Below are 286,241 nucleotides of genomic sequence, written 5' to 3' on the forward strand. Positions count from 1 at the left end.
GTCACAGCCTTCTCTGGTTGTTCCTGTTTCGCTGATATATCTTGCCTTGTTCTGACAGCATGCCATCACCCCCCACCACTCACCCCCCATTAGCCTTGAGACCCTGCTCAGCTCACCGCAATTCATGCCAAGGGACATTTGTCTGGTTCCTCATCCTTCTGTTGGAGATTTATTCCATTAATAATTCATTATGTTACTCTGACTTCAGAGGACCCTCTCGGGCGTGTTGCTGCCTCGCCATTTAGTTGAGTGTGACAAAACCGGCATCTTTCCAGCGACCGCCGAGTGTGCGCACCTGCCTGGCTCCTGGAGGTGTGCGCCGCACCCGCGGAATCCGGCTTTGATCCACACGTGTAGTCCGACACCAACGTACCATTGGGATACATGAAGAATGCAGTGGTTGTCTGGCCGGAAAGGGGTGTGTGGGTTGGTGGCGGTGCGAGCCATTGATGATATGGAGACGCCGTTTCCTAATTTGTTTTGCTAAGGTAAAATCTTTGGGCACATCCAGAGTGTAAGCAAGTTAATTACATTTCTGAAAAATGGGAGGAATAACTTGTATTTGCAAAGTTCGTTTATACAATAACAGTGATTATACAGTAATACAAGGGTTTCTGTAAAGAGATTCTTAAACAGAATCCTGGTGTTTTTTAAAAGTCATTAACAGACAAAAATGTTATTTTTAATGGCCATCTTCAATGACACATTGTAAGACTAAAAGCACAGGACAGTATACATGTGTGATGATTAATTCACGGATTCTCAATGAAATATAAAGTCGATGTTATTTAACCTTTCAGTCAATATCCAGATAATGCATTTATGCTGTAATTGTCCTTCAGGTGTCATTGTGTGTGCGTGCGCGCACGCGTGTATGCGAGTCTCCTTTAAATACCACAGAATAAATTACTTCATTGTGCGCTATCAGTGCAGTCAAATTGAAGTTTAATATCCTCTGTTCTGCGTACTATCTTTGGGACTAGTTCGAACACCCTCCGGCATGTTGCCGTGTGAATAACAATCTGTCACATCACCATTCAGTTCCTTAGGAGAAGTTTGGGAAGATCTGACTTTCATTAAATAGATTTTTTTTGGGGGGGTAGCTGACTATGTTTCGGTCTTTATCTTGCATTTCACTCCTGCAGCAGCCGTCAGCAGTACTGGCCCCTTGTTGCGCGTGAAATACTGATTTTGAAAGCTGTTGATTGAATCTTGCGGCGGAGGTAATGACATGGCTGATAGTTCCTGGCACCGGGCCACCCATCTTCTCCTCCTCGGCACCGGTGCGGCAAATCAATAAGCGCGCTCCAGATCAGCTCCTCGGCCAACCTGTGGAAGTATGAGACGAGCATGCAGCAGCCTTCGCGCGTCCTGAGCCGCCGTTTCAAAGTCACTGCCTTTACAGGTGCGCGGGGCCGGAATGCTAACGACGTGCCGAAAAGCTGAGTCGGCGTGAAGGAGGCCGTCGGAGGGAGGCGCGTGCTCGCGGACGGGCGCGCTGGACGCTTTTCTCGTTCCCTGGCAACAGGACGAGGGGAAGCACTGAGACGTCCGCTAGGTCAGTGCGTCACTTGTGTCTGACCAAGAAAGGGAAGTGTCTCTCAGACACAGGAAGTCATAAGCACATGGTTCTTCAGAGCATAACCACATAGCCCGGTTAAGCATTAAAGACTCTGGAAAAAGGCAGAAAAATTCATACAGTCCTGATTAAGACTCTTTTTAACCCTGTGAACTCCAGTTATTCCTTGCCAGTGTGAGTAGTATATATAATACATATATAGTGTTTATAGGCCTTATGGGTTCTACTGAGTTTTAATTATGTAATGCTAGAGCATTCTTGTATATTATGTAATGTAGCATATTTGTATGCTATGTGATGCATCTCTTGCGTTATCTCAGACTTCAGAGGGCAAAGGAAAATAGATAAACCTGCTTGATGACTTGAAAATACCAGCAAAGCCTGGTGAGGTTTCACTGAAGTGAGCAGATACATGTACCATGTAGTGGAGCTCCATCAGAATGTTGTTTGAAAGAAGGAAAAGTCTCTGTCAACAGTGCTTGAGCAAAAGTTCAGCACACAAAATGGATTCTCAAAGCACTCAAGTACCAGAAATAAAACTGGCCACTTTTTATGTGCATGTGTATGCATTTGGATATTATGAAAAAGAAAAAAAAAACATAATAGATTTCTCTTTTCCTATAATGATGTGCATACCACTGCAGCTTGTTATATAATGGTTAAAATGGTCCTTTTGGTCACTCTCACTATCCACCCAGACAGTAGCTATACACTCACAGTGAAAAAGAACTCTTAAAAGCCCAGATTTGTTTAGCCCCTGGCAGGCAAAAGAAACACAGCATTATGTAAGAATCACCTTTCCATTTTATTTGACTGTGCTGTGCAAATCCGGCCATGGAGGAAATGCATTGTTGCTTTAAATATCTGGCGAGGGTGAATGGACGCAGTAGACTAAATGACCAGTGGCACAGGGCACGTTTTCAAAAGGAAAAAAAAAAAAAAAAAAAACCATTAGCATTTACATATCTATTGGCTTTCAGGGATTTTTTTATTTTTAATTTTTTTGGTGATTTGTAGATCACTTCAATTGATCAAAATTTTCTAAGATAATCTAAAAAACCAAACAGGCCTTCTACCACCCGAGCAAGCAAAGACAATCCAGAAGTAAGGATAAGAATGTGAACACACGGTACGAGCCGTGGTCGTTATAACAACATATTAAAGCAACACATAATGCCTGCTGTGTGTGCCATCGACCAGGTAGCCTTGCATGGTGGGTGTATTCTAGAGCCAAACATTGTAGGCTTATACCAACTCCATGCAAACCTCCTAGGAAATATTAAAGAAAAATCTTTCTTCTGAGTACATGTACATCAAAGCTCCACCCACTAACTCCACAGGGCATAGCATAAAGTGTAAGTGGAGTGGTCAGCAGTTCACCTTAAACCAGATGTATTCCTTCAGTATGTAACTGAAGATATCCCGATTTGCCTCCTGATGGAAGCAGATGAATGCAGTGCAGTGACACGCTCCCAGCAGAGAATGTCCCATATAACGAGCCAGGATCAGCACCAAGGACGTATCTCTGTAGTGACTCTGAGAAGCAGCGAGGGCCAGAAACAGAACCCAAGGGCGGCACGGAGGGGTGCAGCTCGAAAAGTGCCACCCTCAGCTGAAATAAGGAGATGGGAAAAAAAAAGAGCAGCTATTATTAATATCACCACATTCAAATGAGCCTGTCGTCTGCCCGGATCTGTCCCCTCGGAGGTGCAGAAAGGTTGATTAACTCCTCGAAGTGACAAATCTCACCCCGTTTGGCACGCGGCCTTGTTTCTTGTTTCAGACGAGGCTTCCAGAGCACCGCTGGCTCTGAGCATGAGGTCGTGACGCGTGTAGCCGCTCTGATGTCAGCAAACCTTGAGGTTTATATTTGGTTGTAAGTTTTAGATGACAGCATCCTCTTTTTTTCAGTGTGGAGATCGTTCCCTGGGATTGGAAAATTAACAAAAATATCTACTCCTCCCCCATGAAGTTCATATGAAAATGTATGAACATAAATCCCCGAATTATCCAGGTACTTTTGTGTAAACGGATTGTAGGCTTAATCTGTATTTGCCAAAATGTTCAATAGCTGAACAATCGCACTCAGATTTTACAAAGGAAAGTCAAAGACTTCCTTTACCTGCTATCTGACTGTGGGTATAGATGCTTCATATCAGTCGGTGTATTGTGTTAGCTCAAAAATAGCATGAATGGGATCGGGTGGGCACAGCGCACAGCACAGCCCTACCTTGGTAAAGGACCGGGTCTTTCTGTCTACGAGTGCTCGTCTGCTTGGGTATGGGCCACCGTTCTGGGCTGGCTGCCCCTGTCACGGACGCGGCGTGGTGCCTGGGTGCATAGCGCTGCTGTCGGCACACACTGAGAAGGTAAGTGGTTCTGTGCTGCAGACATGCTACGCCCGGGCACAAGGTGTGCTGTGGAACTGCACATTGATCTGTTTGCCTGAAAATAGTACAATGGAATGATCGATTAGCAGCAACCGAGCTGAAGTTGTCCGACTGTGCACCGTAGGTGGTTGGTGTGGGGTTGGTGTGGGGGGGTGGAGAGATAATGGGGAGTGCTGGATACATCAATAGCAATCTTGTCCTTGACAAGAAGACTTCAGCTACTCTCCATCAGCATGTCAGGCTGAGCTCGTTGGTCCACAGAATACCGAAAAATAGTTCATTGCAGTCCTCAGTCAACAAACAGCAATTGCACGACTCCTGACCTGTCTTGTTGCACTCAGTTGACATGAACAACTAATGCAAATATTTATTCCACAACATTCTTTGAACCCAAATGTCGGAATCAATTCCTGTAGGCTCTCTTCTAAATTCAATATTAAGGGGGAAAAAAAAACAGCCCCAGCACAAATCCTTTGGGAGGTCAGACGTTACAGGCAGCATGGAGTCCTGGCCTGTGGTGATAAAAAGAAAGTGAGAAAGCTTGACGTTGTTTAAGCACTCGTGCGATTACTGGACTCTTCTTGTTTTTTTCTTGTGACCCGCCAATTTAATGGACCTCTTTGAATAACAACATCAGTGCATGTCGTTAAAGTCTCTCTTATTCTCTCCTGCTCTTTCTCTCCGTGAGTCTCTGACTTTCTCTCATTCTCTCTCTTGTTCCGTCTTTCTCTCCCTCGTTCCCACTCTCTCTCTCTCTCTCTCTCTTTCTCGCACTGTATTTGTAAGGCATATTAGGATTCCAGAATGACTCTGTCCTCCTTCAAGCAGGAGGAGAAGACTGTCAGATAGCAGTTGGCTGTAATGAATAGAAGGGCTGCCCAGCATGCTGGAATCTAAATGAGCGATGATGTTTTGGTTCAGCTCTACCCCAGCACAGCTCCTTTGTGGGGACCTCGCCGTATATGGAGGTCCATTTCCCCACCTTGGCAACCACGTGAAGGACAGGTGACTGATCGGCCGCAACTGAAACAAAAACTGAGCACCATATTAGGAGGCAAAAAAATGGCACAGCAGCACAGCATGGAACTGATGACCACTGTTTCCTCAGTTAGAGTGGGAAGTGAAGAGATGCCCTTGTGTGTGTGTGTGTGTGTGTGTGTGTGTGTGTGTGTGTGTGTGTGTGTGTGTGTGTGTGTGTGTGTGTGTGTGTGTGTGTGTTTCTGTTAGTCCTGGAGTACACAGTGAGATTTAAACACTGAAATTTATAGGTAGATGAAATCACTGTAGGTTAAATAAATCACTGTGGATAAACTAAGCTTTGCTAAATGTCACTTTTATTGAAAGATCAGCACACCAAGTCCTACGTATCTGTATCTACAGCATGTCATCACTCAGATAATCAATATTTGCACTCCAAGATTTTTACCACAATGATGAACCTCTGTGAGAAGTTAATTAGACAAGTGTCCTCCCACAAACAACACCTTAGGTTCTCCACCAGGGATTTCACATAAACTCTGTGAAAGCGCTGAGTGCTCTAAAAGACTGGAAGAAATAGATGGGCACACGGTACCCTCCTAAAACTTAAACACATGGATATGAAAGATAGCAAACCAACCAATCAGCAGAACCCATCTGTCAATGGGGCCAATCAGTGAAGAGTCACCAGTCTTCATATTTGCTTTGTTTGTAACCAATGAATTCGTGACATCACCCATTTAATATTTCTGTGAAGTATCTCACTGGGGTCATTTTGTTTGCGATTTATACCCTTTGTTTCTTTAAAGCTGTTGTAACGTGAAAGAAAATGCATTTTTGATACCATCATATACCATTATATACTATTACATGTACTTACCATCCGCTTAATTAGAAATGGCTTGTAATTAGAAATGCGTTACCATGTGCTGCGTTGCCGTGCGCTGTGGTTGGTTTGGGAAGCGGATCGCTCTTAACCTCACTGTGACACTGGCACAAATAAAAACAGCAATGCTGTTATGCCTGATACACTCACACCAGCGCAATTAGCACCTTCACCTTTGCTATGATGAGTGGCTGCAGCAGAGGTGGCCAGTTTTCCTCACCAGAGTCCTCCACTGGCTGCCAATTTCCCCACTCAAGCACATCTGCTGAGCCTGGCCATCACAACTGTGCACTGGACTCTGGTGCTTCACTGAGGGAGCTGCGTACCCTGGCTTGAGAGAGACAGACTGAGCCTGTTGTCATGGATATGAGTCTATAAGATTCACCTAATACAACTGCCAGTGAGTGTAGGTGCAATACGGGTGTTTGCAATAAAGTGGGTGGTCAATAATAATAATAATTATTATTATTATTATATGTTATGTATTAATAAAAATAGCCTTAAAAATATTATCTTGGCCTTAAAAATCTTTCCTCTTCCGAGCTGTGTTAATTTGTGTAACAGCCCGAGTGCCGCAGGGCAAGGGGCAGGACGTCCAGAATCCCCTGACGGTGATAGACATTTATGAACATACACAAAAGACGATCGGCGCTCACAGGCAATACCAACACGAATACAAAGACCATAATCACGAAAACGAACATGGGCAGTGACCGACAACTAAGCACACGCCTACAGCGGTTTAAATACAGACAGACATAAGACTAAAGCAGGTGCTAAACATGGGCGTGGTTACAAACGAGACAAACAATGAACTCCCACTGCACGCGGCAGGCCGTACCACGTGACAGTAAGAGGTTCATGTTCTGACAGTTTGTCCTTTCTAGATGAGCTAAGCTGGCGGGTGATTGCAACGATTGCTCCCCAACGCTCTTTTTTTTTCAAAAATCTTTCCTTTTGCAGCAATTGCCACCGGGCTCAAACGCTAGCTAAAGAAATTCATCTGCTTCCTGTTTCTTTTCACTATTCCATTCAACCATTTATAATAATAGCCTTCCTTCCCTTTATTATAAGCTAGAGCATCGCCCCATTAACAGTGCAGCCTTGTGGACACACTATTCTGGGACAGTTTCCTCAGCACAGACAAATTCTCAATGCCTCGCATTTTATTCATCGCCGGGCCACTGAACGACACTTGCTCTTCCCAGAGGTCTAGGGAAAGCTCTAGGAAGGCTGGTCGGGGGAGGGGTGGTCTGAAGTGCCATGTGACTTCTGTCCCCGAGGACCCTCACCATATGTTATGGTCAAGGATGTGGCAATAGCAGGGACATGAAGGACACTCGAACCTCCAGCCCTCCTGCACTCCATCACCATCGCCGAAGCCGAAGCAGGAACTTGTCACCTCCATCACACTTCGGAAATAAAGACCGATCCACTCCACTGACATTAATTAATAGAGTCATCCTGTTTCCTGTGATAGGCTCATGACTTAATTAATTGGTGGTGACATGTTGAATTCTCAATGCAGGGTTGTCCACTTCACCAAAGAGGTCTTTCTCGTATAGGATTATGAATCATATCTTAAAATAGATGGCCATCTGTGGTGTTTTAGTTAAGCTTTTCTATATCTTTTGCATTTAATGCAAAACATTATTATTTTCAAATTAAACAATTTTCTATTTAAAGTGTCCCAGAAAGAGAATACCAGACAATAATGAAAATCCAGTCTTCTGGTGAAATACACAATATACAATTTGAAACTGTCAATTGCATGTAGTTTCTAAAATAAATTTGATTGGTTTTTGTGTTGTGTCAAATGTACATTTTATTGGTATCCAGCATTACAAATAAAGCATGTGTTTAATGTTTCTGCAAAATACGGTTAACAAACATAGTTTTGGGAAAATTTAGATGTTGTAAAGTTAACAAGTACCCATATTCATTATAAACATTTAAAGCCCATGCAGTTAAAAAGGACAAATTGGGGTTTTTTTATGATTGAAAAGTACTTTGATAGATATTTATGCATCTTAGTCACATAGGGAATTAAGGGGACAGTTTAATTTGAAAGTCAAAATATATAGTCCACAAAAAGGTATAAGAGGCCTGCATTCACATTCGTACAGCAATGTTCCCGATGGTATGGCATAGTCCCCATACCTTCCTGCCCTGCCCTAAGATCTTACAGGCCATTCAGGAACCCTGAAGCAGGTCGGCCAGTACACCCCAGGAGTCCCGGCGTGGTGTGTGACGTGACCCCTTCTGACAGGATATGTGGGTGACACTAATCCCCAACGCTTCTTATACCTCAGAAAAGCCCTTCCCAACATCAAGCCAAATCGATCCGGCCAGCCTGACCTACGGCCGCAGCCGTGCAGCCGTTGCGGCAGGATGATTGGCTTGGTGTTGCTCCTGATTCCCGCTAGTCGAGACGACTTTTGCAGTCATTCAGGTTGCTCCGTGTTTAACAAGTTATTATCCCCCCTAGCCTTCCAGCCAGATCAGGGATTCGACGTGAATAGTGTAAGAAAAATATAGCAGACATTTGGGAAGGAAGCATACTGCAAATTTACACAGGGCAATCACTTACCAGTTCTATTATTTATCCAGACCAATGTTCTCAGTTATAATAAATTTAAGAATCTGCTATAAGTTTGGGGGAAGCTTAAGTCAATGTGCTGCTTTGTTTAACCATACTTCTTGGCCTGCTGTTCCTCCTTGACTAGCCTGCGAGCGTTGCTGGCTTGCCAGATTCCTGCCCACGGAAACCCAGAGAGTTTCCGTCCTGCATCTTACGTCCCAGCCCTTTTTGCTTCTTTGACCTGGCTTGAGAGTGACAGCAGAGATGGGTCTTATTAAAACACCAGAGTTTCCTTCCCTCTCCGCCTGTCAGTGCCGAGCCTCCGCAAGCTCTCCGATGGGTACGAGGCCTGATCCGGGCTGGCCGTCGCAGGGCCAAGCGCTGGGACCTGCCTTCTGGTTTAGGCAGGCTAGCCAGGGCTGCAGCCACTGCCCACAGAGAGAGCCTGCTGTCCCTGGAAAGGTCCAGATGTCCCAGACTTAGCCGTATGTGCAAATAAGATTTCCGCTTGCATATATGGGATTATACGTCCCCTTCATTTTTTTCCTGGCCGCAAAAGTTCCGATGACTTCAGTTGATGGTTATAGTCTTAAGTGCAGGGCAAGTGAGCGCAAACAGTGAGAAACACTGCCAGATATAGTAATGTAGCATTAGTGAGAGCGATTTTGAGTTAATTGAAACAGTTTTTGACTATGTTTGTGTGTATAATAAACCTGGCACTACAGTGACCTTAACAAAAATCAGATATGCCAGGAAATTTCACCTTAAGACCTACAACCATAATTACATTATGATGCATGGGCTTTTATGTCTGTGCGCATGTTATTTAGCTCTTTATGTCCCTATAATTATGGGAGAACTTGGACATGTTGATGTCGTTGGAACTTTGTGCGTGTGTGTGTGTCTGTGTGTGTGCGTGTATGTGTGTGTGCGCGCGTATGTGTGTGTATGTGTGTGTGTGTGTGTGTGTGTGTGTGTGTGTAAAGCAATGTCACACCATTTTGAAAGCAAGACCATGAAAACGTTAGGTGTAACTGATTGCACCTTTTGCATGATAACTTAAATACTTCATCACGGAAGTCCCCCTTTGTTATAAAATTACATTTACAGAAATCAGCATAGCTGAGCACACAGGCCTTTAGAGCCAGACATTTTCCCTGAGTCCTAATCTAAAATTGAGCACATGTTAACTATGAGGTCACTGATGCAATCCAGTGGTTTGGACTGGCTAGCTGGTGAGAGGGGGCTACAGGTGTTGGGTTCCCAAAAGAGGAATCCGTAGAAGGCCCCGGTGATTCATGGGTTATACAGCCAAATAACATAAAGGCACTGGGATGAAATGGAGCGGAGCTGAATGCCTGCTAAACAGCCAGCTCGAGAGCGAGGTCATTTCCTCCCAAGTATCCTGTCTGGAGGTGAAGGTGACTACAGATACTTAGCAGCGGCTAATCTCTCATCATTTCACCTTTGGAAATACAGGATACTGATTGTGCTGCTTGCGGGACGAGCAGATGGCAGGCTTGGGGCAGGAGTTTGTGACGGAACGCCTCAGACTTGTGGGAGGGGGTGGGATAATAAAGATGAGGCATCTCTGTCAGAGCTGCCTAGCAGTCGTGCCTGATCGGATGAGCTGGTTTGTTTTCCAAAGCACCCTCTGCTCTTTCACACCTCTGCGTGCAACCAAACAAGTCACCGGGCTGTCCTCCTTCAGACACCAGGAAAGAGAAAGAGAGAGAGAAAGAGAGAGAGAGCGAGAGAAACCTTCCCTTTTAATTAGTCACCGCCGCTGTTCTGGAACAAGCATAGAGGTCAACAGTAATTGGACTTTTCATATTGAGATGTGTGGGCCACTGCAGTGGGAGATGGGTTACTATTGAAGATTTTACAAAAGCTCTCTCCTTTCCTTTCTCTGTCTCTGTCTCTTTCGCTTTCGCGAGAACCCACACACACAAACACACGCGCGCACACACGCACACACACACACACACACACACACACACACACACACTAACTCTCTCTTTCTCCATCCCATTCTTTCGATCTGGCTTGCACCACACGTGCTGGCAACCTAACATGCAGAAAAGAGCCACTACACCACCCACTACTCCCAGCCTTGCCAGCCACTCTCTCACACAGACCCAGGCCGGAGTAAGCTTCTGTGTGTTGGGGTTCCTTTCGTTTTAAAAAATATATTGAACCAAAAAGCACACAGGCATCGGTTCCTACGGCCAGCTAAACCCCAGGGACTCAGGGGACAGCGAGACCACTTAAAACACTGTGGACTGTCTAAGGACTTACATTGCAGGGTTTTTTTCATTATGGAAGTATGTGTGAATCATTCCAATCATGAATTTCTGTACATGCAAGATATTAGCTGTCAACAGTCAAATGCATTGTTTCCCATTCTAAATTCATTCAATAGTTTAATTATCCATGAGATGCAGTGCAAACACTTGAAAAGCAATTGCCTGTGAATTTATCTGAATGGACTCAGCATTTTAAATCACTTTTGTTTCACATTGTGTTTTTCCATCAGATTCCACTGTCTATGAGAAAACCATAACATTCATCTGTGTATTGTTTCAACTCTAATATGCTGTAAAGCATATTATCAAACCATGTCATGTTCTTTATCATTCTTAGGTTGTTTGAACCACTTTCAGGAAAGAAAAACTCGGTTCCTATGGAAACGGCTCTGCAACGTGGACCAAGTTGAGAGTGAATCCATTATAATCTAGTCCCGTGAAAGAGCCCCAGCTGGCAAAAGATGGTCAGTGTTCATACAAAAAGAGCCTTATGAGGGGAATTAGGCAGTTTTCAACTACAAATTACTGTTTTGCTTCAGTATGAGCCCAATGTTTAGAGATTATTGCCATAAGGACAAAGCAAAATCAGGAGCATTTGGTCTATATTGTATGCAACACTTTCGGATAAGAATGAATCTGATTGGCAATATTAGTGATATGGGATTGTTCTGTCATTTGTGGTTTATACTACTGTTTCCTTATAACTTAGCATTGTGTGTTGATAGATTACAGTGTTACTAAAAGTGATATTTCATTATACATTGTTGGGCACTAGTACTAAAATTCTAATATTATACTTATCATATAGTGAACTTGAACAGGGAATGACTGCGTGCTTTTCAGTGGACTCCTGGATGTAATGATTTAAGTATCATTTTGTATGCTTTCTGAGCTGAAGGACCATGCTATCATTGTACTGACAGCAGGAGATTTTGCAGAATTTTGGAAACATTTTTAGCCTGTGAGCTGACAAGACTTCTATCCATCACCACAAATTGTCAATATTATTTATTTATATGCCGTGTATTTATAACATTATATACATCATTCAAACCTAGCAGTAACATATACACTGTATGCACATACAGTGTTTAAAACACAGGAAACAGATGCTAAATTCAATTGTCTTTGTGACCAAATCAGGCTGACCACTTCTGAAAGTGTAATGTGCACCTTTCTGTAAAAAGTGACGCGCCCTCCTCAATTACTTGATGTTTATAGCCCACAGCTGTGGCTAGCACTAGAACAGAGATCACTGGCTATGACAGAGGAAAGGGGATCAAGCTGAGAAACTGGCAACATGCCCAAATTTTTGTCAAGCATGACTGAAAATGCAGAAATGCTTTTCTTTTATGTTAAGAAATCACATGAAGACTGATCTTTCAAATTCAAGTGCTTGTAAATGTATCATATATCTGTTTCAGTTGAAACTAGAAAGTAAAGTTTGAGACCGAACTTTGAGTTGGCTTGCTATATCCAGTTGTAACATAAAAATGTAGCTACCAATGTAGCTATCAGTATGAAATGCAGATATGCCCTTTTGGCATAAATTAAACATTTATATTAACTGTACATTAACAACTCTACATCAAAATCAGCGGGTTTCTTCTAGAGGGATGAAGGAAAGGGTTTGATAAACTCATGCCATCAGTTTGAAATGTAATGTTACACTTGTGGACAGCTGTTGAGTCTCTATACCAAGCATGATGGCAGTAGTTAGAGGTACAAAATCAGTGGGGTTCCATGGGAGCATGGAGGGATGAAATAAAAGATATAGATTAATGCCATCAGTATAAGATTCAATTTGGTGCTTGAGGTCAGCTGTTGAGAATTTATACCAAACTTGATGAATGTGCCAGAAAATCAGTATTGTTACACTCCTGGACTGCTGCAGTGTGCTCCTGGACCAGTTTGGGATTTGGGACTGTCTGTGCACCTCGTCGCTGGCCCCGTCCTTCCTTGAGTGATTGCTGTGGCTTATATAAGGACCCTGCTGGAAGAAGCCGGGAGCTTACCCAAGCTCATTGTTGAATTGGTGTACGATTTGTGAGTTTGTAATCTTTGCTGTGCTTACCTTACCTTGTGATATCCCTAGTTAGGTTGTGTATGTGTATGTGTAGCTCTGTATGTGAGCATTCCCTGGTTTTGTTTATGATTGTGATCCCTGTGATAGATGAAATGCTTTTGTGTATGTATGTTACTGATTATAGGGAGTGGTGCCTGTTTTTTGGGGGTTTGGGGTTATTGTCTGTTTATTGTCAGGGAGTTGGTGTAAGATTGTATTTTATTTTTCTCCTGTGTTGTGTAGTTAGTTGTGGTGTTTCTTTTGGTAGCGTGAGTTTTGTTTGATATGTTGGCAATTAGCCACTCCTGAAGTTATTCTGTGCTTGTGTGTGTGTGTGTGTGTGTGTGTGTTCACCATTTAAACACACAAAATCTCACCTCGTCTGCCAGTTCAGTGCAGTGACTAATCATTCCACACACCATCCCGCCACCAGTCTTTTCACAGTGCTGTTGCGACCTCGCTACCTAGACAGCGTCATAACAGCATCAAAATCAATAGTTTGCTAGGGAACAGCCTAGGGATGAATAAAGGGATAGAAAGGGTGGATAGATGAGTGTCATCAGTATAAAATACATTTTGGTGCTCGGCGTCAGCTGTTTGGAGTCTTTTCACAAAGTTTGATGGCTATAGCTTGAAATTCAGGGGGGTATAAATTAGCGGGTTGCTATGGGCAGATGGAGAGATAAATGAAAGAGGTAGATAAACGAGTGCCATTAGTATAAAATGCAGTTTAGTGCTTGGGTTGAGCTGTTAAGTCCTTATACCAAGTTTGATGGCCATAGCTTGTAAGTTGAAGAAGTATTAAAATGAATGGATATCTATGAGTGAACAGAGAAAGAAAGGAGGAGCAGATGGATGAGTGCTGTCAGTATGAAATGCAGTTTGGTGCTTTGGAGTCAGCTGCTTTTTTACCAAGTTCGATGGCTGTAGCCTGAAAAGCCAGCGAGGAATAAAATCAGTGGGTTCCTATGGGAGGATGGAGGGATGAACGAAAGGATAGGAGGGATAAATAGATGTGCGCCATCGGTATAAAATGCAGTTTGCTCATTGGGGTCAGTTGTCGAGTATTTCTGTTAAGTTTCAGGGAGTATCAAAATCAGTTGGTTCCTATGAGAGGACGGAGGCTTGAATAAATGGACATGGGGCAGATAGACAAGTAGTGTCAGTGTGCAGTGCAGTATGGCGTTCGGGCCTAGTAAGCAAGTCAGTATCGCTGACTTGGTTTATCTAGCTTGAAAAGGGCGGGAGTACTTAAATCGGTGACTAAGTGGGGCTGAAGGAATAAAAAAAAGGAATAAATGAATAGTGGATGAAAAGAAATGTACACGTGCGCACACACACACACACACACACACACACACACACTCACATATTACAGAGTTCTAAAGTCTGGCCTAATATACTAGAACAAAGATTTCTTCAATGGAGCCAGTAAAGCACTATTGTAAGTTACTCTGGACAAGAGCATCTGCTAAATGTTGTAAATGTAAAAGTAAAAGAAATGGATGGAGTTAAATTAGGCCAGCATTATTAAGATCGCTAATTTTGGTCGTTATAGCATGTACGGCATAGGGGTTACAAGGCAGTAAAATGGGAAATAAAAAACAAGGAAGGAATAAAACACTGATAGAGGTGTGAAATTTGGAAAAGTCGTTTCTATCACGACTCAGATCATTCACAGCAAGTTTGGGGGATTAAGTTTGAAATTTGACAAAATGGGAGCAGTTTGAGAAACTGCCCCATAAAACTCTGTGGGAAAGGGGGTTTGGAAGAAGGCATGAGGAAGCATATGCGTAGAAAGAAAGATTTCAGGAAAGTGTGGTGGTTGTAGCTTAAAAGCTGTTCAACCAATAGTGTACAGAAATTTGCAGAAGAAGAAGAGTGATTTGAATTCAATACTGAGGAAGCCACATTGAAAGTGTATCAGCTCACACTGAAGGAAGTTGAACTACAGCAAACTACAGCAAAAAATCATTTAAAAAACAGAAAGTCTTTCATACTATTTTCTGAGGAAAAATATCAAATTGACAATGTACATGAGACATGAAATTCTAACAAAATTCAAAATATTATACAAACGTCACATGCCATCAAAAATGCCACACAACTGAGTTTACTACGAAAAGTACCCACATGTTCAGAGGTCATACCTAAACCAAAAAACATAAAATGCAAGGAATGTCAGCTTTTTATGGCCCAAAAGTGTGTTTAGATTTAGCAGACCTGTTTTTAAAAAAGCCATTTAACTACATGAATCATTATGCAGATGTGAAACTACGAGCAAGCTCCTGAAAAGTGTAGTTAAACTACTAGAGATTTGTGAGTGTTTCCGAAGTTTGGAGAAGGCCCGCGTCGCGCTCATCCACGCGCCTTTTCCGCGGGGCACGACTGCGTTTATCTATAACGCGCCGGGTTGAATTCGGGTGACAGCCAGTCGTCTGAACCGGGCTCGCCACGATTTAACGGCGTGAAGCCTCATTGAGGCATCTCCTGTGAAGCTCTGAGTCGATGCCTTAAACTGCGCTGACTCCGGACTCCCTCTCGTATTACGCTTGCTTCACGTCATTGGCGTTGAGGTACGGCGGTCCAGTCCGGTCGACCAAACCGGTCGACCAGGCCAGAGACGGTGGATTCGGTCGTGTTTCGGCACTCTTCAGAACCGGTGGCTCAGAAATGACTCATCCCGGTTTTATTTTCTGAGAATGCTAATATTAGAGTCGCTGTTTCGAAGAAGAGACCCGAAGAGCTCTGTTGTTCTCACTGCCTTATGTTCTTTCATTATAGACCTTGTTTTTAAAAGCTATTGACGACAGTGAACCGTTTTAGTTGGCTACATGGCTAGGGAGACATGCAAGTATCTAAGTTACTTTCCTCATGAACTGCTTGCAGCTTGCAGTAGCACAGCGAGAGGCACTGCATGACTGGCGTTCGGAACATTGTCCCTTGTTTAGCTGATTTACTGAGTTTAACCTATTTTTTTCCACAAGTACGGTTTAAAAAAGTATTTTCCCTTCGACTTTTTTTGTATGTTTATTTTTCTTTATTTCCTTTTTTAGGACACATTTTAATACATGACATCCACCCACATCTGGGTGAATTAAAATGTTCCCATTCTTGGCTGAAGCCTGGTACAGCCCTAATCTTTTCATTAGTCTTATTTATCTTGTATTGCTGTCTAGTGTTGTCCTACACTTTGCTGTGCTTAGAAATTGAGATTGATGAAAAAGTGCTCACTGTCATTAGTTATATTTCTATTTTAAGAAAGAAGTCATTACTCAGCCTAGCTCTTAAACTCTGTACAGATACTGTGAGGCAATCAGCATTGGCACAAGCAAGCTATATGCATATGACGTTTACAGTGTATATATACACACACACACACACACACACACACACACACACACACACACAAACAAACAAACACACAGACATCCAGCAAGGATGTTGCCAGAGTTACGCATATCAAGCTGTAGCCTAAGCTGTCAAGTCTAGCCGTCAGCTCTAGCTTTAGCTGCCGCCAGAGGATTCATCTGAGCATACCCAGCTAGCGTCTGCCGTTTGCCTCCTGTCTTACCTGTTTGTTCAAGAGTTCATCATTCTGGTTTGAATATGTTCTACCTGCAGACCCGCCAGACTGCACACTTTGCACCAGAAGCAGCCTTGTTTGACACATAGTGGAAAAAAAAAGGAAGAATTGCCATGATTTTCCTAATATTGGAGTATTAATAGATGGTAGAAGAAAGGCATGGGTACAGTACATAATGGTGCAGTACTGACATATGTTTGCGTGTGGCTGACGAACCAGAGGAGGAGAGCTACTTTCAATGTGTTTTGTTTTTTGCCTTTTTTTAAGCAAAAGGCATTCAACAAGACACTATAAGGCATTCAAATATGCAGCATCCACCAATCCTATTTAGGTCTCAAGGAAGCATGCTGGGAAGTGTGCTGTTCCTCTCCGATGGGAAGCGTACCCTTCCTCTACTGAGTATTCCAGGGATCAGTCCAAGCTCATCAATACTTTATCTCTGGGACTGGATACCAGTAGCCAGTCCAGTTCATTTCAATCAATCCACTACAGAGAAGACCTGAGAAGACCCCTAAAAGAGTCTTTAGACAAGGTCCAACAGCTGGATCCATGATGGTCCCATTAATAATTTAGCTTGTGTTTTTCAAAGGTACATTAGTGTCTCTCCACCAGTGATGCTAAAATGAGGTTTTAGACTGTGTGGAGTTTGAACACCAATGAGTGTAGCAATAAACTGCACTGAAGCTGTAAACACATAGAGACTCTTGGAGCTCCAGCTCCAAAACCGGAGGCTTATTTCATCCTATTTTCATTGTCCTGGCCCTGGGGTGGGCAGAGAGGATCCAGGCAATATCTCTCAGGTTAATGGGGGGTGACTCAGGGTGTGTGGAGTGAAGACACTGAGCTGGGGTTTCATCCCTCTCTCATCGCCCTGCTCAGCTTTGCCGTGACACGTTTGATTTTCACAACGGAGCCAGGGTTTCACCAAATGTATTTAAAATAAACATAGCTCATCCTTTAGAGACCAGCTACCATATGGGATCTCCAGATGCAGAGAAGGTAATGAATATAGAAACCTTGTTTTCCCCATTTTTGCAAGGCTGTAGTATGAGTTGAAATGGAAGACACAACAAAATCATGCTATTGACATGCAGTAGTGCCACACTTTGATGGGGAACAAAGAGACATTTCGCTGCTAAATGATATTCGAAGCCTCTGCAAGTTGTGATCACTGTTCAGGCAGGTTGACTTTACCAAATGTAATGTAAGTAAAGGTTAATGTGAATGTGCATATAATGTTTCTTCCAGAAACATCTAAAAGATGATGATAGCTTTGTAAATGTAACTGAAGGGTAGAAAAATTCTATTTAAAAAATCTATTAGAAAAATCTGCTATTAAATCAGTTCCAGTACTTTGAATTCTGAATGGTTTTTTTCTTTTTCTCCATGTAAAAGAAATCAGCTTTAAACCCCAGACACTCGCATGTTTTACTTGGGACATACTTTGTGGCAGACAGCACAAAACTGTCTCACTTTAATTGGTTCGCATCAAACTTCTTCAAGGTGCTCCATGACTCAGGCTAACCTAGTTCCTTCAGAGTCCCAATGTGCTGCACCTATTTTATGAATGGATGGAAAAATGTTCCTTTTTTGGATTTGCAGAGCTTGAATATCTTCTTCTTTGCTCTGGTATGCTGCAGTATGATGCACAGAGGGTTTGGATGAGCGTTATCTTTATCAAACCCAACCCAGTTTTGAAAGGAGTATGAATTTTCTTTCTTCCTGCAGTTTTGTGTTCATAATTTTCCTGGTCTGGAAAGCAAACCTCACATCGTATCACACGAGTCATGCATGAGGGTTGCTGGCAGCAATCCACCCCCCACCCCGCCCCTTTCTACGGTTCCAAGAAAACAGGGGAATATGGAAGGCAGTGTCAGGTAAGAGCTCCTGGCTGAAAGGAGACGGAGAGGTAAGCCCAAGAGCTCTCGCTCATAGCATGTTTAGGGAGCACAGACGACAAGGCTGTCTTTATTTAGGTATTTTACCTGGCGAGGTCCAGAGCTACAGGCTGGGAGTGGGATGAGCCCTTAGAGCTCAGGTTGCATGGCCCAAAAGCGTGGAGAAGGAGTCTTAGAGACTACAGTGAGGCCTCCTGAAGCTTGGAGAAAAGGACTGGCACGCTTTACCCTGTGCACCTTCGACTCGTGGTTGAATTATGTAAAGACATCTTTTGATTCAATGATGACAGTGTTTGCGAAACCACGGTCACTTTAGTTGTAACCACAGTCACTGTAGTTATGTAAGTGCCTCTCTTTTTAACTTTCCCAATCCCAGGCATGCCGATAAAAAATGATTCCCAGGACGTGCAATTCATATGATTAAATACAACAACAATAACAGTAATGCATTCAAATATTCAAATAAATTCAAATATTTATGTATCGTGACCCCTTCAAGAACAACTGTATAAGTTTACATCTTTTTATTAACTACAGACAATTTTTAAAAATTTGCATGTGACATGCTGGAGTTTTTTGAGGCATCCTTTGCACCTCTAAACATTAATGGCTCATACTCATTATCTTGGAAGGATTTATGCTGCTGTTGTTTTTTTAATGCATATCCTATGCATGACATGGCAATATATTAAGCCCTAGCAATATGTGTTTTGTGCCATACCTGTAATTTTTCCCCCCACATGCATATCCGTTACATGCATACGATCGCTTGTGAAAATGACATGTTGTACTGTGATATACCGAGTGCTAGCAATCCGTGTTTTTGTGCCGTCGATGCCAAAATAGGAGGGCAGATTACTTGTTGCTCGTAACCCCATGCTAAAGGGACGCTGATGACAATTCTCTTCCTGTGGGGGCTTAGCTACCATACCCCATATATTACACACGGGTCACCTTGCCACGGTCCCATGCCCTTATCTCAATACCATTCTATGTGGCACACGAGGAGTTCATTTTTGTATGATCATATTTCAATCTGCCACATACAGTAAATCACAGATGCTTGAATCCAGTTACAATCTATTGCATGCCAAGTTTGACACACATATGCTGCTTGGTTAAGATTTGCAAAGGCAGTTGACAGGATCAGGCTGATCCCAGAGTGCCTGTCCGTGCATCGATGCTGTCATATATAGCGTAGCAAAACCAGGAACCTGGTCTTATTTGCTAGTATGTAAATGTTGAAAGTGTTAAAGGATCCCAAACTAAGTTGAAGAATGTGGCACTATTTACAAAAGTGGGAGAGAGAGAGAAAGGAATTCAAAACCTTAGGGCAGCAGGGGAACCAGGTCATTATTGCTGGTTCCTAAGCAACAAGAGGCATGCTGGGATCTCAAACAATAGCTGAGCACCATCCTCTGTTGGCATGTCACAATGTTTGTCATGAATAAATGCTTTAAAAGGTTTCAAACGCAAGAACAAAACTCTAAGACTCAGTTGTCACAATGACAAATTTCAGAAGATTCTAACTGCTGAAAATTCGCTGATCAAGTCAAGTGGATACAAAAAAACAAAAGATATAAGTGTATGAGTAAAAGTATGGATGTTAATTAATTAGTAGACTTGGGTTAATTTCAAGGTCTATTAGACTTTTCATAAACGTATTGAAAAAAGCCAGCTGGCTTGAAGGCTTCACATTTGTCACACCATTAAATATTTATTTTGGTGGTTGATGTATGACACTTTGATGGAACGCCCAATGCTGTGATCACATGTTATCATGATCTTCAGCTAATTTATTAAACCCTGAACAACACTTTAAATGCTGAACGCTTCAGAGCTGAAAGAGTATTTTCCATTTCTGGTATTTCGTGGTTCCAACCTCCTCATCGTGTATGTACACCAAAACCATTAAGCAACCCAATCAGGAGTTGCATGTATATCCATTTAAACATTCTTTAGGAGCATTAGCTCCTGTTCCCAGGACTCCTCCAACTATGTGTGCATTTGACTTTCTCAGAACTCGCTGACAGTCTCTAAAGGCTTCCATCAGGTACAGTTCATGCCCCTCAAAGCAGATGCATGGCAGAGGCCAAAATCCTTGTGTTTTTTGGAATAGGTTAATAGTGATTTTGTGATTTTCATCCATTTATTTGCAGAACCACAGGGTTTGGCATTGTCACTGACATAATTACTGGTTCTAGTCATGGCAACAATGATTACGGACAGTATCGCTGGCAGCTGCACTGTTAGAAGTCAACCTGAATGCCAACTGCTCCATCAACACATCAGTTGTTTGATTTTGGAATCGGATCCTCCGTAGACTGTCTCTGTGTTGGTCCCCACAGCGATGGGAGGTGGGGGGTGGGGGTAGCCATAGGCTGCCATCTTCTCTCGGGCCTCCATTGCAGATCAATGCCACCACATTGCACACCCCCTGACTTCACCCACCACAAAGAGATTTGGTTACCCGCTCCTCGTCTGGGAAACAAGAGCCTCGGCGCACCACCGAGACTCCTTTTCTTCTCTTGACAGAAGGGCCTCCATTCCGCACCAGTCCCTCCCACGTTTGCTCGGACTTTCCTCGTAACGTACTCAGTATGAAAGCTTCGAATGTTACAAAGGTCTCTGAACAGTACGGGCCAAAGCAGAAAGAAAGAGACTGAAAAAAAGTCATTTGCCTCTGAAAAGGACAAAAACATAATAATTTCTACATTTTTTCTTTAAATCAGAGGTTGTTGGTCCTTCCAGCAGCAAATGAGTGCATGAAAAACTCGTAAGTGTGGAATTAACACCTATAGTGTTAAAATAGTCACCAGTAGAGGAGTTTCACAGATGTCCAGAGTATGACTCTAGGTGTTGGTTTAAAGCTGCTGATTTCTCTGGTATGACAGAGTTCTGGAATAATGCACAGCAGCTGCTGGTTTGATCTAACAATGAGCCAAGTGCTTTGATATGTTCAGTTACGTTAGTCTACAAGCTATAACTATTGGCTTTGCAAGAAACTATATATTCGTATAAAATGGTATAAAGATATAAATTACACAAATGATACAATTATATATATATATATATATATATACACACAATAATATATGTTAGCTCAGAGGGCATGCTGCAACATAGTAAATCCTCTGCTCCTTAGTCTGCCAATCGCATCAGATACCGATGAACCCACATCTTAGCCCACAGTTTTATAGTGGAGAAGTAATGATCCTGATATTTGGAGTCTGACACGGCAGTAGCGTTTTGCCACAGCATATGCTGTGTATGTTTGAGAGAGAGAGAGAGAGAGAGAGAGAGAGAGAGAGAGAGGAAACTTCTCCCCAACAGCCAGAGGCCGTGGAGGGATGGATGTGATGCAGAGAGCATCCAGCAGGACAAGAGGAGACAGAGGACATTAACAAAGCGTGAAATTAAAGACATAGCGGAGTGTCGAGGCCAGTGCCACGTCTCGGGGGCCTGCCTGGGAACGTGCTGGGGGTAATAGAGCCTGCCATATTACTGTAATGGTCTGTGGCCGGAGGATAGGAAGGGAGGGGTGCAGATTATCCAGGGGTACTAATTACGTGCCCACGATGCTGGGAGGAATCGCTAGGCCAGATGTGTGTCATGGGAGCACGCAGCGCAGTTAACGTGCGCGTGCCGTGGGATGCTCAGGTTGTTTATCCATAAAGAAGTTTCGGCGCCGCTTGAACGGAATCCGAATGTTGTGGGAAATACCACAACCCTGTCACCATATTCACGCAGTTAATCTGTCTGATAATATCACTCTGGCAACAGTAAGTGTTGTACATCCATTCGGTGTGGTTCAGGGCTGAAGATAACGTCCGCGCCGAGGTAATCTTGATTTCCTGATTAATTAGAACACCAGGCAAGGGAGTGTGGGGAGGTTAGCCTATTTGAAAGAAGCTCATTCTGAAGGATCAGCTTTGTAATGCTGTCCAAGAGACAACTGGGTACTCGGCACACTGCCGTTGGCTGAGGTTCAGCATTTCACCTTCAAAGTTGGAAAAGCAACAGAAGAAAGAGCGGCTCAAACTTCTCACTTGGAGTTTGACTCTCGTGCAGGAAGTTGTAAGCTTTTGTATATCCTTACTGGCTATACTATTTTAGGATATGCATCTTTGCATCATTTCACTGCAAAACAATCTAGAAAAAATCTATGCTTTTTGATATGCTCAATGTAGTTCAGAGACACCGAACATCCTCATTATTCTTTTGCTGGCATCTGACGAGCCTTGCATATCAATCACTCCTAAGCTGTTGGACAGTACCACAACAAGGCAAGAATCGCCATGATAAGTGACATTTTGTCTTTCTAATTGTGGCTATGGAGAGACCGTCAGTCTCTGTCAGTAATGGAGGCCCTCTAATGATCCTGGTGTGACATCTGGCAACAGTATACCACAACAGCTAAAAGCTGCTGTCAACGGCTGTTAGAGCCTCCTCCATCTAATTGAGCACTGGACTCGATAAAAACAATCCCGCTCGTTTGCACTGAAAAGTGGGGAAACCGTTCTGGCTGCTCTGAGAAAGCATGTCTGCGGTGCTCACAGCTCTCGCTCTGCAGATTACATTTTTGCCTTTTGCACTGGCCGAGGTTAGCAGAAGCAAGACGTTCAACACTGCATTGCCCAAGCACGCTGAAATAATCTTGCTTATATTTGTAATGGTGCAAATAACATCAGCACTTTTTACAGTTTGTGTTCAAGCAATATCTGTAAGTGTACCACCTAAGTATGTTCATTTCTACAACTCTACAAGTCCATCCTTCCTCTGTTTAATGAACCTCTTACATTATTCTTTCAGTAAGCCATCAACCTGTGCCCCCATTTTTCCCAGTAGCTGGTCAATAGCTGGACAGCATGTCTCCAAGTAGCTTCTCCTTTCCAGGAGGAGCCCAGCCAAGAGCCACTGAGCTATCCCAGGGGTTGTTTCCACATATCCACTATGATACCCAATCTGGCCCCATTAGTGCGGTCTCCACCCATCAGAAACATGGCTTCACATACACTGAATTAAATATTAACCAGTTAATATCCATTTGCCAACACTCCCCTCCAAGAGAAGTGAAAATGCAGATTCCCTCAAGGCTTTCTTACGAGTAATGACTCCTGCAAATGCAGTCTGTACAGAAGAAGCACTGAAATCACTTTAAAACAGATCCTACAAAAACAACTACTAAGGACCCTAATTAGAGGCTACACAGCCACACAGTTCCTTCAGGCTGAGATTTGTCTCGCTCCAAACTCTTCGCTGGCTATTCATACCTTTTTTTTTTTCTTTTTTTTCCATAAAACCAGACAGGTGCTCATTCCAACTCTGCCATGCTCATTTCCGCCCCATTCTGCTGGAATATTCTAGCTTTGATTTTTTAGTAACCAAGACCTCCCTTTAGAGGTGCCAATTTATCCAAGGCTTTCCCTGCCTTCATCCCCCTCCAGAACACCCCTCCCTTTGCTGTTATTCCCCTCTCAGCACGTTCCACAAACTCTCTCCACCTGGAAAGTGTCATTTGGTTTGCTGTGACTCCAGAGACCTGAAGGACATTTGTTTTTCTTCCTGTCGGCTTGCCTCTCCAATCTCACCTGGTCCTTGAGATGTTCTTTCACCTCAGCGATTTATTCAGAATGAACTCTAATACAAATCCCTGAACAAGTTTTTTTGTTGTTGTAACAAACAACCCCGAAGCCATCACATAACTGTACAAATTTGTTTTGCACACTATTTAACAATATAATAAATTACTATTAAAAAACAAAACAAAAACAAAAAAATCATGGCTATGTAAAAAACTGACTAATTGTTTTGATGGACTGAGCACATTTGGGATAAAAAAATATTCCTTTACCCAGAGAAGGAAAAAAGTCAATAAAGAGCAATACAAATCTGCTAGTAGAAATCAGATGAAATTATATATATATATATATATATATATATATATATATATATATATATATATATATATATATATATATATTCCCCTTGCTTTGAACTGGGTGTACTCAAAATTAGCTTTTGAACTATTTTAGTACATTTTACTGTAATTTAGACCTCATGAGTGTAATTCTGAAATATTTACTAATTCAGATTGTAGTTATGGGAATTATGGCAAGATAAATGATCATTTCTACATACTGTGATTTGCTGAAGACTCTTTTGGTTTTGATACATAGGAGACAGAGCAGCTGATTTCCACTGATGTCTCTTTCCAATGACTGACCGAAAAGAAACAGACCACCAAACGCACTGTGCTAATTCGTTTAGACATTTAAGTGTTCCGTAAAACATAGGGCAGTGGTGCTCAGTCTTAGCTATGAGGGTCACACAACTGTGTATTCCCTCCAGTACCACACTCAGCTCACGAAGGGCTTCACAATTAGCTGATGAGTTGGGTCAGATGTGAAGGGGAAGGCAAACACCTGAGTAACACTGAACTGAGTCACAGTTTGAATCAGTCGTGTTGAACAGGTACGCCACACTTTGAAATGTGGTAGGACTTTTCATATTTGGATAGCAGAATCGATACTTTTGTCAGTACGTTGATCATGATTGGATTTTCTTTACCGTTACAGTGAATAGTACAAAAAAATACATTTGTATCACTACAAAAAGCAATGTTTGGCAATAACATATTTTTGCAAGGTTGTATTGAGATAAAATCTTAGTCTCAATGGCAGCCTAAAGCCTACTGAGCACTCATTTAATTATTTGAGGTTACACAAAAGAATGTGTGATGAGGATCACAATGTGGATATGCGAGTCTTCCATTCATTTAAAACTGGTATCCAGGTTACATTCATGGTGTGTAATGGCCTGTAATTAACGGAACAAATAAATTAGCTCCTTAGGCTATAATTCTGCCTTCACGCCTTCTTGAAATCCAAGTACCATTTAGCATTAGCGAACGGTCTATCCAAATCTAATCCTAGTAATGTCTCTACTGGACAGTAAGTATACAGACGAAATTTAGGATAACGTATGCATAGTGAGTACTTTTTCACTGTTTTGACGCTTTACAGTGGTTTGAACATTTGGCTTTTTTTTTTTTTTTTTTTTTTGAATTGCAGAGCGAACGAATCGGTCCGAAAACTAACGACTAGGCACGAAAATCTCCGAAATTCCCCGTGAGCAACCTGTGAGCGAGCGAGTGAGTGGAGGGAGACGCGTGATTGAAGGGACGAACGGGGGAGCCTCCAACCGCCCGCTGTGGAGAAGGAGACCGCTGCAAGAAGTCTGTGAAGGAGAAACTCTGGACTCGCCGTTAGAAGGAAGGCGACGATACGTTTGTCCCTTCCCTCTCAAGTCTCTGTACGAACACCAATAACGGGATTATACGGCCGCGTGGCACAGTCGAAGAAGCCTTTACTTTAATTTGCGGAATCAGAACTGCCCTTGGCGAAGTGGAAAAAGTGGATTTTTACGTCGCAAGTGCCTGGGGAACGAGCAGTCGCAGGGTGCGGAGAGACATGCGAACGGCGGCGGTACGGAGAGACGGTGAGTTCAAACAGCCAGAAAGAACTATTTAACGTTCCGTCGTCGCTGCATTTCATTCGTACAGTAAAGCGCACATTTGGCTGCGTCTTTTATCTGTAGCCAGGTTGGTAGTCGTCGATTTGATGAGACGTATGTGCGAAAGTCCTGGTCTTTTCGTCGTCAAAGAAACTTGTTACAAGGCAAGCGATAAGAGGGAGACTTTGGCTAAACATGGGTAGGATAAGTCATCCGGCTTGCAAATTCTGGGCAGGTTAGCTAGCGCTAGCTGGCTAGTTTTTAGGGCTGCTTTGTCAACTATAAACTAGATTGCTAGCTCGGTGCTGCCCACCTTGGACTTCTGAGGCGGATTTAACAACTTCTAATAGCGACCATAGCTAGCTATCTGGGTGGATAAACTTGCATGCTGTATCTTTATTCGTCCAAATTCTGGCTAAATCGTCAGTGATTAATCGCATGCTGAAGTGAAATGTAATACTAGGTGCAAGTGGCAAGTGGCTCCGACGTTTATCCATCCTGCCGTTGCTTCGAATACATCTGAAGTTAAGCATTTAAATCAGTCGAACACTTTTCAGCATGGCTAGGAAACAATTGGCATTTAAGGTCTGCGAATATTTGTGTGTGTATATACAGTTCGTATATCGGACGGCATGCATTTTTGCCAGAAGTACTGTGGTGCGTATGGCGCTGACAGGGGTAGCTGGCTGGCTAACGTACTAGTCGTTGAAGCGTTTCTGGCGGTCGGGCTGTGGTGTAAGACTGCATAAAAAGAAACGCTCTGCTGTCCGATCCGCCAGAGAAGTGACATTTATTCCATTCGAAACCGTCCAGCGGCTAAAAATAAGAGATATCGTAGTTAACATAAGCAAGATTTGTAGGGTTCTTCCTGATCAACATGTAGGAGGCACTGGAATACAATTTCATTCGTGCTCCTACCTAGAAAATGAACACGCCAGGAGAAAACCGTCCACGGGGGTTAATGGTGTGCGTGTTCCGCAGCACCATCGCCCGGAGGGCCGCTGTGTGATGTGGGGGGGGGGTGTATGTCCGCCGTGCGTAATGGCACTACTAACAGCCGCACATTGTTTTAGAGCACACACTTTAAATGCACATTCGCCGAGGATGACACAAATGTGTTTTTAATATTCTAAAAAAGTCTGCCCGTAACTACTGAACAAGAGTTTTATTTATTTTTTTTGTTTTGTTTTCCAGGAGCACAGAGTACCCTAATGACTTTTTCAGAAGCGTGTATATTGCGGTGCGGTAATTAAATTGTCTGATTTTAATCTTGACGTTGACATTGGTGTTTTATACAAAGGCGACAGTATTTATATACTCAGTAATATGAACGGGGCGATCCGGCATTTGTTTCTTAATATCGAGGCAGAACACCGCCTTCTGCGTTTCTCGAACAAGGAGACTTTTGTCGTGCTGTGGTATTGCATTATTCGTTCCGATTGTTCGTCCCCCCCCCCTCCAAGCAGCAGACCCTTCAGTTATTTTAAGAAGAGAGTTCATATGTGCTGGTTTCGTGTGAGCCTTCTGTCACCAGACTTGAAACCTTGCCTGCCAACGTTAGATTCCACGTTAGGATGCATGTTATTTCCATATGTTACACAGTGGCGATATTTACCGACGTATTAAAGTATTTCTAGATATTGCTGCGAAAATTTGAATTCAGATTAATAACCTATTTATTCCATAAATCGCTTGATCTGTACTTTTTCAGACTGTAATTATAAACGTTATTGGCTGAAGTGAAGATTTGAAGTAGATTGCAAGGTAATAAACTGGGATATTGTTATGCACACAGATGCAATTCATTTGTTTTCTCTTTCTCTATATTTCCCAAGTTGTATTGCTTTCTTGATAGCTTCCAGCCTTCCTTAGTAATTGTCTTGTTTTTGAGTCTGTTCATGCGTTATTAATGAGTCCCATTATCTTTCCATTTTTCCTAATTTATTTTTAGCATGCATATAAAGATGTAACTTTATATATGGGAAGTATAATGTATTACAGGAGTTGAACTCTTGGATAAGAATGATCTGTATCACCTTACGTGCCTTCTTCAAATCCGGACTTCTGGCTTGGGGTCATCTGCTAATTGTTTTGCTCTTGTAACTGGTCTAGGTGAGCGTGTACATGTTTCACCTGGGTGCATGCGGTTGAAGACCCTTAGGTTGATATTAGAGGTGTGTGCGCGTATGTGTATGCGCATGCACGTCTGTGCACAGGCGTGAGCACAAAGAGATGAACGTGCGTGTGTGTGTGTGTGTGTGTGTGCGCATGTGGCATGCTATCTTTCCTAGCCACCCTTCTTCCTGGCCCTCCCTGGCAGTGAGAACTAATTGGCACTTTTGCAATACCCCAGCCCTCTATTGCCACATGCTGAAAAGCCACTTGGTACAAACCTCCCCCTGCTGACGTTGTCTTCTGTCTTCCATATGGGCCGAGTTTGGGTAATTTCAGGGCCTAGGCTCTAATGAGAGATTTTACTTTTATAGCGCACTGGTTGCGGTGTTGGGTATCAACATTTATAGGCCTTATCTGGGAGGTCAGGCGCTCCCGAGCGTCTGGCTGGCGTGTCGGTTTCTGGCAGGGGAATGCACAGCTCTTTTATTTTTACATTCGGCCCCAGACTGCTTTTTGGGAGCCTCCGTGGTACACTGCGGTCTCAGGCGTGCGACACACACGATGGGAGGCAGGAAGGGTCCGCTGGCTGTCTTCCCTACCGAGATTAGGTGAAGCTCGGAGGTCCACCAGCCTCGGGTGGGCCCTGCCTTCGTTTCAGCTCCGATCCGTCACCGCAGACAAGTCGCATGCCGAGCCGCCACCGGCGACATGGCGGCCTGCTCCGCGTCCCGCAGCGGTGGCTGACCGGGCCGCCGCGTTAAATGCACGGCGGCTAATGCGGCTGTAATTCGACTGCTGATTGCAAACAGGCTTCCCATTAGAGGGTGCCGTGGTGGCATTATAAACCATTTATGCCCGAGCTTTACGAGGGGTCCTCTTTTATCAGGAAGTGGAAACAGACGTGGACGGGCAAATGGCACAAGAGTGCTTGTCGGCAGCGGGGACTGCTCGGAAGCTCCCCCCTGTGTGCAGTGATCCGCACTGGCGCATGCAATGGATCTGCCGGGTTTCGTGTGGGTGGGTGTATGTGTCGTGGGGTGGGGTAGGGTGGGGTGGGGGGGAACTTGGGCTTAGACCAGCCTGTTCCTGATTTGTTGGAGATGGACGATAAAGAGACAGGGGTGGGCGCCAGCCTCCGCAGTTGAGTTCTGTCACTGTGAATTTAGTTTAAGTAGTGCAACTGTCATTAAATTTTTTATATCTTTGTTTCCTGTCATTTTCCCTGTCAGTGGCAGACCTGCTGCAAGCATTTTTATTGTTTTTTTGCTTTATATGCTGACATGAACTGCCCAAAACGGTCGCATCAGTTGTACTAAGCTGAACATGGGCTAACTGATTATAGTATTATTTATAGGATTATACCTACAGTCAATTTTGTTTGAGTTCATAAAGCTCTTAATTGATTGCTTTGCTCCCAGCATGTAGGGCAATGAGGAAAGCATAAAATTTTCATCTGTTTGGCTCACAGATATTCATTTACATGTCACTTATGCATCTCTAAAACATACAGAATCACTGAGACCAAACCTGGAATAGACTTTCAGATGCTGCATGTTGATGCTCGTTTTTGCGCATTAAGAGCTGAAGACAGTTGGGATTTCCTGAATCCACGCAAAACATGTATGATGAAAAGGAATGTCACTGTCAAATGCCAGTCCGCACTGGAGTCTGTGCCGCAGTACGTACAGGCTTGGAACAAATGCATGTGTATCGTAACCAAAAAAGATCGCAATTCAGTTGTTTGGACACAATGTTGGGCATGAAATGGCTTCAGTGGCTTTATTGAAATTTTGAGTTCAGATCAGGGTGTTGGTCATCACACCCAGTCTCTGTGATTTCCTCCCTTATCCACAGGGACTGTTGAGGTAACTTCAGCAACCCCCCACTCTCCAGTATATACAAACCAACGAACCCCACTGTCTGTGTTGACTATCTGTTTTGCTATTTCTCTCTGTCAGTACTGATCCTCAGTAATCCAGTAAAATCAACCAGCCCCGTGGCATATTGGCATGCAAGTGAGAAAGTGAGCTGTCACTCAATGGGGGCACTGCAATACCTCAGCACACACTATCTTAGGTGTTGCTCTTACACTGTATCAATGGCCATTTAACAATTAACAAGAGCCTATGACCTCCATTATAGATGAGATATATTTCCAAGGTAGTAATCAAAGTGACGCTGCGTCATGATCCAAAAAAATAACAAGCGCCTGTTTGTGGAGTTGAAATTGGAAAGGGTTTTTTGGGAACAGTAATAAAACTATCAAAAAAAATGCTTATGAAATAAAAACACCTGCCAGTAGTGCTCCCTCAAAACAGAACAATTTGAATAGACAGGAACTTTATCACACTGTGTAAAAAAAAAAAAAAAAAAAAAAAAAAAAAATAATAATTCCTCAGAGTTTGTGAGGGAGGACGACTATTTCCCTTTTTGCTCACTAACTCGCACTCTTCACCCTGTAGCAGACCCACAGCTGGTGCTCTTGACGTTTTCTCTGGGAGCCTCTTCATTTTTCTCCTCTGGGCACTGTCGAGCTCTCAGCCTGACGGGGTGAACTGCCTCCTGCAGCCTGTAGTCAGCCATGCTATAATGGTCAGGTGAAGCCTACTTTGTTCATGGACCATGTCTCCCTTAAAGCCCAGGCATATTGTTTAGTAATTAATCTTGGGGTGTGTCACTCAGTAATTGCTGTGGAATACTGAGTAACCACAATGAAACTGTTGCAAAAATGAGGAAGGAGAATGTGGAGCCTCTGGCAGGTCCGTGGACGGTAAGGGGCGAATAGCAGTGCAGGGATCTTCAGAACACTTTCAAAAGACACTTCCAATTTTCTCATTCTCGGTACCCTAATTCAGAAAGCTCATTGCTGTTAAAATAGCTCATTTGATCAAATAATTTAATCGTTTTTCAGGTCTTTTTAATCTGTATTTGACCATGTGAACATTGTGCTAATCCTGCTTATTTTTGCAATGATGTATACATATGGAAGGTTGGTTCTTTGTCCCGATTTGGCATGTGCGCATTTTTAATTAGTTCACACGCTTTGCACGTATGCCGCTCCCTTGAAGACATGGAGGTAGAGGAGCCGACCACACGCCGCAGTGCTCCAGGCCTCCATTGACCAGCTACCCAAACGTGCGGGTGCTTTTACACGCCAGGAAATCGTCGTGTCCATTTGCCAAATGAAACGCTGCTCGCGAGGAGGCGGGCCAAGCGCGTCGGCCCCGTGCCTCAGCCCGCAACACAGAACTCGCTCTCCGAGACCATGGAGGGAATGCCCCCTGAGACCAGGATGGGACCAGTACAAGACCAGGATGAGTGCCAAACAGATCTCTGTGTTCCTTGGGTCATGGCTGATGGCCATAATGTATCCAAACAGTGTTATAATGTCTTACAAAGATGTTTTTCTGCCTCTAAGCAATGCATTTCATAAAGCATATGTCTAAGTAACAGTAATGGAAGAAAAAGGAGTCATTTTTTATAGAGCCCAACTCCTGCATAGCCAAATGACGGGTCTGGGAGTCGCACTGAACTTGCTGCAGCAGGTTAAATGTCCTTACATCTTTACCAGCACATGTATTACAGTGGCATTACTCTCAAATCCATAGGGAGGGAACTGACTTGCAAAAGTTTTAAAATGCATTTGCCACAGCCAATGGATCAACTACTCTTAAAGACAATCTCACCACTTTATGCTGCTGCATTTTCGAATTTGTTGCAACTACACCAGTAAATTATAAACTGTGGATAAGTGAGTCTTTTGGATCTGGGATGGGTAGTGAAAAGGGAAGGTGGGTGAGTCCAGAATTTGGACTTGATCGCGTTCCACCCTCGACTTCTAAGGTCACCGGCAGTCACATACACCCAGAATCATAATTGATGTGCCCTGTGTGAGTTCACTTAGCAATGCCCTGGCCTGCAAACATCCCGCCCCACCCGCCACGGAGAGTCATGCAGCATGGCATAATATTCCGAGTGCATTCCAACTGGAGCAGAGCGGAGAAAAGAGTGGTTCCTACGTGGTCCGCGATCAGAAAAGTGTCTAACAGTGGCCTAACTCTGTTCTCTTAAGAGGCTGGTGAACCCCCCCGTTCCCCTGGTTTGCCGTTATTGCTGGCAGCCCGAGGAAATGGTGGCACATTCCTGGCAGCGTCCCTCGGCACAAAGCCAAATCGGCGCCGTGAGACGGCGAGGTGGTGATATGAGAGCTCAGTGCTGGCACCCATCCTGCCCACTGCTACGTCGGGACCCAGGGCAGGAGAAAGGAGAGCACTCCTGGCATACAGAGGAGGCACCATCTACCTAGCCCCCACACGGAGGTTCACCACTGCCACCCCTCCTCCGGCAAGCAAAGAGGCTTTGTTGGAAGAAAGCAGAGAAAGGCGATGGCCAGAGCTTCAGCCAGGCGAGATCTGAAGATCCGACTTGAGGCATGCCATGTGGCTCCTCCACTGGATGCTGTACAAGAGATGTTTGTTTATTTATTTTTATTTTTATTTTTCCCCAATTGTAATTGCTGTGGTAATTTTTATGTTTGTTTTTTCCCCCTTCAGAGTCCAGTGTGTGTGCATCTACTGACTGGCAGAGTTGTTCAGTCATAAAGCTTCTGCTCCTGTGCTGGCCAGAAATATGCAGATGCACAAGTTTAATGTCAGGATCTTATTAAGAACACAGGCAATACCTGAGAGGGATGTGTGAAGGTTTAATTAAAAAATTGAACTTTAGAGCTGGTAAATTCAAGCCAGGAGATGTTAGATAAACCTCATCTGGTTATGAGTAGAATGTTCTTTGGCAGATCACAAAGAAACATGGTATGTCAACAGTTTCTTAGGAACAACACTGGCAACGTTAATATCTCGTGGGCTTTTTACAACATGCAGAATGAAAGGGTAACTGGAGCACAAGTGGGGAAAATCTTCAGAAAACTTAATGCAATGTTCTCACTGGTACATTCAGAGCAATAGCGCTCTCCTCTGTCTCTCATCTGGCTAAGATGCAATTATATGAGAATCTAACATTCCCACAAGATTAACTTCTCAACCTCTATTTATGAGTTCTTTTTGGAGTCTGCCAAATGAACGTAAAAGCGCAGCTTTTGTTTGCAATTTTCTTAGCAATTAATTACACATAAAATTCAAGTTTTCCCACTGGGGCAATAGCAACTGCTTATAAGGTTTATGAACAGGGTTTAACTTTGGTCAGAATCTCCTCCAGAGTCAATACTTGGAACGTTTAACCTTAAGTAGTAAATCTTTTTAGCCCAAGATATTACATATTGGTGTGCCAAAAATTGCAAGAACCTATCCACTCGATATCAGCAAAACCAGCTTTACCTTTAAAAACAAACAAACAAAAAAAACAATTGAGTGCTCACCAGCAAGGTAATAATTTGTTGTTTACAGTGAGATTACCTGAGTTCTAAAAGGCCTAAGATTTATGGGTCAGGTCACTGGTCAGGTGAATTGTCCAGTAGGTATCATCCGTGACGAATAGTTCTGGAGGCAATATGACACTTTTCTAGAAAGAATATTTTTTTATATAAAGCTTGCCTTTTTATTCAATTGGCCTACTGATGCAATAAAAATAAAAAGTAAATAATCCATTTGGAACTGCCTGGATTTCTGCATTGATTGCTAATAAAATGTGGTCTAGCCATTATAGTCCCAGTTATAGGCAAAACAATCTAACGAAACTAATAGCACACAAAAATTGAGCACATTGAATAAACACTCACAGTTAAGCCTAGAAAAAGTGAAGCTTTGTCTGTAAGATCCCTCACCTCCACTAAACGCTTCCAGGAGCTGCAAATAAGACTTGCACAATGTCGGCCCATTCCTCCCTGCAAGCGAACTGCAGCTCGTCAGTATTTCTGGGACGCCTTGTGAGCACAGCCCTCCTCAGGTCATGCCACAGCATCTTTATAGAGTGACGATCAGAACCCTGACTTGGTCGTTCTGCACAAGTCCTCTTTTGTAGCTGTTCTTTAGTCACTTTACTTGTGTGCATTGGGACGTTGTCTCGTTGCACCCAACATCTCAGCTTGAGGTCATTGACGGCTACCTTTTTTTTTTCTTTTTTTTTTCTTTTTTTTTATTCTCTTGTGAAATATTTTTGATAAACCATTGAATTCAACGCTCCCCTCGATGATCGCAAGATATCCGGGCCCTGCTGCCCCAAGCCATGATGTTGTCCAAGACCCCCCCCCCCCCTCCCCCCCGCTTCACAGTTTGGATGAGGCTGACGTGCATCATGTTGTACATTTGGTGCTAAAAATCCCATTTGTCTGCAGTTCTTTGTCCCAAAAGCATCGTGGAATGTCCAGATGGTGTTGGGCATATTTGAGATGAGCGGAAACGGTTTTTATGGACAGCAGCATCTTCCTTTGGGGTGTCCTTTCATGAACCCCCTTCATTTGGTGTTTTTTAATAGTGGACACATGAACAGAGGTTTATGCAGTTTGTTGAGTCCTCTGTAGGTCTTTTGATGTTTACACTTGGGTTCTTTCTCACCTCTTTCAAGATTGCTCTTCATAGAGTGATCGTAACATGACGCCCGCTACTAGGGACAGTAGCAACTCTCCATTTGTTGATAGTTGGATTGCTGTACAGCCAGGTCATCTGTAGCCTTTCCAGCTTCAGGTCATTTGTAAATTGTTTGCATTGAGGCATGGCTCACACTAAACAATCTCTTTCTTGGGAAGAACACAGTTACCAGGTTTTGTGCCCTCCTCCCCTTAAATGAAATGCCATTTGTCAGAGGTTCACTTACCCCCCTCCCCCCACTTACAGAGGTTCAGTTACTTTTATAGCCTGCACTGTGAATATTTACTCAGTGTGCTCCATAAAAGACATGAACAGCGCAGCTGTTTGCGTGTTATTAGTTTAGGCGGATTGTGTTTGTCTATAACCGATATGGATAGTGACCAGACCCCATTTTATTAGTAATCAATGCAGAATCTTTCTTTTGACTTTGCGTCTGTTTCTGGTGGGATTGTGATGCAACAGTGCGATGTTATTCTACACCACGAGTTCATCCTAATGATGGCTCCCCTGCTCCTTTAACGCTTTTCCTTTCATGCAGACTAGTTGTCACTCTCGTGCCGGGCGACGTCCAGCGGCCCCGCGGCCGCCGCCTCGTCTCCTCGCTCCCTGCAGGAACCATTTTTATTTTCCTTCCTCGTCAGCTCACCGGTGGAAGGATGGAAGGTTGCTCAATAAGTCAAACCCTGTTTATTCTCGGAAGAACAAAATAAATGGGAGTGGCACCGCTAAAATGGGTCAGCGCAGCGCCGTCTGCTTTTCATTGCATCTTATTCGCAGTATTTGCTTAGCGCTCGTATGGCGTGGATAACCAACAAAAAGAAAGAGAGGAAAAAAAGTGAGCCGTTATTGAGAGGTGCCGTGCAATGCTGTGCAACTTCCACTCCACACGCGTCAGCCTTATTCTGCTTCCCTTGAATGCAGGCATCATTTAAAATGGTTATCGATAGTTTGAATTAACTTGGAGCACCTTGAAACTGTTTGGGCTGTCCATAAAGCGCATAATGACAGCAAGGTCATCAGTCTGGATTTTTGAGCAAAAAGGGGGGAAAAAAAAGCTTGCAGTGCAGTGGATTTCATTAAACTACTGACAGATATGTACAATCTTTTGTGTGTTCCCCTGGCAACCTCTGTCGGTCCCTGATCTCTGGTCTCCTAGGCCGTGTGCCCGCCCCTCTCCACCGCTGTCTAATTTTCACCTGCTCGTTTACCCGCTCTTCCCCGTTCGGCTCTCCCACGTCAAGTGAGTTGTGCGGTCGGGACTAAGCTTTCCGTAAACGGAGCCAAGAGGCAAGAAATGCAGAGGGCGGCGTGTGGCGCAGATGGGAACCGAACCCGATTCTGTGCATCGTGCAACCTTTTTAAACTTGGACACCTGTTTGTAAATTGGCTTTTAAATGCCTTTCACATGGATTATTTCAAAGGCTGCTGTTGAGTATATCTTTTTGATGGTGCTGTAGCTTTGCGATGACATGCTTTGTGAATTCTGATCACCTTTACAGTCACGGTCTCAATAGCACAAAGGTGTGGCAGAATTTGTTGCACAAACTATATCCAAGATGCAATCAATCTGGGTAGAGTTTGCTTGCAAGATGGCCTCAGCTCTTACAAATGCGGGTCGGAAAGGGTGGTTAAAAAATAGGCAAGTTGCATATCTCACTCAAAACAGTGGGGGAATGTTTGTTTCCTCTAGTTGGCTGTGAAATATCAGTAAATAGTTTTATTACTATTTTACGTCAGTAAATAGTTTTCTATACACTGTGGTATTCATATTTCTAATGGTAACCAAGACAGGCTGTGTGAAGTTGGTTCAAATAGTTGTGCTACCAAAGTCAGAGGCTGAGTTTCCCGAAGCAGCATTACAGGCTTTATTTAGCAAGAATAACCTTCAGCAAGAACCTTATGGGATTAACCTAATGGAATCAGTCATCCATGTTTTTACTTACCCACCAGCGCTATATGAAGTGAAGTGAATGACGTGTGGATGAATTTTTCATGCTGCACTTGCCATTCCCATTTATTTCTTTGACCCATCACAACACAGGTGGGGAAAGAACGTTGAGCAATATCAGGGTCTGCCAGCCCCAGCCTGATGCTCCGCGGCATAGCGGGGCTCGAAGTGGAGGTCTCGGAAGCGCCAGTCTTTCTAGAAACTGTCCTCCCAAACCCACATTTCTATGAATTGTTTTGAACTTAAATATCTATTTTAAGAGGAGTCCCAAGCCTCAGTTATTGCCAGCATGAACTGTACAGAAGAATCACTCAAAGAACGTTTTGCCGTGTTTGAATTTTGCTCTCGCGACTCCCTGTTGTTTATGCCGTATGTGGCTGTTATGACAAAACAGGCCCTAAGTGTTGGAACATCTCATCGGCGCTCTTTTGAACTAAGCACACCCGCTACCAATGCACTGATCCACCGAGCGCATGAAAAAATAACATGTTGCGTCGGCCTTTTTTTATTCAGAGCCCATTTAGCAGCGATTTTAGCAGTGATCAGTTCTTAACTGTCGTGTAGCTGTTCCCCTTCCTATGTAGACCCAAAACGCGAATGTCCAATATTTATTTTTATATCGTGTGAAAACAAGCCAGGAGGTAAAGACAAGCCAGCGTGTCTCGGTGTGTCTCACTTTTCTTTGATGGTGCTCATCAAACCCGTTTACCCTAGACGGCAAGCTAGAGTGCAAAGTGAGCGCACGGATGTCAATTCAGGATCCCGGGGCGAAAAACAAACAAACAAACAAATAAACAACACCGTACGGTCCAGTGAATATGAGATGCGAGATAATTCTAATTGAAAAATTAATTGGAATTTTAATTAATGTCTTCTGAAGTGAAACTCTTGAAGGGATGGGGCTTATCAGGCAGAAGGAATATTGAGCCTGGATGGAGGAGGAGGAGGAGGAGGACCGGCTCCCAAAGACGAAGCCAGTACCCAAGTCCAGCTCTCAGGGTCTCCCTTTCTGTTAAACAAGCAAGCAACAGCAACTGTACACACGTGTATACACACATGCGTGCGCATGCACATGCACGCACATATACACACATTTAAGGACAAGGCAGCATTTATGAACACTGCAGGAAGCAAAGTGTGTTAGCTGTAATTTCTTCCTGTGTGGGTGGGTGTGTGTGCGTGTGGGGGGAGGGAGGGGGGGGGTGTGATCACTGCAGTCAGGTGGTTCATTTGAAATCAGACAATGGGGGGAAAAAAAGCGACTTTCTAGACTGGTGAAGAGCTGGGTGGGTTTGTTTCCATTCCACCGGAATTAAATAACTCATTAATCACCCGTCGCAGGGTGTCACATGGATGTTGCCTGTAGTTAGTTCTCGCAGCTGCATTTGGCCATGGTAATTCTGGAATGGAGAAGTGCTACTACTGTTTCGTCAGCTCACTGTGAAAGATGTGTGCGTGGGACTTTTTTCTTGTATGTTTGTTTCCTTTTGTTTACCCAGTTGCGCGCACAGACCTTTCTGGACAGTCTTTCGGTGTTACATTTGTTATTTCTTTCCACTGCCACAACCTTTAGCTCAAGATAAAAGAAAATCCAGCGATTCTGTGGTTGTTCGCCGAAGCGGAACCCACTTTAACTGATGTTTAAATAGCTGAGGGAATTGGGGGGAAAAAGGTGCCCCGTTTGAAAGAATGCTTGGCAGCATGGGAGGCCGTTCCTTCATTCCTTCTCCTCTGTCTGCTGTGGGGAGGGGGGGGGGGGGGCACCCCTGGGCTCTGCGAAGTCTGGGCCCGGCTAGAAACGGCCTGAATGCTCTCCTGTAAACACAGATTCCTTAACGAGAACCCATCACCTTTATGTGAAAGTGAGAAAAGGGCCAAGACGTCAGCCCTCCCCTTTTCAACTAGACAAAAAAAACCCCACCCTGAAAGGCATGGAGCCCCGTAACGTTGCCTTTGGCGAGTAAAGCGAGGAGGAACAGGCCCTTGTGTTTCAGAGAATCCTTTGGCTGTGCAGCTGATTTCTCCCCCATACAGCTGTTCTGTCATGAATTGCACGTTCGTAATATGCGAAGAGGTTTTTAAAAACAAACATACAATTTACTGCCCCAAAAGCGGTCTTCACCTGAACCGGTGAATCTTTCAGTGAACCTCAGCTCAACGAAAGGAGAAGTCAAGCAACTGGATTGAGGGGACAGGATCCTACGGCGGGTCACAGAAGGCCGCGCAGGCTGCGTCAGACAGCGCTATTGTTGGTGCCGGAGCCATGCGGAGGTTGCGGTTTTCTCCCAGTCCAATTTGTCTTCATTTACCACCGCGAGAGCGAGCGCTCCTGCGACGTTGCCGCGTGGGGGTTTGGTTTGGTCCCAGCCAATGGTCTAGACGGAGGGACTGAGCAAGTCTGGAAAGAGAAAAGCAGGCATTAAAGCAGTGATTCAGGCCCTATAAGTGCCTGCATAGGCAGCCAGGATTACCAAGCTGCTGTGTGGCGTTATACCAGAGGAGGTGCTGGGAGCCCTGGTGCTTTGAAACCCGATATGAGGTAGTGGTTTGAGTCCGATGTGAGGAGTCCTTCACACAGATGATACACCTTTTGCATTTACTCTGATGTTAAAATTTTGGTGATGTGAAATGGAGTTCAGGGTTTTGTATCCTACTGTTCCTGATATATATTGTGTTTTTGTTTAGAAGGCCAAACCTTCATGTGCATTCTGCCGTTTTCCCACTGTTTACTTAAGCACATCAATACCTTACTCTGGGCCATTCTCCGGATGATGATGATGATGTCAGTCTCTGCTTACCCTGACTGCGAGTGTGACGTTTTAGATTTTCCATTCCTAGACACGGACAGTTGTCAGTTTCCGTCGAACATGCTTACACCGAAAGCAACAAGTAATCTCCTGTAGAAAATCTGGCATACATGACTTTAGTATGCCTTTAAGCAAGGGAGACAAAGCCGCGATGATGTTTGCTTGCTTGCTCGTCAGTCCTTCCCAGGTAGACGTGTTTATTTTTTTATTTTTTTTTTGAGAGAGCTAAAACGGGCCAAATCCCCTCGGTGGAACAGGCAGCGCCAGTTCGTTTTTGCTTGGCCTGTGGGAGACGTGGGCCCCGGCGATTGGCGGCGCCCTTTTGCCCACCCCTTTCCTTCTCGGCAAGCCAATTCGACCGCTTCCTGTCGGCTTCCTAAGCACTTCCTGCGTCCCTTCTCGGCCGCCGGGGCGTCCTTCGGCTGGGCTCGAGGGAGGCGTTTAGAGACCCAGGCCTTGGCTGGGAACCTGGGGGCACAGAGAACAGCCTCCTCAGCACATTTGCCGTCCTTATGGCCGCGCCAGCCTATCAGTCAGCAGGTATTCAGCTCGAGCACAAAGACCATGTCAACAGGAAAAATAGTCAAAGTGCGGTTTCTCTCTCATGCCTTCCTCCTCGAGGTTTCCTTTCCACCTTATTTTCGGCACCCAGCACACCCGATTCATTCATTTATTTATTTATTTATTATGCCCGATGTAGCACTTTTTTTTTTTTTTGTCACTGACGCAAGAGCCGTAGCGGCAGTTTTCTCCTGGGTCAGCGGAAACGCACCACAGCCCGATTTAGCGCTGCGAACCAAAGAGTCCTCCCTCCTTCCCAAGGACCCGACTGGTCCGCACAGTTCGAGTGGTAGACGAAAGGGCGGTCCCCAGGGGGCGGCGCGGCCGGAGGTCTCGGGAGCCAACTTTGGCCCTCGCGCTCCCGAGACCTCCAGCCGCGCTTTGATCTCCTGGCGAGTGCGCGCATGTCTTTTTAGGCCACGCCGTAATCCATCACACGCGTTTTGTCTCAGCATCCCCCCGGCGTCTCCGTCTTGAGGGCGGAGCTGGAAGAAAAGATCACTGGCCCCTATTCCTCAAGCTGCCACGTCTGAGGCAGCAGAGGCGCTGGGTTTTGAAGTCACCAGGCTGCATTAATTCCGGAGCTAGTCGACGCTTACCTCAAGACGCCAGCCAGGGCTCCTCCGAAAGCTGCCTTTGAATCTCTCGGTGTTTTTGCAGTCTCGTGCTTTGTTTGTGTGCGTGAAAGATGCTGATCGATGACCCCGCTCTCTAGTCACCTCTGAATTCAAGGCACCCACATTATTATATCGTTTCGTATTTAGTCCAGCTGAAACGCAATTGCTTTACCAGCTTGCTGTTGCTATGGCTCTGCACTTCGTTACTGCATTTTAAATGCAGAGTGAAGGCTTAATTTAAGGGTATTGGCATTCATATTGGGTGAACTGGTCTTTCTGTACGTATACATTCAGGGGACACCAAGTAACGGGATGGCTGGCTACTCAAGTTTTGTTTTAGCCAGTCACACGTCACTGCAGTATTAGTTGCACAAGATAGATGGATACAATTCTAGATGTGGCATTTGCATTGTCTAAACTAAACCAGTGTCAGTCACAATAGAGGAGGCCATTAGGAAGCTGAAAACTCAGACTCTAGAACCAAATGTGTAGGGTTTGCTAAAACAGTGTGTCAGAATCAACTGTTTGGTTGATTGTGAAGAAACAGGAAGGCACTGGTATACTTGGCAATAGAAAACAACTTTGAAGGCAGTGGTGGAGGGAAACTAATTATGGTCATAAATAAAAACGTAAAAATCAGGAGCACTGTCATAAGACCTCACGGGTTTACCACAAGGTGTAAACCACTGGAAAGTCCTTAAGGGCCATAAGGAAAGACCATAGTCCTGTTTTCTCATTCAATAAACAAATCTGGGACAAATTAATTCAATAAAAAAATTTTTTTTATAGGTGAACAGGAGATTTCATTGCGTGGAGAACAATGTAACTGCTCAAAATCAAAGGCTTTTTTAGTTTTTTGAGGTCATGGAAGTGAAACATGATAGTGTGGACCCTATATTGATTGATTTGATCATGAATTCTGAAAATTACAGAAGCATTTTGACAGCCCAAAGTCCTCCTGCATTGGACAAAGCTTCATCTTGTGGGAGAATAATGACCCCAAATGTACAGAGGAAAGAACTGTGGAGTTTTCCCCTCAGGCAGTTGGTGAAACGCCTTTGATTGGCCGAGTCAGCCACCTGACCTTCGACCCTGGTAAGCATGCAACATGTCGCTTTTTACAGACACTGCATGCAAAAAATGCTTTGAAATGAGCAGGAACTGAAAAAATGGCTACATGCCAGGCCTGGCTCAGGTTCATGGGGGAGGTCAGGTGTGGGTTAATACGGCGGAGCGCGGTCAGGGTCATGGGGTGCATACTTTAGCCAGTGGGCATCTTGCAACCAGTCAATGTTCAACAGTTTTATATCCTTTGGTTGCTTGGTGTTTAAACATGATGGGCATCAGAGCCAAAGAAGGGAAAATCGTGTCACTGGACGGCGACGTGGACACTGCCCTGCACATGCGTATCAGAAACCCGGGCACTGGGTCTTGAATGGATACTTGCCTGGACGTACTCACCTGCACCAAATTCCACGACGGTCAGCATGACGTTAACAGGACAAATTCACCATGGCTTCAGCTGCTCAGGTGCGTGAATACGAAAGGAGTAATGTCGAATAATGACCACTGCAGTAATCTGTGTACCTTTTTTTTTTTTTCATTGAGATGTTTAGGAGCAAGCATTGTGGGCTGGGTTTGCACCAGAGGTTGAGCCTGGTGGATCTGTCCTGTCTGTTATCGTCTCAAAGATTAGCCCAGCAGATCTGTCCCGTGCCTCGTCCTCTTCGTCAGACTTTTTGCAGTTTAGCAACGTGGCCTTTTGCTTCAGACACGCCGGTTTTCTGCGGCACACCAGGAGCGAGCTAGCAATGTGCTGATAAGGCGCTTGGCGGCTCATTTACCGTATCTGAAAGACGGGGACAGACTGAAAGATGGGGACAGACCGCCCGCTAATTGCTAGCGCTCCTCTGCCGTTGCCTCGTTGCTGGCGTGTTTCACCAAGAAGGGTGTAAAGTGACCTTAAATCTGTTATTTCTTTGGCGTAGCCCTATAGGCTGAAGCTGGGAACGATTCCCCATGGTACCCGCAAGGAGTGCAAAACCGTGTTCTTTGTGAATCCTTCTGGCTCATAAACAGGCTTTGCTTTTCGTCTTAGTGGAGCTCTTAAGTGACAGTACTTTTGTTTATACTTTTGCATGCATCTTTTGGGGGCGAAAAACCAGCTGCTGTCACTCTCGGAGGTTTAACAGCGCTGCATTTCCTCCAGCAGGATGGCAGGATGCCTCGCGCGTGTTGAGTTCAGGACCGTTTGCCTCTAAGTGAAATATGGGCTGCGGTAATGAAAATGCACATGCAATTGAGTTAAATATCCTGTCCAGGGGATGGGAGAGCAAGCAGGTGAGGAGGGCGTCGTTTATCCCTCCAGATATATGGACTGTCTCGGGGACTGTCGCGTCTCGTTTGTTTATTTCACGCCAAGCACCCTGCCGCGCGGCGAAGTAACTCCCCATCCTCGAGCGTGTCCTGTCGCGTCGGGTCCTATTAATAATGCGCCCAACAAAAGGCAGAGAGACGAGCGTCAAGGAGCAGTCCCTCTTCATCATGCTTAAAGGCTGAGGCAGAGGAGTGCTTCGCTGGCGCACTGGACGCCCCCCCAACGTCTCCCACCACCTAAAAGGCGGGAGGGAGTTTGAGAACCGTTTAGAAACCACTCCCACCCGTCACCTCCTGCTCCACTTTGGGAACAGGACACTAGGAGATTTTTCCAGCCACCCCCAGGTGCAATGTAACGTGAGCTACCAGCCCTCTCCCAAGCTCGTGATTGGGTGGAGCCCTTCTCAGACCCCAGCCTCGTGAAGTTCAGGCTGCACCTCGTTTCTGTACTCTGTTGAAGATGCTCTCGTTACGTCAGCTGATGCCGTTTCCGTATGTAGGCGGTCAGCATAGATTTCGAATGGTGTTGCGATGCTCACATGTTGTGGGAAATGGGTGTTGTGATGTTAGGACTGGGCATTCTGCTTTACTGAAGAAGTGTTAAATTGCCCTCGGATCCTTTTGCCGTGTTCGCCCTCGTTATAATTTTGGCAGGAGCTGTTTTCACTTGAGTGTTTGGTTTACCAAGAGCAAGTGTTAGGCTGTCGAGGCCTGTGTGTGTGCGGGTGCGTGCACCTCTCCCTCTCCCTGCATGACCCTTGCTGGCTGAGAAGGCAGATTGTTGACTCTGAATTAGCTATGATTTTTGCAGGGTCAAAGTTCAGCTGTTGCGCTAGAGAGAGGGCTGTGTGGAGAGCGCTTTAGCCATGTTCCCCCACCAGGCACCACTGTGGCAAGCAGCCCTGGGTCACCGACGGGGGACATCTTACAGAAACAAAGCTCTCATGCATCTGCCTTGTAAAAATTTTTTTGGCCTCACAGAGAAGCAAACCAGGCTATTTTCTAACAACTCTTACGACCGCACTAGCAGATATTGCTAAGATGTACCACAGAATTGAATTTATTACCAGTAAGGCACCAGGGCCGCAGAGAACGATCATTTTAATTGCCTGCATTATCGTAATGGCCAGCCACCGTCTCTGTATTTTGGTCAATTAGGACAGAAACTAACAACACACAACTTTTGGAGCAAGATATCAGTCAAGCAAAGGTCAAGAAAGCAAGTGACGCACGCACACACACACACACACACACACACACACACACTCTTCTTCAGCCAATCTTATCTCATATGTCCAGTTAGCCTGACTTTGCACAAAGCAAATTCCTTTGTCCCGTGCGGACTCAGTCAAAGAAACCCTAAGCACTAAAAGGACAGAGTGCTCTGTGCCTCTCGCTGGCGAGCAAGAGCGACGTGTTAGCATTGTGTAGATATGCATCCATCAGCCACTGGTCCAGTTCCCAGTCTTTTTTACTGCATGAATGTGTCCATTGTCCAGTTGAGGACCAGATGGGAAATGCTTGATATCCAGTGAGTCAGCCTTCCATATTTCTTTCCGCCAAGATACGCGGCAAAAGTGCGCCGCAAGGATTCTGCAGCGGCTCCTGGCCAAAAGACCTTGGAAGTACTGTCAGTTCCAGAAAGCACTAATTAAATGCAATTTCTCATTACATCAGCAGCTACTCACAAAAATTTGACACGGCTCTGTGAAATTGTTATTTTTATCACAGCTGTTTCTTGTGGCAACTGTAAGCCTAAGAAAAATGTTGCAACTGGAGAAATACATCTTCTTTTGGAACAACAATCGAAAAAATTCTTCTCAAAATTCAACAAGTTTAATTTTTTATCAACTGTAACTTGCTCAGTCTATGTACCCTACAGGAAGTAGAATGCAGTACCCTTGATTTAGGCAGTTATTTTGCTGTCATATTAAAAGATTATTCACAAAAAACCTGATTATCTAAAATAATATGTTATAGTGCCAGTCCGTAGATGGAGAATTCCATGGTGTCTATTTCACCCTCAGATCTAAAGTCTGTAGTCAGTCCTGTCATATACACACATCCAGCCATTCAGCTCGTCTACATGGATCATCTTCACATCACTGCATTTTGCGGACCTGAAACTGCTCTATTTTAAGTGAATGGGTCGTGATTTTTTTTTTATATGCTAATTGAAATGTCTCAGTTGTTACAAAATATCGAAATGGTTCACACACAAACTCGCCACAGCACAGACCTATATCTTTTGAAATTGCTTTGGTTTTAACGATTCATGTTATGAGTTGTCGTGTAATTGAGGTCATAGCGCTAATAGCTGCGGTTAGTTCACTCATTAAATAGCGGTCAGCGTGACCTTTGTACACTGAATAGGTGCAAGACAGGGAGACACTGTGTTTGGTTTTGAGAAATCGCAGTATGACTTGGTAGGCGTTTTTGTAGGCCTTTTTTTGGCTGACTCCAAAGCAGCCGATCGCAACACTCTGCCGCGTCGAAATTGCGGCGTGGTGGGAAGATGTGCAGCATTTCTCCGGCGCGCCCTAAAGCTGCCCAGGGGCACGCCGCCCCTTCCACCCATCTGTCGCAGCCCATCAGGGCGAGCGAGCCGTGGCGTGTCCCGGCACGGGAGAGCGGCAGCGCCGGGCCCCGCTAATCCCCGTCTGCATGGGAAGAATGGCCCCTCTCTGCTCCTCGGATCCACTTGGATTCCCGTTTCAGGCTCGTGGAGGGGGGGCGCAACCTGCTGGAAAACGTGGGGCGTTACCATGCAGGGTTGATGGCCAGCAGTACGCTCTTTAGCATGGGCTTCTCGTGCAGGCTAAGCCCAGCTTTTCCGTGTCTGGAAAACCAGACCTGCCTTCCCAACAGTGTCCAGTCCAGAGTGAGAAGTGGTGTCCAAAAGTTGGTTTCGATCGAAGGGTTCAGTGTGGCTGAGCCGCTCGGAGCTAGCGTCAGCCCCGTTGCCATGCCAGTGAACCACATCCACTTCCAGTTCAGCAATTCCCCTTCTCTATGCATTGACAAGACAACTGGGTGCCTCGGATAACAACCGCATTCCTAAAGGTGAGTAACTACCTCTGCTCCTGGTGACAGCAGCCATCATTAAGTACTCTTCTCTGAGAAAATATTAGGTGCCCCCCCCCCCCCCCCCCGTCCTGTCCCATAAAACGAACAGTTTAACTTACTTTTATTGCAGCCTGGCTTGGTGTTGCAGCCTATTGGTCTGCTTTTATGTCATGGAAGACCCATTGATCTCCGCCTGGTTCACACAGGTTTCGTTCTTGTATATAAAAATTAAGATCAACATCACAGATGCAGGCCAGGTCTGCAGAACAGACAGTGAAGCCTGCTGGCAATGTCAAGAATTTGAATGGTAAACAACGCAAAACAGCCGTAAAACGGCATTTTTTTTGTGATTTTAAGATTAATGTTTTAGAATGAATGACCGCAAGGAATGTATTTCCTCATTTTCTTTTCTGCCCTCTGTTTTTGTCCTTTGTTTTTGAGATGGCAGGATATCTCTCTGTCGTCTGTGGTGAAACCTGTTCTCTTTATCCAGGGGAAATCAATTCTTATGTAATTAGGAATGACTTGAAATGACTCTCTAAGCACAAGATGACATCTTTTTGCCATGTCGGTTAACGTTCCTGTGTAGTAGTAGCAGTGTGCTCCTTGGGAAATTCTCGTTTTCCCGTATCATTCCACCAAAACTAAAAGGTCACATCCGCACAGTCCAGTCAGACCTCAGTCTGTAAACTCAAGTCCCACCACCCGCCAAATGTCCTGCGCGCTGGGCACAGAAAATGCCTGCTGATTTTCACTCATGCATTCTTTAATATCCAGACCCTAGCAGTGAGTTTGGAGGAGGAGGAGGAGATATCTTAGGACGTGATCATATGTGCGGGAAAAACCCAGGCCGAGTCGTTTCTCGTCAGCTGCAAATCTCCTGCAAGCCGTTTGAATGTGGGAGGAAGTGGCAGTGAAATGCGTAGATTTCCTATGCGGCGGAGACCTCAGCATGGCAGGATGAAGAACAGGCAGACAAAAGAGTTGTGCCGTTCACACCCTGAACGGCCCCCGACCCTGCTTCAGAGGGTAGCGCCAGACAGATGTGTACACAGCTCTCACACAGCCTTGCTGTGTGTGTGTGTGTGTGTGTGTGTGTGTGTGTGTGTGTGTGTGTGTGTGTGTGAGCGTGCACACGCTCTACCTAAAAGAGCCGTGTTCCCATTCCCACTCTCACTCACACTGGCTCTTATCTTCTCCCATCCGTCAAGGCTTTGTTAATGCGACAGCACTGGCAAATATCTCCCATGATGGATTACTCACTCATTAGGCTGCGTGTCTGTGTGTATGTTTGCATGCGTGTGTAAGTATAAAATAGGACTTGGGCAGGTCTGGGTTCTTTTGTGCCACCCAATATGTTTGCATTCTTGGTAACCTGCCAGTTTTATCGTAAGCTGTCACCACGATTGTCTTGAGTCACGTGTGCTTAATTGTGTGACGTGTGTTTTCTTTTCCACCTTGTTAAGCCACAACAGTGTCCCCTGGTTGCCAGGTATCATGTTTCTCTGTTTTCATTCCACACGTTAGACATCAGAGTATGGGACTGTTTCACGTGTGCCCTTTTCGACATAGTGACCCTAAACATTAAATCACCCACTGGGAAAAATGAATCCATTAACCTGTGGTTTAAAATGAAGACTATTCCTTCAGTCAGAAAGGAAAAACATTATAATGTAACTTTTTTTTAATGGAATGTTGTATCCTTTTGTTTGATTTTTTTAAAAATGTGGTTTAATGAGGGTATTAGAAGTGAACTACTCTGGTTTGCTCTGCGTCGAGGGAGCAGGATACACAGACTCTGACGCATGATACGTTACGGGAGGACTCCTGAGTTTGCTCCTCGGGTGGTTTTGTGTCTCAGTTGTGTTGCATTACTGCACACCGGTTGGGCCTGTAAGCAGCAGAAATGAACCTGCTTGTGTTAAACTGCTCGGTGTCCTCGCAGTTCCTATCGAGTTCCCCCTCTCCATTCTAAACGTGAACATAATTTTACCTGGACTTCATTTATACACATTTTGATATTTCGTAGCATGAAATGTAAAAGGAAGTTGTTTTATTGAGTTTTATTTGACAGACTTTTTTTACATAGCTTAAATTCTGTCAAATCGCATTTGGAGGCAAAACGCATTGAGGTTCAGACTACAGCAATTTGCAGTGTTATCTTTGTCTGCACAAAGTGCCCAAGATCTCTCACCAAAGTGCCTCTCTGGCTTTGGTAACACTATGACCATGTTTGTTTCAGCCTCTACACTGACTGCTATGAACAGCCGTGTGTCATTTTCACCGTCCTAGTATTATATTTGGAGACGAGTCACGTCACTTTGGGGTTTTTTGTGTGTTAAGTTGTTTTTACCCTTTCTGAAAGTCATTCTGCACATTTTTTAAATCCCAAACCTTTCATTCTTGTTTTACAGCCAGTTCCCAATGTGTCTCATCTGCTACCAGTCGGTTGAGGTCAGAGGTGAGCGCACGCTCGTCCTCGCGCGCATCCCGCCGCGCGTTTTTCACACTGCGTTGCCAGGCGCCTGCACACACTCTGAGGAGAATACTAATCATTTTCTTTGAGCAGGCACCTTTACTGGGCAACCATCCACGGAGGGAAAAAAAAACAAAAAACCCACAAGTTGCTTCATGGGCTGCTTTTGCCAAACAACAGGTTCTTTTGTGAACATTTTTTTATTTTATTTGTTGTTTTGAAACAGCAATCGTGCTGACTGCTACAGTTGGTGTCTCATATCAGAGATGACTCCACTCCCTGCGCTGACCAAAGCAGCAAGTTTGACTGCCCGTATCGTAATGAAGTTTGTTACACACATGACTGCTACAGCTCTGGTCAACACAGTAATACAGCACTTGAACTAAACCATTGCTAAAACAAACCTAACGTGCCCTCGATTGCTGCGATCAGTCCTGCTGCTGGCTCATTGGAAAGAGAGGCTGTCGCCCATTGGTCACTGCCGGCTTGTGGGACAGAAATGCCATCACCCCATTGGTCACTGCTGTCTTGTGGGAGGGGAATGCCAATGTCACTTGAGATTTCTTCAGTCATTTTTTTCAGTGTTTCCAGCCCTTAGCATGACTCTCAGGACGTTTTCCTTTTTTGCCCTCGTCAAAATGAGTGGTGGTGAGTTTTCGGTGCACACACATGCACCTACCCTACTGGGCTAATGACGTCACACACACAAAGCAGATTTAAAAGGACACTCCTGGTCCAAACTACAAATCATTGGGCCGAAAATTAGCAAGAACTAAAAACTGCACTTGAGACCCACGCCACCATTCGCTTGTCACTGCTTGTGGCCGCAGTAAATATTTGGGCAGGAAAGCTAGAAAGGAAGAAATTCACTTACAAAGTCTTCATACACAAAGGTAAAATCATGAAAATATCACCATTAAATGTTTTGATGTAATCTTCGAACTAACACACGTCTGGGTATTCAAAACCTTGCAGTTATCTGCTGATGAGACTATTAAAAGCGTGATATGCAGTTTGGGGTGTGGACCTTTGTGTTTACCCTGTGCTCAGTAGTGTACCTGCACATGCTGTGTTGTCTTTTACACTGGAGTCCCGGGGTCACTTTGGAGTCAGTCCTGACACCCCCCCCCCCCCCCCCCCCCACACACACACAGAGACAGACAGCCAGACAGCCTGGCCTGTATTTATGATCCTGGGGCCAGGGCAGATTCAGAGGTGCAGGCTAAAGAAAACAGGCCTGCGCAGGAAATGCCGTCATGTGGAGCCATTTTGAGTGATGTCATTACTGGGATGCCGACAGCAGCGGCTCTCGCGCGTGTCATTAAAATATCCCCGCAGTGAGAGAGCAGGGGCCTCCTGGAGGTCCGGAACCCCAGGACCTCCTTCCCGAGGACCCGGCCCTCAAGCTGGCCGACCCACCTCCGACACGCGACCTGGGCCATCCCTCCTGGCTAGCTATCGGATGCCTGCCCGCAGTAACTGCTCTGGCCGGAGAGCGGAGAGTCTCCGTACGTCGGGTTTCCCGCAGGCAAGCGGAGGATGAGAGCCCCGAGACGGGGCTGCCGCGCCTCTGACCCGGCCTGCCGGACAGCGGTAACCTGAACGCAGTTGATCCGGCCGGGCTGTATTAGCAGTGCAGCTGTACGTGGCCAGCAAGCGTCTGTCTCCTCCTCCTCCTCCTCCTCCTCCCTCCCCTCCCTCTCGTCCTCCGGCTTTCTCTTTCTTTGTCATTCGCTCCACCTGTCTGAAGAGGGCAGGCGTGAGCAGCCCACGTGTTCTAAAGTGGCCCATGTCGCTTCATTTCCCCGCTTTAATTGGGCTATCTAAATGCAACCCCGCTTTGTCAATACCCGCCGGGGTGACAGATAAAAATGATTTGTCTGCCGCATTCGACGGCACGCTTTACCCCCCCCACACCTTCCCCCCCCCCTTCTCCTCCTTCCATCTGTCTGTCTCTCCGCGTCCATCCTTCTGTCTGCGCGCCCATACACACGCCAAATACGCAGAGTAACCGAAAACCCAGAAGGTCACCTGGAACTAAACCCCCTCCGGCCCCTCGCACCCGCGCCCAAGGCTGCTGTTGCAAGCGCGTTCTCATCTCCGTGTTCGCGTTCGTACGCGCTACCCTCGCTTCTGCCGTAACCTCTCGCCGCTCAAAGGGTGGGGGCGTGGCCTGACTGTGGGCAGGGCTTATGCAGACGACCTCGCCACCGACAGCTGTAGTAGTGCTGCAGGCAGCCGGTCCGTTGGCTGCCCGCCACACAGGTCCTGATCCGCAGATCCCGTCTCTCAATGGCCGTCGAACGTGCCGTTATCTGTCTCTTCCTTGTGCTTCACAGTGTTGATCAGTGTTGGTCAGTTGGTCACCAGCTTTCCCCTGCCATGGTAGGCAATTTTTGTACAATAGCAAAAAAAAAAAAAAAAAAAGTTGCTTCAGACAACTAAAAGGTGTGTGTGTGTGTGTGTGTGTCATCCACACGTGTGACCACCCGCGCAGGTGTCATCCAGTGCATGCCATCCCCGCGTGCGTCCGACCACGGAGAGAGCCGCACATGCGTGGCTTTGCCGGGCTCCTTCCACGGCGAAGCAGAGACTTCCCGCTGCCAGGGACTCGCTTCCCGCACGCTCAGCACTTCTCAACTTGCTGAGTAACGTGAGAAACAGAAGCTCGTTTAAAAAAGCCAAAAACGGCTGACCGCTGCTCAGAAGCCTTTTCAGCATGCTGGGCAGGGTTAAAAACTTTTATATTCATTTGCAAGCATCAGGAAAAACCTCAAAGATAATTTCCGCAGCACACACACGCGCACACACACACACACACACACACACACACCTACACCTACGCTTGTGCAGGTGAACGAGAAGAGCAGGGAATCAGTTTCTGTATAAAGTTGGTTGACTGAGTGAGATCCATCACAAGGCTGTTTTGAACGCAGTTTAGCGTTCAGCTTGCCCCTCGGCATGGCGGGTGAGCAGCGTTATTTCACGCTGGCGTTAACGGGGGTAACCTGTTCCACACAACGTGCCACTCCCACGCCAACCTCCTGGAGTTCTGGAAGTAACTGGAACGCGAGGCGTCAGAAAATGGGGTTGAGCTCCGAGCCCAGGCGCCGGCAGGGTGCAAGTGTCCCGTCTCCCGAGGCAACGTGGAGGGCGTCTCTGCACTTCGCTTGCCTTTCGAGGAGCAGGAGCGAGAGAGACACAAGATTGCTGCGTCCACAGAGCCACCTCCAGCGTCTCACGAGCATCTACCTCTCAACAGAAGGATGTAAAAAAACAAAAACAAAAAATGTCCTCCTTTGACTGTGTTACACCAGTGCAATCGCTTAGAATTCTCCAGTGGCCTTCAGGGCATTGCATTCCTGAGTGTGCTTGTTCTGGGGGCTGGGGGGGGGGGGGTCGCCCCCTTGAGGCGGTCTGTAATCCAATAAACATCATCGTGTCCAATCGACATTAAGGGAAAGTTATGGGTGGTGTGTGTGTGGGGGGGGGGCTCTGCGAGGTGGAGGGGGGACACCACAGGCCATCTCTCTCTCTCTCCCCCCCCCCCCCCCCCCCCCCATTGATTCCTCACCAAAATTGTAGAATCCCGCAGACCACCAACACAGGATGGTCGGTGGCACCGGGGCAGGCTGACTGGGGGTGAAGGATGTTTGTTCACTCATTTATTTATTCACAGGAATGTTGGTTTCTCTAATAATTTCTAGGTGTAAATTCATACAATCTATTTTAAAAGGTGTCAGAAAATGCTATGGCTTTATGGCTGTAACATTTTGTTGCTGCATGCACAAAATGAGTTTTCTTGGGAGGAGGGTTGTAATTTGTCAGTTTTAATACATTTTCACAATGAAATACGGTTTCCACTTTAATCAGGCAAAGTCCTGATTAAACGTCAGGTGTCGTGGTGCGTTAGACAACGCGCACACAGGCAAACACCTTAACCCTCACAGGTAAGCGGTAGTTAAAAAGCAAAACCACGCCCTCTATTGGTCAGGAGCTCAGGAAGGTAGCCTCGTCACCACCCTGCGTTCTCCACCTATGATGAAACCTGATTCCCATGACATCACACGCTGGCTCCACCCACCTCCACTGGCCCCGGGCACTTTTCAGAGTGTGAAGAAGCTTTGTCTCAGAAGTGACTCTCTAAAAAACACCACAGGACCACAGAGGAACCCCCGGAGACAAGTTAACATTTTGACGAGGAAGCAATAGACCCAGTCAACTTTAATAACGCTCTTGTAATGGATTAGGACTTTGAGAGAAGCAGCAGCTTTGTCTTCTCTTGTACTCCTTGGGAACAAGATTTCTCCACCTGGATGTTACGCGTAAAACGGATTTGAATGTGGTGATTGCCGTTGGGAATAACTGCAAAGCCAATTTGTCAAGGTGAATCCTGGGATTTGCGTTCCCTGAAAACTTGTGGATTTTGGCTTTCTGTTCTGTGGCGATGGGTAAGTTTGCTCATCACCTGCTAAGGACTCCCTTCTCAACACCCCCCCCCCCCCCCACACACACACACACACACACACCCCAGTTAGACTGATGTCAGTATTTATTGAAAGTTGTGGGGAAAACCAGATAATCACCAGTAGAAGATAATGTTCCTCTTTTTTCTTATTTAGAAACACAAGGCTGTGGTTTGGCATTTTTTGGTTTTGCTCTTTCCCCTCCCAGAGCACGTTTTACTGATTCTTTTGTTCTTGCGTTCTGGCCGGTTAAGCGAAAACAACAGTTTTACCTCGTCTTTGGTCCGCCGTGCCGGCCAGAGCTCTGGCCCCAGAGCCCCGTGCTCCCGAAGCGAGGCACCCCGCCACAACGCAGCTACAAGTCAGCCACCAAATGGCCTGTTTTTCCAGCCGGCCTTATCCTGCCAGGTGATCTCGTCTGCGTTTTCAAACGTGTCCGAGCCGTCGGACGTTTCTTAGCGTGGCTTGCGGGGGGGAGAAAGGGAAAAAAAAAAAAAAAACACAGCCTGGATTACAGGAGACAAGGAAATGAAAGAATAAAAAAAAAAACCAGTAGCAGAACTGCGTGTAGGTTTTAGCCGTGCCGTTCTGTGTAATCTGAGATCTGTTTGGAGGGGCGGCAGTGAAGCGTCTGGTTAAATGCTATCTGTTGGCCGCACAGGTGAGAACCGGTTCTTAGTCAAACAAGCCTGCGTTAAGTTAATATGGCTTTAGCTCAGACTACGTGTAGGAGCTCACGACAATAAACGAGGCGGGTGTTGCACAACAACTTTGTTGCACAACTTTGGGTGGCCCTGTCGCTGATAAAAGAGCAAAAAATGTTTGTTATGTTTTTATTGGTTGGGTTTTCTCTGTTTTGTGTTTCTTCCCTTGGCAAGCCCTAACCGTGCGTAAATGTAACACATCTGTCTCACTTCCCGGGGTTGCTTCTCTGAGCACTGAGAGGATCACTCTCAAGGTTGTACACACACGCACATACACACACCCCCCCACACAAGACACTAGCCTCGGTCTCGTTAATGATTCACAACGGCACTGATTACTGTAAATCCCACGTACAACTTTTTCCACCTGAAGGAAAACGGTAACAAAAGAAGAGTGCGTGCGTGCGTTAGTACAGCGCAGAATGTCCGGCATACCCGCTCACACCTCCCTACTAGCCATCCACCGCGCGGGGTCAGAGGGCAGCAGCGAACAGGAGCCGGAGTGTTTTTGGTTTCGGCCACGCCAACAGCCTCCTGGCTCTTACTGCTGACCCCCCACGTATGGGACGGCGACCTTAAATTCCTCCCCTTTTACGACCCCGTCGCAGTCGTATTGGCAGCTGTTGCCCCCGGGCTAACGCGTCAGTCCCCCGGAGGGCCGCGCTTCTCGTAAAATAGACTTTTTTTTTTTAGGTTTCATTTTGGAAACAGGTTTGCAGATTCCCCTGGAAGCTACGAGCTGACTATTGTGTTCTCAGGAATTCTGAGGGTGAACTCCTGTCACGCTCCGTTGGTGATTTACACTTTGAATTTTGTTGCGCTTCAGAGGCCTCTGTGGTCACAAAGAAGGGATTTCCTTGGGGCTAATTCTCCACAAACTGGAGGAAAGAGACCTCCAGTTACAAACTCTGACTCCAGACATAAACCAGTCCGCTTTGCTACTGCAGATAAGTGGCTTTGAGGGTGTGATTGTTAAGTAGTGAGTCTGTTGGTTGCCCAGACCAGTAACCTCCCTTTAATCACACAGGCGTGTGCTGGCGTGCACAGCTCACGAGAGTGACGTGCTTTTTACTACCAAAAACATTTTGGCTTTTGGACTGCTTGACCTGGGCAGTGCAGAGCGCGCATTAAAGTCAGCTCCATCGAGTCCATCAAGGTTTTCTGCATTTATCAATATATAAGATGTCGATGTTTGTGTTATTATGTGCGACACAATGCAGGGACATCACACTAGTCCACACTGCTGGAGATCTCAGAGGAACACTGGGGAGGGGATGGAGATGCAAAAAAAGCTTTTGCACAGGAACACGTTGCCACAGCGACCGCGCCGTAAACGAACGTGACAAGGAAGCCATCGGAGCGGCTCCGTTCCAGGCGTCAAGCCGGACATCCAGAAGCGGCCTCGCGTCACCTCGGGGTCTAAAGGAGGGGAATCCGGCTGTGTGCAGTCTTCCCGCGCGATGCTTTAAGGCCTGTGCCGTTTCAGTGGGATTCTGGAATTCCCTTTGAGTTGGCAGCTCCAGCTACACAAACACCCCTCCAGTGGCTGCTTGTGCTGGAAAACGACACATTCGCCTCCCCAATAATCATTCACTTTGCGCCCGAGAGCTTCGTGCTAATTATCCCCCGTGAAAAGCATCACTCGAAAGTCACAGAGCTCACATTTCCAGTGCCGTCCTAATGCTCCCCCCACACGGCTGAGTCACGGCGAGCGGAAATTGAATTATCCAACACATTTAGTAGAGGCATGACGACCCGAGTCCTCCACGTTAAAGAGAGCTGTGTGTGTGTGTGTCCACTGATGTAGCGCCATTTCACTCCCGAAGACGGTCCCTTTGTGTTACGTGAAGGGCTTCCGTGCGGAAGTGCCCCCGGCGCACCTGGGAGGCAGGGCGGCAGGAAGGCGTGACGTGGAGAGACAAGTGAACACTCGCTCTGCCTAAGGGCGTGTCAACCTCCCAATTTGCCTGCAAACAGAGATAAGGCTGCGGGTTGCACACGGCTGAGGCGAAAGGCAAATCAGACTCCTGGTGCTGTACAAGGAACAAAAAGGCAACTGGGTCACCATCTCTCCTCCCCACCAGGAAGAGCAGACTCCCACCACAGTTACGTCCGACTCCGAACGGATCGTTAGTCCCTAATTATAGCGCAGCTATAATCAAACCCTCGCCCCAGACGACGGCCAGCAGTTAAACAGCCGTCACAGGCGGTAGCGACAGCTAGGCAAAGCCGGGCCGACGACGAGCTCGGCAGCCGTGACTCTCTTAACCGCTCGCCCTTAAGCGCTCCGGGGTGGCTCCCCTGCGAATTGCCGTCCGGGCGGAGGGGCACGGCCCAGCCGGCACAGGGCCCGGGAAGCCGGGGCGCTCTGCCGATTGCAGTCACCCAACCCCCCCCCCCCACCCCGGCATTCCCAAGAGCGCACAGCGACTCGGCGGCGGGAGAAGGCGCAGCACGCTGGGATCGCAGTCCGCTGGCCATTTTGCGCAGAGCGAGTGGAAATCCTGCAGCCCAACAAATAGAACGTCTGATTTTGCTGATGGGTTTAAACGTTTGTGCTTTTTTGTTATTTTTAATGCAGTGATCTTTACATGATAATTGCATTATAAACCATGGGGGGGAGTGAGCATTTTGATAAACAAATGGCTAATTGTGCAAACTAAGCACATATATTACAGATGGCTGGCTTCACAGAGGCATCTGATGTGCATCATAGCATATACATGCATATACATAACTTTGGTCTTTTGAAATAGATGAGAAGGCAGTTCGACAAAACGCTCTCAACGAAATCCCACTCTGGCACCAAATCCAGACAGAAATAGACCCCCCGCCCTTCTAAACCTCTGGCTAATGAGTCTGCTAATCTTGCCTGTTTGTTCCCGTGTAAATCACGGGCGCTGATGGCTGCAGTAGTCCGCGCCAGTGATTTAGCCACCTCACCACGGACAGGCTGTCAGGGAGCTGATGGAGAGATGGGGCAGGGGAGTCGTGTGCAGCGAAGTGCCAGGCACTCCACGTCCATGCGACACTCTCGGGTGACCCAGGTCTCCCGTTCACGCCTGACCTGTCGTACATCCCACTGCAGAACTGGGGGTCCAGTGACCCCTACTGCATATTTGTGGAACGCTTTATTTAGCACTACCTTCCAAAAAGGTACCCCAAAGCACCTTTTTTAATGAATTTAATGAATGAGTTTACATCAGGCTGCATGCTTCGGGCCCAGCCTGTTAGGCGTGCAGCCGTTCCCGTGCCTCTCCTGGTGATGGCGTGCCCTTCAGTCCGAGGCTTGCCCCGTTTAACACGTCGGCACGTAACGCGATGCCCTGAAACGTCTCTTCTGTGCGTGCTTAGCGAAGCTGGACGTTTGAGGCTGTGGTACGTTTAGCAGAGCCGACGCCCCATTTGAGGTGGTCCCTCGGCAGTCCATGTTGACTCCACCCCTCGGTGATAGTCAGTCATCTTTTTAAATTACTGCATTTCATTCCTTGACCTTAATGAAAGCCTTTAACTCTGAGGACGAGAATATTTGGCAGGCTGGTGGCAGTCTCTTTTGTTTTCGCTCTCTCTCTCTCTCTCTCTCTCTCTCTCTCTCTCTCTCTCTCTCTCTGATCTGCATCTATGAAGAGAAGCTCGTCTCTTGAGCGTTCCCATCCCTCGTTCCGTTTCAAAGTTGAAGCTCACTTGCGTCAGAGTGGTGCGGATGACTCTGCGTTCGGAGCTCTCGTCCCCACCCATCCGAGGCGCGAGATGGTGCGCACCAGATGAACGGGCAGGCAAGCAGGTGCCCGCTCCCGGGCGTGCCCCGGCACGCCGCAACCCCGGCGGAGGAGAGGAACCTGTCCGGGGTGGGAGTCAGCCGCATGCCGGAAGCAAGTGATGGTCTGGGAACTCCTGCAGCTGTGGGTGGATCCCTCGCAGGATAGATGGAGAGGGAGGGAGGGAGAGAGAGAGACACACGGGTGGGGGTGAGGAGAGAAGGAGGAAGACAGAGTGAGGAATAGTGGGAGAGAGGGAGGGGGGGGGTTGCAGGGAGGTAACACAAATGGAAAACGAGAGAAATGCAAGAGGAGAAGGGAAGAGATGAGCCAGACAGGTGCAGGACTGAGAGAAATGAGAGAGAGAGACGCGAGTCATAAGTGAGATGGACTTCATGTCAGAAGCAGCACGCTAACTTGCTGCAACCCATTTGGCCGCCTGCCTCTCCCTCCAAAGGGGAGGGGATGTTCTGTTCTAAACTTCCGTCAGGCCTTGCTGGAGATGCGATATGTCTCACTCATTTTCTTATGTCTCACACGTCTCACTCACGTTTCACTGGGTACTCATTTCGCACGTTATGTGTGTTTCCGCGCTGCCCAGATCCCAGAGGCTGCTTCCGAAGGGATGGGCAACACCAAAAATGAGACCTAATTGGAAAAACGTGGAAGCCTTTGTTCCTTGGCACAGTTTCGCTGAGTCTGAGCCGTGCCTTACGTTTTAGTGTAGGGGGTCTCCTGTCTTGGCAAGGTCTCTGATATACCAGTAAGAGTCCTTGGGTAAGACTGCTAACACTACATCTGCCGCCTTTCTGCATCCTGATTGTCTCTCTGGATAAGGGCATCTGGCAGATGCTTAAAAAAAGCTTCCTAAAAAGCCCTGGAGTTGTTGGAGATGGCAGGTTCTCTTTCCCCCGAAACGGCTTCCCACGAGCGCCTGCCGTTGACGGGCCGGGCCGGCCCCTGCGCCATGGTGTCGCTTTAAACTGCTGTAGCATTCTCTCACCCAGCCTCGGGAGGAGGCGGGTGCACAGGAAGCACTGCATTTCATGCCGGAGCGATTTCAGCAGCCACGGGAGAGGTCACAGATATTGCCTGCGTGCAATTAAGAGGCCCATAAAGTTGGACGTTCTCCAGTCTTTAAGCGGTGCTCTTTTTTTCTGTTTTCTGTTTTATTACTATTGAAGTGTGAATGCAGTAAGTACACCTGTAATGAACACGTTAATTTAATTATGGAATAACAGTCTATAGCTCCGGTTAGTTGTGAAAGTCATTTGGGCTTTAAAGTGAGAATCGGTAAGAAATGAGTTGGGCCCACCCCTACCTCTCGTTTCGTCGCTGCCTCTCTGTGAGGAAAGCTTGTCACGCGTGTCATGCACTTCCGATAAACAGCTGTACCACTTTAGATTTCTTTCTTTCTTTCTTATGAATGGCTGGTTTTTAAAGTGAGCACAAGGGTGTAGCCCTCCCGGCCTCTCACCTGGCAATATTAAAGAAACCCGGATACTTTAAGAACATCGTTACGGTGCCATTATGGCTGTAATGGTTCAAATGAGCGCTGGGGTGTTTTCGATGAGCAGGGCGTCCATGCCTTTGAATCGGGTAATGCTGCAGTTCACTGGTGTTATTTCAGTTCCGATCATACTGAGCTGTCGCTGTAGTTCAGATTACCCTGCCAGTCACTACAATGGGCTGCTGCGTTTTAATGGTGAACGTCGGTGGGTGCTGTTGTGTACTTTTTGTCATTCATTCATTCGACTCTTTTTGTCCTGATGAAGTCCTCCAACTGTTCTGTTTCACCCTTTTAAGTTCAGAACCTCTCTGGCGGTATGACCCCACCCCCCTTAAGTAATGCACTTTGGCCATGCTTATGGCGACAGAGGCCATGCTGGCTCGTTTGATCTGGCTCCTTTCAAGTGAAACGCCGGAAAATTTGCCTGCCACATTTAAAGTGAGTCTTAAGCTGTCAGACGAAGCCTTTGTGCTCTGGAGCTTTCCAGCAGCGCACACGGCCCAGCTGTTGAGCTCCGCCCACCACCCGGCCTTCGCCTTCCGCTCCCTGGCCGACGACTCCGTACCCACACACCCGTCGTGCACAAGCCTCCCGGCACACTGCGGTGAACAGATGAAGCCTGCTTTAATCACTATGGCAACACCCCCCCCCCCCCCCCCGCGGTCGTCGTCCCGCCGCGTTGTAGAGTGGGGAGAGGGGCACCACCCCCATCCGCGGCCCCTCCGACGCTGCGGTGAGACCCCAGCTCCCTCTCGTAACCTGACGTCCTCCAGTAAAGCTCCTGAACCTGGTCAGGTGCCGCAGCAGAGCAACCTCTCCACCTCCTGCCGGGTAAATGAAGACCGCGCGCCCGCGGAAATCACGCTCGCCCGACTCGGTGGTTGTTTTGTGCGCAATTAGGTGAACATAATCGCTCCCAAGTTAACCCCCGGTCACAGCTTGATGTCTTTAATTGTCTTAGTACACGAGGATAATTTCAAAATTATTTCCCATTTGGAAGTGGGGTAGTCCATCCTAATTCGCTAATTCGTAAAAGCTCTTTTAGAATCTGCTTCGGGTAATAGAAGAACACAGAGTACGGGGGGGGGGGGGGCATTTTTTGCTCCCAAACATCCTACACTAGCACACCTACTCATAGGAATTGTGCAGATAGGCCTAATAGTTATTACAAGCTAAATATGCAAATAAATATATTATAAAGAACATTATAAGGAATTGCAAGCATATTGTAAGTATATACACACTATTGCACAAAAGGCTCAAGACTTTTGTGGTTTAGAAGGGCAGTAAGTGTTGATTTGCTTCCAGAGGAAAGAGATCCCATGGTAGCTTCAGTTTCAGGTTGTTTATTAGCTCCTAAAGTAAAGCGCTCCCATGGTAGGTTCTTCACTGCTTCTCCTTTTGACTGGGGCTACTTTTTTGTTCTTTTCTCTGTCCAAGTTTTCCCACTCAGCTTCAGTTAAGTTGAGGGTGGAGTGCCATTCTGCCGTTTCTGCAGTTTTGCAATTCATATCTGGAGAATACAGTTTTAACGCTGTAACAGAACTTTGCCACAGGCTTGCGCGCTTGTTGCCATGTTGACTTAAAGCTCAGAGCTGCATGGTCTGGCCTTTACGTTAGCCAGACCCCATGTCCATTAACGCAGTGCTATTTGGCCTTCATCCACCGATTCTTTTACTTGCAGCATGCAGCGTTTCCACTATTAATTACGTTACTTCAATCACGCTACTCTAATTACTCGACCTTAATTATATGCCCGCGATCCCTCACCATTCCACGGAGGCACCTGCCCCAGTAGAAGTGCTCACCTGAGCGCACGAGGGCCCGCCCTCAAGTGTGGGGTGGGTTTCAGCCCCAACGCAAGTTCCAGCCCGCGCGTCTTCAGAATTTGGGCGGAATAGGCAGGAACTTGGAGGAACCCAGGCGTGAATCCCAGCTGGTCTGCATCGCCCTGTAAGGTTGTGCTGAGCGTTTAGCCAAGACGAGGGGAAAGCCGTCGCTGATCCGTCTAAATCGGAGCCGTTACGGGGAATTTAACGCCGGGATGAAATCCTGCGGAGCAGAACTTTCCAGTGGGAAAAATGTACAAAGTCCCCCAATTCAATACCCCCCCCCCCCCCCCCCCCCCCCCCCCCCCCACTTTTAAAAATATTTCTTTAGTTTTTTGGTTTTTGTTTTGCCTCAGGGCATGGCTGCTTGTGTGGTTAAGTGTAATGGTGAGCAAGGACGGCCAGGACACAGTCTAAACTAAAACACAGCATACGGCACGGGCGCCATGGAAACGACCGCTACAGAGGCGGAAGCCACAACGTTAACCAAACAAGTTTTCAGCAGTGTTTAAATGTTTATAGTGAATACACTGATGGCGGACAGGCGAGGCACAACAAATCGCAAAGTTGTTTTATTAAAACGTACCCATTTTAAACCTCCAAACGCTCTAGCTCTTAGGAGTTCAAAGTTGTTAAAGCATTCTGTTCGCTAACTTTGAGTGTAGTTTATGCCCCTGCCGAAGCCAAAGTGTCACTTTTTCATCTTGAGTGATAGTTCTCACTCTTCTGTCTGCAGTGTCATTTCTTTAGGATTTGTTTTGAGTGTTGGCTGGGCCCTAAATTTTCTCACCCTTCTTTCACCTCGCGAGGCTTGGTGTTGATGAGTTCTCACATAAAAGCTATATATTCTTCCAGCACGACAGGATTACATACCGCACAGGCCGGCGTCCCACTGTCTCCTGGCGGATGCACGGAGGGAACGGCGGGACGGGTTCGGAAGAGCCGGAAATGTTTCCGCGCGCGGACTTTTCCAAAAGCCCTGTGCTCCCGCTGTCAGCCAAGCACAGTGTCACAGCCTGGGTTTCTCCCCCACGCCTCTTCATAGCCCGCATGACTGTGACATTGTGAGAGAACCAAGGCTGGGATGCATTTTAAACGCACTGCCTCATTTTGTTCCGGGCTCCGTCCGGAAGCGCATCAGTTCAGGAGCTGGGACAAAGTCCCAGGGAGGATTTTGACGACCTAGGCGTAGATTCAGGAAAGAGTCGTTTGGAGCTGACCTCTACTTTTGTAGACGTCGACCAGTGTAGCTTGTTCTTTATAACCGAATCCAGTGCAGTTAGTTAATTTATGAAGCCAAGAGCTAGTCCTGGATATTTGTGCATGGTATCCAGATTCTGGTGTGTACCATCTTCCTGTTCAGCTCTAACAGGCAGGTGTCGCTCCACTTTGGACACACGCATCACTCCAGCCCGCGCTGCGCGTCGCAAGCCGTTTCTGGTCCGACCCACGCCCCCCGCGACTTAGATCAGCAGTAGACCCAGCCTCAAGAGGTTCTCCTTCATGTCCCTTACCCCAGGGGCCATGCTGCTCACAGCCAGTTACTCAACCACCGGGGTCACGTGATCAACCTCGGCGCACTGACGGGGGGCTCCTGTAAAATGCCCGCAAATAGCTCCGCGCTCTAAATAAAGCCAGTGGCTGTTAGGTATTGTAATTCTACACGAGATGGAAGGTTTCAAAGCAGCGCTCAGTGAGTTAAAGCAAATGTAACTGTAAGACCAGCCAATATGATATTAACAGACTAGCAGGACTTTTCCCCAAGGCAAAAGGAAGAATCGGCCATCAAGTAAGAAATTAGCACCAAGAGCTAACTTGTCAATGTATGTACTGAGATTTGATTTACTATTGTCTCCCCCTGTAGAGGTATAAAAATTTAAAACCAAGCGTAATGTGTTCATGGAATTGTTTTATGTAGTGCATTGTTATGCAGTTGTAACTGAAAACACAGGTATTTAGTAGTAGGTGTTTAAAGTGTGTGCAGTGTTTATGGCAGTAATAGATTAACCATTTGCCAGGAGAGGCTGAGTAAAGCTAACCCTTTGCCCGATGGCGTCCTGGGTTTTGCGCAAGCCAGCGGCGAAGCGTTTTAATGAGGACGCACGCCACCTAAACCTGTGCTCGGGTGCAGCAGGACTCTTCACGCTTGGGCGGGACGTCAAAGCCAGAGCCTGCGGGGTTTTTGTGTCGGAAACGGCAGCAGGAGCAGGCCGTGAGTGTATCAGGAGACAGAACACCAGCTCACGTGTCGCCTCCGAATCGCTGAAAAGCTTCAATTTCACACCATCAGCCGAGAAGCCGTAAAAAAAAAAAAAAAAAAAAAAAAAAAAAAACGCTACCAGAAAGGGGAATGAATTTGATGGCAATCAACAGTTAGATTACAGCTTTGCCTGAGCGTGTCCTGTCAAATAGTGGAGCGGGGTGTGTGTGTGTGTGTGTGTGTGTGTGTGTGTGTGTGTGTGTGTGTGTGTGTGTGTGTGGCGGGGGTGGGGGGGGTGGGGGGGGGTGTCTGCGTGTGAGTGTCCGTGGGAAAACAATGCCGTCATGCGCTTAGCCAAGACATGGGGCATTAGGGCCATGTGAGATGAATCAGGCCATGGTCACTGCAACTGGCTGTCTTACTCCTCTGTTGGAGCAGCTCTAGTGTAAGCAGCCTAGTGCTGGTCAGTTCACTACCTCTAAGCCACAACCTTTTTATAGGGCACTTTTTTGGAAAACAGATGCTGGTAGAGTTAAAAATGTGTACATGCACAGTTTTCCACTTCTAATATCTTGCTGACCCAGAAATACAGAACCTTTGTTATTATTCTGTTGCGTTCTGTTTTCAGAAATGTACAGTGTTACTCTGATTTGGGCTCAGCAAATGGAGCATGTTCGAAAATGAACTTTTTCATGTACTGCTTCCATGCAGGAACACGGATGTACCCATCTAAGGAAAGTAGCCACGCCAGTGAAGCACTGCGTAATTTGGACACCCTTTGATTTGATTTGGTTACATCCTGGTAACTGGCCCACGGGTGCGTTCAGAGTAATCTGGGAACGTGTTCCTGTAACATCTGTTTACTACGGCAGAAAGAAGCCACCGCTGTAGACAGATCTAAACTCAACACGGTGTCCTGTATGAGCCGTATTAAAAATGTGTTTTTTCTGAAGACGTCTGCGGGTAGGTACCCAAGGGCCAAACATGGGTTTGCCTCTGTCCACTGTCTTTGGAATAGACAATAAAGAAACCGGTGAAGTCGGAGAGGTTTGCTTTCAAATGACTGACACCAGTATGGAGTCCAAACGACAACGATGAAGCCGTAGTCCGTATCAGTCAGCCGCTGCCTCATGCAACTCTATGCAGTAGAAACCCTGTACAATTAATTTAAGCCCAATTTAAAGAGTGCAGTACTCGTCCATGAGATCGGTCATCTCGTCACAGTCCTTACCATCACAGGCATGAGGGGGCCGAGGATTAGACCCGGAACGTTGACGGTCCTAAACCCCTCGCACTGCGGAGATGGGGGCAAACCCCGCATCATCAGGTCCACCAAAACGCTTGGAAGAGCCAAGGGATCACATCAGTTACATTTCACTCAAAAAAAAAAAGTTTCTAAACTGTTGTCCTACCCCAAACCATCAAACCTAAACACTCGTGTATTAAAGGTGAAGTATGTGGAGCTAAGTTCAGAAAGACACTATTGCAGTCACACTGCGGATCTCTTAATGAAGAAATTTGTGTGCCTCCTCGATGCAGTGGCAGGAAGACATAGCGCACTGCGGTGAGACCGGCTTCCCAGTGCGGGGTGTGTGAGACACAGCGTCAGGCTAATTAAGACATGAGACCAGTTTGAGCAAAAACAGTCATTTACTTCAGTTGTAGAGTAAGTGTGTGTGTGGGGTTAAAAAGCAACAAAAGATGATTACAGATGACATCAAAACCATAAATAAAATTGAAAAAAAAAAATAAAAAAATGAAGGATTATTTAAAAAAACAGTTATGAAGGAAATTGAATGTAATAAATGGTATAAAGGTGGGGTTTTTTGCTTGGTGAATATGTACTGTTACAAAACTGAAATCTGAGCTGCAATTCAGTGGGTGATTTCACCGCTCCAGGAGGAGCCGTTACTGGGCACGTGTAAGGCCAACCTTCTCTCCCTCCTCCTCCCCGCCTTGCCCGAGCTGACAGGTTTCCAGCCCTGCACACACCACCAGGTCCTGCGTGCTGCGCGGGCCCTCTTCTCCAACACCCAAACGAGGCAGAGAGTCCCACCTGAGCAACCTGCGTCATCCTACAGACGACCGGCCCCCCCGTGCTGGTCTGCTGTAGCCAAGCCGTGACCCGCGCGTATCGTCTCGCCTCGTTATTTTATCGTACAAGTTTCCTTTGTCAGGAGGGATGAAAAGCGTCTTTGTGGGCCAGCTCTTCAGATGTGGCCTTCTAAGCATCCGGGTTTGCCCACTGTCGTGGCAGCAGAGTTTGTTGGTTGGTTTGTTCGTTCGTTTTGGGCGGGACAGCCTCCGCGGCCGACGTGCTGATGCCATCTCCGTCTCCCACCTCCTTGAAGCGAAGGCGGGTCGGGAGGGTCACGCCTCCCTGAAAGACACCACGGCTCCTCCCTCCACAGGCGTCTGCCCGCACGTGACGCAGGAGAAGGCATGAGTGGTGGGGAAGGACCCCGACCCCTCGCTCAGCCACCACGATTGGTCAGTGGTGCACCTTACCAATCGGATATCTCCCTGGCACTGACCGTCGCGTGGATGGGCCCCCCTCCCCAAAAACATGTTCCGCCATCCTCCATGACCCACCCCCCCCCATCCGCCGCCCAACTAAAAGTCCATCATAAGAGCAGAAAGACTTGTTTTCTAGGTCAACGAGGGATGGTAACACGTTGCAATACCTTCCCCCGAAGTGCCCTTATACATGTTTGCCTGGGTGTGCTTTAATATCCAGGTGTTCCTTCTTTGATTTCCCCTTCGACCAACAGCCCATAATTAGATAAGTGTTCGCTCACCTCGTTAACCCAGCAGCCTTTGCAGCACGCCCTCCTACCCCCCCCCCCCCCCCCAACCTTTTGCCTTCCAGGACGCCCCGGTTTTTCTGTGATTTTTACTTTCCATGATTACCGCCATCGTTCCCATTCTAATAAGCATGCGTGTCCCTGTTTGTGTGTGTGTGTGTGTGTGTGTGTGTGTGTGTGTGTTCTCTCCAGCAGGTTTTGGTCTATGACTGCGTGAGAGGGACGAATCGAGCGCCGATCGCGGAGGAGCCGTGCCAACTCGGAACATGGTGCCTAACGTTTGCCTGTCACTGCCCTTCTCATCCTACTGGCTGCCTCTGCTGCTCCTGCTGGGCTGCGTGGTGTCCCCCTCGCAGGCAGACAGTGAGTACACGCACTCCCGAACGTGGCTTCTGTTTTTCAGCCCATGAACGATGCTCTGACGTCGTAGTAATGCGACAGTACAGGTGAGACTGTCGCTACGTGGTTCCCGTGACGATGCTGGCGTTTTGTACCACTGAGTTTTCGGGCTGGTTTCGGATGGTGTCAAGGTAACGCAGCCCGGCGAGCCCCCCAGGAAACATTAGACGACGACAACACACTCGCGCGCGCAGACACACTGCATCGCCTTTTATGGGTTCTCTCCAAGTGTAACTCCCAGCAGCCTTGTGAGGGTTATCTCGGGACACCTTTGCAGCTAGCATAAGTTTCCATGATCCCCCACAGCTGTATTTCTGACGCTTTGTAAAAACCACATCCCATGTCACAAAACAGCTTTACGCTTAATCTAAAATAATTACATTTTTAATTAAATTTACTAAAATTAACAAGCACGGGCGTGAGGATGGGTAAAAGGACAGGCAGTGATATTGACTGCCCGAATCCTTCTCGGTCGTTCTAGTACCAACCCCCCCGAGTGGATAAAGACTATTTACCCAGCAAATGTTCCCCCTCCCCCACCCTTTGACTTTGCTCATCACCATAATTGGTTCGGTCCCCTGCGCATCGACGCGCTCCAGCTCGGCACATTAGCGAGGCACGTCGCCTCCTCATTAGGCAACGCGCACACCACAGCGGGAGACGCCGACGGACTGCCGGCTGTCGAGACGTCACACCGTTCCTCCTGCGATTCGCAGCCGTTCCCAGCGGGCAAACGTTCAGACGCGCTCGAACGCTTCCCAAGCAGATGAACCTCTCCATACAGCGCGACCGACACGAGCAGCGTTGCCCTCGCACATCGCTGTCTGTAATCGGAAAGGCCTGGAGGGGTCAGGAGTGCCCAAGGAAATTACAGGGCGGAGAAAGCAGAATGGGCTAGCTGGACGGTCCACTGCCACCGACTCAAGCCAGGTTCTCTCTCAATGTATTGGGCTTGGTGAAAGATTACAGCTGCTTCCCGTGGTCTGGTGCAGCGCTTAAAGGAGACTGAAGTGCTCGGTGCTTATAGCCCTGCAGGACTAGACAGTTTGTCTTAAGGGGATGGAGATTTGTAATTTACACTTCACCTATTTACACCTATCTGTGTATTTGTCTGGTGGTGTTTGGATATTCGCGCAGGTTGGAAATGTGTTTATTTTTTGTTCGTAATGTGACGCCTGGGGTCCTTGCCAAGGAATGTACACAACATTTAGATTATTCTTGAAGATGGAATTTACCAAACATGAGGAATGTCTTTACGACATAAGGCCCCTTCAGCGGCAGATGTCTAAAAATCATCAAATTCATCACAATGAAAGTTCTGTAAAAATAATTTCAGCGAAAGTCACTGACGAGCTGCAACATCAGTCAACATGAGAACAAGACGGGGACGAATGGTGCTGTGCATGACTGCGGCGTTCGATTGGTTGACGAGTTTAAGATGGCGTCACACCAGGCTCACTACCGTGAGCTGGGTTTAACCCCTCCATCTCCCTCCCAACAGAACCGGCGCTTTACGCAACACATAACGTTGCTATGACAACAGCGCGTTCCCACCGGCGGACCGGCTGCGGGAAGCCCTTCGCTGGTGGGGGGAAGAACTCCCTGCACGTGTCGGGGCTTCCGAAGGCGGACATGCCCACCCCCGGAAATGGATTGCGTGCTGTTTCTACCAGCTCGTTAAGGCAGCGATCGGGCGAGGCCAGGACCGGGCACAGATTGGATTGCGTTCCAAAGCGCCCATATGGTCACCGGGAGGGAGCGCCGGCAACGGGAATTGATTCCTTTTAATTAAAAGCGACCGCGCCCGTGCTCGAGTGCCACTCCGGGACGCAATTCTGTTAGTCCAGAGCGGCAACCCTCTCGACGGCGGTCGCCGGTGGAACACTCACACGAGAGAGGACGGAGAGGGTGGTTGGGAACGGAGGTTAATGATCTGAGATGAATAGCTTAATTACGGAGCTGGAGAGCAGGGCCGCGGGCAGCCGGCCAAACCGCTCACCGCAGCCGGACGACGAGATCAACCCGCGCCCTTCACAGAAAGGCAGCCGCCACAACCCAACCCCTCCCCGCCACACGCCTGTCCTTCTGCCGATAGGTATAGTCGGCAAGATTTTTGGGTCACTAAGGAGAGGAGAATCAGACTAGCTTCTCTGGGGGGGTCCCTGGGGGGGTCCCTATCCTTGCGAACACCTAAGCACAAGGTTTGCGAGGTCGACTTTCAACAGCGGCTGCAGGGGGCATCCGGGGTGCCGGCCACGCCCCCCAGCACCCACACCACAAGCCCAACCCTGCTCGGCCTCCGGTTCGGCCTTTCCATGCTCATTTCTGCAGTGCCTTTTTCAAATGCAAAATCGAAGCAGAAGGGATTCCACGTGCAGTTTTACAAACAATGCACACCGTAAAAGCAAAGGTGAACAAGAACCATCCTGGATTACCCTTATTACTAAAAATGTTCGCGAAGTATGATGCACTGTCAGGTACTTTTTTTTGTTGTGGTTTAGTTCTAGTTTTAAAACTAGGGCTTACTTATAACTTATTAATAAAAAATTGACCCGTCAAGACCTGAGCAGTTTGCTTTTAAATCCCAAAAGCACAGTAATTACATTTTCCCCAACCCTGTGAGAGTTTAAAAAGGGTAGGCATGGAGAAGCTGTCTAGGGCGTGGGAACGACGAACACAAAGGGGACTTCATCTCCGGAGGCCAGTGAAGAAGGTCGTTGAGGGATATGGCGCTTTCTGGCTGACGGATGGCGTGACCTGCATTTGCGGTCTCTCCCGGAGGGATCTGTGTGTCCCAGCCCAGTAGGCAGGACACGTCAGGCTGCGGCGACAAGCTGCCCGGTAACCCGTTGGCTATCCTCAGCTTGGCCTGCTCCTTCCAGGCCGGTTCCTACGTGCTCTGGGAAGGCCCTGAAAGCGAGCGTACTCGCAGGTTTTTAATAAGACCAGAGCCAACCGAGGTAGAACAGGAATCGAATGCTTCATAATATTCTGGTGTATAGTTAAAGCCTGGAACGGAAAATGTGTTTGGAGACGGGGGGTGGGGTTGCGAGTTTAATTTCAATGCAAAAGTTGCGTTTTCTATAGCCGGACGAGCAGAGGCAGGCAGGATAATGAGAGAGCTTTGAAAGTGGGGCCAGATTGGAATGTCCAGATATTTGTCACTGGACACAAGTCTTCTGTCCGGTCTGCCATCCGGACTGCAGCGGTAAAGGCTGTGTAATGGAGTCCCGTGTTCCAGGAGCCCCTCCAGCTACTCCACTGGAGTGCTCGCAGGAAAATGTCAGGTTAGCTCATATTACATGCCGGTCATGATAAACGAATCTTGGTCCGAGCCGTTGCCACCCAACCCCTCCCCCCCATACCGGCGGAACGTGGCTTCTCCCGACGCCCAAGGTCCCCGCCGATCGCTCTGCGTTAACCTTTTAAAAGACTTCCAATCTGTCGATTTCATGCCTCCTTAATTTTTCACCCTGCGCATGACTGGCTACGGCGCACGAGGGTGCCCCACAGGGGCTCTTGCAGTCGCCTTTCCACCAATACCAACGAAAGCTGGAAGGGGTAAGATAAAACGAGTATTTTTACCCAGGAAACGGACTCGGATCGGTCTCTGAAATTTCCGGATCCCACGTTCCGGTCAGCCCAGCCGGTCGACGGGACATCCCAAAATGCCACAGCCCATCGTGCCCGGCCTCCCCGTGCGGCACGTCTGCCGCGGACAGCGCCCACGTGAGCGCCCCGGCTTTGAGGCGCCTAACGGCGCTGCCAGCATTTTTTTTTTATTTATTTTTTATTTTATTTTATTTTTTTTTTTAGCCTCCACGTCTGCTGTCTACACCGAGGAGACCGTCTGCGTGATGCTGAATGACTCCATTGTTCTAGCACGAGGGTGAACAGAGACAGGGCACTGAGGTATTCCCCTACCACCACCTCTCTCTCTCCCCCCCAATCTCAGCGCCTTTGATCAGAGAGCCCGTCGACAGTGGAAACCACAGATAATGAGCCGTCTCTTTGAAAAGCCCACCAGTTTAAAGGCTAACGCAGCGGCCGGCCCCCGGCCGCGGCGGTCACATGATAGCGCTCACCTCTATTATCTGGAAGCGTCTCTTTTCCATCCGCTTTGTCAGACACACGAGAGAGACGGGAGAGAGCGCACAGAGCTAATGCCTTCAGTAAGTGAGTTTCTCCACACGGGCCGTGCGTGTTCACTCCCACCAGCGGGAGGGACTTCATTAAATCTAAATTTGCGTTCACTCAGGGGGGGAGGAGGGGACCATCAGGGCTCTGAGCATGACAGCACATGCCTCAGCACGCGGTCCAGTTTATATACATGATCCAGGGAGGCAGGCCGCTACTCTGACAGGTCATTTTTTAAATTTTGTTTTGACAGTGTATTTGTTTACTGACATTTCAAAAAGAAATGAGAACACACTGGCCATCACATGTATGGAAGAAATGTCATTTAACCAGGGTGACATGCCGGAAAACACAAAACGCAATCTGTGTTGAATGAATGATCAAGAACTACATAGCTCCTGCTTATGGACTTTGATCACATGAGACCAGGTCTTCTTCCCAGCTGAAACCAGAATGTCCTTAATACAAAATATACAAGAAAAACAAACTTAAGCTTAGAGCAACAACTAAAAAGCCAGGTCTGCTTGAAGTGGATTAGCCGCCAGACTCAGGTGAAGCTCCAGACGGCACCAGTCTGGAATCCAGTGGAGAAAGGCCATTAATGCTAGTGCTCTTCACAGAGGGACCAGCAGGAAGGGCTAGTTGCAGTCGAAGTGTATGTTCTGGCCCTTAATAATTCACCGAGGACAGAGAGCCCTGCACCCCACAGCCGTCCCACCGAGCGACCACTCAGAGGTGGGATACTACTTCCTTACTTCTTGTTTTGTACTGTCATCCTTTTTTTTAGTTTCCACCCAAGCATGTCGTACCTGCCGCTGCTACTCCGCTGACGTGGCTGCCCCTGCCTGTCCCGACAGCTGCTCCTTACCACGACGCTTTTTCCCCACTCAGCAGGACTGTAACATGGACGTTAAGGACGGGTTCATCGTCGCGTCAGTAATGCCAGCAAGAAAGAAATAAATGGATGAAAATTCCGCTCACTTGATCTGGCTTTACCGAGAGCTATTAGGAAGCACATTCGGCGCAGAATTGCTGTTAAACGTTGCGCTGGAAGAACCGTCGCCGATGGCGGCAGACACGTTTCCGCCAAATGTGAGCGGGGAAAGCTAAATCACTAATCTGCTATTAATGAAAATGAAAGGCTGCCTCTCTTGTTGGAGTATCGATCCCTCCTGCTCTTCTCGGACGGGGGCCCTTGCCTGGCGTTCGCCGCGCTTCACACTCCAGCGGGCTTTACCAAACGCGCTTAAATGCATAATTCCAGCTTCCGATAGCCCTGTAATTTTCGCTTCTTAAGTTGCGTAAAGAAACGTTTTTACACACTAGTACTTGGCGGGCATGGTTGTCCTGGAGAGATGAGGGGCCTGGTCACACTTGCCACTTCCATCTCCACTGCGTCTCCGCTTGGATTTCGGGCGGCTCAAAAAGCGTCGCGCTTGGCTCGCAGGTCAAAGAGCGCCGTCTTCGTTACCTCGGATTCCTCAGTCCACGCTTGGAAGCGCTCTCCTCCGCTATCATTGTACAAGCAGGCTGCATAGCAGGTTCACATCATGGTGCGCCCCGCAACCGTGTCCGATGACGACGACGACGGTGATGGAGGCATCGATGCATTTCCGCTTAGGGAGATATCGTTCAGGCCACAAATGCAGCGTGGCCGTGCGCATCCCCTGACCACCTCTTAATGTGGTTTGATCGACTGGATCACGGTGCATCTCCAAGACAAACATGACCCCGTTTACTTAGCTGTGACCATTTGTGGTCTGATTACACGAGGCGCATGTTTCTAACGGGTGGAAATGGGATCTTTGGTTGTTTAGTTTTGGGGTTTTTTTTCCCCCACCTCACTGCCTGTGTCGGAAGTTCCGTCACAAAAAATTCTCTCCTTTTTCAGAACACAGTTATATATAATAAAAAAAAAAAAAGGTTTGTGAGGTCTTTGAAACGAGGTGGAATTCCTCAGGATTCGCGTACTTCTTTCCGCGGCCGTGTTTCGCTCCCACTATAAATACAGCATTAGCCTCCATGCAAATGAAGGTTTCCTGTCGAGGCACCACGACGGCACCCGAGACGCACGGGAGGTCGTGGCCCTGCTCCTCCCCGTTCCCATCCGCAGTGCACCTCCGAGCGGGAAGCAACCCAAGCCCCGAGACCTCAGCTCTGTCAGTGCACGAACGAGGGAGCCACACAGACACTCGGCGGCAACGCCAAGGGACGTGTAAAGGTTGCAGCGCGGGGACGCGGAATGGAGCGACCGCAGCGGGAAAACCGCAAACGCCACACTGCGGATTTAACCGGTGCGCCGTCGCAGGTGGTTGGTGGCCGCAGCAGGAAAACAAGGGAGTCTTTTTATCCGCGGTTCTTAAGGAGCAGGAGATCATACAAGGGCGCTAGGAACCCTTGGCCAGAGGCGGCAGCTGAAGACAGCGGCGCTCCTAAGCACAGGAACCAATGAGCACATCGAGGTGTATTCACTCGGGGGTATGTTTGATTCTCCTCTGTGACGTCTCCCAACGGTGCCTTACAGACTTCTGCTTACGGGGAATCTTGCTGCGTAATTCTGCCCAACGTCAGAACGTTGGTGTTTTTGTTTAGTTTTTTTCCCCTCCTGCTGCGCTGCGATTTGACACGCACCGTCATGGGCGTAACGTCTCCTGAACAAGAAGAGAAAGCTCCCACAACCTGCCGACGAAGCCAAACAGAAACGGTGCGACAGATGTTGGAACAGGACCCCGGGAAGTCAGCATGCACCCATCGCTCCGAAGAAGACCCCGGGAAGAGTGGTCAAGGTCGCAGCGGGATCTTTCCCGGGCCTCGTCTTTTGATCGCGCATGCTGAAGGACCGTGGGGAGGAGGACCCTGCAGCCAGCTGGGGTGAAGGTGCGTGGCCCCCCCGCGTGGATGCTGGCGTGCATGAAAGTGACAGCAAGAGCTTTTAGAAGGATACGAGTTGTGCTGCAGTGCCAATCAGGCCCGTCTCCAGGGCAACCGGCACGTAAATGTCATTTAAATGTCAGCCTGGCCAGTAGTCTGTAGGGTCAGAGGAGTTCAGTTGGTACACTACGGATTAGATTTTACAACAGTTGTGCGCACACACAAACATGTGCGTGTGGACACACACACACACAATTTTGCATTACTATCTTAGTGGGGTATGTGTATTTCTGTACCTAAATAATGCCAAGCCGACTCCTAAACCTGAAATGTTTAAAAAAGCTCCACCCTGGACCTCAGTAACCAAAAGAAAATATTTTTGGTCTTTCAGTTTTTCATATAAAAACATAAAAATGACATTTTCTAGAAACACATTTTTCCTCAGCAGTGCAGCCAAATATCCTCCCCTCGAAACTCTGTCCTACTGTCATGTAGTCATTTTGTCCAAATAAATAACTAAATACGTTCCCAAGTTCACATAAACATGCGTGCGCACACACACACACACACACACACACACACACACACACAGATGTTGTCAGCGTCATCTCCGCGGAACCCCAGCACGAACGATGTCCTTGAGCAAGGACGAGCTGCCTCTGCTTCAGCTCTCCTGCCTGATCAAAAGGCCGCGCCATGGTCCGCAGGATTGAACAGACGCCCCAGTAACGCTGTGGACGGCCCGCGGGCTCCACGGCGTTCTGTGACTGCTATGAATGCGGTTCCCAGCCACGGTAACCTTATGTGCTTCTGTTCAGCGTGATTAGTTGCTAAAAAATCAGAGCGCTCATAACATGAAAGGAAGGGCTGTGGTTCCAGCTGGCCGTTCCCCCTCCCTCTTTTTTTGGGCACGCGAGACGGGAAGCTGAAGTCCAGATTCAGCGTGAAATTTCGGCAGGATCTGTGACAAACACTGGGATTGCCGTGCGATGACCGGAAAGACTAGGACATGTACACACAAGCCATTTTATTCAATCTAGAGGGGGGGAAAGCGGGAAGTGGAGTGAACTTTATATTTTGGGGGTTTTTAATGATGTCGGATAGCATTACTAGTAAAAAATGGAATAAGAAAATAAAACCAGTACATAATGCACTGGTTTAAGAACACTGGCTGGTAGTAACAGCCATGTTAAATGTAGTCTAGCTACTGTTGTCTACACCAGGGCTGCCATGTCTTTGATTTATAGAATGGTAACATAAGGCTAATTTTTACACAGTTGCTGAATCTGTGTTCTCATTAGCATTTCAACACATTGGGCAGTAGCATTGTCTGTTTTCTATTGTTTGTGGAACAGAAACACCCTTTTCTTCGACAGTTCAGCTTTAAAGATGCATGAAATTGACTTGATAAGTAGATAAGGAGCTGATGTCCGTTGGGAGGTTATCATGTCTTTCTCTTTCTCAGAGAACTTGAAGGTCATCTGGATGTATTCCATTAACCCAGATCACTGAGCTTCGCTGTCCACACAGGAGAGAGAGAGAGAGAGAGAGAGAGAGAGAGAGAGAGAGAGAGAGAGAGAGAGAGAGAGAGAGAGAGAGAGAGAGAGGAGAGAGAGAGAGAGAGAGAGAGAGTGTTAATAAGCATGTGTGATCGTGTGTGCGTGCTCGTCTGAAGGCTTGTTGGTTGTTTTCGCATTCGCCCGTACAGACGCAGTGCTAAACCGCGTCCCGCCGGAGTTTTGGCTGTAAAGGCGGACTGAGAGGGCGGGTGCGGTCGCTGCATTCTGTTGAAACGATTCCAGCACCCGGCACGCGATGGCTCGGGCCAGTCAAAACAAAACGCGCACAAAGAAAACCTGTCCTGCTGCTGTCCCCGACACAAGCCCGCCCTGGCGCCAGCGCCGGTTTGCTTTCCAGAAATGTGTTCTGAAGCTAGAATCTCCCCCTTCCTTACGTTGTTAAAAGTGAGACCAGTTCAGTTCGGTTCTTAGGAAGAAAATACACATTTGTGAAGATTTGAAAGGAGAGCACCAGGAGTTCTGGGAATTTTGAAGCTAAATTTGTGTGTGTTTGACAGTTTTTAACAGAAGTGAGATTTCAAACAAATGTGGCAAGTTGCCTGCGCCCTTGTCTGCCTAAGAATATGCGTCTTATGTAGATAAAAAGCCAAGTCTTTTAATCAATGCTGACGGACTCATAAGGTTTTTGTGCTGTCTGGTAGGAATGGAAGCCTTGGATTTCACCACATGACGACATCATTTCAGCTCGTACGGCGGCCGATATTGATGTTTTCCGACATTTTAAACATAACCACATATTTTACCGCCATTTTAAACAATCAATCAATGCGACACGATTCCTCTCAATAATATACAGTCAGTACACTCGGCGACCAATTTCAGTTCACAACAATACCCTTAAAATCAGGTTAACAGCACATATGTTAACAAGTACCATCATTTGACCAAAGGGTTTGTTGCCTGGATCATAGTACGCGCGTATGTACGTTCGCTTGAATCACAATGTCACACCCTAACCCTTGGAGTTGATGTTTCGTCTTTCTACAAGCTGCCAGGTCCCTGCATGCGTATGGGTGGTGGTGGTGGTGTTTTCTGCGTAAAGCGGAATACCTGTAGTTCTGCGTTCGCGGCGGAACTGCGGCGTCGTTATGGGACTCTGAAACAAGGCTTCGTTTTGCACCCGCCAAACTAAAGCTTTTAATTTATGACATTTATGACATAATTTGTGACATTTCTCAAGCGACATTGATTCTGCGCGGCTCCCGCACCCGGGCACGCTTGCGCAAGGACTAACGACCGTTTCCCTGTTGTCCCTCCCCCTCCCCCTTCCGTCTCTGTGCCAGGCTTGCCAAGTTTCGTTAAGACCCCGGAGGACCAGACCGGCATCTCGGGCGGGGTGGCGTCCTTTGTCTGCCAGGCGGTGGGGGAGCCCAAACCCCGGATCACGTGGATGAAGAAGGGGAAGAAAGTCAGCTCGCAGCGCTTTGAGGTGAGCGAAGTGGGTGGGGCGCAGGGGGGGGGACCCCCAGGTGTCAATCATGGGTCAGAGGAAAATCTCAGGACTTTTTCCCCTCTCTGCACCGGCTCAATTGCCCGTCAGCAGACCGTATGCCGGCACGGTTGAAGGAGCGGACAGCGTCACGTCAGTTTAACCGCGGGCCTCGGCTAATCCTCGCCACGCAGGTCGCCGGCACTGCCAGACTCGGGGTGGTGGTGTGCACGCCGTAAATAATAGGCTGCATGCTACTGGAGCAGTGTAACGTGTAGGTGCGAGTCGATCATTGGAAATGTGAAGCACTGTAACTCATCCCCCGGTGCAACACTGGGCTCCTTTTGTTGGAGACGTACAGCAGATGTTGTAAAAAGGCTGAGAAGCTCTTCGTCACGGCAGGGTCCGGTGGACGGCGGGGCTTCAGCCATGTGAGGCGCAGTTTTACACCCGAGGAAATGAATGTCTTGTGACTGAAGTGCAGGCTGACACAGGTGACATAGGGGTGGAGGCGCATATGGTGGTGCAGGCTGACGGGTGACGTAGGGGTGGAGGCGTGTATGGTGGTGCAGGCTGACGGGTGACGTAGGGGTGGAGGCGCGTACGGTGGTGCAGGCTGACGGGTGACGTAGAGGTGGAGGCGCGTACGGTGGTGCAGGCTGACGGTTGACGTAGAGGTGGAGGCACGTACGGTGGTGCAGGCTGACGGGTGACGTAGAGGTGGAGGCGCGTACGGTGGTGCAGGCTGACGGGTGACGTAGAGGTGGAGGCGCGTACGCTGGTGCAGGCTGACGGGTGACGTAGGGGTGGAGGCGCGTACGGTGGTGCAGGCTGACGGGTGACGTAGGGGTGGAGGCGCGTACGGTGGTGCAGGCTGACGGGTGACGTAGGGGTGGAGGCGCGTACGGTGGTGCAGGCTCGCACAGGTGACGTAGCGGTGAAGACGCGTACGGTGGTGCAGGCTGACGGGTGACGTAGGGGTGGAGGCGTGTATGGTGGTGCAGGCTGACGGGTGACGTAGGGGTGGAGGCGCGTACGGTGGTGCAGGCTGACGGGTGACGTAGAGGTGGAGGCGCGTACGGTGGTGCAGGCTGACGGTTGACGTAGAGGTGGAGGCACGTACGGTGGTGCAGGCTGACGGGTGACGTAGAGGTGGAGGCGCGTACGGTGGTGCAGGCTGACGGGTGACGTAGAGGTGGAGGCGCGTACGCTGGTGCAGGCTGACGGGTGACGTAGGGGTGGAGGCGCGTACGGTGGTGCAGGCTGACGGGTGACGTAGGGGTGGAGGCGCGTACGGTGGTGCAGGCTGACGGGTGACGTAGGGGTGGAGGCGCGTACGGTGGTGCAGGCTCGCACAGGTGACGTAGCGGTGAAGACGCGTACGGTGGTGCAGGCTGACAGGTGACGTAGGGGTGGAGGCGCGTACAGTGGTGCAGGCTCGCACAGGTGACGTAGCGGTGAAGACGCGTACGGTGATGCAGGCTCACACAGGTGACGTAGCGGTGAAGACGCGTACGGTGATGCAGGCTCACACAGGTGACGTAGCGGTGGAGACGCGTACGGTGATGCAGGCTCACACAGGTGACGTAGCGGTGGAGACGCGTACGGTGATGCAGGCTCACACAGGTGACGTAGCGGTGGAGACGCGTACGGTGATGCAGGCTCACACAGGTGACGTAGCGGTGGAGACGCGTACGGTGGTGCAGGCTGACAGGTGACGTAGCGGTGGAGACGCGTACGGTGGTGCAGGCTGACGGGTGACATAGGGGTGGAGGCGCGTACGGTGGTGCAGGCTGACGGGTGACATAGGGGTGGAGGCGCGTACGGTGGTGCAGGCTGACGGGTGACATAGGGGTGGAGGCGCGTACGGTGGTGCAGGCTGACGGGTGACGTATGGGTGGAGGCGCGTACGGTGGTGCAGGCTGACGGGTGACATAGGGGTGGAGGCGCGTACGGTGGTGCAGGCTGACGGGTGACGTAGGGGTGGAGGCGCGTACGGTGGTCCAGGCCAGTGGGCCCAGCTACAGGGCAGCGACTCACACTACACTGCTGTTTACCTACTGTGTGCCATGTCTCTCTCTCTCACTCTGTATGTTCTTTTCTCTTTCTTCTCCGCGCCTTTCCTGCACCATCTGTCTGTCTCTCTCCATTTTTTCTCTGTTTCTCATTTTCTTTTTCTTTTTTATCCCTCTCTTCTTTCCCTCCCATTTCCTTACCTCGCTCTCTCTCGCTCCCCCCCCAGGTGATAGAGTTTGATGACGGATCAGGCTCCGTCCTGCGTATCCAGCCCCTGCGCACGCACCGGGACGAGGCCATATATGAGTGCACGGCGACCAACAGCGTGGGGGAGATAAACACCAGCGCCAAGCTCACCGTGCTCGAAGGTACGCCGAGCCAGACCGGGGGCCTCAAAGCGACGCTCCCGTCGCCCCAGCACCTTGCGTCTCATTACCTTTTACTTTAATGTGGGAAACCGCTCATTCTCCGCCCGTGTAACAGTCGAATGAGAGCGACTTTTGCAAAAAGAGGACAGGGGACCTCTCATTAGAAAGAATCCTGACGTGATATCTCAGCGAGGAGTGTATAGTGAGAAGGCGGCCCCTGGGAACCCTCATTGCTGTTATAATCGAGTGCTTCTCCGACACAGATTCACTGCATATGTGCACCCTTGATGCTGTGAAGCCATCGATGGGTTGCTCAGCAGAATTGCTGGGAGCGTTAATGGGAGGGTCTTTTATTTTGTAGTGTTGCATCATAGCAGCACCTTTTGAAGAGCACTGTGAAGTGTCTGATGTGTTGTCAGCCCACTAATGCGTAGGTTATATCAGGGCAAGGCAGCATCCAAAGCCCCCATTCTGACTGCTCAGCAACGAGGCAGTTGTCACGGCTGTCTGGCGCACGCCTGTCTAACTCAGCCCAGAGGCTTTTATTTTGTAGCACTTTATTTCCTGTTGAGGTTATACTGCAGCCTGTGTAACACAACACACAAACGGACCCGTAACATGGAAAGCCATTTGAGCGGAGAGAGATTAATCGAAGAATTAGCAACCGATCGGGGGAAGAGCAGAGTATGTTGTCTGATGTTCCATCGCTGGGTGAGCCGGACGCCCCCAGGACCCCCAAGCGACAGAATGAACTCTATTTAAATCCCGTTGTCTGTAGCCCAGCAATACATCAGGTTTGCCGGGGCGACGCAGCACCAATAGCAGCGCAAAAGAGGAGCTGATCAGTGATGGCGTGCTCGCCAAAGCCGGCGCCTCTCACATCAGCGGGGGGTTTTCATTAAACCCGCCGCAGAAACGGAGGGTTAAATTCGAGAAGTGGATCCAGGTTAGCAAAAGGGGCACACAGAGGCCCGATAGAGCAGGAAGCCTTACTCTGTCTATGCTACTCCCTTCGATTAACTTTCACCAAGCGTAGCAGTGCCAGTACATCGGTATCTGTCGTACCTTGCATGGTTAAGGAGTGAGTGTATTGCCTTAGGTCAGGGGTCTCGAGTTGAGATTGCTTATGGAGCCAATTGCTGTACCTACATCTCTTAACACCAGGCGAAATGTAATTAGAATTTCAGGGTTATAATTCTAGAAATCAGTTTCTGTCTAACTATTCAGGATGTGTTTGTCCTATGCTAATGTCTCCAGTGGTGAAGGTTGTCATTTGCGTAATGCAGATATTGGCCATTTATGGTCAACATTGCAAAGTATTTTTATAGCACTCTTAGGATGTTGATATGTTTTCTGATGTAAACTTGTTTTGATTCCTGTTACACAAGTGGCTCACAGGTTGGCATATTGAAGCTCTTACTTGTAGCTCAGGAAACAGCAGCTTGGTAAAAATACCTCAGCACTCCAACTCTTAGTAAACCAGCGGTGTGGGCGGGGCACAGAGCGCCATCAGCCAATCGTCCGCCTGGCGTAGCGGCACGGCGCCACGGCTGCAAGAGGACTAAAGACGTCTCGGAGGCATCGCCCTCCCCTGCTGAGTCTGCCTATTCACGACGGTCGGGAGCTTATGAGTCACTGCATCTGCATCTTGAAAAGGTTCTTCAAGTCTTATTACCGCACAGTTGGTGTCTGCAGCATCGGCGTGATGGGAAAGACAGCGTCGGCACTTAGTCCATGGCAGCGCCGGAGGAGGGGAGAGGGCCCAGCCGTCAGACCCCGTGCTTTTCCTCGCCCGAGGGCTGGGAAATGAACCTCTGCGGCGTTTGGGTAACGATGGCACCGTCGTCTGTGGTAACGACGGCGTCCCAAGCCACTGGTTTCGCCGTGTGATGGACCCCGAGGATACCTGTGACGTCAGAGAGGTGCGCGGCATCACCCTCGTGATGTTTTAAGGACAAAAGCCAGTGGAAGAGAGGTGCTGCTGGGAGGGGAGCCGGAGGGGAGCTGGGCACCTAACCTGATTTTGGGCTCTTCGGTGCAGCCCAGCGCCAATCGAAGCGGCTCTCTGCTCACATACATACAAGGGGGGAATAAAACCTGCCACACTGAATCTTTCTCTCGCTGAGAAAACTTCCTTAATGGGACTTTGTATGATGCCTTTTATCTTCTTTTGGAAACCATCTTCTCCTCAGAGGTGTTCTGACCGACATGGAGACGTCCATCTCTGTCTCGCCAGCAAGACACCCAACAGCCGAAGATGAAAAGCCATATTCATTTTCCAACTTTTTTTTTTTTTTTTTTTGAACAGGATTGACGGGCGGATTTGACATTACATGAGGTGTGAGTCAGTGTGGTTTGCATTTAATTACAACTAAAGTGCCAAGACTCGTCTCGGTGCTGCGTAAGGGATGAGCAATCTCACCTCATCACGTACGGGACTTCCCACAGCGGACCGAAAGACTGCGCGTTAGCGATCGATCCGTGGAATATTCCCGGAGCAGCTTGCCGCTGTTGTTAGCAATACCCTTACAAAGCTTTATGGGCATGCTCAACAACAACCCACCGGCCTGTCTATCAAAATGGCACCCAACCCCAGAACATAAGTGATACACAGTACACACAGCGAAGAGAGTAATCTCCGAGATTTCAGTGGGTGCTTAGTGTCAGTAAAACAAATTATGAAGTCAGCATTTTCAAGAGAGTTAGATATGCTTGGCATGCATTACAGTCTTTGGCTGGCTGGGAGGCAACAAACAACTGCTCCATAATACAAGTCATAAATATTTCAGGAGGCAGGCGAGTACAAACAACGGCTCCCCTCTATAAGTGCTCCTGGAACTTCGTGTCACGCGTTTAGCTGGAGAGTAATGAGCACGCGTTACCTTTTCATTCCAACCCTAACAAGCTTTTGCGTCCAGTTTGTGTTTTCTTTTTTTCGTTTAAACCTCCCCCCTTAAACGACTCGCGCACAGTCGCGGAACGAACGAACCATCAAGTCCCTCTCTCGGAAGCTTGCGCCCGGCCCTGCGCCGCATCCCTCGCTCGCCCTCGCGCCTCGCGCCACCCGTGACGGCAAACCCCCCCACCGCCACAGGTGCAGTCCCCCTCGCCACCCCCCCCCCCCCCAGTCGTCGGCCCGTGTCACGGGTTTAATTTCTCCCGCCATCTGCTGGCGCCGAGCCCGCCACCGTAGTTCATAAGAGCCTGACAGTTACAAACTGCGTCTGGCGAGAGAGGCCTCTCCCAAGGACTCGTGCAATATGGAAGCGCTCAGCTGCCGCCTGCAGCCTCATCTACTGCTCATCTTCAAGGACTTGGGATAAGATAAGAAATGCTGGAATTTTGCAACAAAAGAGTGCGTTTGTGGCTTTATCTCAGCGAGACCAGTCCTTGGTATGAACAAATATTTCGGTAACACTTTCTATGCATCTTGTATTTATTTATAATACATTATAAATCTATTTATAATGCGGTTTATGGCATATATAATGCTTTATAGTGCTTGCCATAAGCCTGTATATTGCGTAGTTATCATAAGTAGTTATAGCCACATGGATAACATTTGGTAATAAGAACATTAATGTTGTATTGATCTTTATGCATCATGTATAATGCATTAAACTTACAGCTTTGGTTTCTCAGATTGTCCTTGACCAATTATTTTTAGTATATTTGCTGTATATAGACAACATTTATCCCAAATTGCAAATAAAAATATTGTGATTTAGATTATTTATTTTCAGAAAATGAGAACGGGTCGATGTAGTGTTTGCAGATCTCCTAATGCAAAGAAAACATGAAGTTCAAATTCATTTGTAAAAAAAACAAAAAACAAAAACACACTACTGATGTTCTAACCAAGGAAGAGAAATCACTTTTTGGAGAAATAACCCTGATTTTCTCTCGCGGCTTTTATGCGTCTTGGCGTGGCCTTTCACTTTGCTGCTTGGGGACTTTATGCGCCTCCAGCTGCTCGGCTCTGTTTGACGGCTCGCGTGCGTCCATCTTCCTCCTGATCACATTCCAGACGTTTTCAGTTGGGCCCAGGTCAGGTGACCGGGCTGGCCAATCCCCAATCTGATTCTTCGAGTTTTCGTATAGCTCCGACTTCAGGCCTGTCCCTAGGAACCTGCTTTGGACTGTCCACGTCACCCCAGCTGCTGTTTGCCGGTCTTTGTGTAGGTCACGTGAGGTCATCCTATGATCAATGAGCCGGCAGTCGTCCCGGTCAGCTGAGAGTGGTTTTTCGCTCTCTGCCGAGCTACAGTAATGGTCCCCAAAGCCTGCTACTTAATCTTATTCTCCTGGACCACTGTCACTGATATTTTAAGAATGGAAGCAACCCGACACTTACTGTATCACCGCGAGTAAAGCCGGCATTAAACCCTTCTGTTCTGCAAGCAAAACTTCGCTTTGGTTCTTTTAGTGGCATGGTTAATACCGCCTGTGTCGGAATTCAATAGACACTGGAATGGAATGGCTGTCATGTATGTCATATGGCATATATTATATATGTAAAGATATTTCTACATGTATGAGAAGGCGAGACGAGACACAGGTCATGGCTCAGTGGGGATTGATCCGCTGCCCTGGACATCTGCGGGCATCCTTTGGTGGATCACAGCCGAAAGCCCGATTTTGTTGACTTTCAAGCTGTAATGTATTTATCGATCTGGGCTTTGCTTTGTAAATTTGGAGGCAGATGACAGGAGCACCGCGTGCCTTTGTTTCTGCCTCAGGATTTGATTAGACTGCGTCTTCCTGCGCTTTCAAAAAGAGCCTGTAAACGGTAGCTGTCTGGGCAGAAAGATGGATGCGTTTGATCCGTCACCTTCAGTCCCTCGGCCTGGAAGAGTAGGGAAGACCTGTCTCATGCACCCCAGCTAGAGAGATGTAGTTAGTCCAGCCTGCCATGTTCCGCTGTTCCCGCCACCTTTGGCAGACGCGTTAAAGTGGCGTCTACCTAAACGATTTAAAAAGCAACTCCCCAGGAGTTCCGCACGAGACGGGTCTTTGTTCTGTTAGGCTTTTACCATTTAAAAGATTTTACCCCCCCCCCCCCCCCCCCCCCGTGTGTGTGTGTGTGTGTGTGTGTGTGTGTGTGTGTGTTTTTATATAGATATATATAGATATAGATATAGATATATATATAGATAGATAGATAGATAGATATAGATATAATGTATAGATAGATAGATAGATAGATATAGAGATAGATAGATAGATATATACACACACACACTCTGCTCTCTGCTGTACTCTTTATTGTGGGGGACTTATAAGATGCGAGGGCACATTGTCTTCATCTGAATGAGGGCCTCCATAACGCCATGACAACTAACAGACCTTGTGCTTTTTACACAGTTGTCAGTGCTCAAGGTGACTCAGGGTGATGCGCGTGAGCAGACTTGGCAACCCCTCCGCTCCCCCTCCCTGCGCCCTCATAGCAGTCAGAATGGGCCACATGTACTATAATGTTGGAACGCATGTACTGGCATATATAAAGCCCAGGCGCCTATGGCAGAGCTGTACATCACTCTGAAGGCAGTAGAATTTGAAGGGCGGAGAGAGAAGAGAGAGAGAAGAGAGAGAGAGAGAGAGAAGAGAGAGAGAGAGAGAGAGAGAGAGAGAGAGAGAGAGAGGCCTGTTGGGAGGAGGAAGAATGAACAGATACTGCTGTCTGGTATTGATTAAGTGCCTGATGACCAAAAGCAGAACCTGACTATTCTTCCTAGCCAAACAAACGCGTATTATTTTAAAGGTCACGCCTTGTACCTCTTTCCCCAGCAACGGACTCGGATAAACAGCGAATATGGCCGGCAGCAGCGCACAGCGAAGCAGAGGACCCGTGGTCTCGTACGGCGTTTGTTTCATGCATGAGGGAGAGAGCGCGAGCTGTGCTGGTTAGCTGAACAGACCAGCAGTCTTCTGTGAGCAGCTTCTCCTGCCTTACATGCTCTGACTGCACTATGGAGCTGGTTCAGGAGCGCTTTCCTTCCAAACCAGTCTCGCTTCACCTGCATGACGCTGAGCGTGTCTGGAGAGCGTCTGTCACGCAGAGGTATCAGGAAAATCGGCCCGTGGCCCGAACATTTCGCTAGATTACGATCGTGCCGTTTATAGCCACACAAAGCGTTTGCGTATATCCGTTACGTTGGTATTCTGGGCAGGATGGGGTTTCTGTTGCGGGTTTTTTTGGGACATGACGATTTATATTCATTTGTGCCATATTTAGAATCTTTAATTTACCACTTTTTCATATTTTCATGTAACAGGATTCCCATACAGTGTACTGCTAAGAATGTTAAACACCCGTCACGTATATATTAAATGATTCCCGCAGCGTCCTCCATCAATGTTCATACCATCTTTAATTGTTGTCATCCATCATTGCACTGCACACCTATTTCCATTAAACTACAGAGATTTACAGAGCCGCTGGGATGTCAGTTGCTGTTCTAAACAGTAGCTGTGAACAATAGACTGCCCTTCGCAGTCATATCATACCTATGGCGAGTTGCTTTTCGCCCAGAGACATGCAGGCTGAATATATAACAGGAATGCGGTCCTGTTAGCTGTAGGGTTATCGTCCATGCACCGCACACCATCCCCACGAATGATCCAGAAGCAGCAGCTTAAAACAACTTGAGATGACGCAGTGCTAAGAGGTAGAGTGAAGAACCGGCCAGAATTAGAAAGAAGGAAGTAAGAAGAAAGATGGATAGACTACAAACAAGCAGGAAAGCAGAGCAGGGAACTGCGTGCCTGGTACAAGTTCTGCGTCCACTCTTGAGCGGCCAAAATCCGCCCCGTAGCCGGCGGGCCCCCTAACGGTGGCCGGCCGGTTTCCTCCCGCCGCTGTCGCGGAGCGGTTCCTCGGGAAGGCGGCACGTCGGAATCCAGAGCGCCTTCCGCTCGCCAAAGGCCAAGCGCGTGCGCGCACGTTTTTCCACGCTGATGGCTTCGTTTGGGGCGAAAATGTAGGCGAGATCCCCGCCAGCTTGGCGGGGGGCCCAGAGGACGGAGGCCGTCTCCTCCAGCAGGGCCCTGATTGGAGCCATCGCCCTGCCCGCCACGCTCCACTCTCCTTGGCAATTGGAGCTGGCAGGAGGTTGGCATGTGAACCCGCGTTCCCATCCCCCAAAACTCCTTTTCTATCCCACTGCCATCTTTTCCCACTAAAACACACACACACACACACACACACTCTTTATTAACCCTGCAGCCCTTCTCTGCATGGAATGGAATGCATAAGTGGACAGTGTCTGTGGCGCGAGGCTGTCAGCACGCACCCTTAGCTTGGCATGTTTTTGTTTTTGTTGGGTTTTTTTGTTTTGTTTTTGGGTTTTTGTTGCCTACCAAAAGCAGACGAACATTGTGCTCGGTGATATCTTTATCCTAAAAAAAGCTGTGCTTCGCTGGCCTCCTAAGAACAGTTTCTTTTGCTCGAGTGTGCCTCGGAGTGGTACTACTGTAAATTATTTATTTGTTTATATATTTTATAGTAGGGATAGTAGATCTCTGTTCCTTTTCCTGCAGCTTTGGCACAAGGCAGGGAACAGAAACGCAACATGAGGGAAAGAGTCCAACCTGCGATGGTGGAAATTCACATTACAACCAACAAGTAAACAATGTACCGAGATCGAGAGTAACAGAAATACAGAGCGAACAAAAGGGGGAGGACCCCTTCTCCCTCCAAAGTTCATCCCGCTCCTCTGTTTCCTACGGCAAACACGTTTATCAGATCAACGGCTCGTGTTGCAAACAAGCTTGGGCTCATGTAGTTTAGCGCTTCCCAGAAAACAATATCCCACACCCCTCTTTTTTTTTCTTTTTTAAACACTCGCACGGATCCCGAGGAGGTTCGTCTCCTGCTAGCTGCTGTTCTGCTTGCTGGCGTCGATAAGGCCGGGGCAGACACTGACCCCCTCTCCGTAGCCGGAGAGATAACACAACAGATCGGCGTCTGCAGAGGTCTGCGAGGACTTGGTGTTATTCCGAGTGCCCATCAAACACCACCTTCAGACGGCAACAGCGGCTTCCTCCTCCGAAAGGGAATTTAATTGGGTCCCGTTGCGCATACCTGTGGCCTCTGCCGGCACAGGTCAGCGGCGGGCCGACGGGATTATTTTTTTAGAAGAGGTGAACAGGCGCATGAAATATGTTGTTTAAATGAAAAAGCGTCTGCCTGTTTGAAAATGAGACACCTTTCTTTTTAACTGGGAAAAAAACATTAATCGGTGATCAGGTAAAAACATTGAAACTACAAAAAAATGTTGTTTACAGGCTCAAACACATGTTCAAACACACCTAAGAACGGATTGATTGAAGTAGATATTGAGAAGGAAAGGCAGTTAAAACTTTTCCAACAAATGTTGGAGCCATGTGTCTCCTGCCAAAGCCAAGGGGGTAATAGGTGAGTGATGAGAGGCTGTTCAAAAGGTGTAAGACCAGTTTGCGGTTGAGCTGTCAAACTGCACGGTTGCTTTACAAAGCCCACAAGCCTCTGCCTGTGTTCGTCACACCATTCAAAACCGCACGTGGAAAAACACACGTCCACGTTTGGGTGCGCCTGCTCACCCAAACGGCGCCGGCCAGCCGCCAAACATCCCACCCCCAACACGCAGCACGGGAGAGCATGCCGCCGGCAAAGCTTCGCGCGTTCCCCTCCGCTCGCGAGCCACCAGTGCATTAAGGAAACGTAGAATTCTGGGCTTCTCATTTTCAAATCCCCACCAACGCTTGCATAAAAAAAGAGCAGGAAGCCGCCGCGTTTGCCGCAAAGCAGAGGGAGCTCATCCAGCACGGGGGGCCCGGCGGTGCGTCACCCACGCCATCACGCCTGCCCGCCGTTAATGCCACTTTCCCTCAGCCCTGCATCTACAGGAGGATTCGACACACACAGGCCCCTGTGCACCAGGCTGCGGGCAGTCCTTTGCATACGTTGGGCAAACAGATGGTCGATGGCGCAGAGAGATATTGCAGAGTTTGCCTTAAATGCCGTTTCTGAAGCGTTTGCGGGGCTCCAGCGCAGTTGGAAGCTCAGCTTGAGGGACTTTGTTTGTTCTCCTCCTGTCCAAGGTTCCTTGCCCACTGGAGCCTGAAAAATATGACACGTCTCTCCGAGCAAACAGCTGACTGGGAGCGAAATAAAGGAAAACGTTCATATCTTCACTCCCGTTCAGTAGCACATAGAGGGTAACGATATTTATTCTCGTTCGAGGAAATGTGGTGTTATTGTTTGGAAACTTCTCAGAGAGGCAATTAAGCAATTAAGGAAGTTATCTTTCTCTGATATATATATATATATATCCAGATTCTCATACAGGCAATTACCATTCTCTTACATATATCCCAGGTTCTTGCACAGGTAGTTATGTTTCTCGTACTCCTGCAGGTGCGTCTCTCTCGCATACATCCACAGTTCTTGCGCAGGTGCGTGTGTCTCTCTCTCTCTCTCTCTCTCTCATATACATCCAGTTCTCACGCAGTTGTGTGTCTCTCTCTCATGCATCCATAGTTCTCATGTAGGTGTGTGTGTGTCTTGCATACATCCACAGTTCTCGCGCAGGTGCGTGTCTCTCTCATACATCCACAGTTCTCGCGCAGGTGCGTGTCTATCGCCTACGTCCAGAGTTGTCGCGTGTTCTCCCACTTTGGCTTCTTTCGGCATGGGCTTCTCTCCTCGTGTCTGTCAGAGGCCCTGGCACAGCACAGCCTCTTCTTTCTTCTGCACCCCAATCAGATATCAATTGCCGACACGTGGCCTCCATGCTCGGGTCTCCAGATACCAGACAGTGTTCCCTGTCGTGATTTCTTCTCCGTCACGGGAGAGCGTGCTGCTGAACACAAGGCACAGACCCGCCATTGTTTCTAAAGCTCCCATCGCCACACTGCCGGCCCAACACTTTAAGTTGCCCTCCAGGAGCACAATGGGGGGGTGGTTGGGGGTGTGTGTTTTAAAGCTGGAATTATTAGTCTAGTCAAGTACGCCAGCAGTGGCATTGTTTTTGGTGGTCTGTTTGCAAATATTTTCCTCACCTCCTCAAATTTCCCCCCATTAGCTATAATTAGCACAGTGCATTCAAATCGTGTCCTGTGCTGAAATATTTATTGTAATTAACATATGCCTTTTTTTTTTCGTTTGTCTTTGATGTCTCTGTGCTTTATACAATTATATAATTGCAGCACGTAACACCAGTCGGGTTGATCAGCGGTACCTTTTGATGTCTGATTTCTGATGGCACGCCCCAGCAACCTGTAGGCATGGCCGGCCACGGCGGGCACCGAACTCATCGCGGCTTTGTGCCTGTCTTGTGTTTCCGCAGAGAACCAGATTCCCCTGGGCTTCCCGAACATTGACATGGGCCCCCAGCTGAAGGTGGTGGAGCGCACGCGCACGGCCACCATGCTCTGTGCCGCCAGTGGCAACCCAGACCCCGAGATCTCCTGGTTCAAGGACTTCCTGCCCGTCGACATCAATAGCAGCAATGGGCGAATCAAGCAGCTTCGCTCAGGTGACCCACCGACACCCCCATCCCGGGGGGGTCTCATTTAACTCACCGTGCGCTCGTTACGCCGTCACGGGTACAACGGTTTATCTTTAGCACTTTATCACTAACAGTATCCATGTAATCATTCAATGTCCTAACCCTTAGGTTATTTGTTTTAATTGCATTCCGTTTAATTTCATAAGACATTCGTTCCCATTAAACTCTTTCACTGGCACATTAACACACATTCCTGCGTTTTGGGTTTGGTTTTTTTGAGGCTGGGTGGAGAGCCTCATCGACGTGCCCGTAGCGTCAAAATAGGCTTAAAGCCTTCCCAAAACAAGAGAACCCAATTACGGGTAATTACTGGCACCTCAGTAGAAGCTCTCCAAGCAGCCCAGAGCTGATCGATGGCTCTCTGCTTTTATGGGGCTAACGTCTTTTCGTAGATGAATGGCTCAGTCTGACCCAGGATCAGACGAATAAGTGCGGGGTGTCCAGGGCCAGACCAGTAGCTCTCCACCACCTTAAACTTCATGCCTCCGCAGTAAATCCACCTCGTTTAGTGGACGACCCCGGCTGAGGGTGTGGATCATGCCCTCACACACCCAGGCCTGTAGTTTTGGTGGTCGGAACAGAGCCCTTGATTTGAGTCCAGCGTGGCGTGCCTCCTACTGATTTGAAACCGAGAACTCAAGGCGAAGGTGCATTTTATTGTGTGTAGATCCTATTTCATGTGTGGGTGTTTTTTTGAGTTGCTGTTTTGTGATTTTTTTTTTTTTGACCTTTAAGTTAATTTAGGGCAGGGCCCTCGAGAGCGTGCTTGTGTTTTCCAGGGCCGGGGGGGGGAGATATCCTTGTGCCATGTGTCAGCATTCCGAGGATAACCCGAGGCTGAGCGTTCCACCAAAAGTGACTTGGCCCACAAGTATGACACCGGAGTAAACAAACAGAGTAAACGTTTACAGTAGCACTTTCCTTATGTGGGCCACAATAGATGACATCATCCTGCGTGACATCTTTGTTCTTACCAGTGCACCCAGATTCCAGACTACTATATTAGCCCTGCGTCCTAAAAGGCCCTTTAGCTCAGGGGTCCGGCTTCCATTCCAGCCGGCCTTCCGGAATGCAGCTGAGATGACACTCAACATTAAAGTTTATTTCATAAGCTGCAAAAGTGTTCCCCAGTGGATCAGGTCTGGCCAAAAGAGCTCCGTTTTTAGCCCAGAGCTTATACTACATGTCCTAATCCCAGATATTCTGCTGTGGTAATCTTCCTGCTAACCCCTTCAGAATGGTAGACTCTTGCTGCGTCCTGCTGTGTTTAAATCAGACTACTTTTGTTTGATTCTGCTCTTTTCCCACCCTTTCTTAATCTCTTCTTTCTCTCTCTTCGTCCGTCTCCCTGTCCTCCACTAATGTTTCTCTCTGATCTTGTTTTTGCGTCCCGTTCCGTTTGCCCAGGGGGTACGCCGATCCGAGGTAAGAGTCTCGGGCAGTGTGTGAGAGCGTCACCCCCCCCCCCCCCCCCCCATATCGCCACTCCATCCACCACCACGTCTTTCCTCCACTTCCACCCGTCATTTTCCTCCGGCGCAAACACCACCTGCACCTCCACCGGGCCGTGCGGCGCCCTCCGATTTCTTCAGAAAGGACACAGAAGCACGCGGAGGCACCACCGCGAGGCGCGAGCCGCGTTAGAACAGAAGCAGGACGTCCAGTGTTCACGCTCATACCCGCGGAGTCTTTATATCGCAGAGCGAGAACGTCCAGGGTGTCCGAGACTCGAACCCAAAACTTGAGGCCTGGTTGGGGTGTGGTTTGAGTCCGAGGACATTCCCTGAACTACAGGCCTGTTTGCTGGAGAGGTGCTCCCGTATCCACGCTCCGGTACGATAAACCTTAATGACCTGATTTGCATACAAGTTGCAGAAATGATCTCTTTAGGAATTGCGGGTCTATGGCTTTGATCATTAAAATGATAACATTAGCCCCTCGCAAAGTATGGCCCCGTTCTGGCATATTTAGCAAAACATTCTCTACGATCCTGTTCCGCCAATATCAAAGTAGTGGCTAAATTTTTATTATAATGTAAGCGTTGGTGAGAAATGCTCACCATGAAAATACAGTTTGATCTGTACACACATACAAAAAAAATTAGTACCAGAAGCATATTCAAAGTGAAAATGTATCTGCTTGATTGGGAATCATTATGGATTTTGATCACTAATATCATTGATGTTTAAAATCTAAACATATATACCGGCTCCTGCCATTTTGGACCGATTCCCCTTGACTGCCGGAGGTAGACATTCACCGTTTGGTTTCTACCCACACACCCCGTGACCTGTGTCAGCAGCCTGCTGTCCTTATTAGAGAGAGATGGACAGGCAGACCCAGGGCAAAATGTGCTCCAGGGGGTCTCGCTCGTTCGGCGGAGAGACCCGGCCCGCCCATTACAGGCGGACCGGGAAGGCTGGCCGCTCCGCCTAAGCTGGGTCTGGAAGGAAGGTTTAGCCGCAATTCAGGGAACGTGGCTCGGACGGGGTGAGGGGCGACGTGACGCTCCCCTACACTCTCCCACCACCTGCTCTTCACGCACCTATTTCTCGTCTGTCTCACGTGAATATCGATTAGCAGCAGACCGCGAACTCGGTGGCGGACCGGTTCCGCTCCTGCACGGACTCCACCGCGCAAATGTCCAAGATGTCCTCGAGACTTTTCTGTAATGAGGTGAGCAGCATAACCGCGCGCCAAGAAACAGCACGGCATCTGTGCCGAGTGAAGCCTGGTAAATGTAACGCACACCTCCATGATCACTGTAATCGTGGATTCACTCATTCACTCTCATTTTGTTGTGGGTTTTTTTCTTTTTTCTTTTTTTTTTTTAATCTAATTATGATATGCATTATTTCTGCCCCACGCATCCTCTTCGAAACACATTGATGCCCGGTACATTAAAGCTTCTGCATGACTCTGCCTTACACTCACCTATGTAAGATGACTAAGCACTTTTTTAATGTGATGAATAATTGTCATATAACAGACATCTTTCCAACGAACTGTGGTACGACCGCGATGGTTAATGGGATCAAATAGGAGTCATTCCTGGTATTTTTAAATACTGCGTTATCTTGCCAAGTCATGTTTATCAAGCCTTTGGTAAAGGGTGAAAGTACTGACCTTCTCGTTAGTTTTCAACACTCATTCTATGTTGTTTCCCATGTTCCTCCCGCCCCTACGGTAGGGACACTAAGGCCAAGCGTGTCGCAAGACTGGGCCGATGGCAACTGCTGCTTAGCAGGCTTGAAATTGATTAGTCATTTACTGCTTGTCAGAACAGGGAACGGCAGCAATCCGTTTCCTGTGAGCATCGGGCTCGCAGGACTACGGGCTGTGCCACTCATGGGGTTGGGGGTTGCCAGTGCGCAAAAAGTCAAGCGTCCCGAAATTGGATTCCAGTGGCGCTGGGCTTTTTTCCGAGCCCCATGCAGCTGGCCTCCGCGTCTCCACATCTGGACGCAAGCTGAGCTTTTCCTTCGCACCTCAATCAAGCGAGCAATGAGCAAGAATAAGTATATACGTCTCAGAGGACGTCACGTGTTTAGGCAGACCGGACTGAAAAGCCGAAGGAGGCGAGGGCAGCGAACAGGTCCACCTCCACTGGCATGGCCGGTCGATCGGAGCAGCTCGGTTTGTTAGCAAACCGTCATTAGTAAAGTCAGGCGTTATGAGCAAATTGGCCCGAGTCGTTAGCGCAGAGCAGGCGCTTTCCAACAGGATACGGCAAAGCGAAAACGTCGATCTGCGAACACGGACAACCTGCAATATCAGCGCCGCGGAAACGCCGTAGTAAGCATTTATTTTTTTTCCCAAAAGCCCGCAACAAACAGTCCGGAATATGTCTGCCATTTAAACAGGAACATTTGCTGATTGGACAGAGTGGCGGTTGTGCTGTGAGAGTCGCTCTTTTTTTTTGTTTGTTTTGTTTTGTTTTGTTTACTCTTCTCCTTTTTCGTCCTGTCCACAGGAGCCCTGCAGATCGAGAACAGCGACGAGTCGGACCAGGGGAAGTACGAATGTGTGGCGATGAACAGCGCGGGGACACGCTACTCTGCCCCTGCCAACCTCTATGTGCGCGGTAAGAGAAACCACCCCCATGCCACGCACTGCCTTTGTTTATGTTTTGGGTCCACACACACACACTCACTCGCGCTCCGTTCCCTTCGCCGCCAAAGAAAGACTCGCACACCTTTTCCCAACCTCTCTATCCCCCGCCCTAAAATGAATTGCGCTCAGCCCCTTTGTCTGCTCCGTCGCGTGAGGTGCTCCAGGTATCAAAAACAGCGTTATTAAAACCCATCTCAGCATTCACACGCGTTCAGGTTTTTGTTTTTGTTTTCCGCCGCCGCTTTGCAACTTCGGCCCGGGGGGGGGGATGAATCCGTAGTGACAGATCTGTCTTCAGAAGAACAACAAACGCAGCAAAAGTCACGCATCCTTTGTCTTCAGGAGGCTCAACAAACAGGGGCGCAGGCCCGGGCGTCCAAAAACCGCAGCGACAGGTTTCAAGGGCCATGTAAGAGTACACGGGGCCACCTGTAGCGTTAACAGACGGATAAAAAGCCTTAGTGCGGGTGGGCAGGCCATGTCTGTCCGACGCGACCCTGGCCGTGGCTGCCATGGGCGTCGCCGCTCGGAGCTTCCCGTACAGGTGAACAGCCAGGAGCTTCTGGCAGGCAGCCAGAACAGCCCCGGGGCGAGCAGAATGCCAGCGCCACCCTGTAGTTGTCACGCAAGCGGTACAGGGCTTGCCAAGACAATACTTGTTAAACACGAGGATTAGAATTCAATCCGCTGCGCTTTAATAGTGAAAAGCCCACGAGCAGGACGCTCCTCGTTCAGGCGTTCCTGCCCGGCGTCGCCACGCCGCGTCTTCAGGACGAGCGACAGGCCGATGTTTCCACGGCCTGGTTCGTCGCCCAGTATTGCGTCATTTGCCATAGACGGGGCTATTAGAGGGAACGACCCGCATCCGGGGATCCGACCTGAACAGGCGACCTCTTTAGTTTCTAGAAGCGCGACGAGCGCGCATCGGCTTTAGGTCGCGTCGGTGGTGGTGTGTCGGTGAAACGGCACACCACTCCGTCCGAGGGCACCCAGCGGCAAAGGCCTTGCTGCCCTTCGCGCCGAGTTCCAGGCGTTTCTGGAAGCCGCCTCCGCGAGTTCCTTCGCACGCACCCAAACACACACGCACACAGCTGTCACTGTTTTTCATCCGTTGTTGCGGCACTGTCCAGCCTTAAAACAACAACGTCATTCATACTTAAATACCGAGCTGCGTGCCAATCAAGGAATGTCAATCAAAGATTGTTTGTCATTTCTGAACAGACAGGGATGCCAGACCTCATAAGTCATCACATCACCAGGAGGTGTAACAGCAAAACAATGTACAGGAACAAACAAACGCAATAATGAATAACAGCTCCTGTGACCTGTGACCTTTTGTGTTGTTTTGGAGTATAGCTCAGCATGTCTCCACTCAGCAACCGGCGCCGCCATCCAGCCCTGTAGTTGGACCAATCGTTGTGTTCTGATGAGAGGATGATTTAGTTGATGATGTCACTTAAATGCACAAATACAGGAGAGAGAAATGGTATCAGAAATCTCTGATGTGTAACGGGGCCCATTTTACGTACAGCGTCCTCGATATCAGCATCTCGAAGGCCAGTATCGTGATAAATTCTAAGCGATGTACTGTGCCACCCCAGTGTCCTCAGAAGGAATTCCATAACTATTTTGAGACGCCCATAAGATTCAGGATGTTTCATACCAGGCTATTTAAAACGCTCCAACGCATAACTAACCGGCTAAAAACCACATGTGTCCAGATAGACAGGAAACGCCACAAGTGCCGACTAGTAGGCTGTCACCAGGTTAGACCTGTCTAAGGCTTTTGTGGTTGCCTAGCGACCTGTGCCTTTTCTCTGTGCTGTTTGTATGTGTGCTTGATGTTTTTCCACTGCCTTTATCACTGTTGATTCACAAGTGTCTTTCTCTACTGTTGTCTCTCACCTCCCCCTCCCACCTGTCAATTAAACCTCCGTCCCGCCATCCACTCATACTCAAACTCGCCTCCCCCAGGTCCGCGAGAAGGTTGGTTTCCTTTACTGTTAACCCTTTTCATTCAGACGTCAGGCTGGGTGTGTGCGCGCTAAGGCGCTCGCTGTCTTAGAGCTGCGGTTGTAACCGACACCTGCATTTCCTTGGCTGTCCTGTGTAGCCATGTCTGTTAAAACGCACCGTTCCCACAGAGAGCGAGAGAAAGAAAGTGTGCGCGTGCGTGCGAGCATGTGTGTCTGCCTGTTCTGTGTGTTGGCGCGCGTGTGTGAGTAGGTGGATGGTTTGGGGGGGGGGGTACAAACGTAGTTCAGGTAGGGGATCATCACAGCCCTAATTACCATGTAAAAATCACACAGCTGCCACAATAGTGTAAATCTGTGTGGGTGGGTGTGCATGTGCACGCAGTTTTCTTCTGTCGTTGTCCTTCGCCTGTCGGTGTGTCATCGCATGGTCCAGGGAATAGGTTATTGTATATAGATCCAGACGCGCACGCACGAGTGCGTGTGTGTGTGCGCGAGTGCGTGTGTGTGTGCGCGAGTGCGTGTGTGTGTGTGTGCGCGAGTGCGTGTGCGTGTGTGTGTGTGCGCGAGTGCGTGTGTGTGTGTGTGTGTGTGTGTGTGTGTGTCTGGGGATCCACAGGTGTATTATAAATAATGTAAGAGCTCCCTCCAGCATGACAGCAGCCGCAGCCATAGACAGAGAGAGCGTGTCACACACGACAGTCATCCTGTTTGGTTCATTTGGTTTAATGGAATTAAGTAGTATTTAAATTTCTCTGGCCTACTGCTTTAGAGAAGTTTGCGCCACGCCACACATCTGTGAAAGGGCTCTTATTGGGGTGGTCTGTTCATTTGATATGGTACAAAGCTACCTTCTTGTGAGTTTGTTGATTCTGTGTTTTCCTTGTGTGTGTGTGCGTGTGTGTCTGTGCCGTTTTGTTAATGTGGGTCTATGTTTGCTAGATGTATCCATTTGTCACTGTCAGTTCACAAGTGTCTTTTACTCTCTTTTGTCTCTCACTTTTGTCTCCATCTATCAATTTCATCTCCATCTCGCCGCGTACTCATAAACGCGCCTCTCAGACCCGCGAGAAGGTTGGTTTCTTTCCCTGTTAACCCTCTTGGTCCACGCCTCAGGCAGATGTGTTTCCGGCGGTCCTCTCTCCGACCCGTAATCCCCCATCCCTTCCCATCCCTGCCTCCGTTATTCTGCCTAGCTGTTTGAAAACCGGCACCTCCCCCACCCCCACAAATCTTGCATGAGCCTGAACTCCCATCTCTGCCCTTACTGCTGTGTTAAAGCGACTCTCTGTAACTTGCGCCCCACTGATGTGTGCCGCGCCTTTTCCCCTTTTATATATTGCTACATCAAAACCAAAGGCACCCAGGCCAGGGCTCAGTCCTGCCAGCGCGCAAGGCCGCACAAGGCCGCGCAGGGCCGCGCCCGAGCCGCCCCTCGGAGCGGCGAGAGGGCCACGTCCCTCCTCGCTCCTCTCGGAACCGGAGTGCCGTGCGCGCCCCGACCTCCGCCCTTCAAACAGACCCCTCAAAGCTCGGAAAAGCGTCTGATACATGCTTTAAATGTCGCTGCGCAAACCTTCAGGTAGGGCTTTACAAATCTGTCTGTTCTGCTTCGGCGAGACAAAGGGCGGGCGAGAGCCTCCGCGCGGCGCCCGCCAACTTTTCCAGCACCGACCCACGGGGCAGCGCCGGTCAGCCCGCGGCCGGGTCTGGAAGTAGCGGGAAATCCCATTTCGATTCCGTTTCTATCAGGGACCGGTGCAACAAACAAAGGGGGGGAACAAAGACAGCATTGGGGCAGCATCTCCAGGGAGATGCCCCCATTCAGGGGCGAGCAGCTGTCGGGGAGGGGGCCGAGACAAGACAAGGTCCAACTCTCTTTACGTGAAAATAATTAAGCACAGGCTACTTTCAGAACAAAAGGCACAAGATGGAAATCTAAAAGCCCATCAGAACCCTGTGAATGGAGAGACTTAAAGGCATAGAGGCATAATAGGGTTTGAATTGGCCGTTTTTAACTCTTGCTTCCCTTCTGAGGTTTGTTGTTTTTTTTTCTCCTCTTTTCCTTGATTTCCCGTCGTGCGGAAAGGCAAGCTTGTTTATTCCAGTCCTTAAAGTATTCCAATCAGCCTACACGCTGATGGTTCTGCAATCCCCCCCACCCCCTTTTTTTTTTTTTTTTTTTTCACGGTCCCCACACAATGTCAACAAGCCCTCGTCTCCATGGGAACCCCTTTCTAATGTCAGCTTATCTGCATATCAGAGCCTCACAAAGACGAGGAGCGGGTCCAGTGAACAACGCGTCCCCTGCGGCTTCTCCCCGACAGGGGCCGAGGCTCTGCGGCGCCGACACCACCGAACCGCGCCGAGCAGATCCCGACGCCCGATTTGGGTTTCTCCCAATCAAAGCTCACCCAAATCAGGCTGCTAATTGCCCCCGGCGTCTCGCTCAGGCAGGAGGGACAGAAAGAGACCCGTGTCTTCCCTTTTCACACCAGGTCTAAAGCCAGCGAGATTGGGGCTTGCACCCATACATCCGTGTAGCGGGCCGTGAGGCAGGGGAGCTGGGGTCCGACGTAAGGTACGGGGTGTTGGTCTCACGCCGGCACTGTCCGCTCTGTTCTTCCAGTTCGCCGCGTGCCGCCGCGCTTCTCCATCCCGCCGGCCAACCAGGAGGTGATGCCGGGCGGCAGCACCAACCTGACGTGCGTGGCGGTGGGCGCGCCCATGCCCTACGTCAAGTGGATGGTGGGCGACGTGGAGCTCACCAAGGAGGAGGAGATGCCCGTGGGCCGCAACGTGCTGGAGCTCGCCAACATCCGCCAGTCGGCCAACTACACCTGCGTGGCCATCTCCTCGCTGGGCATGATCGAGGCCACCGCCCAGGTCACCGTCAAAGGTGAGTCGTCGCGTCCACCCCCCCCCCACTCACACCTTTTCCTCGGTAACGCTGGGAGTCACATAGCCGCGACGGAAACTAAATAGCCGTCTTCAGGGCAATCAGTGATGGTTTTAAGAAAAAAAAACAAAAACAAAACAGAACTACTCTTTTTTCTAAACCCCCCCCCCCCCCCCCCCTTGCTCATTTCCATGCAGAATGAATACTATCCACCCTCCCTCCCAGTACGCATCACTGGTCAGACTCCCCCATCCCTCCAAACTGGAGATGAGCTCCATGGCTCTTCTCAGTACTGGCTCCCAGTCCCTCACAGTCTTCAAACAGGGACTAAAGCCCCACCTCACCAGAGGCACTGGGACTGCTAGGCTAGCATTTAGTCATTTTAATCATAAGATCTTGCACTTGCATTAAGTAAAAAAAAAAAAAAAAAAAAGGTGTGTGTGTGCGCGCGCGCGCGTGTGTCTGTGCCGTTTTGTTAATGTGGGTCTATGTTTGCTAGATGTATCCATTTGTCACTGTCAGTTCACAAGTGTCTTTTACTCTCTTTTGTCTCCATCTATCAATTTCATCTCCATCTCGCCGCGTACTCATAAACACGCCTCTCAGACCCGCGAGAAGGTTGGTTTCTTTCCCTGTTAACCCTCTTGGTCCACGCCTCAGGCAGATGTGTTTCCGGCGGTCCTCTCTCCGACCCATAATCCCCCATCCCTTCCCATCCCTGCCTCCGTTATTCTGCCTAGCTGTTTGAAAACCGAGACCTCCCCCACAAATCTTGCTTGCACCTGAACTCCCATCTCCCATCTCTGCCCTTGTTAGCATATTAACTCTGATAAAACCTCGCACTAAATCTTGCATCAAGTCCAAAAAAGCTATAAAAAAAGCTGCTCTTGTGCGACTCCATGTCACCGAGGGCTTTTCCCCGACTGTATGCTTAGGCTCCGGCCCGGTCGTGTTGGCGTACGGACAGGTTCCGCAGAGACTACAAAGCGCTTCCGTAGGCCACTCCGGACTCGGAGGAAACGTAAACATTTCAGAGCGCCGTTAGCCGGACAGTTCTGGGAGTGGGCGGCACCTGCCAGCCCAGCTGTGACAACACAGTTGTGCCCGATACCTTCATACCAGCACAACACCTGCTAAACACCTAAATAATAATAAATAACTAAATATGCTACGGTCAGAGAGTGATCAGTGAATTAGTGATAACCAGCTATAACTGGCATCTGTAATAGGAACCCTATAAAACTACCCATATAAGATGTAAGGTGTATCTGATAAATTGGCCTAATTAGAACAAAAAAGAAAGATGAGAGACTTGTGCTGTGTTGATTGTGAGCTTTAGGGACTTCCTGTGTTTTTCCTGCAGGCTCGCTTGAGAAAATCAAAGGCTGTGCTTGCTCTCCAGATTATTCTGAGCATGTGTTTACCCAGGCCAGCTGCGCGGAGCAGGCCCAGCCAGACCCCAGCCCACGGCCCACTTGAGCCGAACGCCACCCATATCGATTGCCGAAGAGCAAAGTGCAATCGATACGGACTCGGGGGAATGTCACTGACATTTATCAGGAGGCTAGCAGCAAATGTTAGACACTGTGACGAAGCACTTCTCTCTCTCTCTCTCTCTCTCTCTCTCTCTCTCTCTCTCTCTCTCTCTCTCTCTCTCTCTCTCTGCGTATCTGTCTTTTTTTTCTCTGTTTGTTTCTGTTTCTCTGCTCTGTCTGTGTTTGTCTTTCCTTCTCTCTGTTTTGCTCCGTCACGCTCTCTCTCTCTAACAGGTGGAGTCGCCCCGTCGGTCATTTCCGTTTCTTGTCATATAAGCTCAGGGTGCGCTGTACGATTACTAAACCCCCTCCCCCTCCCCCCAGCACTTCCGAAGCCCCCCACGTCGCTGACTGTGACGGAGACGACGGCCACCAGCGTCACGCTGACGTGGGACTCGGGCAACCCGGAGCCTGTCTCCTACTACATGATCCAGTACCGCGCCAAGGCCGCGGACGTCGGCTTCCAGGAGGTGGACGGCGTGGCCACCACGCGCTACAGCATCGGTGGCCTTAGCCCCTACTCGGAGTACGAGTTCCGCGTCATGGCGGTGAACAACATCGGGCGCGGGCCGCCGGGCGAGCCCGTGGAGACGCGCACCGGTGAGCAGGCACCATCGTCGCCGCCGCGCCAGGTGCAAGCGCGCATGCTGAGCGCCAGCACCATGCTGGTGCAGTGGGAACCGCCCGAGGAGCCCAACGGCCAGGTGCGCGGCTACCGCGTCTACTACACCACGGAGGCCGAGGCCCCACCCAGCTCCTGGCATAAGCACAACACGGACGACAGCCGCCTCACCACCATCTCCGGCCTGATCACGGACATCACCTACAGCCTGCGCGTGCTGGGCTTCACGTCCGTGGGCGACGGCCCGCTGTCCGAGGCGCTGCAGGTCAAGACGCAGCAAGGAGGTGGGAAGCCCCAAACACAGCCCCCGCTCCGCCCCGCGACCCCGGGTCCCCGGCTAACCCCTCTTCCTCTCTCCCGTGTGCCCGCCAGTCCCAGCACAGCCGTCCGGGTTCGAGGCCGAGGCCGAGCTGGACACGCGCATCATGCTCAGGTGGCTGTGGCCTGTGCAGGAGCCGATCACCAAGTATGAGCTCCAGTACTGGGAGGCGGGATCGGACAACAAGGTACGCCCCACCCCCCCCACACACACACACACACGTCCTGGCGCACGCTCTCGCCTCGCAAAACGACACGACCCTCGCACCACAGCTGGGAATCAAAGATAGCCAAAACCGACATTCCGCAAAACGGCCCAGGGCAGAAAGCTTGGAAGTCATTCCACAGAATTACTCCCCGAAGATTTTGTATTGCTTAAAAACAAACAAAATAACCCGATCCCTCTAATCAGTGCCTGCTGATACTGATCCAGCTCTTGGCAAACAAAAAACAAACAAACAAACAAAAAAAAACATTGCGTGCCATTTAGAGCCGCGTCTGATCTGGCCCGTGCAGCAGATGCCATCGGAGCGCCTGGACGACTCACTGTCCCGGTCGGCGCACCCGCTAAGCTGATGCGCGCATTCATCGGAAGAAATGTCACGCCTATTTCTCCCCCCAGATCGAAGTCACCTTTGGCCCGGCCGGCTCGTACGCTGTGGAGGGCCTGAAGCCAGACACGCCGTACAAGTTCTCGCTGGCGGCGTGCTCGGAGATGGGAGTGGGGGTGTTCACCAAGCCCATCGAAGCCCGCACGGCGCAGTCCAGTGAGTGCTCTGCTTTCTTTCCCTTCCACTATTTGTCCTTATTGACTAACCTTGGAAAAACTGTCCCACCGTGCCAAAGACCTCCTCAGCCCCTCCCCTTTTTTGCGGGACCTTTGTCTGCCGTCTCCCTCGTTAATTATCCCGCTCTGAGCCGGGGAGTGCCTTTGTCCACCGAGGAGGGCGGAAGGTACGTTGAGAGCGCGACTGAGCATCAATCGCTGTTACGTTATCGATTTGGTTTCAAAGGCCTCTCGATGCGTCTGCCCGTCACATTAACAACCAGAGCCGCGAGACTCTTCTGAGCAGCTCCGGGGTTCTTCTGACCAGCACGTCTTCGCCATCAGGGCAGGAAATATCAAATTTTTCTACGAGTGTTTCGATTGTGATTAATTGAGTTAAAATAAGGTTCAGCTCCAAGTGCAGCTCTATTAAGCTTTAGGTGTGTATTCAAGGTGTTTGTCATATCAGTCACCTTAGAAGTCTAGGTCCAGAAATAATCAGATGAAGTGTTGCAGCTGCTACTAAACTAAATATCACCATATTAGAACCGCTGTAATGATGTCAATAGAAAACAATGAAAGAACCATGTTCATCTTAAGAGAGATCAAAGCTGTAATTTTTTTAAATTGGCTTTCTTTCTAAATATCACACACACACACACACACACACACACACACGCGACAGGCTCACACCCCTCTGATCATCTGTCAGCGGCACCATTTCCACGGCACGTTACCTCACTGGGGGCCATTCCAACGCCGCCCCCATTGCGGGCAGATGAAGGGCCGTCTGCCGTGTGACCAGGCGCCGCCTTGCCTTGGCCGGCGCGACGTCGCCGAGCTCCCTCTGGTTGTTAATGAACGTAGGCTGGCATGGCAGGAGATTCCCCACCCCACCCCCGCCCACCCCCCACGCTGCTACATCGTGCTGTGTTTGTTTTTGTACCTGGTTTTATATGTGTATGTACCTTTTTTTAAAACATGCACGGCGGAATGCCTCTGGTTTGTTTCAGTTCGTAAGGTTTGCTTGTTACAGTGTTGCTCTTGCACTGACTTGTGTTTTTAGTTTCTTTTTTGATGCTCTTGCCATTGTTGTTGTTGTTGTTTTGTTTGGTTGTGTACTTTCCCCCATCTCTGGGCTACGGAGAGTCGGCCAGTCTCACTCCCCCGTCGCCCCCTGGCGCCTCCAGAAACCCACGCGAATGTGCGGGGCGGTCATCGGGCATCACGACGTGACCGTAAACGTGCAGAATTCGGCTGGAAACACAACAGATTTGGCACATATTTGGCATGCTTTTGGCATCCATTTGCGTTGCACGTGGACACCAAACCTGCCTTGTAGAAGTGTGCCCGACTTCTTCCTCCCAGCCCAGAGAAATGCGTCCCCTTAGCCTCCTTGGTTTAATTTTGCTTGATGACCCCCCCCCCTCCCCCTCCCCATTGCCTCGCCCTCTCCCACAGCCCCTTCGGCCCCCCCCCAGGATGTGCAACTGCTCAGCCTGAGCTCCACCAGCATCAAGGTGAGTTGGGCGGCCCCACCCGCCGCCAGCCGCCACGGCGCCATCGTGCGCTACACCGTCGGCTACCAGGCCACCAGCGGCGAGGACCCCGAGCGCCACGAGGTGACCGACATCGGCGCCGACGCCACCTGGCAGGTCCTGGAGGGCCTGGAGAAATGGACGGAGTATCAGGTGTGGGTGAGGGCCCACACAGACGTGGGCGCCGGGCCCGAGAGCGCCCCAGTACGCATCCGAACCAACGAGGACGGTAGGTCCGAGCGCCGCGGCCCGGAAAGCCTCGGCCGCCCCATCGGGCTCTCGCCTCCCGCCCTCCGTCCTGTCCCGTCTTCGCACTCGGAGGGTCGCTGCCCTAACCCGTCATCCCTAACCTTCCCGCTCTTCTCCTGGGTCCCTCTGTGGTTCCTTCTTTTTTTTGACAGCGAGCGTCTCCGATCTTAGCCGACACGCTTGCGAGATTCTGCGTTGGCCCAAGCCGAGGTGTAGTCCGCTGTAAACAAGCCGTTTGCCAGGAAGATGCTGAGCGTCCAATACCTGGACTCTCCAGACCTGCCGTTAGACGGTTGCTCAGTAAGGAGGGAACCTTATCCTCTTAGCGTTTCAAAACTCGGGTCGATATCAATATGCAGATGACTGCTCTAGACGTTTTGAGAAACCCGCTTGACAAAAAAAAAGTTCTAGTGAAAGGGCCTCTAACATGCTCCTACTGTACCTCCTCTCTAGAAGAATCCATAATCACCTGATCCAATAGCTATCGATCAGCTTTAATGGAACTTGAGCAGCTCTAAATTAGTAAAGAGCCATGGAGTACGGAAGGGTCTGGTGTTCCCTTAAAGCTCCTCGAGTCCGTGAACATCTACTCGGAGCAGAATTCTGCGTGGTAAATTGGGGTGCTAAGGCCTATTCCTAGATTAGAGACCTGGGCCGTTCTTCCACTGATCGTGGACTCCCATCTCAGTTCATTAAAGATTTAACCTGGGCAGCTTAGTTCCCACATCACATTTCCTCACACACTTTGTCCTGACAACGCCCACTGTTGTCCAGTGTGGTCCAGCGGGTCCGGTTCTCAACTACTGGCCCTTTCAAAAGTTTCATTTTCTCACCCCTCACCACGGCCACCTCCGGCTTAACGCCCGTGCTTTCTGGGCTTAGCCCCAGAAGTCTCCTGTCCTCGGCCCCCGGTCCTCAGGACGTGTTTCCTTGGTGCTGGGACCCTTGGTGTTGTCCGTTCGCCCAAGGCTTTGCCCGTGGGTGGCACAGATTCTCCACATCACCCCACACCGCCGTCGCCGTGCTCCTTTCCCACCTTCTGCACCCTTCTCACCATGCGCTTCACCCTGTTTCACCTCTGACCTTTTCCCCCTTGCTTCTCTTCCTAACTTATTTCCCTGGGTGCTTCCTTCTCCCTGTACACCCCCCACTCTGACCAGCACTCCCAGTACACCCCCACCCCACTCTGACCAGCACTCCCAGTACACACACCCCCACCCCACTCTGACCAGCACTCCCAGACCCTTCTCCTGTTGTTCTACTTCTGAGATCAAGTTCTTTCTCCCGTCTGAGCGTTCCTGGGATTGTGTGTGTGTGTGTGTGTGTGTGTGTGTGTGTGTGGGAATGTGCTGAGACACACAGTTATCCCACTGTCTCTCTGCCGCCTTGGCGTCTGTTGTTGTGAATATTCTAAGATCTCTAGAAGCTCCCGTGAGAACCACCTCACCACTATAATTAATATGTTTTGAAGATGCAACTCGGCTTATTTTCCTGCTATCATTCCTTGCTACACACACACAGCCTCTTGCACTGTCCCCGTCCTTGAACTTAACCCCCCCCACACACACACACACGCGCGCACACACACACACACACACCCGTCCCTCTGCAGCTGAAATGAGCTTTCTGGTTTCTCACATACGGCTCGAGCGTGACTGTTTGTCATGTTCATGAACTCCTTGGTAAAGAGGCCTGCACTGTTGATGTGCTTTTTGTTGTTCATACCAAAAAAACAAAACAAAAAACAAGTTAAAAGTCCCAAAAACTTCAAAGTGGGTTCATGTCTGCTGAGGGGAAGTGTGCCATGTTAAGGTACCATGTAAGGTATCATATTTGGAAAGGCACGTTTGGGGCCCTGCTTCAATTAGGCGGTGGCCATATGGGACGCCTGGAGGTTCTGGAAGTACGCCAGACTAGTTAACGGGCGCGCGAGATGGGAAGTGCACTTTTGAACCCAAAAGCCACTTTGATGCTAAGGCACGAGCCTCCCGTCTCCTCCTCAGTGCCGGGTGCTCCGCCGCGGAAGCTGGAGGTCGAGGCCCTGAACGCCACAGCCATCCGGGTGACATGGAAGCCGCCGCTCTCGGGCAAGCAACATGGCCAGATCCGGGGCTACCAGGTGATCTACTCGCGCCTGGAGAACGGCGAGCCGCGAGGGCAGCCCAGCATCATGGACGTGGCGCTGCCCGAGGCCCAGGTATGTCCCACGCCCGCCTCGCCCTGCCCCGCTTCACTGTCGCATCCTCATCCTACACGTGTGAACTCCTGCCTCACCCGCAGGGGGGCGCTGTAGGGGGTTTTTGTTTCTAACACTCACCTTTTCACCCCACATCTCTCTCTCGCTCTCATTTTCTTTTCTTTTTTTCTTTTTGTATTACTTGGAGCAAAATGTTATACTTTAGTGCGGATTGAAGTTGAAGTCAAAATTGTTTTTTTTGTTTGTTTGTTTTGTTATTGTTGTTATTTGTTTGCAAGGCAAATCATTGGTTGCCAATTGTGTCTCCCAACCCTAATGCACATGCACTGCCTTTCGCTGGGTTTATAAATTTTACATCACTTTTCGTCACACCGCCTCCCTGCGCGTTAAATGGAGGCGGTCCAGCCCGGACAAACGTCACAAAGGCCGGGTAAGACCACTAATCCTCAGGAGGAACTCGGACCGTTGTGGATTTCCTTAAAGGAGAGGGACAGCTCCCTACAGCGTCGGAAGGACACACGCTCTTAGCTGGGAACCATCCTGCACGCACGAGTGTTCCACACTGTCCCAGGCGCCAGTCCCCAATCTGTGCCGCAGCCGTACGCGTTTTGTTTTGTAAACATTTTGTTTTGCGTTTCCTAATGCTAGGAGCTTGATGTCAGCATCAAACAAGATTCCGATGCTGTTTGGTCTCTCCCCCCCCCCCAAAAAAAAAGTTTGATAAAGAAGGAGTCAGGCTAACTGCCAGGCGACCTCCAGTTGACCCTTTTTTCTCGAAATACGAGAACACCTGTGGAGAGCTTCCCGTCATCCTCCAGACAATAAGGGCATTATGGGCGTTGTGGGCGTTGCTGGTGTTCTCCTTCAGGAATGCTGACTCACTGAGTGGTTCGGTGGGTAATGTCTCTTAGCGCACTGTGTCATTATTTGAGCTGTGCAGCAACCGGTTTAGTCCTGCTAAGCCCTCACACCTCACAAAAGACAATCTTTGTTTACTATTGGGTTGGTTGGTTTCTTTGTATGTACGTTTGGTTAAGGACTGAGGGACTAGTCATCTGCATCATCATTAGCACAGCTAACTCACTCTCTCTCTCTCTCTCTCTCTCTCTCCATCTCTCTCTCTCCTTTAAATAAAAGAAAGCTTGGCGCACTGTGTCTGGGACAGTGCTGGTCAGGAAGGTATGGATGAAAAGCATGGTGGATAGGCGCAGAAAATCCGCTCCGCATTGTCCGACACTAATGGTCTGGCCAGCCAATCACGGTCTCGCTTTCATAAATGGCCCCCAGTCCTTTTCTTCGCTGCAGAAGCCCAGCTATTTCCACCCAGTCACGCTCCTCTGTTGGCCATTTTTTAACACCTGCCATTTCCTGGCAGCATTGATGAGGTTATGCCTGTCACTCAACCCCCCCCAAAAAAAAAACAAAAACAAGAATCTCCTCTACGTTGCGAACACGAGAAGCCCACATCACCCCACCCTTTCCCTGATCCAACAGGCTCGGCACAGAACATCTTAATGCAGCAATGATTTAAAAAAAAAGGTGGGGCATCTCGGATCAGGCACCGCACACCACACAGCTAAGCCCATGCCGATCATACCAGGTGAAGGGTGAAGCGTGGCAGCGCGCCTTGTTCCTCCAACAAAGCGACGGCGCTTGGCAGACTCCTCTAAAATGAAAGGCATGACCATCTGTACGGCGTTTACGTTCGACGGCAGCGTTCCTTTGGCACGAGCTCCACCCCTCGCTGACATCAGGCTCCCTCCCCATGCCCTCTCTCCTGCTCTCTCTATCCGTCTCCTCTCTCTCTCTCTCTCTCTCTCTCTCTCTCTATCCCTCGCTCTGCCCCTCTGCTCTCCCAGGCTGCGGCGTGAGAGCGAGCGCGTGGGCGGCTCAAGAGCGCTTCCCTTTCAAACAAGCCTGGCCCGGGAACCCACACGGCGCCCTAATTCCGCCGCTAAATTTAACCGGGCAAGCGACGGCCCCGACGACCCCCGGGCGAGGCGGGCCCCCCTCTCCTTTTACGCCGCCTGCTCCCCCAACCCTCCTGCTTTGCTGTTGCGCTAATTGCGCATCTGTCGCCCGAGTGGGGGAGGGGAGGAGAGATGGAGGGAGTAAACGGCAGAAGAGGGGTGGAGAGAGGGAGGGAGGGAGTTGGGGAGAGCGAGAGAGAGAAATGTTCCGACAGTGCCGCAGGCATGGTTAAGCTCCAGCCCCTCTCCCGCCTTGTGGACGGGAAGAAAACATCAGTTGTAAGGGGGTGGGGGGTTTTTTTTGGTTTGTTTTTCCCAAACATTCACAAACGGCGCAGGTGCCGTAGCGTCCCACCGTCTCCTCTCCGCCACTTTCATCCCCGGCCTTGAAGTTCAGGCACGTTTTCCCGCCACGGAATCTCGCCTGTCCGGTTGATTTCCGTCTCTGCTCTCTCGGTACGAGCCCGTCCGCACCACCGGAGGGAGCGGAGCGGGTTGGCCACGCCGACAGCGCGTCCTCCCGCCCTAACGACACACAGGGGCGCAGCAGCACGGAGAGAGAGTGAGAATGAGTGAGTGAGCATTTACTGTCAGTCACCTAGGTGCTCCTGGCTCACTCTTACTGTGTGTGTGTGTGTGTGAGAGAAAGGGAGAGAGGAGGTGACAGATAGAATAATGGATAGAGAGACTGCGGATGGCTGAAGGTTACATTTAGTCTTCGGATTAAAGAGATATAGTCGAATTAAGGTTTAGAGTGTGTGTGTGTGTGTGTGTGTGTGTTCAGAGATGGCATCGGTGCAGAAGTAGAGGAGTCGCATGGAGCAGGATGAATAAATAACCCCCCCACCACTGTTTGTGGTGCTCAGTGAGTGCAGGTCTCCAGGAGGACACACAGATGAAAACCCACTAGAGTGTGTGGGTGTGTGTGGGTGGGTGGGATGAGCAAGTGTGCGTCACAGCTCTGGGTGAAATAAAGTTTGATGCCACCAGTGCACCAATGCTTGGGGGGGGGTTAATGGGATTTTACGCTCTGGGTAACGGGGCGTGGTAGGGGTAAGGGGGGGAGCTTTCAGTGCCTGGAGGATTTTCTCCCAGTGAACGGAGGAAAACGCTGGGAGCACGGATCACTGTTGCGTGCCGATGAACTTTCTTTGGTTTTTCCGCCCGCAGACGTCCGCGAAATCCCGCCTGCAATCGCGCACAGCAGGCAGCGGACAGTTTGCATGTTTTCGTGAAAATCGTGAGCAAAAAAACCCCCAAAAAAACCAAACCCAAAACTCGGCGTCGAGGCAGTGCACTGCACGAGGCGCGGGCCATGCGCATGCAGCTCTTATCCATCGGATGGGATATGGTCGGGCTGCTGACGCTGCCCGGGTACGTGGGGGGTCTCTGCCTGTTCCTCTCTACCCTCCCTCCCACAGAGCTCTCAAGAGCGAAGCACGCCGGCCCTGACGGCTACACTCATCTCCTCCACTCACCTGCCTTTATTCCCACAGGCTTCCTCACCAATAGGTTTTATGTAGTTCTCTCTCTCTCTCTCTCTCTCTCTCTCTCTCTCTCTGCTGAGTTCCAGTCCACTGCTGCATGTGACTGTCAAGGCCTGCTGTTCATCAGTAGATGAAAGTGAAAAAAGTGTCTGCTTTTTTCCCGATGCCTAGTGCCCTTTTTCTCACTCCTCTTCCCTTCCTCTCCGTCTCTCCCTGTCGTTGTTTTTCCCTCAGTGGAAAATTGAGGAGTCCACGGAATATGTGAGTAACCCCGGTGTGTGAGCTGCTGTTGGCGGCATTGGGCCTGTCTGGCAGGGGACGCTTGTGTGTGTGTGTGTGTGTGTGTGTGTGTGTGTGTGTGTGTGTGCGTGCGTGTGTGCACCCATGTTTTTGCTTCGGGGTATGTGTGTGGGTGTGTTGTCTGTCTCTCTCTCTCTCTCTCTCGCTCTCTCAGCTGGGTACTAACACACTTCGCGGGGGATTGGTCATGTGACTGAACTGTGTCTGGTCTTGATGTGGACTTGAGAAAGAAATATAATATTAGATCTGTGGCATGAAAATGTTGCCTTACTGTTTGAAGTGTGTGTGTGTCTAACCTACAACTCTTTGATACAAACGTGCTCGCGCACACACCCTCACACTCAGTAAGAGTGAGCCATTAATGTTCAGGAGGTACTGAAATTATACTGCGTCTCCACTAGGTTGTCTTCTGTTCCACTTTAACAGTACACCTCCATCCATCTCTCTGCCACCGTCCCTATTTCTGCCCAGTATTACACACACACACACAAACGCACAAACACAAATAACCGTCTTAAGAAATGAAATGAATTTGATCTCATGTAAGCCTGAGCACGTTTCCATTAAGCCAGTGCGATCCACCTCACTGTAGTCCGGCCTCTGATGCCCGCCATCTGCTGGGCAGAGTTGAGGCATCCTGCAGTGGGAGGGGCAGGGCCGCTCATCCGTCGCCATGATTGGCGGGTGAGCTTTCCGTAGAGCTAATTGGCCAGGCTCATCGGCCTGGTCATGTCTTCTTGAAAGGAGGACCGGTTAGGTCAGGAGACGACGCACCTTTTGCTCTCCTCTGCGTGTGTGTGTGTGGGGGGGTGCATTCCTGTTGGCAGAGGGCGAGGCTGGCACCTGTGCAGCCCTGATGAAGACCCGACCCCATCTCTCAACACACACACACACACACACACACCTCCCTGACAACATACATCCACACTCACGAGAGACAGACTAGTGAGAGAGACACTGCAAGAGGGAGACCGACTCAGACTCGGAGAGGGGAAAGTGAGACAGCTCCCCGTTAATCTCTCTCTCTCACACACACAGACGTACAGAATCGTACAGTGTCATTTTTGCCTTCTCTCTCAGGGTCATCTGCCTGTCAGCATTACCTGCCTAACCTTTGTCTTTAGGTGGGGTTTGAAATGAAATGAATTTGTCATTAGTTTCTGGTTTACTTGAAAATGTTGACTCTTAAGCCCCACCCCCATATCTCCACCCAAACGGGAGAGTGCTCTTAAAGCCCACCAACCACACGCTTTGTACCTCCACCCGAACTGCAGGCTGCTCTTATACGTGCTCTTAAACCACGTTCTTAAACACCCCCCCCCCCCCCCCCCCCCCCCCCCCCCCCCACTTCTCACGCACAGCTCGGCGAAAACAGGCACCACCAAAGCGGGCCTTCCCTGCTCCTGTAAACGTGAAAGTCCCTGTGTGTTTTTGTTTTTACCCTACCGAGGTCCAAATCATCCGCATCAGCCTTCGAGTCCCTGTGTTGAGGGCTTGTGCGTGAGAGGCAGCCTGTAGAAAAGGAACCTTGTTCAAACCTACCTGCAGAGACGGGGAACCGTAGCACCATCATTAGAACGTTAACCTTAATTATAGAAAAGTCACTCGCGGGGGAACAGCGAGCTCTCCTACGTCTGGAAACGCAGCTCTGGAAGAAAGCTGTGTTTGGAAACCAGATCCTTTAGGCAGGAAAGGAGGACCCGAGAGCTTCAGGAAGCAGTCCGCCCCGGGGGGGGTTAGGGTTAGAAAGATGCAGAAATGGCCGTGCAAGAGTCTGTGTCTGTTTGTGTGGGTGTGCGCGTGCAGCGGGTCATTGCACAGTGTGGCGTGTTCTGGTGCCCTACATCTATGCTTACGGGGAGATTACTTCAGCAACCGTCGCGTCGGCAGGTGTTGTTCACCAGGGGACACCTCTCTCCCAGCCTGTACGGGAAACTGAGCGCATTCATGCACAATGTCTGTCAGACCGGAGTTCACCCAGTCTCGCCCAGTGCAGTGTACAGTCCAGTCCAGTAATGCTTTGTTCAGTGCCTAATAATAGTTTGGAACTGAAAATGACGATCTTAATGCATTCAGTGGGAGGTTTTTGACTGTTAGTCGGTAGGAAATGATTAGGGCTGACATTATGCATGTATAGAAAGAGCTGGCGCGCGCGCGCGCGTGTGTGTGCGTGTGTGTGCCTGTGTGTGTGTGTGTGTGTGTGTGTGTGTGTGTGTGGGCAGGAGGCATTAACAAGGAAAGCATTTTTAACACAGTTCCAGGTGTGTTCTCGTCAGAGCCTTCCCTTAATCACCTGTGCCTCTGGTATTTTTCATATTATTGTGTATGTGTGGGGGTACGCATTTGTGCTGTCTCTTGCGCGTACTGTGTGTAAAGCTCTGTGTAGGTGTGTGCTCTTGCGAATTTGTGCTGGCGCTTGCGTGTGCTGTGTGTAAAGCACTCTTTCTCCGTGTGTGTGAGAGCATCTATATGTATGTGTGAGCTGGCGATTTTATGCCGGCGCTAGCTTGCGCTGTGTGTGTGTGTGTGTGTGTGTGTGTGTGTGTGTGTGTGTGCGCGCGCGTGCGTACACGTGTGCTGTGCGCTCTGCTCTTCGCCGTGCCTTCTCTGCTGCTCACGTTACTGTTCGTTCCAGCGTTAAACCAGTTTTCTTCTCCATCCGCACTAGGTGTGTTGCAGCCCCGTCACGCACTAAACCCCTGACCGCCAGTCTCCACCCGCTGCATGCGCAGGTGGGGGCCTCCGGTCAGTGAGAAGCACTAGGATTTTAAGAGGACAGTCCAGTCTCTATTCCAATCCGAATGTTGCAGATTCAACCCTGACAAAAAACTCATGAAAGAAGCCTAAGGGTGCCACTGATTTACTGATTGGTCAAAACATCCCACACCCACCTGCTCCAGGGGGCGAGGCGTGTGCGGGCGTGTGTCCTCTCAGAGAAGCGTGTGGCGGTGGGGCTGTGACAACTGCGGTCCTCGCCGTGCGGTCGGAACGGTTCCTCGCGGTGGAAGGAGCTGCTTTCCGAGCCTTGCTCCCTTTAGATCCATCAGAGCTGGTCTGATGGTTTTAAACGTAGCTGCGTGGAGAGGGAGAACGGGGGGGGTTGGTGTGCTCGGGCCCGCGGTCGGGTTGGGTCTGGTCTGGTGGGGGGTGGGTGCGGCTTTGGTGGGGGGGGGTTCAGGAGGGGGATGCGGCTTCTTGGGGCTCAAACGGTCTCCGTTCGACAGGAGGCCGTCATCTCTGGACTGCTCTCCGAGACGTCCTACTCGGTGACGGTGGCAGCGTACACGACCAAGGGCGATGGAGCTCGCAGCAAAGCCAAGGTCATCAAAACGACGGGCGCAGGTAGGTTCAAGTCAGACAGCCCGCCTCCGGAACGGACCCGTAGGGGCTCAGATAAACAGAAAAACAGCACTACCTCAGCTAGCGAAAATGAGTAGTGTCAGATTTTTTTGAAAAAGTGCTCTGAGCAGTGTAATGGTTTCTTTTCTTTTTTTTGTAATGGTGTTTCCCTCCCCCCCAGTTCCCAGTAAGCCCACTATGATCATCAGCACCACGGTGGAAAACACAGCCCTGGTCCAGTGGCAGCCCCCCAAGGAGGTCGCGGGCGAGCTGACGGGCTACCGGCTACGCTACAAACGTCTGGAGGAAGAGGCCTTCACCGTGCGGGAGTTCAAGCGCACAGATGACCACTACACCGTCACGGGCCTGTACAAAGGCGCTACCTACAGCTTCCACCTGAGCGCCCGCAACCGGGCGGGCACCGGCGAGGAGCACGTGAAGGAAATCGGCACGCAGGAGGACGTGCCGGCGGGCTTCCCGCTCAACCTCAGCGTAGTGGGCCTCACCACCACCACCACACGCCTCACCTGGGAGCCGCCGGCGCCGGCCGAGCGCAACGGGCGCATCGTGCAGTATGCCGTGGTGTACCGCGACATCAACAGCCAGCAGAACAGCACCAACCGCACGGCTGACACGCACATGACCCTCCACGGCCTCCGGCCCGACACCACCTACGACATCCGCGTGCAGGCCTTCACCAGCAAGGGCGGCGGCCCCCTGAGCCCCAGCATCCAGAGCAGGACCATGTCCACGTCGCCGGGTAGGGGGTCCGGACACGGGACCGGCACGTTGCTCGCGTTCCGTCGCACACGAGCGCGGTTTAGGATCGCGCGCACACAAAAAAGTTCCTTTTCCCAGATCTCACCGCAGATATGATGCATCTGCGCTGCAGAGATTGACCAAACAAACAGCCGGTCCGATTAGAGCACACGACGACGCCGGTCCACCGCACCGACGTCGTCACGCTGGCGCACATTCCGGTATTAAACGGCCTATTATCTCGTCGCGCTAATTTAAGACCCAGCGTCGAGTCTGCCCGCGTGTGGCTTCGGTGATCCATCGCCGGGCTCATGTTCGAAACGCGCAGCCAGCCATTGCCGCAGCCCACGGCGAGAATAAACAACGCAACTGGCCACCTCGCTGTTTCTCAGTCCTTTCCTTCTAGTTTTTATTTTATGCTCCACCATTCCGGGAAACTCAAGCTTCCCTTTTTCGCCTACACAGCATTCGCCACAAGCTTCGGCGTCAAGACGGTGATGAAGACCTCCGTCCTTCTCACCTGGGAGCTGCCGGAGAACTTCAAATCCCAAGTGCCTTTTAAGGTAGGAGCTTCGCGTGAACAAGGGGGTTGGGGGGGTGGGTGGCGCAGTGGTGGGCACGCACACGCAGCCTTCAAGTGAGACGGTGGTCCTTTGCTCTCGACGACCTCACGCTCCGAGGCTTTTTAAGAACACGCCCAGGCAAACCGCCTCGCATTTGAAGGCATCTGCATGCCACGCAATAGCCCCCCGAAGCCGTTCGGGGCAGACGGGCCGTGTGTGGCTTCCACTGCGTCCCCACAGACCACCAGGCCGGCAGAACGATCCCGCCACAGTAAAAAGCCTGAGGAGCAGACGCTAGAAACCCCACCAGCGTTTACGCGGAGAAGAGCTCGCCCCTCCCGTCGGGATCCCGCCCCCGCCCTGCGCTCCGCCTTTTAACCGGCCGCCTCCTTCGACCCACCTGACGCTGGCGCGTCTCCGCTCCACCCCCCCAGATCCTGTACAACCAGCAGAGCGTGGAGGTGCAGGGGAACCTGAAGCGGAGGCTGATCTCAGGCCTGAAGCCCGACACCAACTACTCCTTCGTGCTGATGAGCAGGGGCAACAGCGCCGGCGGCCTACAGCAGCAGGTCTCCATCCGCACCGCCCCCGACCTCCTCAAGACCAAGCCTGCCTACGTGTGGGCGGAGTCAGCCGGCGGAGGCGGCAAGCACGTCATCAGTCTGCCCAAAGTGGTCACAGCGGCGTCCGTCAGGTCAGTACCGACCGCCGTGTCTACCCTGACGGAATCCCCCATTTATGTGTAGTTCCTTCGACTTTTCCTGTAATTGATTGGAATCTCTTGAGCAAAGCCCTTGAGCAAACAGCACTTCAGGCCAAAGTAAAGTCTGCCGCCTTGGTCTGGGTGGCGGTTGCCAAATGACAATAAAACTCTCCCAGCATCACTGTGTAATTCTTCCATCAGTAGCAGTCAAGTAAGCAGCAGTCAGACAGAGTCCTCTCCACCTCAGCAAACAATCATTCTGCCAGGGCAGCAGTTTCCAGCTGTTCTTTCTGTCTCTCTCTCTCTCTCTCTCTCTCTCTCTCTCTCTCCCTTTTTTAAACACTCTCCACTCTCTTTACTGTCTCACATTTCATTTGTCTCTTTTTTCCGACTCGGTCTCTTTTTCTCCCTCCCCTGAAGTATATTTGCGGGTTGTTGTGGTTTTTTTTGTTTTTTTTTGTTTTGGTTTGGTTTGGTTTTTTTAAAAAACGTCTCCCATCATCCTCTGCGCCAACACGCTTCCTCTTATCCAGTTCACACCCCCAGCAGCACCTTCACACCCTCCCACCCTCCAAGCCTTAAGAGGAAGATCGGCATCCGGAGCTCGACCGCACCGATCCCCCAGAACCCCCCGAGCTAAAAGTTCCCTCCGTAACGGGCAGGGTGGGTTCAGCCATTACAAGGAGCCTTAAAACACACACGCATACCTTTTCTATCGAAAGCCGTTCTGTTTCACTCCTCAGACACTTCTCACCATATAAGACCTGCCATTACAAGTTAAGGGCCCTTCACTCTGCCTGTAGATAATGACCCTTGCGTTACAGTACAGTAATTATTTATGTATAACAAGATGGGAGGCATTATATTCATATAGAATTTTTACAGCGCTTATCTTTTTTTTATGAATGAAGAGGTCATGGTGAAAGGTCAAGACAGGCACCCCCCCCAGAGAGGGGAGCATTGTTCTGCGACGGGGGGCGCAGAGGCCCCTCCCTCGGCGACTGCGCCCAGGCCCCGAGTCGACAGTGGAATCGAGCTTTTTCTTTCCTTTCTTTTTTTTTTTGGACCACCTTCGATCTCGGAGGTGCACGGGCAAATTAAAGCCCGGACCCCTTAGCTAGCGAGTTCGTAGCCACGAGAAACCGGGTCACAGCGGGCCAGCGGCCCGCACAATGTCTGGCGCGCCAGACACCCGGCATCTCACCTGTCTTCCGCGAGGGCACGGGTAGAGGGGGCAGCGTTGGCGGCCCAGAAACGATTAAGTGAAGTCATTACCCGAATAATGACCCGTTGCTTTTTTTTTTTTTCCCTCCCCTACTGAAATGGGCAATATTCCACGCTCCGGTCGCCTGCCAATTTTCCACTGGTAATTACTAGAGGGTCGGTTCAGTAAGCCAGAGAAAAACCCACTGCGTCGCCTGGTACCGTATGAGCCATCCATGGTGACTCAGGCGTGTGTGTGTGTACACACACACACACACACACACGCGCACACACACCCAGCGTCTGAATGAACACTCTTTCTCGTCTGCCCGTAGGTGGTACTACATTGTGGTGGTCCCGGGCCCCCTGGCGACCACGCGCAGATGGGAGAACCCAGACGAGCTGGAGCTGGACGAGGTGAGTCACGCGCTCCTTGCCGTTCCAGTTCAACGCCCACACGCAGGGCTGACGCTCAAGGTTTCTCCGACGCAACACTGACTTCCTCCCTGTCGCCCCCTCTCGCCCGTCCGCGTCCCGGTCGGGCCCCTCAGCTCCTGGACTCCAGCGAGGGCGCAGCCCTGAGACGCCGCCGACGCTACGCCGACATCAGCAGGCCCTACATAGCCGCCAGGCTGGCCACACTGCCAGACACCTTCACCCTCGGCGACGAGAAGAGCTACAACGGCTTCTACAACCGGCCCGTGGCCGTCAATCAGTCGTACAAGTGCTTCGTCATGGCTGAGCTGAAGGAGCAGCATCTCCCAGCGGCCAATGAGAAGCAGGTAGGTTGATCGTCCCGTCTCCATACGGAAGGCACCTCCCAGAGCTGGTTTGCTGTTTTACACTGCCCCCATGGCAAGGATGGAGTATAAGGCAGCACAGTATGAACATAATATCATATCTTTATATCACAATATAGCACTGCTGAGGTGTACTAGAAACACACTGGTGAATCTTCGTGTGATGTAGTTAAAGAATGCCCCGAATAACATGGCATTAAATATTTTTAATGAGAAGAGTGATGATAGGTTCACGTTGTAAAGGATTTCAATTATTCTTGCCCTGAATTAATACGACCCTTTTTTTTCTCCTTTGGATCAAGTTAATGCCCCACAGGATCTTCACAGCACACACGCAAAAAAAATGTCATTTGTTAGATGGCTCATTTACATATTATAACCCCCTGCAATATTGTTATTGAGGAAGGCAGTATTGCAATGACAACTAACGATCAATATATCGTGCCACCCTGTGGCGCGGCCCCCTCTTGACTGTTGACCACTGATATGTCTATATAGGTCAATGTTAATCGGGTTACTCCAAAGCACACTCATCACATTCTCAAGCTCTCACACCCCGCTGTTTTCCACTGGGCCAGACGATCCGGGGCCTCACCTGGTCCCGGGTTTGTGCGTCACGACACCACTGTGACGTCAAACCGGACCGCCGGCGTGTTAGTAAGCAAACACACTGCACTGGTTTCCCTGTTCAGAGCGGAATAAAGGAGCGGATTCTACGCCAGGTGCGTATCTGGAGCAACCGTTGGCTCAAAGGACCGCAGCACACCTGTTGGCCGCTCTCAGATGGGAATCAACCGGGATAAAAGCCAGTCACAGCACAGGGCTTTGCACTTTCAGCACCATGGACAAGGCCTGGAGCTGGGGGGGGGGGGGGATTTGTACAGCAGGAGAGGCTGACAGCAGATTTGATTCCACTGCCCGGTGTTCTATGATTCATTGTCCATCCTTCATGCTCCTATACTCCATTCCCCGTCATCCGTGCTTCATGTTTCGTCCTCTGTTCTCCATGCTCCGCGGTGGAGAAGCACGCGCTCCCCTCGCTGCGAGCACCTGTCCCACTCCCGTGCACGCTCACATCCGCGATCCGCTGCAATGGGTTGCCTGTAAATACGGCTCGATCATCACTTCAGAGGAGATCACCCCAGATTACATGAACAGGTGCACTTACGAGGGAGTGCTGATGCGGTGATTACGGCCACGCCGTTTGTGTCCATTACCGAAGGTTCCAAAAGGCTGCGCCGCCCACGCTTCGCCTGGCCCCTTGCTGTGCGCCGCCCCTCGGCGTTGTCGGGGCTGACCGATGAGGTGGAGGCACCGGAGCCGAGGAGAGAGAGGCGGGAGCGCCGGTGGAAAGAGGCGCGCCCAAAAAAACCGACAGTCTCCACTAAAAAAAAAACAAAAAAACAAAAAAAACCCACTCACGTTTCATCATCGGCTCCAGCAGAACGGCAGGCAAGCCATGGTCACGTCAGCGCAGGAGAGACAGAGAGAACGAGAGAGGGATGGAGGTGGGGAAAGAGGGAGGAGAGGGTGGCACTGAGTACAACCATCACCCAGGGCACGTAAACAAGCAAGAGGAAGTGTGAAATCAGATGATAGATAGGGAGTGTGTAAACAGAGTCATTTAATGCGCGCGAGAGAGAGAGAGAGAGAGAGAGAGAGAGAGAGAGAAGTAAAGGCAGTAAAGGGGAAGAAGTGAGTAAGCAGCTATAAAGCAATGTTTGGGCAGCCAAGTAGATAAAGCATGGGACAAAGATGAGAAGTGCGGTGGCTCCGCTGCCGGGGTTAGCAGGGCCCTGGAGCAGCCTGGCTGCTCCAGCCTGATAAAGCGAGTGCATTAGTGCGGGTGACAGCATGGCCGTCATCTACATGCACTTATGCACTTACTCTTCTGTAGCCTCGGGGAGGAACACCCGTTTGTTGGCATGCAGCTTTTATCGTGTGTGTGTGTGTGTGTGTGTGTGTGTTTATCGTGTGTGTGCGCGCGTGTGTTTTAATCTCCAAGCTGCGAGTGCCGCAACTCGTGGTTGTTTAAACTTTTCTTGTCGCCGACCTCGCGGCCGGAGCTTGGCGGAGGCGGAGACAGGGGCGGGGCGTGTGGCTCATCAACAACATCTCCGCCCTCACGCCGGACAGCTAGCCAATCACAACTGGACCTGCAGTAACACAGGCTTTTTATTCAGCATGTTCTCTCTGGTCTCTTAAGTGGCACTGGACGTATTTCTCTCTGTCAGTCTCTTTCTCTTTCTCTTTTCAGCACTCTGTCTTTCTCAATCTCCCCCTCTCTCTGTGTTTTTCTTTTTTTCCATTCTTCCTTGTGATTAAACGCTGCTTTTGTCGGTAGCTTATTGATGGTGGTCAGAAGCCGCCTCCTTAAAGGAGCCACTTTACACTGATTTTAAATCAACCTCTTTGTCTCTCACACACACACACACACACACGTGTGAACTCACTCTCTCCTAACACTGGTGTTGAGATATGGGCGTGGGAGATAACTGTATCTCCGCACCTCCACGTCTCCTTCAGCTAATATCCCACTTATCTCCCCAATTAACGGCCCCTTGCTTTCGGACCATTCGAGCCCGGCTGCGCCTCGCTGATCCGGATTACAACCCACCGTGCCACTGGAGCGGCCTGGGGGCGGAGTGGGAGGGAGGGGCTAGGGTGGTGGGAGGGGCAGAGTGCAGGGCTTCTCCCATTGGAGATAAAGCAGCCCACTGAGGCATAACAGCAGCGTTGACGCTCTCTCTCTCTCTCGCTCTCTCTCTCTCTCTCTCTCTCTCTCTCTCTCTCTCTCTCGGTTCCCTGCATCAGAGCCATTCTGCTGAGGGAGAGCTGTGGAAACACACACAGCAGGGAGAGAGCTCATTAGTACCCCTCCTTTTTCTGAGCCGTCTCCCTCATTCTCTCACTCTCGCCTTCACTTCCTCCCATTCTCCGTCAAGCATTCGTTCACACCGCACTTGAGTTGCAGCATATAACACCCCCCCCCCCTTTATCTTTGCTTTTTATCTCATCCCTCCAGTGCTCCTATTTCAGCCCTTGTTCCCTCCCACTCTCCCCGAGCGCGCACACGGACGCGGGAACGCTGCCCGTGGCAACGGGAGGTCGCGGTGACCGTGCCGGCGACGGGGCTTGTTAACACCGTTCCCTAAGGGGGTTGGGGGTGGGTGCGGCACTCAGAAGACTCCTCTCAGGACCCGTGCGGGGAAACCCCCAGACACCGCAGCCTCGACGGACAAGGCTTTCACGAAACGGCAGGGCCGCGCTTTCTGTGGCCGGCCATACCAGCTCCGCCCTCACACCGTGGGCTCACAGTACGGCAGTGTGGAATTTCTCTGCATAAATCTCAGATTTCAGGAACGCATTACTGAAAGAGAACATAGTGAGAGCAGTCAGGCACTCCGTGTTATGCTCCAGTACGCATTAAAACACAATCTGAGCGGATATGAATACTGGGAAAGTGGACACTCCCACTTTGATGGTGACTCCTAACCCCTCCCTCTCTGACCTTTCATGACTCCACCCTCTCACAGTACAGGAATGGCTCCCAGCCCCACCCTCGCTTTCTAATCCACGCCCTGTGTGTGTGTGTCTCTCTCTCTCTCTCTCACTCTCTCTCTCTCTCTCTCTCTCTCTCTCTCTCTCTCTCTCTCTCTAGCGGATGTTCTCGGCCAGCCCGTATTCGGAGCTGGTGACGGTGGCGGGTGGAGGCAACGGCGTGGGGCGCAGCATGGAGCAGCCTGAGATGCTTTGGGTCATGGGCCCCGTGCTCGCTGTCGTGCTCATCGTCATCATCGTCATCGCCATCCTGCTCTTCAAGAGGTGAGGTGGAGCTCGCCCACACCGCGAGAGGAAACCTATTCATCATTTATCGCTTGTATTATTTACAGCGAGGCCATTTGACAGACCTCATGGCGAGGAAGCCCATGTTCACACACACGATTCGTTAACTTTCCCGGTGAGCTGCTTCACCCCACCTCGCACGATAGGTAACGCGGTCTCCCCCGGTCTCGGTTCACCAAATAGTTTGAGATCTGACCAACATTCTGGACAAATCTAACCAACCGAATGTTAGTGAGTTATTTATATCAAAGTAATTCACTTAAATCAAAGTCATTTGCTTAAAGCAAGCATTATATCCACACATGCAGACGCTGACGACAGCGGTCCCAAATCTCTTCTCATCAGGAGCAGCAATTAGATTGGATGTGTGTCTCTATATTAAAAACTTAATTAAAATATTAACGAGCGAGGAGCCTGAGCTCTCGGGGTCAGTGTCTTATTATGTTTACCCTTTTGCCGGTGGCAGGCCGGGGAAGTAGGTCGCTTGTGTTGCGGATAGCCATCTCCACCGCGTGCTGTCTAATAAAGTGCCACAGACGTGCTGGAGAGAAGTGAAGGTTACTATTAATTGCATCAGCCCTTTGTATTCCTCCAGCTCAGAAAGTTCCGCTCCTCCCTCCCCTCGCTCACTCCTCTGCCAGTCTCCGCACGGCGCCTCCGGCGCCGGCAGCCGCTCTACAAGAGCGCAGAGCGACAACTTATTATAGAAGCCCTTTCCTGCGGTGGGATTAGAAGAGAAAATAGCATTCGCGAATGAGCCTGGTCAAAAGGTCGAAGGTACGGTCCTAATGTCCACATGGGTTTGCCTGAACAGGCACTCGCAGCCTCCGCTGCCGTCCCCACTTGACATTTCGGGCCGGGCGCCGAGGGCTCTCGGCAGCTGCTCCGTGTAAACGGGCCTAGCCTGCGAGGGGCCGAAGCCTTGACCCATCCGCCTGCCGCCGGGGGCGAAGGTTCAGCTTCAAACAGAAAAACGCCCCACGATGAATTTAGCGCTGGTTTGTTTCCGCTAATTAATTCTACCTGCCGGCCGGAGCCAATTGGCAAATGGCCGGCATTCGGAACAGAAATCGTAGGGAGCGATTTCACTCTCTGGACCCGAACATAACACCTCTGTGTGCATGCGAACACTGCCCCTAACAAACACAGAGAGGTCCACAAGACTTCCTGCGGCTTCTGGGCCAAGGCCTCGGCAGTCGGCCACGCTTTCCCTCCGGGTCCTTTCCGCTGTGGTACATCGATGCTCCGAGGAGCCCACGTGCATCTCCGGATCCGACGCGTCTGCATTTAGCCGACCGTTTGTGCGCCGCTCACCGTTACCACGCCACCCGGGGGGGGGGTCTGTAAGAGACGGAGGGAGGTTTGTTTGTTTGGCTTCGGACTCACTGATCCACTAATCAGACGTGTCTCTTTGCTCTCTGCCCCACGCGAACGCAGCAAACAAGAGAGGTAGGTGCCACTGCGCCCTCCGCCACCCGTCACCCTCCACGTCGGGTACAGGGTTTGCCGGCTCCACTGTTTCAAACAAGTGTGCGTGTGTGTGCGTGTGTGTGCGTGTGTGTGTGTGTGTGTGTGTGCGCGCGTGTGTCTGTGTGAATGCGCATGCGCACACACACACACACACACACACGCACATTTGATGGAAAAGGAATGTTTGACAGTGGTTCACCTTCACACCCTGTCGTCCTGGCGTGGCCGGGTCGAGCCGGGTCGCGATGCGACCCGCGTGCATGCTGTGTGTGCCCGCCGGTGCAGTGTCCTTGTGCCATCCCGTGCGTGTGCCTTTCGGTTTTGTTTCTGTGTTGTGCGTGTCCATTCACCCATGATCCTCCACACGCACCGTTACGTCGCACCGTCCCTCCCCAAGGTGACTTGGAGGTGGCTAACATGCTAAGTCAGCCCTTGTGCTATCCCACCTGAATGGCCTATTGTAAAGTAAATGCCAGCCTGGAAGCTGTTGAAATAGAAATGTTCCTGTCGTCAAAGCTGACATTTCCCTCCAACCTCCAGCCCCGCCCCTCCCCAGGCAAACGAACAAAGGGTCCTCTGTTCTCTCCCTGTTCTGTTTTGCTTCTCCCCTCTTCAGGCCGGGTTTTAGGCTACGGCGTTTCCGTTAGCTCAGCGCCGAAGCGTGCATGGCACACAGGTGTGTGAGATCGGGGCCGGAGTTGGCAGAACCTGTAAAATTCCTGAAAGGAAAGAAGGCCGGTTAGGCTCAGTCTTGTATTTAAAATGAGGGTAATGGTGTGTATTAAGATCAGATTAGGATTATAGAAATGTATCCAGACTAACAGTCTGGTTTCCACTTAGGATAAAAAGGTTAGGGGTGCATGTACGTGCGCACGTGCGTTAATGCGCACGTGAGTGCGCGTGCGCGGCAGCTCTACCTGCGGGGGCAGCACGTTGTCGCGCGCAGCTGCGTCTGGCGCATAATTATCCAGTGTTGTGCCATCCATCTGACGTGCTAATTACCAGCACGCCTTGTTTTCCCCGCAAACAGGAAGCGGCGGTCGAAGTGTTTAGCCAGTGGGCCACGCGGAGCTGAGCGTGGAGCAGAGCGACAGCTCCGGGAAAGGGCCCGATGGCTCCGTTCTGCCTTAGTGTGAGCCCCCGGGGCCCTGTGGGAAATGGTAATGTGTCTCTAAAAGCAACTAGGCCCACTCTGAAGGAGACTCCCCCCCCACACTAATGGATTTGTTCTCCAGGCCATTGCTAGTTGCTTACAGGGCCAATATCCACAGTTGACACAGTTGGTCTGGAGTTGTTTGTTTGTGTGTTTGCTTTGTTTGCGTGTCGATACGCAATCCACGAGGCCGGGGAGGGCCGCTGTGCTATGTGCAGTCACAGGAGAAATTCTAAAAGCGACCTCACTTCCTGCCTTACAGGAAACGAGCCTCCCCCTTGCCCAAGGATGAGCACCTGGGCGGGGTGAAGGACTCTCTGCTGGCAAATTCGTCTGATCCTGTGGAGATGAGAAGAATCAACTACCAGACACCAGGTAGGTGATGCGGCCCGCTCCATCTGGCCACACGCAAACCTCATCTGGAAGCTGCCGAGATTCCGGGCGCACTGCACCATACGCGCGCACCGCACGTGCGCGCACACACACACACACGCACAGCCCATATGCGCAATGACGCACGCACACCGGACCCTCTCGCTGTCCCTCAAACACACGCACACCCACCGCTCACTTAACCCATTCACATATTCCTGACCCCTAGCACTTCCGCCATCTGCGTCCCGCCGCATTAGCCGAACCATTCCTGCTGTGTAAGCGCGCAAACCCGCGGCCCGGCGCTACCAATCAAGGAGTCTGCCACATATACGTACGTATGCAAAGCGGTCAAAGCAGTGGGCTTCGTAATGGGTACGCCTTCGGCTGCTAGGACCAGCCTGTAGCTCCCTACCCCCAACCACCTGCCGGCACCCGCGGGGACGCTGGCCCCGGTTCACGACCGCCGCCAGCACCTGCTCAGTTTCACACGTGCAGATCTCATAAGTTTAATTCGAGCAGCGGCTCCAATTAAGCGAGCGCAGGATTGGCTGCTCCTTTTTTGTACCCAGAGTGGTTGGCGCACCCGTGCGCTTTTCTTCTGCTCACACCCGCCGCTTCCCAAGGCCCCGCCCCTCCCTGGCTGCTGCCACCTGCCACTTCACAAGGCCCCGCCTCTCCCTGATATTGTCCACCCGCCGCTTCACAAGGCCTCACCCCTCCCTGGCAGCTCCCACCTGCCACGTCACAAGGCCCCGCCCCTCCCTGGCAGCTCCCACCCGCCGCTTCGCAAGGCCCCGCCCCTCCCTGGCTGCTGCCACCTGCCACTTCACAAGGCCCCGCCTCTCCCTGATATTGTCCACCCGCCGCTTCACAAGGCCCTGCCCCTCCCTGGCAGCTCCCACCTGCCCCTTCACAAGGCCCCGCCCTTCCCTGGCAGCTCCCACCCACCGCTTCACAAGGCCCCGCCCCTCACTGGCTGCTGCAACAACCCACATAACAAGGCCTCGCCTCTCCCTGATATTGTCCACCCGCCGCTTCACAAGGCCTCACCCCTCCCTGGCAGCTCCCACCTGCCACTTCACAAGGCACCGCCCCTCCCTGGCAGCTCCCACCCGCCACTTCACAAGGCACTGCCCCTCCCTGGCAGCTCCCACCCGCCACTTCACAAGGCCCCGCCCCTCCCTGGCAGCTCCCACCCGCCACTTCACAAGGCCCCGCCCCTCCCTGGCTGCTCCCACCCGCCACTTCACAGGGACCTGCCCCCCTCTGTCTCTTTACCATCCACTACTGAATCGCCGGCCGTGTCGTCCTTGTTCTCGTTAAAGAGCGGGGACGTAGCTTTGTGGAAGTTATCTTTCAAAAGACATTCGTCTTTCTCTCTGTAATAACTGGACCAAAGCTTCAGCCAATCACGAGTTAATTAAATGCAAAATGTTAAAATCTCTGTGTAAGCTTTGGCAACTTTTTTTCTCTTTCTCTTTCTTAGCTTGTTAACTTTGTTTTTTGTTCTTGTTGTTATTTTGGGGTTTTTTTTGTTTGTTTTTTTTAAGCTTTTTCATTTAGCTTTTTAGCTTCGGTTTTCTTCCCACAGCAAAAGCCGTTTTAGTCTTTAATTAGTACGGAAGAGAGGAAAAAATACACTCTTATTGCCTGCCTTTTCATCAAGGTAATTGAGTGAACAGATCAACCGTTCCGAGTGTAGAAATTGCCGGTTTGGACATGTGTTTTCCTTTAAAGCCCTGTTCTCATTGAGCCGCTTTGAATTCAGTCTTTCGATGACTCCTCTGGGTCTCAAGTCTCTCTTTCTGATCTCCTGATTGGCTTGAAGCAGCTCCTCCTCCTTCTCGCCAACAAAAGCCTCTCCCTGCACGCCCCTCTCAGTCCCTGTCGGTTAATTAGTCCTCTTGCTTTCTGATTCTCAAGGTGAGCACAATGGAGAACAATGGCACAGAGAGAAAACGTCAACCCCGTCTCGCTCTCTCTCTCTCTGGCTCCGTCTCTCTCTCTCTCTTTCTTTCTTTCTCTCTCTCTGGCTCCATCTCTCTCACACTCTCTCTCTTTCTCTCACGCTCTCTCTTCCGCTCTCTCTCCTGCTCTCTCACGCTCTCTCTCTCTCTCTCTCTCCCGCTCTCTCTCTCTCTCTCTCTCTAGCTCCGTCTTTCTCTCTCTCCCGCTCTCTCTTTCTCTCTCTCTTGCACTCTCTCTCTCTTTCTCTCTCTCTGGTTCTGTCTCTCTCCCTCTTTCTCCCTCTCCTCACTAATAGTGTTGCGAGTCGCATGTCCAGGTTATTACAGTTCCCACTCAGTCCTTGACAGCTGCGGAGAGCACATAATTACCACAGCCGCTCCCTCCTTCGGAGGCATTTATTACTTCTGATTTTTTATTTATTTTTTTACCCTATCCGAAAGACGAGACCGGAAGTCCCGTCTGGGTGGGACCCCAAGCCTCAACCATGTCGGTTTGCGTGGGTCCCGCACGGCGATAATCCACATCGGTGTGTAAGCCACACGCGTGTGTGTGTGTGTGTGTGTGTGTGTGTGTGTGTGTGATGCCTCACGTTTCTGATTCTGGTCCAAACTTGGCGCCCGGACGGGCCGCGCGTCCGAGCGGTGGTCCTTGCTGATCTCGGGTTCGTCACCATCGGTCCGCTTGCGACAGCTCTGCCGGCAATTCCCTAGATGTCCTCCGAGCAAATTTGCAATCATCCGTGTGCGCTGTACGATTCGTGGGTTTCCCCCTCGGCTCGGGTGCACGCTGCGCCTAATTGGCTGGCGCCGGAGCGAGAACGTTAACCGCGCCCCCTTAATGTGCACCTCGCGTTCCTGCACGCCATTAGCCAGCAAATAGCCAGAGTGCACTTTCTAGCCCGAAGACGGCAGGCATCAGTACTAATCAACGCGATAGTGGCTGATTGGTGGGCACGCCGGGCTTTAAGGACTGCTGGATCCTTTATCTTTCTGTGCTCCGTCTTCTCTCTGCAGGTCCCAGCTCCGCCTGCCGCCCCAACACTCCAAGTTAGTCTGCATTGCTGCTGTGTTTGGGCATTCGGTGTTAGCCTGTTCAGCCTGTGCTGGTAGCTTGCGCTGGTTCGCCCATCTGTCTGTGTGTCCGTCCGTCCGTCCGTCCGTCCCTCAGCCATGAAACGCGTTTGTTCCCCACTGCAGCTTCTTGCCACGCATCACTTCATTTTGTAATGGAAGACTTGCTCCACACACAAAGTCGGGGTGGGGGTGGGGGGCTAGTGTGTTGTTTCTGACGTCCATACCGAAGACAGAAGCAGAGGAGAGCAGGGCATCTCGAGTATCCTCACGGAGGCCGCACCGACGGTCTCAGACTAACAGCCGCACAAGGCCGCCAGTGCCTTGCTTCGTACATTAGTGGCCCATGACAGAGTAGGTCCCATTACATGGCGCGCTCGTGCCTAGTGAGACGCCCCACTCCAACCACTGGGAGTGTAATGTCCTAATGCAAAAAAAAAAAAACCCCTCTAACGCATGTGTGTAATTGCTAAGATGTATCTGTCATGTACTGTAGTTCTGACAGCGCGTTATTAGACTCCCTGTTCTCATTCTGCGCCTGAACCCCCCCACCCCACCCCACCCCAGATATTCCCAGATCCTCTCAAAAGCACACCCTATACGGAGTTCAGGGGGGAATTTGCTCTGGTCAATTCGTTCTAAATCATTATAAGAGAGACGAGGGTCCTAATCACTCGCGAAGACGAGTTGTCCGGTCTGCGGTGGAGGTCAGCCAGGGCCGCACGGCCAGTGTGGGGGAGGGGAGCCATAGCGGCGCGTAGGGATTCTCCTCTCGCAAATCCACACCCCCGCCAGTATCATTGCGGGGTTTTTGTTTTTTTTTAACCACGAAACGGGGCCACTCTGTTGGTGAAGAGCCCGTGGTCCCTGTGCGTGGGTGTCTGCCATGCGTGCCCGCTACTTCAGCTCACATCTGCTCCTTCCACCGCATGACGGCACAGAAACATGCTAAAAACATCCCCCCCCCCCCCCCGAACTTATCGTTTACCCTGCATTGTCGCAGCCTTACATTGCACCACAGCGCATACCTTCATAACAGCCCCCTGCCACCAGCGACCCGTGTGTCCAGAGTCAGCGTGCCGGTGTCGGCCTGCGTCTTACTCAAAGCCTCCTCTTCCTTTCCTCTCCTTCCCGCCCCAGGAATGCGGGAGCACCCGCCCATCCCCGTGTGCGACCTGGCTGACCACATCGAGCGCCTCAAGGCCAACGACGGTCTCCGCTTCTCACAGGAGTACGAGGTAGGGTCAGCCCCCTGCGCTTTACGCCCTGTACAGCGGAGTCGGCAGTAACGCTTTCTGACATACTGGGTCCTCCTGTTTTTCCACACTGTGTTCTGTGTTGTAAAAGTTATACACAGTTCCATATCGAAGGGAAGGCACACTGCGGAGACCCCTGCGACAATTTAAGAAAATAAATGCTCAGTGTCTTCATAGATACACTGGATTATCTCATTTTACTTGTTCCATTTTAACACCAGCTAATCACGTCAGTTAATCCCATAGCATAGCCCACTCAACATTAGCCTATTTTACAACTACATCAAGAAACAAAAACGCTTCCAAAACATGAAATATGTCTCTAGCAGTCAGGTAGCATTGTGTGTGATTGTCATATTACAATATTCAGTGCTTTAGGCCTGCTTTTACTCGGAGCAGTTCATGTACGTACATTTCCCTTCGGTACTTAAAGCAGACTTTAGAAATCACAGACCATTGAATTCTGCGCGTCTCTTAAGAAGATGGCGCTGCTCTTTAACCCAAACGATCTACATTTTTTTAAACAGTTTGCTCTTTACAAGACAAATTGTTGCAGGTTGACGACACAATTTCTTGCCGCAGATTTATATGAAACGAAAGGTAATGAAGCAAAAGTATAATATATTTTTCACACTCCTCTCACACCTGTCTATTTCCCTCTCATGCGAACGCGCACGCATGCACACAGCCCGTCGGCCCGCCGTGGTTGGTGCGTGCCACTGCAGCAGTTCTCACCACATTCATCACGAAGACGAAAGCAATGGTGAAGATTGCATTCCAAAACAGACACGTGTTTGTGGAGACATGGTATGGTTTGGTTTGGAGCAGTGTGTAGTGCGAAGTGTGCAGTACAGACATCGAAACTAAAGGCAGCAGCACAACTTTATTTCCCCGTCTCAAACTACATCATCCACCGCAGTTTGCTGAGTCGGTGAAACGCCACGAAGAGGAACGGACAGCTGGATAATCCAGCGTGCTTTTCTAGTGCTTCAAATAAATGCTTATTATTTAACAATATACTTTAAGGTTGCCATCATATCATATTGTATATTGTCATATCTCTTGAACATTGAGATGTGGGTTATTTTTTTAAAAAAACATATTGCCCAACCTTAACTGCAAATGGCAGCTTTTGCTATACTGCAGCGGGGGGGATAAACCTGGAAAATGTTTCGTGTTTGAAAGTTCATTTCATTATCATTTCATAGCCCAGAATTCGGTTTAGTGTGTGGTCGTGGTGTGTGGGTGTGAAACCTTCGGGCCTCTGAGGTCTTAACTATCATTACCACCAGTACTAATTAACTAGCGTCACTCTTCCCTACTTCACTGCTTCTGACAACAATCCAGCTTCTTTTTGTATTCATTTTTTTCTTTATCTGTTATCTTGCCGTTTTTTGAGGGTTTTTTTCCCCCGCGACGCGTCTGCTGATCGACATCAGCGGCCCTGATCAGCACTACGCAGCCGTCGTGTTTTCCGTCCTCCTAGCAGTGCGAATGCAGATGTGAACCGATTTCCGCAAACGTTTTCCGCACGCACGGAGGGTCTGCTCATATCCTTCCGTTTGCCGAGCAGGCAGGAAAGTCGGCATCAACACTGATTGTGTCGGTCAAGATATCACCTGTAAAGGATTTTCCTTGGCACGAGCTTAGATTTAAGCAGATCTAAAGAAGAGGGATGTTTTTAAGTAAAATGGTACAAAAGATTTAAAATGTCTCCTGGTGTTTGCCGTATGTACTGTACTTCAGTACTGTAAAAACCAACTGTGTACTGATTCTTCAGTTTGTTTAAAACTCAGACTAGTATGGCAAAGAATCATGGCTGCTCCCATTAGTAAAGAGTTAGCGATGTGATGGTTAATCTACAATGATTTTTATTACTTCAAAAATTCTGGCATTTTCCTGCCACGGGTGAATTCAGGCTTCGTGTACTCTGCGCTTGTCAGGGCCCACTGTGAAGGGACAGGTTTCTGCAGGATTTCAGCCTAATTAAACAAGTATGAAATTTATTCAGGTTGATCAGTATAAAACTGAAATTAATTCTTTGCTGGCCCAAATCTAACATTTGCCATTCCTTTATATGCCTTTGTGCTGAGGGCGTTTGAGCACTGGGTAATTTTCCTACACATGCCCCATTTTCACTACATCATCTTCAGGTGCTCTTTTCTGACAGCGTCTCAGAAAAGCACCACCTCAGCGTTCTGCAAAACGCGCTGCCTCCCTCCCACCACTGGGGGGGGCTGATTCACGCGTCGCCAACCCGCCGCAGTCCGTAAAACACTCGCCGTCTGCTCTTGGCAGCCAACGGTGTCATCCCCTCCTGTTAAGGAAGGCTCCCTCCCCTAGGGAACAGATGGGTGTACCTGGGCCAAGGGGAGGCACCTGGTGTCACCAGCAGGTGGCAGTCAGCAGGTCACGGCCACATCGGTTGTTGTGATCCCCCCCCCCCCCCCCCCACCACCACCGAATCCCGTGCGGAGTGCCGTTGTTTCCCGCCGCGTCTGCGAACAGCGACGCCCGCCTACTCTCGCCATCACAGATCCCGGATAGGAGAGCACTGGACCAACGAGAGATCCAAACAAGGTTGACCAATAGGCGCGTCGCACGCATCGAGCTGGGTTCCGCCACAGAGCTAGTCGTGTCATTTTTCCATTGTGCATCTCTGCAGCGTTTTCTCAGGCCCTGCGTGCCGAGCCGTGCCCGGGGCCGCAGTCATTTCACAGACGTGGCTTTTGTCGTTTGTTTTGTTTTGACCACGCGGCGCAGATCTTGCCTTCCTGCTGGGCGTGACCCCGCCCACGCCAGGCGCCTCACAGACACGACCCGAGCCGATGGACAGTCAGCGCAGCCATGACCACCCCTGGCCCCCACCCCTACCCCCGTGACTCATTATCCACGTCTCTCGAGCTCATCGAGCCAAGCATGCTCGCCTCCCCGTGTTTCTCGAGGCACGGACACAACAGTCGTCTCGCCTTACCTCGGCGGCAGCTGACACGTTTTTACCTTGGGCCGAGTGCTCGGCGCGTCGGCGTTGGGGCGAGCGGCACTTATCTTGTCAAACACTCAACACCGCAGTTTATACTTATCCAGCATGGAACTGGTTCTGTTTACCTCGGAGAGCAGCTATTCCTTCGGAGAGAAAACGGCCGCCTTTCCGCTTCTTAACGCAGGCTTCCCGTTGTGACGGTTTAAAGAGGTTATTAGTGTTAAACCGCTCCGGCTCAAAGCTCGGGGTTAGCCTCCGCGACAGAGGCGTGTCACGCCCGTCGTCCGCCGTGGCAGAGAGGCGACCGCGGGGGTGGCGAGGAGCCGGCCATCCCGTCCGAGGTGCGAAAGGCGCGCGGACCGATGGACGGCGCGCCGGTCCGGACCCCGTCCGGGGTACGCGGATTGATGGCGAATAACAAAAGAGGCTCCGTGACATTATCGAGCGAGGAAGATGAGATCCACGGCCGATCGCAAGGAGGCAAAGGAAGCGTAGGAACCCACCGCCCCAGGCTTACCCACCCGCCCCCAACATTTAATCTACCAAAGTCAGAAGAAGGGCTCCAGTCCTCACGCGCGGGGAAGGGGCTGCTGCCAGCACCATCCAGAGGGCGGCTTTCATCCTCCATCGGAAAACGGAACAAACGAGCCACATCTCGCCGCATCCGAAACCGCTCCCGCGACTGTGGGGCACATCTTATGTGCGTCCGGCGTTTCAGGACTTGGCGGATCTCGCCACCTCAAGGCGAGTTTTGCCCCTCCGTCTGCCTCGTAGCCGGACGGGCACGGGAGCAGACGCGGCGGTGTGTTTGTGCGTTTCCCTACTGTTGCAGCAGACCTGGAGCTCATGTTTTATTCGGTGAGCCAGCCGGTTTGCTTCAGACATGGCTGCGTGGTTGTCACTTGTGTCCACATGCGGTAGTAATTCAGAGCGCACACGCTTCGTACCGCCGCGTGCCAGGGGAGGGACGCTATTGCCCCAGCAGTCAGGGATATATAAAAGGGTTTATTGCGCCTCTTCTCTCTCTCTCTCCCTTTCTCCCTCCCTCCCTCGCTCTCCTTCCCTGGGACTCACGGCTCCTCGTGTGAGCGAGGCATCCTAGTGACCCGCGAGCGAAGACGGAATCTGGCGCAGATAGCCCAGCTATGCGGACACCACCCTAAGCACCTCCCCCAGCACTCGACCAATTACATTTCAGCTTGTTAAACTTCAAGGGTGGGGTGTCAGGGGTGGGGGAGTTGCTTCTGAGCGGAGCTCAGCGAAGCCCGCTCTTGAGCCGGCTCGGAGGTAGTCAGGGAAACCGCAACAAAGGCCTGATCCTCTGATGCGCAGCATCGCCGCAAACTTCAGCCCGATTCTCAGCCCCCACATAAGACGTTTGCGTCTGCGGTTACTGCGTGGCGTTTCCACTCTGTTGTGACCCGAGTGCACGGGCTGCTTTGACGTGGGCGTGCGCCAACGCTCACGGCGAGGGAGGCCCGGCTGCCGCCTGCCCGCCGGCTGGCGCACCCTCTGTGGGAGACTCCACATCCTTCACGCACACCCCTGCTTCTCTTGGGTCGTTCTTTCCAAAGTGTGGGGTTGCTATAGAAACAAAGCCTGATGGTCGTGATTCTAGTCCTTGCGGCATTCTGGGTTGCGGACTCGTGATCCTGCTACCAAGCATGCGAACAAAGGATCTTCTCGTGAGAACTGGGTAGAAGAGTTCACAGCATTTGTTTATGTAATGTTTTCTCTCTCTCTCTTTTCTTCCCCTCTCTGTTTAGTCCATCGACCCTGGCCAGCAGTTCACCTGGGAGAATTCCAACATGGAGGTCAACAAGCCCAAAAACCGCTATGCCAACGTCATCGCCTACGACCACTCCAGGGTTGTCCTGACCTCCGTGGACGGTGAGAGTCGAGGACTCCTTTTGAACGTTTCTGTGTTTACTGAGCTCTCGACCACGCCACCGTTTCGCAAACCCTTACACACACACACACCCCCCCCCCTTCCAACCGCAGCGGTTCCAGGAAGTGACTACATCAACGCCAACTACATCGATGGCTACCGCAAGCAGAATGCTTACATTGCAACGCAGGGCCCCCTGCCTGAGACGCTCACCGACTTCTGGAGGATGGTGTGGGAACAGAGAACGTGCACTGTTGTCATGATGACCAGATTAGAGGAGAAGTCACGGGTGAGTTCAAACCAGCCAGCCAGTACATAATATAATATGGGTCAGAAAAATATATTTTAAAAAATGAATACATAAATACCAGAAAAAATACCGACTAACCGCCCCGTTGGATGCTGCTGCAGTGCAAATTGCCCATGACGGACCTCGAACACAAGCGCGCAGTAAAAATGTCAGGGCACGACCGTAAAGAGAAGGAGCCCTCCAGCTTCGCGCTCTGCGCTCTCACCCGCTTCCCGACACAGCCCCACGCCGGACACGGCCGACCAGGGTGACCTGCGGGCGGCGGACGGGCGGCAGTTCCGCCCGACCGGAGCTCACGCCCGGCAGAGAGAAGCGTTCGCTCCACACGCCCGCCATCAGAGGCGCCCCAGTCTCGCCCCAGCTGCCGGATTCGGGCTGCCCAGGACGAACAGCCGCATTTTGAGTTTCCAACGTAGGAGCCGGGCTGCACCGTGCAGTGCCGTTGCCTCTTTAAAACTGGCCTCGCTAAGTGCCGCCCTGGATCCGTAGGAAGTGTTGTCCTTGTGAGTTATGGGAGCAGGTGGCGTGCCCTTCTGTTTCCCGACGCCGGCCCAGATAGCACGCGGCGGGCGCCCAAAAGGGGGAACGGAAAAAAGTCACCAATATGTTATGTTTTGCACAGTAGACTTAAATACCACTTTAAGCATTTAAAATATCTTGTGCTTTAAGAGGGTGGTATTACGGCGTTTATGAAGTGCCGCGTGTGGGTTTGCGTGTGGGGTTGCCAGGCTCGGACTGATTCTCTCCCCACCACACACAGGTGAAGTGCGATCAATACTGGCCTGCCCGGGGGACGGAGACGTACGGAATGATCCAGGTCACCATGCTGGACACGGTGGAGCTGGCTACCTACAGTGTGCGCACCTTCGCTCTATATAAGGTAGACACACTCTGCTCCGTTTTTTTTTGGGGGGGGGGGGGGGGGGGGGTTGGATTTGGCCTTATTTCCCACTGCCTTTGATTCCCCCCCACAACCCCCCCCACCGAGCAGAACGGCTCCAGCGAAAAGAGGGAAATCAGGCAGTTCCAGTTCATGGCCTGGCCAGATCACGGCGTGCCCGAGTACCCCACTCCCATCCTGGCCTTCCTGCGGCGGGTGAAGGCGTGCAACCCCCCTGACGCCGGGCCCATGGTGGTCCACTGCAGGTGAGGGGAACCCTCCGCCAATGCAACCCCTCCCATGCAGCCCCTGCTGCGGACACGCTAATGTTTCTCTTCCCCCCCCAGTGCTGGCGTCGGCCGCACGGGCTGCCTGATCGTCATCGACGCCATGCTGGAGCGCATGAAGCACGAGAAGTCGGTGGACATCTACGGCCACGTGACGTGCATGCGCGCCCAGCGTAACTATATGGTCCAGACAGAGGACCAGTACGTCTTCATCCACGAGGCCCTGCTGGAGGCGGCCACCTGCGGCAACACAGAGGTGCCCGCCCGCAACCTCTACGCCCACATCCAGAAGCTCGGCCAGCCCCCGCCCGGCGACACCGTCAGCGCCATGGAGCTCGAGTTCAAGGTGAGGCGCCCGCACGGCAGACGGGCCGTAGCTTCGGGCAGTCGGAGCATCCCGCCAGCCCCTGCGCCGCTCCCCTCCCTCCCTCACCAGAACAGCCAACGTGTGTGTGTGTGTGTGTGTGTGTGTGTGTGTGTGAGAGAGAGAGTGATCAAGCAACAGTGCCAAAGGGCTGCTGATGTCCAAATATCCTCTTTCAGATCCTCCGTGGTGCAATTGCCTTCCACCGCTTTCATCTACGTATATATAAATATGTATGCTGGTAATGGCAGAGAGCGGAAAATAAAAGATTAAACTGTGGTTCATCTGCAAAAGCGTAAAAGTAGCATTTGGCGTGGGCAGCAGCGTTTGTGGAGCCACTCCATGCCCCTTCTCCTGCCCATCTGTGCTCCGGCTCTGCCAGTCACGCCTCTGCCACCACCACCCCACCCCCACCCACCGGCCCACCCGCACAACCCTCACTCCCACGCAGCACACGGAGCCAGAGTCCTCAGCCGCCTCGCGGCCACACCCCCTCCCCTACCAGCAGCCAATCAGCAGGGCGGGGAGAAGCAGAGTGACACACTGGGTTTTGTGAGGGTGTTTGCACGTGGCAAACGGTGTTATCTGTGTGATTTGAAACAATTACACTTTGGTTAGTAAATTATGAAAAGTTACAGTTAATGCTTAGCACTTTCTTTCTTAGTTCAGTCAACCTGAAAATAGACATGCTGGACAAACTATATGAACTTACCAAAGTAACTAGTTGTTAGAGAAACGTACTGCAGTCAAAAGCAGGTGTCGCCTCTTAACATTAGTGCAGTAAAAGTTCAAAAAGCGCAAAAATAAACCAAGTAAATTAGAAATGCTGCAAAAAGCTCCTTAAGTGGAGTACTGTTCTCCAGCCCTGCCCATCAGACTGGGCTGTCCAAGCTCCATCTCAGAGGGGCAGAGTCACTGGGTCGTTCTGAACCGCCCCTCCCCTGCTCCCCCCACAGCGGCTGGCCAACTCCAAGGCCCACACGTCTCGCTTCATCAGCGCCAACCTGCCCTGCAACAAGTTCAAGAACCGCCTGGTCAACATCATGCCCTTCGAGTCGTCCCGCGTCTGCCTGCAGCCCATCCGGGGCGTGGAAGGCTCTGACTACATCAATGCCAGCTGCATCGACGGCTACAGGTAATACAGAGGGTGTGTGTGTGTGTGTGTGTGTGTGTGTGTGTGTGTGTGTGTGTGTGTGTGTGTGAGAAATGAAACTGTTCTTTAATTGCCGCCACCGGAAGCGAACGTTAATGGCCGAATTAGCTGGAGCACATGCATGGCAGGGTGGTGGTGTCAATGCCCTCGTCCACTCATTCCCCACGTCCACTTATCCACTCGCCCCATCATCCACTCATCCGCACGTCCACTCGCCCCATCATCCACTCATCCCCACACCCACTCATCCCCACACCCACTCATCCGCACGTCCACTCGCCCCATCATCCACTCATCCCCACACCCACTCATCCACTTATTCCCTCGTCCACTCATCCGCACGCCCACTCGCCCCATCATCCACTCATCCCCACACCCACACTTCCTTACTGTGGCTAAATGCTGTGGTGGGTTTTTTGGCCCTCATATTTTCCTCCTGATTCATTTTCCCACCATGAAATAACCATAAATGACACCAGGTTCTCTATGGTCCTGACCTTTGCTCTCCTAAAATCCCTCCTTTCCAGTTGTAAGGTTTATATGCCTGGAGCCTCCAAACAGGTAACGTCACCCCCTGTCCCCACCACCACACACACACACACACACACACACACACACACACACACACACCAAATCCCAACCGAAATAAGCCTTAATAAAAAGGCTGTCCGCCGAGAGCCATCCCCCTGCGTAAACACTGCGGAATTGCGGCCGCTCCCAGCACGGCGGCTATCTTAATAAAATGTTTTCTAATCACTACAGCGGTGCGGCCCACCCTCACTCTCCCAACTCCCTGCCACCCGACACCCGACCTAAGCGTGTTGCGCTTGCACCAGGCGCAGACACGGCAAACAAAGGCCTCCTCGTCCTACGGGCTTATGATGGCGCCGTTAAAGGGAACGTGCTGACAGCCACGTTGGACGCCAGGGCTTGTTTGTGCGTGGCACGTTTGCTCAGTGAGTCATTCTTTCCCCAGCCGTGGCACAAGAAACGCCGCACGCAAGAAATGCAGTTCACGCCCCCCACCCTCACCACCTATGCAACCACCACCACCTCACGGTGTTCTCTTGGGAAGAAACGCTCCGAGCACTGCGGCCAGTTTGCACGTGTCCGGAGCGCCGCCGAGGGAGGCGTGCGGATGCGTGCGGGCGCCATTGGACGGCAGAGGAGGCTCCATGGCCGCGCCTCCCCGCCGTGTTCCTCGCTCTCACTTGCTCTCTCCTCCTTCCCATCTCTTCCTCGCCATTCCTTTATTTGTTGAAACAAGACCCTGAGCAGACTTTAATCTCCAGCTTCCACGTTATTGCATCGCCCGCAGCAACCTTCATTAGATGGTAACCCATGGCTGGCTGGTTGGGTGTGTGTGTGTGTGTGTGTGTGTGTGTGTGTGTGTGTGTGTGTGTGTGTGGCTGGCTGAGAGAAAGACAGACACTCGGAGAAAGGGAGACAGAAAAACTCCTGCACGCCACTCACACACTGATCACCACCCTTGCCTTTTTCACAGCCCACTGCTGCCACCTAGTGGTAGTACAGAGACCTCCCCATTTCTCCCAGCTGGGAAGGATTTAGGTTTGTTTGTTTTTTTGACCCAATACCCTGTGCTGTACACTGCAGGCTCAGCTGGGGTGTCACACGGCACCCCCTCGCTCAGCCCCTGCACAGTTCACACTGCCGTGCGTGGCTTTGACAAGAAGCTTCGTCCCCGTGTGCTTGCAGACAGCAGAAGGCATACATTGCCACGCAGGGCCCCCTCGCCGAGACCACCGAGGACTTCTGGCGTATGCTGTGGGAGCACAACTCCACCATCGTAGTGATGCTGACCAAATTGAGAGAGATGGGACGGGTAAGGACCCTTCACCCATCTACCCCAACAAGATGTGGTGCAAATACGTCCAACTTGTAATCCAGAACAAGCTAATGCTCTCGCTCTCTCTCTCTCTCTCTCTCTCTCTCTCTCTCTCTCGCTGTAGGAGAAGTGTCATCAGTACTGGCCTGCCGAGCGCTCAGCCCGGTACCAGTACTTCGTGGTGGACCCCATGGCGGAGTACAACATGCCTCAGTATATCCTGCGGGAGTTCAAAGTGACCGATGCCAGGGTGCGTGGTCTGTTCTCCACCCCATCATTATACCCCATCGTTATACCCCATCTCTGTTCCCCATCATTATACCCCTTCATTATACCTCATGTCTATACCCCATCTCTATACCGCATCATTATACCCCATCATTATACCTCATGTCTATACCCCATCTCTATACCCCATCATTATACCTCATGTCTATACCCCATCTCTATACCCCATCATTATACCTCATGTCTATACCCCATCTCTGTACCGCATCATTATACCCCATGTCTATACCCGTCTCTATACCCCATCATTATACCTCATGTCTATACCCATCGCTATACCTCATGTCTATACCCCATCGCTATACCTCATGTCTATACCCCATCTCTATACCGCATCATTATACCCCATCATTATACCTCATGTCTATACCCATCTCTATACCCCATCATTATACCTCATGTCTATACCCCATCATTATACCTCATGTCTATACCCCATCTCTGTACCGCATCATTATACCCCATGTCTATACCCCATCATTATACCCCATGTCTATACCCATCTCTATACCCCATCATTATACCTCATGTCTATACCCATCTCTATACCCCATCATTATACCTCATGTCTATACCCCATCATTATACCCCATGTCTATACCCATCGCTATACCCCATCTTTAAACAGTGTCTCTCCATCCCTCAGTTGCATCACAGCTCATTATCCTAGCTCTCCACCTCGGCTCCTCCACGCCATCTCTCTGTCCTGATCTCCATCCCAGTTCTCCACCCAGGGTCTCCATAGCCCTGTTTCGATGTCTCATCCTTTCGTGAGCAGCCCTCAACTACAGAATAAATCAGATGCCTGTTCTCTCCGATTTCTTATAACACTGTGTGTGCGCGTGCGTGTGTGCATGAGGTGGGCTGTGTCCAAGCTCTTAGTGGGCCATGTCTGTCTGTCTATCTCTCTCTCTCCACACCTCTCTTCTGAGGCATGAGCTTTGGAGCTGCCTGCCTGGCCCACAATGCTGTGTGTGTGTGTGTGTGTGTGTGTGTGTGTGTGTGTGTGTGTGTGTGTGTGTGTGCTATAAATAGAATGGTGGTAATGAAAAGGCCAGGAACTCAGTACAGCACGTGCACACCAAGCCACTTTGCACATGTCGGTACAGCCAGCATATGGACCCAGCCCTCACCTCCCACGCTGTTTCAATCTAATGGGGAGGGTACAGCTCCTGTGTGTGTGTGTGTGTGTGTTTGAATGCTTCTCCATGTTTCTCAGTGTAACCTCGCTGTGTGTGCATGCACCCACAGGATGGCCAATCACGAACGATTCGCCAGTTCCAGTTCACTGATTGGCCAGAGCAAGGAGTGCCAAAAACAGGCGAAGGATTTATCGATTTCATTGGCCAAGTGCACAAAACCAAGGAGCAGTTTGGCCAGGATGGACCAATCACTGTGCACTGCAGGTATTGCATTCTCATTCAGAGAGGAGTTTCTGACTGACATAGCAAAAGGCATCTGTCAGATAAAAACAAACAAAAAAAAACACTTGTACATGCAATACACACATACATACATACATACATCCAGCATTAATGTTGTTTTGGTCACTGCAACAAACTGTCGGCTGCTATTTCAGTATCATGAAAAGCAGCACCTGTATAGTAACCGCGGACCTTGTGTAACGGTGGCCGGTGCTCTTCCTCAGTGCGGGCGTGGGCAGGACCGGAGTGTTCATCACTCTCAGCATCGTGCTGGAGAGGATGCGCTACGAGGGCGTGGTGGATGTCTTCCAGACGGTGAAGACCCTGCGCACGCAGCGACCTGCCATGGTGCAAACAGAGGTACGGCAGAGCATCCCTGAGCCACATTAACCCCCATTAGCCCAGTCACAAGCCTCCTCTCAATTTCCGTCTGCTCGCGTAGCAAGATCTAACATCTGCGTCGTTTTAGGCACTCCTCAAAGACCATATAATTAAGCATGCAGTACTTGAGATCTGGAATAATATTCATGACGCAAGGTCAATAACCGTTCCGAGTTGGTCACCCGAGACGTGTACGGTCAAGTGCTGTCTCAGCGCTGTCTCAGAGATCAACAATGAGGCGAAAATAAAACAATCGCCATGATACTGAAACTGTTGTTAGTACTGATGTGTACACACCATAAGTAGACGGTGGTAGCTGGGGTTTCGGTAGTGGTGTAGCGCGTTGTTAGTGTAGTGCGTTGTTAATAGTATTGTGAACCATCTTGCTTTGGAAACAACTCTGATAATGTTGATGTGTATCAGATATGCTAATCTGCAGAAGGGAAAAATAACAATAAAAAAGAAGCAGAAAACCACTTGTGAAGTGTGTGTTAAGTACGCAGTTTTATTGGAACACGGGTATGGGGGGAAACAGCCAGTTTTACCCCAGTGTGCAGTGCAGATCAGTTTGACATGCGTAACAGTGGCTGTGAGAGATGAACCAGGCCCTGACCCTGACGCCTCTTCCCCCAACAGGACCAGTACCAGCTGTGCTACAGGGCGGCGCTAGAGTACCTGGGGAGCTTCGACCACTATGCAACGTAACCACTCTTAGACCACCCCCCCCTCCCCCATCACCCTCCGGACCAATCCTTCGTTAAAGCAGCGAGCGTTTCCTTCTGAGCCACCAAGCTCCCGGCCCATCCCGTACAGAGCGCTACCACAGGAGCCTCCGCCCACCCGACGGGCCCCTCCACCTGTGCAGACTGGCTCTGAGACAACCACAAGACAAAACGCATCCTTAAAGCTCCTTGTGAAGCTCACAGGTTTGAAAGCCTTTTAAGGGTTCCATCTTCAGCTCACGGCACCAACACCTGCAGTTGAAGGCAACTGGTAGCATTTTGTTTGTTGTTCATTTTTTAAATCAAGTTATCATGTTATTGTGAAATTTGAGTAAAAATATATTGTTATTGCTTTTATTTAGAATATTAATTTTTTAATCATTTAACATCTTTTGTCTTAATGGCCCCTGTGGGTCTGTATTCTCCGCAATTTGTACTGTTTTTTGTTATTTTGTTTGGGGTTTTTGTTTGGTTTAGGTTACTTTAGCACAAGGGACATGTATTTTTAACACGTTCCTAGATACTAATACAAGAGAGCCACTGCTCTCTGAGCTGCTGTCAGTTTTACTTTATAACATGGTTTTATTGTTTCTTTTTTCCTTTATATGTAATTGGCTTATCTGGCGAATTGGAGTGGGTTAACATGTTGATTTCCTGTCTCTTTGTAGAAAAGAAAACCATGGGGAAAAAAATCAACTGAAACGTACCTTTGTAATTTGAGTTAATGGTACTAAGTAAACACATTTGCGGAAGATGCACTCGATTGAGTAATACTTGTGGGGGGGCGGAGCATATACTTTAAATATAGCCAAACGACTAACGAAACTGAAATAAGCACTGTACAGAAACCAGGAGAGGCAAGACTTTCCGAAGAGCCTTGTTAAACGGTGACCTTCGTTCTGAACGGAGCGCGTTCGTCAGGCGTGGGACATAGCTGGGGTAAGAGAACACGGGGCTTCGCCCTGCCGGCGTCCTTGGTCATGGCACACGGGGAGAGTCCTCATCTCAGCAGCCTGTACAGTATTAACCACTCCCCCAAGGGCAAGAGAACTCTACTTACCTTCCCCTCAACTGACCCGCTATCCTTTTTATACAGAAATATAGATATATATACATCCGAGGAATTATAAATACTGTTATTCATATAGTATATATACAGCATCAAATATATTGTCAATCATTCTCTGGATTTTCTTGACATACCAACAGAGGGGGAAAAAACTGAGACTGCTGTCGCGCCTATGTGTTAATGGTACAAAGTTATATCTGCTGTATTATCATCACGCCCCCGGTTTTAGGCATCCTCCATGGTCTGAGCGAGACAGCACACAACAAACGGGGAGAAGTCAGTGCCGACGCGAGGAACAGCAGGCATGAGCGGACTACAAAGACGCGTTATGTTGGCAAAAAAGTTCATTTTTATCTTGTGAATGACCCGTGCTGTAGAGGTTCGCTCTGTTGTATACACGATCTGTTTTCTATTTGTTAATGAGAAAACTGGAATTCAAATGTTTGGGGGGGACTTAATGTTAATAAAGTTGAATAATTGTTTTGTTCTTTTTGTACAAAACATTTAAAGTGTCTTTTTGTATTTTTTTGAATGTAATCTTTTTTGATAGCATGGAACACATGTGCCTAGTTTTGAAGTAAAAGTTGAGCATTCACAAAGGTGTGAGCTGTAATGATACAGTGGATTCAGGAGACTGCACAACAGTGTACTGTTTATTGCCTTAATCTAAGTAAACTAATTGTCTCTTTTAACCATTAATATTGTAGACTATAGAAGTTTGAAGAGTGAATGCCTGTTTGTGTGTCCGTGTACCGCTGTTTTCTTGTACACATCGCATAATCATAACACTATTTGGACAGTCCACTGGAGATTGGCTGTAGACTATGTTCAGCAAACTTTCAAATAAATATTTTTTAAGCATTGATTTAATGTCAACCTAAGCCAAGCCCTAACACACCCCTTACCTCATTCAGTGTCAGCTGAGTTCTTTCAGAGAAGATTCTTTACACTTAAGCATATGCAGGGGCTGGGGGAAGGGAACTATTATGATAAAATGGGTTCGGATGTACATTGCTTAAAACATTTCTGGCTCCTCATTGAAAAATTCCTCTATAAACAAACGAAAAAATTCAAACTTGCCTCAGAAACAAATTCATGTGTTGCTAAAGTTATGGCCACTTCCCAAACACATCATGCCTCCTCTGATGCGTAGGAGGAAACTTACCATCTTATCCACACACCTAATAATAGTGTCATTAGCAAGCGAGTGGAGAGGGACCTGGCCACTGCTTTTTAGCCATAAGAACAATTAATAGATGAAGAGAAAATAACAGGTTTCAATTGTGCTACAATCTGCTTTCCTTCCCAAACCCAGCTATTTATATGTTTTACACATAAGCCGTCTTGAATATAGTCTTTAAAACCAATATAAACAATTACAAACTACTGATAAAACGGGTAAGATGCCGTGTTTTAGATCACAGTATTGTTGGAACATTTTTTGATGTGAGTAGTGTTGGTCTATATAAATTCAATTCGCGAAGTGAGATGGGTCGGTGGGGAGTGAACGGCAGCAGCCCAACACAACCTGTCAGGAGTTCGCTTGGCTCTCTGAGAGGGAGCGGTCGTTTTCCGGCGCGATTTAAATTTTAAGAACTCAAAATTATGTATTGATCATTATTTCGGGACTGGGCAATGTGCGCAGACTCCGTGCTGGAAATGTAGTACTACGTGCGTTTGTTTTTCGGATAAAAAAAAAGAAACTCACTTTACACAGACGGGTCAGTATGAAGTCGCTCATTACCTTGATTACTGGAGCAATGTGTCACAGTAAAGACAAAACTGCATAAACAGCAACTGCAAATTATTTCAGATGCTGGAAAGAAAATTCTACAAGTTTGGGCCCTAATCATGAATGCATCTACGGATGGGGAGGCTGCTGGATTCGGGAGTGACACCTGTAAAACCTACCGCACAGAAATATGGAGCTACCGTGAAACTAAAATGCATCGTGTGTGCGTTAAATCTGTGCTCGACATTTTTCAAATTCGAATATGTCAGCGCAGTAATTGTAATCTTATGTTTTTATGCAAATTAAATCGATTAAACGAACTGTCCAGTAATGCTTCACTTTTCAATCTGATGCTACACTACCCATGCATTTTTAAATACGTCCATGGAGAGGGGAAAAGCAGTATAACCCAATTCGAGGGAGTCATACGCACAACTACACTGTGCAGAACACGGGCCTGGGTATAGACGCTTTAGAGCAACGTATATAGCAGAACAAATGCTGGACAAACGTTTAGCTGTGCAACATAGCGATTTCGCGATCTGTCATCTGCGCATACCTGTGAGAGATCTCCGGCACACGAATGCACCCATGTCGCGCAGGCGCGTCTGTATACGTGCCGTTGATTTGATTGGCTATGGTTACCCTGGAACGGGAGGTCTTGCTATAGTAAACAAATGTTGAATACGCATGCGCACGGCGTAAAGTAATGGAGGTTACGATTTCATGGGATAAATGTATAGCTAGTTTTTAACTAGCTAAATTATATCAGTGGGTGGTATACTTCTTGGGGGTGAAAACCCCCACCGTTTCTTCGATATTGTCGGTAAGTGCTTCTGTAATAAGTACGTCTATGTTTCATATATTACCACTGACTTGTAGCACTAATGTTTTAAACATTGTTGACAGCGCAAACCTAGCTAATGTTAGCTAGGTTAGCTAAATAGCTAAAGCGATAGCTTAACCGTTGTACTTTCAGCAAAGCCAGCTAGTCTTAGAAGAGTTTTTGTGGTGTTTAAATCACGCACACGCATTCTAAGTTTTAGTTATACGTTTCTGTATTGATGATAAAGATCTGAATGTGAATTAAAGATTGTTTAATTTAGCCTTTGTGTGATATTTCGGAGTTCGAATGACTACGGCCTAGCCTGCTAACTAGCTAATTAGTTAGCTTAGCCGTACGACTTTTAAAGAGACACTAGTTTAAACCAATCGACGTTAGGTTAGCTCCATAAGGGGCGTGGCTTGATGGTGGGCGGGGCATTCATTGTGGTTCCTGTGCAACAAATCAAAGTTATGTTATTAGGGGGTTTTCTGCATTTAACTCAGACACACATTGTCATTGTTTATGTTTGGTCAGCTGTATAGTCAGAACGCAGCAGTATTTTTGCTTTTTTTTTGTATGATCATATATTGTTTCTATGTAGCCTAGTCAAGCAAACGCCCTGGATTATCTGTGCTTCGAGTACTTTTTGTCAGCACTGACTTCAGAACCGTTGGGAGTACTGCCATCCATAGTCACAGTTGGAAATTCGTATATAGAGGTGTTAACTCAAGTTGTCACGATAGCGAACTTTTCCTGCTGCTTGTAGTCACACGCACCTACATGATTAACAGACCTCCACTGGTGTGAAATGCTGGTAGTTTTGGAGACCAGTCTGGGTGCACGAGAACCAAAAAAGGCTGTATGAAATAAAGAGGCAAATGCAAATTTCTTTATTTGCAACGCACATTTTGAGCACGTAGACAACAATAACACATGCAAGCTGGTGGTGGTCATGCAAACCATGGTTGCCCAGGTGATAATATCATTGATCGGAATATTTCCATAACTGCTATCTAAGATGTTAACTTGGAATGATGTGACTTCATATGCAAAATGTGTAGATGAAACGGACAAGCTACTGTTCTCTCCTACGACTATGTATGTTATGTGATGTAATCATTAATAGAAATAAATCTAATCCATGGATTTTTAGATTCACTTCTCATGGAACTCACTCATATACATACTCACTCACAGTTAGCAAGTAGTAACGTCTTCACTAGGTGGTGCTACTGTGAAAAAATACAACAGGGTACTATGTCACAGTGGTCCTTCGAATTAGTGACACCATGTCCTTGTTTTAAAGCATATTGCACTCTGTGCTGTGCCCTATTTTTTTAGCTGTATAACTATCAGACTGTTGTGAAATGAAAGTGAGCTTTTGATTTTCAGAATGTTTGTAGAAGACTTACATAAGAGACTAGATAAGGCAAGTTTTTGTATAGCACTTTATGTACACATACCTAGGTAGGTCAAAGTGCTTTTCAGGGATAACACGTGTAATAAGCTTTACTATTTTAATTACTTATGGCTGTGACTTTGGTAAGGTTTTTTCATAAAATAAAAAAAGCAAAAGTTACATTGTTGTTTGTATAGAATTAAATATAGTTGGTTTAAATATAAATAATTAGGCAATGAAATACTTTTTAAAAAGTCACATTAATGTGACTAGTTTAAATGTTTAAGTCTGTTGCCTATTTAAATGTTCCAGGCATAAGGGCTCACCTGTGCCAGTAGTTACGTTCTGTGTCTGCCCACTCCAGCCCACTTACTGAAGTACTTGTAGCACTCAAATGAGAAGCCAACACATTGAAATGTCAACATATGCTATTTTAGTGAGTCTAACTAAAAGTTGTGACTTCTCTTCAGGACCAGTCTGCCAAGATGGCGTCGGACACACAGACTACTGGCTCTAAGGGGATCATGACATTCTGCCCCACCATGGAGGAGTTCAAGAGCTTCACCCGATACATCGCATATATGGAGTCTCAAGGAGCCCATAAAGCTGGTTTGGCCAAGGTCAGTGGACAGACATGACCGAAGTTCAGTCTTTATCTTTGTCAAAAAGAGACAATTGGGAGTACCCATCACGTGAAACTTCTTAAATTTTTCACTTTTATCTTTTTTTCTTTTTTTTTTTGACATCCGCAGATTATCCCTCCCAAAGAGTGGAAGCCGAGGCGTTCATACGACGACATCGATGACCTGCTCATCCCTGCTCCCATTCAGCAGGTAGTGACGGGCCAGTCTGGCCTCTTCACCCAGTACAACATCCAGAAGAAGGCGATGACCGTGAAAGAATTCCGAAAAACGGCCAACAGTGACAAGTAAGTCCCTATTAACTGAAAGTGGTATCATTTTTGCAGTTGAGGGGCATGACTATTTATTTCTTTTCCTCTTTGGAGATGTAAATGTGTCTTCTCTATCCACCACAGGTTCTGTAGCCCTCGATATGATGATTTTGAAGAACTTGAAAGGAAGTACTGGAAAAATGTGACCTTTAACCCTCCCATCTACGGGGCTGACGTTAACGGTACACTCTACGACCCTGTGAGTGACGACTTCTGCTGTGACTCCATCATTTTATTGGCAGACAGCTGCGAGAATTTCCGTTTCATGACCGCTTGTTAAACGTTCGTCTGTGATGGTGCCATGCCAGGACGTGAACGAGTGGAACATCGGCCGTCTGCGGACCATCCTGGACACGGTGGAGAGTGACAGTGGCATCACCATCGAGGGCGTGACCACACCCTATCTCTACTTCGGCATGTGGAAGACCACGTTCGCCTGGCATACCGAGGACATGGACCTCTACAGCATCAACTACCTGCACTTCGGAGAACCAAAGTCTTGGTAGATCTTTTTAGAAATGTTTGTTTAGTGGAGAGCTTGATGTTAAGGAGTTAATGAATGTAATGTAGTGGAATGTAAACATTTTAATAAATGAGTGACTTGAAGAGTGACCGTGTTTTAAAATGCTGTGTTGAAAACAATAGTTAATGTATTCTTTGATGTGTCAGGTACACTGTGCCTCCAGAACATGGGAAGCGACTAGAGCGGCTAGCCAAAGGTACTTGGGGAGAATACATGTCTTCTATAACCCAGATGCAATTTGTTCTTTATGAAAGTTGCCCCATGTGATTATTTTTTCTTATTCTCATGCAGGATTTTTTCCTGGAAGCTCCCAAAATTGTGAAGCTTTTCTTCGGCACAAGATGACTCTCATATCTCCTTCCATTCTGAGGAAGTATGGCATTCCATTCGAAAAGGTACACCCCCCCCCCACATGTTCACCCCCCTAGTTTCACGTTATTGCCCTTTTTAAAGTCCATACGCTGCATACTTTCAGATTTAATTTCTGATGTGTCGGTATGTTCATTAGTTTGTCAGAATAGGGCTCGTTAAGGGTTCCACCGCATTACTGTTCTCTCGTTACCACAATGCTGGCTTTGCATGCGTTCCAGATTACTCAGGAAGCGGGAGAGTTCATGGTGACTTTTCCGTACGGCTACCACGCAGGCTTCAACCACGGCTTCAACTGCGCCGAGTCCACCAACTTTGCCACGATGCGCTGGATCGACTACGGCAAGCAGGCCATCCTGGTGTGTCTTCCGCCCCATTTCAGCTTCTTGGAGCCCGCAACCCCCGCCCCATGCCGTATCGCTGACGTCCGAACGCTCTCTCTCCCTTAGTGTTCGTGTCGGAAGGACATGGTAAAGATTTCCATGGACGTGTTTGTGAGGAAGTTCCAGCCCGAGCGCTACGACCTCTGGTTGGCTGGGAAGGACAACACCCCCATCGACCACTCCAAGCCCACGCCCGAGGCAGCCGAGTTTCTGGGGGGCGAGGCAGCAAGCTTCGGCCATCCGCAGCTCAGTACAGACAGCCAAAACTATGAGGGACAGAGGAAAAGGTTCAAAACTAAGTGCTCGCTTAAATTTTACAGTTTTATCAAGACCTTTTGTGACTGTCTTTGTTTGTTTGTTTTCGCCTATTCTAAGAATTAGTTGCACAGATTAAATTGTTTATTCTTTTAATCAGCGTGACCAAACAGAGGATAGGTACGAAGAGGCACCGGGTGTGTTTAGAGGTCCCAGATGACGTTCTACCAAAGACTGAAATTCCAGATGAAGATGTTGAGTATGGCAAGAAGGGCCGACTGTCACCACAGGCCAGATACACGGGTACTTTCCATTCCTGCTGCTTAATATGGCCTGTCATTTAAATGATTGATACTGTCAGAGTGGTATGTGTGTCAACCGCTCTCTTTAACCATAGACCAAGTATTTCCTTAAAGGCTTTATTTTCTATCAGAGCCTAGCGACCAGGCGTCTGCGAAGCCACACTTAAACAGCGGCCGGTGCCCTGTGCTCGGAGACGGCGGCAGAGGTGGAGACAACGGCACCCCACTCTCTGCGGCCTGCCTGCAGCCTCTCAGGAAGAACCACCTCTCCATAGCCACCATGCCCACAGCCGCTCACTGCCTGTCTGCCGTGCCCTGGGCGTCGTCCAAGCCCGGCGTCGCCAGCCTGCTCTTCCACAGGACGCTGAGCCCGTCGGACGCGCTACAGGTCCACAGCTACGCGGCGAGGCCTGTGTTCCGTAAGGCTCCATCCCCCTGTCTGGAGGACAACGGAAGAGGCGACGCCCAGCCGGACACGGAGCCAGATGCCAAACCAGACCAGGAGTTTTGCAAAGAGACGCCAGGAGCAGACACAGATGTGGTCAGTAAGCCCGGTGGTCTATTGCAGTTAGCCATGACATGCAGCAGTCAAATAATGGTCACTTTTGGTCTTTTAAACTATTTCTACTTTTTTAAAGGTTCTGACTGTTCTCACACTTGCATCATTAATTAATCAATGATCAAAACATCATTAATTTTTATAGTATAAGAAAATGATCTGAATGAATCTGCATAGCATTCCTGCGTGAATTCCTTATGTGAAGCACAGGCCCATATTGTAAAATTTGTGTGCCGTTCTCCTTAGCGGGATCTGGAACAGGAGATGGAAAATAATAGTATGAAGAGGAAATTACAGCCTCTCAGCAAACTTCCCCTCCTTCACCCCCTTCTCAAAGAGAGTACGAGCGATGAAGGTTAGATGTCACCCTATAACCGTGTGTGTGTGTGTGCGTGCATGCATGTAGTGTAGTGTGTATTGTAGTGTGTGTATTGGTTCCTCAGTGAGCTGAGCTGTGTCTGTTGCAGAGCTCCAGGAGCAGGCCGATCTAGAGGACGACTCTCAGGAGAGCGACCCGTGGGCCCGGCTTCTCAGCCCGCTCTGGCAGAACAGACCGCGAAGCTTCGAGGCCGAGCGGGACTACAACCGGTACGCGGGTCAGCAGCCCCCGTACTGTGCGGTGTGCAGCCTCTTCCACACATGCGAGCAGGTACGTCCGGCTAGCAGGCATGTCCTTTTGCGCTGGAATGAGAGCGCTTTCTCAACGCTCACTCCCTTGCAGAGCGAGCTGAGCAGCCTGAGCCAGGCCCCTGCTCTGGCCACTGGAGAGGAGAAGCTGAGGAGCATGCCGCTCATCCCGGAGATGTGCTTCACGGGCAGCTCGGAGGGACACCTGTCTACCCCTCGCCTGGAGCCGGACGGCACCAGCCGGCTGGTCAGCTGCAGCGCATGCTGCGTGCGCGTTCACGCCAGTAAGTGTCGGGATCTGCCTGCCGACCTAAAGCTACTGGTGCAGTGCCATTCAGCCTTTAAGATCTTGCTCAAGTATAGTTTTTTTGTTTGTTTGTTTTTGTTGTTGCTATTTAGCAGGTTGAGAGTCTGCTCTCTGTCCCTAGGTTGCTACGGGGTGCCGCAAGACACCGACCCAGACACCTGGAGGTGCACCCGTTGTGAGGAGAATGCTATTACTCAGGTGAGAGCGTAGTCACATTTATTGTGGGCTTCCTGCAACACAACCTATCGGTGCTTGCATAGTTAATCGGTACTTGCATTGCAGTGCCTGCTCAGTATCGCAAGCTTTGATTTTAAAAGAGAAATCCTCCTGCACAGAAATGAAGCATGAGCAGCCTGTTCATTCCTGCGGTATTAGCGAGCATTTTCCCCCTGGCATTCTTGGCCTTAAACACCAGCAACGTGCAGCATAGGATAACACCTTCCAAGCAGCACCACAGCGTAGGGCCGAAACCAGGGCGACAGCAGGAGAAACTACACACAAGTGCCTGGCAGCAGACGTGTGTGTACTAAACAGAAACACTGTAACTAGGCTGTAAGAGAGCCATGTTGCCAGATGCCCAGAGACTCAGAATGTGTCTATTTTCAGTTGTTCAGTATTACATCTTGATGATACATTTTTAAAAAATGTTTTTTACATTTATCATTAAGATCCCTGCTACAAGGTGGTGCAAGCATTTTGGCATTTCCAAACTGAGGCATAAGTCATAAGTTTTGGCAAGACTGGCATGTTAACCTGGTCTTTGGTTAATATGAAAAAACCTGCGGACCTATTGGGCAAATGGGTAGACGGGCCTTACATGAAAACGTAGCAGAGATGACTTGTTAACGGATTATCCTGAACTTGCTTAAAAAACAGGGATTGAAGTTTAATGGCTGACTGATTTTAGGTTTTCATCTTTGTCGACATTCCATAGAACATTGTCAGTGTTCCATAGACCATATCTTTAACATTGGTAACATACATTCAAAGTAATATTTTGATGGAAACATATTTGCCACTAAATTAAAGCTGCTTTAAGCGATTTTTAAAGTTCTTTCTTGCTTCTGCCAGATTTAGGGACTGAAGGAGCTTAACTAACTGAACTAAGCCTTTTATTTTCTCAGAATAAGAAAATGATGAGTGCTATCAGAACATGAAGACAGTTTGTTCTTTTAATTAAAGCTGTAAAGCGCTTCTACCTGACGAGGACTCTGCCAGGGACTGTATAAAATAAAAGCCTCTCTCCTTCAGTCCTGTGCACTCCATTTAGCTATATGCTTAGTGCTCGGACTACCTGGCCAAATGCTGTGTGCACAAGCAGAGTAACTAGCACGCAGGGAGCCGTCTCTTTGAAGAGCTGGATATCGCTAGGCAAAGACGTTTTAGTGTTCTTAAGCTAAATTACTTGGGTTGTCTTTAAGTGATGGGCTCTGCTTTTTTTTTTCTTTATTTATTGCTTGCTGACTTTTCTTTCTCCGTGGTAACTTTCACTAATATAGTTCATCTGAGAAAGAGGGGAAAAATGGATGTCCTGCATGAGCCACTGTTTTAAATGTTGAACAAATTAATTGTCACATTTTGCGGGTTTTCTTGTATTTCGAGTCTGCTGCACTCCCACCGCCCCACCCATGAAAATAAATAAGGTTTGAATATAAAATTAAACTTTATCTATAATGTATTCCAGTTTTTATTCCACTTTTTTTGCATTTACATTTGCACCGCTTTTACTCCCATGGTAATTAAAACCACTACGGTAGCCTACTAAGCCCTGACACTCCGATATCATCCCCAGGAGCTTGTACACAGTGGCAAATTAACCTTCAATAAAACCTTATCTCTCTGACTTTGATATTGACAGTGGGCAAGGAGAACACCCTCCCCTGTTGCAACACCTGATGGCGTTACCTCAGTCTCTCGTCTTTCCTTCTGTCATTGACCCATTTTAATAATGCACTGCCTCACTCTGTGACGCTGAGAAGGTTTTGTCAAATAGATTTTATCTGTTGTCAATGTCTGCAAAGGTGTTGACCTTAAGGGACAGGCTAAACAACCCCAGTTACATTTGTCACCTGTTCCTTGGCTTTGTCAAGTCAAGAGGCTTTTCATGGTCATTTCTGCTTCATACAGGTATACAGTGGAATTAAATAATGTTCCTGCCAGATGATGGTGCAACACAAAAGAAAAACATAAGTGTAAACAATAGATATGAAGTACTAATAATGCTGACCAATGCATGGCACTGAGTGGGGGGGATGTGCAGATGTACCTTACTGTAATTTTTTATTTTATTTATTTATTTTTAGCAGATACACTTATAGCACTCAGTAGCCGGTGCACTAATTTAAGAACTCAGTGTTGTTAAATGGTGTACAGTATTTGTTGTCAGTCACTGGGAGTTGAGGAGTCTGATGGCATGGGGGAAGAAACTTGCATTCTGGCTGTAAGGGCCCATATGCTTTGTTACCTCTTCCCGGATGACAAGAGAGAGGTTTTGTGTGAGGGGTATGTGGGCTCATTCACAAAGCTAGTAGCTTTGTGGAGACAGCGTGTGTTGTAAATGTCCGTGATGGATGGGAGAGGGACTCTGATGATCTTTTTTGGCTGTCCTCACTGTTCTGTGTAAGGTCTGGGATGGAGCAGTCTTGGCTATGAAGCTGGAGGGTCTGAATGAGGTTCTCTCCTAGATGGACACCAAGGAACGTTGTGCTTGTAACAATTTCCACAGAGGAGTCATCTATATTGCTTTGAGAGTGATGACCTTGTACTTTCCTCTCAACCACAGCCTCTTTTTGGTTTTTTCCATGTTCAGAGAGAGGTTGTTGACTTTGCACCAGTCATTTAGCTGCTTTACTTCATCTCTGTATGCTGAATCATCATCTCTGCTGATGAGGCCCACCACAGTTGTGTCATCAGTAAGTCTGATGATGTGGTTTGAGTCCTAGCCCAGCAGAGTGAACAACAGTGGCCTGAGTACACAGCCCTGAGGTGCACCAGTCCTCAGTGTGGTGGTGCTGGAGTCGTTGCTCCCTATCTGGCCAAACTGGGGTCTCCCAGTTAGAAATCCAAGATCCAGTTACAGAGGGAGGGGTTCAAGCCCAGTAGCCTCAACTTTTCAATCAGATGCGACCATAAAGACTCTGTCTTGTGTTCTGCATTTCACTAATAGGCCCATACAGATAGAGTGCCTCATCCACGTTGTTGTTGTGAGGTGGGATGTAAATAGCAATTATTAGAACAGTAGGGAATTCCTGTGGTAGAAGAAATGGTCTGCATTTAACAGCCACAAGCTCCAGCAGTGGTGAGCAGTGCTTGGAAAGTGGCATGGAATTCTTGGACCGTTCTGTGCACCATTCTGTGCAAGAATTTGTCAGTGTTTAATTCCACTAATGGTGTTAGTGATTTATTTTCTTATAGTGATCTTGGAAAGCGGGGCAGTTGCTTATGTGTACTGTAGACAGGATTTTAATGGATGACTCCTCTCAACAAATCAGATGGGGCACTTAGCCTTATAGGGCACTTTGGGGGCATCACATATGCCACTTCACGATTCTCACCGAAATGCTTTTTTACAAACTGAGGTTTTTACAATGTCATTTACTACGGATTGTTGCACTTATGCTTCTGCTGAATCAGACATGGCATAGTCGTACACGCTGACTTCATAACAAATAATTGAAAACTCTAAGATAAAACTCTGTGGCTCTCTTAGGCCCTGTAATCAGCTGTTAAAAATTTGCAACGGTCCACTTATACTAACCAATCAGGCAGCTTCTCTACAAGGAGATGGCCTTCTCTGCTTCTGAGTTATTTTTCATGTGCACACAGACGGATACGCTCCATGCTAAGTGTGCATATCTGTGGAGTACGGAGCAGAACAGATTAGTGCTACAGCAGCTTTATGGTTTTATATCCCTGACCCTATAAAGCCACACTAACACCTAGAACAACCTATTTGTTTTGAGAACAGCATCAATTCTATGTGGCTTTTCACAAGTGTCAGGAACAAGGTGTTCTTTGACATCTTGGTCCACGTTGGTGTTGCTGCAGGCTGGGCAATGGACAATTCATGCTGCGATTCTCCTGTGCCAACACATCCCAAAGGTGCTGGATTACATTCAGATCAGATGAGGGAGGCCACTGAAGTGTACTGATCTCTCTGTCAGGGAGCCAGTTTGAGATAGCTCGTGCTGTGAGACATGACACTTTGTCACACTGAAAGTTGCCCTTATGTGTAAATTCTAGCCCTAAAGGAAAGCACTCTGTCAACAATACTCTGACAGGTTGTGGCATTCGAATACTTGTTGAGAATGGAAGTTCGGAGATGCATGGGAACAGAAGTTAGTTGAAACAGGCGATCTTTTCCCAATCGGCTTGTCCAGGTTTGGTAAGCCTGTGCCTACTGTAGCCTCACACTCCTGTTCTTGGCAGCCAGCAGTGGAACCCAGAATTCTGCTCTTCTGTTATAGGTGTAATGAAGAAAACTGTCTGTGTTGCACATTCTAAATTGTTTTTTTGCTCAGCATGGTGGAAAAGAGTATTTTCTTATTGTAAAGTTCCTGATAGTCATTCTCCTCTCAACAAGGTGTTTACTACTTGCAGATTTCCTGGACACTGGGGTTGGTTTGTCTTGTCAATGGTGGGAGGTGTTTGGCTCTATTTTGTGTAAACTCTAGAGAACTGTTTTTGCATTTTTAAAAAACCTTATGAGTTCAGCACTTTCTGAAGCAGACCATCATGTCTCATTCCAGCACCCTTTTTAGACTTTACCTGACAGCTAGAGGCCATCATTACATTGTATTTATAATTTGTAAATGATTATATGTGGATCTTGCCTGCCAGTTTTCATTCTGACACGTGTGTGTGGTTGTGGTTGTCATTTCCCCCCCAGGACTGCTGTTTATGCTCATTAAGAGGAGGAGCACTGCAAAAGGCCAACAACGATAAGTAAGCATTACCACTGTCTGAGTGAAGCAGTCCATAATGAACGCAAAGAAATGAATGTTTTGAACACATCCGCGCAGGCACGCTGCCTGAAGGATCAGTGTTCCTTTGTGAATGACATGCTATATAAAGCAGCTTTTGCTTCACGTTCTTTCTCATGTAACAGTGTTCCGTTTCAAAATGAAGATCAGTGGTTTCAACGACCAGGCGAGATTAGACGCGAAGTGCGTAAGAATGCTGCAACGATGGCAGTGTGCTACTAAGGTTTCTGCTTTAGCCACCACTGTGCTGTTGCAGCCGGAGCCCCTTTAAGTGTCCCAGTGAGTGAAGGCCCAGATTAGCAGTGTGGGGTGCTATCGCGCCTGCTCGTCCTTTAGGTGGCGTTTCCTTGCATGTCCAGTGGTCCTGAGGAGCACAGCTGTGAGAGGAATTCTGCGGTGTGGCAGTGCTGTTTTTACGCTCCGTTGAGTTGCTATGCAGAATTTGCTATGCAAAAAAAAAGATAAAGAAGAAAGATTAAAAACCGGATGCAAGCGCATGTTTGCTGTTTTTTGCACTCTTTAGATTCGCTATTTATTTTGGAGGTTTAAAAATATCCCCTGATTGGGAAGGCGCGACAGCTTCTACTTTGAATAAAAGTGAGAGAACAAAGTGAGAGGTGGCGGTGTTCGTGTGAACTGAAATGTTTGGGATGGTGTGCGCCCCTGTATAGGTGGGTTCACGTGTTGTGTGCCGTAGCAGTGCTGGAAGCTCGGTTCGTGAACATCGCGGAACGCAGGCCAGTGGACCTCAGTGCCATACCATTGCAGAGGTTCAAACTGGTAAGCACTTCCACACGCTTCCCAACGTTCCGGGTCCAATGCCCTTCACCGACGCGCTCCCCTTCCTCACGTCTCACGGCGCCGCCCACCTCCCCGTTGTCTCGCCCCTGCAGAAGTGCCAGTACTGCCGCAAGCGGGTGAAGCGAGCGGCAGGCTGCTGCGTGCAGTGCTCACACGGCCGCTGCTCCTCCTCCTTCCACGCCACGTGCGCCCGCGCCGCCGGCGTCCACATGCACCCCGACGACTGGCCCTTCGTCGTCTTCTTCACCTGCTGGAGACACAAGGGCGGCACACACGTGGAGGTAAGGAGAGACCAGAGCGGTGCGGGTGGAGGGTGTGGTGGTGGTGGTCTGCGTTGGATGCTTTTTGGCGTGATTCTTGCTGCCTGTGCCTACATGTTCCTCATCAGATACACTCAAGGTTTTGGCACACACTTTAATCGCCTTATTCTGGCTCCAGACGCTTCAGCTCCTCGTACATGTACGTGCATGTGTTTCTAACTTTGAGTTTACTCTGAAACTCGCACAACTACTGCTCTAAGCTGGCAGTATATGAACTCTCTGTAGAAAGTGCAGAGATGGTCGTGGCTACTTGAGTTACACATCATACACGTCACACAAAACATCCATGCGTAATAAATTGTCGGTCACGATTACAGAATATGAATGCCATGTGAAATGTTAAATCTGTCTAGGCCTATTATGAACCTGAAGACTTGGATTTGATCTAAATTCCTTATTTGTCTATAAATTCAATGTGTAAAAATGATTATTAAATAAAACGGCCTATGGTAACAGTAACATAGGTTTGAACATTAGCAGGCTACATACATGTAGTAACATTTACATAAAGATACCAGGAGTCTCTTTCAGAATTTCTTTGTAAAGTAAAGGCCAAAGTATATAAAGCACGTAAATGCTTCAAGTGCTTCCATACTTGAGGAAAAGCACAAAAACTTCTTTCACATAGGATGTAACAGAATATTTACTAAAACGGTCATTTTCTTGGGATTAAAATAACCTGGGATTATTTCTAATTGCTGCTTGTAAAAAGTAAAAGGCACTGGAAACTTTACTAATGCGAGAGCGAGCAATCCATACAAAGAACTGACACAGCAATTTCGTACAGGACTAAAGCCACTGAGGAATACTTAATAATTACATTGCTCCACCTCCCCGCTGCCGGGATGGTATTGCTTATGCTCTGTGTGTGTTTGTGTGTGTCACCAGCGTAACATGGCATCTTTGCGAGAGCTGCAGGAGGGGCAGAAAGTCATCTGCAAGCACAAAAACGGCCGGTACTACCAGTCTGAGGTAGTGGAGCTCATCAAAGCCACGTTCTACGAGGTTGTCTTTGATGATGGCTCCTTCAGTGACAACCTATTCCCAGAAGACATAGTGGTACATTTAGCACAAAGCCTACCTTTATTTCAGGTTGTTCGGTTGAAATTTTGCTTGGATTACTCTATTATGCTGAAGTGCAGGGATTTTTGTCTTTTTCATCTAGAACAGAGACTGTGTGCAGCTTGGGCCGCCAGCAGAGGGCGATGTGGTGCAGGTGCGCTGGACAGATGGCCTTATCTATGGCGCCAAGTTTGTGGCGGCCCACATCATCCCAATGTACCAGGTCAGGGGACAGCACACAGAGCCTTTGCGGGGACCCGCTCTTTTCCAAATGCTAAACATGATGTGTTTGTTTGATTTAAGAGTGGACTTTTCCCTCTGGCGAAATAGTCTGATTGGTTGCTGCAGCATCGCAAAGCACCTCGGTCACCCCTCTCGCTTAACCCAGCGTGGTGGCCTTCAGAAAATAATCGCTCTGTACAGTGCCCTACTGGGATTATGTAAAGGTGACTCAAACAAACAATTCAGGAATGTGTTGTGCTGTAGCACAGACCTCTTTACCACTATTCCCCCGTGATTAATGGTATTTGTTTTGTGCTCCTTTAGAGCTGTCCTAGGGGCTTCGTGTGTCAACTGTTTCAGTTGCATGCTTTCTAGTCACACTCGGGACAAGTGATTAGTGTTCTCCTCTAAGTGTTTTGAGATAAAACCTAGCATGGCCTAGCTAAGGAATAGCACCCCCCCCCCCCCCCCCCCGACTTGTAACCAGAAGTTGGTTTAGCTACTTTTTGTTACTCACTATAAAAACAAAATTCAGATTTCACAGCCTCGCAGGTCATTTTCATGCCATTTCATTTTATATTCAGTTTAATATAAACGTTTTATTAGATTCTGTTCACTGTAATGATCCAGATGTGAATGGTCTGTGGAAGAGAATTACACTGTACTGATCACTCGCAGTTTGGTTTTTTTAAATTTATTTTATATATTCAACATTTACATGTATAGAATTTTACACCATGTACTCAGCTTTGTCTTGGTCAACAGTAGCTACTATTCATACAGTTCTTTCTAGACTGAAGGCTGAGCTTTTTCATATGAGGCTGTACATATTCTCTCTTTCTCTCGCCATCTCGCTCTCTCCTATTTCCTTATCTGTCTTCTGCACTCTCAATGCCCCTCGTCATCTCTTTAATCTTGATCTAGTTGGAATTTGAGGACGAGTCTCAGTTGACAGCGAAAAGAGAAGATGTGTACTGCTTGGATGAAGAGTTGCCGAAACGTGTTAAAGCACGACTGGTGAGTACGCCCTCGCAACTAAGCCATTTTGAAATTTGAATAGTTGATGTTGGCAAAGGTTTGCCATCACACATGGATTGTTGAGAAACGGGTGTTTTTTCAGATGGAAAAACAGATGTTTCAGATATTTAACTTTTCCACTCATGATCTTTACACACATGGCCACCCACTATATTAAAACTTCCAGGCTTGTACCTGCGTACTCTGACCACTCTTTGGCTGCCGTCTGTAATACAGGTACACCTATCTTTCAGCATTCACAATTCATTGGCCACCACTGCCCAATTCGTTACTGGCCAATTTCTCACCATGGACCACTACTGTGAGCAAATCAAGTAGCAACACTGACCAAGTGTCCGTGACATAATCTTGGTCTTTACACAACTGTGTGTCCACAGTTTTTATGTGTCAGTGTCACTGGAGAGTTAAAAGTGGCCTGTCACCTAAAAATATTCCACAAACACAAGCTCACACCAGGTGGGAAAATAACCTTTTGATGAAACATAGAAGGATAGCTAATACAAACTAAGCATGGCTATGGTTAACTATATACTTTAATATTTTGCTCATAAATAAATGACAAAGTTAATAATATGGCCTGTGAGCAAATATGAAATAAAGATATTGCAGGCTTTAGTATTGTACTATAATATCCAAATAATATATATATAGTCATTATGGTTACCAGGAGCTGCTAAATGATTACTGTCTTGTGTACGTTGCTCTTGTATAGAGGAGCCAATTTGCTTGAGTGAACGCAGGTGGCCCTCTCTTCTTGATCATGCTGCTTTACATTCTATTAATAGCTTGAAACCTCTAAGCAAAACAAGAAACCCAGCAGTGTTTCTTAAGAATTCATCAGATCAGGAGATCATCTGGTAATGTAATACATAATGTGCAGTTTTTCGGTTGCTTTAAGTAGTGGGGACCCAAAGTGTGTGAATGTGTTGCTATGAATTGTTTCATTCCCACAACTCTATACAAAACAGCTACATAAAATTAAAATATGAATATTAATTTAATATTAAATATTAATGCAGTAACTTTTGTTGGTACTGTATTGTGATGTTGAGTGGCACTGATCAACACATGGCCCTGACATGCATTTTGCCATCCGCTTCCCTGTCTAGTCTGTGGCATCTGATATGCGCTTCAAAGGGGTCTTCGTAGAGAAGGAGGTTAAAGAGGACTCTAAACGTCAGCGAGTCATAAACTCCCGCTACAGGGAGGACTATATCGAGCCAGCCATCTACAGAGCTATCATGGAGTAATCCAAGCAGCAACAGTCGCAGTGGACTTAGTCGCATGGCCCAAACCACCAGCCCAGTGCCGTCGACAGCGCCGTGGCCCCGACCAGGATCTTCATTCTTTCAGGACACTTTAATCATTTTAACCACTGAGAATGCCATCAGCAAGTACTCTTGACACACTCTTCTGTTTGGTTTTGTTTGTTTGTTTGTTTTTGGTTCTTTGCTATTTGAAACACTTGTCTTCCCTGCCCGGCCGTCAAACTGTCCTGAAGTGTACTTACTGTGAATAGCGATGTCCTCAGCCAGGTCACAGATGGGAGCACGGTGGTGGAGCACGAGCCTAGCCAAACGGTGTAGCCAGCTCTTGTGTAAGACTGTTTGTGTTTTTTTCCCCTCTGTGCTGAACACAGCTGGCTGGCATCGTTGTGGAACTTTTGGAAGCCTCTCCGGCTCCCAGTAGCGCCGGTCATGGTGGTTTCGGATGTCTGTGCTCTTTTTTTTTTTTTTTTTTTTTTTAAACTACAGCTGCGTAGATCAAAATATACCGGCCAAATGCACAACGAAGAAGACTGTGACATCCAGCCGTGCTAGCGTTGTTGGCAGCAAATGAGAACTAATAGGGGCTGGTTAGTGTGATTATTGACCCAGCATGCTAACTGGCTCCTCTTGTCATTAGTTTGGGGCAAAATGTCCCCTTTTAAAAGCTCAGAAGCATTAGACACTCACTGGCACAGGCAGGCTCTCTTGCTGACTCGTAAGGTCTTCAGAGTGCTCATTAAATACTATTTTCATCCATGAGAATGGTGTATTTGTTAGTACAGAGCAGCTTTCACTGTGTAATCTACTGCAAACACTTTTATTATTTAGGAAGCTGTAGCCTTATATTCACTTGCTTGTTTCATAGGGTTCAGCAGTCAGACTCTGGTTTAGGTTTTGTTTTAATTTATATTTCTCTTAAGGTTCATCCATGTTTGTCCAGGTTTCATTGCCGTCCTCATTGTTAATGTTTAGCTTTGTTTAAAAAAAAAAAGAAAAGAAAAAAGAAAAAGAAAAAAAATGTATTTATGTTAAGAATTCTTTTTTTTTTTTTTTCCTCCTACTGTTTACAATAGAACAATAGATAGGAATACGTCTTGGCAGTTTGGGGGGGTATCGGGGGGCAAAACCCCACAACACATTTATTAAAGCTTCTGTCAGCACACCCCACACCCATGAATTAGCAAAGCAGGGTAATCTACCGGAAGGCTTCCTTTTTTAGACCAGGAGAATGTACCTGGTTCTACAAGTGTCACTTGTACACATTGCCTACCTTCTTCATTAAAACAGCTTGCGTTGATTCTCTGAATCTTTTTTCCCTTGTCAATCTTGCACCTTTTTATTTCTTAAGTGCTTGCTTTCTTAAAATGTCCATTTCCAAGCTGATTTTTATGCACAGCAAGAAATCAAAACGAATGCTATTTTCCAAACAGATGTCATTAGCCTTTCAGACACCTTGTTTGTTGTGGTTTTTCCTTGATGAATAATTTATGAATTTCCCCATCTGTTTGCAACCATCAACTGTGTCAGTAAAAGCATGGGACTCAAAGGCCATCCTCCTCCCCAACTGCTTCTTCCTGTCTCTGTAATGCACATTTGTAGCCTAAACAGAAAACATTAAACTTGTTCATTTTTTGTTGTATAGGAATAGACGCTTTGCTTCCATTCAGAGCTAGGTTACCCAAAAGCATCGTAGCACAAAGATCATTGTTAAATGATCTGTTAAGATGATCTTAATACTACAATGCTCTACGGAAGCATGAGTTGTGTTTTCCCCTCTGAGTGACTTCAACGAAAGGTCTTCTCTCTTCCTCTGGAAATCAGTCATTGTTTCACCAAATGTAGTTTCCTGTGAAAGCAACTACATCATCTGTGGGCACACACAACTCTAGGTCAAGAGGTGTGTTTGCGGAATTGTTGTCTGCAAAACTATGGCGGTGCAGCATGTGGTAAACCTATTAGAGACTCTTCGTGATTTGAGCTGTGACTTGGCAACATCATGCTAATTTTCAGCACCATCAGCCTGGATTTATAATTTTTCCATTAGATTTGTAAGTTAGGTTTTGGGTTTTTTTCTTTTCTTGTTTTGTCTGATGCTTCTTTCTCTCCCTCCCTGTTCGTGCTGCTTAGCAATTGCTGCATAATGACACTTTTTAGCTGCCCCTGCACTCCAGTTCACTATCCTGTCTCACTGGCTTAGTTTATGGTGGGGTAACAAGTACAGTATTATGTGACATCACCTAATATCAGTGTTTGTCTAAGACTACTAGTTCTACACTATTAGTAGTTGCTGCCAGACAGGCGAAAGGCTTTAAATAAGCAGTTCATGACTATGACTTAGCATTTTTGTCTTCAATGAAAGAAAAGTATGAGATTTATTAAGAAACATGACATGCCACAACACTAATGGACAAATTTAGTTTCCTAAGAATGGGGTTTAGATTTTTTTATTCATTTATTTATTTATTTATTGTGTAGCACCAGAATTAGAAACCTTTTGTTTGGCCAGCCCGCGACTGTCATATCATCTAAACACTTTTCCAGTGTAAGCACTACACATGTAAGCCAAGCTTCAAAGTCCATGTTAGTTGCTCGGTACGTGTTAACAAACAAAGCTGACTTTTGTATGAGGAATGCATGTCCACACTAGTGCATGCATGGCTCTCAGGCTCGCTGTAGCCTACTTAAGATACCAACACTGGGGCTTTGTGCCAGGCTGTGCCCACCCAAGAACACACATGCAAGGCTTTGGCAGTGCTGCCAGCCCAAGCACTTATTACACCCCTCACCTTCCTCATTCCAATGTACTGTGCACTGGGGAAACCCAAGTGCACCATGTGGACAGAAGCGGGCCTCAGGAGGACAGCTACAACAACCTCCTCCCCTAAAAGACGGTCTGCTCAACCCTGGAGAAGTGCAGGGCCCAGAAGCAAGGTCTACTAATGGAAGCTGACCTCTCCTCTTTGATAGTCAGAGCCATTACTCTGTAGCAGGTAGACCAGCTTTGGTACCTGGCAGCTGCAGCATGTGGCCAGTTGATGCACCATGAGTTTGCTCCATGCTCGGCCCTCATTCACCCAAACCCCATGTTTGTGGATCCTATCAATATCTGTTGACAGAAATGCCATGGCTGGACCTTAACAACAGTGTTAGTGTTTTGTTTTGTTTTGTTTTTTTTTCTAAACGTCCTTCCAGCCCTGTGCAAGCCTGTGTGCCACGAAGGAAAAGGTCCTTCTCTCACTAACAAAAATGTAAAGGCATTTGGCCCTATTTTTTCAAAAGACATCTTGCCAAAAGATGGGATCAGTAGTGACCTGGAAGGCATGTTCCAGTAGTTGAAGTGACCTTTTCAAAAATAGTTTTATGAACTACTTGTTGGAAGTTTTCTCCAACATAGTATTGACGTACTGAGCCTTGTACTGTAATTGCAGGGCATGGTAATATACTAAAAAGTGGGTCATTGCTGGTATGTGGTTTTTTTTTTGTTTTTTGTTTTTTTTATGGAATATTAAGGCCAAGAACGGAAACCAGAAGCAAAATGGGTCAAATACAGCAGTTAAACTCATCCCTGATTCAGGGCCCGAATGGCCTGTGGGAAGAAGCTCCTCTTCAGTCTCTCTGTCTTGGTCTTCAGGGAGCGAAAGCGCTTCCCTGACCTCAACAGAGAGAAGAGCCTATTGGTGGGATGGGTGGGGTCCTTTACAATCCTCCTGGCCTTGGTCTGGCACCGCTTGTAGTAGATGGTCTGCAGGTCAGGAAGTTCCGTGTAAGTGATGCGCTCTGCTGAACGCACTACCCTTTGGAGTGTTTGTCCTGCTTGGTGCTATTCCCAAACCAGACTGTGATGTTCCCTGTGAGGATGCTCTTGATAGTGCAGGTGTAGAAGTTCCTCAGTACCTTGGAGGGCAGTCTGAAGTCACTTAGGCATCTGAGGTGGTAAAGACGCTGACGAGCCTTCTTTGCCAGGGAGTTGGTATGGCGGGACCAGGACAGGTCCTGCGAGATGTGAACACCAAGGTACCTGAAACTATCTACTCTCTCCACCGTGGTTCCACTGATCCTCACAGGTTGGTAGTGCCGCTCCTGCTTCTTGCTGCAATCCACGATCAGCTCCTTTGTCTTACTGATGTTTAGGAGGAGATTATTTTCCTGGCACCAGTTTTCCAGGTGTTTAATCTCCTCCAGGTAGGCCCTCTCATCGTTGTCCGAGATCAGGCCCATGACAACGGTGTCGTCAGCAAACTTGACAATGATGGTGGAGCTGGAAGTGACTGTGCAGTTGTAGGTGTACAGTGAGTAGAGCAGGGGGCTTAGGACACAACCCTGAGGCACTCCAGTGCTGAGGGTGAGGGTGGATGAGGCGCAAGATGCCCACCCGTACTGACTGTGGTCTGTCTGTTAGGAAGTTGGAGATCCAGTCGTACAGGGATGTATGCAGTCCTAGATCCTCCAACTTGGTAGTGAGTAGGGAGGGGATGATGGTGTTAAATGCTGAACTGTATTTGACAAACAGCATTTTAACATAATTACCCCTCCCTTTGTCCAGGTGGGTCAGTGTGGTGTGGAGCAGATGTGCAATTGCATCATCAGTGGAGCGGTTGTGGCGGTATGCACACTGCAGTGGGTCCATGGAGGCTGGCAGTGAAGATGTGATGAAGTCTCTGATTAGCTTTTCAAAGCACTTCATCATGACTGATGTGAGGGCAACAGGGCAGTAGTCATTGAGGCCGGAGGCTCGAGGTTTCTTCGGGACGGGGATGATGGTGGATCGCTTGAAGCTGGATGGGATGATACTGAGCGTCAGGGAGAGATTGCAGATGTCGGTGAATACCGGGGCTAGCTGATCTGCGCAGGCTTTGAGGACTCTCCCGCAGATACCGTCTGGTTCCACCGCCTTCCTGGTATTCACCCTTTTAAACACTCTCCTTACATCCCTTTCCGTGATGATGAGAGGGCACCGTTGGCTGCGCCGATAGTACCATTAGCACTAGTGCTGTTAGCATTGGCGCTGCTAGCATCTTCTGTCTGTGTTTGAAGGTAGCAAGGGAGTCTGCTGTTTGGACTGCCAGTGGACTGCCATTTGCACTAGTGTGCACCTTGTTCTGGCACAATAAATGCGCAAAATATTTAAAAGCTTCATGTTTGTGTTCCTGCCAGACAAAATAATGTACACAACAGACACTTTCTCAGCTGTTGATTCCTCAGGGCTTGGCATTAAGCTCAAACCGAACCATTCTGGGGGTCTTCATCCTCACAGAAAGAGTTTTCAGTGAAAAAGGCATGCATAGAGTCTGCAGTTTTTTTTTCTTCTGTGGTGTAGTCTGAAGGTATCTGAATCTGCCCATTGTGGGCATTTGTATGACCTGCCTTATCTTGAAAAATGCTGCCATTGTTTCTTAAGCTACAAAGCTCTGTAAGGCCTTTATTAATCTTTAACATTTATTAGACATAATTTTAATCTGCAATCAGTAAAACAAAAAGTAAGGATAGTGCACTTTCTCAAACAAAGAGAAGCAGCCTGAGTCGTAAAGGGGTTATATATGTTTGGAGTCAGTTTTATTCATATAAACGCATCTACTGTTTGATCTACACATTCAAATGGAAAACTGAGCATGGGTACTCAAGTTACCCAGCTGATTTAATATTTATTGATTGGTCTCTACAAATGCAATCACCAACTGCTATGGTGCCTTTTGAGCATGTTATTTTATCAGGTATAGCAGGATGAGAACTAGCAACTCAGCAGCTTAACGCTTCTAAAACATGGAATGAACGGTGCTAAACATGGGTCATGTGAGAAAATCAATAATAGAATATTTGAGTAATGAAAAGCGACATTTAACCATGTAGGCCATATATGTCAAATAAACTGTAGGAAAGAAAAAATAGGGTCAGAATAAAAAATGTTAGATTTGTAAGTCATCATTCCAATTAAATTGCTAGACATCGCTGGATTTAAACTATCCATGGGACTAGCAGAGTCAGTGAACAGCAGCACAACGTCTGCCATTTGCGTTAAAGGACCACCTCTTAGAGAAGGGCGGGGGTATATTCCCGAAATATCTCACTCAAGGACGCAATCTTCCTCACGGGCTAGACCGTTATTTTAGTTTCGTTTAGAGGAATACAATTCACGTTGAAGCAAAAGGAATAACGATGTCAACAGTGTAATTATTTTTCTAAGCTTCTGGGCTAGAGACAGAGACAGGTAAATAAAACCTGAATAAATACATCTTAACGTTGTTGTAAGGGACCTTTGATTATGTTAGGAAATTAACACTTCTTATTTGCTAGCTCTAGCTACTTACCTCCGCTCTTTTTGGCCAGCTATACCTCTTATATTAATTTGTCAGAGAATTAAATGTCCACACGCTGTTGTTTGTTCCCATTTTGAGTGAAGATGAGTCTTCGGTTTTGAGAATTTGTCTAGCCTGAACGGTGGTTAGCCATTAAACTAACCGCTAACCAGATAGCTAACGAACTCGCGTGCTAGGCCCGCCGCGAGCCTGTACGTTGAATTTCTCCCGTATCCTTGGATTGTGTTATTTAATTTTCAGAAAACAAATTATCTGGCTGTAGCTTGCTAGTAGCGTTAACTTGCAAACAGCTGTTATATTCCTCACAATCTGGTATAGTCTTTCTAAAAACTAAAAAATATATATTTTCAACCATTTTCTATAAATTATTTTCTCTTCACCCAGGTAATAACGTTAACGCCAGCTATTATCTGAAATTGTGTAGCTTAGCTAATTAAGTCATTCAGGAATAGCAACCCTTATTTAATTTAGTTAGTTAGGTTAGGTTACCTAGGTTATATGATTTTCTACAGTTAGCCAACGAAGTTCGTGTGTGAGTATAGCTAGCTAGTTATGGTGGTGCCAAACGGACAAAATGACTAGCTAGCTAGCTCCCTTGCTAGGGTATGCATTTCAGAAACATTTATCTGCATCTGTACACTGCTCTTTGCGTTAGCCCACTTGTTAGGTAGCACGCTTGCTAACCCTGCACCGACCTGGCTACGGTTTCTGATAAATAAACCAGTTCTAGATGTTTTGGTCATCGTTTTATAGATGTTACTACATTGAAAGATGGGTCGCTTTTTCTTCTTTAGATTCGTTAGATGTAATACAAATGTTAAACATGCATCTACAGGCTTCGTCTGTATGCCCAGTCGCCTAGAGTAGCCATCAACAAGTTGCATTGCGAATAGTCCAGTACGCTTCAAATGTAGCACTCATTTTAAAAGTGTCTGGTATTTCCATTTGATTTAATTTACACGCTGTGACATTTCACATTAATAATGTCAGTGATATAGCTGGGCTAGCTGGTAATTTCAGTGTGTCACTGATAATCTTAACACTCACCAGACTGATTTACTGCTGAAAAAAAGCTATAGGTTATAGTTGAATTGTATGTAACTGATTGCAGTGGTTCATATTAACAAGGTTCATATTGCACTTATCTGAATGAGCTGGACAGCAACAGTGGCCACTTTGAAATAATGTCAAATCCAGTTAATTCAGAAATGGCTTGCTATTTTCTGCACTCATACCCTGTTTGTGATGTAGTATTTCTCTAATTTCAAGATCATTCTATACCATTTTCAACACTACTTTTTCTAATTCTGTATCAGTGTAAATTACACACACAAATATAGTCTGGTGAGTGTGAAGCTTATCAGTGACATTACCAGCTAGCCTAGCTATGTCACTGACATTGTTACTGAAATGTCACAGAGCGTAAATCAAGTCAAATCTAATGCTGTAATCTAGTGGTAATACACTAATTATAAATTATGCAGTTAACCATATCTAGTGAGTCCCACAGTTTCTGTCTGTTGTTTGATTCCATGAAAATGGTACTTACTAGATAAAGCCAGTCTTATCTTATTGCTTTCTGCAACAATCCTGCATTTTTCATTTATAGCCCTTCCTAAATGCAGTCTGAATTATTGTCAGCAGAGGCTTTGTACTGCACCTGCTAGCTAATACTGATGTTCATATATAATTTTGCCATTACCAGTCCTGATATTTCCAGCAGGGGGGAAGGTTAACTAGGCCTATATGTAAAGTGTCTTGGCACATGTAAGGAACATCGTAATGTGTATAATTGTATTATTGTGCCTGATTTTGTTCTAACTAGATATATTCAGTGTAAGTAAAACAGTAAGCGCAAACAAAAGAGTTTTTGATACCAATTGTATACAAATTCACAATAAGGTCTGATGTAGGGTTGTTCAGATCAATCTTCTAATCAGTCTTGTCAGCTGTGGAAAGCAAGTCCATTACATTTTCATTGCTGCAGCACATACAAATGTTCCTTCCTTAGGGTCCATCCTCTTCATTTCTGTAGATATGCACCATCCATTTAGCCCCCTAAATGCAGACAAAGCTTATCTCATCAGCTGTGTTTGGAAGCAAGTTCACAACTTTGGACAAAGATTTCTTGCTGCTGCAAGGGCAATATTTTTGATAAATCCTATTCCCATCAGTACATAAAATAGTCTTGCAGTCTGTACTTTCATATCATTCATTTGCCATTGGCCTTTACAGTATGTAAACTATCAAATCATCAATTATAGGACAAGCCTGGAAGATATCTTCATCACCACAGAATGATATTTGTGTTTAAAGACCCTCTGTTCTCATCAATAAATCCCTAAACAATATATCTCTAAAAATGACATGTTTAGAATTTATTCCAAGAAAACAATGCCCTAATGCCCTAAAAGTGGCTTAGGTAGCTCTACTCCTTTCCCTTTTTTCAGTATGCTGATCTATATGTGCCTAGTGCCAACCTCCATCTCCACCCACATCTACGCTGCTTACCTGCAGCTTGAATTTACGTCCTTACCTGCAATTCAGGCCGAGCTGCAGTACCACCTAGTCAGTAAGGGGAAGGTGTTGGAATTGATGCAGAAATGCCTTGTACACACAATACCAGTAGGATGGTTGATGATTATCTATGAAGGTCATGGGTTGATTGGCTTCAACATGGTTATGCTGTGTGCTCTAACATGGCATGCGAGTAGGTCCATGAAGTAGGTCAGTTAATCACAGCAAGTCTACACAGAAAAGGTCCAGAAGTTTTGCATGATTTGTGGCACCCCCGATGGTTATCAGGGGTTCAGCTTGTTGATCTTTTACTCTCGTCTCTGGCATCAGGCTTTGTCAGGGCATCTTCATCCTCAGCTTCTTATCTCACGGAGGGGGAGAGGAGGAGAGAAGAACACAAAGTTTTCTGAGCTTCCCCTTCAGTTTTTTGAAGCTTTAACTTTTTCTGTATCTCAGTATCTTTACCTCTATTTATACAGGGAGAAGCTAGATTTGTTTTGTTTCCTGGGCCATAGTTTCAACCCTTACTCTTTTATCTCCCAATGCAGCTAATGGAACTGTAAAACTAGCTGTACTGAAAATCACTGATTAGTTAAATGAAAGCTTTGCACTCTGGTATGCAGAATTTATGTCTTAGTCAAAGCAAAATTTGTCTCCAAAATGTTTGTTCTAGTGAATTTTTAAAAAATGTATTCAGTCTCAACATCTGTATATCTCTTCCATGGTATGAATGTTAATGTCATATGAAAAAAGGAGAAGGGGAAAAAGAAATATCCCTTCTTTTTTTTTCAAAAATCCACTCCCTCTGTTTCGTGTGATGTGGATTTTTCATGCGAACGAATAAGAAATGTCAGAGGTGCAGCCCTCAGCTCTTCCGTCACTACTTTTTCGTAATTTACACAGTCATGGTTCTCGTAATTCGGTAGCGCAGCGTGTGTTGTAGGTCGTTCCTTGAGGTTCTTGAGCCTCAGTGAAAATCCCCAACTGACTGTTTTTAGTTTAAGTATGCAGGCCATAGACGACAGTTAAAGGAGAAAACACTTTTAAAAAATGTGGAACAACCTCGGTGAACCTGGGGCGGAGTCGGCTTTTTACTAGAAGGCAAGGACAAATTTATTTTTAAAAACGAACAGGAAACCTGTGTTGAGCCGAGATGCTTTGCAAATGCACAGGCTGGAGGAGCAAGAAGTGTGCATACTTTGGGGCAATTAGACCCTGCATAACCCTTACTTGCACACATGCTTCTGGTTTTATCATCTTTTTGTATGGTTGGAATAATGCTATTATTTTATCACCATATATGTTTTGTCTAAAATTATTTGTGAAGCCAAGTACATACTACAAAGGTTATCTAGGGCCCTTAATCTGAAAATTGTCTTGGATAAAAATATCTCATTTTTAACCTTCCCATGATAGATTTTTAGTTTTGCTCATGTTAGTGTTTATTTGATTTAGAGTAAATGTGAATATGATGCATTGCACTCTGAACATAATACGTGGTTTACTACACCAATTTAAGAGGTTGTTAGGTCTTTCATATGAATGCATCCCATAAAAATATTACCATAAATCCCATATTACCATGATGCAGATAAATCATTTTAGTTTGCTTAATATTCCAACATTTAATATTAAGCAAACTAAAATAATTTTTTTGCATCATGGTAAGAGACACAAAAATACAGATAGCCAAATCAGGATAAATGAACTGAAAAATAGCACCGTGCTGGTTTGTCTAACCTTTGTGCCAGTGTTTGTTACAAGGCCACTGAAAACATTATGGGAAATCTTGTGCTAGTCTCACACTAATCCATATTTTGGTTTCATTGTGGTTTATTCAGATAAGATTGTTCATGATAAAAGCACTGACCAGCCACCCAGACTGAGAATTTTTCTTTGGGCCTTCATTGTGCTGCTAGGCAACTCAAGATGCTACCACTGGAACTGTGAATAAATTAAAATGTGTAGCACAAGAATATTGCTCAATGTCATCAAAAAAGGCTTACAGCATTCATCATTTTCCACCTTTTAGAAAATCAGACAAAATGAGCTAATTTACGAAAGCTAGAATACTGAGAGTTGCCACAAAAAGCATCCATCACCTACATGACCTGGCCCTACCTGGAGCCCCTCAGAGACAGTGAAAGGAAAAAGATTTTGAGGAGACTACAGTGAGTCCGTCACTCAAAGTCCCTCGCTTCCAAGATGAACTAGACCGTTTTGATGCCATCCAGTAGGCATTGTTCTTAGCCCTGGTACAGTGTCTCTGCAGTGTCTCCCAGTTGAGAGGACCCTTTGAAAAAGGATAATGAACTTTACGTGTCAGGTCGGCATCAAGCAATCAACTTGTGGGCGTATTGAACAGAACAATCAAAGGTCAGCGACTCTGACCTCAGTCATTAGAAAATATTTTTACCATTTAGTCTTTGCCTGTGTCATGCAGTACATGACGACTGATGGCTGCTTATATGTGTAACTGTTCTGCGCATGATGCCCTTTCACCATGACAACGCTTTTATGTCATCCAGTCCTTATCCTAAACAGTGGACACATCACGCGCTGGTTTCTCCACCTAGACTAAAAACAACTTTGAATGGTGAATCACCATTGATGTTATAATTAAGTCCAACAGTAGGCTTAAGCCATGTCCATGAAACTGGCCCTTTGCATCCAACATCCCAAGATGTTTTACAGAAAGATTAAACACTGTTTATATGATAAAGTATCATCATAAAATAGTGTTCCTGCAAGCTAGGAATTATAAAATAAAATACCCAATAAACCTTTAAGCGATATGAGCTGCAGGAGAACTTGGGGATTAACGGTTGGTCTGTCTCAGCTGAGCAGAGTGGAGGGTTGGGCTGCAGCGCTTTTAGCCATCAACAACATGTGTCAGAGCCAGGCCATTAAGGGCTATAAATGTCACGGCCGTGACTTTGTAGTCAGTGCCGAACGTAATAGCCAGTGTAAATGAAATAAGACCAGGGGTAATGTGACCTGACTTTCCTTTCCTGTAAGGACACAGGCTGCTGCGTTGTGGGCTAGCTGAAGCTTACTTAGAGAGACAGTTGGGCAGCCAGCCAACCAAATGTTGCAGTGGTCTAATCTAGAGTTTATGAGGGCATGTACTATTCTTTCAGCATCATGTAAGGTTAGCGTATGTTTTCATTTTGGAAAGGTTTATTAAATCATAATACATGGTTTTCAGGATGTTACTCATGTAGGACGGCATATATTAGCATCAAGGATTAGAAAACCATTTAGATTTTAGGACTTAAATTGCAGTAACCTTATTTCAAGGTGACTTAGTACCTGACATCATTGTGTCTGGTCAGCAAAGTTTTTTTGCTGCCAGAACCCTTGAAGCAAAACGAGAACTTTAGCCTGATCACTGCAGAACTTTGCAAAAAAAGCCATTTATGAATTAATTTATTTTTTGATTGATTTACTCTCATTGCTGTAAATTCTTAGATGGCTTTAATCTTGATGACTCCTTTTCAAATATACCTTACATGGCTATTTTTGGATTCATTAATGGTTACAGAAACACATCAATAATTCATGGGGCATGGAGATAAAGCATGAAGATTTTAAATTATTTACCATCTCATTAACTGCATACTTGTGAAAATTTGTGAATTCACCATTGCTGTTTCCATCATCACAGTTTACTCAGAAACGAAAATTACACAAGGTAATATTTGCAAGCCACTTTGACCGTGACCTTAGTGTCGAACATGGGTCCTTTTTAACCAATAAACTCTCGTTTGCATTCGAATGTGTTCATTCTTGGAAAGCAATGCTTGTATATCGCATGGACGCCGATGTCCATAGCTTAAAATAGAGAAGCCTGGCAGTGTTACCGAGCAACTCGAGACCTTTTTCAAGACGGGAGGCGATGCCCTTTTTAGATGCGAACTATCTCATGGACCTGGCTTCTAACGCAAACCCTCACTCTCTCTTTGCATAATTAGCCACAAAGGGGTGCTGTTAACACTAAAATAGGTTTGGTGCGTTGCATAAATTGCACTGTTTCCTTCTTAGCCAGTAGGTTTGTGTTTGCTTAAGAACTATTAGTACACAAACATATGCCAATTCATGGGCCCAGCAGAGCAATGTCATGACCTAGAGGTAACTTCGTCATGGCGATGTGTGTCTTCATATTTCATGCCTTATTTAACCTTTTTTTTTTCTTCTTTTTTTAAAGTGTTCATTGGTGTTTATAGCTGTATTATATTTTCCACTTGGAACAGACACAGATCTGTGTTCCCACATTTAATAGGGAGAGGGGTTGCCAGCCTTGAATATTATTTCTACATCTGTCCAGACTAGCTGTGCCTTAACTGCAGTTTGAGCTTGTCCAATCGGTCCCATCTCTGTGTAGGCACGGCAACAGATGGTACCATGTGAATGACTGGGGACCATGAAGTACACACGCAAACTGCTGTTTGTCCTGTGTCCCATGCTGGTCCTGGTGTTCATCTACTTCTCCTCTAGAAAGCTGCATCTACACGTCTGGGGCCCCAAGTCACGTGAGTCCCACGCCGACTTCCTGTCACTGTTTGCATGCTTATTTGTTTTTTGTCTAGTGTTGGAGCCCTCATCAGACCACCACCCAGTGCATCTGCGGGTGTGCATGTGCGCGTGTGTGCAGGTCTGCTGGTTGTTGGTTACATATTTAAACCGTGCTAATCTGTCTGAGGGCGCGTCTAAACCTCGTGACTGCGACTTTCCCCCCCCTCACCACAGTCAGCTACAAGACGGTATGATGTAGAGAAGCTGCAAGTGAGCATGAAATACTGAAATGATCTTGGGTCTGAAAACAAAAAAATCCTGATGGTTCTTTGCATGTTGTTCCCTAAATGCTGCTCTTTTTTAAAGGCAATGAGAATGAATAAATGAATCAGAATAAAATATAGCCTGAATATCAGTATGGCTTAAACAGTTGTTTTGTCAAATGTGATTCCAAACGCCTAATAAAGTTTTAAAATGCAGAGAACGTCCTGTGTCCAAGGCAGGCTAATTTAGACTAGCGTGTAAAAGGAAATCTCTTGAAACCTCTCATTTAAAATGAACTTCTTATAAAATTCTCCTGAATTACTGATCTTCCGCCACCAGAGGGCGCGAGAGAACAGCGAAGGAGATTTGCTTAGGAGCAGAGCCCAGCTTCTGCCATGGTGCAGTATGTCTTCATGGGTGAGCATTCACCTAGTTCCATTGCCTGCAGTATTTGCCTTCTCCCATTGCTTTTTAGAACCATTCTTCATTAACCAACGTTAATTCTAAAATGAAAACTAACAGAAAATACTTCCATATGGCCTCCGTTGAATTTGAGGACTTTCAGTTAATGTTTGCATTGTCAGCAGCATCAGGAAGGTGTTTTCCGTTCACCTTGGTTTTGAGACAAGAGATTGTGTTACGCTTACCTTATTCAGTCAGTTATGTTTCTTAGTCAATATTTGGTGTATCTTTGGGAAATGTTTCCAGCCTGTTTCATGTCCTTGTATTGTCTGAGAGCCTGCTCCGGATTTGAAGTGCTTGGCTGCTTGGGGAATGAGTTCTCGGGGTCATTTCTTTTAAAACGGTGAGGCAGCTTAGTGTGTGAGTTCACAAGCTCACAAGAGGCCTCAGAGTGTCTCTTTTGCTCACTTAACCCGGTGATGGGTAATAGCTTTTAGCTTATGGGCATATTCAAAATATGAGTGACTACTTGAGCATACATCAACAGTCCACGGTTAATGAAGCACTGACTGAGGCAAACCATCCTCCATTAGCGTTAGCATGAGTGAGAGGCCACTTTAGCTCAGTGGTCAGCTTGTGGGCTAAATGCGCCGATGAGAGATCTGTTGAACTCTGTGTGCTTGCCTCTCACTCTCGCAAGGGTTTTTTTGGTACATGAAGGTCTTGTTGACAGACTACTGGGGACGTTCCATCTCAACACGGCGGGTAAATGGTAAACAGTCCTCGTGCGCTACAGCACAGCAGTCCCAGAGCCACGGCAAGGAGCCTCTGCTCATAGCAAAATACGCTCACCACACCAACAGACATTTGCTGGAGTGATTATGTTATTTAAGCTCTAAGTAAAACATCTGTGACCTCTTCAATGTGCTTTAACTTAAAAGGCCATCAGTACATATTGGTTGAAAGCATTTTTGTTTTTATGTGATTTGTTGTTGTTGTTGTTTTATGTATGGATTAGTGTTGCTGATATTGCGCTTGATAATGGAAATTTTTTCTGAGTTTCAGGATTATTGTCCTGATACAAGTGAAATTTGAGGGATTTGATGGATTACTTGATATTTAGTACTTGTCAGCAATTCAGTTCATGTTTTCATTTTTCGACCTTATTATCTTGAACTTCTGTGGAAAAAATGTGGCTATATTAATTATAAACAGTGCTATTCAACATCTGTTCCCAGTTTATTTTGGAAAATGACATGAACCTGGCAAGGGTTTCTTTTAACCTAACTCCTGTTATGCAAGTCCTCTTGGTCCAATTGAGAGGATGAATCACAATGAATGGCTTTGAAAGGGTAAGTGGTGAAGGAAGCACAACCTTTTTGTGATAAGTAACGGAGAGCTGAAGCCCAGTACTGTGCCTGGCATCACTGCAGACACATCGCCTACGCACAGCACCCACATGCTAATATTCATGTATATAAAGGAGTAAAGTTTTTTTTGTTGTTTTTTTTCCCCTTGCTTCGGTGGTATGTTTTTGTCCCCTAAATGTCCTTCTGGGCGTAGGTTATTGAGCCGGTTTGCCTTTATCTCAGTAACATACCATCATTTGTGTAGTTTGCATTTAGTAGCTTTTATTGCACTCCTGATATGTAACCCTTTTGTTTCACAGATGTAGATGTGGAGCCAACTGTCGCTCTAACAGTCACAAAACCTAAACCTAAACCTAAAGTGGCTACAGGTAGAAACACCTCAGTTCTGTACTAAATCTTCCATTGACCTAACCCTTAATTGAGAACTCATTCTGTCCTGTCCTTTCAAAATTGAATCGACTAATTGAGAATATGACTAATCCAGACACATGTGGAACAGATCTGTACTGAAACTCTAATTCCATCAGGGCCATTGGGTGATCAAGGGGTTGGGGCAGGGTGGAGGGCTTGGTGGGATTCGGGGTCGACGAAGTGATTCCCATAAGCCCCTACTCAAAGGGGCAGGCTGCTGGGTCTAACTGGTGGTTTTGTTTTTCAGAGTTGGAATCAGAGGCCAGCATCTCCGTGGGACAAGTAGTAGGCGCAGGTACAGGCCACTCTGCCTCACCCGCTAAGAACGCACCCATGGCCCAGGCGCAGCACCCACGCAGACTGGCCCGTTACCGCCATCTGTCTTCAGACACACACCGCTGTTAATACCTGTTATACCCTTCGTGCGCTGCAAGTACAGTAAAAAAAAAAACAAGCACCTTCAGGACCCATTTAACGTTTGAGCCACTTTACGCAAGATGAGGCCTTAGGTCGATGTGCAGTTGGCTGACAGGATTCACCTCAGATCGGTTTCCTTCTGCCTGCCCATATCCATATGTAGTTCCACAGATCGTAAGACATCGCAGGTAAAACTGTTTCCTGTGTGTCACCGAATGGGCAGGTCTTGAGTTACCCACAGGCACTTCTGTCCAGCTCCACTCTCAGACCTCACTCACCGTCTTCCCGCACCTGGCATCAGCACCATCTACTGGCAAAGAATTTTTCCAAACAACTTAGAGGGTGGAAAGAACACGCTCTTCTGTTCCTACAAATTACCACTTACCAAGGGAGTTGAACTGGGTTGTGCACCCATACAGGACTAAATCCTCGTACAGTTCAAATCTACATGTCCCACATGTTCAGATAAGGTATTTCATACCTTTCATGCCATCATACAAAATAATCCTATTGCAAAATAGTTTACTGGAAAAAAGCCCATACAAATTCTAATAAATGATTATCATTCATAAATGATAGATGTATGATATTGAACTTGTTGCGCGTACATAAAATATTGTTCAGCGCTAGCGATTGTTCTTCTGATGACCTCCAGCTGTGGCAGTTGGAGGATCGGTGAACATGTCATCCCTCTCTTCTGGATTTTTGTTTCCCTTGTTCATACCATGGCGCGTATCGCCGGGTCTGACCACCGGCGCGGGTTATCAGTGGGCACGATGCACTCGGCCGCACCACCTTCTTCTGTCTTCCTCTCCAGAGATGCGTTTGTAGTAGCCTGACACTCTGGATCTCTTGCAAAAAACTGCCCTCATGTAACCCTGCCCTCTTTTCATTTAAGGACTTTCCTCTTGCTTTTTTTTGCTTGTCCCTTTTCGAGCACCTGAAGTGTATTGCAATGCTGTTGAGGAAAAATTTGAGAGTCACGCTTTATTACCAAAGCCCTTTTCGTGTATAACGCAGTTTATGTGCTTTCACAAGTTTTCAAGTTCATGTTTAGGTTTTATTGTCATTCCTGCATGTTCTTGGTATACACTGGAACAAGATGTTGTTTTTTCTGGTCCATGGTGCAACACAGCAACAGTACAGCAGCACATTATACAGGACTACAAAGTCTAAATGCACAACACAACAGAGAAGAGTTCAGAAAAAGCAGGAAATACAATAAATGCAATTCAATAAATGCTGTACACTGTCAGAATATATACCAGGTGGGGGGTAACATCCCAACAGCAACTACAGAATGGGGGATAAGTGTTTGTGGCAGCGGAATTGGGGATAAGTGTATGTGCAGGATGGGGGATGTATGTCTGTATCCTCAGAATGGGCGGTAATTGTCTGTAGTGGCATAATGGGAGGTAAGTGTCTTAAGTGGCACACTAAGCCTCGCCTCTAAGAGCATAACAGTCCAGTTCTCTGGTTTAAAGTGCAGGTGTGCCATGGGTTGGGAGAAAGGTGCACATTCACTTAAGGGTGGGTGATGGGATGAGTCTTGATGATCTCGGTGATGATGGAAAGTCTCTTGATTATTACTCTGTTTTCTGAACGTGTCTTTCTTGTGCGTGTCCAAAAGTTCAAATTTAAAAGTCCATTTGTAGCTTGCTTTATCTAGACTAAATTAAGGCCTTTTCATTGGATGCTTTGGATGTTGTTGCAGTGCTTTGGAAATGATACTAGAGAGCTGCTTGCTCCAGTTGTTCTTGGTGAAGAACTGAATTGTTTGGTACTGGCTCATGTAGGTGAGACTGCCAAGTCATTAATCTGCCGGGATTTTTTTTCTTCTCACTAGAGTAAAAGCAGGTGTGTGTCTAAAACCTGTACTTTGGTAAATGTCATTTCCTGCTCTTTTTTAAAACCTTTTCTTTGTGAATGTGCAGTGTTCTTAAGCACCTATGGAGTGATGTTACTCATAGGTGGGCAGTTGCATTGTTCAGGAATGTGTTTGTTTGTTGGTTTGTTGGCTGGCTTGACCTAACCCTGCTCACTCACCTGGCAAATGCTCTAACCCTGCTGGAAGCTTCCTGTCACGCCTGCAGGGTACTAGGGGTGCCCTGTACTCCTTACAGCAATAGCAATGTTCATTTTATACTTTTCTTCTTCTTCTTCTGCTTCTTCTTCTCCTACTTCTTTTTTTAGTGCAATCCAAAATGAATGATGACTGGAATCAGTGCTTTTGGTGTTTCCTCTCTGTCCCTCCCCAGCCTGTGCCAGTTTCCTCTCACTAGGCCTCATTTTCTCTCTCCTTTCTCTCTGCAGTGTACGACCAGCAGGGCTTCTTGCTGAAGCTGGATGGAAAACTGTAAGTAACTTCTCACTCAATATACATGTCCATTTTAATCTCATCCTCTCAGCAGCCAAGAAGGACAACATCCACTTATGATGATGTTTTCTCCCCATCCGTCTTCCAACATGATTCCACATTCAGCGTCAGCTATCAGTCGCATCTCACGCTACACAGCAGTCTAATGCAGCCTAGATCCTCAAAGTGTGGGACTAATGAGAAGCTTGCTGCGTGGTGTTGTGGTCTGAAGCACCCACGTTCTTGCAGTATTTTCCCTAGGCAGTTTCTTTTGATCAGAACAGTGTCATTTTCTTTCTTTCTTTTTTTTTATCTTTTAATTTGCTGGTCTAAGTTGTTGTAGATATACGGTGCAGTCCGTAAATGATTTAGCGCAGTTTCGGGTTTGGCTGTGTAATACAATGCATTGGATTTAAAATAATGAGAGTACAATGCAGAATGCTGACAGAATTTTTATCTACACCAGTCAGTCACAGCACTTTTTATACATAGTGCCCCACCACCACTGTTTCAGAGGATCATTTGTAATTGTAGAGTAATATATTTAATAAAATGATAATGTCCATATCTATAACTAAATCATATATATATATATATATATATATATATATATATATATATATATATATATATATATATATATATATATATATATATAAAGTGTTTTACACATAGACATGATAATTTTTTTAAAGACTATGTAACCAGGCTTTTCTGCTCTTGAGGTTTACCAGTGATGTGCTAAAGATACATTCTTATCATGCATTTGGGGAGCTTTTCACACATCAAGTCATTGCTACATGTTTTCATCAACGTTCAACGTTTTTGATCTGCTGAAGAGTTTTCCTTCATGATGGCAACTGTTCTCCAGTCTTGCACTGCTGTGGGTTTCTGTGGTCAAAGAGGTTCTGTGAACTCGCAAAGCTCCCCAGCACATTTCCTGCTTCTTTAGAACTTACCAAAGAGTTGGTTTTTGACTTCAGACACGTGTGGCGAAGGCAGAACACAGGTCTTTCATGTGCCAAATGTGTGCTCAGAATGAAGAGCCAGCGCCATGGCAATCAGGAACACAATTTTCACCCTCCAGTGTGCCATTCCCCGTCACACTGCCCTCTCCTTCAAGGGGAGATGGTCTCTGCCACAACATCTCTGATTCTGTGGGAACTACTTCCCACAGTGGTCTGCTTCATGCTACTCTACTCCTCTTTGATAGCGCTCAAGCACACGAACTAATGAAGCTCTGACATACAGCTAGCCATAAAGCAACGGGACAGCCAATTGTCCAATTATTTATGGTCCTCTGAAAAATGGAGGATACCAGACATGAGGTGTGTTTGTGACACTGCCCTGGCACATGTTAAAGTGTTAAAGATCACCAGTCTGTGTGTGGTAGGCAGGTGTTTACACTTAATCTTTGGACTGCCAGGGTCCTCAGAAACTCACCTCGCTATAGTCTTTCATTGCTCCTTATCAGAGAAGACTGTACACACATCTGTCCACACGGTGCGCTTGTACAATAAGCAACGACCAGGACACGTTTAGATTTCGTTCGCGGTGTGAACCGAACTGCCCACAAGGCGATCTTTACGGCTCCCCCTTCCTCCCTCGCCGCCAGGCTTGTCAGTGATGGAGAACTACAGCAGAGTCTATAGGAGTGGCTCCTTCATCAAAACAAAAGCTTGTGGGTGAATATCTGCTTTGCTGATGCGTGTGGAAAAGACTCTCGCTATGGATTTGAATCCCAAACCGTTCCCTGGGATTTACAGGTTTCAGTGGATTTTCACCACCAAAACGTAAACAAGTAGTGATTTAGACTATGACGGGCAGCTCATCACAAACAGACTCCTGACAACCGATACGTAGCTGTTGACTGTGCAGCATAAGGAAGTTCTTTAGCGTAATGCAAAGCTCTGCACTGCCCATGTCACGGAAGCTCCGTGATCCCACGCCATCTTGAGTTGTCGTTTCCCAAGGTGGTCCAGCTAGTGCGTATCCATCCTCGCACACTTCCATCTCATTGCTCCTGTCCATCTCCCTCTCTCTCCCTCTCTCTCTCACACACACACACACACACACACACACACACACACACACACCCACACACACGCCTGCCCCCGATACACTCACTGCTCAGCCTCCGTGCCTGTCAGCCTGTCTCCTTCCAGCATGTTTATTTGAACTGGTCTCATTGTGTATTGCAGGTTATTAATGAGCCAGGCTGGTGTTGGTGGTAAATGTTTTCAGATTCTTAGCTTCAGTGGTGTGTTTGGCTTTGCTTGGTCATCGACTGTGTTTTAACAACTGGAATATTTAAAGCAGAGGTGTAAAAAACCACAAATGAGGAAAAAAAACATTCTTCATTTTTTTTTTTTTTTGGGCTTCGAAGTTATTGTTCATGTCTCTGTGTTGCGTAGGTACACTTGAATTTATTTTAAAAAGTCTGGAGGGTGTACAACATGGTGTTAAAGCAAAAGTAAGGTTAGAATTTTTGTACTGCTATGGTTGAGCTTTTGAAAATGAGGCAACAGTTGCACTCCATTTCTTTTTGTGAGGGTGTACTTTATTATTTTTAAAATAATGACACTTCTGAAATACATGCCATCTTTTTCTTCCAGTTACTGACTACAAACTGTGTGAATGAATGAAAATTGCATTAATTACCATCTTTTTGCTGATGTGTCACTGTAAATGCTGAAATGAAGGCAGATTTGTAACTGGGGCCACTGGATTTAAAGACCTGAACAATGCATTTCTTGCAATTCAGCAAAGTAAACGTCCCCTTCTTGTGTTCGCAGACCGATGGAGTTGGTGTACAAGTACGGAAACCTCAGCAGTGGGACCTGCAAGCCTGGCTACGCCGCTGCCAAGATGACTGCTATCTATCCAAAGTGAGACCTGTTTTATCAGAATTCCCTCTCCCACTATCCCCAACCCCCGGTTCCGCGATAGCGCTCTGGTCACAAGTGTGCAAGTGGTCTGTTTTGACTGGATCTCCTGAAACATTGACCTATTAAGAGGGTTTGAAAGTGTGCCTGTTTTACGCCATGATCCAGAACCAGAAACGGTAAATGTAGCTGTGTTATGGATTCATTTCATTTTGTCTTGCTCCACCGAAGTGCAGCCTTCTTGTGCTGACATGGATTCTGGTTTAATGGACATGGATTCTGGTTTAAATAGGGCACACTATGTATCAACTCTGCAAACTACAAAGCTTACACTTTGCAAAAGAAATGAAGATCAGTGAATTGCTGGGATCTTCTCATGCTTCTCTAATAACTCACATGTTAGTATAGAGTGTCTTTTCCCAATAAATATGTTTTTTTAATAAATAAATATGCTCGGTTAGGTGCTAAATGTGATTAAACGCATGTGAACCCCTCAGTGCAGGGAGGTGCAGAGCATTGCTCCTGAGCAAGGTTTGTTCAGCTGCAACATTAATGAGTATTAGCATAGACTAGCACTGAAACAGAAGACTATACGAAGCACACTATCATCTCCTCTATCACTACAACACATTTCACTCCTTCAAATACAGAGCCGTGGGGAGATGAAAGGTTTCAGTGATCTTTCTTGGTTCAATGTACAGTCAGGCATGTGCTGAAGAAGAACCAGCTCTGACTCTTTACATTATATTAAAAAACTACATGTTCCAAATAATTTTGGAAAGTGGGGGTTGCTGTTTTGTCACAGTCATGTGTGAAAGTATGATATTGCAGCTGGTTTGTAGAATTTCAACAGCTCCTTAATGGGCTTTGGTGGGCAGGATCAGGCCTAAATTGCCAATCCCACACCAAATTGGTGGCAGATTTCCTGTGCCTATTAACGTTTGACTCCCCATGCTGTTCCCTCTGTGGCTACTGCCGTTCCCAAGACGCAATCTCATTCCTCAGTCACGAAGCTCCAGCGGCTAATCTCTTCATATCCCTGACTGAACGGAAAACTCCTCCTCTGCTTTCCTAAAGCCGAGCTAATGTGTGACCTGCCCACGACAAAGAAGCATTTTCTTTGGTTTGCTCGCACCACAATACTTCTCTTGTGGGAAGCGGACGGCGCTTCTGCTTCGGAGTCATGTGGGAAATCTGCCGGTCAAAAGCAGATGATGGAATGACTTCTTCCGTTCAGTCAAATCCTTGGAATCCTCGGTGATGTCACTCTGCATTTACCCATCTCAGATTGTTTCCCGGTCTTTAGATCGATCCTCTGCTGGAAAATAGTCTCTCTTTTCCATTACAACAGCGGTCACAAATGGATCGTTTGTGGTTGGTTTTCTCTCCTCACCGTTGATTTGTTTAGAAGTAACCTCTTGACCAGTCATGTGTGACTGTTTGGAGCATCAAATGTCTTTTGGATCTTGGAAACTGTAACACAACTGTATCACATACATAAATAAAATAAATTGAATTATTAAACTTGAAGTAAATCACGAGTGCATAGATAATTCAAATCCAATGCTCACCAGTGACAGCACAGCCTTCTAGAGGCTCGTAAAACAAAACAGTGATTGAATTAGTGGCTGAGACATTTTAACTGTTCCTCCAATTAAGAGCACATGTGTTAATAGTGCCGTCAGTATACTTCTAATTAACACGTGATAGATTAAAGTGCATAAAAAACTATTTATCTCAAGGGGTAAGAATGAAATGTTGCCACAGTCATTACCAGCAGAAACCATTTGAGCCTCTGTTACATGAAAACATTATAATGATGTTTAGAATGCGGTAATTAAAGTTGTGTTTGTGAGCTCGTTAAGGCCAAAGTTTCAACTGACAGTTCAGACATGCTGTTTTGATATCAGCAGTAAGCAAAAGTTTGCAGTGAGCATTTTCGGGTTCAAAACTTGTGAAAATGGCAATCATCCATCCACACTAGCAGCCCTAATGGTTTCCCTTCGTAAGGGTGGTGATTGATACAATTTGAACATTGATATGATACTGACGTGATAGCTGTTTGGTTTGAATACACAAAAATGAGTTCCCCATTGCAAGGTATTTTTGATGAAGAATCTATCTAGCTATCTGGTTGAATCCTTTCTCAGATCCCTTCTAATAACCTGGCTTATGATAAGGATATAATATGACCTGCTACTTGTTAAATCGCATTACTATGGACAGGTTGTTAGTCCTGAGGCTACCACTTATCCATCCCAAAAGGATTTAATTTTGCCGCTGTGGGATATAAGCAGGCCACACAGCATAGTGCAGTCTAGTGGATCTGGCCCACTGTTAGTTCAGTCCTGGGCCTGGAATCCAATTTATTTTCAACACCTCCCTTTCCCATTTCCCCCCAAATTGTTTGTATTGGAGTCCTAAATCAAATGTCTCGGGTGAACTCGAGCAGGCGGTTACGAAAATACGGCCCCCAGTGAGAGATAGCCATGAGGAAATGAGAACGATATGCACGGGCCTCCTGTTCGGGACCCCTGTCTGTCTGAGGGCCCAGAGCTCTTGGACCCAGTTATTTATAATGTGGCCTCGCCCGCAGCCCAAAAGGCACATGATAATTAATCACGGTTTGTTTTGGCAGGGTCTCGCCGCGTCTGTTTTTGTCCAGGGATGTGAGGAGAGGGCCGGTGTGGCCGGTCCGCCTTTATCCCCCCTGACCCTGTGGGACATTTTCTGTCCCTTATGCGATTATTAAATGAAACGGACCCACTTTTATCTAATGCCGTTTAGACAGTTGCCAATAGTTGCACTATTCATCTCTCCCACATTATTTCCTGTCATTACACTTTGACATTTTCTTTATTTTATTATTTTTTTTCCCTCACCCCCACATTTCCGATGTTTTTTAAATCTTATTTTTAATAGACAAATGTAGTTTGAAGAGGTTTGGGAGTAGTAGCCTGTGGCGAGAGCTGTGGTTGTCTGAAGTTGGAACACTCCCCAAAAACATGCTCTTTGGTTCATGCGCTGGTTTGCTAAACCACGGCGTGTTCCTGATGTGGCGAAAACACCGTCCATGGCTCAGAAAAACTCTGTATGCTTACATCAAATGTGTCCAACTCTGACGGACGTGTTGCAGTTTTAATCTGTGGAAGAGAAGAGAAAGCAGTGCAGAATAAATCCAAACTTTATTTCACAGATTTGGGTGGAACCTTGACTCTCGTGTCACCTTCAGTGGGCGATTATGAAGTGATGGTTCTGAACCTAGAACTGGAAGTCTCTGTGCCCTCCCAATTTGCCCCACTGATGTTAATTTAAACTAAAGGACCTAGAGGGGGGAAGCTGCCTCTTTGTCAGCAGGGTCATAAAAACAGACATCCATTGTATGGACACACTTGCAGAAGCAACAGCTCACGGAACATGCTGTCCCTTTGGGAAATTCCTCTTTTTTGCTGTGAGTGCTTCATTATGAAAGATCAGAGCTTTCATATATGGCAGGAAATTATCCTTTAAATAGATCTTGTCAAACATTTTCTAGATGTTTTTTCATGATTTAGTGAATGGAGATCAAGCTAAGCCTTTGTGAAATGGGATTTGTAGATGTATGATCTTGCAAATTAAATTAAATATATAACTGAAAATGGCAGCTTGAAATTTTGATTGTCAGCGTGTCATCATTGGGTTTACATGCATTTCATTTTGCAATATAACATAGTTTTCTAATGTTGACTTTACAAATGTACATTTTTCCTTCAATCTTTGCTCTTCATCCATTCATTTCTGCTTACAGAGAAATGGCAAACCACCATCATAACATATTTTTCTGGTGTGAGCCAGTAGGAAACGCTTTTTAAGATGCACTGACCTAATCGCTTAGGGCTGTTTATATGTAGATCAGCTGATAGTGATTTAAATCTAGCAGATCCTGGCAGAGATTTAAAACGCGCATGTCGAGTCCTGTTGTTAGGGTCAGAAATGAAGTACAGGCTGCTGGTTCGTTTAGCATTATTCAAGACACTCCCATGGCGTTACTTCAAAACTAGAGAAAGGGCAGAAGTCACGTTAAGGATCACATGCTCATTAGCAACTGCAAACTGTTGTCTGGTGATTTAGCTTTTACATATGTTAGACGTATGGACGTATGCTATATTTCTGAAACAGGTAAGGCAATAATGAAAGTTTCTGCTTAAGAATTTTATGAATTTGTAAAATGTCACTTGAATTAATAAAAAGTGTGGGGGGGGGAGTCAATTTAAAGAAAAACCTGAATAAATGAAAACCTGATTCATAAAACTCAACAAAGCCTTGCAAACTGGAGTAAAACTTGTAATGTACTCTATGCTCAGGGTCTGACATACATACAACACGTCCCTAAAATCCCCTGGTTCTGTGCCTACAAAATGTCCTGAAGACCCAGCTTGACTGGCGGCGGTCTCGGTAGATAAAGAATGATGGGCGGGGGGCACAGGGCAGGGGCGCGTGCATCCATCCTGCGGCCACACTTTGAGGAGCAGAGAGGGGCGGTGTGACTCGGGGAAAAGGCCTGTGGCGCGGGTCTCGCAAGGGGGTGAAGAGGTGCAGGGACCAGTGATTTATTCATGCTGTTCCTGCCCCGCTGTCTTAAACTGTGACCATGGGTTGCAGCAGAGAGGAGCTGGGAACATTGACCTCTCGCAGACAAATGCCCCGTCAGAGGCACACCAGGCTCCAGACGTCTCATTTAAAAAATTGTACAGCCTGGTGCGCAAAACGTTCTTGGCATGATATCAAGCCCCCAAAATATGATACTGAATGAATAAAGAAGTTTAGGTGTTATTGATGGCGCATTTGGAAGTATTTCTCCTCTGTTGCTTTTCCGGGGTTGTGAATCGTGACGTTATGTTTTGTCTTTCTTAATTACAGGTTTGTCAAGCCAGCACCCATGTTCCTGGACCAAAACTTTAAGCGCTTAGCAAAAGTCTTCAATTACTTACCTCCATTTGGGTTTAAGACTCAAGGTACGTAAACCTTTTTCTGTGATTTGTTATTGTTGTTGTTGTTGTGTTTTGTTTTGTTTTTCGTGGCGGGTGAAGCAGCTATGGAATTGCTCAGATTTCTAACAATAAATTAATGAAAAGCACTTTTTCCAGTAAACAAATAATGCTCTTAAAGGAGTAGTTAATAAAAGACTAAATGCTAGTAAGAATAAAATGAACTGCTATCAATTAGCATTCTGAGTGGTAGCGCTGGCTTGATGTTGTTGTTAACATTTTATTGTTCATTTATGGGAGCGTAGGTAACACAAGAGCTCACAATCATCAAAGCACAAAATCAAAGCACATGCCCCCTAAAAACGTACCTGCTCAAAGAATGCCACCATTATGACAAAGGCAGCACCTCTAGATGAAGTAACAGCGTCTTAAATCACAAGGTAGCTGATGTATTCCGCCATTGTATGTGTGAATGCCGGTTTTATCGTCATCCACTGCAGCTTGAGAATGTGCGATTAGCCACGAACCCATCTGCAAAGATAGCTTAGATGTGAGCATTTTGTCTGACTTCCCACCACTGCAAGGCAGCCCCTGCGCTGAATGTAACCTTTGTGCGTCTCTGAGGGCCGCTGTGTCCACACACACGAAGGCTTTCTAAAGAGAACGTCCCATGTTTACATTACACTGGGTTTCTCTTTTCTCCACAGTTCGCGGGAGAAGTATACCTTTGCATGGAGCTTTATTCACGTGGAGAGGTGATACGTGTGGGTCCTGAATAGGCCTCCACAAAGCTTTTGCAGTCATGTGTAGGAGAAACATAAAATAGATGTTTCTTCACTGCCAGTTTTAGTGTAAACGAATACCTCGGCCACCTACAACTGATCATGGCCGCGATTTAAACTGAAGTCAGTGCAGGCCAGGCTTTTTCGCGGGACGCTTTTTCATATTTTTGCCACCATTATAGCCACTGGGTTTATTGCTGCACATATTTTGCAACTTTTTACATGTTTTCAGTCACTCCAAGATGAGTCACATCCCTAAATGACCTGTAACCATTCTCTAGTGGTTTTTAGCGGGGTTTGCTGTGTTTACTTTGCGGACACATGCTTTTTGATGAGTCATTCTTAGGACCAGGCCCACCCTTAAGTTCACGCATTACGACCAGCTCAAAATACTTTGCAATGTGCTTATTAAAATATTTGACTTGCTTTCTCATCGGAATATCGGATGCAGCAAGAATGGCCATGGCCGCTGCTTCTGTCATGACACACCAACTTCATATGACACCCAAGCCTTTCCACTATAACTCAGAGTCCGGGTCCCCTTGCCAAAACAGTATATGTTGAAGGTGAGGGGTTCGTTTGTTCAAACTGCTTGGAGAGATGCTTGGATGAAGTGTTTATCCCATTATCTGAAAACGATTAGTGGCCATTGCTCATACCAGTTTTTAGGGAACCTGCTACAGTAATTTTCACTCCCTTATTTCGGTGTGGTCTCCATGCTGTTTATGCTGGCATTAGTGATGCATGATGGCAGCTGTCGACGAGTCCTCCAAACACGGATCGCTGGTGTTCAACCCTTTAATCATTATGCCTATGGTTACCGTTAACATCACTCAGATATGGAATTCCACAGCACACACAACAGCCTTCGCGCTACATCAACTGTCATGAGAACCGGAAGAGGAGACTTATACCTGTTACTCTCAGTTATTCAAAGTACCTTGCGCTCGGGCTTTTGTTTTATTTATTTTTTCTCCCTCAGGACATTTTAACTGTCAATATCAACCTAAACACGATATTTTTAAGTGCATTACCTTTCTGTGTCATTAGTTTTCCTCCTCATGTTGTATAGACAGGGCTGAACTCCATCAGTCATCACCTTTAGAAGTAGGCATTGCTCCATCTGCCAAGCACACCCACCTCAGAGAGATTGCTCAGCAGTGATGTTCCCTCAGCGTTTATACTGACTTCTAATCCTTCATACAAATGACAACAAATGAAGTATTGTAGTATGAAAATGTCTTTATGAGCTATAATTCTACCAGACCAGAATAGACCAACTCCAGGCCTGTGTCTTAATACCCACAGTAGTCATGAGCTAGTCACTGGGGTATGACTTCTATTTTTTCAAGCTTTGCTCTCTCCGTCTCCCACGCACACGCTGAGATGTTGGGAATCTTCAGCCTTTTATAGAGTGATTCACAGAGGCCTGTGACTCTAAGAAAGGACTTGGTGGATAACTGTTACGCTCTCCTTGCTGGGAAGCGGACTGTCTCTCCGCCGATATCCGAAGACGGGGCATGGGGTCTGCCTGCAGTAAACGCTCCGCTGGGCTGTCGGAGGAATGCTCGCCATGACCAAACATCTCCGTAAATTTACGCCCTCAAAGTGTCTGAGGGCATTAAATTGTGGACATCGTCACAGGAATGTGCTTGTTTGAAAATGGCATTCCTGGTTTAAAGGCCGCTTTTTCCATCACCTAGATTCCTCTTCCTAATAAACGTTCCCGTAAGGGCTGGACAACGTGCTCGTCTGGCTCTGCTGGACCACCGCGAGCGTCAGCAGGCTCGAGGCTATGCCTACGGCCTGTTCCCATGCTCCCCCTGATTCACGTGGTTGTGCTTCTGTTTCCTCCGCAGAAAAAACAATAGACACGATTTTAACTGCCACAAAGAATTATGGGCTGGGTCCAGAACTTGACAGGTAAGCAAGTGTATAGGGCTGCCATATATGCGTGAAACCTTAGCCATCCTTTATTGTCAATTGTTTCCCTTTTAACACATTAACATTTAACTGTACTATGAGACTGTCATTTGCTTGTGCTGATTTTCCTTTGTAGTTTAAGTTGTAAGCGGTGTATAATAGTAGGAAATGGGGGAATCCTTGCCAACAAGTCTCTGGGCTCCCATATTGATGAATATGATATAGTGGTGAGGTGAGTATTTACATATTGTATGCTTTAATAAACGTTTAGAGCGTGTGTGTGCAGTGTGGCATTATTTGCTGAAAGGGCTTTCTCAGTACATGAACACAGGCCAAATCGTAACTGAAAAGATCTGGTTGGCTGTCAGATGTTTTGAACAAAAACAAAAAAAGAATTAGAGTTGACTGCCTATGACATGGTGCCTAAGATGCTAAGGCAACCCTGATGACCTCATCAACTACCTCCTATTTGCATATTTCTATTTAAAAGATCTGCATTTCTGAATCTGCATCGACATATTTCCAAATAGTCTAAATGTTGGGGGCTGGGTGTCTGCAGGTTAAACGAGGCTCCTGTGAGTGGTTATACCAAGGATGTGGGCACTAAGACAACCATGAGAATAACGTACCCAGAGGGGGCCATCCAGAAGCCTGAACGCTACGAGAAGGACTCCCTCTTCATCTTCTCCGCCTTCAAACCTCTCGACTTTAAGTGGCTGAAACATGTGATCTTCAGGGAGAGACTGGTGAGACCAAGAGTCACAGGGCTCGAGTGGGGGGAAGGGTTCGGTTTTGCTCAGTTACAACCCAAAATTGAACTGACATGCCAGCTGTTTTTTTTTCTTCATTTATATATCTGTTCATTTTGCCTTTTATTGCTATTTCTAAACCAATATGATGGAATTGCTTGAATTTGTAATTCTATCTCATGACATAACTTGTGATTCCACATCCACTACCTCATAGTACTGATCAACACGAGTTCAAGCAGCGTGAAGACCCCCTGCTCCTTTTTAATACCATCCGAGTAACCCCACATACAACTTTTAAAAGCTTTGACTGCAATCATGACCAAGAAAGAATCTCAGCGGAAGCTGGTCCTCTGGCCCGCACTGAGGAAAGCTTCATGCATTGTTCCACTGGCACCTTTTCAGACTCGCGCTAAAGCTGCCTCGCCTCAGGCTTGACTGACAGCTGGCGAATTAGCCTCATAATCCAGAGGCGGCTGGGCCCGGCAAAGTGAATTTCTTCTTATCTCAACCCAGAAAGGGTCAATTTTAACAAATTGCCTCTTATCGCACTTAGCTAGTAGCTTTGGAGAGGGCATGTCCCCCGCAAGTCAAGGGCACTTTTTACGTTTTTATAATTTTTTTTAGATTGGCTGTCATCCGAACAAAACAATGCCAGGTGAAAGAGCTGCTCGTCTGCTCCCCTCAGCCACCTCCTTTTGGGGTGCTTAGTTTTCCAGTGGTCTTCCATAAGGCCGTCCCTGCCTGGTTCCTCCCCGATTCCATCCCGGGCCTGCCATGCTCACAGCCAGCACAGCTGCGTGGTCTGTAAGGGGCTCATGGCGTGGCGCGGCTTTTGCCTGGCGACATTTGACAGGGCGCAAGGGGGTGGTTTGTGGAGATGAAGGAGTAACAGCGGAGGTCTGTGTGATTAAGCCTTTTTGCCTTTGAAAATGTCAGATATTTTTTTGTTGCCCCCCATAATGTGAGATTGGAAAGGACAGGACAGTGGAAAGCATGTGGGTAATGGAGCTGCCCTCGGCCTTTTGATAGACTGTCTTTGATCTCACACAATTTTCTTTTTTCCAAGTCAGCGGTCACCAGAGAGCCACTTCAGCCATAATATTCACGACGGTTGTTACAAGGAGTTACAAGGGGGTTTTCATTGAAGTGTGGAGTTCTGTGGAATACCACAGTTTGATCAGGAAAATATAGTCAAACCAGTTAATTTGAGTGTGGGGTCATACAGGCAGCCTGGGGAAAGCAGTGCTGAAGTCACTGTGCAGCCTGACCAAGAACGAGGACCTAGTCCGCCGACAAGCCTGTGCACACGTTCCCAAACTTCCCTGCTTATGTAAGGTTCGTCTTGCTTTCTTTTGTAATTGTTTTCTTTTTCTGGGCAACGGGAATATACAGCTGTAAAAGATGTTTAGCGACAGCTGGTCTTCAGCATGACCTGTGTATATGTATTAAGTTGTAAGGGTATCATGTTTAAAGTGGCTTTTTTTAAGTGTTTGTCACTTGATAAATGAGGACCATCACTGAAGTGCATTTGTAATGAATGATTCTGAGAGTTGGGCCTTTTCAGTAGATGCATTAATATCAGCTCTGAGTACTTAAGAACTTCACTTTGTTTGGCTTTCAAAAAGTTTAACCTTTTTCGTGATGGAAATGTAAAACCGATGCAACCTGAGAAAAATCAGAGCAAGCATTCCCCCACCTGGTGCTTCCACTCACCCCTTCACGTAGACATGCCCTTCAGTCATAAGAAAGCTGTAATCAGGCCTGATCGCGGATCTTAATCGCACATAATCTCGCCTGTACACCCCCCCTCACCCCCCACCCCCGCATCCTTAGAGGGGCAAGTCATCTGTTCCAGGTTCGGGAGAAGCGCCTACAGTACTCCGCTCTTTATCCGCGGGGTGTCTGGGAAAGCGTAAGGCGACTGCAGAGAATTTCGTGTTGGTCTGCTTGCGGTTAGAGGGGTTTTTCTTTCTTGCCCAAAATTGTTGGGTACCTGGCCGAGAAATGACACAGCGCTTATGGGAGCTGCGACTACGGCGAGGCGGCTCCATTGTCCACCGTTGTTTTTCGCTCTCCTGCACCGACAGACAAGCTCATGGGAGGCCATGAGCACACAAAGGCACATGTGACCGTGTGGACAATTAGCTTTAGAAAAGCTTGGCTTTAGACTGCGATCTAATCCTCAGATAGAACTGCCTCTTCACTCCCCTCTCCTTCTCCCCCACAGGCTAATGTAACAGTGGCTGGCGGGAGCTTTGAAGTGATTTGTTTCTGCATTGCTTTGTATGGTACGGACACTCAGCAGGTGGAAAGAATGTGTGTCTTTTCAGTGCCTCCGTGGTATTGAAAGGAAGGAACTATTGATAGCGTAGGACACCGATGTTTTCACAACACCAAACACACTCACCTGACTCAACAGGACATGCGTTCTCAAAGCCTGTCCCTGGAGAGCATCTAGGAGATGTATATGAGGTTAGTATTGCTATGAACAGGAAAAGAATCTGACCCCAGATCAGGGGGCTCACTGAGAGTTGCCGAGTGAAGCCCAGAGCTGATGGGCATGTGAAGTTCATTTAAACACAATGTGTCCAACATGTGCAAACTATTTTTCAAAGATGAAACTTGTAGACTCACTCTCCCCACACACACCTGGACCCTAAGCTATTTTATACTAAAATTGCAGGCATATGTTCATATGCATAATCTTGGTATTAAGGTGACCTGTCATCACACTACTTGGGTGTTTTTCTGCCTAATGACACACTTTCACATGAACATATCCAGTGTGCTGTGCAGGTGATCTTCTGTAATACAGTGTCATTCAAAAAAGAAAAAGAAAGACAAAGAAAATTACCTTCAGATTCTGTTCCTAAAAGATGGCAAATAGAGGGCAGCTTTTGGGGTTGTGGTCAATAGTCATTGTATTTTGAGACCAAGATTTCTATTTATTTATTTATTTGCTCAATTTCTTGCTTTTTGGTTGTTTTTTGGGGGGTGGGGGGTGTAATTTCCCGCTGCTGTTCAGCATTAGAACAAATCATTAATATAAACCCTGGCCCTGAACTCCATCTCTTGCTGGTAAAAACAGAGGTTATTCTGTTCCTCAGACTTCATTCAGGGGGAGAACAAAAGGTCTCCGGTGGGAGAGCGGGAGAGATAACGAACAGACTTGCCATACGATTACAGTAAACCGGATTAAAAGGTTCCAGGAGTCATACTGAACACCCAGCTCCCACGTGAACGTCTCTCCTTCAGAATGACTTTTACCTGCTAATCTTCTGCCTTTGGTGCCTTCATATTTATCTGCCTCTTAGCTTTTCTATTAAAGTGGTAATCACTCACTGTTTCAGTCACAGAGGCGGAACGTTGAGCATATACAGTTTTCTATGCAATCATTCTATTATCGCGCACTTCCCAACGGTTCCCTTGTCAAACGTTTTACATCTTTGGATCGAAGGCCTTCGGGTTTCCGAGCTTCCGTTCCCGCTGCTTCTACTTCAGTCTTCATGCTGGAATTCAGCCGCTGGAATTCAGGGCTGTATAGAGTCCCTTGTCTTTGTTTACGCCAGGACTCTGCTCTCTGTTGATGGCTGGAGAAAGCGTGGATTTGTTTACTCCGCAGTCTCCAGGAAAGGTGACTCACAAGCACCTCGGAAATACAACACAGACGTGAAATGGAAGCAGAAGGAAAAAGAACCATCAATGACAATCCTGCTACCTGGGTCAGTCATACACTAGTTACATTAGAAGCAGTTTTATATTTCTCCTTTTACAAATGTATATTCTCAATACCTCAATCTTTCAAGACACCACAATCTTTTGTTTGTTTGTTTGTTTTACAATTTTGTGCCCTTTTGGCTTTTAATGCCCCCATTATCTAGTATACTTTAAAGTCTTTAAAGTAGAGTATTTTCAAAGGGTAACTGACAATGGGGAACTGAAGCAGCATTCACTGTAATGTGGATATTTGTTACACTGGGAGAGTGCACTTATAAATGCTTGGATAGATTTTAAATAAATACATTTTAAATAAAGATTCTACTTTGTAACCGTTATATGTAAATAAATACGTGCACAGGAGAACAAGAATTAATAAACTAAAGTCTCCGCCAAGCTCTGTCACCCACAAACAGACTTCCTCGGTCATCATGTAACAAAGATAAGCTCCAACACCCTGAACGGTTAGTGGTTCCCTCATGCACCCAGGTTGGTCCTTGGAGCTGTGAATAGCAAGGAGATTACACTGCAATGTGTTCTGTTGTGGGAGTGTGAAGGTACAAATTTCACGCACAGGATGATGGAATGGCCCCGTCCAGATATCAGACAAGCGGGCAAGGTTGGAGCTGGTAAGGAGCACAGCGTAGCCAAATGCCTCAGATTCCTTTTAACAAAAGGAAATCCAGAGATGTATTCTGAACCTTTGCAGCAGAACCCCAGCCCCCCCTCCCCCACTATTATGAAGGCGACCCACCTCAGATGCACTCAGCCATGTCGGCTCCTGCCAAAAGTGCTATTCTGAGGCTCCGTGAGCACACACAAGCACCATCAGTGTGTACAAGACAGAGCACTTCTAGTATTAGCAGGATGTGTGTTATGTTGGCCTTAGCCTGCTGCGTTCAGTGTTGCAGGCACACAGTGTTAGCTAGGGTTGCACGATATGAACAAAAATATTACATTGAGATCTTATCTCTACCTAATGCAATTTCAGCCAGCCATGCATATGTTAAAATGCACTGTTGAATCCTTTTCTGTTTATTTATGTTTGAGGTATCATGTGAATGCCACAGTTCATCAAATCACCCACAGAACAGTCCCCGAGGATACTAGTAGGACACAATAAGAAAAGGTTGTAATTGGTAACTTGGCTCATTTGCGTATTGCTGCCGTCTGCAGTTTCAGTATTGCAGTGGCCACTATTGCATCAACGATTAACAAGCGATATATTGTGCAGCCCTAGCATTAGCAGCCATCATATCGGTGTTCCAGGCAATCGGAGCATGACAACTCTGGCAGCAGACTCACATCTGCCCCCCAGCATGCCTCCGCCTCTTACAGACACACTCTCCGAGCTGCACGGATCGGCTGGAGCGTCCACTATAAAAGCAGTTCATTTCACTTTAACAGCATACCTCCCAGGTTTATTGACCCTTTAAATATAACTCTAAAGATAAACAGGAAGCCATGCAAAAATGGTCTGTGTTTGCCTTTCTGGTCGTGGCTGTGCGTGCATTTTACAGAGGGGTTTTTTCACAGCAGGGTAAAGCCTGTTCTTTTGTGACTCTTTTGCCATGCTCTTGGTTTGAATCAATTAATGAACCTGTTGGTTTGTGTGTTTGTCTACCACCCCTGTTCCCCCCATGGATAGGCTCTAGTAGTATTTTGGGAGAGTAGGAAATGGGCAATCCTCAATCAGCATATTGTACAGCTGCTGCTAAAATGTGCGTGCATGTGTTCCTGTGGTGGTGGGGAGAGGGGGTACCAATGGAGCACCTGTGGAAAGGTTCATCAGATAGAGACATTTCCATGGATCGCTGCCTGACATTTTTATCTCTCTCCCCCCCCCCCACCACTTCTGTAGCCTGAAGAGGCAGAGTGAGTTCCTCTCTGAAGTTTTCCTGGAGTCCCAAATTGTTCCATTTGTCCAGTACCACCATGCCTGAGAACCCCAGGAGCAGGCAATGATCAAAGCCAAGATCACCTTAAATTGTTGGCTAACTAGTATTGAAATTCACTTAGAAAAACAGATGTAGGTCATAGTAATCTCCACTATACCTCCTGGTATATAGGCACATTCCCTGCAGTGCAGCCTGTGTGTGATTGGACAATGATGCAATTTCTGTTATTTTGGTAGTGAATTCCAGTATTTACATTGGATGTAAATACTGATTAAACTATGACTGAGATTAACATGTAAATTGTCATCTTTGATTCCAGGCTGCTTTCATCTGTGTTGGATTAAAAATATCATTGAGAGTTCGATTCCAAGCTTTTTTATTCAATGAGGTAATACTATATTAACTATACTATATATACTTTTGTGTACAGTGTAGTACAGGGAACATGTTTCTAATGACATGGCTGGGAAGTGGATGACGTGTTAATATCTTTAAACTAAACTTGCCATGGTCTTTGTTTCATTTTAAACCCAGTGTGCTGAAATACAAGAAGAACTGCCACTGTCCACTCACTGCACTGCAGTTGTTTTTGAAACGGGGCCTTGTTGTTTGGCCTTCTGTTGCCTTATTCACTTATCTCAAGAAGCCTTGTATACCGCTAATCCTAAACAACGTCTTCACTTTTTCCGCCTAGATTGATATTCCCATCGCGCCACCCATGATCCCCACGCTTCTTGCACACCGTCTTGCTAAGGTCCATTTGAGCTCAAGTGTTTGGTAGCAGAGCAGATTCTGAATGTAAAACCTCTTACTGGTGCTCACAGTTTTGCTCTTTGCGCTTGTTATGCGGTTCGTGTGTGTTTGTAGACTTCTTAGGAACATAAACACAGTATATGGGGGAACATGTCAGAGACTGTTTTTCCACATGCTAACAAACCCTCCAGCCTGTTGCAAAACGTGAAATTCCCAGCCAACTGCACCTGGGTTTAGGGACCTTCGTCTGTCCTGGGCTTATATCATGGTTAGTGTGATTTCTCATTCCTAATCCAGAGTTCTTGATAATTCAGGACTAATGGAAAAGCCAACACCAGCATTATCCAAAAGTGCCTTTTCCTTGGCAGTAGTAGATCAGTAGGATCTGATCTGAATGCACCATATGCCAGGAATATCCCTCTCTGAAATATTAGAGTTTGAATGTAACTCTGACAAAGCCCTCTACAGTTTTGTGTGCATGTCTGTTTCACCTTGCTCAAGGGTTGGCAAGGTGCTTTTGTCTCGAGATATCATCTTGTTTTTTCAGATGCATCTTCTTGTGAAAGCTCTGGAAAGTTGGAGCATTTCTAGCTGATGATGAATTTCTTTAGCTGTAGACTTTTGACACAGTAGTAGTAATCTGGTGATGGAGTGTTCTGGGTCAAATATTTTCTCAGTACATTTTCACACTCGTCTTGCCTCACAGTTTGCAACATTAAAAAAAGACACGAATCCAGCGTGTTCGCAGCTGAGACGGCAGGCGTGAGACGTGGCTGAGACGGCAGGCGTGAGACGTGGCTGAGACGGCAGGCGTGGTTTTAGAGGCCTGTCCCACCATCCCCCTTTGCCGATTACAAAGCAAGATCCTTCGGCACGCCTTAACGCATTTTTGCAGCTGCACATGAACATTTTCCCCTGGACACTTGTTCTCAGCGGCGAAGCGAGATGGGGAGGGGCCGGCGATGTGGCCTGTGATTTTTATGGAGTGATTTAACGCTGGGCGGCCATGCTGGAAGCTTGTTAAGGGCAGGCCAGAACTGTGTGTGGGGACTGGGAGGCCTCCGTCACCTGCTTCTTTATTGGACGGATCAGTTTCAGGGGCAGCGTTGTTTGATGGGAGACTCGGTCGTTAGCAGCCCTGCACCACAAACGAGTCATGGTCTGGAGGGCAAGGAGAGGTGATCCGTCTCTCTCTCTCTCTCTCTCGCTCTCTCTCTCTCTCACTCACACTCCTCTGTTCCTGCAGGAATGCTGGTAAGAGGTGTGTTTGGACTAGATCCAGGCAGGACCAAAGGAGGACTTCAGCAACAGCACTATGTTTAGAATGGCTATGTCTAACTTTGGTGGGGATGTAACATGAACCAGACTCTGCCTGAAGCCCAGCTATGAAAATAGATGACAAAGAGGAAGTTAAAGTATTTAAACATAATAAATGCAACACTCTGTCAGAGTGGACACATCCACTTACTTGGATTTCATATTCAAAGTATATAAAAAATTTTCACCCTTGTGCAGCTATTTTGCAGCTATAATGAAAAGTGTTGTGTAACTTTAATTGTAAAGAGATAATTATTTAGAGTAACTCAGCATAGAGGACCGTGTAACCTATGTATGTCCCTCGTGGCCTTTTCACAGCTAGTAAACGAGTTTTACCACTCTCCTGGACCATAAGTGTATTTGTCTGGTACCTAGCTCAATCTGTTGTTCACAGTGAGCTGTGTGTCCCTGCCAGCCTGTCAGCCACCTGTAGAAAGACTAGCCATTCCAATGGCCCCAGGTTCCCTGTAGAAAGGTCAGGCTGGCCAATGTCCCCAAGCTCCCAGTAGAAAGGCCAGCCTGGCCAATGGCTCCAGGTCCCCTGACAACCAGAAAACCACACTGATGGGTTTAATGCCATATTCAGTTTACACTGCAGTTTCACTGAATAGGCCACATTGGAACACATGGAAACATGTAGTCTGAAAAGATCCGAAAGCTTCCCCCAACCATTTGGAGCTGCATATAAAAATAATGGATTAAAAGATGCTTCCTAATGACTGTGTTAACAATGTTTGAATGCAGCAGACCTTTAGAGATTGAAGCCTCTCTCTCCATATTTAGAGCAGATTGCCCTCGCTACCTGGCTTTCTCACAGGGTAGAACGCCAGGGCCATCATGCCTGAGCAACTTGCGAAGGGATCAAGCTGGGGCTTCTTGCATCATCCATATTCAAGCAACCGTTCACCTTTGCTTTGCCAAACAGCGCAGGGCTGGCATTTCTGCTGCCCGCTTTGGTCCTGCGTGCATTTGCTGTTTGCCCCGCGCTTTTCTCGCCCATCACCCGCTAGCCCTGCCATTCGCAGGGTTGGGCACAGCGAGAGGGCTGCCATCCCAGGATGACATTGAATGCGGTGTGCGATGCGTTAGGCTTAGGAGAGCTCTTTCTCCTGCTGCATGTGCTCATCCACCTGCTACAATCCCCAGACTGGCTGTTTGTGCCGCCTCTCGCAACCACCCCCACCCCCACCCTACCTGTCATTGACAGCAGAGGCAATGTGGTTCCTGCTGTAGCTTGCACTGGGACGGCGAATGGGAGTTTGGGGGAGGAGGGAGGTGTGGAAGGCTGTTCAAAGGCGTTCGCGCGGCACAAGCGACCGCACCCATTATTTGACGATATCAAAGGCAGTGTCTGCATATTTGAACAGGTGACTCCCATTACATCGGACAGCCTGGCTGGCGCGGCGCCAGCAGCCCTGTCGCGTTAGGGCTGCCATCCGCCGCCGCCCTTAGCGCCCGATGATCTCAATGCGAGGCTGCCGATTGAATAATTGCCCAGCTGTGGCACTTGGCCACTCTCCTGAGTAATTGGCAGGGGAGGACCTGGGGCAGCTGCCGCTCTCCGAACGCCCGCGTAGGTCAGGATCTCATTTGTCCGCTTCCTGTAGGTCCCGTCCAAGATGGACGGGGCTGCCTTGCCTTTAATAAAAGTCATCCATGCGTCCCCCCGGTCCTGTTCTTCTGCCCTGTCAGTATGCATTGATGGCATGCTAGGTTTTTTTTTTTTTTACCACCTCTCTCATGTTTATGGAAGAAAATCTTTTTTCTTTTTTTAAAATATATAATAACTAGCTTGGTGTTGATTGGCTCATTTTTTATTCCGCCGTTTCAGCTGCACCTTAATGGAAACCTGTCTTCAGTGTGGTGCCTTTGTGTGTTCGCCTCTTCATCAGGGTACAGAGGGCTTCTGGAAATCTGTGGCCCATTATGTGCCCAGGGAGCCCTCAGAGATGCGCATCCTCAACCCTTATTTCATCCAGGAAGCCGCCTTCCAGTTCATCGGCCTGCCTCTGAACAACGGCCTTATGGGCAAAGGGGTAAGTACCAGGACCAGTGGGATCTCGAGTTAAATGGTTCGGGGTTATGTTGGTGCTATTTTTAAAATACATTCCATTAAAATTTGCCAATTCCCTCACTATAGTTGTTTTATGTGTAGGTCAGCAAAGTCTTAAAACCAAGGGATTAGTCACCTGTATAAATAATTGATATTGAACCTCAAAACAGTAAGCCTCTACAGATCATTTTAATGTCGGGGGGCACAACTAATGGACGTGTAAAAAATAAACATCTTTATATGTCCAATGTCAGATACTGTAGTCATTCTTCACATTTTTTCCTGATCTTTTACATTAAAAAATATTAAGGCTGGAAGAGACCTTGTTGGCATTGGAGGCACTGTTTGATGGGGTCAGTTGGATGTATTTCTGACTTTTCGAACCAAAATGGCAGGCAGTTCCAAAAAAGCAATTTAATGTAAATAGGGGTCACAGGAAGCCATGGGCATGTTTCCTCTGATGGGCCATAATTACCATGAAGGTGACCACAGGTCAAAGACGGCATGGCTAATCCTCTGAATAAGGAGCTCGAGCCTCGGAACTGCAAGCGAATCCACGGAGGCCGTGCCATTCACGAGCTGTTTGATCCTTTACCTCCTGTGTGACGAACTGTGCAGTAGTCAAAACATGAAAAATACAGTGCAGGAAATTATGCTGGGGAACCTCTCTAGAAACGTCTTGGCTTGAGCACAAAGCAAGGCTCAATTAACCTGGATAAAGCTCAATGGATAAAGCTTGATCAGGCTTTACCAAAAGGAGGTCTTCACTCTGTAGCTCTTTCCCTCAGTCGTCTGCCAGTAAAAGTTGCCGTGTTTATTCAGGAACAGCCTGCTAACAGTGTGTCATCTGGCTGTGATCTATGCCCTACTAGTAAATACACGCATTGCTCAGACATGATGCGTACTATGCGGGGCGGGGGGGCACAGGAGTAGCTGACTATGTGCATAGTCATAAAAGAAGTGTGTTTGACATGCCTCGAGTCCCGAACGTGAACCTTACCGGAGAGTTCTCACATAGTGTGTAGTTACAGAAAGCGGCACACTGGCCCAGCACCCCTGTCTCAGGAAATTGGACCTTACAAAGGAGGAGGTCTTCTCCGCCAGCATTTGCTTACTTTTATGAAGACTCACCTGGTTTGGTTCTGAGAGCACATGTAGCCTGGCTTGATAGAGCTGTCAGCTAGCTGCTTACAGAATGCTCAGAGACAAGGTTGGAACAGGTTAGGGTCAACCACCTCCTGGAGACCACCGCCCTCTTTGAACTCCACAACATGTGCAGAGCACGTGGGGGGGCGACCCTTGCACCCCGGGCCCCTGAGGCTGTGCGGATAGGAGGGCAGCTCCAGAGGGAAGCTGTCCCATACGGTACTGATCAAGGCGGGATACACTTTGACACATCTACCCCCTCCCTCCCCCATTAGAGTCCTCCTAACACTCACCTGCTGTGGGGGGTGAGCATGCAACCCAAAGCCTAACACTGTCTATAAGAGAAAGCGTGTGTGTGTCAGTGTGTTTTTGTGTGTGTTTCCAAATGGACGCATGTGTGTGCCTGTTCATGCCTGCCTGTGTGCAAGCCAGGCTGCTGTGGGCTAATGATTCCGAATGGTTCCCCACCCCTGGGAGATGAGGAAGTGGAGGTCTGCCTTCTGAAATTGGCATGTCGTGGGTGGGGGCCTATTTAAGCAAATTGCTAATCACACGCAGCTCAGGATGAGTTAACAACTGCTGGCATGAACAAAGCCAGGGCGCCTCACATGCGCCAGCGCTCAGTGCTGCCCCCGCCAGGCCTGCACCGAGCCAGAGGCTCAAAGCAGGCCTGTTGACTGACTTGCTACAGTGCACGTTGCTAACTGCTGCATGCTTGCATGTCCAGTTGTCCAACTGGTCCAAAATCTTGCGTTTGGCTTTGGGTCCACCTGGTTTGGTTTTGTTCACTTATGCAAGTATTACAGTTGAGTATTCAGTAGGTGGTTATGCTAATAACAGGTAGCAACAGTGCAACAGATGACCAGCCAGAGAAGTTACCCTGCAAAACCAGTCATGAACCCATGTGCCAGTGCCACACCCAACCTTTCAACCTTCCAGAAGGCTGAACTTTCACTTGTTTTCACAGAACATTCCAACACTGGGTACCGTCGCCATAACAATGGCCCTGCATAACTGCGATGAGGTTGCCGTTGCTGGCTTTGGCTACGACATGAATACGCCTCACGCCCCCTTGCACTACTATGAAAAAGTAAAGATGTCTGCCATCAGAGAGGTACGACTCCTGTTTGGGTTTTTTAATATAACATTTTGTTTGGTCAAGTTTCATATCTTGCTTCCTAACATGGCCTAATGAAATGCTATGTTCCACTCATCTGAATACCAGGACACTTGGGATTTAATTTACAAATGCAATATTGGAACAGATAGCCACTACCTGTTCTTGAACTGTGATCTCAGTGTGCAGACCTTTTGTCTGACCTTCTTATCTCTCGTTTAATCATTGGAAGATTGCAGCAGCGTAATTAGTAGAGTAAAAAGAGGGTGCTCTGGTGGGAGGGGTTTCAGCCTCATGCTGGTGAACATGACCTATGTTTTGTCCATGTTCAGAAACTCCCAGTCTGACTCTGCCATCCCAGTAATGGAGTTTATTAGAATCGAGAATTTGGAAGTTAATGCACTAATAGCTTTCATTTCCTGCTCCAGCACTGTTCTACAAACAACCAAAATTTGACATCATGTTCAAAAGCCTTGTAAATTCTATAGCAATCATTAAATTCTTTGCCTTTCCAGACAGGCTGTCTGATTCGATGCTTGGATCGGTGGGTTGGCCTCATGACCCAAGTCTGCTTTTTGTTGAACCGCGGTTGCTTTTCACTATGTTGAGCGAAATATCATGCGATTGGAGAACAACAAAAACATGTCCCCTTTCCATTTTTCAGGGCGTTCGCATTACCTCTCACCTTGTTTAGGTAGTTCTTGTTTATGAAGTGACATTGTGAGCGTCAGACGCAAGCTGTAATGAGCTATGGTCCTCCACAGCCTTTCCCCCCCTACCAGACAAAACCGTTTCCCTAAGCAGAGATCACTTCTGGCTTGCTCCCTCTCCCTTCCCCCAAGCAGCAAGGCCTGATAGGAGTTGCGTCCTCCCTTTCCTTCTGCCCTCTCCCTCTACACTGAAATTTTAGCCCTGGACCCGCCACGGACACAGTCCTTTAAAATCGGCCAGCCCAGCTGCTGGAGGGAAAGCCCCGGGAACTGGGTGAGAAGCATGGCCCAGCGGCGTGGCTCCCTCCAGTGCAGGGCAGGACCTCCACTGTGGGGCAGCTGTGGGGCCCTCCCACTCAGAGCCCAGAAACCCTCACAGGAACCTGAGGCTCTGGTTTCAGCTGTGCACACCAAGCCCCTGGGCTTCACTACAGTGGGGTCCAGCAGCGTGGAAGCCTGACCTCCTTATCCTGTAGTTGGATTATGTCCGAAAAATTCACAGAGAAGGAAAATTGTTTGTGGCAGAATTGCTGTTCTGCAGTTGGGATTGGTGGGATAGCCTGACTTGTGAAGAGATGGTTTTCACTGGAGTCCACCGTGACCTGCACTTCCAGTATTGAACCATACACATTTAAGCGTCTTTGGTGGCTTAGTGATCCTATTACGACTAATAAAAGACATTTACAAACCGGAACCTTTCCATCAGTTCATTGAAAAGAAACTTAATTACAATTTTAAATGTATATTTGATATACCTCCTTGTAAAAATGTTTGGTTTTTTTTGTTTAGCAATATATTTATTGCTAAGTAATTCCACATAATGGATAATGAGATGGTTTTGGGCAATGGGTAAATTATGAGCCAGTGTTGGTAATGACTCCAGCAATATGAATAACTGACTATAGACTTTATATTAACAGAAATGTCATGTTTGATTTAGTGCTTGAATAACTGTATAAGGCCTGTTTGCTCTTCTCATTCTCTCTCTCTCTTTCTTTCTTTATCTCTTCTCTTCCTCTCTCTCTCTTTCTCATGCCTGTAGTCATGGACTCACAACATCTTAAAGGAGAAGGAGTTTCTCCAGAAGCTGGTCAAGGCCAGAGTCATTACTGACCTGACAAAGGGGATCTAAGTCTCAGCCAAGGTGTGTGCCTTTCCCTCAAGCACGCCAAACTGGGGTTGCTGAGAAATGCAGGCCATGGGGCGGAGAGCATTGGGGCGTTGGGCTGTGGCAGGTGGGGCAATGACGCCTCAGCAGGATACGCATACGTGCCTTCTGACGTAGAGACCTCCTGTGAGTGGGACATCCGAGCCTGAGGTGTCCTCGAACGTCTCAGGAGAGCGCGGATCCCCGACGCTTTTTCGTCCTCGCCCCACGACTCAACGACGCGAACGGCCTCAGAGGCAGGGCCGGTGGCGAATGGATTCGGCCCTACAGGACAGAAACTCGACTGATTGTGCCAAACGTACCTCTTCCAGAGGAGGAAGCCTCTGCCTTCCTTCACAGCATGAATGTATTCACTGTATAAATATCAAAGCTTTTTATGGTGTATTTTATCAACGTAACAAATCACCCCTCCCAACCCAGACAGCCCTGCCTTCATGGGAGCCTCTCAGTCTGGGTGCCTCCGGGTCAAATCGGGCTGCTCTGGGTCAGTCTGGGCCACTCCGGGTCGCTCCGGGCCACGCCAGGCACATCCTGCATCTGCAGCCTCAAGGTCCAAGCGCGGCCTTCATGTAAAACCCTCTCGTCTGAGCCTTGGAGGCCCCCTCCTCTCCATCATGAGAAAAGAGTATTGTCATTTCTTTTCTTTCCAAGGAATGAAAGTTCTTTTTAAGTTATTTATTTTGGTACAAGAGTGTAGGCCTTAACTGGATTTTGGAAGTTTTTGCCTCTCTTCAATGGGGGGCGTGTCTTAATTGTTTATTTTATTATCTTCTTTCTTATCTTTTTTCCCTTCCCTTGTTTTAATTGCTGTTGTGTACTCTCTCTGCACATCATGTAAAGCAGTGATACCGGCCTTGCAAAATTCATCCTTCATTAAGGTAAGCTGCCACACCACGTTCTGCCTCTGTGTCTCTGAATGTACCCAAGCACAAGCCTGGGAATACCAAGGTTTACTTTTTATACATTATCGGCTCTGCAAGGTGACAGTTGTTTTCCAAACAATTCCTGTTTTGTGAGAATTACAGTCTGTATTTCTAAGGATTTCTGTGGAGATTCCGACTGTGGTCCTTTTCAGTTTCATACAGATGGGAAATCTGGTTCATTATGTGAGACAGGTTAACACAGCCAGGCTTACCCAGTTGGGTGGACACTGCCCACTGTAACAGAAACCTCTTCATTATTTCGCATGTTGGTCATCACAAGAGGCAAGAACAACAAAAATTGGTGCATTCATACAATATAGTATGTCACCAAGTAGCGCTAGCATTTTCATAAAAATGGAAGGATTATATTTAATTAAAGAAGGTAAAAAGTGTTAATTTTTCTTTATATCTAATATATATATATATATATATATATATATATATATATATATATATATATATATATATATATATATATATATATATATATATATAAAATATATAATATAATATATCTTCAATGACATAATAAATGTGTTGGCCAGTTGGGCCCTTTTTTAATTGAATTCACAACTTGGGTGTATTTATCTAAGCCAAGTCTGACCATCCTCAAATGTTGTCTCTTTGTCCCATTGTTTTGTTTTACACCTGCACTGCCATGAAAAGCACGCAGAGGTAAATGTGGTTGGAAAAACCTTGCTTGTCCCACCGAGCTAACGTGATATTTATTTATGTTTGAAGGTCTGTGTAAAACTGGATACAAAGTATCTGAATCTCATGCCAAAGACGTATGCAGTAATGTAGTATTTTGAAGTGCTTCCTAATCCGTGTTTGCCTGTCTGTCCACCCTTGTTGGAAAGTGGGTATGATTTAACGTCCGACGTTTCCTTCTCATTTAAGATGTTCTGAGTCCAGGACTGATTTATTACTACAGTGTTGCCTGAGATATTTGACCAGTCGCGTGCTGTCTCATAGAGTTGGGTCAATAGCTCTGGCATGCCAACAAACTGGAATCTGAGTTGCTAGAGGGACGTGGACCACAATGTCAAGTCCTGAAGCTGGCGCATTCGAAGAGACCTGTCAAACCAACAGCCGGCTCATCTTTTGACCAGAATATGCCTGGAAATGTCGGCTTTCAAATTGTGTTTAAAAAAAACAACAACAAAAAATAAGTAAATAAATGACAACTGACAAAATTGAATCTTTTTTCTTCTGTTTTTCATGTATCTTGAAATTGAGAATATCATGGATCTTGCATCCATTTGCTGTTATGCCTGCCGAGGTTGGAGGTGTGCTCCTGATGATATTTAGCTAAGTTTATCTGCTCTTCAGTATTCTCTAGCTATCTTAAATGCTCAGAATGTTTTGGCACCCATTTTTATGTCAGATTTTAAACTTGAGCATTAAGAAAAAAGTTGTTTTTTCATTTTAATTTCATTGCAAAGAAACCCCACCTTGGATACAAGGTTTCCCACGTCTATTTAAAACTACCAGAAATATAAATTTTACACCTTTAGCCTAGAGACAAAACAATCAAATGTCTTCCATTTTCATTACATCATGTAAAACATTAAAATACTGTTTTATGTTTGCTTCAAAGCAAGACCTGTTTGAATTTCAAATTATATTTTGCATCATCATTTAGTTTAGCCTGGGGTCAGTATTTATTTAAACGTGTACATTTTTCTCTTAAACATTGCAATAGTGTTGTGTTTTCTTGTGTTCTTGGTGGGTGAAAACATTAGCGTTACACCTTCACATGGTCATTTTGCCCTTTTTGCGTTTCATACTGCGCTAAAATAGGCTGCATGAACAATGTAAATGACTGACTAATACAAACTTAATGCCTCTAAATTATAATTATGCAGTTACTAGATGTTAATTTGGAAATGAATGCTGTGACATTACGCAAATATCGAAGCTCCAGTAGTCTACATCAATTGATACGTTTTTGAAGATTGAACCTGCGCCAAAGTGGGCTGTTGGTTTAGCAATGTTTTAAAGTTAATTCGCATTCAACAGGAATGATCTCGGTGTCTTTTCCTGTCCAGAAGGATCATCAGCATGAACAGAAGAATTTGGAGTTGCGTAAACTTTTAAACCAACTAAAGCATGATAGAACTCATTCAAATTGCAGCTAGCAGTGCAACAATAGACATTTTCCTCACATTCCTGGCAGGTTCTCGTTATTCAAGTTGCTTCCCTGATTTCTTCTTGTTTCACATCAGAGAAAGTTTTTTTATTGTTGTGATTCTATGATTGTTAGGCTGCATTTTATGTATTTAAGTAATGTTCGTCGTAATCATGTTTTATGTTCATAAAATTCACATCCATTGATAGTTTATAAGATTATGTATGCGAGAATTAAAAATTGTATGTCTGAATTGCTCATTCTCGGCTGATCATCAAATGCGCAAAGGAAATCCTATGAACTGTGCATGCTACAGTTGTTTTAATAGCGCTAATATCATTCTATAATTCTGTATACGCTGATACGGTTGTCAGAATTAAACTTCTGCTCAAGTTTATTTCAGTTGTCAAACTTTTGGCCTAATGTTGGCTAGGGCTTACCAGATAGGCCCTGCTCTCCTTGTGGATTTTTGCCGAGCACCTCAGCACATGTGGATGACTGTATTAACCTTGTCCCTGGTCATAACCATATTAAGCATAGTTGGTTATTTCATAGAGAAGAGAGTCCATGCAGACGACACAGAGCAAACTGCATGCTGTGGAAGGGAGTTGTCACTTCAGTATTGCATGAAAGTTCAAGTTCAAGAGGTTTTATTGTCATTTCAGCTATATACAAGTACACAACCTGAAGTTGTTTTATTTATATAAGGATTTACCTATTTATTTATTTATTGCAGAGCTTATGAGCCGGAATATGTGCAACTAGGACTTCATTTCAAACGGCTGGGATGGTTCTTTAAAATGTGCTATGATTTAATCCTAAGAACCCCCCCCCCTTTTTTTTTTTTTTTGATAGTGTAGCTGTAACACTCCACACCATATAAAAACCACCTTTGCTCAGCCCCTTTGTTTGGCTTTATCACTATCAAAAATCCCCCAGTTATCGATATGATCCAAGTGAGCTCTTTAAAAAGCGTCGGACAGCCTAAGGAAACTTGAAAATCTGCATCCCTTCAGTCTACCCGTGGAGAGAGTTCGCTTGAAAGTAGAAAAAAAGCCAAATGTTTCTCCACATCCCCACCTCTCGCTCTCTCGCTGTCTATTTACTTTCTATAGCTCGTGTTGAATTTTAGAGAGGATCTAGTTTCACTGTACTGGCCCCAGAAGACTGAACGCTGAGTCACATACGAGACATGGGTGAATGTAAGAGCAGATGTGGTAACTGCACTCTGAGCTGCTGACCCCAGGTCCCTTAAAAGTACCGTCCGTCCGGCTGTTAAAAAATGCCAACAATATGACCTTTTCCATTCTGGTATAAGGGCCCTCTTATTATATTGGCCCACTTGCCAAGTGACTTAACAGACCTGACGTGAGCCCTTGAGCATAAAGCACAACCACTCACACGGGCATGCTCGACACTTCATCAGATGTCACGGTCTACTGACATGCTTCTTAACAGCTCTGAGCCATCCTGATGCTGTTACACCTATTCTTTTGTGACATTTTTATTTGTACTGACAGATGTCCAGAACGCCCTCTTCCCTGTCAACTACAGAATACTCCTCAAGGCACTCTGGGTGAAACATCACCTCTCAATAACCTCATATCAGTGGGAGAAGCTCAGATTCTTCTGAGAAAAACAATTCAGACTCTGTGCATCCTGCTGTGTCATTGAATGAAGCATACATTTATAGTATACATTGTGTCAAACACTTAAGTCACATGTTGCAACCCATTGGTTTGAGCTTGTTCTAGCTATTCTCTGGAAAATGGTGCAAGCCATTCACTGAAACAGGACCTCTTGCTGTTTGATTTAAAACTTGATTGCTGAAAGGGGCACCCAGACTTGAATATGTCCACCACCACGTCAATGCAACGTATTTGAAGTACACAAACAAGCGTCTGTGAGAGATGGTGTCCTCTGTCAAAACAGTGCCATATTTTTAAATTATCCTACCATGGTCTAGACCTCAAACAACTACATGCTTTAAGGCAATGCAAGTAATTGCTGAGAGAGAGGGGGGGACAGTCATGCAACTTCACCAGAACTTTCATCACGTTACCCAGAATCGACCCCATTGTTGTTCTGATGCTGCTTAACTCTTCATTTACTGTGCTGGTTGAAAACAACACATCAAATGCTCTAGTGAAGTGAGGTGTTTGATCTTTTTAGAGGTCTTTTTTTTCCCCTCATGTCCCATGGTGCATGGACTATAAAAGAAAATAAAGTGGAAAATAAGTAGGCACGAAATAGTGTGTTTGAGCCCCTGGAGAAAAGGCACAAAAAGGAAGCCCAAAGAGGATGGGAAGGGTGAGCAGGACATATGAAGAACAGGAAACACTTTCCCACTTAAGACTGTCCTTCACATCTGGATATACACATCTCTTCCTCCTGCTAAGACTCGGAAACTCTATGTCTATTGTCGAAAGTATATTAACACAGTGCCTGGATGACTTTGGTTCCTCTTCATAAATGTATTGTCAGCGTACTATTTATTTTAAACCTCTAGCCTTAGATGTGATGTTAAACCAAGCACATCACTTTTGATCCATTTTCAGGAAGTTCATTGGGTACAGCATGTTCAGACGATGCTACAAACTACAAGCAAAGTGTCAGTTCTATCTGTGTATGGCTGCAACTGTATGTAGTTTGCAGCTTTATATTATGTAGTTTTTCTGAAATTTGGCAACACCTGCAATCTAATCTGGATTTCTGGCCCATTTTCACATAACCATCCATTGTTTCAATTGGTTTCATATTCATGTTGGATTATTTTGAAGCAGGTTGAGGCCCATCAGTGATTTTTGGCTAGGTGCTCAGTGTGACTGCTCTGGATCAGTAGTCAGGGAGGCCCTTTGATCTTAACAAACATCTTGAAATTACTGATGGATGCCAGGAAATGGTCCAGACATAATGATAAAATTTGCTTAAATGAAGCATTGTTCAATTTGTTTCCCAATGGCACAGAAGGTGGACCACTGTCTTGTAAAGGCTGATCTCCCAATATGTGTAACAAGAAAGTAGACACTGGATGCCTGCCAAGAGTACACACAGTGGTAGGAGTGGACTTGCCAAAAGTGTCCGTGGTATGTCCTGGCCTAATTGTTCATAGCTGTGCAGGAGGAGCATGCAAGCTTGTTGTTTCTGACTGTGCTCAGTAGCTAAGCAGAAAACTGCACATGGGCTGTCCTGAAATCTGCTCAATAACACAAGCGCCCATACATCGCTCAAACTGACAGCTGAACATTATGTCAGAGTAGGTGTAGTTTTGACCTCTTATGAAGTGACGCGTCAGCAGCTAGGTTTACATGCGGATGGGTTCTGGATTGTTTTCTCGTTCAGGTGTATGTGTTTTGCCACTGAGGAAATATCTGTAGTGCCTGCTTCAAGTGACACATCACTGCCTGCTAATCAGTGCCGTCATGACACATCTCATGATTTTCACACTTTGAATATGCTTGACATGGATTTTCTCGTGTTCTTTGTATGAACAAACTCAGCTTGCTCCGCTCGTGGTTCCTCACTGTGGGAATGCTCAGTGGGGAAAATACCTGGATTGCACTGAACAGCAGATGGTTGGTGGAGAAAGCACCCAGGAGAGACATACCGTGTTGCCTCTAAAAAAGTTGTTTGTAAATCCACAGGGTCCAAATATTCAGTGGCGTTATCTAATCAAACCTGAATTGCTAGCTGCTGAATTTTGCTGGGCTTTACCTGAGAGAAGGCAGATCATTATCTCAGCCAATGGCTTCGAACTGAAAACTCACACTGTCTTTTCTACTGTTTCCTCCACCCATGGCCACCTGCCATGAGACTTGATGCGCATTCTTTCATCTCGCGCTCAGCTGCGTGCATTGTTGGCCTGGTCTATTAATAGGGCTCTGGGGAGCCTCCCTGCATTTGTCTTGCTGTTTCTCTTGTTTAGAGGAGGAGAGCGAGGCTGTGTTTGCCCAAGCTTGGTGCTCGGATCCTGCTGTTTGCAGTGGAAGGCGTGCCACAGAGAGAGTGCACGTTTGTGGATGGAATGGGTCAGGAGGGGGTGTGAGGGTAGGGGAGATGCAGCAGGGATGTTGACTGAGGCTGGGGTGGGCATAAGTGTTCCTCAGAACCAAGGAATGCTGGGCTTTGGAGGAATCCCCACTTTACTGGTGACCAAGTAACTCATGGCACATATTTTGAAAATGACCTACTTAGACAGAATTTTTTTTTTTTTTTTTAAATTTAAAAGATGCAGATGAACAATGTAAGAGGTGTTGCTGTGCGCAGGCCGCAAAGGCATAATGCCTTCAAGGGTGAGTTTGAGAGCAGGACGTATGGAAACTGAATGCCCTGAAAGCTTATGATGTATCCAGCTGATCCTGTGATACTGTCATCACTTTGATTAATGTGGCAATCATGAACAACTGATGCAATTTCATGCATACAGACACTGGTTATGTCAGTGTTTGATTAATGTTTCTTGTCAGCATGTTTCAACATGGAATCATTATAAGCATGATTGGAAGTGGTGAATTGGTACCTTGCCTTGGTGGAGGATGGAGTGTTTTTCAAGGCTACCACAGAGGTGTGTTATGGGATATGGGGGTTATGATCCCTCCTTAGCAGAACATTCCCCACTTTTCAACATACCAAGCCAATTTGGAGATTTATCTAAGAAATTAAAGTAGTTTACTTAGAGTAGAATGACCACATGGATCAAATAACCTATTCAAACAGTCAAATGGCAAATAACACCATTTCCCTATGACAAACAGTAGGCTAGGGATAATACATGACCACTGAACTTATGTTCCTGAGAGGTCACAGTACTTGCCCTGATTAATTTTTTTAAAAAACCTCTCTTAGGGAAGCATGTTCGAAAGGTTTGGAGTTTCACCAGGCTTCATTACTGCTACAGATCATTACTCAAAGATCTGGTCAAGGTGACAAATAGTCATGTGTATAGTGTACATATAGTGTATGTATAATGAAACCAAGAAACATGGGTGAGTCTAACCTATATCATCAATTGTAAAAAGAGTCCCTCAGTTTATTATGGATAATCAATCAGTCCACACATTCCTCAAGACATGTGCAATGAAGTGTGCATGTTTGGGGGGATGGGGTGTGCATTGCTTGGTGGTCATGCTCTGCATTCTTAGTTGGTGGACCTCAACAGTGAGTTTCTTTAGTGGATATTCAGAAGCATTCAGAAGCATCAGCGTAATGGCTTTGGCAAGCATAACATGACTTTCATGAGCTCAGTTCTAGAAGATCATTACCTCCGAGAAACTTTGCGCAAGTCTGCAATTTGCACATAAATACTCCTGATATCACAAATCTTTTTATACATTAACCACAGCTACAATGTGAGTTTTACATTTGTGCTTCAGTAAAAAAAGATGTCTGTCAGGTGAAGTGTCAGCATATGGCCTCACACACTTGCATACAGACTCCGTGGACAAAAAGGACATCATCAGATAAACTCCTCTTCCAGGGAGAGAAATTCCAGAGAGCGATGTTCTGCTTAAACTATGAGACATAATGGGGAAAACTGGAGGGATGGATGATGTCCTTTTAGCGTTTGACATGTTTTTCAATCTGGAAATGTCTGGAACATTGTTTTGTATTAATTTCATTTGTCTGAGTAATTTTTCACATCTTAATGTTCTCATACTGTATGGGGGAGGGGGTTGTGGTGAATGTTAGCCCTATACATTTCTGAATCACTGTCAGTAACCTTTTGAAGAAATGATTTTGTATTATCGTATAATAATAATATTAATGTTCAGGAATTCACAGTGACACGTTTTAATTAGGGGTTAATAAGCTCGAATGTAGACAGTTTTTCATGATGGGAGTATTGATTTATTAACTGCATCTTCGAGGTCACTAGAAATAAACATTATTGTTGTTGTTGTTGTTGTTGTTGTTAGTTTAATCGGATATTTTCTGAAATGGGATAGCCTAACCCGAGAGAGGCATGACCACAGAGGGAGGTGCTTCCCAGTATTACTTCACTTTAAAGGCTTAGAAGAGTTTGGCTCTTGCTTTAGCGCAGGGCAAAGCCTACACTTGAGAAATATAATTGCTTAAAAATTATGTTCCTTTGAAGGTGAACACACGGACTTTTACCTCCAAGACATGCCAAGATACCGAAGAGGATCTCGAGGCTATAAGGAATTCGCACACACGGGGTTAACCAGCGCGCACGGGATATTCGGTAACGTGCTTAAATGTCATTAATTCCATAGTTTCGTTATCTCTTAATTTTTGTTACTTCATGTAAATGTTTTTCGCCAGATTCTATCTATTTATATGAATTCGCTGATTTGTGTATGAGGCAACACTTTACCTTATGCCAGCTGTTGGTGTACCTGTGCAAGTCTGCAATTAAATTCAACAGTTTCCCCGCGCGCGCGCCAACAAGCGCGTGTGGCGATTTAATCATTTCGGCTTTATTTGTCACTCCGGTGTCTGCTGGGTGATGTTATACATCCGACAATTAGAGCTGGAGGTCTGATTCATTTTACCTTTGTAGGTTCCTTGACGCCTGTAAGATATAACACATTGCTTAAGAATGTCAAAATGAAAACTAGTAAAAAAAAAAAAAAAGTAATGTTGAAGGCACGCGACGTTTCCTTTGGGGTAACAATAATCTCCATTTGACAGGCAGAGATTATTGAAAGCGGACAGGTTGTTTTTTACGGTTATGAGTGTTTTTACATTTCCTCGACTGGTCGCTTTATGCATTGATAAGCTAAATATTTTTTATTGTAAGTACTAAAAATGTTGACCCTTACCAGAAAAAAACAAACAAAAAAATCAATAACTGGCATTTCCAATATTACAGAGCTTGGAATATTTAAATTCATTTCTGGCTTCTCCTTTATGCATGTGGTATAACATTTATGATAATTTATTGCTGTAACAAAAACATAAACCAAATTTTGCAATTAGCCTAATATGGATGTTAGAAAGGTTGATCTGAGCACATAAAACAGCTGCAGAGCAGTTTGTTCAAATGTGCATATCTTCACTGTAAAGGCCCGCTGAGGCTGCAGTGATATGGACCACACATTCCCACCTATATGTCTGAATCTGGGCTGCAGTGCATTCACAGGAGTTCAGGAGAGCGGTGACAATGTCCTGCCTGTCAGGAACTCCTTCAGGACTTCCAAGTCCATGTTTATTCTACTCTGGATGTCAAGCGTGTTTCTTTGGTTCTCTTCCAACAGCTGATAAGGGGTTTCATTTTGTGGATGTTACACAGTAACAGCACCCATCCCCACACTATTCCATATTCCTTTGTGCTAAAGAGACAATTGTGTGTGTTTGTCTCTGACAGATCTGTCTCACACCTCTACTGGGATTTATTTGTTTGTGTGTTTTGTCTCTGACAGATCTGTCTCACACCTCTACTGGGATTTATTTGTTTGTGTGTTTTGTCTCTGACAGATCTGTCTCACACCTCTACTGGGATTTATTTGTTTGTGTGTTTTGTCTCTGACAGACCTGTCTCACACCTCTACTGGGATTTATTTGTTTGTGTGTTTTGACTCTGACAGACCTGTCTCACACCTCTACTGAGATTTATTTGTTTGTGTGTTTTGTCTCTGACAGGCCTGTCTCACACCTCTACTGGGATTTATTTCTGAATGTTGCGTAGTGGACACCAGCACATGAATGTTCTTCATCTTGTGTTCAGAAGAACATCTCCAAGATGAAGAACAGAAGTGTAATAGGAAAAGGGGGAAAATTTGAGCAGTGTAACAGTCCTCCTAAATCTGTGAGATTTGACTTGTAGTGCATGATCAGAGCACATAAACCTGTCCGAGGCCTGTTTAATTGGCATGTTATGGTGAAAGGATATGAGAGAAAGGGTCTGTGTGTGTATGTGTAAAGATGTACACAAATATTGGTACCATCTGGAGCACTCAATAATTACTTAAATATACTATATCATTATTGGATCAATTTCATGTATTGATTGATATTTTGGCCCGATAATGCCACAAAAATTGTCTCAGGACCAGTTGCACTCAGTTGTGCTGCATTTACATTTAGAAAATTTAGAGTGCAGCATTATACTCACAGTGTATAAAAGGCATTCAGTCTGCACTGGTACATGCCTGTGTGGACATAGAAATAGCAGTTGCATCTATGACTGAAAGCGAAAGTTGTATCTATGAGTGTGTGCAAGAGAAGAAATATGACTCACAGTCTTCTGTAACCCTTCCTTAAAAAGTATGCGGTCTGGCTTTAGTTGACCTAGGCTCCAACCTCAGGGAAGGGTCAGTATAAGTGCCCTTGAGCCAACTAAGAGGCGTCTGTTTGAGTCGCCAAAGGAGCCATAGATGGAGACATGGGTGTCACTGTGCTGATCTTTCGTGCTTTGATACTGCTGACCAGACTGGGCACAACATGCCTGAATGGAGGCAGGGGTGATTTTCCTCTTCGCTGGCCTACCAAGCCCTTTTTCGCGCAACCATTAGAAGGGTAAATTTTTGGGGTAGGAAACTGGCGCAACAGATGTTCTGCTTAAAAAGTTGAAATTGACTTCCTCCCCCTTGTGTGGGGAGAGAGAGAGAGAGAGAGAGAGCGCTTGACTCATTCATGTTGATATATTCCTGTCCATCTCCCCACCTCCCCTCTTCCCCTCCTTTTCCTATTCCGCTGCCGACTTCGGAACGCGGTGTAATTGGCGCTCCAGCCCAGTTGTAGCCACAAATTGTCCCTGTAAGCTTAGCCTCTGACACTGCCGTGTAATTTGCCCTGATTGGGGCATGGCCTGCAGGCGGAGTAAGAGCGAGAGCGTGGTGTGGAGGCCCCGGGGCACGCCAACCCCGGGCTCACTCGAGCATCAGCGCCGCAATGGGCCACACCGCTGCCACCTGTCTTCCGATCACATGGAATCCAACAGAGCTCCTTTTTACTGCTCTCTGGTAAGGGAAAAAAAATCATTCAAAAGGCAAACGGGGTCGTGTTTGGTTCGGACACCGAAGTCGGCTGCTCCAATCTTTTCGCGGTTCCCGCTCTGCACCCCTTCAGATCGTTACAGACGCAGGCCGAGCTGATGAAGGATATTGACTTTTCTCTTTATCAAATCATCTCCCACTAAAGCTTTTTTCCCCTTTTTTCTTTTTTCTTTTTTTTTGTTAAAGAATGTTAAGTAGGCTTGTACGCCAGTGTTTGTGGCTGGAAGCAGTGCTTTAATACAATAAGCTGTATTCTTCTGAAATTGCCGGGTCAGATGCATTAATCATGGTGTCGTCGGTCCCTTTGAAAAGGCCGGCCAGGTCATTACTCGAAGGCCGTCTGGGGCTGAACTGGGGTGACATGGAAACGCTTTGAATGTCGTTTGTTCATCCAGACGTACTAATGGCTGCCCCCCCCCCATTCTCCCCAAACTTAATTTGAACAAATGAGACCTCAGCTACAGTACGAGGCTGTGTGAGGATGAGGTGGTCTGAGAGGAGACCTGGTTGAAGTAATTACCTGATGGTTCATTAGGAAATGTAAAATAAATACATTGGATGTGAGAATGTGCTTGTGTATTTGGTCCCAAAGAAGATGTTGGCTGAAGCCTACTAAACTGTGTTCAAATTGTGTTGCTCCACGTTTTAGGTGGCCAAATTAGCTTCTGCCTCACTAACTGCATGCTGAGTTTCTTTAGCACTGGATGTTGAAAAATGACAAATTAAAGTGCATTTTCTTTTTTTTCCTTTAATATCTGTGATAACTACTTTTAGGATTAATTTTATAGACTGCTGCAGCTCTCTCTCTCTCTTTCTAGTTCTCTTTCTTTCTGTTTGCCTTGTTGTGTCTCTCACCCTCTGCCTTTCTTTCTTTCAAAGTCTCTGCAACCATTCAGACGAATCCTCTGGAGTGAAGTACTATCTTCTCTGTTGCCCCTCTCTCTCCCCCTTAATTTATTGCCATTTAAGGACTTGCTCACCCGAGTGTACCCTTTCTGTCACTCCCTTCTGAAAAGCATTTAATCATGGCTGTATTTGGTTATCGCAGGAAACGAAAGAAAGACTTCTAGATGCAGAGGAGGGCAGTTAAAACTGTTTGCTTGGGATGGGACTCGGAGGAAGAAGGGCCATAGCCGAGATATGCAGTTTGAATGACTGAATCGCAGCATTTGCGTTTGTCATGGCGTGTGAAGATGACAAGCTGGGGTACCATGGGCCCACAATGAGGATGTAACTCGAGGTCTCCTATTGGTTCGACAGCTGAAAGACGAATTCCCCTTTCAGTGATGGCTTTCTAACAGCCATCGTAGTCACGTGGCTGCGGAGCATGTGGTATTTATGCAGCTTGCTTGCTCTTTTTTAAATTCTGCGGGTTGTTACTGTTATCTTTCAGATGGTACAGTTACAGGTGTTGTGATGCCTTGTGATCGAGGCGAAATCAGCAGTGATCATCAGTGTTCTCAGAGTTGAAAGCCTCTCATTTTAAAGAATGTGATTGTAATATCAGACTTGAACAAATGTGATCAATAATGACTTCCAGATTTGGAAAGGCTTTTTCTTTATTATTCACGGTTTAAAATAGAGTAGAATGTTTTCTGAACTGTCGGTTTTAGGTTGATTTTGTTTGAAATAAGTGCTCTTCATGCTTGTTTAACATAGGGTAACCAGCCTGTTTTTCCCCAGACTGTCCTCTTTTTGGGACCAAAAAAATCTGTCAGGATTTCTCAGAGGCCTGAAATGTCCGGGATTTGGCTTCCCTTTCATGTTGGCATTTACTTTGTACTGTCGCCATTCACTGTGCGGCTGTTTTTGCATTGCTTTGACCATTCTTTATAGGTCCCGCCTTCTCACACGCCACAATTGGTCGGTCATGTACATGCCCTACGCACAACCACTGGTCAGACTGCTTCTCATCTTGTGTGTGTAGCTGCTCCACAGAAGTGTATGCCCAGAGAGGATACACGAAGTTTACTTTCTATGGGATCTTCTGTATGGAGCTTTAACAAGGCCTAAAAATACCCAAACACAGAGCTGATGGTGATGCTCTGAGGGTTGGGCTTGTGTTTTGTAATGTCCATTCTGTTTGTGAACAGCATGTATGTGACAAAAACCCTTTTCTCTCCTTATGCTCACACATCACCACCTACACTTAGACTTGTAAATCTAATGAAGCAGAGATTAAAATCAAATCTGAGATAATTAGACATGGGAAGTGGTCAGAGTTTGTGTGGAAATCTGTATTAGATTTTCAGGATATACCTGGGTACATCAGAACTACTGAAACATGTCTAGTAAAGTAGCGGGTGCTTATGGCAACTAATTTTCAATTATTCTATGATGTATATATATATTTTTAAATCATTTTATTTATAAGGAACAGATGAATGGAGAGGAGTAAGATTATCTGGCTATAAAGACAATTCTTATTGGTCCTGTAAGTGAGTCTAATAAACAAATTTGTTAAAAGTGGTTATGTATATATATCCCCAACCCATATCCATATCAAAATATGGTCCCCCTAATTTAATCCCATTTTCCAGGTTTAGTAGCAAAAATGGAGATTCTGAAATCTACCCACAAAGCAATGTTAATTACTAATTAATTTTTTTTTTTTTTCAATTGTCTGTCCCATATTTTATTGTGCATATATGTATATTGTATTTCCAATCTGCAAGTTTTTGCTACTGCTAATCACATGGCAATGCTAAGCTATGAGTGTTTCTGTGTGTGCATTCTTGTCTATGTGTATGTGTCTGTGTTGTCGTTTACCTGTGTGTGCACATATGTGTATGTGTGGGTGCATGTTCGTGCATGTGTCATATGTGTGTGTATATGTCATATGTGTGTGTATATGTGTGTGCTGTTGTGGTCTTTCTTTGTGCTGTGCGAGCTACAGCGCAGTCAAGCTTACAGCCAGAAGAGGAAGTGGTTGGCTAGGCATGCGCACGAAGGCGCAGCCACGGACGGAATGCAAACACTGGCTGCTGCGTTTGAGTAGCCGGAAAACGAAGTCTGCCCGACCTGCCCGGTATCACCCAGGCCACAGCCTGTGCTGCCGCCGCTCCCTGTGGCACTGCTAGTGTGCTGGGACCTGACATATACGAGCTTGGATGAGATTCCCTTTGTGGAACAGCATGGCTGGTTGCTGGGTTCGTTTGGCATAGGTGTCAGAAATATCAGGTCAAAGCTCTTTTTTGATTGGTGGAAAAAGAAAGGAACAAATGAAATCAATCATATGAGGGAAATTGTTAGGTAGGGTATTCAGGCTGTCCCTTTCTCAGTCTATACAAGCCTGCATGCAGGACACTGTCACTCTTACAGGCCAGTTTATGACCAGCTGTCTTTACTGTCTGTTAAAAGATATGATAAATATAGTCATTTCTTCTTTCGTGACTAATCCAGGAAATAGGGGCCTGTTGGATTTAGAGAGATAAATCCAGCTTTTGCAGAAATCATCTTTCTGGCAGCTTTCTGAGACACTCAAGTAGTGTCTGACAGTAATGAGATCCTGCCTTCTCCTGTGAAGGATTATTAAATTTTATGCTCTGATTTCACGCTCGTCGCAGCCAAGATGTGACTGGGCGAGAATTCGAGCACTATAGCATGTAAGTATAAACATCTAAGATGTCTACATGCGCTCAGAATACAGACACCCCTTCCCCTGACTGAGTCAGTCAGTAATTTATACAACAGAGGGAGGAACCTATGAGAAAGATGAGAGTTCTAACCATCGCAAGCTTGCTACTTTTTTGCAGGGTAACCTCAGCGTGGGAGCCCCTGTCCTATCAGGTTCAGAACTGAAAGTGATGAACTTGGGGAACAGGCAGACAGTGACACGGCAAATATATTACTCAACTCAGTCCTGTACAGGCCGGAGTTCACACCCTCAGATAAAAGCATGTCTGGCAGCGATCACATAGCCCGAGCTCTCCCCACCAGGTGGCTTTTATTGCACTCACTGATTTAAAGCGCTCAGGCTGCTCCAAGACACCTCATCATCGCTGACAGGTAGACCTGGCACATGAAACACCTCTAATGGCTGTGGTCCAGTGGTGGTGGTGGTGGTGTTGGGTTGGGGGCATGGGGGATGAGGGGTGGTGTTGGAGGGGCATGTTGGAATAGACAGTGAAAGAATGCAGCACTCTCTCCTTTCGCTGCTAAAGCCCAGATGCGGTAATCGGACCTGCAAATAAGCCTCCTGGTTGCATTTTGGGTTGGCTGGTTGGGTAAGCCAGCAATTTATTGTAGTTATTTGTATATTTATTTCTATATTTATTTTACGCACCTGTGAACCTTCATGCGCGATTGACCATACCAAGCTAGTGGTGACCAGTGCTCACCCCTGATTTGTGTGCGTTGTCCTGGCGTGGGGGTTTTGAGCCCGGATGCGCGGAGGCCCTGCTTCAGGTGGCAGGCGTGCGCCTGAGGGCAGAGGGAACCACTAGAGTCAGTCAATCAGTGTGTCTTTAATCACAGCTCGCCAGCACCAAGGCCCATCAGCACTGCTCGCTCTGGAGCTCCTCAGGACCCCGGCTGCCCGGCCAGGGCCCCCACGGGCACCTCCGGGCACTCGGGAGAGCAAGCTCTGATGTGGGAGGAGTGGAGGCGTGGGCCCGTACAGACGCCATGAAAGGTGGTTAAACACAGCCAGCTGCACCGACACTAGTAGTGCTGGACCTGAAAAGGGGGGGGGGGGGGGAACTAACCTTGGTTTAGGAGAGAATGAAGTGGTGGCTCCAGGGCTGCTGGACAAAGCTTCTGTCACTCTGTTGCTTTTGTGTGTGTGTGTGTGACAGAGAGAGAGAGAGAGAGAGAGAGAGAGAGAGAGAGAGAGAGAGAGAGAGAGAGAGAGAGAGACACTTCACATTTCAATCCCGCAAACCAGTGTTCTTCACACCCATATGGTTTTGGTTCATAAGTGTGCGACCAGAGAGGCCTCTGATAGGGTGATATACCCACTGTTTTTGCATGCTTACAAGCAAGGATGTGATTTATGGTTTAAAAATATTAGCATAATATCACCTGAGACTGTCATAATGTTATAATGGAAGTTTTTATCCTGAGACACATAAAACTACAAAATCTCTGTCTTGTGTATGTATATATATATATATATATATATATATATATATATAAATAATACATCAATTTCATCAATACCCAAAGAAGGATCAGTTAATTTAATATAGTGCTGTGTAATACACCATACACCATTAATAGCTAAGGAAACTCTGTGTTTAACTCTGTTTTATCATGGCAGAGAATGTACAAATCACCAGACACTGTTTTCATATTCAGGAAGTGATATCTGTCTTCCATACACATTCACTACAGTGCTTAGGCGTTAATGAGACAGTCAGTAATTCACTGCACCAAAGGGAATTTGTTGTCTCATAAAGCATACTGCTAGCCGATTACAGACACCCAGCAGTGTGTTTGGGAAGCAGATGCTTCTCTCATCGTAACCTTTGGCCAGCTTGTCAGCATGTGAATGCAGCCTAGAGGAAGCCCAGGGAGACAGAAGTGGTGTATGTGTGTGTGTGTGTGTGTGTGTGTGTGTGTGTGTGAGTTTGAGAGTGTGTGAGTGTTGGAGTTGGGGATTACACATAGACATGGAATAAGTCACAGGATCCTAGCAAACCAAGTTTATGGATGCATTTTGTTTTCTGGGATTCTTTATTCAGGATTTGTTTGTTTGCTTTTGCATATCACTGTGAGAGAGCTGACAGAGCAAAGAATGGTCCAACCTGGCTGGGTTGGCTGCCTGACTCAAGAACTTTGCGCTGCGGCCAGACCCACAGCTTCCAGTTTTCCCTCGAGGTACACCTGTACACAGAGGGCATCTGCAAATGTGCAGATATCGACTATTTTTAACACTGGTGATCGAAGCAATTATAGCTGTTTAAGGGTGTTTATGTAATGTGCTATATGTAGGCATGCTGTCTAGAGTGTGTTCAGCTCCGTGGAATCTTTGAAAATCTTGGCACACAAACCGTCCCACAGATTCATGCTTGTGTACAATACATAAGAGCAGAAATGCATTAGAGTCTGTGTTTATAGAACCAATGGAAATATTTCCCTCTTAGAGTCTGGTTCTGACATTATGTCCAACTGCTGGACGGGTATTCCAGGGACGGCACAAATATGTCCTAGGGCAGTCAAAAACAGGACTGCTTTCATTTGTTCAAGGTACATAGTCCTCCCAGCAGCTCTTATATACTGTGAATGACTATCTAAGAGACACAGTGCAAGACATTTAGGACTGCAAATGTTTCAAACATCCTAAGGATTGATAGATAAGTTTTTATGTACTATGTTTTTTAGTGTTAAACTGGTGTCATCATCTTTTGATTAGAAAGGAAGATTAATCAGATGAATTCTCTGATTTTACATTTTAATGATCTGATTTTACATTTTAAAGCAATGTAAAGTATGTATAATTTTTGGCATGCAGATGCACTAATCCACTTTCTAGAAAGTTTTCCTTTGCCATATATAAAGCATGGGTTGTTCTTATTTTTCTGTTAAAAATATTCTGAAGCATTTATTGATCAAAGCAGGACAAGTATGGTTTTTAAGGTAAAAAAATATAGCAGGTTATAATTTCAAGTTCAAGTTTGGTTTATTTGTCATATACATAGTAATACACAGTATAACTCGCAGTGAAATAGTGGTAAATGAAATGGTTAATTTTTATGACCGTCCATTTTACTGTTCCATTTCTTGAAAGTTGCCCATCTGCCAAATGACTGAACATGTATGTAATTATTTTTCAGTAAGTATTGTATACAACAGTGTTCTTGTGTGTTGCAGTATCCTGACCACTTACAATTTGCGTGCTGAGTTAGGCCATGAACTGCAGAGACACAGGAGTGCTTTAACCCATAATTACACTGCCTCCTGCTGGACGGCAAGTGCTACTGCAAAAAACAAAAAAACAAAAACAAAAAACAAACAAACAAAGAACTGATTTGAGAACAGTTTTAGCTTTACACTTATGAATATGTCAGGAAACGCATAAAACATCAACCTGTTTGCTGCAATCTGTCATCTGTGACAGTCTAATCTTTAAAACACTGTCCCCCACCAGGAAAAGACAGAAGGCCTGGATCTATCTTTTCCTGTCAACCTTGCGCAGGCTGGAAGCAAATAAAATCATTCAGAGTGCAAGCATGACCTGCTTTGCTCAGTTACCCATGATTCATTGTGGCTAGTAAACATTCGGCCAGTCCTTGTCAGTCACTGGCAGCGCTCCTCCGTGCGACTGCTGCTGGGAGAGCCACACCACCATCGCTCCCCTGCCCTGATATGAATCAGCCCAAGGTTACTCTGTCACCCGCCGCACTGAGTCAATAAACATCTGCAGGACTGAGGTCCCTTATCAGCCACGTTACATCTCTGTGGTTTAGAATACACCACCTAAGACCCGAGGCCTCGTCCCACCGAGTCGAGAATGCCTTTGACGGGTTTTTCCCCTCTGGCTGTTTATCCGATGCACTGCTCTTTTTTAGCGCCGTAGCTTTTGTCCGCAGGCATGTCGGCACTGGCCGCACACCAGCGTCGCACCCGGCACCCCCTGCCCGGCGGCAGTGATAAGCACGTTTTTTTTTCCCAAAGCCATTGTGCCTGCGATTAATGCGACGCTCTTGCTCACAGACGCACAAACACGTGTGCACGTCACCTACGTCTCACTCATCAAGCTGGCTCTGTGTGACAGGAGGGGTAACAGAATGCGTATTGTTCTCTCTGAGCAGGTGGGAAATGGTGGAGGACAGCGCAGCCCGGTCGAGAGGCGGCCACCGTGTCGTCAGCAACCACAGATGCTCCGTTTCAAAGAAGAAACTGGAAGGTAGACATAAACTGACCAGCTACACACCAGCTGTATTAGCTCAGTGGTTGAGGCACTCTACTACTAAACAGAACGTTGTGAGTTTAAGCCCCACTGTTGCCTAACTGTCCCTGTTGACCCACTGTGCAAGGCCCTTAACCCTCAAGTTGTATTCAGTCGTAGTTGTAAGTTGCTTTGCATAAGATCTGCAGCAGAATACCGTAAATATTAAACTGAGCGCCTGTAATAAAAATATTCCAGCCTCCTAATGTTGCTGTAGTGTTCAAAGCACTTGCCAATTAGTCCTTCTTTATGTCTACAGATGGTTGCATGGCTGCTTGTGTCTCTGCTGCCCCTAGTGGTGGGAAACAGGCCTGGCTTTAGGGAAGATCCCCAGAATGCAGTGGGTTTAGTCAGTGCCATGCTGTCAGAGCAGCCTTTTGACACGCTGCCCCAGGAAGAGGAGGAGATAGGAGATGGAGACAGCCACTCACCATGGCATGGCCTATTTGGTGAGTTTGCTAAAAATGATGATGTTGTAGGGGTTTCCCAGTTATAATGTAATAATACATAACTATATAATAAAATAATACAGCCCTATAAAGGGATATCTGTATGGAAAGTTTGGGTTAAAGTAACGTTCTCACCCCTTTGTTGCTTTCTCTGGAGCAGAACCTTCTGTTCCCGTGGAGGAGGAGCGGCCGGCACGGTGGGAGCGCTCAGCACGTTCCTCCGAGGCCTCCGACGCCCAGGCCAAGGGCTCGCGCAGGAAGAAAAAGAAGAAGAAGAAAGAGAAGTCAGGCGAGAGGCCAGGCCAGAGCGTGCGGGACTGCCGGCTGGAGAGGCGGGAGATGCGTGTGCGTGACCTAGGCATGGGCTATGATTCAGATGAGATCGTACTCTTCAAGTTCTGCGTGGGCTCGTGCCAGGGCTCGCGGGGCAACTACGATGCGGCGCTGCGCTCCCTGCTGGCCAACGGCAGCCTGCCTAAGCGCACAGCCCGCAAGGTCAGTGGCCACCCCTGCTGCCGGCCCACAAGCTACGAGTCCGTCTCTTTCATGGACACCACCACCACGTGGAGGACCATCGAGTCGGTCTCGGCCGCCAACTGCGAGTGTGTGGGTTGAGCCAGGCCTGGGAGGAGCTTAGGAGGAGCTGTTGCTCCACCCCAAACCTCAATGCTGAGGAACATGGGTGTGGTGGGAGTAAGAATGCACGTGGAGCTGTGGTGTGTCTGCAGTGGCATCTGTGAGGACAGGACGCATGCACAGTGAAGACTGCACAGGGCTAGAACTGGGGAGGTCTAGAACTAGGGGTCCCTGGTATGAATGGTCCCATCATGAATGCGTATGGCCTTTCGTATTTCCAAAGCCCTGTATAGCAGAATGATAAAGCATGGTGCCAGACTTGGCCTAAGGCTGCAAGACATCACGACATCATCTTTTGGAAACTCTTTGGTGGAGCTGGGTGCTCTGGGCAGTGGCTTCACTGGGTTGCTTAAACAAAATGTTAAAAAAAAAAACTGCTTGTGAGAACTTTGCCAAGGAAAGTAGACCTTAATAAAAAAAAAACCTTCATGACTTGTTACTGGAGGATGTCACAGCTCCAATGACACTTCCTGAGTCCAGCGTAGGAATGAAACCACTGCAAGCCGTTTAGCCAGCAGCCCCATGTACCTCTAGCTGCTACCTATTGATATCCATGGCTCTCTTGACATTGAGACTTGGTGCCACACCTTACTTATATTAAGAAAGCATTTTATATTACTGAAAAGTGGAATTCATGTGTGCCATTAGAGATTAATCCAATCTGTCTAGAGAACTAAGGGAAAAGTCCACAAAGGGTTAATGTGACACCTGGCACCTGAACCCATTACTGAAGATGATCTGATGTGGTCAGTGATGTAAGCCAGCATGGGTTAGAATTTGATTGGACAAGTAATTAGTCATTGATGTAGCTGCCAACCACAATGCATTTTGTCATTGTTTACCTTACTTTTACAAAATGGATGCCATGCATCTCTTAGCATTTACTGTATGAAAAATATTTATTTTTTTTCATCTAAGTTATTTATTTATTCTTGTATATTAAAATTGATCCTTTGAACCATATTTATTGATGTGAGTAATCCGTTTAACATGCTTCACACTCACCTCATTCTGTCTTGAAACAGCAAGGCCTGGGTGTCAGCGTCAGGGGGAAAAAACTCCGAAACTGTTTCAGGAAAGAACCCTTATTATTATTATTGACCAGATGTGAAGAGTTCACAGAGTACATGCTCTAAGTGCTAACAAAAGTCAGAATTCTTTTTCTTTTTTTTCCTTGTCACCATGACAATTAGTCTGAATACAGCATCAGCCAAACTGAAAGTCCCACAATGGCCTTGGTGTTATGTACTCTCCACTTAAGAAAAGCTGCTCTTGGGAAAATACTCAGTAACTAAAATGTATAGTAGTTATAGTATACTTTTAATTGTGTTTCCACAGTATTTGCAACAAATTATTGTTAGTTATTATTATTATTATTATTAATAATAATAATATTATTATTTTTTTATTATTATTATCCTTTATTTTTGTACAATCATATTTCTTGTGTAGAAATAAAGCCATTTTTACATAAAACGAGTGATGATTCTCTTTGTACTTTTGGTTTCAGTTAATGTTAGTAAGTCATAAACAGGAAAGGTTAAAAGATAAACATTCTGAAATGTGATTTGGCTCTGCCGATATTTCTGGATTCTGTTTTTTTTTTTTGCCTTGCCTTCTTTGTCATGCCCATTCATCTTGGACTTTATGAAGAGAAGCTGCATTCAGACAGAGTCAAACTGGAAAGGATAACAGGATGTTGTGCAAGAGGGTTTTTGTGATGGCTTGCGTTTGCATTCGAAAAACCCGCAGCAGTCTATGAGGATAATAACTGTCATTACAGTAGAGACCGGCGCTTCAGTGCTTCAAACAAACTTCGCACATTAGCAGTACCCCATGTCTGCCAAAGTGAAAAGAATGTTTCCATCTGTTATATGACTCCTAATGAGTGTGTCCCGCCTGGGCCAACCTGCCCACGTCTCAAGGGCCCCTGTCTCTGCTGGTCTGTGTGGTTAAGGTTAATTAATACTAGATGGTGTCTTTCCTACAATTCTACAGCTTTGTGCTATTGGAAACAGATGCAAGTGGAAAAGCAGCCAGTTGTTTCACACCCTCATGCTAAAGACCACACCGCATGATCATGCCATTTGCACACCGCCAGGCTCAGAACAACGCACATATTCATCATGAGGTTTTGCTTGCTCACTTGTTTCAGGGTTTTATTTTGTGCATAGCTGTTGAAAAGTAGGATACAACTGTTGGGCTGCTTATGTTACACAGGAGGATGTAGAGCTCAGTAGAGTGCCAGGCCACTGGTGCATGTAATTGGTTGTAATTGGTTGAGTCTGCACTGGGCAGGGATTAAACTGCAATGACCTCTTCCTACCAGTGTAATGCACTGAGCCAGTGATTTTGCATTCTCCTCCTATAGTGTGCCGGCACTCCCTGCGACTGGCATATTGACAAGACATTTTGTCAGGCTTCAGGAGAGGAGCTGTCAGCTCACGCCTACCGATGGCAGTGGGTACATTCTTCATGATGGCACAGATATTCATCTGTTGAGAATTTGATTTCATAAGATGTCCATCAAAATCAATATTTTCATTTGCATTAAACTTTGGGCTTTCACTTGTTAAACAAAAAAGCAAAAGCATAGACTGGCACATTGAAATTCTAATTAATTCTCAGGAAAGCATGGAGAATGAACATCTGGGTTTAAAGGGACTGCATTGTTTATTTTTCTATAATGGCAGAGTGGGAGAAAAGAGTAAAGAGTTGAATAGGAGTAATAAAGGAAAGCTCTCCACGCAAAGTTTTTAAATAAATCAAGTATAGGCACGTTCAATATCATATGGATACAATCATAGATAATCCAATATGCAAAAATATTTGATCTTCATCAGGGTTGTACGATAGAGATAGATTATCTGGACCTACAGAAAATGAGCACGGCATGGTATCTTCAGCCCAAGGAAGAGAAAGCTGGGATGGAGTTCTATTGTCTTTAAGTTAAAGTTATTCTGAGAGCATCAAATACCTCTGTGCCTCTGTACATTTTCACTTCTGTGGTCAAAATGACTGTGGCAATCTAGTATGGAGTTCTGAGAACATCTGGTTTTAGGGTTAAATGTGGCTGGTATATTAATCATGACTACTGTCTCTAAAAGCTTTTCAAAATAATTTCGTACCAATAAAAAAAACTAAAAAATTAATACAATACTGACATCTGTTTACTAGTATAAGATGATAAGTTCATACCAGCACTTTCAAGAAGTTATTTCTGGAAAGACTCAGCCATCAGAGTTCCGGCATAACTGCAACGTGTTCGGTACGTTTACAGTCTCTCTCACATTTGTAGTTTTGAAAGTTTCACTTGCGTAGCCTATAACACTAATACTGCAACTACTATTATAACTACGTTACAATTGTGTGTGTGTGTGTATTAATTTATTTTTACTTACATTTTTTTAAAGTAGATATGAAATTCTATTATACTGTTCAGCGGGAGAAACAGAAAACAGATTTTGTATTTACCTTATAGCGGAGGGAGCAAAAAAAAAAAAAGTAATGATCAACAACCCATCGATCAAGTTTCGATTAAATGATTAATACATTTACATTTATGGTATTTGGCAGACGCTCTTATCTTGAGTGACTTAAAAAAAAAGCGCTTGTCGTTTACTCATAGAATGCACTCTAGCCAGTACAGTAGGTTGGAGTCCAGGATACCAATGATCTACAATACTGTAGAAATACAGGGATCAATGCTGATGCCTAGAAGTGCAAAACACATATAAGCTCTATAACAGACAATAATAAGTGCTATAAACAATAAGTAGGGCACTGTTTATACTGTGTTCAGATATGCCACTTCATTAGTGAACAGTTTGATGAATACGTAATTGTATTGTGTTGTACTGCCGTCTGGTGGCTGTATTTGTTGTTACTATCTCTGGGAGGAAAAGTATAGAACCCACAAGCGCTATTAGTCATTTTTAAAGATATGTCAGTCTTCTTAACCGGTCAAATTACTACATTTGCCGATGATCGAAAAGTGACTTATCAGTAAATATCGTGGCCAGTGAGACTTACTGAATAAAATATCTCTGAACCAATAATACAATAATTCCTTAATTTTTAATTTCCGTACATAGTTCACAGTTGTGAAATATGACCCAGCATGCAAAACCAACATTATACATCAGTACCAAGCCACAGGTCCTTAAATAAATCTTTAAATACTCACAAATGGAGTATTAAAAAAATCTTATATGATTGGAAATACTTCTTTCTGACCCTTATAAATGGGTCGTTTGATATCAAAAGTATATAAATTCATAGAATTTACCTTTCTGAAAACTACGACGTGTACAATAAGTACGTTATTGACATTAAAGATATTTTGACAAAAAGGCTAACAGTAAGAAAGGACAAATGCCATACGAACTAACAGACGTCCAAGTACAAAGTCCATTTTTAGACACACTTTTCTGACAGACAGGAACTTGGTGTGCTGAACGTACAGGTGACTATCTCTGTTTTGTTGAGGTGACTATCTCTGCTATCCATTTTTTCGGCAGTCCGCTGAGCACAGGACGATGGTGATTCTTGAACGTACCCAACTGCGTCGGCAGGCGTCGGTTTCAAACTAGATGTTACTTCGCTCTGGTTGCCTTCGTTTTGTTCGACGCTGAACGGATGGAAGTTGTCCAGTGTGCTGTCAAAGTCCCATGTCTGGCGAAGGGTTAGGTCGACATATGATTTCGTGTTCGCCGTGCTATGTTTTCCGGCGGCATTTCTACAGGTAGCTGTGCGCAACGAAACGTAACTTGTTTCGTTGCTATGTGCAAATGATGGCGGCGAGTGCTGGCCTGCCCAAGCCAAAGGGCGCGTATGATGCGATCCACTCAGGCCAACGGTGCGCTTGATTCGCTCACAACCTTTAGTAAACAGACTTTTTCTGCACAGAATGTACACCCATGGATCCAATATTGGGTTAAAGGAAGCAAAACGAATGGCTAGAAGATCACTTCGATAATCCGGATGTCCCCCCGCAGCTATATAAGCAGGGCCGTATATCTGATTAACAAAGATGCGCACCTGTAGATAGGACAAAAAACATTACGTTTTTAGACTGGACTGCATAAATGAGCTATCTACATAAGAAAGCTGTCCAGAGTAGCGTACTCACCACCAGGGGGATGGAGCAAATGAGGAACACGATGGTCATGAAAATTAAAAGCCAAAACATCTGTATCTCTGCAGCTGATGTGACCGACGGTAATTTGGAGAACACGCGCCTGGAACCTGCGTGCCCGGACGTTTCTGCCCTTATAACGCGCGCCTTCTTGCTCATGCTCACAAGGGAGCGGCAAACGGCGAAATTGCACACGACAGTCACGGCTATCAAGACCAGCATGAATCCTGCATAAAGAAACGAATAAGAGGCACCGAGCGCGTCCAACGCGCGCCAGTCCAGAAAACACCAGGTTCCTGGGAAGTGCTTCACGTGCTTCCCGAACCCAAAGCTTGGCATTGCACACAGTACGATGTTTGCAGAATAGGCGACCAGCAGAGCAAATCGTGCCATAGTCCGGTCCACGTGCTTGGAGTAAAAGTACGCGTGGTTTATAGCCAAGTATCGTTCCACTGACATGGTGCACAAGATCGACATTCCAGCAGAGCCGAAGAACAGCATGGAAAAGGAGAAGAGATGGCACAGCAGCGCGCCGCCTGGCCACCTGCCTACTATGTATGTAGCGATAACAACTGGACTCGTAAAACAGGTGCCCAAAAGATCCGTGACGGCCATGCCACAAACTAAAGAATAGAATGTCGTCTCTTTTTGTTCTTTCTTGGAAATGCAGAGTACCACGATAGCCACGAGGTTGCCGAGGACACCGACGGCAAACATCGTGGCTGAGGTGATGAGAGACCGGTAATCAAGGCGCAGTCCACGCGAGGAGCTGTTGTCCGGCGTCAGCGGGTGGAAAACTTCTGAAACGTTCATGTCCGCGTTTAAAACGGAAACGTTCATATCGGAAACTGCGACTGACAAAGGCTTTCAGTATAATTACAAAGACAACAATATAGTTAAAGTCTCCCCCGGTAGCTTTTAATACGCTGCCTGGCTCCTCTTGCCTGAAGTCAGTAAAAAAGTAGCACTTTTTGCACCGAATCGAAATGAAAACATTGTTACAACAAACGTTTTGTTTATTTATTTATTTATTTCCTGTCACCAAGCAGCTCTGACGAGTCGTGGCCTTGTTCTGCTATCCAGGTAGCACGGCGTAGATATAAGCGTTGCCTCGTGGTGCCCTCCTCCCCTTCTGTTCACGCACATCTAACCCTCTGATGTCAGCAGTGCATCCTGACGCCAAGAACTGCAAGGCATTCTCTGGATGTATGGTTCGCTTTTGAAATACAATTGAAAGGCAAAAGTGGCAAGCAATAATAGTGCCTTCCATACATATAGCATGTGAATCATGGTTTCACAGTGATAATAATTTACCTATCTTTTCTTTTTTTTCTGTATATGAAAACCTCTGCCGAGATCACTAGTAATTCAGAATTGGGTATTGGGTATCTTCATATGCAATCTTATTGGGTATCTTCATATGCAATCTAGATAATAATTAATTAGCAAGGAATATATATCTAGAATTCAGTTCGTTTTTACCCAATGATCTTTTATGATAAACCCCATATTCAAGCTTCTTTACAGATAGCCTAAGGATTCAGTCTCCTTTGTTGTCATAAGACTGATGTATGTATGAAAGCCTGTTAAATATACTGTAGTTGAGTGCAGTCTCTGCTTATTTGAAAAGACAGATCTTGCACATAAATTTGAAGTTGCAGTTGAATAGTTCATAATAATAATTCTATGTTTTGTATGTGGCTAGCATAGACAAATAGATGAAAGTTAATAGACAAAGTTACTGGAAGCAAGAGTTTCTTATACTCAAGCCCATAACTAGCTAGCAGAACACGAGGTCTGGACCTTGGTAGTTTCGAAGTTTTTCCAACCTCATAGCTTTAATTATAAAACTGAATGTGGAAAAAGTGAAGTTCTGATAATGTATTGACGGAGTGTAGCATTGTGTAAAAGCATGCATCACAAAACATAAGTCCAGCAGAGACATGATTTGTTATCAACTGACTACAGTGCAGCTGGCAATGGTCATGAATTTGGCTGTCACACTTAGTTGCTCAACTAGAACAGCCCAATACCATACAATTTACCACTCAAAATGTCCTTTTCAGACGATTAACTGTAAGAGGCGCCAGCTAATGCAGAGAAAGAGAGAAACTCTGGGAGGTGTAGACAAAATAACACAGGTAGCCTATAAGGTAGTTGGTATAAACTAAAATATGAATATAACAACAAAACCTATATGAATGTAGGCCTGTAGATTTTTGTAAGTGTAGGTTTCAGTGTGTCTTTCAGATAATATATTTTTGACAAATAGCTAAAGTTCAGTAAATGATTATTTAGCAAATCAAAGCGAAAATAATTAGGCTACCTAAGTAAAATCAAGCCAAAGTTGTTTGCATAAAGGCTATAAGAGCTTGTGAATGAATAAAGTGATGTATATGTAAAAAATGTGAACAGAAAATAGATGGATAGCCCTGCAGTCTATTTTACTACTTTATGTGAAGACACATTTCTATAGCACAGACCTCACTAAAATTGTCATCCTGGTTACGGCCCTGCCCTGCTGGCGTTTTATGCCCAGGGATCACACAAACCAAAGAGATGAGAGAGGAATATGGTTGGAGAAACCGCAAAAAAAGAACTTCTGACTATAGACTATTCATAGCCGGACATTAACAAAACACACGTGAGGTCCTGTCTACTAGCTTTTGTAAAACAACACATACAGTAGTTTAATATGAATCTTTTATATGTTTGGTGTTGAGGCTCTGATTAAGACTAAAGCGTGACAGAAGCAAAGGCGTCATTGGCTTGGGTGTCTGGTGAAACAAACAGAGTTCCTTCTGCTGTATGCCCTACCAGCATTCTGCCAGTCATGCGTAGGAGCATTAAAAGCTAGGTAACCTAACCATTGTTTTTGTTCTTAAAGCAATCTTATTGGCTTACAGTCCCAAACTGAGTTGCAGACCAGAACGTTGCCGAAACTTGACGTTCCGAAACTTTCCCATGTGGCACACGTGGCCTTCGTCTGGAGCGCGTTGTTTGACTCAGAACTGATGCTCAGTGGCTTTTTTTTATTTTATTTTTTTAAACCATTTCTTTTCATTCATCTTTTCCGTGTCCACTTTTGACTCGAGGACACGCGGCTAGTATCACAATACAGGCAATATCATGAGATGGCCAATTTCATAATACAGTGCTGAAATAATAATGCAGATTTAATCTCCTGACAATGGCACAGTCAAAGACCGCCACAAAGGCAGACATTAAATCCAGTTATCATAGTGGCTGAATGGTTATTGGACTGGCATGTTTTGCCATCCTGAGGAAACTTTTCCGAAGCTATAAAAAATGAATGACGAAAACCACGAATTTAAAACTATACGGCAGACGAAGAGATTAAACTAAGTCCACGGGGAATGTGCTGCAGGTGGAGAGGGAATATTGATCTTTTCTCCGTTAGGGAAAATGCAGCCATACATCCCATGCTCGTCTTGGGAGCGTTAGTGCTCGGGGAGCGCGAAGTCATAAAACATATGAGGCTGCGCCACGACGCCCGGGGGGATCTGTGGATGACGCTGCGCTCCCTCCGCGTTGGCTCACCGCGCCAAAGACGCGGGTGCCATTAAAGACCAGCTGTATCGCCCTGCTCCGTAGGTAGACAACAGCGCCCATGAACCGAAGAGCAGCGATCTAATTAAAAATAATGAAAGAATTCATCATATGACGGAGGAATGTTTGCGCGCGGAGACACACTCGCAGCGTGTAAGTGGATTACGCCCCACGCGTGGCCAAAGATGCGGTGACCGACCCTTCAGGCAGCTCACACGCTGTTTTCGCATCCACGCCACAATAACCTTTTGGTCTCGGACGTCATCTCACATCCACCCACGCCATACACGCTGAAGTAAAACCTCCTCCTTTCGTTTGTCGAGCGGAGATGAACTACAGAGCGCTGACCGTGTAGCGCTTGTTTGTGTGCACGCCCATGGCAGTTTTGTTAAGCAATCGTTTCTGCTGTGTACACTAGACTTGATAAATGCATCCGCTGAGACCATAAGCTCACGAATGTTTTTTTCTTCTTCTTAAATTGTCTTAAACTAAGACAAATCCATTCGCTACATTTTTCATTTTATCAACATGAAATATTGTTAAAAATAAACAAATCCGGTCATAAACAGAACGAGCTATATAAATATGAATCAAATTCACTACTGAAATCACTGTTGTATACTGTATATGCATCGCCAAAATCAATTATTATGCTACGGTCGTGATCAACTCTTTTAACCAACATGAGGGTAGTTTACCTGAAACATATTTTCCATTTAATCTCTACAATATGGTTATAATTCTTACAAATAGCATATAAATTTTGAAGTTTATACTAAGCCAGTCATTTAAAAATCCCCTAAATGAGTTCTTACGTGCAGTGCTCTCGAGTGCATATATGGAAGCTACTTACAAAAACGTGTCGACACTAAGATAAACAACAGAAAACGCCAACACTTTATATAATCACAGAAATCTTACTGAAGTCATTTCGATGGACAAAGCATTACTTTGAAAATTAGAAGAATAATGTTTCTCATGGATGCTCATGAGCTCACATTTTGTGATGTATTCCTGTATTTTTCAGCAGGTGCCCACATGTTCTAAAAATCTCAAACTCTGTCATATGTCTACACTTTAATTTTTAATCCAAATTGAAATACAGCTCATGGCAAAAGTCTTGTGGTAACTGGGAATATAATGCTTAGATCTCCTTATGGGTACGGGTTTGTTTGTCTAAACAAAAAGGTGGTTCCTTGAGGAATTCTTCCAAGTTTTTTCCCCACTTTGGCTGTTTTTCCCCATCCAGGTGATTCCGCACAGGCTCAGGTGTGTTGTGGATGGGTTGCCCAGTCTTGAAGTGTTCCACTTGTAGGTCTCGATTGTTTCAGTGTGTTTGTCGTCAATCTCACTTATTGTGAGTGAACTGAGGAGAGCTTTGTGAACCAAACCTGTATTCATCTAGACATCTTGTAATGCATCATTAGCTTTTCTGGAAAACAGAAATTTTGTCACATTTCATTATTAATTATTATTGCTTATTATACCATTATTTCTTATTTGCTTTAATGCTTTATTGTGGTAGTTTGTAGTTAGTTTTTTTAGCTAGCCTAGGATGTTTTGCATAAACGTTTCAGTGTGCTTTTAATTAAATTTAATGTGACTGAATAAAAAGCAAGTCTCAGTTTCCTTCCAAAATGATTACTTAATTGCTTTATTTATTTTTGCATTCAGCAATGACATCACAGCCCTGATAGTCCTTGCCATCGAGATGACACGAAGACCTGTGACATCAGTGTCTTTCTTTCCAATCCTTAAGAGCAACTCAGCTGTGAGCTCATCATGCCTGAGCTACTGCGGCGCATCATCTCCTGTCATCTAATGAGCTGGCAGAGCAGCCTGGCATTATGGCAGGCCAAAATCATGACTCTCTCCCTCGCCTCTGCTCCTAATGCTGCTGCTCCCTACTGTTCCATGTCATATCTCTCTCAGTGTGCAGTCAGATTAGGATCGTTTCTGTCTTTGTCTGTCTGTATGTCTCACTGTTTCTCGCTGGCTCACTCAGTTCAATAATGTTTTATCATGAGTCATTATAGGACTACTAGGCATGATATGTTGTCTATAACAAAATCTATAATAAAATCTATATTAAACTTGCAGTAAGAAGTAAGTACAAATTGCATTGAGTTTTGTGGGTAGTCTCATTAATGGTAATCAAATTAATATTTAAGAATCTATTACTTCTTTACAGTTCATCCCATTATGTATTATTATTATTATTTTCTTGCTAGTGATGATTTACCTTGAAAATGGGTTTTATTAATGATCTCAAAACCTGTGTAACTTATTTTGGAAGAGTATTGGAAACTTTATTATGAACCTTTTTACATGTACTTGCATAGCAGATGTTCACCAGTTTATTAGATTAGAATTTTTCAGAGGGGTTATGTTCTGTCGCCCAGAGCTTGGCATGGTGGATGACGCTATACTAGATGTAGGAGTAGGAGTATCCATGTAGATACTCTAACCATGTCTGAAATCTGACAGCCTAAGGAACTCATGTATTATTGATCCACTCTGTAATAGAGAGAGAGAGAGAGAGAGAGAGAGAGAGAGAGAGAGAGAGAGAGAGAGAGAGAGTGTTGCTCTAAAACTTCCTGGTGCATTTTAATTTTTATCTCTTGATGTGTGTAAATAACTGGTCATGAATTTAACGTTGAGAAAGTGTTTTTAAAACAATCTTGTCCACACACTATCCATTCGCAATCCCAAGGGATAATAAAGGTTAGCCTGCCTCTTACGTGATCTGCTTCCCAACCTGTTAACCTTTCCTACAGGCTAGCAAAGAGAACAGCTCCAAAGAAGCATGGTGGTGATGCGGGAGCAACAAATACTGCAGATTTCCATCTACATTTTATGCCCTGCAACATTTCTCTGTGAGTGCTATCATAACTGCTTTGCTTTCCCTCCAATGTTATCCCAAAGCATTCATACACCAAATGTCTTCACAAAAGATGTTGCTCTGATAGAGTGCGATTCCGTGGAATTCCCTACCGAGGGTGGTAAAGATGGGTGATAAAGCGTGGCCTTTTAGCAAGATTGCTTCATTGTGGAGCCTGATGTCTTCAGCAGGTGATGGGGGATGTTGCTTTGGAGTATTGGAATTATTTGTGCATTCTGACGGTGGGCACTGCCAAACGAAGCTTACAGTAAAACATTGTCTAAGAAAAGCCAATGAGAGCCTTAACTGAAAGCTAAGGGTTTAGCATTTTTAGCAGGTCCATAGATATACATGAAGTTTTGACTTTAATAATGAGGGCTATGCTTTGTGAGGGGTGTGTGTGTGTGTGTGTGTGTGCTGCCTGACTGGCATTTGAGTCAAGTTGTATTAAAGTGTACTGGTTCCAATTACCTCAATGAAATTTTGTCCTGTGACACAAATGTGTATAAAATATCTTTGTGAAAAGATCAGAACTGTAGGATGCTGTTATGGAAATTATCATATCACATTTCTGGGGTGTCAGAGTGATCAAATAATTCAGCGCTGCCTCTTTTTACATTTGATTGAAGTATAATTGATTTCTCGAACCATCATGGTTTTTAATAACCCTGGTTTGTCATTGATATAGCATAGAGAGAGAATGCTGGAGAACTGGAGCATGTGAGTCAATTAAAAAAAAGAAAAATGATGATCCACCAGTCTAACTCAATTAAATGCCACAGAGTGTAATAACTAAAGAAAGTACACCTTTAATAGACTGCAGTGTAATCTTTGTTAATGGGACATGCTGATTTGCTGTAGCTAAAAAATTCCCTACTGCCTTTTCCATGGGGGTGTCTTTTCACCAAGGTCAATAATTAAAGCGCACTCTGAGTATCCCTGCCTGCGTCCATGTCCAATTAAAAAACGTCTCCGCCTCAATGAGATTTTCACAACAGTGTGTAACAGACAGGGCAATTATAACTTTCAGACAGAGCTGTTGAGGGACGAGCTGTGGCCCTGCTCCCTGCGTCAAGAATAAAAAGCTGAGCCTGACTAACGAAAGGCCTGAATACTGTCAAAGCCAATGACAATGAACATGACATAATTTCTTGTCTTTCACTCACAAGAAAGGCACTCGGTGTATATACCTGCCCCACGAAAGAGAGAAATTAATTGGCAGAGAAATCCATTGTGACAGTTTATAAAAAACGATTGCCAGATTTCTTGATTGCATTTCTGATGAAGAGAATGACAGATAATACTATATCAATCAACAAATTCATCTGCTGTAAAACCACTGAGACCAATGTGTATTTTATTTAAAATGGCACTTAATTAGGACAAAGCATCTGAATTGGATACCTTTTGTGATGTACCTCCACTATCTGAAATATGAATGAAGCAACCTGGTCTGCACTGTCTCCAGCTGCACCCCCTTAGCTAACTGTTACTCTTGAGTTGCGGCAGAAACGGCAACAGCTACATCGGAAGAGACAGTATCCTGGCAACCAGGCTGTGCACACATAAGCTCACTAAATGCAAAAAAAACCCCTCAAGCAGTTACCAGGTTTGCTGTAATCGTGTCAAGCGGTGTGAACAAATATTGCCTTCGCTTTTAGACACGATAATAATCCATGACGTAACCAATTTCTACGTATAACAGTATAAGCCCTATTAAATATGATGGGTGCAACTGCTTGCTGTGAGTCTTCTAGTTATTAGTGAGAGAGTCTATTCTCTAAGCAGAGTGGCTTTCTCAGATGCAAATGCTCTCACTGGCCACTATATATCCATCCAATCATGCATCCATCCATCCATCCATTCTTAATAAAGCAGTAATACTGACATAGCAGTACATGTTGCACTGATATATATGAAGCCCAGCAGTTTTTATGTGTGAGGCAGAGAGACAGAGAGCTTCATAAGTCATACATGTCCTGGAGTTTTTACGTGTCTCTGTGTTACTGTTGGGTTCAGAACGGAAATAGACTCACAGTGCAACTACATGGCTTTGATTTTTGGGTCTCAGGTGTTTGAAGCTGCAAAATCTTACACACTGTTTGGTGTCCTGCATCCACTTACAAGGTGCTTGTATAAGGACAATGCTTTTTTCAGTTGTGTTCCAGTGGTTTGTGACCATGCATTTTTTCTTAATTTGCAGTTGTCTCTAATAAATATATCAGAGCAAAGCCATATGCACACCACATAGTCTGGATCTGTTGTAGTTTATGGGTTATAGCTGTAGTTGTATAGTTGTAGCTTATGACTTGGCCGGTACTGTTGCACTCCTGTTCATAGTTAACCACAGAAGCTACATCATCCTATTTAATTGTGTGTAACAAAATTTTAAAAAGTCATTAAAAAGAGGCTAATGTTTGGAGTCCAGTACTGCTGTAAGCATTTAAAGCAATGTACCATGGGTGACCTTTTAAGATGCACTGAATGAAATCTAAAGATGAGGCTCAGTGTATATCTCTAGGGTACTTTGAGCCAAGATAAGTTTTTAATTTTGAATGGGTTATTGTTGTTTGTTTGTTTTATAAAAGAAGTTAACTGTCTTGCATCCAGTGTAATGTGAATAAGTTAAATTGTTCTGAAGCTAACTCTGGGCATATAGAGTTAGGGTTTTAAAGATGAAAACAGCAGAACCTGCTACTCTTGCTTGAAAGGTATGGCTACCAAGGTCCTCAAATATAATTTCAATTAGCCTCCTTTATCTATCATTTCATTTCACTGCACCTATATGCCTGCTACAAATATACATGTGACAAATAAACATTGAATTTATTGCTCATATATGTGAATGTGAAGTGACCGGTAAGCAGATCAGCAGCCAAGTCAGAGACCATGGTTATCTCGCAGAACAGGGTGTCATGCTCTCCCCCAAGTGAAAAGGTTTAAGTATCTTGGGGTCATGTTCATGAGTGATTGGAAGAGAGAGGATGAGATCGACCATGGGGTAGGTGCAGGGACAGCACCAGACTGTCGTTTTTAAGAGGGAGCTGAGCTATTAAGTGAAGCTCTCAATTTACAAGTTAATATATGTCCCTACGTCTCACTTACAATCATGAACTCTTTACAATCACTTACAACCGAAAGAACGACATGCAACCTCCCAAAATGAGCGTTCTCTGTTAAGGTGCAGGGTTCACTCTCCACAATGGGGTAAGGAGCTTGACCAGACAGGAGAAGTTCAAATTAGAGCTGCAGCTCTAATCTGTGTTGAGAGGAGTTGGTTAATGTGGTTTGGGCATGTAATAAGGATGCCCGCTGAATGCTTCCTGCTGGAGATATACCAGGCATGGCCAACTGAGAGAAAGTCCTCAGGATCCCCCAGGAGGCACTGGGAGATGGCTGAGGACAGACAAACCTGGGCTTTTTTGCTCACTCCAATGCCACTAAACCATGATGTGACAAATCAGTCACTACTAATAGTATAAGCAAATCCAGCCTGGTGGAGGCTGGATGCTCTACTGAGCTTTTAATGGTATAATGCAAATGAATCAAATCAAATCAAACAGATGTTGCTACAAAGCAGCTGTACAAATGTTCAAGTCCAAGCCCCCAGTGAGCAAGCCAAGGGTGACAGTGGCAAGGAAAAACTCCCTAGAGCACGAGGAAGAAACCCTGAGATGAACTGAGGGGGGCATCCTCATCTTGCCGAAATTAAAGAAAATAAGGATTTTCTTGGTAAACCACAGTAAACCTTTAACTGATTCACATGATCTCCTATAACTGATTCACATGATCTCCTATACTGACTATACACAGTCAGTAGATCTGTATGCCACAGGACTGTACTGTATTGTATTGTTTTGTATTGTTTATATTAATTTATTTGAATACATCTCTGAATGGTCTGCCTCTTTATTGTTAAAGCTTGAAACAACACAAGTGATTAACAAATAATATGTTATAGATGCAGTGCTAAAACCATATGCTTTGCTCTTTTTCAGCCTATGGCTTATTAAAATGAAACTTCTTTCCCATCATTTATAATTGAACATCCCCACTCAATAGCTGTATTACTGAGATACTTAACACTCCTCTTTAGCTTATGACTAAGCTTTAGCGCAGTCCAGTGGAGTATTCGTTTCCTGCTGAAAAAGCCCTTTCACAATTCATGCTGTTTGTAAGGTTTCCTGACATTACTCATTCACAAGTTTACAAATTGTTGAGAGCTAATGCGACAGGTTTTTTGTTTTTTTTTGAAAGCTTAAATGATTGCCCCAAAAATGATTGGATGGGGTTTACGTCCAGTGAGAAGTTAAAGAGGAGTGGTAAAATATTAATTGGCAAGATAATAGAAAACATATCCTTTAAGATGTCTTCTTCAACAAAGGTTCTGCAATAGGTCAGTGAAGTTTAATTCTCTATTGGACTAGATGTATTCAATTGATTTGCTCTCATCAAGTTTTTTTTAATCCAGTATCTTCTTTTAACACCGGTCATCCAGCAGGGGGGAAACGCCCACTCCTACTCCAGACCGCATCACACTTCTGCCGCGCTCACAATCACCTGCCTATTAACTTGACTCACCTGAAGCTTATTTCTGTTTTTGATATTTAAGCCCACAGGTACATGAAGTCAACGTTGCACATTCACAGACCTTGGAGCTACATGCACCGAACGACTACGACAGTGACTTCATCGTCTGCTTAGTTGTCTTTTTGATTGCTGCTTTGCAGCCCATTCAATTAAGGAGAATAAAGAACTCTTATTTTCAACCTCGCCTCACACTTCCTCTGTGCCTCCACCGTCACAACAGGCATTTTCCTTTATACTGCTTTTTTTTTTTTTTTTTGCATAGACCGCCAAACTAGATGCTGTAGCTTTTGAAAGGAGCACAACTCTGACTGAAAAACTATAGCTGTGTTTGAGGTCTGTGGACCTCTGCTCTGAAAAACAGCTCATTGACTTTTATTATAGGTAATCATTGAGTGAGTCAGTAAATACTGGCCACCCCCACATGCTGGAAAACCCAAGGTACTCTTAATAATCTTTGTTCCTTCAAACATACAATATGGTCAAATGTGGACTCTACATAGGGTTTCTAACACACAGGCCACTTTTCTGTGGTCTCAGTGGACCCTTTTGTCCTGTAGTTGAAAATGTAGTGTTACTGGATATTTGATCACAGGTTTAAAGATTTTCCTGCACCACAATGACACTTTACCTGCCTTGGGGACTGTTCTGCAGAAAGCAACAATCTGATCCCACTAAATGACCACCAAGATGACTGTAGTTCCCTTCATTTGTGGACTCAAAGTCCATTATGCATAAATTACTCTGTTTTACTGCAGTTATCAACATGTCTCCTTATACAATATCAAAAACGTTTCTGATAGCATAAATGCATATGGGTAGTTTTGTTCAGGGTAGTTACAGGGTAGTGGTAGCTCAGTGGTTAAGGTACATGACTTGTAAAGTTGTTGGTTCATACCCCACCACTGCCAAGTTGCCACCGTTGGGCCCCTGAGCAAGGCCCTTAACCCTCAATTGCTCAAGTTGAACTCAGTCATAATTGTAAGTTGCTTTGGATAAAAGCCTCAGATAAACACCATAAATGTAAATTTTCAAGAATCACTGCAACCCACAGGCTAACTGTGCAGCATGCAATAGTGTTCCACATCCAGATTAGTCTAAGGCTCATAATGGGTCCTTATGTGGCCAAGCTTCATTGCAGATTATCAGAGGCAGACTTCATGCACACACTCTGCTACTCTGTGTGAGGTATCAATGCCTGCAAAGAAGAAAAGCAACAGATAAATATGATGGCTAGACTTGTATCTGTGTTTTATTAGGTTTAAGGATCATCGTGTGCGAATCTTTAATTTATTAGGAAAGCGAAAGTGTTGTAGAAAAACAAAAACAAACAATAAAAGAGGTAATGCCAAAAATACTTTACTCTATTCTAACAAAATTCTTCACTTTCTGCTACCTCCCCCTGCACTGTTGATCAATGTGAAGTCACAATTCATAGATTTTTCAAAGACAAAATTTGTAAAATCTACCATTTCTTCATAACACCCATGACACCTGACTATAGTAACATCCCTCTTAACTCAGATGTCAAACCTGTGATTTCTCTCCTGTTGAACCTGCTCACATCTCTGAGTTAACTGCTAAATCTAATTCATCTTCCTGTCAGCTCAATGTTGCCCCTCACCCCCTTATAAAGTGTGTTTCAGTTGTCGCTGACCTTATCTGTCATTTCACTGACACATCTCTTGTTTCAGGTTATATCCCTGTGACCCTTAATACATCTGCTATCAGTAACATTCAAGAAACCTGGTCTGGATTCAGATCGGTCTTTGCTGGGGGAAGCGTCATGGCCCCAAAAACTATGGACCACATTACCATAATCTCTTCGCCACTGTCCCTCACTCTGCTCCTTCCAAACTCAGCTCAAACCCCCTTAACAACCCTAACTCTCTTTTCTCAGTATTCTCTTTTCTCAACTCATTCAGGGCTACTGGTAATTATCCAATGAGCTGTGGACTCAGCATGTTTTATAATCAAGAATGTTGAATAGAGAAAAATAATGACATTTTTCTCCATTCTGCAAACCCTGACATGCTAACTAAAAATGTTTTATTCATGTGACTATCTATACAAACAATTTCCTGGCATGACTATATTTTATTTTTTATTCTATGTTCATTTTTGAAAGCTGCGCTGTTCATGTTAATGCATTTCTAGTGCAGATGAGTCATTTTTCAATGTGACAAATAAAGTAAACAGTAATAGCTCTTGCTGTCAAGTCAATCAATAACCCTAACCCTAACTCTACATTATATCATAAAGTAAATGTGAGGACATCTTTAACTTGCATTCTAAATGGCTGTTTTCCATGTGATGTGTTTTTAACCTTAATTCCATATTCCACTGTCCCATTATTTCCTTTACTGTGGTTCTAGTGACAGATAAGCAGGTCAAGCCAATACTTTGTCCAGAGTCTATTAAGGAACACTGCATTTCCTAAAGCATATTAGCTTCCATAACATTAAAAACAGCTAATTTCATGTCTTACACAACTCTGTGCAGTATGTCTACTTTTTTGTCACTATCTTGGAGGCTGACACACAAAATAATTTCTGGGGCTCAGTGAAACAGGTCTTCTTGCCTGGTAATGTACTGGGAGATAGGTCTACACAAGAATGACCCCCATGTTTCCCATCAGAATTATGGTCTAAAGCACATTTTGAGAAAATCAAATGAAAAGATGGAAAGACAAGGTTTTTTTATTTTTATTTAGCTTTTAAGATCCTCTTCTGTCACCCACTCCACCCTCTCTCTCTGAGTGCAGGCAGGGTCGTACCCTTGATGCATAGCCTTGCTGGTCATGCTGTCAGGCCTAATGTTGCAGTACCATCATTGTATTTCTGGAAACTCTCTCATTGCAAAATGTGCTCATGGTGGCCAAAACTGTAAAGTACACCAATGTGTGACGAATGCTACTGCGAATGTGTGATGAACCAGACCGTAAATCAAAGACGATGTCTCGCATTGCCTAACCTTGCATATACCGAAACAGAATTACCCACCTGAGACTTTAAATATGATGCTAGCAAATCACAGATGATGCACCTATGATGCACCTATGATGCAAAGATTTTATGATGAGGAACTAGCCACATAGGTGTGCTGCTGATGAAAGTTGTAAAAATGTCCAACAGTGAGTCAATATGTGCGGTGAATAAAGTTCACTCACCTACAGGATATGTTTATAAAACTAGATCATCTAGATATCATCTAGATACCTAACCTAAGGATTTAGTCAGGATATCAAAGCATATGGGCTTTGGGACGCATAGTAAGCTCACAGTATGAAACAAACGTGTACCAAGACCAATCTTTCACTTCAGCATTTCCTCTTTACAGCATTTCTAAAATTTAAAATATTGTATTTTCTCCCTCAATTTAAGGCCTCTAAAAATACTTTAAGACAAACATGTATGTAACGTATGCTGGTTTTCAGCACACAGGGTACCAGTTGAAAGTTTGGACACACCTATTCTTTGTTTTTATTATTTTCTACATTAAAAAAAAAAAAAACAGGTAAGTGTCCCCGTTGTCATGGTACCGAGTTACTTCCGTGTTTTCGTCCGTTTCCATGGTTCAGTGTCTCCTCCCCTTTGTGTCCAGCTGTTTGTGTCCAGAGTTTGTCCCTAATTACATGCCTATGTATACCCCGTTCCCGCGTCTCTTGTTTATCGGTCATTCATTGTGTTTCTGGTAAGATCCCGTTTGTCATAGCCCCTCGCTCATATGTGTTTAGTTAGATCTCGTTTGTCCTCGCTCATATGTGTTTAGTTAGATCTCGTTTGTCCTCGCTCATGTGTTTAGTTATCTCCTGTTTATCTCGCTTCTCCTTCTAGTTCTCTTTGTCTAGTCACCCACGCTGTCTGTGTTGCTTTCCTTGTTTAGTTCTGTTACCTGTGTCTTCGTCGTGAATATTGTTTATCTTACGTAGCCCGGTTCTGTGTTACTCTCGCTTGCCTAGTCTTAATGCTCATCGTTGTATTTATCATTGTTGTTCTCCGTTAGTCTTCACTAACTACGTCCTTTTTTTCCAGTTCCCGTACTCACATTGTTAGCCTGTTTTGTTCTGTGATTGTCTTTATTAAACCTCTTATTTATTTATTCGATTATATTTGTCACTCTCTTTATGGCAGCCCTCGTTAGTTCCGTTCCGCATAAAATCCAAGGCGCCGTCACCTCGCAAGTGTGTTCGCATATCACCCCTCTCACGTTACAGTAAGGTATCAAACCAATGAAATAATACATATGCAATTATGCTATGTCAACAAATTTTGACTCTTAGATTTTAGATTCTTCAAAGTAACTTTCCTATACTTTTGTCAGCTTTGCATGTGCTTGGTGTTCTCTTAACCAGCTTCATGAGACAGCCACCTATTTTCCATCAGTCTTCAGGACATTCTCACATATGCAAAGCACTTGCAGGGTAAGGAACTAAAGCTCTGGTTTACTGAGGTGCATCTAAAAGTGTGTGTGTGTTGAAAATGAATTCATATATAGGTTAACACCTTTCCCATCTTATATTAGCCTTAGAAATTTAAGGATAATCCATTAAATTAAAATGCTTTTATTATTAATAAAAGCATACATTGAGTCAGATGTGTCCAAACTTTCAGATACTGTAGTGGTGACACATGTCTACATCTTCTGGCTGTTTGGTCACAATGGGGTCAGTCAGTCAGTCAGTCAGTCAGTCAGTCAGTCAGTCAGTCAGTCAGTCAGTCAGTCAGTCAGTCAGTCAGTCAGTCAGTCTGTCAGTCAGTCAGTCTGTCAGTCTGTCAGTCTGTCAGTCTGTCAGTCTCTTAGTCTCTTTTTTACAAAGGAAAACAAGGCAGTTGGGTCCTCAGACGACGTGCATCTCTGATTAAAATCTAGTGAAACATCTTATTTAGTAGATCTTAATGATAACTATCAGGATATAAGGATCATTTTTGACAAAGTATACCAAAATGAAATTGTTTCTCAGATTTAAGCAAAACAAATAATGTTAAAGAAATTAACATGAATTATCACTATTAAATGTTCGGTTTAACAGCAAGACTTGAAAAAGGCATTGGGGTAAAGAAGGTTCAATGTCACTGAATAATATAATTGAATTCTGCAGTTTTAGATTTTGAGTCATCCTCAAGGAAAGAAATACTAGTGCTGTATTACATTTTCTACTGCCTCTAAGAGAAGGAAAGTCATTGTGTTAAATGGCAAAAAGCTCATTCTGTAGGAGGTGTTTCTGCTGTTCGAATATATGCTGTTAGAATCTTTTCTCCTGTAGGTGTCAGTCTACACAACAGTAGTACAGAATATTATTCCAGTTGAACTGGCAGGCAATGTAGTAGAATAAGAGTGTAAATTGGTGCCATAGTCTGCCAGATTTGCTTGAGTGAAATATCTCTACCTGTTGTACTGAGGGATAGCTCATGACACAGCATATGAAAAGTTAAATCATAATGGGTAGATAAATCTCAAACTAAATAATTTTGCATTATTTAACTATAGCCACTTTTCCACGTAGGGCCAAACAGTTACTAAGGACATGTCGTGTGCTTCCATACTTTTACTAAGGACATGCCATGACCTTTTGTACTATTTTGGGCTCTTGAGACTTGTGGTTTCTTTTTCCACCAGTGTTGCACTGGAAATCAGAACCAGTAAGTATTTGTGGTGATGAGTTCTTGCCTTAATTATGCCACTAAACAACTCAGGTTGCTGGATGTCTCTGAGAAGATGGTTAATTTGGAGTTCTTTGGACTGTTAGTGTTTTTTATGTGTGCAAAACAGCACAAAATGTATTGTCATAAATGTTGAACATGGTGGAATGAATTTACCTTGGCTGTCAGTACAGCTGAGATAATAACTGTCTTCAGATGAAGAATGAACACTCATCTATACAATGATTCACTAAGCTTATGTCATGGTTGGCCGGCCATCCAGCAGGAAGGACACACCCACTCCTGCTAGGGATCTTGCCACACACCCACTCCTGCTAGGGATCTTGCCACACACCCACACTGCTCCCAATCCCCTGCCTAATGATAGACAATAAGGAGCTGGTGTTTATTTCACCTATTTAAACCCACAGACCCCAGATGATAGCGCTGACCTCAGACTGAGAGTGTACCCGCCCCAGCGCTACCACTCATGAAGAGGATAACTTTTTGTTGCGTCAGTACTTCTATTGGTCATTCCCTTATGGTTAATAAAGAGCACTTCCTCACCACCCCGCCTCTTGCTTCCTCTGTGCTGTCTGTATCACGTTTTAAAAATGCACTTAAAAATCTTTTACTCTTTCCTTTTACACTCTAGCCAGAGCTTTCTTAACACTGACCTATCTCCTCTCACATTTGTATTTGATAGAGATTAATAGCACTTCTGTAAACTGCTCTGGATTGTAAATGAAGAGGTTTACCTCCACTCAGAACATAGAATCCCTATATCATTAAACCATCCTACCTGAACAGATTTACTGCTCTCAGCATGGTTAGCTAAGTGTAAACATTCAACTGTGAACCAAATTCATGTGGAAATGCGATTGGAACAGTTACTCTCTGTATTCTCACCTGTTCACCCTACAGTGGAAAAGAGCTTTATTTGTTCTGATACTCATTTACCTCTCCAACACATGACATGGTGTAAATCATCATATCAAACAGCAAGGTACACATTTTTGTAAACAATCAGCATACATTTTTGTTCTGTCCCAGCATCCAACACACCTGATTCAAGAAATGAAAAATGAAAACCTGGTATGCCAGGAAAGACCAAAAATGTGGACTTTCATTGTTTCTGGGACTGGAAATAACTGGTCTAGACAAGAGTTGAGCAAACATCCCTGATATCTCACTATTCTTTCCAGATTTGACTGTCTAAAGTGTTCAATATAAAATAGAAAAAAGGGGTTCTGTCATCAGCCACTCCAGTTTTTGGGAATTGTACAGTGTGACGTGTTTCTTTAGGTTCCAAAGGTTTTCGATCCAGTTCAGTGGCTTGAATGGTATGGCAGGTTCTACAAATGTCCACTTTTCTCCTGTATAGTCAAGCGCCCACCTGACTCTGCTTTTGGAAGTTGGAAGTTGTGAACAGAACCTGACTGAACTATACTCTAGTGTGTTGGGTATCAGTGAGAGACAGGGGAGATAGAGTTGCATCGGTTACAGTGGTAAAATGCTGATCAATGCATATGCGGTTGCCAGGTAAGTCTTTCCAATGTTACCTTCCTTTAGAAATGCAGAGAGGGCAGTAGAGATAAGTTATGGCCAATGACAAAACATTCAGCGTTTTTGAAGTGACTAAACACGCTACGAGGAATCCAATCAATGACTCAGTTATGACCGAAAGCATAACATGCTGCTTTGGACCTCATGGAGCAATAATCAATAAGTGTGATGGTGTAGCTAGAGATGGAATTTACTCCATGGTCCAACAGGGAATGGTATGAGCTGTAGAGGATCTGCAAACACATAGTGATCAGAGCATGCACACAGATCTAATCCTGGATCAATGCAGCCATTCTTGTTAATAAGCTTTGCTTTGTCAGCACTTCCCTGACCAGCAGGATGGACTAGATCATAAGGAGAGCACATCAGGTACAAATATTATCTGAACATCGAGACTATAGTGGGAGGAATTCCTGGAAGTAATGCATGGCAGTAAAGGATCAAATGAAGCCAAGGTGGAGCTTCCTAGTAGCATCTGCTTTACAGCAAGAAACTTTTCTCAGTTTCCTCAGTGCACATAGGCTGACTTTTTGTCGAGACAAGCATGAAGTAGTTAAGTCATCATCATGTGACCATGTGATTCAGCAGGCACTGTTGAATGTTTGTTGGTGTGGAATACCAGCATCCTACAGCACGATGGATCCTTAACTTTACTAAGAGGTTTTAAATGACAAGACACAAGATGTGTTGATGTGTTGGTGGACAGCTCAATAGAAAAAAAATGGTTCATAATAAAGATGTACATCCTGAGATCCCAACTATGTTTTATTGAGTCCTGTAGGTGCTTGTGGAACACACCATTTCTTATTGTTTACAACTGACATTAGCAGAGTGACTGTTAAGCAGGCTCCTATAACTTTATGTGCATTATCTGCCTATGTAATTACATGAAACAAATTTATGTCCTGTAACATCTCACTAACCTGGAAAATTCCACAACAACAAACATTCTTTCACTAACATGTTCCTTAATGTGTGTGTGTGTGTGTGTGTGTGTGTGTTTTGTTGTTGTTGTTGCTGTTTTTTGTTTGTTTGTTTGTTTAAGGTAGGCTGCAATAATCATTTGAAATCCTGGGGATTGATCTGATTGGTAAAATGGCCACATTTAGCAATCACTAAATGTCATATTTGATTACAACAGCAAATGGCATGAAATTTTCACAATTATGTAAAAGCCAGCAGGAAATGTTGCATTGTTAAGTTCTTTTATAAACTTAGGGCACCACAAAGAAGTCTGAGCGATTTGAATACAGAGGTCATTGTTTAGTTGAATGGGCATGAATTTAATCAAGACAAATTTAATCAAGACAAATTTCAGACAAATTCAGAGTTCTGCTGTGAAATTGATTGCTTAAAAACAATCACACTTTAGTTGTATTAAATGGAAAAAACAAGACTATAGCTATCTCTATCTCTAAACTGGTCAGTGGGGAACTATGCTCCTTTCTTACTGTGAAAGTAAGCCCCTGCTCACCATAGCTCCCTCGGATGTACTCGTGTACTGGTGAAAAAATAATGGAAAGCGTATTAATAAATAGTTCTGTAGTGCACTTTGTTAAATTGGACCGCAGATAATTACAAAGTTAATTTAATAAAAATTGTGAATCAATATTTTTCTACCAAAATAGCTTTAATAACTTTAGTTTAATAACTTTAGGTAACTGTAACTATAACTACAGTGACACTACAGAGACACCAGTGACACTAGTAAAAAAAAGAAATCAAAAAGTTCTATTTATTTTTCTAGAACCTTCTGCAACTGACAACAATAGACATAGGACAACTATATCAACCCATTACTGTTTGGACTGGGACCCAATAAATAAACAATAAACAGCTCTCTGTATATTCTCCTGATATTCAATGTAGAATTATGATGTCAAAACCCAGGGACTTATAATGAGATCTGTTTTTTAAAGTTTCAGTTTAAATGTCTGGCAGTATTGTTGGGACTCTAGCCGTGTGGAGTCTTTAATTTCTTTTATTTATTGGGGGGTGGGGGGTGGGGTAAACACTCCAGTAAAATTCACTGTCAATGAGAACATCCAGAAGAAAACAGAGAAAACACAGCTCAAAAGAAAGCAAAATGTTTCTGCATAGGTCCTAAAGTTCTGGAGTTGAATGTATGAAACCAAGAAAATAAGAAAAAGGTAGAAACACTGCTGCCTTGACTCCTACACACCACTGCTTTAGAGGGGGACGTATAGATCTACTGGATGAAAAAAGGTGTTTCAACTCTGTAAGTTAATGTCGATCACTCGAAGCATTTTAAAGAACATTCTACATACCATGCACGATCCATTCCAAAGCCAACACCTCAAAATTTGTCTGCACTGGAGCCAAGGGGTTGAGGGCTGTCCGCCATGTGTTGCGTCATCCCCCCATGTAAAATAAAATTTCACAGACCAACGACAAAGCAAAGTCTGCTCCCTTTGTACACAATGGATGCTGTTTGTCATCATAAACATCATCAGTTTAGTTTATAAAGCACCTTTTCAATGCTCAAGGTCACTTAACAGAGTACAGAAACATAGAACATGGCCATATAAAGCTTAGCACAGTGTGAGGGACCGAAGAGCCAGGCACAGCATGCAGATTAATATCCTCCAGGGGAATTTTGTTAATCCAAAAAGAAATCCATAATCAGACATCAACACATGAATAATTGCTTTGGGTCCGTACATCCGGCCTGGCTAACTTCATTTGGTATATACAGTGTATATGCCAAACAGTAAATATATTGTAGTAACATAAGATAGCTAACTAACTAGCAATTAGCCACATTTTCAGTCATTTATAAAAAAGAAAACGTGGATAAAGAAGCACAGGAATTTCATTCAGCACAGCAAATAATCATTTTAAATAGTTCATGTAACAGGCAGCATTTCTGCTGTCATAACGAAAAGAGATTAGCCAGACCAGTCCAGCAACTAGCAACTGCTTACATGCTTTCCAGAAGCATTTACTGTGGGAGAGAAAAACAAACGGCACCCCTGACCATTTTCTGATGGTTAAGCCTTAAATGCATACCAACCAACTTCATAAAGAAACAAGATATTATAAATACATTATATACTTTTTTGTTTCTTTATTTGCTTGGGAGGCATCTGGGGAGCTGATCATTTGTTGCTGTGCTCCTGGACACACCACAGGCCTCCTAGACCACAGCACCTTTCCCCAAACCTGGTAACTCAAATGGAACCATTCCTGTGAATAAAATAAACAAAATAATGACAGTACATCACCGTGGTTGTGTGTGCTCCATCAAAACCCTCTGATGTCGCTAAAGCAATTTAAATTAGGCTAAATCACAAAAATAGCATATGACAAAATATATGCATATAAATATTGTTTAACAAAATTATTTACTGCCCCTTTAATTGTGTGGCTGTAGTCATGAGCACCACACAAATATAGCCTATATGGACAGAAAAGAAAAAAGGTCCTTTTTTGAGATAAGGATTTGAATAATGGATGGGAATTACTATTAAGGAGGGACTGAGAGAAAGAGTTTCTAAGAACTTTAAAAGTTGTGATATTAATATCTCTATTATCCATTGAGGCCAGTATACAACTAGGAAATGAGGAGTCTCTTCTTAGCTTACATTATGGTGCATGGAGTAACATATGAATAAAGAAACTCAGCCAGGCAAGACAAAAGCAAAGCCGTTAAGAAAAATAAGTGTTAAGGAAAAAAAAAATTTTGATAAGGAAAATCTTAATAAAGACTTTCATAAATATAACTGATAAGTTCTGATTCTTTCATGTGAGTAAAAACCCTGACAGCAGTGTTATGAACATAATGTAACCTGCTGAGGGATTTGACAGGAGACCATATAAGGCTGTGTTGCTATATTCCACCCGAAAGGTAATAAGAGCATTAAAAGGACTTTCTGCATCTGACATAGAAAGAGAAGGTCACAGGCAGTCGGGTAATACTATGAAAGTGGTACAAGACAGACTTAACAGTGGAAGAAATGGGCGCATTAAAGTGGTGTGTAAGAGCCAAAAATTACATCCAAATTATGGGCTGTCAGAGAGGGCTTAACTAGCACTCAACCTGGCAGTAACAAAACTTCACAGTTTAGAGAAAAAGGATTTTCGGTACCAAGGAATATCATTTTGCAAAAACGTCACCAAGCGAGATGACGTTAGATGACAGCATGTGATGACACCTATAATGTAAGATGACAGCACTTGATGACAGCCTACGATGTTAAATGACTGTGTTAACAATTCAGCTAATTCAGTTTTAAAGAAGGATAATCAAAAAGTGTGATAGTATATCACAATTATCAGTGAAGAAGGACTGAATATCTATGGCATTTACCTGACACTTTTATCCAAAGTGACTTACAATTATAACTGAATACAATTTGAGCAATTGAGGATTAAGGGCCTTGTTCAGAAGCCCAACAGTAGTATCTTTGCAGCAGTGGAACTTGAACTGGCAACCTTCTGATTACTAGTCAGTTAGCTTACCCCCTGGGATGCCACTGCCCAAGGACCAATATGTTTGCAAACCAAGTGTTCAAGGGAGCAGACATTTTGAAAATGAAGAGACTGAACATGAAGATTGCTGTGAAACACTAGTCCTCTGGCTTTTGGGTCAAAGTTAGGACAGAACTATAGCCCAAAAGAATGAGAAAATTCAAGTTAAATTAAATCCTTTGGTAATTGCCACATTTCTCTGAAGAGGAGCATGTCCAAGGTTTTGTCTGATGTTGACTCTCTGAGTTTTGTGATTTACTAGACACTGACCTACAGTTTAATAGTTGAAGTTGTTGAGAAAAATTGTTGAGAAGAGTAAACATGAGCTTCCAAATTTCTTCCATATTTTATCAGTAGGACTACTACAGAGTCTAGATATTTACTTATAAGATGCATATACTTCCTTATGTTTATGTAAGTTCACTTTGTAAGTTCATTGACACCTAAGTAATAAAATGATTTAATGGCCTATTAACAAAAACAAACGGGTCATTTCGGTGTCCATCGAAATACCATCAGTTGTAAAAAAGGGTGGCCATCACTAAATAGAGGAGCGCGTCTGAGACATCACCTTTTCCAAGCCTATAATGCTGTGGTAAACTCCATACCTCTGCATTTTATGGAGGAATTAGCCTACTCCAACACCATAAACTACTGGGAATATCATCTTCTCTGGTAAGCACACTTGTGTGACTTTAATATCTAATATTATGTTCTGATCATATGACTTCTTTGTGTGTATTTTTGCCAATTACTTGCATGTTGCCTTTTTATAACTGAAGGTGAGTAGATGAACACTGAAATGTCTTGTTTGTTTTTGTTATAGTCCAGTGATTTTATGAAATGTTGTATAAAACATATTTCCTTGTATGTACTGCATATACTTGCTTGTATTGCATATACCTCTCAGGACAAATTGTAGGTGTAAATATAGCAATACAGACCCAGATTAAACCTTAAACCTAGACTAAAAAGAATGGTGAGTCACCACTGGCACTGCATTTTAGTCCAAGACTAAACTTAAGAGAGATAAGTAAGTTAAAGATAAACAAGTTTCTGATTAATCCGTTCTCTGGTTCTTATCAGTCTGTATTCTTATTGACACCCGGATGCCAATACTCGTTTATCCACTAGAGGTCTTTTCTTGGTAAAGCTGCGGGTTAATGTCTAACGTACACATACAGGTTAACATTTTGCAGTGTTCCCAAGATGTCTTTGTCAAAGAAACTGAAGGTAGATTCCAGAATGATGATTATTCAAAACCAACTGATTAAATTCACTTTTATTTCGGGGAATAAATCACAAACCCATATTTAAACTGACGGAGAAATTGTACTATAGTTACGGCGGGCCCTAGAGTGACGTAGAAATGACTTAACGGAAGTTGGTAAACGATTGGATAACCGTTTAAATACCCTATTCTGATTGGTTAAGGCATTGTCTCATTGTCATTGGCTCTGCATTGCAATAGATTGGTTTGAAAATTGCGGCGTGCACTTGGTAAATTACATGCCGCTGGAGACACAAGTAAGTTTGTCTTTAATCAGAAAAATCACAGGTTAGTTAGTGACCGTAGTGTTAAATTAGATGTAAATTAGGAATTCTTGATGTATATAGCATGCGTTGCAATTTTCACAGAGAATATCGGACTTTTTAATCGCAAATCTGATGTTTTTTGTTAAGTTATAGACTCATTTCAGTTGTTTCAACAAACTCAAAGCATACAACTGTCTGATTTACTAGAAGGCCTATAACTACTGTTAAGATGCTGTTCTTTTTGTTTATTTAAGATCCGATGCAATGTTACAAAATGAGGACGCAGCGCAGCTCCAGTGTAGTGTCGCAGTGGAATCTCTGAATGCATCGGGTCAAGCCATCAAACGTCAAGTATTTCGCAAGGCAGTCGTAACATTAGGAAGAAACGAATTTGAAGAGATGATCCTGCGTGTCTACGACGGAAAGATCCCCCAAAACTTCGTGCTGCGTGATTTCCAGCTCTTTACTCGGTTTACCAGAGAAGGCAAATGCACCCTTAAATTCGTGCCGGAAAACACACAAGTCCTCATTTCGAACTGTCCGCCTGCGCATTTAAATACGTTTCTCAAGATTTTGAGTATAAAGCACCAGGCTTCGAAGGCTAACAAACCTCTTGGTGACAGAGCAAAACTGCGCGCCGGTGTTCCGCGCAGCTTTGAGACCATCAGCCCTTTGCAACAAAAAGATGTGCAGCGAGCCAACGATATGCGCAGTAAAGTCAACACGCCGCTGCACCTGAAGGAGAGATCTGCCAATAAAATGGTTGACGGCCGACAACAGGTTAAAAGGCCAAGAGCCAACTGTGACAGCAGCCCGGTATGATCATCAGTTGTGTGCCTCATCTGCAGAGAATTGTGCTTGGGGCAGTTGTCAGCGGGATATGTCTGTCAGCAGTTTGATTGCATCTCATAAAGGCCATCAGGAGGTATCTATTGTTCTGAGGTGTTTAATCCTCAGGTGAGACTGAAGTGCCAACTCTGTGTTTTAGGTGAAATCTCTCCATCCTAGCAAAAAACCAGTGCTGGTCTTGCCAATGGTCCAAAAGCTCAGCAAAGAACAGACTGCCGTGCTGAATGCAGTCTTGAGTGGGAAGAATGTCTTTTTCACAGGAAGTGCAGGTAGTTTGTATGAACACTCCCTTTTCGTGGAAATCACAATCCCCCATTTGCAGATGCTCATTTTCTTTTTTTGGCAATAATATTTCACACTTTTAATGACACTCTTTAGTTAGTGTTGTTTTTTTTGTTTATTTTTTATTATTATTTGGTTACATTTCTTTAATGGTGTCCTTGACATTAGGCCCTGTGACTTTATTTATGATCTGTTTTGAAGGTGCAGTTCTCTTTCAGGTACAGGGAAGTCTTTCCTGTTGAAGAGGATAGTGGGTTCCCTGCCCCCAAAAGGCACATTTGCTACTGCCAGTACTGGTGTGGCTGCTTGTCACATAGGAGGGACAACACTTCATAGTTTTGCAGGTTAGAAATATGCCAATCAAGGCCGAATGCCCCTACAGCATGTAGTGGTTTGGAAATGGAACCTCTCTTGACCCCCCCCCCCCCCCCAGGTGGTCAAAGCGTGTGTTGCCTTACTGTGTAGGAAATGCCTTTTGATTTCATGTAATGCATCTTATTGTAATGTAGATGCTGCGTAATTGATGTGGCTGTTTGAGGGTGCTTCTCCAGTGACTGTGCCCAGTAGTGATTACTTGTTTAATCACACTACACGCACACATCGTAGCACAGTGTCCCTCTGTGTTTAAAAACATCTGTGATGGGAGCTGTGGTGTTGAAATGTGCTGAAGGGATGCAGTGTATGACTGTGGGCTGTGCTTTTTTTTTTTTTTTTGCTGTCAGGAATCGGGTCCGGTTCAGCCCCCCTGGAGCAGTGCCTGGAGCTGGCGCAGCGTCCCGGAGTACGGCAGCACTGGACCATCTGCAAACACCTCATCATCGACGAGGTCTCCATGGTGGATGGCCAGTTCTTTGACAAGCTTGAAGCCATAGCCCGGCATGTAGATGTTTGGTTTATTCAGGGATCTTTCTATGGTTCTCGGTTGCTATGCAAGAGTTGCTTAACTGTAGAATAAGAACAAAAAGGATTCCGTTTGGTCTTTAAACTTTCATGGTTATCCCCTAAGGAGGCACTGGGAAGTCAAATGGTAAATATGTAGCAGCAATATGCAATGAAATTAAATTGATGCTGTAAAATGTGATTTTAATGTGCATTTAGAGACTGCTGATTGACTAGTTTATAGTTTTCACGCAGGTGGTATAATACTTATCTAATACATCCTTAATCATTATCTAGTTGCTTTGGGTGGTCTGTTTCTGCATCAACACAATTTAATGGTAATTGACATCCTCTCAAATAATATTCTCAGCAGAGCACAGTTAGAAAAGGAAAGCTTGTTTTATTCTTTGATTAGGTGACCTTTCCTTCACCATGGTGTGAAGGTGCTAATGAACTGTGACGGTGGTTCTAGGTCTATCCGAGGATCCACGGAGCCGTTTGGGGGTATTCAGCTAATCGTGTGTGGAGACTTTCTTCAGCTTCCTCCTGTTGCCAAAGGAAAGGAGAAACCTAGCTTTTGTTTCCAGGTGTGGAGTCATTAGAAGCGACATGTTCATGGGTATGCTGATGGGAGTCTTGTCCAGGCCAAGATGCTTGGCAGGTGTGTGGTGCAGTATAATGACTCTTCCCGGTGTCCATTCGTGGTCCCCTGCAGGCCAGGAGCTGGAGAAAGTGCATCCACATGAGCATGGAGCTGACGGAGGTGCGGCGGCAGAATGACCAGTCATTCATTTCCCTGCTGCAGGCCGTGAGGGTGGGCAGGTATGCAACCCTGAGAAGCCTCACCCCTAGGGTGTGGACACAGTTAGCCACTCCTTCCCAACCTCAATTGTCCACTGTGCATTGCTGGCCAATGAGAGGTTTGTCTCCCATGACCTAAACCCAATCAATCAGGTTGTGACTGGAATAGTTACATTGATTTTATACAATGCCTCAGGAAACCTACCTAGAAAAGGCTGCCATCATTAAGTCAAGAAAGTCAAATTGTAACAGTCTGAAATGTCAAGAGGACATCATGAAAGTGTGTAGGTTTTCCACCAACATGCAGTCTGATTCTTGATTCAGCATGCATAATGTTCAATCATATTCTGATTTCTTCCATGCAATTAAGCACCCATTTAACCTTTTTGTAGCATTGCAGTGCAGTGACCTATAGCTTACTCTTCCTCCAGAGTCACGGAGGAGGTCACCGCCAAGCTTCTGAAAAGTGCCAATAATTGCATCGAAAGGGAGGGTATCCTGGCAACAAGGCTGTGCACACACAAGGATGATGTCGAGCTCACTAATGACAATAAACTCAAGCAGTTACCAGGTTTGCTATAACCACATCAAGCTGTGCATGTTTTCACGTGTTGATGACTCTCCATGATGTTCCTAGTTTCTGAGTATGAAAGTCCTGTGAGGTGTGATGGTTGTGCAACATTTGCTGGAAAGTTAGTTTATTTTTCCCTGTCAGAGAGGCTTTCTGAGATGTTCACATGCTCGTTAGATCTACGTTCTCGCATGTGGGCTTTCCAAGTTGGAAGGGAGTGGGGGGGTGTGCAGTTCTGTACACCTTGTGTATTATTTATATAATGTACATGCATATGATGCATCTTCCAGCTTGTTCTTCATAAAGATGTTGCACAGTTAAACATCATCTCAGTGCACCCATTTCGTATCAAACGTAGGGCCCTTGCACACGTACGAGGCTGTGGACAGTGATCCAATGCTGGTTAAGATCATTGATGCACAGAGTCCTGTGGGACAAGTGGTTCATCTTAAGGTGGGGACCCAGGTAAGAGCTCGATCATCCCTGACTTCTGCTGCTGTATGCCATTTCACCTCAGATGCTCTCAGTAACGGGCTTGTTTTCGCTTGTGTTTTAGGTCATGCTCACCAAGAATCTGGATGTCCAAAGGGGACTTGTGAATGGTGCAAGAGGGGTTGTGGTTGACTTCTTACCTGGAAACCAGGGTATTGCTTACGGTGTCTTGTAATGTCTTTGCCATTAGCCATTTTAATTCTACAAAACTATGGGGGGAATGTCTTTTGAAGGACCAATTGACCAAAATTGCATTGCTTTTCAAAATAAATTTTTATACTAGCTAACAAGTAATGGAAATGTCACAAATATAAAAAGCAATATTGGGAAAAAAATATATATATATAAAATACAAATATGCAAAAATCAGACTGGAGAGCACAAATGGAATGGGGAGGTGTGTGTGTGTGTGTGTGTGTGTGTGTGTGTGTGTGTGTGTGTGTGTGTGTGTGTGTGTGTGTGTGTGTGTGTGTGTGTGTGTGTGTGTGTGTGTGTGTGTGTGTGTGTGTGTGTAAATGAGTTAAATTTCTAATGAATAAGGCCAGGCTTTTGTGGTGCTAAAGGTGTTGAGGTGGTGCATATGGGAACTCGGGACTGTGGCGCTAAAAGACCTGGTCTGACTGAATGTTTTGCCAAAGGGAAGGCAAGAAGACCAGTATCTGCAGATCTGAGTAAATGAGGTGCTTGGAAGTTCAGAGATGGGAAGGGTCAGGTTTGTGATGACCTTTAATTGGATTGGAGCCATGATGTGAGCTAATGAGTCAGTTGAGTGCCAAGATACAGCTGCAGGTAATGTTGGTGAATGATGGAACTATGAAGCTAAATGAGAAGGAGCTGACCCAAAACACACCTTTTGTGGGACTTCTCAAAAACTGGTACCACGGGGTGGATTAGAATTTGACAGAGGCTCTTTTGTTTGTGGTTGTGGAGTTTTGATGAAGGGTAGTTTGAGTGTATAGAAACTTCACCAGTAGCAAGGTATGTTTACTAGTCAGGAACAACAGAAATATTAAGCTTTAAGAAATAAGTGCTGGTTCAAAAAAAGACGTATTCTTTAATTTTGTGTGTGTGGTCAGAAGGAGCATCATAGAAGGGGGTTATATAAATGGTGACAGCACAAGATAATCAAGTGTTTTGGGTCAGGGAGTAGTTCGCAGATGATGGCAATTTTTATATTAGAAAAACTGGAGAAATTCGAGGTGTAGTTGAACCAGACTGTGTAAAGGATGTCGGTAAGCTTGAAATCTAACATGTATTGGAGGATGGACGGAAGTCGATTTTTACTACTTTTACCCATTTGGTAAAAGGGTGGTGACCGTTTCCCGCAGTAAAGCCAACATACTGCACAGTGATGCAAACGCTACATGTGTGAATGGCCGATGCTGGCCAGAACTGTGACATCCTTTTGGATATGTGGTCAAATTTGCTTCTTTTACTTAAAACACAATTCAGAAATGAGCACAAAGCAGTTGCTGACTTGCAATTGACCAGTTCCTTCAAGTCTATGGAAATGTATGTAGCACAATTTAAGTAATATTAACACAGTGTTTTTATAATGGTCAGTGTGTGGGGTTTTTTTGGGGGTTTTTTTTGTATGTTTTAAGTGCATTTTACTTCCTGACACATGGCGCAAGAAAAATATTTGCGTTGCTCTTCTCCAAATACTGCAGAACTTCATAACAGGTCATCACCCCAAAATGCTGCTAATATGAGCACCAAAATGAAAAGCAAGGTTTTCTGTATTATTCATGCATTTGTGAATCAGTCATGCTGCCATGTATGTTCTTGCCACTGAAGGGTGTGTGTAAACATGTCATCCATCCAAATGTATGGCCCCTCTGACTTCCTCTTTGCCAGGACTCCCGCGCGTGCGTTTCTTGAGCGGGACCGTGGAGGTGGTGAAGCGTGAGCGCTGGGTGTTCAGGGCTGCAGGGGGGCTGTCCCTCAGCCGACAGCAGCTGCCTTTAAAACTGGCCTGGGCCGTCTCCATCCATAAGAGTCAGGTGAGTCCAGACACGTCCCAGGCAACAAGTTTACCTCTACCATTATGACTCATTTGAAGTAAGGTAGCGTAGAAAGCCACTGACTCATACTTGAAGCACCATTTACATCATTTGAGATCTGTTTTATTTCCTGCCTTTCTCGTGTCTCAAATGTCCAAGATTTAAGGGGGGTCATTTTGATTCTATGGGGAGCCCTTCCCATTACCTGAGCTGTGCTTTGGGACACTGTAATGGTTTTAGTGTAATAGTTTGGGGAGGGGGAGGGGGCTTTTTCCCCCTTTTTTGCAGTAATTCAGGCCTCTGTGTGGTCACATTAACCAAACCCTGAAGCTACCACTCAAGCTGTGCACCCCAGTGCTAATGGATTACCATTAGAGCTGTCCTTAGATTGAGAACAGGGTAATCAAACAGACGAGGATTAATGATGATTATATCTGTTTTTGACCTTGCAAAAAAGAGGTAGCTGGAATACAGAAACTCATCTTTCTTCAACCTAATGCCGTGGGCTGTGCAGAAGTGACACACCACTGCAATGCCCTATTGATTCTGACACCTGTGCTGGATTTAAAATGAATGAGGCCAACATTGACACGCATGATGCATGGCTCCCTAGGGCATGACCTTGGACTGTGTCGAGATCTCGCTGGCTCGAGTCTTTGAGAGCGGACAGGCTTACGTTGCTCTGTCTAGGGCCCGGAGCCTTCAGGGGCTCCGTGTGATGGACTTCAACCCGCACGTGGTGCAGGCCAACCAGGATGTGCTCCTCTTCTACAAGAGGCTGAGGATGGACAGGCTTCTCATGCAGGTCAGTGTCAGCATGGTCAAACTCCACGATGGTGCACTCCCGTCGGTATTCCCGACTCAAAGATCACCTCAGTTGGGTGAAATAAGAGGCAGCCTTCGAAGGAGCAAAGATGAAGTGCCGAGATGGATTGTGCATGTCATTTCGCATAATTTGGTATTCCGAAAGATTCCTTTTCAGTGGCAGAAAGTATTGATTTTTCAAGCAGGATTTGTGGCTGAAATACGATACTTAAACTAAAAAGTTTAAAATATCACAAATGATGGATGCCTGGCTTTTAAAAAATAAAATGATAAATTCAGCATGCGCCAATTTTTTATTCAACATTCCATAAATTGGTTTTGGAAAGCAAGTGCGTTATTCTTATAACTTACTTGACTTTGCACTAATGTTTTCCAGTCCTCCATGAGCGACTTTGTGGAAAAACGCAACAAGGAGAATGAAGTTTGGTGAGATGATGTCCATATCCTCATCCAGATGTAGACTGTGTGCATAATTTATTTGTATTCATCATGACTTTGTTTCCCTCCTGAAAACATGCTCTTGCCATAGGTTACATATCCTTTAGGATGTGATTTTATTTATAATTTTGCATATGTTATTTAATGAAGGATTTTTCTGTTTTGACTCCATATTGTTGGCATGGTGAATGTGTGGTTTTATTACAATGTTATTAAGCATTACCATTTATCTGAAGTATTTCATAATTTGCCTTTGGTTGTATTAAAGTAGCATTTGTTGCTTTCAGTTTGGAGACCCTCACTTTTTTTTCTAAAAGGGGGAAAAAAAACAGGGTTTGTGTTCATCTACAGTAAGGTACTATATGCAGTAAGATGTAGGAGCTACTCTTCCCTTTTTTGGTAATGACTTCCACCAAACTAAAATGTGGGCCTTTCTGCAAGCTGCCTGCCATTGAAAACGGAGCATGCAGTAAGGGCACATTCCAGTCAGTTCGACAATGAAACTGCTCCGAAACCAGAGGTCCCTATGAAACTTGTATGCAGAGGTGTTGAGTGCACTGCCTCCTTGTGGCAGCTCTGTATATGACTGACTGCAAAACCAGTATTTTACTTACATTGAGATATGAAACAATGAGCTGAGGTTCAAAGTCTCCTGGTATAGCCCTATACACTCACTGGGCAGTTTAGTAGCAACACCCATCTAGTAAGCACATCTTATTCAAGTCCAGGTGAAATCTATATACTGCTAGTCCTTCAGCAGTGGTCCCTTTCTGACCAGAAGCCTACCGTTGGCTTAGCATTTTTAGGGACTAGGCCCCTCAACTTTTATACAAACAAGGCTGTATGTCATAAATGGTCCAGTGTTTGGAAACTTTGATAAAGGAGGTAGACAAAGTGTACAAGCAAACAGATGAATGTAAGTACAATGCATATTTTTCTAATAAAGGGGTGTGTGTTGTAAGATCCATTTTATTCCTTTACTACGGGGGGAGTCCAATCTTGAAGAAATCTCCGTTTTATTTAGACCTTGCACACATTAAAAATGTTTAAATGATTCACTTGCACAGTGGGCTCATGCATGAGTTCAAACAGTTCCTTTTTGCAGTCTTCTCCCATGTGGGAGGATGTTAAACTAGGTTTCACATGCTTCTAGCTTTTGCCATGCAGGTGCACGCTGCTCAGTTTCAGCACACTTCTGACACTGTTTCTAGGGGGTCCTTCAAAGCACAATCGCAGCTAACAAAGGAAAACCGGCAAAAATGTGATTGTGTCCTGTGAGTCAGTACAGCATATTGCATTTTGTCAGGATTGCTAACTTCCCACCCTTTCCTCCTCTTCTGGGGGATCATCCACCTTTGAGGAGATGACATCTTTCAGCAAAAACAATAAATTATTTTCATCTGTTTGTTCAAGGACACCTTTCCAGCTTGTTGAGCATAGTATTTACATTTAACTAAAGTTCTTTAACGTTTTGAAGTGACACTCAAATGTATATGGGAGAGGGGGGGAAAAAATGCATGTTTCTGTCTTTTGGCCTTGGCTTCATCAGTAAAACGTGATGAGATTGTTTGGCCTGCCGCGGTAGCTGCCCCAGGTTCAGACCACAGATGCAGACATTTGTCATTTATTAATTATATAGGTAATCAAGTGTGGATTTCGCAGTAAAGCATGCATTCAAATTGCATTTTGTGTCTGAGAATTAATTCATTTTGTTTATGATTACAATAATAAAGTGATTTATTGTTATTGATTGAACTATACAAGTATATTATTCATTATACTCTGTACTCTTATTTCAGCTGACTGGTTCTCACAATTAGGCTCTCAGAATTTATGTTGGCCCTTGTTACAAAGCCTGAGTCAGGCCCTTTGTAGATAGACCAGCAGTAGCTACTATGGGTTTGATAAACTGTCAACATATCAAATACAAAATACCGTCTTAGAAATTCATTTGTTTATGGTTACTCAGCTAAGGGACTTATCTAGCTGGCATGGTCATAACTACCCACAAAACAATTGAAAAGTGAAATAAAGTAATATAATGATGCAAAGTTATCTGTGCTCAATTTACTGAATAATTAGCTAGCCATCCTAGCAAGATTAAATCAGTCACATGCTACCCTCTGAGAACATCCCAATCAGGAAACAGACAATAGATATCCTATAAAACGGTAATTGCATGACTTCATGATTTTTTTAATGTCTGATAACCAAACAACAAAAATATTACATTATACCTCACTGTCAGGTCCCCTAAAGGAAAATGCTTTCTTTATGAAAACCAATTTAAAAGCTGGTGGCTTCGTTAGCAGTGGAGAAGTATGAACCTAGCTCGAGTAATTGGGATTTTCTTCTGGTCGTATTTGGCAAAATATTATTTTGTTTAGGGAGATAATGGATAGTGAATTAAATAGTTTATATATATGACTGTATGTACAATATATATGTAAATAAAACTCATCACAGAAAACAGGATCCCTATAGACTTTTATAAGGGCTGTTATATAATTGTGAATGAGCAACTTTAAAATCCCTCAATATAAATTAAAAACAGCCTGGAAACATAACCACAGTATCTTAGATTGAGGTACAGTTGTCCTGCTTGTTATTTTCCATTGTACTTATATAGCCGTTTCTTTATTTATTGTTCATAGACTTTAGTTTTTAGCCATAGTAACAATGTGAATGTCAATTTTGCCAATGTGAGGTATAACTATTGCTTATAGGCCTATATATGTCTGTTTATATGCCACTATGTTAAAATGCTTCTATGATTGATTTCCATTCAGACTAGATTATAATAGTTTAATTCTATGATATGTCATTAATTTGTTCGTAGGCCTACTCCTATATAAATACAGAATACAAATACTACTAAATAAAATGCTGCTCTGATGAGTTTACACATGGCGCACTAAATGCATTAGTTGCAGTAATTAAAATAATACATTGTTTATAAGGTGCATTAGTTCACTAAGGTGTATTCATTCATAAGATGTATTCATTCGCTAATGTAGGTAGTTCCCTAGAAATAGGCTTACTTTTTCTATACTTTTCATTAGTGTTATTAATATTTTTTTGTTAATTTTGGTGTTTTCGGTTCTGGGTTGTTCTGTTTAATGTTGGCAAGTAGTAAGAGGTTATTAAATAGGTTACTAACTAGTTTATGACATGATCATTTTTAATAAATGCATTAAAATGACGTTCAAGTTCAGATCACAAAGAACTACACTTAAAAGTGGTATATGAATTTTCCCATGGTGGTGACTGAATTTCCCCATGACTTATTTAGACATGATTTGCCCACAATTCTAGTAACCGGAACCCTTATTGCAGCTTTAGAATAAGGCAAGAGATCCTCCTCCAGGGGGAGACAGCAATACCTAGTCTATAAATCGTATCGAAGTGCGAGCGGGGAGACTAGGCAGTGAGTAACCTAAGGAAACTTGTATTTTTTTCTGTTTTGTAACATGAGTAGCTTTTAGGAGATTTTATGATTCATTTACGGCAAGGAAGCAAATTTTATTGGGCTACATTCCCAGCTGGAGATGAGAATAAAGATACAAGCAATGTGAAATAAATTGTATTTTAATCAGATTAGATTAATTATAAACAGTTACCTTGACGCTTGACTATTGAAACAATAAGAATAACTTCACTTGCAGTTTAAAGTTTCTCATAAGTATTTGATTCAAATGAGAAATTTAACTGCACTTCTTATTTTTATAGTCCTGACACAAGTTAGCTTTGATAATACTGACGCTCCGTAGGTCGGATATATAAAATTCTGTTGCCTCTACTACGCTATTTGACAAATAAACCATATTGAACCAGAGCGAAATTAAAACTTAAATATGTTACCAGTCGTATTGATATTTTAAGACGGTTACTGTTTAATATCGTTGAGCCTACTTCACATGTAATTGCCAATGGCAATTTCACCGCGGTCAAGCTATCTGCGCTTTAGCGATTCACGGTCAAGTCATCCGCGCTTTAAATTCAAATGTTCAAATATGCGCAATTTTACGGTATTTCGCTGCTCACCGCAATCGAACGCTCCCTAAGCAAAGAGAAACAAAGACTTACGTATTTGTTTGAAGAGCTTTGATGAAGACACGCACTTTTAAAAGTAGTGTATGTTTTTACTTGATTGAACTAGTTTTCTTGCATAATTAGATTAAACACAATTGGTAATATATTTAAACAGCTCAATTAGCATTGTGCAAAAATGCTTTTTCTGTATAATGTTTCTCAGAAGTTTATTATAGAGCTTGACTGCCAGCTAAAACAGGGGATATCACTAGTGAAATTTTGCAAATGTGCAGGGCAGGGGGTATTCCAGGTCTGAAAAATTCCACTGCCAATTGAGTGGTGGTCCTTGGCTATCACCAGATCATGTTTGAAAAGATTCTACTGCACCAGTGTTTAATAAATGTATATATTGACGTTCTTGTATTTGTAATGATGTTTGCATGCCCATTTAATTCAGAGAAAGCATGGTTACATATGTTTCTGAATTTTAACACAGTACAAAAACAGTACCACTACCTTGGCTAACAGCAGAGTAAGTTTGTACAGATTTCACTGTACCATTTTTTCGTGTGGGGCAGTGGTAGCTCAGTGGTTAAGGTACTTAATCGGAAGGTTGCTGGTTCAAGCCCCACCACTGCCAAGTTGCCACTGTTGGGCCCCTGAGCAAGACCCTTAACCCTCAATTGCTCAAGTTGTACTCAGTCATAATTGTAAGTCGCTTTGGATAAACGCGTCAGCTAAATTCCATAAATGTAAATGTACTACCTTTAGGCGAATTGGTATTCATTTCGTACAGGCTGAACTTTGATATCTGTTTCTCAGATATTTCTCATAATGCCAAAACACTTCCATTACCACATAAGAGTAGTGTATCTTGGCTATCAGCAGAGTAAGTTTGGACAAATGTCACGCTACCATTTTTCAAAATTGGCCAAGTACGTTTGGACATACAATACACGTTTAATACCATTAGTGACTAAGGACTGTAGTAGATTGTGGTGCGCAGCGAAATACGATAAAATCGCTCATATAGTCGCATTCGAGTTTATAGCGCTGATGACTTGACCGTGAATCGCTAAAGCACGGATAGCTTGACTGCGGTAAATCCGCTCGTACCACTTACAGTTACAGCCTATTAGCGTATTCAGAAACACAATAATGGTATTATTGTTACAAAATGAAAAGGGGAGTAGTATTATTCTGTATGTGAACACTTCCCAAGATAGGACAATATGCTAATCCTTACGGTTTAGTTATGCATAACTTTTGACTGTACGATGTGTGACGTATGTTTTTCAACGTATACTTATACCTATAACATCGAAATGTTGCAAAGCGGAACTATTTTATTTTCTTATTATGACCAGCGGACACTTTTCCATGACACACCAAAATGGCCGTACACGTTAGTAGGACATTTTTGATAAGCAAATTCAAAGACTTTTTTTATTTTATCCAGAGAAGGTATCGCGTTAAAACTAAATGGGTAAATACTTCCATATATGTTTTTTAGATTTGAACTCTAGCAACAGCTTAAAATGTGTTGTATAAAGTTTTTCTTGTCTTCGTATTATGGTAACAGGCTACTACAAGAGCAAAATTCCCAGCTACTGCCCTCGCTCTGCAAAACTTTGATGCGACATACAGCAAGCAGTTAGGGGACGTGTGGCCTTCTGTTCGTGTTGGAATGCTGTCGGAACAGAAGTATGGAGCGTTGATGAACACCTTTGCATCTCCTGATGACGCAATATCCGACTTGCATTCCCGAGGGTGCAGAGACTTCATTAGTGTTGCGAGCTCCAGCGATGATGGAAAAAACAGTCACGAGCTTTTGCAAAAATCGGAACTCCATAATCATGCTGCAACTGTAGACACGTTTGAAACAGCTACTGCGTGCACTCGTATCAGCTCAAATATCCAGTGTTTGGTCTTTCCAAGGGGAGACATATCTCGATTCAAACCGGCAAGGTAAGATATCTTTATTGCTTAGCTTCATATTTTAACTTGACCATGATTCCTCTGAATCCATTTTCTCTCAGGCCAGGCAACAACGGGTTATTAGGTTATTATCTGCTGGATGCAGCTTCTGTGCTACCAGTCCTGGCGCTGGATGTCCAGCCAGGACACACTGTGCTGGACCTCTGTGCTGGCCCCGGTGGGAAGACCCTCGCAATCCTTCAGTCTCAAGCTGTCAGTATGTGAGCATGACACACAATTTTCACCATGCCAGGATCATTGCTTATTTTGATTATGCAGATCCACTGCCTTGTTCTGATGGTGTATTAATGTTTTATTTGTTTGTCTAACATTTGATCAGGGTTTCTCTGGGCGAATGACTTGGCAGGGTCTCGCACAGCTCGGCTCCGCAGGACACTGCAGAGCTACCTGCCCAAAGAGATCCTGAGAATCATTCATATTACTTCTTTCGATGGTCGGAATTGGAGAAATATGGACTGCACCTTTGACAGAGTCAGTGTCGAGACTTACATTGTTTGATGTGTATATATTTATTTATTTAGAAGAGGCACCTGTATAAGAGTATGTTATGTCAAGTTAAGTTTCTATGAGTAATGTATGTTTTATATGCCATTGCCACATGTTTTGGCATGTGCCAACCAGTCATGTTATCTTCATATAGCTTAAGTTCCAGCAGGGGCAGCCACAAGAGCCACTGGTTATTGAATTCTACACATGTAGTGGGACGCTAGTTAAGAGGTCACAGCATTTGGTAGCAGGCAGTCTCTCTATTCAGTGAGACATTATCTATTGTCATTGTCAAATACTGCCCTCTGCTGGTCATTGTACTAATTTATGCACCTTGCAATCTTCCCCCACCTTCCTCTCAGGTCCTGGTGGATGTCCCCTGCACAACAGACAGACATTCTTTAATGGAGGAGGAAAATAATATATTTAAGCGCGCCAGGACTAAAGAGAGACAGAAGCTTCCTTTACTACAGACAGAGCTCCTCTTGTAAGTTAGATTCTTTTAAATGCCAGATGGTATCATGATATGCACTAGGTAACTAAATTTATTTTTTTGATGTGTTACTTGGACCCTGACGTAACCATCATTACTTCGCTATGTGAAAAATCAGAAAATCAATGACATCTCCTTTAAGTCAGGTCAAGTTAACTTTGTCATTTTTTTCCATATACAAGTATACAGTGGATTAATGTTAGTGCCACATAAAAGACAAGACAGGGGCTGAGCAAACAACAGAACAAGAATGCTGACAGCATTTGGCTCTCCTGCACAGGGCTGGGATCCAGGCTACACGGCCAGGTGGGGAGGTGGTGTATTCCACGTGCTCGCTCTCCCACCTGCAGAATGAGTGTGTGGTGGAGCAGGCCATCAGCGTTGCTCGTCGAGAGATGGGCATCACGTTGCACGTGCAGGACCTCGGGAGCTTTATCCAGATCTTTTCCGGAACTTTCCATTTTGCACCGCAGACAGCAACAGGGGTGCTCGTCTTGCCACACCTGTGCGCAAATTTTGGGCCAACTTACATGTGCAAACTGCAACGGGTCAGCTAGAGGTTTCCAGTTTAAGTGGTCAGCTTGGAAAAAACACAGCACCCTGCTTTCATACAAATGACTTGTTGGCAGTTTATGTACATTAATATGGTGGTGCCACTGTATGAAGAGGATTATCGTTTAAACTTGGCAAGGGAATTTCTGTGTTCTCTACTCAAAGAAGGATAGTAAATGTCTAAATTAATATTGGTTTTGAAGTATATGCCGCCATATTGCTTTAGTCAGTGAAATAAAATAAAATCTAGGCTTAAATCTACTTTAATTTGCCAAGAACAAATCATGAGGATGATTTGCTATGAAGAACATTCATATCTGAACATCAACCAAACATTAACCCAGCTCTTTTTGTGATTATTCATCCAAAATATTTAATTTGCTATAAAAGGGAGAAGGAGAAGGAATTTGTAAACTTGATTTTTGACAACAGCTGATGTAAAAAGTGCTATATAATTAAATCTTACTTAGTATCCTGAGCAGTGCTTGGAGTTGGAGGAAAATGTGCCGGTACACACCTTATCCATGTGTTGGAATGTGTATTAGTTGGTATCAGCAAATCATATTAAATGTTACCTTCTTTATGTCTACATACATGATGTACTCTTATAGGAAATAGCACTGATGTTCACATATAAATGTATTTACTTAGTGAGAACCATTTGCCAAACAAATAATCATATATAATATAATATCTGTATGATACTATATATGATGTATGTGTACTATTATGTGTGTGCACAAAACGACCGTTTAATTTGACCCTTTAACCAGCGGTCGGATCATTCATCTTTACTACGATTGTTAACGTCGTAGTTGGTAGAGGTAGCTTCAGATGTTTTTGGGTCATTATGAATCGCCCAGAACCTTATATGGAGATGGAAGAAAAGGGTACGGGAAAGAGTAAACTACCGAAGTGGCGGTACTGCGCAACGGTGAGAACGGTGCCACTTTGCGCACTGATCCCTTTACGTGTAATACCGCTGTTGTTCTGCTTATCGCCTATAGATGGCGTCAGCTGACAATAGTAAGTCTCAACTTCCCGCGGTTGGAAATCCTTGAAAGGGGGCGAACATGTCAGTAATCAGTGCAGATGAAAAGTATTGCCCTTCGGTAGTAGATCTTAAATGAATAATAAGTGGTTGCCGTTTATAGTAGTAATAGCAGCCAGATTAACTGTTTTAGCGCACAACACTCTTCCCAAGTTGTACTAAACCATACATTTTTCCTTTTTATACAATTGTTTGATGTATTAGTAGTTAACCAGTAGAAATCGGGTTAACTATGTAGTCAGGTAGTCTGGATTTATCTGTAATTTTCCTTAAATTACTGTAACTTATTGACATTTATTGTGGTTAAATTAGAAAACGAAATGTGGTAATTAAATGCTTAACTTTACATTGAAATTATTCGAAATTAGATCGACTTTTGTTGAACTGCGTTTGGCATCACACGTTTGCCAAAATGCTCCTCGGGCCACGGCCTCCCCTTCACCCCTCCCTCCCCGAGACCGCGGGGTAAGAGGTCTGTTTTGTTTTCCAGCAACGTACAAGCTTCAATTTTCGCTTTGCTGTCCCCCGACCTGGCGTCGATTCCGGGCAATGTAGCATGAAAAGGTGTGCGCACTTTAAGAAGGGGGCCGGCAAGAACTATCGACTCCCCGCTGTCATTAAGCTGCTCGAAAACTGTTCCATCGGCGCCCGAATCGCGATTGGCCGCGCTGTCGTTTAGTTGCCGGCTTCTCACTGAACATTAAGGACGCAAGAGGATAGTAAAATGGGATGTTTTCCCCTCGTTTTCCCATTCGCCCTTTATTCCACAGATGAGTGCAGATAATTTTCTGTGCGATTGTGAGTGATTACTGTATTACCGCGGTAATATAGGGTTATTTGGGAATGCAAAGAGAATTAATGATACATAAAAACTATTTTTTGCATTGACTGCGTCTCTCGGCCGGTATAGTTCTCCATGCCTGCATCTTGTGATTACCTAAACGTATTGTAAATATGTCTTTCCTATGGGCTTTTACATAAATTTACATTTTTTAACACTCAGGAAACAGAGGCCCATTAGGGACAAGTTATTTTCATCTACACAGTTTGTTCATCGTTGACTTTAACGGTGCGGACAAGGCTTGCGTCCGTTAGTTTGGCGAGTACAACACCAATGATGTAAATCTCTGTATTGGCAAAAGTATTAAAATTATTCACTATCGCTGGAGGTTCGGTTACCTGTTGTACATGGGCTCTGTGGTGCTAGTGGTGTCCTACGTCGGTTTCTTAGGGTCAAACATCTCGCCATTGTTTGAAAGAGGATGAGAGCTCTTACGAAAACAGTCTGTTATGGCCTATCGCTTAACATAAGATACATTCTCTTTCGTTTGTTATTTCCTTTTAAGCGACATTTCTTAGCAAGACCAACGCTCCCATGGCTCTCGTGTTTTTGACCATTTTCTATTGGCGTGCGAAGCTATACACGAGCTCAGCTACATCTGCTGCGTCTTGGACTTCGTGGTAAAGAGACGGTGTTTGTGACTGTTGTGAGATCAGATCTAAGCATATTTCTTTCCTGCGGGTTCTTGGAGAATGAAGCCACAACTCCACTTTATAAATTCCACAGAGTGAGATTTGAGTGTATTCTTCACTCTGAGGTCATAACCCTAGCTGAGGCCCATCACCTCCCAAATTGGTGCTCTATACTTCAGAATGCTTGGCTTTACAATGTAGTTTTGCATTTAAACGTCAAGTAGTTTATCTATACCTTCAGCACATTACTTTTACTATACCTACACTGGTTAGCAGTGATACTGTTACTTCCAGGAAATAGTAGAAGTACCCAATCAAAAGCCAACTTAAGAAGTAGTGGAAAAAAAACTGCCCAATCCAAAAAAGTCCTAAGTAGCCAATTACCTATATAATAACCAGGTGCTGTCTTGTTATTAGAACAGAATATGCCTGATAGAACATGGAGTTTGTTAGTGAGAAGCATGACCAGTAGCAAAGCAGTTCGGGCACTGACACCAACCGAACACAATAAAATTCAATACAAAAAAAAAACCTCGGTTAATAAAAATGCATGACCAAAATCTAGTTGAGTAAGAAACAACATTATTTAAGCAAGTATATTCTACTAAAAATGTAAGTCCTTCAAAGTAAGTGCTGCAGAGTACAGGAAACTGGCTTCTACCTGCTGAATACAGACATCCTTTTAAGCATGTTTAGACCCTTGTGCCATCGTGTCCTTTGCACATGTTTGTCTGGCCACCTGGGGTGTGGAGGTGTGTGAGATTGTTTGTCAGTATGCTTCTGACTTGTAACTGCCCTCAGATCCCAGGCAGATGGCACTTTTCTGAGTCCAATTGTCCGTAAAATTCAAGTCCGTATTGATTAACCATCATGCCCAATGAAGTCCACCCCCCACCCCCCCGTTGCTGTTTATTGAAGGCTATAGGCCTAATAAAACCTTGCTGTTGACGTCTGTTTTTGTGTAACAATTCAGTCAGTGAATCCTCACCTCTAACTAGCCATTTTGGCTCCCTGTGTCTTGTGCTCCTTTAAGACTCACACTTGCTATACCCCCTCCCCCCTGCTTAACTATGTCCAGTTGGGGTTTAAGCCATATGACTGTGTCTCGCATTCACTGAGTGGCTGGGCTCCCCTCCACTTGCCCACAATGCTCCTTGCTCTTTTAAGGGGTATGTGTAGCGCGCCGTTGATGCGTAATTATGTGTGACTGAAACAGCGCCTTGGTGACAGGCACTGGAGTGCCGCTGTTTGCCTGGGTTAGCCTCGCCTCCCAAGAAAAGAGCTCTTCTCTTCAGCCTTAAGAGGATTAAGTGGGGTTGCGATAACAGAGGGATAAAAAAAAGGGAAGGACCGATTCAGAAAGCGGGGTGCTAGGACGAAAGAGAGTGACCTCCTGTAACCGAGTTCAAACACCTGTTGTCACAACACCCCACCCCCACTGCCTCCTCCTTCCAGTCACTTTCTCTTAGGATCATATGTTCAACCTCCTTTTTGGTTATTTATTAGAAACGATATGGTGCTGTTTGTAAGTAATTGGACAGTCACAAACCTTTTTGTTTTGGCTTTTCACATTGGCTTTGGATTGAAGCAATGTCTATGACAGGGGACTACTGTCAGACATAGACAAGGACTACATGCAGCCGGAATGTAGCTGTCGATGTGTGAAAGGCTGTTAAAATGGGAAGAACACACATGCATGACCCTCAGAGGGTGAACGTTAGCGCCCGTTATTATAAGGTATAAACCACTGGTAAAACCTCCAGTTTGAAAAAGTCCCTGTTACAACTGGCTCAAATGTGCATTAAAATGCCTGAAGATTTCTTAGTCCCGTGGACAGATGAGACATGGAAAGAGAAAAGCGTGATTTTAAAAATAAATAAATAAAAGAAACAGCTCTTGATTCAAAGTGCAACATATCAGCAGTGAAACATGGTGGTTTTAGCATGTATGGATGCCAGTGAAACTGATTCACTTATGTTTAGGAATGATCTAATTGCTAGTGGCGGTGGGTGGAATTCTGAAATGTACAGAAGTATCTTAACTGCTCAGACACAACAAAATACCTCCAAGCTCAGTGCATGTTTCTTCACCCCACAGCAGGGCAGTGGTCCGAAAAAATAATACTGAAGCAGTTAGGATTTTTTAGGGACAAACTTGAATGTTTCTGATTGGCTAATTCAATCATCTGACCTTATGGTGCGCCCAATTAAGATGTAAATACTCTTGAACCGAAAACAGCCATTCTGCACTTAGACATCGCAGCCATTGTCTTGTTTCAGATATAACATGCTGGTGTTCGGAGCCCAAACAACAAAAACTGTGTCACTGCCCTGTTATTTATGCCCTTCAGTATAGCGCAATGGTGGTCAGTATATTGTTTCTTTTGTTGTTTGTAAAGGCTAATTTCTCCGCTTGGATACGTGTCAGGCTCTGGGAGGCTTTCAAAGCACGCCTGTGTTGGTTTCCAGGAGCACTTTGATGTGTATCTGGGCAATGTGCTATTAGAGGGATTTACCCCAGTTGACAGCTCAGAGAGTATGTGGCGAAATTGCAATGCCAGCAGGCTAAGAGAATACTGGGAACAGGATTAGGATCATATTCTGGCAGTGGCTGTCACTTCTTCAATGGACTGGGCTTCCTTATGGTGGCAGCCTTCATTCTCCATGCACCTAAAACCTTTAGCAGCTCTAAAAAAGGAGGTAGGAAAGGGAAAACGTACTGAGTGAATAGTACACTGTGTGTGTGTGTGTGTGTGTGTGTGTGTGTGTGTGTGTGTGTGTGTGCGCGCGTGTGTGTGCGCGCGTGTGTGTGTGTGCGCGCGTGTGTGTGTGTGTGTGTGTGTGTGTGCGTGTGTGTGTGCGCGTGTGTGTGTGTGCGTGTGTGTGTGTGTGTGCGTGTGTGTGTGTGTGTGCGTGTGTGTGTGTGCGCGCGTGTGCGCGCGTGTGTGTGTGTGTGTGTGCGTGAGCACGTGTGCGTGCGACTAATGAAGTAAAGACCACTGAGTTGTTTTCCCCCTTCTAAGGCACTAGATCAGAGGTAATTGTTTATGGATTATGAGATACTTTGTTAGATGCCCTGTGCCTATCTGTTGAACAAAGTTAAAGTTGACTACTTTCATGTTTTTGTTATTTGATGTCATTGAGGTCCCATTTTACCAAACCATGAAGTTATTCATGCATAACTTGGTAACCTGCTGTAGTGTGAGTAAGTGCAAGTGTTTGATTGTGTTATAAGGATTCAGGGGCAGTAACAAGGCTATCCTGTTCTATGCACTGAACTTGACCTTGCCATATTAGAAGCTGTAAGAGTCGCCCTAGGGCATCCTGTGAGTTTTGCAGCATTTGCCAGTTCAGGTGGTACTACTGGAACACATATTGTGCACAATAATAGGGTATCCTTGGACTGTAAACACTTATGGGGCTCTGTAATTTGTGTGAACAGCGACATTTTGCTACTGTCAAGTGCTGGACAAAAATCAACATGAAGATGTTGAGTTTGGGGGAGGGGGCCATTTAAATCTGCTGTATTTAAGGCTGCCAGAAGGAGCTTTAAAATGTGTGTTTGGCTGCCCTGACAAGGGCATGGTGAACGCGGTGGCCGTAGCATCCAGCCTGTGGTAAAATGCAAACCAAAGGGAGACCCTTTTTATGTGAGTAAAGGGCTTATGCATTTTGACAAACCACACTGTTTAAGATATAATAGCAGCATAATCACGGCCCCAGGCTGTCATTCTTCAGCATAATGGCCCGCTTATTCATCGGGGATGGCTTATGTCCCCAAACCGATTTTATTTCACAAGATTACCTTGTTCTCCCTCTCCTGCAACAGTCTCTCTCTCTCTCTCTCTCTCTCTCTCTCTCTCTCTCTCTTTTATTCACTACCACTCCACATGTCCATCCTGTTTGTTTGTTTATCCTGTAAACAATTCTCCATCCATGTCCCTCTGCTCATAAATGATCATTTTTACAGCTGGGCTTGCGCTTTTCAAATACTGTGTGTTATCTTAAACACTGCTGTGATTTTTAACCTCAAAGGTTCTGGTACATAGAGATGTTTATGTAAAATGTGGCATAACAAAAAACAGCTGTAGAAATCTTGAAGAAAAACAAAACTTTCATTTATAAAGATCTCCAAGCAATGTTTTATTGAGGATTTATTTTACAAGTTGTCAAGCCTACAGTTGTAATAGAGAAAAAAATGTATATATTTCTGCTGAATCACCCACCACCAGTATACAAGTTCACCACTTAATTGTGATGTAAACGGTGTGAGTGATTAGAACTGTATGACCACAGCAACAATGAAAATCAACTTGAGGAGTTACATAAACGACGAGACTTTTCAGATTAAATAATCCAGGGGAAGATGCGCGCGGGTCTACTCTCCGCCCGATACAATCTTACAATGGACATCTACAAGAATCGCCACGAGAGGTGTTGAGATTCTTTTCGATCTAAAACATAGAACTTTTACATTTGCCTTACCAGTAAACATTTATAGATAGAGACTTTGTGTAATTTACATATTAAAACAGTTTACAAACACAATGAAATTTGAGCGGTAAGGGGAGGATGCGCAGGCAGGAGAAAAGCTGCGTCCACGGAAGTGCTTTCCACATGGAGACTTGCTTCGAGTTATTCCCCCTCTTCCTCACACAGAAAGAGGGACAAAAAAAAGAATAACAAAAAGTAATAACACCGTCAGCCACGTCTCGTGGGGAGTGATGCAAACAATATAACTCAGTTCGTGCCGTTCGAAATGTTGCTGTTTAACTTCTAACGCGGCAGTAACGATTCAGAGGTCGTTCTTTCTTTTATATCCGTCGTTTTGGTTATTCGGTTCGTGCCGCGTTTCTAACATGCACTTTAGGAGCCATGACTTTCCCTACAGTTGTGACTATTTTACCTCCGAGCATGAGACATACAGCAATCTCAAATGACAGGCATGGTCCGTAATTGCATTTTTGTTCAGCCCAGGGCTACATGTAATTAAAAGCTTTATGCATGTAGTGAATGAAACCATTTTCTTATTATCCAGCCGATTTCAGTTGCTCGCGATTTAACGCTGGCCATTAAAGCAGGTAAATTAGTCAGGTTTAATTAAGCAGTCGGATATTACAAGGCAGGGACTTACATTTTATGTACGGAATTATGTAATGTGTAATTTGAGCACTGGACTAATTGAATTAGAATGGGTCTACTCAGGTCCTGTCCTACTGCCTCAGTGCACACAAAGCACTAAGCTCCTCTATCAAAAGTGCTATAATCAAATAGGTATGTCTGCTTAAGATGTGCAAATGAGGAAAGGTGTTGGTATTTATCTATATCAGAATGATGTTGCTCTCAAAGGTTTACTTAGTAACATTAGTATATATTAGGTACAGTAAGTTACACCTGTCTCACAACAACTTTGGAAGTAATCTATGCAGTTGTCTTAATCACTCTGACCATTTGACCAGATGATTATTTCAGGGGGAGTGGTTTCGTTGTCTGAATACTTTCTGTCAAACTGTAACATAACTGAATCTGTACTTATTGTGCCTTTTTAAAACAAAAAACTGCTAAATTATTTTTCACTGGTGACAAAAGCTTAAACACAAACTTGCATTTCCACAAATAGTTCTGATATTTTGTCAAGCATCAACGACAGGAATGAGGTTTTTGCTCAGAAATCAAGATAACAAATAGAATACACAAGTTTACAGATCACCAGTCTTTCTGAGAACCAAAATATTCTCCTTGTCATTTTGGTTGGATTCTGTGAACTGTCTTGTATGTTTTCGAGGGATGGCACCTACACATAAAAGGGTCCTTGAGGCAGGTGAGGGGGGGTTTAGCCAAGCACTCCCTTGTTCGAGCACTTCTTGGGTTTTTTTGTTTGCTGGGGTTTTTATGGTCAGTTGGGCAGCGTGTCCAGACCCAGCGAGGCAGCGTGCTGCTTGGCCCGGAGGCGCAGGTTTTCAATGCTGGTGGTCTTGCTGTTGTGGCTGGGCAGCGCAGCGGAAGCCTGCAGGAGGGGGCTGTTCCACACCTGCTGCGCATGGTGCGAGAGTGACTGGTAGTAGGACTGGCAGGGCAGCGAGCCCAGGGGCGCCGGCATGTTGACGTTCATGCCCAGGTACGGTATGGAGGAGGGCGCTGCCATGTCAAAGGAAGGGTAGTGCACCAGGTTGTTGGTGGCGGCCATGTGCTGGCGGAACTGCTCCTGCAGGCGGAAGAGGCTGAGGGGGGAGGATGAGTACGAGTGGCTCTGGGAGAGGCCGCCGGCCACGCCAGCCGAAGAGGATGGGATCACGGGTGAACCAAGGGGAGAATCTGGAGAGGGAATGGAGAAGTGTTTAAGTCATGAAAACTAGCCAAGGAAACAGGACAGCAGAGCCCGAAGCTCAGCTGTTGTGTTTGCGTTTCCATATGTTGACCTCTGATCTGCTTTAGTTTTACTAACCTTCACTGACAGTGCATTCAAAATGTACCAATGCTTGTACATATATAAACACATAAAACATATATTCATTGCACTGTCTGTTACTAGTTATTTGTTGAGAGGCGGTGACGTGGATGTTTATTTATGCAAACATTTACCTGGTTTGGGGCTTAGATGTTTGCAAGGTGGAGTGTGACTCCCTGATTGCAGCCCCTTCTCAGCCTTCAGTTCATCTCGGTGGGGCTTGAGATCTTCCTCCTTGTCAGTTGCGTTGTCTTCAGTGGCTGACTCGCTCCCCGATTGCTCCGCCGAGGTGACGTTGAGCTCCACACTCAGCTCCGACGTGAGCGCGTGTGGCGGCACCTCCGCCTCGACGGAGGAAGAGGACGAGGACGAGGCTGAGGAGGGAGGCAATGGATTCTCCAGGTTCATGGCAGGGGGAGACTCAGTCTTCTCGCTTGTTCCGTCACTCGACGACTCTTTCTGCTTCTGCAGCTGCTCCTTCTGAAGGCTGCGCTGCTTCTTGCGAAACTTTGCCCGACGGTTCTTGAACCACACCTGATTCCACAAGGCCATGAGATCAAATGGAGACGTTTTTAGCCCATATGGTTCCCACTCATTGAAAACTTAAGAAGCATATAGTAAGAACACTTACTATAGTAGCTTGTCTGAAATTGGCTTGTAGCAGACTTAAACACTATCTAAATTAAAAGTGACGTCTTACCTGGACGCGCGCCTCAGGCAGGTTTGTGCACATGGCCAGCCGCTCACGCATCACAACGTCGGGGTAGTGCGTTTTCTGAAAGGTCTTTTCCAATGCTTCCAGTTGCTGGGCGGTGAACGCGGTACGACTCCGACGCTGTTTGCGATGCTGAGACCCGTACCGAGCCTCGAGTATAATATCTTGAAATGGACAGCCGTTTGAGAAGAAAACACATGGGAAATTTAATTAATTGGATGGGTAACGTGTGTGTGCACGCGGATTTGCATGAGTGAGCGTGAGGTGCACTTACCAGCCAACCGCTCAGCGAGGGTCAGCGCGTGTACCGATGGACGGTAATCAGGTGCGTGCTGGGCTTGTTGCGCCGCCTGTTGATGTAAGTTGTACATGGCGCTAAGCGAGTTCATGGCGTGCAGAGAATATCCGTTTACACCGTAGTGCTGCATGGCTGTGAAAATAAGACACCATGAGTTGACTAACGCGTCCCAAGAGACTTCTGTAATAATACTCACTCTCTGGGGCACGATCTCATTTACGAATGAGCTCCGTTTCGATTAATTGAAAACACGACAATTAAGATAATTGTCCATTTAAAATAATAATTGACATTCTCGCGTCTCTTTAAAAAACAAATATGTAAAATTGCCATAAATACATTAATATGTCTAATGTGCAGTAGCGAACTTTTCATTTTCAGATGATGGCTTTGAATGCGTGTAATTTGGGCTACACACAATATACAGGCAAGCTCACTTTATGTTGAGGGCTTTGTTCATTAATATCCCATTATTGTTTTGTCTAGTCCATTAGTCGCATAAATTAAACTAATTGGTGCAATTATCACTTGTTTACCTAATGGAATGTAACTAGTTCTTTATGCATTAATCTAATCACCTCGGAGACAAATTACTGTAACTAATCCGGGGGAAAAAGGTACTCGTGAGATTACTGGTTTTTAAGAAGATCTATTTAAACATAAGCCTAATGAGCGGACATACAGAAATTGAATTACATTTTGCCAGTAAATACAATTTAATTACCATTTTAACTACCATAATTGAAGCAGTAATTAGTATTTTCGTTAATATGTGTCTAATGTTTAATGCTAAAAGTTCATAAATTTATTTTAAATAGACTACGCGAATGTTATGGCACTAGTAGCCACACGGTCGCCACGAGTTACAGCTCTGTTTCACCGAGTCATTTTTCATAACCGGTTTAAGATTTTCATAGATAAAATTAAATGCTCGAGGGCGCGATTAGATATGTATTAGTGTGGAGGTCCTTGATAAGAAGGAATGTCTTGGAGGCGAGAGCGGCGTACATTATTAAGAGCGATCGCCAAAAAAGTTAATCTTCTCGTGCTTGGTAAGTGTCTTGGGACAGCCAGCAGCCTCGAGATCTCAAATTTTAATTGCTGTATTTTCGGGTAGTGTAGTGGGTATATGATTAGGGGAAGAGAGCCTACCACTTCCTATGATGATAGGCTTTACGTTCACCTAGATGCCACAAAAATAATGCAGCTCTAAAACAAAGTTGATAAGTGTGGGCCGAAATACTTGCGCTCTCTTACCATATTCACTGCTGGTTATTCCCTTGGATTTTTCATTTTCTTAGTTCAAGTATATTTCATACTTTTATTTTCTAGTCCCATTAAAAGCCTGGTCCTGATTTCAAATGTATGACAGTAGTTTAACTTGTAATTTAAGAGCTTTTGCGATTAATGCAATCAGAACTACAGGCTACATATTTTGATCAGGTGTTTGGACTTAGTTTAATGAACTACTCTAATGTATCCATTGCGACCAAATCTGAATTCTACATTGGAATCTTATTCTTGATTTCAGAAACAAACGGCGTCATGGTTATTTACAGCGCAGTTCATACGCCTTGACTTAGCGATTTACATCTTCTACTATTAATAACAAAAATTAATAAATTGCAATAAAAATCATACATTGGTTTGCATATTAAATTGTTTACATTCGTTTATTGGATTACTATATTTTATATAATTTCCCACCCCACAAGACGTGGCACACCTATTTCGGACCAACAAGGCCTAAATGTCACAGACATTATTAATTTTGTTGCTGCTACTGTTTCTGTTGTTGACATTAGTTTTATGGCCATTTTCCTGTTGTTATAATAAATAGCCTACCTTATTTATTAAGCCTTAGCGTCCGCACAACTGATTTTAACTTTTTTTTCCCGCCTGTACTAATTCTCCTCCCTGATAATTAAAACCAAATGTTTAAGCTCTAGCTCTATCTTTAATTTATTATTATTATTATTATTATTATTATTATTGTTGTTGTTGTTGTTGTTAGTAGGAGTAGTAGTAGTAGTTGTTGTTGTTGTTGTTGGTGTTGTTGTTGTTGTTGTTGTTGTTGTTGTTGTTGTTGTTGTAGTTGTAGGTGGTGGTGTTGTAGTAGTAAACGTGGTGGTGGTCGGACTAACGGTAGCCTACTGATATTTAATTGTAGTTGTGCTGCTATTTAAAATTTGCAAAATAAACTGTTTGGCCTAATAACAGCCCTTATTGTATACCCAAGGTTTCCACGATATTTGTCCTATCATTTGTGGGCAAAGCACGCTGTACGCCTCAGTGTTCTCAAAATGACATTTACCCACACACCCGCCAACGCGCACAGACACCCTATATACCAAACGGCCGAAAAGGTTAGGTTTTTGAGAGAAATATATTAAAATTTATATTTGGCTGCTGAAATCCTCTTCTGTACGTATACGTGTGGGTCTGTGTGTGTGCGTGTCGGGGGGTGCTGAATGACATCCGCAGTGCCCATTCCCAGCCTATTAAGTCAGTGCAACGTCTGATGAATGTGATCAGAGGGCAAGAGGGAATAGTTTAATTCGCTTGGACAGAAGGTGCTTTGCTAAACATTTACTTTTCTCCCCCAAGTATTTGAATTGAATGGGTCCGTTTCTCCCTCCCCTCTCTTGCGGCCCCTTATCCTATCGCCCGGGGGCAACGTTTTGGCTGAGATGTATGGCTTCTCTGCGGGTAAAATATGCACGTTGATCCCCATTTGGGTCCCCGTCTAATGGAAGTGCAAATAGGTTTCGACTGCGGAGGCCTCCATTTATCATCGCCGCTGACACGGACGGACGTACAGTGTTGTTGCTGTGTGTGCGTGTCCAGGCCTATATACTCTCGTCCTTCTCACAGTGGACGAAAATATGTTGTTGTTGTTTTGGGGTTGTTGTTTTTTTTGGTCTGTTTAGTTAAGTCCAGATTTTTGGTACATCGCTGTGTCGTCCGCTACTTTTTTGTTGTTGTAGTTGTTTTGTAGTTGTTGTAAATTCACTCTTGCTAAGATGAAATTTTGCCCCAGGCCAGCGGATATTTAGCACAAAGGCCGTTTATTTTAATAGGGTGTTTCGCTCCTATTGTTGTCCATTCATCCGCCTGTTACTGCTGCGGGCACTGTGTATGACTGCCCTTGGCAGCAACACGCCATGGTTCGATTATTAAAACATCATTATGCAAATTGGCATGTACAGTGCAAGCCTTTGATCTGACTAAATTAGAAAAAAATGTTAGCTTTAAAAGGATATCCTCCTGGGGCGACTCTTGTCTTGCATGGCAAGTGACAGACATTTATTTTGTCAATCATATTTTTATATTACAAGATGTCAAAGGTCCCACCAAACCCGACTGTCTCGAAGGCTATACAGACTGAATGGCATTAGGTGTGCAGGCGTGTAACAGCTCCAAGTTTGTAGTTACTGTAATAAGAACCACAGACGTCAATATACCGATTTAACATTTGTATCTTTTTTTTTCTCACGTATAAGTGGGGTTCACCTTTATTAAGTATGACGCCTACTGTTTCTTTAAGCAAAATATTAAAATATTTCACGAGAAAATGTATCTTTTTTATCTTTGCTTTTAGATTAGCAATTAAATTGTTTAAATTGCCTCATCCTGGTAGTGGATCCGGTGGCCTTCATCAGATTTATACAAGTTTTAAAATTTGCTTTTCTACATTCTTCCGACGCAGAGCGTCATCTAGGACTGTCTGTCAGACGACTTTTCGTCTTCTTCGTTTTCCTCTTGCTCTTCTTTTTGGTCGTCTTCTGGACGTGTTTTGAATTCAATTCACAGCAAAATGTCTAGTGTTGAGTGAATACCTACATTGTTTGTTTAAGGTTTACTGAAAGAACAGTGTAAAAGTTAACTGAACACTACTTAGGTTTTACTGTGTGCGTTTCGCCTTTGAGAGTGCGATGACTAATTTTAACTATATAAAGAGTTAAAAGCCTCACTTAGAAGTTTTAAAGTTGCTTGCCTTACCTTTGTCGGTCGGTCAGTCCTGTCAAGAAAATAGAAGGAGCGTAGCTTGTCCCTCTTATCAGGTCTGTTAGTATTTTCTTGTTCGTGGCTATCAGATCCACTACCGGTCGTCCTTGCTTCTTTTCAACCTCTCAGAGTCCATTCACTTGCGTCCTATGAGTGTCATGCGTTTTCCAAAGCTTCCCCTCAGCTCTCTTCTCAGCGTATTGCATCCGATCGAGAAAGCTGCCATCTATCTGGACACGCTTCGAGGAGGGATTTTAAAGAGCTCCGCGTGAGGTCAGGAAAGCTTTCTAGTGGTGCTTGAAGCTGTCAGTCAAATGATGGTCTTTTTTTCCTTTCCGTCTGCTTGTGGTTTTGGTGCCAATGGCCCTACTTTCAGTTCATAAATCATACACTTGGGAACACTAATATTAACCGCACAAACAAGCATTTCCATATGTATTTGACATATAAATACATATGTATTCAGTGGGTTTTAGAGTTTATTGCGCTTTCTTTGGCATGCTTTTTGACACTGGTTGGTTTGAGAAGACTTTTTACAGTATGTACCTTCTCAAAACTGTGAGCTTATGTGCATGTCCATTAAATAACATCTTTTAAAATTTCAAACAGATTTCGGAATTACTGCAGCTGTCACCGTATCTCAGAATTAACATCTGAACATATTTAACATTCTTATGCACGATTTGAAATTTATATGCAAAATATTAATTGACTCAAACAAAATCAATTTGACCAAACAAATCTATTTAAAAGCTCATTGATGTCTTACATCGGGCGGAATAGCTTTTTAAAAGTAAAAAAGCATTGTGTTCAAAGTATATTTTAATTTATTATCATGTAAACGCATATACATATATTATATATTATATATTTTCTCTTGTTGTCTCTACGTCGCATGCTTTTCTGCTGATACTACTTGGACCTGTATCCCTATTGCACTTTAGTTGTATTGCCCCTGATTTGTTTTTTAACAAAAAATATCTCATGCGTTCGTTTTGTTTGCTTTTCGGCTTTGTCATGCCATTGCAGGGGAGCGTTCACTGGAGGGACTTTACAGATTGCTAATAGATGCCAGGCTACTGCCTTCAGAATCTCTCCCGGCCTTGAAGGATTTGGGCGAGGATAGGGGAGACAAGACGCTATTTCAGCCTCCAAAAACCTCTGTCTTGAAATGACTGCCGGTAAGAGGATTAAAACAATAATGCCCTTCTCTTCTTGAAGGGTTTTTAGAAAAGATTTCTTCTCCCGGAGCAAAACCGTTTAGGTTGGAATTAAGGGCAGCGCAAAGTAGCCTTTTAATGTAAAGCTTGCATAATGTGTTAAAGATTCATGGAGAAAAAGGGCTAGTTTTAAAATGCTGAACTGAATTTTTATCTTTGACCATAATTCTCATAGGAATTTCAATGCATGCTTATGAATCTCCTATTTAGTCTAAATGTTATTTAAATGTCACACGGTATAGCCACAAAATTAAACGTGTAGATGTATATACTAGTTTATGTGTATCCTGAGTGTGTGTGTGTGTGTGTGTGTGTGTGTGTGTGTGTGTGTGTGTGTGTGTGTTGTGCATGGGTTCATGGGTGCACGCGCTCAGGTGTTTGGTAAGGAGCAGGTACGGGATTATTCGACGTAAAATTACATGGATTGCGTTCTTTTATAAAATGTTTGTAATGTAATTAATGTTTGTAATGTCTTGATTTGAGAGTCCTAAAATTTAGATTTTCCATTAAAAAAACCTTAATTATCGTAAGTAGCATTTACCATAAATATACCCTAATGTAACGCCACTAGTGAATTTTCTCATTTAAAGTTTTTTTTTCAGGGCTACCTGTGAAATGTGGAAACATATTTTATTTCTAATTGTTAACTTGTGCCTATGACGCACTGACGAGTTATTTTCTGTCTCTCCTTCAACTACCCCATGTAAAACCACTTATTCTTAAGGACTATTTTAAAACTTTACATCATAATAGTCGAAGTAGGAAACTTGTTCGATTCGAGAACGGAAATTTTTTTTAAAACATTACTAAGAAAAACTCTTCCAAAGTATGATGGTATGATGAGTCCATGTCAATAAAAGCACGCAAAAACTGCTACTGTATGTACACAATGAAACTTTTTTTAAAATTTATTTGAACGTTTTTAAAACGCAACTAAATAATTACACTTCTTCTGCTACTACTGCTACTGATGATGATGATGATGATGATGATGATGATGATGACGATGATAATAATAATATTGCTAATAATAATAATAATAATAATAAGAAGAAGAAGAAGAAGAAGAAGAAGAAGAAGAAGAAGAAGAAGAAGAAGAATTAGAAGAATTAGAATTATTATTTCAGTTTTCTCTCCTGCATCCAAACCTATGTCCTTTTCCATCCTTTCTTGTCACTCTTTTTATGGTCTAAGAAAGAAAGGGGATTAACTTGTGAACCGATGGAAATAAGCACTTAAACGGGAGGTAAATCTGGGCAGTGTCTCTTTGTGAGGACCGTTTCTAAAGCAATTAAAGGGAGAAAGAATTCCTCTCAGCGTCTCGTCCTCAAAGAAGCTTTGCGCGGAGCTTAACGGAGACTACTGTCCAGTGCATCTGAGAGGTTTAGACGCCAAGTGTCACATAGGGTCCTAAGAGTAACCTGACTTTTAGTGCAACGAAAGTATTTTGCTCTCTCAGTTTTTAGTCAAAGTCATGGGGATTTTACTACATTCTAAATTCATTTTTTAACCCCGGCATAGGAGTGTGCCCCATCGAATTTATCGTGGCCTTCCACATTATGAAACTCTCAGCTTTTATGAAAGTACGCGACGAAGTGATCAGAGACAGTATTTGGGTATAACTGTAAATTAAAACGGCCGAGATGTAACCTAAATATCAATTTTTTTCTAATCTGATTAGCAAAATCTGGGCGCTATCGCTAAACAGGGATGTGTGAGAAGATTATATCATCATACAATTATCCCTTATTTTATTTACATCTGTATGAATTAAATATCACTTTCATAGCGTTGGGAGGAAATAATTAAATATAGGCATTTCTTGCCACCATGAGGGTTGGCTCTTAATAGCTAATTAATAGTCCTAATGATGTTTCTGCAACTTCATGAATACATTACGTTTGCAATCCACCAAGCTTTAGCCTCTCACTCTCCATTCAAGGGTATTTCAGCATCTGTTCTTCCCAGGGCAATTAATCATTTTGATGTATGGTTAAAAATCGACTGCTTCCAAGAGACCTTTTTGACAAGAATAACAAAGCAATTTGCCAGGAGCCTTCTCTTAGACACGTTATTAGTCGCACCTTCATCTTAAACCCATTTTTTCCTCCTTTTCTCCAAATTAGATACCTGTGTTAAAGGGGCAGTACTTCTTTTTTTTTTTTTTCTTTTTTTTTTTTTTTTTCATTTCTCCACATAGTACCAATGATTCCTCGAGAAATCCTATTATTCACGACAAGATCCCAGGATCTTCTGAACAAATCCTTGTGCTAAAAGTTTTTGACCTGCCAATTCTGTCGAAAGCTGTGCCCCGCATTTTCTGTCATTTCTGTCTTTTCTCTAGCTCCAGTTCCCCTTCTTCTCTCTCTTTCTCGCTCTCTCTCACTCACCCTCTCTCTACTCTTTCTTTCTCTCTCTCTCTCTCTCTCTCTCTCTCTCTCTCTCTCACTCACTCTCTCTTGCCCTCCATCCCTCCCATTTTTTCCCTTTCTCACTCTTCCTTCGCTCACTTTGGCCCGGATTCTCCAGCACAAGAGACCCTATTGTATAGTCCTAATCCAGAAGCAACAGAGCTTTAGCGACATGGCGGGATAAAAGCCCCATCAAGCACACAACTTTATGGGGGCAAATCTCTACCTAATCCCTCGCTTTATCTAAACAAAAGTCCCTCTCCCTTAATCCACCTTTGCCTCAAAAATAAAAAAGAAAAGAAAAAAAAAACCAAGAGGAGCTAAAAGAATCTCACCAACTGTGGCTGAACTGTGCAGTAAGAAGTGAAGGCGTAATTTCGCTAAAGAAATGAAGTACTTCTGACTAGCTTCTACTACTGATATTAATAAAAACTGAAATATAAGGCAACAAAAAATGAATGAACAGCAAACCATCGAGTAGATTTACCTCTTGAGTCCAAAAAAAGTGGGCAGTTTTAGTCTTTTTGTTGCTTTGATGTTTTGCTTCTGTACCTGGCATGAAATCAAGTATCACAATTTCTTTCTTGACTACCATATCTGAGGGTGTGATGTGGCCAAAAGACCCACAGAAGCCTTTGAATCAACAAAGAGAGCAAAAGACTGTCAAGCTGTAATAAAGAATCGTTTCCCTACAGCCGTTTGTGACAGTCACACTATGGAGGACGATAATGATGTCACTCACTGCTTGATTTTTCACATTATATAAGGCAGTTGCTGAACTCCATCATGAATAATTAGAATAATATATAATTAACTGTCAGATTATTTGATTGCTGTCAAATACTGACATCAAATAAGT

General features: G+C 45.9%; 8 protein-coding genes and 2 long non-coding RNA genes across 40 annotated transcripts; 7 read left to right on the forward strand and 3 right to left on the reverse strand.

Moving 5' to 3' along the window:
- Positions 1 to 25,342: 25,342 nt before the first annotated feature.
- On the forward strand, positions 25,343 to 141,845 carry ptprfb (protein tyrosine phosphatase receptor type Fb). 19 transcript variants are annotated; one of them, XR_014126162.1, is made up of 36 exons: positions 25,343 to 25,769; positions 65,759 to 65,926; positions 75,834 to 75,979; positions 78,222 to 78,363; positions 88,692 to 88,880; positions 90,321 to 90,338; positions 92,887 to 92,997; positions 97,629 to 97,898; positions 99,758 to 100,339; positions 100,428 to 100,561; positions 100,996 to 101,140; positions 102,601 to 102,906; positions 104,930 to 105,123; positions 108,815 to 108,841; positions 112,105 to 112,222; positions 112,401 to 112,979; positions 113,444 to 113,541; positions 113,976 to 114,235; positions 115,783 to 115,864; positions 115,999 to 116,229; positions 119,909 to 120,072; positions 122,979 to 123,091; positions 126,073 to 126,105; positions 127,270 to 127,367; positions 132,135 to 132,258; positions 132,370 to 132,545; positions 133,327 to 133,446; positions 133,558 to 133,712; positions 133,794 to 134,079; positions 135,054 to 135,232; positions 136,967 to 137,093; positions 137,221 to 137,346; positions 138,636 to 138,790; positions 139,033 to 139,168; positions 139,826 to 140,850; positions 141,210 to 141,845. XR_014126162.1 is itself a non-coding variant. In XM_081723829.1 (35 exons), exons 2-35 carry the CDS (start codon positions 65,830 to 65,832, stop codon positions 139,892 to 139,894), a joined length of 5,790 nt encoding a protein of 1,929 aa, XP_081579955.1. In that variant the 5' UTR covers positions 25,343 to 25,769; positions 65,756 to 65,829; the 3' UTR covers positions 139,895 to 141,845. The 19 variants fall into 19 exon arrangements, 17 of the variants coding, with proteins under 17 accessions (XP_081579955.1, XP_081579953.1, XP_081579959.1 ...); XM_081723829.1 differs by having other exon boundaries at positions 65,756 to 65,926; positions 139,826 to 141,845; XM_081723827.1 differs by having other exon boundaries at positions 139,826 to 141,845.
- LOC118241641 (uncharacterized) lies at positions 52,763 to 62,380 on the reverse strand. Its single transcript, XR_004776254.2, has 3 exons — positions 61,433 to 62,380; positions 60,539 to 60,782; positions 52,763 to 53,222 (listed from the first exon to the last, which is right to left on the reverse strand). It is a non-coding gene; the product is annotated as an uncharacterized LOC118241641 (long non-coding RNA).
- Positions 141,846 to 143,403: 1,558 nt separating the features above from the next.
- On the forward strand, positions 143,404 to 160,213 carry kdm4ab (lysine (K)-specific demethylase 4A, genome duplicate b). The gene is made up of 22 exons (XM_027031983.3): positions 143,404 to 143,538; positions 145,408 to 145,557; positions 145,690 to 145,865; positions 145,974 to 146,088; positions 146,198 to 146,391; positions 146,559 to 146,608; positions 146,704 to 146,807; positions 147,003 to 147,140; positions 147,231 to 147,451; positions 147,580 to 147,722; positions 147,853 to 148,262; positions 148,527 to 148,635; positions 148,748 to 148,929; positions 149,002 to 149,191; positions 149,336 to 149,412; positions 154,103 to 154,158; positions 154,868 to 154,976; positions 155,090 to 155,278; positions 156,206 to 156,376; positions 156,483 to 156,602; positions 157,526 to 157,618; positions 158,749 to 160,213. The coding sequence occupies exons 2-22, from the start codon at positions 145,423 to 145,425 to the stop codon at positions 158,887 to 158,889; spliced, it is 3,123 nt and encodes a 1,040-aa protein (XP_026887784.2). The 5' UTR covers positions 143,404 to 143,538; positions 145,408 to 145,422; the 3' UTR covers positions 158,890 to 160,213.
- A 4,737-nt stretch (positions 160,214 to 164,950) lies between these two features.
- Positions 164,951 to 204,785, forward strand: st3gal3b (ST3 beta-galactoside alpha-2,3-sialyltransferase 3b). 11 transcript variants are annotated; one of them, XM_081722428.1, is made up of 14 exons: positions 164,954 to 165,112; positions 172,123 to 172,270; positions 174,589 to 174,657; positions 174,948 to 174,995; positions 177,431 to 177,473; positions 180,269 to 180,361; positions 185,258 to 185,352; positions 187,967 to 188,030; positions 188,167 to 188,262; positions 188,590 to 188,776; positions 198,360 to 198,503; positions 200,634 to 200,780; positions 202,536 to 203,966; positions 204,485 to 204,785. In XM_081722428.1, the coding sequence occupies exons 2-13, from the start codon at positions 172,162 to 172,164 to the stop codon at positions 202,623 to 202,625; spliced, it is 1,185 nt and encodes a 394-aa protein (XP_081578554.1). In that variant the 5' UTR covers positions 164,954 to 165,112; positions 172,123 to 172,161; the 3' UTR covers positions 202,626 to 203,966; positions 204,485 to 204,785. The 11 variants fall into 11 exon arrangements, with proteins under 11 accessions (XP_081578562.1, XP_081578554.1, XP_081578555.1 ...); XM_081722431.1 differs by lacking the exon at positions 164,954 to 165,112 and adding an exon at positions 172,857 to 172,934 and having other exon boundaries at positions 172,130 to 172,270; XM_081722427.1 differs by lacking the exon at positions 164,954 to 165,112 and having other exon boundaries at positions 172,135 to 172,270; positions 202,536 to 203,539; positions 203,737 to 203,966.
- Positions 204,786 to 211,756: 6,971 nt separating this feature from the next.
- LOC113591465 (artemin b) lies at positions 211,757 to 225,099 on the forward strand. 3 transcript variants are annotated; one of them, XM_081722437.1, is made up of 4 exons: positions 211,757 to 211,917; positions 222,427 to 222,521; positions 222,823 to 223,012; positions 223,170 to 225,099. In XM_081722437.1, exons 1-4 carry the CDS (start codon positions 211,839 to 211,841, stop codon positions 223,625 to 223,627), a joined length of 822 nt encoding a protein of 273 aa, XP_081578563.1. In that variant the 5' UTR covers positions 211,757 to 211,838; the 3' UTR covers positions 223,628 to 225,099. The 3 variants fall into 3 exon arrangements, with proteins under 3 accessions (XP_081578563.1, XP_026887767.2, XP_081578564.1); XM_027031966.3 differs by having other exon boundaries at positions 223,173 to 225,099; XM_081722438.1 differs by lacking the exon at positions 211,757 to 211,917 and adding an exon at positions 213,788 to 219,305.
- A 2,325-nt stretch (positions 225,100 to 227,424) lies between these two features.
- Positions 227,425 to 230,181, reverse strand: ptger4c (prostaglandin E receptor 4 (subtype EP4) c). Its single transcript, XM_027031239.3, has 2 exons — positions 228,780 to 230,181; positions 227,425 to 228,688 (listed from the first exon to the last, which is right to left on the reverse strand). The coding sequence occupies exons 1-2, from the start codon at positions 229,623 to 229,625 to the stop codon at positions 228,065 to 228,067; spliced, it is 1,470 nt and encodes a 489-aa protein (XP_026887040.2). The 5' UTR covers positions 229,626 to 230,181; the 3' UTR covers positions 227,425 to 228,064.
- Positions 230,182 to 243,421: 13,240 nt separating this feature from the next.
- Positions 243,422 to 246,028, forward strand: LOC113589885 (uncharacterized). Its single transcript, XR_003412045.3, has 4 exons — positions 243,422 to 243,516; positions 243,957 to 244,043; positions 244,178 to 244,246; positions 245,897 to 246,028. It is a non-coding gene; the product is annotated as an uncharacterized LOC113589885 (long non-coding RNA).
- A 6,957-nt stretch (positions 246,029 to 252,985) lies between these two features.
- On the forward strand, positions 252,986 to 261,681 carry pif1 (PIF1 5'-to-3' DNA helicase homolog (S. cerevisiae)). Its single transcript, XM_027031554.3, has 13 exons — positions 252,986 to 253,049; positions 253,313 to 253,874; positions 254,047 to 254,176; positions 254,408 to 254,533; positions 254,912 to 255,065; positions 255,541 to 255,655; positions 255,784 to 255,890; positions 256,301 to 256,440; positions 256,799 to 256,905; positions 256,997 to 257,084; positions 258,790 to 258,935; positions 259,549 to 259,740; positions 260,137 to 261,681. The coding sequence occupies exons 2-13, from the start codon at positions 253,323 to 253,325 to the stop codon at positions 260,188 to 260,190; spliced, it is 1,911 nt and encodes a 636-aa protein (XP_026887355.2). The 5' UTR covers positions 252,986 to 253,049; positions 253,313 to 253,322; the 3' UTR covers positions 260,191 to 261,681.
- A 3,942-nt stretch (positions 261,682 to 265,623) lies between these two features.
- On the forward strand, positions 265,624 to 268,466 carry nsun4 (NOP2/Sun RNA methyltransferase 4). Its single transcript, XM_027029999.3, has 6 exons — positions 265,624 to 265,716; positions 265,813 to 266,198; positions 266,270 to 266,424; positions 266,548 to 266,699; positions 267,077 to 267,201; positions 267,488 to 268,466. Exons 1-6 carry the CDS (start codon positions 265,624 to 265,626, stop codon positions 267,762 to 267,764), a joined length of 1,188 nt encoding a protein of 395 aa, XP_026885800.2. The 3' UTR covers positions 267,765 to 268,466.
- Positions 268,467 to 273,190: 4,724 nt separating this feature from the next.
- On the reverse strand, positions 273,191 to 281,951 carry dmbx1a (diencephalon/mesencephalon homeobox 1a). Its single transcript, XM_027031506.3, has 5 exons — positions 281,746 to 281,951; positions 277,720 to 277,875; positions 277,431 to 277,609; positions 276,865 to 277,264; positions 273,191 to 276,597 (listed from the first exon to the last, which is right to left on the reverse strand). Exons 2-5 carry the CDS (start codon positions 277,871 to 277,873, stop codon positions 276,179 to 276,181), a joined length of 1,152 nt encoding a protein of 383 aa, XP_026887307.2. The 5' UTR covers positions 277,874 to 277,875; positions 281,746 to 281,951; the 3' UTR covers positions 273,191 to 276,178.
- Between the last annotated feature and the right edge of the window lie 4,290 nt (positions 281,952 to 286,241).

Source organism: Electrophorus electricus, chromosome 11 (assembly GCF_041902795.1).
Source record: "Electrophorus electricus isolate QZ-2024a chromosome 11, ASM4190279v1, whole genome shotgun sequence".
Classification (NCBI taxonomy): Eukaryota; Metazoa; Chordata; class Actinopteri; order Gymnotiformes; family Gymnotidae; genus Electrophorus; species Electrophorus electricus.

What these genes read in the sequence shown, in the direction of transcription:
- st3gal3b (XM_081722428.1), top strand. Translation starts at nt 172,162, where the DNA reads ATGAAGTACACACGCAAACTGCTGTTTGTCCTGTGTCCCATGCTGGTC. An exon ending in ATGACTGCTATCTATCCAAA is followed by an intron (nt 180,362 to 185,257) that starts GTGAGACCTGTT and finishes TCTTAATTACAG; the next exon opens with GTTTGTCAAGCCAGCACCCA. An exon ending in AGATGTCTGCCATCAGAGAG is followed by an intron (nt 200,781 to 202,535) that starts GTACGACTCCTG and finishes TCATGCCTGTAG; the next exon opens with TCATGGACTCACAACATCTT.
- pif1 (XM_027031554.3), top strand. Translation starts at nt 253,323, where the DNA reads ATGTTACAAAATGAGGACGCAGCGCAGCTCCAGTGTAGTGTCGCAGTG. An exon ending in AACCTAGCTTTTGTTTCCAG is followed by an intron (nt 255,656 to 255,783) that starts GTGTGGAGTCAT and finishes GGTCCCCTGCAG; the next exon opens with GCCAGGAGCTGGAGAAAGTG. An exon ending in CTTCTTACCTGGAAACCAGG is followed by an intron (nt 257,085 to 258,789) that starts GTATTGCTTACG and finishes CCTCTTTGCCAG; the next exon opens with GACTCCCGCGCGTGCGTTTC.
- dmbx1a (XM_027031506.3), bottom strand. Translation starts at nt 277,873, where the DNA reads ATGCAGCACTACGGTGTAAACGGATATTCTCTGCACGCCATGAACTCG. An exon ending in TGCCTGAGGCGCGCGTCCAG is followed by an intron (nt 277,265 to 277,430) that starts GTAAGACGTCAC and finishes TTGTGGAATCAG; the next exon opens with GTGTGGTTCAAGAACCGTCG. An exon ending in ACATCTAAGCCCCAAACCAG is followed by an intron (nt 276,598 to 276,864) that starts GTAAATGTTTGC and finishes TTCCCTCTCCAG; the next exon opens with ATTCTCCCCTTGGTTCACCC.
- ptger4c (XM_027031239.3), bottom strand. Translation starts at nt 229,625, where the DNA reads ATGAACGTTTCCGTTTTAAACGCGGACATGAACGTTTCAGAAGTTTTC. An exon ending in TTTGCTCCATCCCCCTGGTG is followed by an intron (nt 228,689 to 228,779) that starts GTGAGTACGCTA and finishes TCCTATCTACAG; the next exon opens with GTGCGCATCTTTGTTAATCA.
- ptprfb (XM_081723829.1), top strand. Translation starts at nt 65,830, where the DNA reads ATGGTGCCTAACGTTTGCCTGTCACTGCCCTTCTCATCCTACTGGCTG. An exon ending in TGCCAACCTCTATGTGCGCG is followed by an intron (nt 92,998 to 97,628) that starts GTAAGAGAAACC and finishes CTGTTCTTCCAG; the next exon opens with TTCGCCGCGTGCCGCCGCGC. An exon ending in AGCTGCATCGACGGCTACAG is followed by an intron (nt 135,233 to 136,966) that starts GTAATACAGAGG and finishes GTGTGCTTGCAG; the next exon opens with ACAGCAGAAGGCATACATTG.
- LOC113591465 (XM_081722437.1), top strand. Translation starts at nt 211,839, where the DNA reads ATGCCAAGATACCGAAGAGGATCTCGAGGCTATAAGGAATTCGCACAC. An exon ending in CAGCGCGCACGGGATATTCG is followed by an intron (nt 211,918 to 222,426) that starts GTAACGTGCTTA and finishes CTCTCTGAGCAG; the next exon opens with GTGGGAAATGGTGGAGGACA. An exon ending in ACCATGGCATGGCCTATTTG is followed by an intron (nt 223,013 to 223,169) that starts GTGAGTTTGCTA and finishes CTTTCTCTGGAG; the next exon opens with CAGAACCTTCTGTTCCCGTG.
- kdm4ab (XM_027031983.3), top strand. Translation starts at nt 145,423, where the DNA reads ATGGCGTCGGACACACAGACTACTGGCTCTAAGGGGATCATGACATTC. An exon ending in AGAGAGTACGAGCGATGAAG is followed by an intron (nt 148,636 to 148,747) that starts GTTAGATGTCAC and finishes TGTCTGTTGCAG; the next exon opens with AGCTCCAGGAGCAGGCCGAT. An exon ending in CATTGCAGAGGTTCAAACTG is followed by an intron (nt 154,977 to 155,089) that starts GTAAGCACTTCC and finishes TCGCCCCTGCAG; the next exon opens with AAGTGCCAGTACTGCCGCAA.
- nsun4 (XM_027029999.3), top strand. Translation starts at nt 265,624, where the DNA reads ATGGCCGTACACGTTAGTAGGACATTTTTGATAAGCAAATTCAAAGAC. An exon ending in ATCGCGTTAAAACTAAATGG is followed by an intron (nt 265,717 to 265,812) that starts GTAAATACTTCC and finishes TTATGGTAACAG; the next exon opens with GCTACTACAAGAGCAAAATT. An exon ending in TCTCGATTCAAACCGGCAAG is followed by an intron (nt 266,199 to 266,269) that starts GTAAGATATCTT and finishes ATTTTCTCTCAG; the next exon opens with GCCAGGCAACAACGGGTTAT.